Here is a 272361-nt window from a genome sequence, read left to right as displayed (position 1 = left end):
AGGAGGGAGTGTATGGCCTGGACACATGACAAGACCTCAAGATAAAAAGTCAACCAGAGATAAATGTCCATTCAGAGCATCCCTGAAGGTTCATGTGACACTAAAAGCAACTCAGTTTAGCATGTGGCATTAAGCAGTGCTGACCACATACTGTATGAGGCTGTGGCAAACAGCTAGAGACACATGTTTTGGTATCCGTGGAGCAAGCGCAGTGATATCCATCTTAGCTCTGCAACGACAAACTACTTTTAACAGGTGGACAGCAGCTTGTGAAACCTAAACTTCTGAAGAGCCGCCCAACTAATGTTATTGGAGCAGGCAAAGTGTCTAATGATGAGCCATCCTGGTTACGAACTGAGGTACAAATCTGTGAAAACATTGACATTTAAGAAGAAGTTATGTTTTGGCAAAGACACAAAGGAGTAAGTGAAGGCTACCAGAGCTGCAGAGATTATGTTTAATTATCATGACAAAGTTAATTCTAAGCTGTAAAATATTGTGCTACGGCCATGTTTATTTTCCACACTGGAAACTATTCACTGGAGGGGGCAGTAACATCAAAACAGACAGCCAGCACACTTTATTTGTTGTACTGATGGAGAATGAATAACCAAAACATATTTAGGAAGAACGTGGTCATATTCCAGTTTTTAAAAAGTTGTTGAAATAAAAGGTGCTATAAGCTTTCTATGAAAGTCTCAATGTAATACTGATGCCTCTCTGACCTATATAAGCACAAGAAAAGGTTGGCTATTTTTACATAGTTATTTCTAATGCTTTCTAATTGGTCGGATTTCCGGTGAAATCACACATAGAATTTTACTGCACACAGACCGGAAGTGCCTGTTTACATTTCCCCAAACAAAGTTTTACGGCGAGTTGTGCATTTACTGGTTAAAAGGAAGCTGGAGTTGACTTTTCTTTAGAGACTTCTATTTAAGACGAAATATTTTGTGCTTATGGCTGATAGCAGAGCAGTATTGAAGAAAACAAGTAAAGAATTGACCGAAGAACAAAAAAAAGCTGTAACGAACAATCACAGAGCAAGGTTGAATAAAAGGTCAACTTTGATTGTTCATTCAAAGGAAGGAGGGAACTACAAAATTTTACATGGATTCAAAACAGATCCTGAATTGGCCCTCTTCCTCCTACACAGGTATTATATACAGGGAATGATGTCAACTTTAGCTTTCTCAACAAATGTATTATTCACGAACAACCAAATCTGTACATGAAACCCAGGTGTTTGAAAGGTAATGTTTCGAAAACTAAATTTACTTTGATTCACCATCATCATATTGCAATAATTATCTTATAAGAAATTCATACATCCTTATTGTTATACCTCCTGTTTACATCTATGTTGTGTCACAAAACAAATGCACAGGCAAGACAGATCAAGATCTTATATCTAACAATACAGGGTTTTTAAATAAGTGAATGATTTATGTAAACTGCATGTTATGACTTTTGAAGGAAGAAGGAAGTACTACTCTACACAACAAACACTGTGGCAGCGGCACAAAACCAGTTTAGACAATCAAATCTTAGATCTAATTCTAGTTAAATATGGGCCATTATACAACGACATCTGTTTATTCTGCTTGTGCCGTCAATAAGCTATGACTTGCTTTTGTGGCAAATGCAGCAGAGATATTTCTGATTCGTGTTGTTCACCTTCCGTGTCTAATGTGGTCACACCTGGTTGTTCATTAACTCACGCGAAGAGGCATACTTGGTTGAGGGCACAGCAGATAAGGGACGGCAAACCTCCAACTTTCATAACAATTTCCATGACACATTTGACCATATAGTTTTCCAGTTATTTTCCAAGCAGTATTTTGTTTTTGTTTTTTTGACTAAACCACAGTAGTTATAAATTATGTCACATTATGTATCATATTTGGTCAAAGCCGGTGTAGTGATAATAGCTATTAATTTTGTCACCTCGCAAAAGTTTTGAATTTCAAAAACTACAGATGTTAATTTTTCCCTATTTATTTGTAGTGGATATATTAAAAATTGTTACAGCTGCTTGCAGGCATGAAGCGATCCTTTTTACAGCTGCTATAAAAAGAAGGTCATTGGTGAGTACAAAGCTCATTTAGCCACATTTAGTCAATGAACTCACTACCTGTTTGTTTTTTAAATGTGTCAATCTATAAAGGAATGAGAAACCCATTAGACCATTTGAGTTATGTTTTAGTATTTTTACGTGTTATTTGAATTATGTACTTTTGATAGAGAATAATATTGTTGATGCTCCGTTGTGTGTTGACACAGTCAGAATGTAAACAAAGGCGTGCGTATTTGATTGATTTCTGAGAGGGAGATGTTTGATTTGACACAGGACTAAATACACATGGAGGACTATCAACAGCAAACTCAAGTGAAATATATACACTCGATAGTGACATTGCAGGGGCATTTTAAAATGAAAAAATGAAATCCAGATTTACAAAAGCAAATTTAGACATTTAAAAGTTAATAGAGTGGCTAATTACTGCAGGGAACCTTCATACTTGACAACCTGCTAAATGCAGGGGGGAGGCTGACACCTGATACTTCACAAACACTGCCTGGCAGGGGGACTCAGAGCGAAGGGACACACCATCCTTTTTACTGGGAAAGGCTCACGCTCCCATCCTGCCTACATTACATTACCCCCACCACACGGACACACACACCATGTCCACAGATGGCTGGCATGACTGTGCGCTGCTCTAGTATCATGCTGTTAAATTTGAATCCACGGGACTGGGCAGAGCTACAGACCACCAGACTATCTGGAGTCAGGGGGAATATTTCAGAGGCACTTTATTTATATCAGCAAGGGGCACTGCTTTTCCCACCACTAAAATTAGCCTGGGTAAATACTTAAGTAGATCACTCATAGCGCTAACAGAATAATAAAAATGGAGAACTAACTAAGTTGAGCACGTCTTCACACACACCAAACAAATGAACACACACAAGATGAAAGATCGACAACTTTTCCTTCTTGTCACGCTTTTCTTGGAAACCACCAAGCAAATGGATTTACTGTAATGTAACCGAATACCTCCGAATGTTTGTCCACATTGGGCTTGTTAATTGCATGACTTAGCTGTAGCAATCTTCTCAGTTACTGAGTTTCGCTCTGGCTTGTGGCGAGCCTAATGGCTGACACTGAGTAAACAGAGTTTTAGGGATTTAAATGGCATATAAGTATATTCCTAACTCCATTTAAATATCTAGAGTCAGAAAAATAATCCCTTTTAAACTATCCTTCTTTAAAAAATTGCCAAAGAAGCAACATTTAGCACAAGGCCAACATTAGCATATTCATTATTTAAAGTACTCATGACAGTCAACTTTTATCAAATGCTTTGTATAAAGGCTGAAGTCAAAGTGGTGTCACCCAAGCAGTCACAACAAAGCAGTATGGAATCTACTTGAACCAGTTAAACGACATTATGAGCAACACAGTGTTCATTCATAAGGCCTTTCTGTGTCAGATATCTTGACCACTTTTGCCTCACAATTCACTGTGAACTTTCAGACATCTCAGCTCATTCCTCATGGTCAGACACCGTCAGTTAATTAAGAAACTTAACGCTCACCTTGGGGTTTTGACCGGGGCTCTTTGGTGTATTATTCCCTTCATGGTTTGTGTTTACATCAGTGACAGAGCTAGGCAGCTTAGCCGGGCAGCAAGGAGACAAATGAATGTGCACATGTGGAGAGCAAGGGCTACTGAGTTTTGGATTTGAAACGTGACATGAAATTCCAGTGTTAGCGTAGGGCACCTCCAGAGAAAAGCTCCTTTGTATGGCGCGATGACAATGGTTTTCCTCAGGCATTTCCTGGCCTTTTCCTGAACAGACCATTTGGTTTCTCTCTGACGGTTTAGTTGAGGAGAACAAACAAGCAGAGGTACTACGATACAGTTTTTTGTGAGGATCATGTTCACCCTCAGCTGGGTTGGTGACTGTAGCCGTGGTTGCAGCTCCCTTCCCGGGAATAATTGGTCTCTGGTGGGCAAAATGTAGCAGAACGCTGCTAGAGTGACGGTTCGATCTGTCTAGATTCGATGACAGTTCCATCCCTTTACTCCTTTCCTCCGTTTTGCCTTTTGGTTCATCCTGTAAAGGAATATTAAATTGCACCATGTGTTTGGTGTCCCTGAACTCGGCTGCACAAGTTCCTTTTGGGAGACGACGGCCACTTACTGCCGTAGTGGTGGACCCTTTGCAAGTCACTTCCTCATCATCTTGTGAGAATTCACCAGCTGATGTCTGAAGAGATGACTGATGAGACCCCCTCAATGGTGGGAGAGCAGGTAGAGCCACTGGACTGACTGGGGAAGCAGGTGGGGTGCTGCAGGGGCTCTTTGGAAATATAACCAAGGAGGAGCACCGTCTCAGCGGGACCTTCGACTTGCGGCAAAGTTGACTCCTCTCCTGGGTGGTCCTGTGCTTTTCTGGAGCCTCTGGCTCAAAGATGCTGTTGCTGCTACAGTACCCGCCATCGCTGGCCATGCTGCTGCTGCACGAGCCTCCGTCAGAGCCACTACCTGCTCCTCCTTCGCTGCCCCCAGGGTCTCCATCCTCTATACTGCCATCCGGCTCCCCACTGACCTTTCCACAGGGCTGCAGCGCGATCTGCAATATGCTCTTCTTATTAGATCCTCCAGTGTTAACCCTTGGTATGAATACTGAAGAGTATCGCTGTAAATTAGCATAGTCTGGTGACAGAGGAGTCACCTTCAAGTGGACAGAACTATGCGCCAGAATCTCTGCGGGGCTTCGAGCTGGCACGCTGACTCCACTCTCCTCACCATGGCTGCTGAGGCTCTCTGATAGAGGGTCCGTGTTGCTTCTCCTTGACGCAAAGTGCAAGCGCAGCCGACGTGCCATTCGTTTAACTCTCTAATCCCTGCAGCGCCAGCGAGAGCTGCATGATCAAACTTGCTGGTAGGAAAAAAGGAAAGCAAAGCAACTGCTCCGAGCTCTGCTCTGTGATCACAATCATTAGCTGCTGTACATTGCCAAAATAGCTCTGGTGACAACCTACATTCCTCTCCAGGCTGATCTCAGCTTTTAGTCAGAGGAGGTCAGTGGTTCTGTTTGGAGACATGACCCAAACACACGACCTTTGAAACTAGAGCAATCACAGAGGTTTGCCCCTTTAAGGGAGCTTAAACTCTAAAAAGAAAACAAAAATCCACAAAAACTTCAAGGACAAAGCTTCCACCTCTGACCTGTTTTACAACATTAGCTTAGCTGCTAGTTAACTGTACCTCTCTAGTTCCATACAAATTAAAATCTAACACCCTGAATCTTTTCTAGTTGCCTCGGTCCTGTTTACCCTTTTGGAAAAACAACAACATGGAAACCCTCTATGCTGCATCTTAGGCTGAAGCTCTGGTAAACTGTTACATCTGCCTCAGGCACCTCACGCAAGACTTCCTGCTGCAGCTATGCTTCTAATGTTTCTGCTGCTCTGTGCCCCCACAAATATTTTTACCCACTGCTATTGAATTACAGGAAATCAAAGGGAATGACTTTCAACATAATTCTGTATAAACCTGAGGACTGGGTTGCAAAACTGCATAGCAGACAAAAACCACCATAGTTTGTGAAAATAGGCAGAACAGTGTAAAACATTCAACTTGACTTAAATCATACAAAGGTAGATCTAAAATCGAAAGTTGAAAGAAAGATTTCCCAATGTTTTTTGCTTGTGAAGAAACAGAAAACTTGTTAAACAAAAATGCAGAGATGAAGTGATATGTGACATATTATCTGCTTACCTACAGAAAACACAAGGAGATAAGAACAAGAACAAACTGGGATTGCTTTGACAGTGACATGACACCTGTTAAATGACACCTCATGTAACAGTCAGTGCTGGTCTGATTTCCTCTCCATGGCTGTTGACAGTTCTGTTTATTAATGGCAGCCTATTGTGAGCCAGGCTGGCCTATTTCAGGGCATTACCCTGCATCCAAATCACTTTCAGTATAGAGTGTAATAGTAAGAGTCACGGCCAGGATAAAGATATGATTCACCAGTGGACACTGCACGGCTGTAGTGACCTATTTTTTAAACCAACATGACTACCGGGAAACCTCGTGATAGGCTATTAATCACTCATCAAGCCAAAAGAAGGCTGAACTGACGGTGGTACGTAGGCCATAAGATCAGATTAGTGACGCACACACCACATGCCACGTCATACATACTATGTAATAGGCTGATAATAAATCAAAGCTGCCGATAATATACGCATGATTGTGGCACTAAAATGAGCATTGTAATTAAAGGACAAACTGAAGGACAATCTATATTTAATAGACTCTTTAGAGAACGTGTTTGAGTGTCATTACAAACTGTGCCGGTGGGGTGTGGTTAGAGTAGTCTGCATGAGAGATGGGAGGGCTCTGACATTCAGCAGGAGCTAATGAGTTGATAAACTATATGTGTAATCATTACTTTGAGAGCAGCTTTAAAGCTAGGGTCTGTAATGTTGTTCAGAAACACATTTTGTTATACTGGGTGAAATGATCCTGCTATCCTGAGAGTAGTCAATACATTATGTATTCAGAAAAAGGAACGAAAATAATCGGACCTCTGTGGCAGCTGCAGGACTGAGAAAAAGCCGACCAATCCGCGCCATCCGGCCCGGATAGCACGGATTGGTCAGATGCCTTCATGTCTCGTTCGGTCCCTCCCTCCTCCGCGCGTGCACACGTTACGTTTCACTGTTGCCGGAAATATTCAGCACACTCCTCTGCAGAAATACGGAGTTGCAGGAGAAGACGTTCTTTGGTTACAATGGCAGAGAAAATGCAGCCAGCATTACTTGTAACAGCTCACAAGGGCAAGGAAAGGCAAGGAAAAGAAAGCCTGAGGCAGAAAAGGCTGCCACAAAAAAGGCTCTGGATAAAGAAAGAAGTTGGACCGAGTCAACATCGGTGCGGCGTTTGAGCGGTGGAGACAACTGGGCATGTGAAGGGCTTGAAAAGTGATGCAGAAGTTGCTCTCTTTCTGTTGGACAGGTAATTATTTGTTTTGTTTCAGGGGGATTTGTTATTTTCATGAAATATGTGAGGTTTGCCAACTTGGCTACGTTTGTAGCTCGTATTATCCCAATGCTAACGTTAGCTTCTTTGTGTGTTGCTTTTAGCCATGAGAATGGCTAATGAGTCGGCCCAATTTCCACTGGATAGGGGTCCACTGCGTTGCAGCTCCGATCCGGTTTTGCTCCGCCTTCCGGCAATCTCCACCGGTTGCAGTTTGAGTCCGCCACGGCGCAGTATGGTAGACAGCTGGCCTCACGATGTGTGCTGATGTCAACACGGAGTGTTTTATTTTGAAAAGTAACCGGATGTAGTTTGTTATTTTGGCGCATGACTTCCTGTCTGCTACGTGCTAAATTCAGCTGAATTGCTGCGTCTTGCTCCGGCATCTCCTCCCTGCCTGGTTTATGCTTCTGCGTCGCGGCGACGGCGTAACTACGTCGTCGACCCTACGCCGTCATTGGGCATTCGTAGTTCTGCGTCGAGGGAATGCGTTGCTCCGCCAAGCGGCTAGGGGTGTGTGGCTGTGTCTTTGTTTGGTTTCGGGGGGTTCATATCGGATTCCTTGGTTTTCTTCCGGTCAGACAGTAAACAATGGCAACTGAGATGGAGCGGGTGTTTTTGGAGATAGAGCTTGTGGATATTGAACAACAAATGCGGTGGCGGTGTTGTTATACTGTTGACCGGAAAAGCAACTGCCGGAAATCACATTCTGAGCGGACCAATCACAGTCCTTGACGTTCGCGTCTCGACGCGTCGACGTGACGCGTAGTCAGGATTTTTTGGAGGCGCACGTCAGGCTACGGCGTAGGGTCCGCGTAGGGTCTGCGTCGACGACGTAGCTACGCCGTCGCCGCGACGCAGAAGCATAAATCAGCCTGATTTATGCCCCCACTGCCAGATGCGCGTTCAAGTTTGTGGGGGCGTGGCTTTGGACGGAGCACTGACGGGATGGGGAGGGGGGGTGGAACTTAGAGGAGGTGCCACTTTCAAATCTTGCTAGCTCTCTTGCTAGCTCTCCAGGATTGTAGACCCTAGCTTTAATGAGTTTGGCTAATGAGTTGCTAAACTCACTCACTTTGTGACAGTCTACAACCCCCCTCACCACAACTCAATGACAAATCAAATCTAAGACAGTAACTTAGAGTATCCACCTTATTTCTAGTCCCCATGAGACGTCTGGCACATCTTGTAGCATAACCTGAACTGGCGTCTACCATGGAAACAGGGACAAGACTGAAACTACATTGCCCCGCAGCTTGATCAGGTCACTGTGAGAAAGGGCAACAGTGAGCTGAAGGCGGTCTCAAGTGTGGTTCCACTTTTCAAAACTCAACGAAGACAACAATGTAATATTTGTATTGTGCAATTAAAAGCTGGTGTCTAACCTGTTGAAACATACGATCAAACACGTAGTATTACTAAAATCTGCACAGTGTACCTTGTTTGATAGTCTGTAACCCAGGTCTCCTGGAGCAACCGCAGTTAATATTGGCATGCCTGCAGCCAAGGCAATGAAAGTTAAAACCTCCATCTAAAACGAATTTACCACCTAGTTGGATAAGTTATTGATGGAGATAACTGGGCTTTTCCCCACTGTCTTGGTTGACATTAGCTTTTCCTAGCGTTAGCTAACAGACTTTGTCACCGGCTACTATTGTCAGACCTATTTTTTGCTTCTGAAAGTCCATTATTTGCATTAGAGAGGAAGTTAATTACAGTAAAAAGGTACCATCGGCTAGTGGGACTGAATTCAAGGTACCAATACCCATATTGGTTCAAATGTGAATGGTATCAATCCCTAATATTTACCATTAAGTGTACTACATTTACTATCCGCCAAGTACTGTCAATGACCCAAATCTCAATTTACATCTCACTATTGAGTAAAGTGTCGAGGGTCCATTATCTACTCTAGGGAGAATTAAATGAGAAAAAAAGGAAGTGACTTCAGACAAAACTCCAGTCTCTGTGTCCCAGCAAATATTGACAATCATCTTTTATCTTCTCCCTAAATGCTCTTTCTGAAGAAAACTGTGTTTATGCTGCAGCCATGTCGTGATAGCTGACTTGTGTGATTTAGTAGAATTTGCTCTCTGGTTTATGGACACTTGAGATTTTCTCATTTGAATGTGTTGTCCGGTGGTGTATTCATAGTTTCACATTTTCTCACAGAACAAAGCTCATGGGCCAGCTGTTGTGGTCAACCAGTATTGGAAGCTTATTTAGCTGGTTGTATTGTTGTGCACCTCAACACATAATGTGGGCAGAAGGATTCATCTTTATAGTATAACACTGAACAAATCCAGATACATGTAGATGCTTTAAAGGTCCCATATTATACTGTTTTTCATCAATTTCACACAGCTGTCAGAGGTCCAACAACACTGTATTTGAAATGTATTGTCCCAAACCAATCCGTGGTCCTGAATTACAACTGTCTAAAAGTCGCTCAAGAGAGCTCCACTGAGAGCAGGCCGTTTCTGTGCCTGCACCTTTAAATGCTAATGAGCTCCGTCTGTCAACGCCTGCCTTGCCTGCTACACGCCCCTCTCAGAGAGAGGATGCTGCTTACGCTAGTGGTAGCATGCGCTAATGTTTACAGTGGATGTATGGCTATGGCTCACCGAGATGCTGTCGTTCAACCATACCAGTTTTACCCAGAATCGGACCCAGAAGGAGAGGTTTCTGAAGAAGTACAGACTCTGAGGCTGCAGCAGGACGTTTCAGAATGGTTAGTGTGTCTGAATATGTTACTTAGTTTGTTCGTATGTGTTGTTACATTAACAAGCTGATGGCTAATAGCTAGCGAAAGCTGTGTTCGTCTCCAACACAGTCTCCAAACTCTTGGACACTGTTCGCATAGTCTCTGTCTCCAGTCTGCACGTTTCCAGATGCTTTACTGTGACAACCAAGCTCCCTCGTAATATTATTAACATTAAACTCGCTTCAAACACCCCTCGTTACTGAAACAGTCCGACGTGAAGTGGTTAGCACACACATACAAACGAACAGGAAGCGTAGCCGGCACGTTGTCGTTAAAAATGAAACGCAACCACTGTCTCTTTTGTTGCTCTGTAGCTGGGACAGAATATAGGCACTTATGTTGATTTTTACAACCAACAACAGAGCAATTTGCGTGTCTAGCTCTGAGCAATGACATTGCAGACCACTGCTAGCTTACCGCTGGACACACCAAACTTCACCTCGGGGATGGACGCCCCCCCCTCTCGGATATTTCCTATCATCGCGCAGAGGAAGCCGGCCTATGAACATCTCTCCTTTTGTTACGTAATGACAGGAGCTGAATCTGAACAGCCTGTAGAAGCACCGTTTGACCAGTGGGTTGGGCTGCGGAGAAGAGGCAGGACTTGTTTGCTTTCCTCATCCTGGGAGTTGATAGGCTCAGGGAGGACCAGTTTATATATGTGGAGACCAGAGAAATGTTTTTCATGTTTTTCATAATATGGTACCTTTAAAGCAGGACATGTCAACCTGATCAAAAATGTTCTGGACTTAACAGGATATTCTGGTTTGTCTGTGGACAGATCTGTGAAAAGTTCCTGAATTCTTTCTGTATCTGTCGGTAACACAACAGCCCTTCGATTTGAATTCATGATGGCCATTCATTCAAGGGATAGTAACCATGGTAACTTCCACATATGGTGATGTCATGTGCATACCATCTATTCAGGGTTGTTACAAAGACATCTCCATGCCAGCATGTGATATCTGAAAGGAAACTATTGAAAGTATCTCACTACATTTTGAATGTGTTACTTCGAATAAGTCAGTCTGTGTTTGGGAGTTTGGGAGTGTCTTCGGCTGCTGCTAAAAGAAGTTGGAACCAGGAGGGACAACACTGTTGTTAGATTATGGGGTCCTTCCTGGTTTCGCCTGGAGCAGTTCTTCTCTTTTTTCCTTAACAAACATCTCAACTTGCTCAACAAGCTGCAGGGCTGAACTGCATAAAGTGTAAATTACTGATCAGAAGCTGCAATGCTCATCACACTCCAAAACACCATTTTTTAAATATATGGACGACTGCCATTAGTTTTCAAAGATCATTGTTATGAAACAATCAGGAAACACATAATGGCACTAGGTGAAAGGCCAAACTGCAGATCACAACAATGTATCATTGTAGAACAATAACTATACAATGAATGGCAGATTTCATATCTTTAAAACTGTTGCTGACAAGACAAAAATAAAAAAGTTTTTGTACCATTCCTCTGTGTGTCAGAGCAGCACACATGCTTATAATCACGTTCACAGTGCTGACACACCCTCCGAATTTCTCCCAAATCTATCCAGGACATGACAAGGCACAATCTGTCAGTCACACCCAGGTAATGTTTTCTCATGTGACTGTAAACCTGTGACATAACACCTTCTAGAAACATTCAGCATCGGAAACAGAGTGAAGAAGAGAGTTCCCTAAAGATGGTTCTTAAGACTTGAGGTGTGTGCCCAAACTGAAGGTATAATCTCACCTGGCACCAAAGTTGGTTGTGTCTGAAATATGAAGTGATATTCAACGCTTGAGTGCCATTTGTAATCTGTGGACTCCGGTATCTTCATTCAGAAAGTGGTGTCCCCAGAGTATTTATATGCAAGTGTGTGTGTGGGTGTGTGTGTGTGTGTGTACTCTGTTTGTATTTACTTTCCAATGTGACCTGCCAAGGGACTGCAGATGAAAATCAAAACTAAACAAATCTTGTGCAACACATCAAACTGAAACATATGATCAACGTTGTCCAAGCTTCTCCATAAAGAAGAATACAGAATTACAAAGCGTTGCAACAGTAAGAAACATAACAGCTGAAAGAGAGTGGGGCAAAATTATTAAATTTTTATCGTATTTTATTATCATAGGATAGCTTTGGAAGTTCTATGCAAAATAGTGACAAGTTGTACGTAGTGGATAAGAGAACAAATGGTTGCAAATAGCTGCCCAAAGCTGTGCACTGACTTGATTCTTCTGAGAACCTAAAATGTGGCTCCTTGTTATATTCACAGAGCAAACTCAACCAGTTTGGACAGGTTGATGAATCAGTTTCTCACCATGGGGAAGACAGGACAGGTACAGATATGTCTAAATGTCACCATAACTACATTCAGTTAGAAAACAGCAAGATATACTGAAATAACTACAACTATCACATCAACTAGAAGCACCTGCATTACCTATTATAAGTTATTCTTAAGTTACTACTATTATTACTACATGTCTTTTTAAACATTCAGTATGCTTGTAAGAGGTTAGGTGATAGTCAGTAGGGTAAAACACTTTGTGACTGTTCATGTTGGCTAAATGCTTGACTGTGTTTATATCACATACAGATGACACAGTTAGCAGCACGTCTCAGACAACAGTGGCTCTGTCACTGTAGTGCGGCTGCTCAGGTGTCCCAGTACCAGCTGTGCATCAGACCAGCATGAAACTGGGTCAAGAGCTCAACTGATATCGACCTGACGTTCCCGAAAGCTTCAACACTGCGGTGCACTAACTGTGTAATCAACCAGAGAATGTTAGACGTTGGCCTCTATATTCACTGCAGCATCCTATCTCCTAACTCAATCTGACATAACAACCTAAACCTCAGATCTCACTAAGCTGCTTCTACACACAAGAACTCTATGCATTTGCGTCAGAACAGATAGTATTTAACTACATGTCATCACACATAATGCCTCTGTCATCTACATGATCTACCCTTGATGTGATATCTGACTCTCCAGTCTCCATGCACAATCGTACAGTAAGCTACAGGCCTGAGGATGCCCCTATGGCAGTCAGATTTGCCCATATTTACAGCTCTGACTAATAAGGTATCTAATTTTTCAAACAATATCACACACGTCATGGCAAAATAAGGGTGACAAAACAAAGTTAACTTTGCACTGACTGAAGGATACCTTTATCTACAGGGATATGACACAGTCAATTGATTGGCATTCATGGTGTGTTTGTGGTATACATACATGATGTTTATATGATTAAATATTTCTTTAAAAAGCTTCTCTGCACATCTGTCTGTTTTAAATGTCCAACCTTTGTGATACTGTTTCCAGGCTAAACATATTTAAGCCCTGTCAAATATGCTGATTGTGTTAAAACTATATATACCACACTGCTATCAGCTATCAATTAAGACATGTCCCTCTATAGCAGAGCAGCTCTTAAAATTGATTTCCAGTACTTTATTTTCAGTGATTTGTTGAGACCTATTTGTGTAGTGCCTGTCCAGGGTTCTTAAGCACAATATAGTTAACAAAACACCAATCCCTAAATTATAAAAAAACTGATATTTGTCATGTTCAGGTGGAGCAGGTTATCCACCTTCTTACAACATCTTCAGACATAATGGATGTTGGTCTTCCCTGTGCACTCTGTGCTTAATGTATAGAAAAACGAAGCCTTCCACTTACTCTCAGTAAACATAAAGACGCACTTAAATAGATTTTGTAGGGGGAAAAAAGAACTGGAGCAATTTAAAAGAAAAACTGTGCCCAGTTTGTCAGAATAATACAAATTATACAGTTTTAACATGAATAAATCACTTACCAGGCGGTTCTCGTCAAACACCTCCAACAGCATTCGATGCTTACTGGGATCAACCTGAAACAAAAAATAGATTGTGTGGTCAAAACAAAGTATTCGGTTCAATAATAATGTCTGGTTAAAAAGCCAACAACGCAACTTTTTAAATGTATCTTATGGTTAAAGATGATGATATATCAATAAATTAATCCAGTGCCCTGTCATGAAAGGCCACAAATCACTTGCTAGCACACACATGTATGTGTAACACAACACAAGATAGAAGAGATAAATAGATTTTAAAACACTGAATGTTTATCTATTTCAAGTTCCACTTACTCGGAAAAAGAATTCTTCATTCCATTTTGGGTCCAGTGTCTTCATGTACCATGAGATAAGAAGGAATAATAAAATCAAAATGAACTATCAGTCAAACAAATAGACCGACTGAAACTGCGAATGTAGATGTTCAGTTACTCACCTTTTTTATTGTTTTAGTCTGAAGACTTGTGAGTTCTCCATTGACAGGGTCATAGAGGGATAGTCTTGTATATGGATCACTGAATGAAAAAGAGAGTCACGTATAGATTAATGTATGGTGTAGATATACAAGATTTTAAAATGGATGATCTACTTTTTGCTCTTTGTGCGTATTAGTAGATTACTTGGTTTCTAAAGGAAGTGAAACACTTTCCTGCACTGCCTGATCAGATCAGGCAGTGCATCCTGCCCTCAGAAACATTAACATAATGATTCCAGCTAGTTTATGCTCAACAGGAAATCGAGTGTAATTGTTCATTTATCATAGTTTGAGGTACTGTGACATGCATCAAAACCACATCCATCATTGACATCATATTAGCCATTTCACCAGCTCTCACCACTTTAGGCCTGCAAAATGTGGCATTACTAATATAGTAAGTAGCTTGTCTTACATAGAGCATTATTAACACAGCAGTTTTGGTTATAACATGAACAATTAATCATACAGCAGAAAAAAGCAAAGAAAACCCTCATATTCCAAAAATTACCAACATGTCATAAAATCTTGATTACATGTTGTTGTTAGATTGCATTTAATGTTGAGAAGGAAATGTTTTGTAAATGTTTTTCATCCAGAATTTGAAACTGAGCTTACAATATGACAAACGAAGATGTTAAAAGGTCATAAATAGGTCAGTTAGAGGACTACATTTGCTTGTGTCTTTCAAGTTTTCAACCACCTCACAGTATAATCTTATAATGTAGAATAACCTAATCAGTACTCTTGACTAATTCATGCTCTTGAGAGAAGGGCCAGTGCAGCAGAATTTGGGGCTATGTGCACATAAAACACCAGTACATTTCTTAATTTTTAAGAATAAAGAACTTTCTTTTCCTTTTTTTAGCATATGGTGGACTTAATCAGAAATGATGACACACAAACTGATTCATGGTTCATTGAAAGATCACTGACAGGCTCTGACGTACGTGTGTTCTCTGTTCAACAAATGTCCTCATCACCTTCCTGTCCCGCTAGACAATGGTTTAGAGGATGCTGTTTCTGCAAGCAAGTTCTGATTGTCAAGCTGTACTGAAAATAGTTAAGAAATTTGACAGGAACAGGCCATCTCATATGCACAGGAAGATGACTTTGTTTCCACAGAAAACAGAAAAACATAAAGAGACATGACTAACAAAGTTTCTGAGATACTGACAGATATATTAACAGTCAACAATTTTGATAATCCATAATTTGTTTAAGTAAATCGTAAAAAATATGTTTTTGTCAAATGTGAGGATTTGTTTTCTCTTGGACATATTGTTGTTTATTAAACATAAACAGCGATATAATGATACAAGTTGAGTTTCAGACTGTTGCCCGAAAAAAATAAGCCATTTTAAGGCATCATCTTGGGTCTGGGTTTTGTGCATTTTCATAAATAACTGTTTTGCTGATTAATAGAAAAACTATCAATAGATTAATTTAGAGCTACAGTGAGTCAATTAATGGATTAGTCAACTTGAGTATACTCAAATACTCATAAACTATTTTGATAACTGATTCGGTTAAACAAATGCTGAGTACTTTAATGGTTATTGCTTCTAAATAGTTAGATTTTGCTACTCCCCATGTCTTCTGTGATAGAAAATTGAATATCTTTGTTTTTAAGGGACTGTTGGCCAGAAAAACGAAATATTTGATAATGTCAGTTGTTTAATTGAGAAAATAAATGTTAGTTGTCTGTCAGGCTGTACAACTCCTAAATTACACAGTACACCTGTGATGTTAACTATCTACAACTTACCTGGCTCCAAGTATATCTTTTTTGGCCAGCCCAATTCCAGCAATGACTTTGACCTTTAGGATTCTGGAATCCTCCTGAAATAACCAAAAGAAAAGCCACACAACTGAGCGTATAAATACGATAATATCATAAAGACAGAGACAGGGAGATATCCTGATGGGCAATTACAGTCACACATAAATCATAAACCAAACAACACAAGGTGAGTCAAAGAGAAAGATAAGAAACAAACAATAAAAACATAAATTCATAAAATTTTAACAAGAAACATAAAGCTAAGAACTCTAACTCTAAATATACACAACAGTGCCTGGGGTTATCCTGTAAATGGTCAGCTTAAGTCCAGTAGAGAGTGAATATTGTCTTGTGTTGGTTTTGCTTCATTAGATATGTACACATTCATGCTATATACAGATGAGTATACAATAGAAATCAATAGCAAGGTAGTTAATAGGGGTAGGATGATAAAGAATTTATCTTTGATCATGGTAAAAAAAACACAACAATTTGATCAGGCTTAATTTTCATTATTGCGCTAACTGTGAATCCAGATAACTGTGACTACCCTCACATGAATGACTTGAAAAAGCTATCTAGCTCACCCACTTACAGTCCTATGTTGTTTTCTTGATTTATGTTGAACTGTCTAAGCCTGTCAACATGGCTGAAGGCCTGTCTTGCACATTATACCGTAATCTCCACAAAAGCAAGTTAGATCGGCTGTGTGTGAATAATCTGGATTCCAAACTACATACATCAACAGGGAGATGAGGTTACCACTATTCATTTATCCTTTATTTGTGCAGGAAGACTTTATGATTTTTGATTACTTATGCAAAGCAACATTATGTAGAAATTGACATTATGTGCAATTTGGAGACCCCACAGTTTCTGAATGCAACATTCCTGTCAAAAATACAAATCCCAGGTTTATAACAATTTGTCAGACATAACGTAGGTGCTAACTTTACAAACAAAACTCCTTATGTCATAACAGTGTAATGTGTATCTTGAAGTAAACATGCATGTAACGCTGTGATCCTTACATTGTGACACAGTGCAGAAACAGGTGATGGGGGGGCGGAGTGGCTGAGATGGAGAAACCATTTAACCTACCTACCTATTACAAGACACTGTACTATCAACATGATACATAATATTGCTTTGAGTTTTTTTTTGCGATTGCTTGTTTTTCACTTTAAAAAGATCTGTGTCCTATCTGTGATACAATCAAAATATCTGTTTCCTATTGAAATGTAAAGTTAAAGTGATTCCAATATGTCTTAGTTTTTATCTTAAAGTTTAAAGAATATTTGGATGAGCATCGGGATAATATCTGGGTTTGCAATAATGTTGAACACGGTAATCGTGACGAGAATGTCTTATATCGTCCCATGCCTTGTAGAGAATCATGATCTTAGGAAACAAAACAATCCACATTTCATCTTATCTCATAAATATGCAGAAATCCGTCTTTACAGATGAATCCCTTTTACAGGCATGTTGTACAAACCCCCTCTGTACAAGCAGTGTTGCCAAGTATTGTCAGGATGATGTAACATCCTGACAATACTTGGCAGCTAAGCAGATTTCCCACCATAGTAACCCCAGCCTCATTTATGCCTTTACTGTAAAGTTGATGATGAATCGTCATGTGATTTCGCAACAAGATAACAGCTCACACACTGGCTTGGCATAAAGTATAACCGTAACACTGGGCCCTGACACTGTTATCTGGACCAGGGAGCTCTGACAACGTGATTTTCTATCAAGATAATTCAGTTTGTGTGTGTGTGTGTGTGTGTGTGTGTGTGGTTGAGGACGGGCCAACAGAGAGGCGTTGACACCTCAGGAGCCTGTTGTGTTTCCTGGCTAAGGAAAAAAAGTGAGCGGCTACGGCTCTAAGTTATAGATAACATAAATGTAAGCCGAGAAGTAGTAGAGCAGATCAACAACATCGATTTTCTATCAATAGTGAACACATTCCAGCTCACAAAGAACTCCTGGTGTCGCGCGAGCTGGCCAGTTAACGTTCGTTAGCTCGTTAGCGTCAACTAGTTAGCCATCTTGCTAACGACGCGGTCACATGAGCGCTCTCATTAACGAGATAGTTTACCTCATCTGTCTGAAGTCCTCGGATCTGGGGAGAAAGTGCAGCCATAATATCCTCGCCCTTCTTCCTCCCAGAGAGCGACGGCAAGAAGAAGAAGGAGGAGAAGAAGACAGTGGTCCGGCCAACAGGAGTTGGACTCTTGTTGTGTTCAGTTACTACTCTTCCTCTGTTATCTCCTCGGTGTCTTTACGCTGGTAGTTAGATACCCTGAAACTGACCTAGTGGTTAGCTGTGACACCGTCGTCACTCACCATCCTCCTCCTCCTCCTCCTCATCGGTTTCCTCCCTCCTTCCTCCTCCTCCTCCTTCCTCCTCCTCTTGTCCCACCTCGCTGTATGTCGGTGCTACAACCTGAGATAACCCAAGGGAAACAACAGAAATCATCGTGCTGTATTTGAGTAAACCTTTGACAGTATTTGTACTTCACCCAGTGGCGATTCAAGGGGGGGGGGGGGGGAGACAGGGTCAGGGTTAGGGTTAGAAATTAAAATAATCCTTCTTGGAAAAGTTACAGTCAAAGTAACATATATGTTGTAATTAGAAAACCAATGGAGATCTGAATTATTTTTGAAAATGACAGATTCTTCATTTGTGTACAAAATGACTTCCTGTTACTAATTTGATTACATTTTACTATTCAGCAACAACTGTTTAAATTAATACATGTTGCCAATGTCTCTTGGATGTTCAGGACAACTTTCAACCCAGTCAAGTGAAAAATTAGTGATTGTTGAGGTTCAGAATACACATGTAAAGAATTACAAAGGCCAAAATCTATAACTTACAAAGTATTTGGAGGACAGCAGATGATTTCACAAGGTCTCATGAATTTAGTAGCATGAATTTTTTTTCAAGAAAATCCATGACATGAACTGGGAGGCCCAAGGTAAGCTGGCATGGAGTGACCCATTCAGCACACATTCATAAATATTTGCTTAATTCACTTTTTTCATTTTTATTTTACCAGGAAGGCCCATTGAGATCAAGATCTGGTTTTGGCTCTAGTCCTTTTTATATAGTTTAACTGTGTGTTTTTATTATATCTGTTGCAGTAGTAAAAGCTGCAGCTTGTAGCCATTCGAGGTGGAAGAAATTTGTATCATGTTACAAAGCTGACTAGGGCTACAACAGTATGAGATTTTCAAAGTATGATAACCGTCCCAAATAATATCACGAGGTCACAGTATATGGTATTACACAAATATTATAAAATAATTAGTTACACACTGACTAATTAGTTACTTACTGAAGAAAACATTAAAGGTTTTTTCACTGGACAAATGCTTTCTTATAATCTGTCCATTTTGTCCTGTGTTATGACCAGGGCCTAGGGGAAACCCTGGTGCAACAAGTGTGTGAGACTCTCCCCTTCCCCATCCTCCAAGCACCTGCAGCAATAGCATTTTTTAATAGTTTTATTCAAAACAAACACATTTTCAACAATCACTCAATCATGCATGCATGCTGGCAGTCCGAGTCAATGGAGGAGAGAACCCCCAGGAACTGGGAAGAGCTGGCCTTTAAACCCTTGTCTGTCAGGCAGGAACCAATCAGCTCCCAGGGACAGCCTGCAATCAAACACACCTGCAACCAATCTTACACACACTCATACTCTCACTCAGGTAAAAGAGGGATATTTAAAACAGACAAACATTTATGACCACTAGGGTCGTAACACCTCCCCCCTTAAAACTGAACATTTCTCCTTAAAGAAATGTTCAAGTTCATGCAATGCAATCAGGTGTTGATCACTCACATGTCTATTCCCCCCTTAAAACAAATCTACATAAAAACAGAACCCAGAACCTGGTTAGTGGGTGCCACTCCCACAAACAAAATGGACACCGCCATGAGGAGAGGACGCAAAAAGAAAATACACCAACTGTGGTAACAGAGACACACCACACACCAAAAACAGCAACAGGTGCCCAACACAACAGTGGAGTGCAACAGCCACCACAAAAAGGCATCACTATGTAGTCAACACTACACATAGATGTTGCCAGCTTACACCTAAGCTGCAACCACAAGTGACCCAACAAAAGTGAACTGCCGCTACCACACCCAAAATAGACAGCATGTGATCTCCAACCACACGTTACTGTAAAAGGATTGAACAAAAAGACAAAAGTGACCAGACAAACTGGAAAGCCACATCCACCACTCAAGATACACTGATCTGGGGAGTGACACCATGCCAATCACACTAATTAATACACTAAAGCAGCAACACCTACGTGACCGAACCAAAAGTGGACTGCAACAACCACACACAAAAGGCATCACTCTGTAGTCACCACTACACAAAATGTTGCCAGCTTACACTTAAGCTGCAACCACAAGTGACCCAACAAAAGTGGAGTCCAGTTACCATAACCAAAAGGTCACAAAAAGTTACTGCACACAAGTATTAATTAGGGCCACACATCACAACGTGACCAACACCAAAGCAGCCATCTCACACAAAACTACGTTGCTGTGCAAAGTATAAACGAAGGGAAACAAACTGCAGAGGCACCCCAACTTTACCTGCCTACAAAAGGTGGCTAACTCACCTAGCTAGTCTTCAGTGGCTTGCCGAGCTCGAGGCACCTTTAAAAGCTGAACTCGAAGACCAGGAACCTAGTCAACTGCGAAACACCGAAGCGTACCCCCATTCAAGATTACCACCAAAAATAAGAAAGGCAAAATAACAAAAGGTGGCAAATTCTTGAAAATGCCCAGCAGCTATCTGGTCAGGGTGCTCACACCGACACACACCATGCAGCAACAACTTAACAAAAGAGATGACCACTACACTTAACTAAAGGCCACTTACACAAACACAAACTAAACCAAACCACATCTACCTCACCTCATGGACATTCAGATCCCGGACGAGCCCCCACTTGTTACGACCAGGGCCTAGGGAAAACCCTGGTGCAACAAGAGAATGAGACTTCCCTCTTCCCATCCTCCAAACACCACCAGCATTGAGCGTTTTAACATAGTTTTATTATCAAACATAGTTTGTCCACAATCACACAAATGCTGGTAGTCTTGGACAGCAGCAGAGGAGACCATTTATGACCACTAGGGTCGTAACACCTGACAGACACAAAACTTGATATAAACTTGAAATATATGTATTTTTAATAACATTAATATGTGAGAATTAGATATTGTTGATAAGCAAATTACACAATAATAGTCAATGCCGCATTTATTTTGAAAAGGGTATACAACTGCAACACCTTATTCTACTGTCAGGTAGTTTAAGTGCCGCAGCTGGCTTAAATAATTAAAATTTAAGTGTAGCTGTAGTTTCTGAAATGTGATTAATCACTGAAACTGAATTTAATGAAATTAAACTGAAAGCAGTTTCTGCCTGGAAATTGGGAAGCTGGTCAGCAGGTCTGCATCTGTAACTATTGGTGTGCAACCATACTGGTGGCTCAAACACAAATCTGTCTGCAGAAACATAAACAGTAGATAGTAAGAAAAGGGCAGAGATGCTTGGGCTGTCATCAATCAAACAGTAAGCCGAGCTGAGACAGATCACGGTGCTGGTGTTTAGTGCTGCTGTACGAACAACAAGAGAGTTCAAGTTACTCATAGCAAGAAGGCGGGAGCCCAGATCCAGCACAGGTTCAATATTATTACACTTCAACACAGAGTGGTACATGGATAGTAAAAGTACAGTTACTTTATTTCTGAGGCACTTCACCTGAGTATTTCAATTGTTATACTTCACTCCATTTCCTCTTACCATTTTTTTTCCTCCATTTTACTTACTTCTTTGTCCTTGCTTTTGATATTTATTTTTAAATAGCAAGTCATCTTCAAAGATCCTTCACAACCAAACAGCTGTTTTCAGTTATTCCAGCTAATTAAACTCAGATGGCAGCTAGTTTGAGAAATGTTTTAACAGCAGACATTTTGGCAAATCATAGCAGTAAAACAGAGCAAAAATAAATAACTGTGTTCCATTTAAGTGTTACAGCTCCAAGGTCCTCCAAGGCCAGAACAGAACAGAGCCATCATTAATGCTGTGAGTTACCTGTGATTTTCCCTGCTCATCAAACTTCATGAAATATAAGAATGATAAATGTGTTCGATTTCTGACTCTAGCAGGTGCAACAAAAGGGAGAGTCTTAGGATCTTCATAGAATAGTTAACAAATGCCAACAATTGAGCTGCTTACCAGAACTCAGGAGTCTCTTATGCTGATATCAAAGAAACACTGACTCACGGATACTGATGTACTTAAAAATGTTTATTAGTTTTAAAAAGTCTTTAAAAATGAGTATCAACAAGCACTTCCTCTTATAAAAGCACTTGCTAAAATGCAAAAAAAAAGAATTGTCTGTTGACTGAGCACAGCAACACAACAGTGGAGGGCAGTTCTACAGCTCTGAACCACTTTGAACAAGAGGAAGGGTAAAGGCTTAATGTTAAACAAATGTCAGTGCTAACCAAATAAATGCAAATGTTTTCACAGACACAGTAAAGAGAAACATCTAAACTGAGAGAACAGATTCAAAAAACTGAATATAAATAAGAAAGATTTGTCTAAATTAAATTATACTCCAAATGAGATCATCTATTATGGTGATATAATCTGCTTTGACATAAGTTTTTAATATATCATGACATTAGTATTACACCATATAAATACGGATTGTCTCATTCCCACATTTTGAAACGTGTGCAAATATTTTCTGGGATAATTTTCCGCCAAAATCCAGTTCTTATTCATTACTAACCGAATATCATGCTGCAGAAAATAACTGCATATGATACGTGATAATATGCTATGACACTTAAAAAGTAGGCTGAAAAAAACCTCATAACAGTGCAAGTCCGATTAGTGTGAGTCCACAAGGTTATATGGTTTGCAAGGTTACACCTTCTGTACAAACAACACACTGAATAAATAGTAAAACAAAAACACACGGAACAACAGGCCACACCTCTAATCTGTACAACAAATAACGTCAGTGTGACCAATATTACACACTCAGGGTTCTAATGCTAACACAGAATGAACACATTACAGTGTTTTTTTGCCCCCATAAAAAGATTATTTTCCATTTGCATTTACAAAAGCATCAACAATAGTAAACAAAGAAATCCTTGATGTCCTGTTTTTATAAAGACAGGATTTCCAGTGCTGCAAACGTCACAAATATTTTACTTAATTCTCATTTTATCATTCATATTACTCAATATATTTGCTATGGCTATGTCCATCACACAGTAGATTGATCTCAGTGCATGTTATTACAGGTTATATTAAAAGTCTTTGGTATGGACATAAGGCTCAAAAACCAAAACCCTTTACACGCAGATCATACGCAGTGTAAAACAAGACTTTCACATTTGATCAGTTGATTAGCTGTTATATCTCAGAGTGCAGTGAAAAATACTCCTCCGTCACCTAAAACCAAACAGTGCATTTATGTAAAGAAACACAAGTGTTACAGATTGTCAGTGCAGTATCATGAGTGCTACAGTAGGAACCAAAACTATTATGTCCATTTTATACAACAATGCCTTATTATTATTTTTTTACCATCTCAAAATTCTATTTTTATTCTATTTTTAAACAAGATTCATTCTTTAAAAGTGCAAAACCCCCCATTCTAGGGGGTTACTGTAGTTCTTATGTAAATTGTTTCTGTTATACATTTTATCCCCTTTTTCCAACCAGTGGTTCTTTACTATTTACCTGTTTGATGGGCACCTTTTATGCTGTACGTACTACGATGCCTGGTATAACATAAGTACCATTTCAATGCCATATGAGTACTCAATACATAATTAAAGCTTATCTGTGGGCGTCATTACAGGACAGAAGTCATTCTTCTTGGCTAAGTTACTCTGAACCACTGAGAAAAGTTATTATTTTGTTCCTTATAGCGTATTGCTGATATTTCTTAAAATATCTATGGATCTGTAGATGAACACATTTTTGCAAAAGGTGACTTGTCAAACAAAACAAAGTGCAAAATAAGCCAAATCATACTACTGATATCATTATCTTAATTTTGTCAGAGCCCTGCTTTTATTGCACTGATGATTTTGTAGATTTCATATTGTTTTGATCTTTTGATGGAGATGAGAGGTTTACTTGGCTCTTTAAATTTATTGGCTGACTCCAGGACAGCCAAAATCTGAGATGATTGTCGGGAAGATTTTACATGAAAGAATAATTACAAAGCGTGAAAATGTTGATATAAATGGATGAAATTAGAAAAACATTTAGACTAGGGGTCGACTGATGTGGCCTTTTCAGGGCAGATACTGATACAGATTATTAGAAATCAAGGAGAGTGAAAAAATGCATTTGGGACCGATATTAATTCACAGTAAAATCAAACTCGTTGTGTCAAAATTTCAAACAACCAGCGATGAAATCAACCAAATCAGAAAGTGTTGTAGGCTAGGATATTGTGTGAGAGGATGCTGCATCAGAGCCAAAGTAGCACATTTTGAATTAGTGCAATTGAAAGTTTTAACAGATACTCGTCCTGCACTCAATCAACGTGAACATCAGTGATGAGAGATCATAAGTTCTGTAAACTGTCTTGTTGATAATATTTCTTTCAGACACCAGACGGACAGTTAAAGCTCTGACAAAGATAACCTGTGATGCTTCCAGTTTTTGCACACAAATGTTTCATTTATGATGTATAGTTAGTTAAGCAGTAAATATATTTTGCGCCTTATCCTCCTGTTAGTTAAAGCTTGCAGTTACCAATATCTAGACATACTGATATAAATAAATGTTGTTGTTGCAAAATGCTTAATAATATTTATCTTGTTTCATTCATTTCCACATATCTATACATGAAGAAATCCATGGCTCTGTTATCATTTCTGACTGAAATATCAAACAAAGTATTTTAAAAAAGCAGGATTAGGATTGGGTCTTTTTTGCTAAGTAACCTTTGTTTACTTGTTGTTGGAAATGCTCTTGATCGAACAAGGTAAGGTGATGTTCACTGATTAAAGGGAAATGACCAGCATTTTAATCAAAGTGTTGCAGCATCATTGCAGTTCAGCCTGGCACTTAAACTGGACAAACAAGTGTCCAGTGTTGCACTATAAAATGTAAATGCCTGAAAATAAATAAAACAAACACACAGATTTAACATGTTCAACATGTCAACAATAAAAAAAATACTCTCAGCCCATCAACCCAACAGTTGGATGATCTTTGTTTTCCAGCCAGTCGAGGCCACTTGAATGTGCCGCCTCACTGGTAATCTGTTGAAATAGTACATCATTTGCCAGCTCCTCCTCTGCAGCAGTGTTTTGATATTGCCCTTGGTTGGGGTCAAACAGAAGGTTTGTGTCTAATGCGTTAAGGTCATTGATGCTGCTGGAGATCTCGGATGTCATTCTGATTTCACAGGGGAAATCTGCCCCGCCTGTAGTCAGCTCCGTCACCTGTTCCATGAGGTGGTTGCCAGCAGTAAGGTTGTTGTCCGTCAGGAGGTCTTTCACAGTGCGGCTGAAGTCCAACTGCTGGTGCTGCTGCAGCTCTTCTTGATGCTGCTGTGAACTCAAAGACAACAGCATAGACTGGGCCTGTCCACGCTGCTCTCCAGAGGCTCTGCTGTCACCTGCTGAGAGAATCATCTGTTCGTTAATAGCATTTTCCATGAGGTAATTTGGCCTCTGTAACTTGCTGGTGGAGTCGGAGGACATCATGCTGAGCTGGTTGTCACTGTAGGAGAGGTTGGGGTCGGACTCCAGGACCTGGGTGAGGTTCATACGTGCAGTGTAGCTGGAGGGTAAATTATTGATGCCTAGACCCCGCACAGTGTCATCCTGGTCCCCATCAAGCTTGTTCAGAAGGACATTGTTGATGTTCTTGCCATTGCATTGTTGGCCCGGCGTGGGCAGGACCTCAGTTTGCATCATGACGTTGAGCGGCACAGAATGGCTCCTCTGAGCCATGCTGCTTACCCCGAGATTTGTCTGGCTGTTTGCAAAGATGTTTAACATCTCGGGCATCACAGGTGAGTTGAAAGGGGACACTACTGATCGAGGGACATAAGGAAGGTTTCCTGTGTTCAGATTCCTCTGATGCACAGCAGGGCTTACGCTGCGACATCGAGAAGTCGTAGAAGGTGAGTTGGTGGTCTTGTTATCCAGAGGGGCAGGCACAGCAAAACCCTCCTGCTTGGCCATGCTAGCTACCTGCTGCTGCACTGGCGAGATAGGAGTCAAGCGGCCAAAATGGCTGTCGTGGTGGCGTGCATGAGGGACAGCAAAGGCATGAGGCTTTTGAAAATGATCACCTATGAGGCCTTGATAGCTGGGGAGGAGTCCCATTCCGCTGTTTGACTTGTTCAAGCTCCCACTGCTGCTGCTGTTGTAGCTGTTGTTCATCCACTCCAGCCGAGTCTTGTCGGGATGGGTGGCCATCGGTCTCTGCATGGGCTTGACAGGACTGCTGGAGACGGTGCTGCCGTCATGGAAACCAGTCATGCTGGAGTTGATGGGTGTAAATGCAAACGGGTTTCTGCACTCCACTGGACTGGGAGGCACGTTGCTGCTGCAGTTAGAGAGTGGAGTGCCAACTGGGGTGTGACGACTGCTTCCCAGCGCACTGTCCACTGGGGTTGTAGAGGCGATGCGGGAGCAGGGGCTCTCTCCAGTGAGACCTTGGGCTGCTCCGATTATTTCTGATGTGGGTGTAGGGGTGGGTGTCGGTGTTGGAGTGTGGATCGCGTTGCTGTGGCTGTTTGCCGCATTATAGAATGCAGTCATGGTCTGATTAGTGGAAGTTACATTATCTGGCATCATCGCCTGTTGGCCTTGCAGCGTGACACAGCCTCCGAACTCCTGCATGTTGTTGAGTTTCATCTGCTCCTCCATCTGCACCAGCTCTTCCACAATGCTGTCCTGAGTCACATCATCGTCAAAGGGAAAGTAGTCTGTATCCGTCTGCATAGGGAGCTGGCTCGATGATGAAGCTTGATTGAAAAACTCCAGGGATTCAGTCCCCAGGTTGGACTGAGTGTAGGTCTGCTGTTGCACTCCTTCCAGGCTCCCCGTGGTTGGACTCCTCACATCACTCACACCTGAATGTTGTTGGAGGCCAGGGTTATTATGCACACTAGCAATTGTGTGCCCCTGGTGTTGCTGTATTAATGCGTGACTGACTGAGCTGCCAGTTTCCACAACAGTGGAGGTATTTTTCCTTTGCATGGAGCCCTGTGTTTTGGCAACAGAATAGAAGCCACTGGCTCTGAAAGAGGAAGTGCAGAGTGCGTGGACTTGAGAGGATGAGTTCATTTTCGTCTCTACCTCCCTAGACACTGGTGCACTTTCAGGTCTAGTAGGAGCTCCTGGTCTCTGGATGTTGCCGACCATGTTTCTTATCCCATATCCAAGCCCAGCAGCTCCCTCTACTGACTGCTGGGGCATAAAAATCCTTTTGACCGGCGAAAAGTCAGGACTGAGGCTTGAGCGTTTCCTGAGGCTCTTAGTGGACAGGAAACCTTCCTTTGCTGATGTTACACTGCTGCCCTCCCCACATGAAGGTGTTCTGATGGTGTTCAGTAAAGAAACAGCACTTGTATTCTGATTGCAGGGAGTTAAGTGCAAAGTGCTTGTATTATCGACGCTATTATTGCTGCTTTCAGTGGCTGCCACAGTGTGAGTGCAATTAGTGCTGGGTGTTTCCTCCAGACTCAGGAAGCCTCTCATCTGAGGTATGGGCACACTGGCAGCCCTCTGTACAGCGCCTCCAGCCCTGTTTGTCATTGCTCCTTGAGTCAAAATCAGACTGCTAGGATTTTGCATTTGGCTGTTTTTATGTATAGCTTCAACTTCCATTTCAACATCGATGTTAGGGGTGTTAACAGCCTGCACCGGCCTGGCCACCGGGGTCAGAATGGGGACTGCAGAAGTGCTCCTCATGCTTTGACTGCAGCTGACATCTTCCGCAACTGCGGAACTGCTGATGCCTGCAGAACCTGGCCGCAGAGAGGAAGTGGTGGTATTGCTGCCAGTGGGTGCAAGTGATATGGCTGTCATCTTGACCAAGCTGACTGGGCTGACATGACATGTAGTCATCACAGTCTTAATGGGGTTGTTGCCGATGATCATGGTGGAGGGCGAGCGCAAAGTGATGGCAGTCGCAGCTGAAGGTTTGGGCAGAATTTGCGCATATCGCTGCCGAGCAGTGCGTTCTCCCGTGGGACTGGTTAGAATGTTTTGTGAGTTTTTGGGGCTCTGTTTCACTGCCTGAACTGGCTGTGTCAACATTTGGAAGTTAAGAGGCAGCATTTTGTTTTCTATTGTTGCCATTGGACTGGGCGACATCAACTGCCTGCTTCTCTGTACCTGTGGAGAGAAAAGAAACAAGTGAGTTCTAGACAACACTCGGTTTCTCACAACATATTTCTACCTGCCGATTCTCATACTATAATTTTAAATTGTGTATCCCTAAATGTTAAGATTTTTTATAACTCTACTCTCATTACCTGTGAGGAGAGTAATGCTGCACAGTTTTGTTGCCGTACATAAATTTGTGAAAATAAGGCAGGACCTGTATTATTTTCAGCTACTCAGGAATATCACTCTTTTTCATATGACAGGTACTAGCATTATTATGAAGGTTTCTTTCTCACCGTGATGGGGCTTGGGACTGCAGTGACCACGATGCCGATGGTTGTCTGAGGAGACAGAGGAGTGGGGCTAGCACAGGGCAGACCGTCATCAGCCCCCTTCGGTTGTCCCTCTCCAGGTGAAGGTGAGTGCAGCTTCTGCTCTTGTTGTTTCCTCTGGATCTTCCTCTGAAGCTGCTGCTTCGCATCGACAGAAGGTGAAGACAATGTGGTCACATGAGGCTGGAAAGAGTGAGCCTCAGCGGTGGGGACGAATGCTGAGACTGACTGTGGAGTGTTCACCTCTGAAGAAAGGAAACAGGGATTTAGATGCATAGCACTGTTATTCGTCAAAAGTAATGACCTCATCATCATAATGTAATAATGAAAATATATGAATGTACAAAAACACTTTGACCTGTATTTATTTGTTTATTTACTGTACATCCACATTAGCTACATACAGCTGACCTCATGAAAAAAAAACTGGAATTGATGTGCAGTAACAGGCAGCTGCCACTAGATGCCAATATCAACCAGTTTTTTTAGACAGGAGGCATGAAGCTGATGTGAACTGTCTCTTACCTGTTGCAGTGCCGGTTGTAATAGTGAGCGCTGCCAAAGACTTGTTGCTGATGTAATGGCTGTCAATAAGGAAGTGAGCCAAGTCTTCCACGTCATCAAACTGTCGTTTCAGCACCTTCTGGGCCCACTCGCACACCAGATCACAGGCTGCAAACCGCACGTCCTCCTGCATGCTGCTCAGCTGGCCCGCTGAGTCCAAGACATCACACTGGAGCTGCACACAAGATATTAGCAGTTAAACATGTGATCCACTGCATGACAGGACAGTGACACTCATGGAGTCAGAATACAAACTTAAGATTATTCTGAGATATTAATAAGGCATTGCTTACTCCGTCGCCTGTTTTATGGAGATCCAGAGTTGGTAAAGATGGCATGTGAACAAAGGGCCTCTTCCTTAGTCCACTATAGCAATATGTAAGCTGGTGTTAAGAAAAAACCAAGTGATTCAAGAAAACAAACATATGCTGGTATTATACTGTATATACACTATTTTGGGGTGACAATTATCTTATCAGCTAGTCAATAATAAAAGTCAATAATTCATACATGTAATGACATCTAAAACTATTAGCCTAGACGACTTGACGACCTTAAAGGCAGTATTTGAATCTGAACATAGGCTATATAACATTTAGTTGTAGTCAATGATGAATGACAGAAAAAGCATCTGGCACTTTCAAATCAAAAAGTGTAAGTACTTTTTATTGCACACTGTATCTGAGTTCAAGCTCCTGGAATAAGGCTTTTATTAGAGAGCAGTTGTCTAAATACATGAATTTTTAAATTGAAGTATATGTCGAAATGCTTATGTCTGATTTGAGTGTGGCAGCAGGTTTAGTGGTCCAGGTTCTGCTTTTAGTTTTGCAGTGATATGGAGACATAATGTCTCAAATGACTGATGAAGTGAAGTGATCCGTGAACTTTTAAGTCTATAGACTTAAATTAAACATAAATCAAGTGTTAATTTAACTTTATTAACCACCACTGGAGTAAATCTACTTCAATTTAAAATGTATTTACATTTTACAAGTGTTAATTATGTTTATGTAGATCCAGTTCTTTTATGGGATCTTTTTACTTGATTTGACTTACTGTATTAATTAAAATAATTCCTTTTTGGAAAGTTGGTCATTGGAAAGATGGCTAATATGAGTTAAAATCAAAAGTCCTTCAACAAGCAAACATTTTAAATTACATAAAATAAATAACTTATTTAATTAACATTAATTACAGAAAATGGTAAATATAAACCAAGTTTTGCAAAAAAATAAAAAATAAAATAAAAATAGAAAGTTCCCCTTTTTCATGAAGGTCAAGATCACAGTGACTCCCCCGAGGGGCCTCTGTATTATGCCTTTGCTTCAGAGGCAGAGGGGGACTTTATTTCATTTCACATCTATATTTAGAGAGCTTATGAACTGCAACAGCAGATGGTCTGTGACCAGAGACAGAGGCCAGACTGTTACAACCCATTCCAGTCAAGGATATTTAGATTTCCCTCTCATGCCAAGTCGACGCGCCTTCATGTTCGGGAAGACATTTTTCATCATCTTGCCAAAGTCTGCAGCACTCAGCGGGTGGTAGTTCAGATTGTCACAGAAGCTCCTGAAAGACATCACAAAATAAAATATAATTAATAAGAATGGAGAATTTGAATTTGAGGTGTTATCATAAGTGCAGGTCTGCACTGTCGAAAGTGACAAGTGCCTGCTCATGGGGGGATTGTTGGGTCTTTTTGATTTACTTAATTAAAGAGTGTGTTCTAGACCTGCTCTAAAGGGGCATGAGAATACTTTAGGTTAGGTTTTTTCACTCGGCTCTCAGAAATGTCTTTTTAAACCACAGCAGGCAGCTGCTCTCCGACACTTCCTGTCTAGTACCAAACACCCAACAAAAGTTAGTGGCTAGGACTAGGAGCGACTTGCAGAGAACAGCAATAAGAAGCTAAAAAGTAATTCTTGGTGGAGACCAAACACAGAGTTTAAAGAGAGTAAATATTGGACTAAAATGTATCACATGGTCAGAAACATGACAGGTAATGTTGCACTGCAACTGCTGGATTTGTAAATAGGGACGTCTTTGCTGACAAATTTGCTATATCAACTTTATAAGCTGATGTCAACTTTGCGTTTACAGCCTCCTGTGCTGCCTTCTAGTTGCTGAATCAGTTAATGCAGGTTTAAAGGTTTGTAAATTTAAAGTTAAAGGCTCATAAATGCAATACAATCAAAAGAGAATTCTGCTCAGAGTGAAATCGGGCTCACATGGACCTCCACTTTCCATCACCATCGTCCAATCTCTTCCCAGCTGTTCTGTAGTAACTGTTTGTCTTTCTGCCGAAGTTACATCATACAGATGTTTAAAACTTCTAACCAACTCAAACGACCTCTCCTCAAAAAGATCCGCTATTTTTAAAACGTCTTTTCATGTCTTGTTTGAATTATTGGCTACACTAATACACCAGCCTGCATGATCATAGCAGTAACTAGACAACAACTCTGTTCTTCTGTAATTGTATGCTTTACAAAAAAGTGCAGATATAAGCATAAATGAGCTTTAAGTATCAAGAACTGCAGTGTATTGAGGTTGATTCTGCTCCATCCAAATTCCCATATAAAGTAAAGTACCTTTAATAGTTATCTATCCAGAGTATGAAACATACAGACACGTGGGTGTATGTAACATAAATTATAGTCATTGCGGAGTAGAACTTGAGTTAACTGATGACATTTATCTTGGTGAAACATTTACATTGAGCCTTCTGACACAAATTGTTTCCAGTTTCTTATCAGGTACAGTTGAGTTCCAGCTCTGAACTCTGGTTCAATGCAGGTTCAGAGCGCACAAATGGCTTAATAGCGTGTGTGTGTGTGTATGTGTATGTGTGAGTGTGTGAGTGTAGGTGTTAATCTTCAAATGTTTCCTTTGTGCTATTTTAAACTACGAGGTGCATTTCTTTCAAACAAATGATCAAACACACACAGCAAAAACATGTGGCAGGATATTATGTGAATATTAGCTACCAACTGATTTAATTTACAATACAAAAGGTTTTTGTCGTTTTAAAGTGATGCACATTGTGTCTGTTTAAAGCCTTTTCACCTGTCGGTCCTAAAGGCGCCAATATTTCTGGAGGGCACTGTATTTCTGATCTGGTAGAGTTAAAAAGACAGTTACATAATACTGTCAGAGCATTTCAATGGCTGTCTCAGACTTTCCATTCTAATATTACCGACACATGCTGCACTCTGTGATTCCCAAGCCTGCAGAGTCTATTTATACTGACGCTTTAGCTGGCGGCAATTTAGAGGAGAGAGAATCTCAAACATCAGAAGCTGTTATCTATTCAAAGGGTGAAAACCAGCGATGAATATTCAAATAAATAGTGAAGCATACAGTTAAGTCATGAAAAAAAGTTTGATTTATTCTCTGTTATATATGATCTTTGTGTGTTTAATAATAAACCAAACAATAAAGCCTCAGCTTGAAATTGGTTGGTTATTTTAGGGACAGAAACATTATTCTCATTTCAGAAAATGTAACATGTAGCTTTCGAGAACCTTCTGATTATACCTACTTGTATTCATCATAGACCTCCTGTTTGGGGAGAGAGGTCTCTGGGTATTCCTCTAAATGATTGCGGATCCAGTTGAACGCATGCATCTGCTGTGTGCGGCTCGATGACAGGGCGCTCTGGTCACTGAGAAAAGATTATTCATCATCACTGATTGATCAACAGATGACACAGCAAAAGAAACAACATCTAATCTGACTCAAGTCAGTGTGACCTCTGTCCTGAGACGTGGCCAAAGCTAATTTAAGATCTGTGTGTGTATATAGAATTTCACATGCTAACATTTTTTTTTACGACAATAGTGAACCGAAATGTAAGCCTCTATCAATGACTGATCATTCCCGCTTCATAAACATTTCATTAACTGGTCATTGTCCTGTAAAGACTGTCAGTGAGCAGGTGTAGTCTTACCTTTTCTCAGTGTTACTGCTCGGACCAGAAGGCAACTTAAGGTAGAGGTAGAGTTTTTCAATGTCTGAGAACTTCTCCACATCTTGCTGTAGAAATAAAAATAGGTGTTTTAATATTTGTCCTTCCTGTTTATCAGCACAAACTAGGATGTAAAAGTATAGCTCATCCCGTTGCACAGGTGAGCACACACAGCAAAAGAGGGAGTGATTCTTGGAGAGTTTACAAAAGTAAACCCGACTGGTTGTTAAGTTATTCATGTTTTTAGCTGCGCTGCTCAACTTCGTCAATCTGTGGACTGTCTCAGAATATCTCAATTGTTGTTCGAAGGATTGCCATGAAATGACTGACTCACAGCATGTAGACTGTTGGTGCAAAGCCTGCCATTGGGCGCCTACTTCAGGCGGCAGTCTGCTATCTGCATGTTAATATTTTCCACGGCTCTACGTTTAAAAACAACAACAACAACCACCTCCAAGCTAGCAATCTACACACTGATAAAGGCAAGTCACCCTGACCTGGTTGCCAATGGTGCCAACCTAAACAAACCAGCAGCTGGTATCTTTTCTTTTGTGGGTATTCAGCCATTTTAATGCCACAGCTTTTGTCTGGGCACCATCGCTGCATTCTGGGTTTAGCTTTGTCCAAGACGACTGAGATTGGTTAAATAAATCTCAAACAGCCCAGAGAGTTTTCTCCCTCTGTTCAAGAGAATACAGACCATATAATATGGTAAGGTCTGTATTCTATTGAACAGGGGGAGAAACAGTAATAGAGTGAACATTGATCCTGGCCAATTCTCAGTACATATGTGACTATAGTAGCAAACATAAAATAAACTCAAATACATTCACATAATAATAATAATAATAATAATAATATAAATAAGGCAAACTAAGAAGAACAGTTCGGCTTCTAAAGCATAATTCTCTGACCCAGTTGCTCTGACAAACATACGACATCAGCCAAGGGGACATGAACTGACAAACCAGCACTTTACTGCATTAAACATGATGCATACTCTAGATCATGTCTACACATGATGATTTTTGCATTTTCATCGCTCCCTCTCATTCATTCATACCCAACACATACGACACACGACAAACTGAACCTTCTCAGCACGGCCCTCTGACCTACTAACAGTCTTCAGCTCTTCTCACTACGTTCCTCAAAGGTGAAAAAGAAACATGAGAGCGTGAAGAGGGAGCAGTTTAAATTCTGCTGGTTTAGATGGCAGCAGTACTCTAACCCAGCAGGAGGGAATTCAGTAACATATACAGTGCCAATTTAAAGAGGGTTCACCCACATTGTAAGTATTTTTTTTTTTGCAACATTGAATCAAAGTAGATTTAAGGAGGCATTTTTTGTAAAAGACTCTTCACTGTCAAAGTGAAAACAGGTCTGCTCAAAGTGATTTAAAAGTTCCATTTTGTTTTGGCATTTATTTTGATTATATACTATAGAAATATACTATATTATAGAAATAATTGGAAAAAAAAAACCTATACTATATTATACTCCAGGAAGTGAGATTCCAGTGTTTTTTCTTGGTGCTATATAAGTGAACGTATCAACATGTATTATAAACCTGTATTCAGAAAACTGTGCCTTCAAACGAGCTGCCAGGACAGTGAACTTGTGATGTCACAACTGTACAGAGTTGATATGGAAACACAGTGGGCACTGCCTACTCTGGCCTGTGAGAGCTGACCAATCAGAGCAGACTGGGCTTTTCGGGAGAGGGGCCTTAAGGCAGCAACACACCAGCCCAACCGTTGGACGTCTGAAGCGTTTGGGGAGACTCGGACGAGGTCGAGAACAAATCTTTTCGGTGTGTTCAGCTGCGTTAGAAGCTTTCAGAGCCGCGCGGACGTTGCCTGCTCCGATTCAACATGCGAAGTCTGAGAAGGTTGGCTGTCGGCCGTCTGAGCCATTGGATTCTCTGATTGGCTGTATGCCAGCTGTATGACCATTCTGATTGTCGGTGTGCAAGCGGATCAGCGCGGTGTGTGGGAGGGGCCGAATACTGTGTGTGCTTTGTTTTTCTATGCACTCCGTTCTGTCAGGACAGTATCAGAAATCAGTATCAGTTTTTGCAACATTTAAAGCATGTAAACTTTTGTATTAGACACCCAAACAAAAATATGAAATCTAAAATGGGACCTTTAATCTAATTACAAAAAGGAAATATAAATTTGACACACCTGAATCATCACTGGTGCAGCCAATTGGTTTTAGTAGTCATAGTCATGAACATGAAGCAATTCTCTAAGCAACTCCGCAAAAAGGAGTACTACTTCATGTTTGAGAAGAGTTTAGGGTTAAAGAGGAAGCGGCAAGAAAGCTGATGATCTGCCACAAATAAGGTCATTTGAGTCAGTGTCAGTTAGCTCAGAAGAATTCAGGTTGAAAATTAGACAAACCTGGAGGCTTTGAATTACATTTACATTTACATTTTACACAATTAAAGTTGATTGTAGACAAGTGAGGGAAGCCACCAAGAGACCTCTGAAGGGGTTAAAAGCTTGAGAGGCAGCAAATACAACTGTTGGACATGGCTATAGTTTGCCAGAAGGCACGCAGGAGACTCTGAACGCACATAAAAAAACGTTTTACTCCAAATTAAAGCCCATAGCAGTGCAGAGGTATGAAACGTAACACTCCATTTGTACACACATTCACATGTATACACATCGAGTGTATGTGCTGCAGACAGACACAAAGGGACAGACAGGCTTCTGTAGAACAGAACAGCCTGTAAGATGAACTCGAATCAGCTCTTGTTAACCCTCCTCTCAGGACAGCTTGCTGCATGGCGACTGTACAGGCACGTCTACACTATGCCAACACATGTCTACGCTCAAATACACTCACATATATGTGTATATATGTTCTCTCTTCTAATTGGCTCCTAAAAATAAACTTTATTCTGTGGCTCTCCTCTGATTAACTTCTTTGTTGTTGGGCGACCACAGTTCACCTAATGCTGCGGATCACAGACACTGAGCAGCATCAGCCATGAAGAATACGTGTACATACACATAATTCTTACAAATAAGCACTTATTTGGAAACTAGGAAAAAAGGTTGGGCATAATCTATTATCTGTGGGCTGCATTTCAAAAGCCATCCTGATAAAACCTTGTTGTGTATCATTCAGAGGACACCGTTGGCCTTTTCAGTGTGACTCACTTCCTGCTCTGTTGACCTGGACTGTCAATGTCTGTAAGTTACTGTGTTATCAGCACTGCACAGTGAACTCCTTCCCCCCCTTCAACTCACTTTACCTTGAAAATCAGCATTCAAACACATACACACTCTGTGTTTTGTTAGTAAATGTGGATCTTTGTGTTTTGTCACCTAAGGCACCGGTTTGAATTAGTTCCACTGCTGTAGCCCTGCAGAACTACAGCCAGTCTAATACACCACCACGTATCAGCCAGTTTTTAGTTCATTAGATACAATTTCAGTGCATATGCTGGCTAATTATTAGCCAGTAAAAAACAACAGAAACGTAATATACAAAACATCCAGCTGCATCCTGGCTACCACAGACAATCTGTTTTGATTCTTGCAGGTGCCTGAGTGCCTGCCAGGTTTGATTAATACTGAATTATGATATTGGTTTATGCTCCATTCATAGAGACAAAAATCTGACTCTGGTCTACTGAGGGCGTATTTCACCTATTCACGAGGCTGCTCAAAGGTTAATCCTTTGTAGCCAACGTTCATAGAGGCTCACTGCGGCCCGCTGCACATCAGTACCTCTGTTCATGAACACAACACTACACCCCACAGATTTTACATTGTGTTGATATCTGCCATAAAGAAATAACGTTCATAGGCAGAAACTTTCAGAGCTAAAAATCAAAACACACTCATAACTGAGCCAGCCCAGTAAGCCAGTAGTTCAGTACAGTTGTCCGGTCTCAGATGCGCCCTCTATAGGTTGATCTGAAATGCTGCCGCAAACAGATTTCCTTTTTCTTTAATGTTTTATTATGCACAGAAGGAAACCAAACCATCAGGAAGCAGTGTTTCAGCTCTAAATGCTAGAACTACAAAAATAAATTACAAACAATACTTTCACAGGTGACAGTTAAATATAACAGATAAGTTTCATTAAAAGCACAATTTTGGCATTAAGAATACTCACCAGAATGTTTTCCACTTTCGATTGAACAGATTTGCTGCAAAATAGAGAGATAGTATAAATTAGTATGAAGCCGCTGTAACATGATGAGTGCTTGTGTCTAAAGAGTATTTATTTATAAAGCAGAGGTATGTTTGGTATGAGACGACCCTCCCTTCAGCATCTCTCAGGTCATGTATCCCACCACCAGGAACACATGTTGTCATATGTAAAAAGAGAGAGACAGAGACAGACACTGTGGTCACATTGTCTCTGACAGAAGTACAGTGAATTATATACAATCACACCGGAAATCTTCTTCATTTTAATGTTGTAGGAAGAATTTGATACGAATGGGAAGCCATTATTTAAACATATTCTAAGAAAGGAAAAAAAAATAGTGCTTCCAGTTGTTCTATTGGGATTGTCTGACACACACTGTATAGTCATACTTAACCTGTAGATTCTGTAAACATGCATAGTTCAGTCAATATATGCACAGCAAATAAATGTATGCCAGTCATTATTATGAGAGCAAGTAATTTGTGATTAGACTCATGATAGTCTTTAACACTGAATTTCTGTTTGAGGCAGACAACTTTATCTGAAACTTCACTCTTCTCCTTAACTGAACAGCGTTTTTTTTCATGTAGGCTTTTCCGTCTGACTTCCACAGTAAACTGACAAGACAACCACCGAAACAAAGTGCTATCATTGTTGACAGACATAAACCTTGTGACACTCAGAAGGTGCCACTAGGTGCCACAGAAGTCTTTTTACAACCTGACCATTGACTGTATAATACAAACTATAATACTTGGTATACTTCAGGGCCTAAAACCTTTGCTCTTTCTTGTGGCCAACGGGGGGTGACTTGAAAGATTTGCAAAAAAAAAAAAGGCTTATTCTATGTAAGCTTATGAGAAAATGACCCTACTCCTCACTTGATTTATTACCTCCATATGCAATCTCCTAATAAGTTAATGGTCTCAATAGCTAGATAAACGTCTTCTTTAATACAACTTGCTTTTTTTTTTAAAAGAGCAGGGTATGTATTTTTAGGGCATGGCTTCCTTGTGATTGACAAGTCTCTACCATGGCGTGTCCTCTGGTTTTCAGTCAGATCCATATAGAACCCAACTGATATATCTGTAACCCGATATCACAGATATATAAGTATTGGCTTATATATTGAGTGATATGAAAACTTTATTCATATTTTACAGACTATAATGCAGAAAAAGATTCATGTCATTGCGGAGATCATATCCAATATCCTGCCTCCATTATGAATGTGTCTTTGCATACTCTCACATTTTAAGGATTAAACTTCTTGTTAAGGGGCACAATTTGACGTATGAGCAGAGCAGTATCTTAAATGTGGACTACTGAAAGTGAAAGTATTGAATGGAATGATTAAAGTTTAATCTCTGAGAACCACCACCAAAGCACCAGACCTCTATACTGATTACAACAAACGAAACATCAGAGTCAAACCAGCGAACAACATCTCCACATCAAACTCCTAATCTGCAGATAGCCCCGGTTGTTGTTTACTGCGAGGCAGCAGGTTAGTCTCATTTAAAGACTCTGGGCAGGTCAGAATCAGCGGACGCTTTAAGCCACGACGAGAACAGTTCACTTTAATACACTGTTACCGGGTGGCCAAGGATTTTGTCTGTGCTGAAGGGCCGCCATTAAGCTGTTTGTAAGGCAGATTTGGCAGCTAGACTGAATGACACCTGAGACCTAGATTAGAAAAAGGACTAAAGAACTGATAAAAGAGATCCTTCAAATCACATTACGTATGAAATCCAGGTGTAAGTCAGCCTCTGATTGGGCAGCTTAAGTACAAACCGGCAGCCCAGTAACACTTAAGACTATTACTCCAAATGAAGACACAGCGGCGGTGTAGTTACAGACAATATTGCTGAACTTGCAAGATGGTGTCCTTCTACCATGAGCCACTCGGCAGCAGAAGGTCAATATTTATGGTCTAATCCTCTTTAAGGTGAATGAATTAGAGACAAACATTCAATATCCCAGTATGTTATTGACCTCAGCTGAGTGGCATGTTTCCGTTGAGGTTTTTTCCTGCAAACATTTCAACTCTGAACTGTTGTGCTTTCTTGTAGTTCAGCCTTTCGACACGTTATGTTCCTTCACACTCAGAAATAAAAGGTTATTTCCAGTCAGACGACGGCCTTAAATAACTGCAACCACAGACAGCATACACTCGTAACAATTGTGAAGAAAATAGCGTTTTTTCTTGTCCAAGCAATCTTAACCCTCTTTACCACTCTAGGCACTCCTTGCATTGATTCTGTGACATACTTTAGGTTTTGATTCAGTTATTTTCTTATTTTGTTCTGTTAAATCCCACAGGCTTCAGTCCTGCTTCTCTCAAACTGTAATTTTATACTTCAGTCACTCACAGTCATGTGATTCTGTCTGGCTTATTTTTTGGAAACAGTTATTTGTAGCCTAAAACTGGGCAAAGCCATCAGAGTTTGGGGAGCACTTTTAATTAAACTAGTGTGAAAATCATTTGAATAATTTAAATAAAGGTCAAACTCTATGTCTGGTACGTGTGAGCAGTTTTCAAAAACACATCTCGTTGATTACATTACATTGGTGCTGCAAGAGTTGAGTAACACAGTCAACATTTTCTGAGTTTCCTGCATAATGAAACTGAGTTATGTCAAGTTAATTCACCTACTGCAGCAGGACATACGATTTATACTGTAGCTGTTTGGTTTCAGCATGCCGTTAGTGTTTTCATGATGAAAATAGGGAGCAGAGACATAACTGGGTAAAAATACAGTCAGACAGACAGACAGACAGAATATAGATTGCTACTGCGAAAATGCCTTTCACCAATCGGTAAACAAGTAAGAGATGAAGAGGTGGGTTTGAGTTTTACTTAAAGGTCTCATTTGTAAGATCATCCAAAACTGACGTTTTGGGATGGTGGCCGTAGAGTACTACACTCCCAAAGTGTCAGCATTTGACGATTCGAGGATGAAAAATCAGCTTGAAAAAAAAAAAAAAAAATCAAGTAGCATTACTCTATTACAACTACAAGTCCTGCATTCAAATGTTTTTCTTACTCAGAACTATCCAAGAAGAATGACCCAGTAAGATTTAGATTACCTTACACAACAATATTACTGTGTACTTACTGATGTAATAATGTGTAAGTAGCATTTTCAACTGCTAACGTATTAGCATATTTTATAAGATGATCAGAATATGACTATTGCTGTCAAATATATGCTGTGTGGTAAAAAGAACAACATATCCTGGGGAGATGTGCAGTAAAAGGGCATAAAGAAAGATCAAACGGAGATAAGATGAATACAAATACATCAACATTGTACTGTACATGTGTAAATCCACTCCAGTATGCTGAGGATCACCCTAAAACAATGTGCGAACAAGTGTACTCTGAGTCCTGATCAACAGATTTTGATCACAAGACAATCTTTTTAGTTCCGTTTGTCAGCATTAACAACCAGCCTAAACAATCTCCAACATATACTAGTAATATAGTTCAGTTTTGAGAAGGCTGACATGTCTGATCATGTCCACCATGACTATATTCCTCTCCTAAACAGATAGTCAGACTGAAATGTACATCTACAAACAAAAATGATCTATGTACATGTTAACAAAATGTTTACATTCCCACAGAGGCAGTTGGTCCTTGATCATTAAATTAAGTGTTGATGCTCTGAAACTATATATTTATAACTACTGACAGTGGTGGAATGTGTCTTAATACATTTACTCCAGTATTGTACTTTAGTACAACTTTGAGGCAGTTGTTGGTTAGGACTTCAACTTAATGCCACTATTACTTTACCGGATTTGAGAGGGAAAAAAATTACTTTTTCCCACTTACGTTGATCTGACCTATAGCTTTACATCCCTTTTTTACTAATTACTAGTATTTCTCTACTTCTTACTACAGATTCATATTTTACATATAAACCATACTGTATAATCACTTATAAAATATGAGCTACTGTTACAGATAAAAGTTACTTTTCAGTATAAAAAGTTCTTGAGCAGCTCAAACATTGAAATGCTGCTCGCAAATCAGGAATAAACATCCACTTTAACTGAATACTGTGTGATAATATGACATACAATGCTAATCAAACACAATTTGCTGATATACATTTGAACTTTCACTTTAGGGACATTTTGAATGCAGTGATATTTTAACATGATGGTGCTGCTTCTTTTGCTCATGTAACACAGTGGTGGCAGGAGATTCAGCCCATTTACTCGAGTACTGTGCTTCACTTGCTTCAGTAATAAGAGTATTTCACTCTTCTGCCACTTATACTATACTTCTCTCCCAATTTACTTCAAGGGGAAACGTTGTAGTTTTTACTCCAGAACATTTATTTGACAGCTAAATCTACTTTAGCATATTACTATTTAAAATATAAAACATATTATTATATGATATCATCTTGTAAAATATGATGCAATGATTAAACTTCCCAGCAGCATAGAGGTGAAACTGGTTTCACCTCCAGCAACTGTAACAGTATGGTACCTAGATATTAATACATCAGTAATAACATAATAATAACAGTACATATTGATAATATCACGAGGGCTCAACCAGGGCTGTTTACTTTTCATATAAGCACATTTTACTGATTAAACTTGTCTACTTTTACCTGTAATGAAGTATGTATAGACTATGGTATTGCTACTTTTAGTAAGTGAAAAGCCTCAGAAATTTCCCCCAGCAGCATCAACCCCTGTCAGCAGTATGTGGACAGACAGCTCCTCACCAGATGGAGTTCTTGATCCTGAGCTGCAGAGCACTGGCCTCAGCTCCCTGCAGCCCGGGGAGCAGGCCGGGAAGCGTCCTCGCCCCGCGGTCCGGCTGCTGCTGGGGGTCCTCCTCGGCCATCACGATGGGCCTCGGGACGGCTCTGGACAGGACTGGACTGGACAGGAGGCGTGGTCGGGTGTACTCTGGCCGGCAGAGTCAAGCAACATGGACCGGTGGACGTCGCGATGCTAACGGGACAGCAGCGCGCCCTGTTGTTGTTGTTGTTGCCACCCTGTCCTCCTCCGACATCGCTCGCTTCAAGTCCGCACACTTGGTGAATTGAAGAGGCTGTGCAGCACAACTACGTGTCGCTGTCAAACTCTAGGTGATGCATGGATATAAATAAGAGCAGGTGTACACAGCAAACGGACAGCTGGAAGACAAGTAGCTAGTCCCTCCGGTGCGCTGTGCCCCTCACGTTATGGGATTTCTTTGCATGTGCAGGGTGAGTAGTAGCTGTTGGGCACACGCATGCGCACTAAGAACCCCAGTATTAAAAACAACATGTAGGCAGAACACGTTACTACAGAACACGTTACTATCAGGTTACTATGAGTATAGACATCATTTTAACAAAAACAAATGTAAGCACATTCTTTTTTATTATTTTAAATTGTATTGTAATTCCAAATATAATAACATTAATAATAATAATAATAATAATAATAATGATGATGATAATAATAATAATAATAATAATAATAATGATAATGATAATGATAATGATAATGATAATAATAATAAGCCTTTTAGGGATAGACATTGCAGATTATAGGCTATTAATGCTTTGATGTATGGCATTAGTTTATGCTAAATACTTGTTCCTACAGCAGCAGCAGTAGTAGTAGTAGTAGTAGCAGTAAAATATCCAGTAAAGTGTCCATGAAGGGCCACCGTATAGTGTGCGCAGTGAACGAGTAGTTGCTAAGCAACCAGAGGCACATCGTCTCTATGTAACAATGGCTGAAAGAAGTTGTGTTAAAAATGTCCGTCCGCCTCAGCCCGTCGTCTCGCAGGTTAGTAGCGTCTTTTTTGTTATTTTGAATCTCTCAAAGGTTATATCAGTACTATTTGTCTGCTACCAGTAAGTTTTAAATCCAATTATTTGTTTCCAACAGGTGAAGTCGCTCACCTTCGTCAACAAACATCAACACAAGCTAATGTTAACTAGGTTGCCTCCTCAAACATTGTGTTCTGTTAGGTCTCTCTCTTCCAAAACATGTGCACACCTAGCTGGAGATAGAGACAATAATATGTGGTATTATGAATATTTTAGGTATATCATAAGTTATTAAAACGTTTAAGTGAGTGGATGGTTGAATAATAGACTGAACACAAGCTCATCCCATTCGCTTGTGTTCTTTTTTTAATCTGTTACAACCAGCTTTTACTCAGTACTGCTGTACTTATTTTACCTTTCAATACAAGATGCTGTGCCTATAATGCAGAGAGAGTGTGAAACTGTATATCACGTCTTCTTATGTTGATCTAAGCCAAATTAATTTTCTTCATGTAGCCCACATTCTTACAGGTGTTCTTGTGTAGTTTTCACTAGACATCAACAATCAAGAGATTACTTAAGCCTGGGTGTCAATATAGTACCACTTTCTATTGAGGTTCTGTCTACAAAGAACATGCCTTTCAGTTAATCAGAAAGATCCATCCAACTCTCCGACATTGTTTGACCTCTTACCTGACCACTAAACTTACATGAGAAGTATGTAAGTGCATAAATAAGAGCGGTGCACAGACTGACATTGGTTCCTTAAGGCCAGTAAAAATATTGTTATTTAAGAATTGAAAAAATCTGATCATGACTTAACAAGTGATTGTTATTTTCTAACACGAATAGTAAACATAACAAAACATCCCTTAAATTACATTTTTTAAAGAATTGTGACCAAGCTACAACGATTTCTGGGAAACTTGTCAAAGCTCCCATGTGGATAAACTGACCGTACAACAGTTTCAGTAGTGCTTAGGTAAAAACAAGGTGAAACACAAATTATTTGGTATTATATCCAATCTCAAAAAAGGAAATTTGACCTTCGGGAATGATTGTCACAAAGTCTACTGCTTTGTCTTGTTCAGCCCAAGAAACGCCTGTCCTCTACCAGTAAGGCTGAGAAGTCAAAGAGGGCTGAAGAGCAAGCGCAATTCAAATCAGCTTCTGCTCCAGCTAAAAAGGACACAGATTACCTTTTTGCTAAGGAAGAACAATACAAGTAAGACTTTTTTCTCATATTACTTTTATTTCGGTGTAACAGGTTTATTAACTTCTAATGAGAATAGCATTCTAAGACTTTTTTTTGGGACACAAGAGTCTTTGTTAATGTAAAAATGTGGCATCTTATGTCACCGTTCTCCGTTTTATTTCCTTCAGACTCATGAATGCAGAGCTGGAAGCCAAAACAGCAGATCTAGTGAGGCAGGCAGAGCAACTTATGGTGAGTTGTCAACATTGGTCGCATCTATTAGCCGGACAAATATTGAGTTTAATAAAGACTTGTGAAGTAATTCTTGGTGTTTATTGGATTTTAGAGAGAACAGAGTGAAGTTCTGTCAAAACCTTTATCCACCGTCCAGTTCACCGACATTGAGGATGAAGAGAATTCAAGGTAAGAAATAGTTTCCACAGAAATAATTACTTTCCTGTGGTTAATTTTCCTGTGTCTACTTCACACAGAGCAATCAGATATTTGTTAATTGAAAGAGTGTAAGAGAAAGAAAATTATCAACAAAAATCCCCCATTTCTTTCATTCTTTATGTATGAATGTATGCATCTCTTTACCTACAGGATAATAAAGTCTCATCAGGCAACTGTACAGGATCCCAGTGTAAAGGTAGACATTTTGCTCAACAGACTCTAGTTCACACTCTTCAGGTATAGTTTGGTAATGCTGCACGTCTTCAGAACAACATGTTGTTTCCAACAACCATCTCTTTTCTCAGGCGCTGACCAAAAAAAGGATGACATCAACATCACAAAAGATGGGTACTGGAAAACAAGGGAAAGAGCCTCCATGGAAAACACAGTGAGTTTGATTGTATTTTTTTTTTTTTTTTACAGCCATGTGCAAGTATGTCTATGAGCGACAAAATAACACTGTGCAGGTCACACATTTGTTCAATATTTCTGCATTATCATTCTTCACAAATGTTTCATATTATTGCTTGATTTCAGAACTCCAAAGGTGTCTCATGTGGATGATTTAGAAGCTGTAGAAAACTCGGCTGACTTTTTCCTGGCAAAGACAATACGTAGCATGGAGGAGAAGATGAACGACACAGTCACTCATGAGAATGTCGAGGATGATACTGGAGACTATGTAGGATCAGGTGAGGATTGTGTTATTTGTCAAAAAGTAAACCCACGTTTTATTCATCAATGGGAAATGAGAAATAATTTATGCAAATATTTATTCAAGACATGTACGTTTATTTGTCTGTTTGCAAAACCCGACTGTTTCAGTTAGTTCATTGAAGAAATTTTTTCAGGGTGAGACTATCTGTGTCAGTTACATTAATCCTTGTTTCTGTGTTCTGGGGTTAATGTGGGGTTTTCTATTTGGAAACCTTGCCACTTAAGAATAAACATTTAATCATGAAAAATGTCACTCAGGACTCATGATTATATTGGTAGGTTGATGGCTTAATTCTGATTGTGGTGTCTGCTCTGTATTGTTAAGGTATTTCAGATGCGCAGATACGAGTTCTGAAGGCAAAACTACGAATTATGCAGGAGGAACTGGATCAACTCACAAGTGAATATTATAAGAAGGTACTGTAAGGTTTGATTCAACTAGAACTGCTATTTATCCGATGTATCAGCAGAGGGAGACAGAGCTTCATCTCAACAGCCGTGAAACCCCTGGTGATAGAGAGAGGGTGGTAACAAGATTGACACATATCATACCACAATACAAACCACTGATGGTCACATTTTAATTTAATCTGTTTATTGATTTCAAAAAGCAGTTGAGACATACTGCAGTTTCCTGGCTAGCAGTGTAGATAGAGAGATGGCTGTGCTTCACATCCTTCACTTTGCCCAACTCAACTGCTCTAAATTCCAATGACAAACTCCCTCTATTGTGTTTAGAGGAGCAGGGAGGAACTTAGTATTAAAAACAAAAAGACGAACCAAACCAAACCAAATAAATATGCTGAATATTTTCAGCACAGGTTGTTCTTACTTTTCTGCATCGCTTTTTCTAACAGATGACTTTAAAATCAAATAGTGATAAATTACAATATTTCTGTTTCTGCAGGATGATGAAAACGCCAAGCTCAGTGGAAAAATTAAAGAGCTTGAGGAGGATCGAGCCAGGCTGCAGAAAACAACGAGCATCCAGCAGACACAGATCGAGAAGCACAGAGCCTTAGCAGAGGAATCTGGCACAAAATGTGACGGTCTTCAAGCGCAAGTGTTGGCTTTACACAAGGTCTGGGAGCATTTTCAAGTCCGAGATATAAACATCAACTATTTCTTATAACAAAGCATAAAATGTGACACTATCTCCCATTACTCATGTGTGATTACCTCGTGGCTGTGCTCTTTGTAGGAAATAGAGAACCTGAATAGATCTCACAAACAAGCAGCAGCCGTCCATGGCTCTGTGGAGGTCCGTCTGAACAGAGCCTTGGAGGAGGTGGAGAGGTTAAAGACTCAACTGAGCAAGATGAAACAGATGAACAAGGTAAGCAAATTACAGTGCTGTCACAACTAAAAAAAAAGGTATACTATTGATTTAATTACTGTATTTATTTATTTTTAAGTTACTGATCTTTAAGTATAGAAATACAGGAGTAAGTAAACAAAAAAAGTTAATATTCATCTTTTTGTGTGTTAGTAATAATTTGTCTGACAAATTGTCATCTTAACCATAACATGTTGTAGAAATTAATGTAAAACAGATAACTAAGTTGGTCCTTAGCGACAGAAAAGTGTTGGTTTTTTTGTTGTGATTTCATTCTTTGCTATCAAAATGTACAAAACATTTAATCAGCAGAGAGTGCTTCACTTCACTTTTTTGTCCTGAATAGAAGATAGGGTCCAGAATTGTCCTTTTTTCCAGAACATGGTTCTTATTCAGCATTTTTTCTATTCTTACATGATGCATTTTATTAGCACATTTTAAAGGCAGATTTTCAATGCAGGAGTAATCTGTGCAATCAAAATAAAATCCAGAAAGCTGAGATAATTTGATAAGATATTATGCATTTATGCATAAAGTAATACAAACGTAAATCTAACATCTAAAGACTAAAACTTGGACAAAAATAACATCTTTATAATAATGACAGAATATAATCTTTATTTGAATATAAATTATCTATTCCAATTGTAGAGGACATAGCAGCAAAAGTGGAGTAACAGACACAGAGCTATAAAGCTATAAAGTTGCTGCACAAATGTTAGGTTCTGAATAACGTTGATTAATTTCAGTCTTTTAAACTCAAACTCTTTCAAATAAGGACAAGATAAGTGAGGAACACCAGAGTAAAGAAAATCTACTTGCTGAAAACAAAATGCTGAAAAAACAGAAAGCCGAGCTCATCGTGGGTTTCAAGAAACAGCTCAGGCTGATTGACATTCTCAAAAGGCAAAAGGTAAGTGTCTCTATTGTACTCTATTAATACATTCAACTGTGTTTTTAACCAAAATAATTCACTAACTTTTGTTTTTTTCAGATGCATTTTGAAGCTGCTAAGCTGCTGTCATTCACAGAAGACGAGTTCATGAAAGCTCTGGACTGGGGGAAGTCATAAATAAGTTGATTGATGGTGCCTCGATACATTTTTAAAATATATTTTCTATGTGTAATTTGATTTATTATTATTACATTAAGCCACCATAGATCTTTTCTTCAATGATTTTAATCAAGATCCTTTCAGCACAGTTCTAATAAAAAAGACGTCTTAAAATCATTGTGTTTCTGAATGTCAAACAAGTTCTATCATGAAAACTACAAAATGAAGAACTCAATACATATTTCTCTGTCACTTAACTCTGCCATCTAGTGGCACAGTGTGCAACTTCAGGGGGAAACAAATCTAATCATCTCCCTCCCAGCCGGCTTCAGAGAAGATATCTGCCTGACGTGATTTAAAGTTTTTTCTGAAGTCTTCATCAAAGTGCTCCAGGTCTTCTTCACGAAGTAAGCCCTGAGAACAGATATGCTCATGGTCATACAGTATACATGTTTGTTGTACGGAAGAAATGAACTTGTGTAAAATGATTCATGATTCATTCACTGCCTCTTACTTTTGGAAGGTATCCAAGGAGTTTAGTTGCATGATGTTTAAGAAGTCGCTGCCTCTCTTCTTCAACTATCCGTCTACGCAGCGCCTCCTTCTCCTGTTCAATCGCTCTCTCTTTGGCCTCCAGTTCCTTGAAAAGAGATCAGTGCATTATCAGAGTAGGTCATTTAAAATAGACATTACATTCAAAGAGTGTAGTGCAAGTATTTTAACTTCTGACAATAAAACTACACACTAGCACCACCTTATTCTGGATGTTATTCTGCACACAGAGTGAGTGGTTTGTACCATGTCAGCGTCATGCTGCCGTCCTCTGTCCTCTATCAGTTTCTCCACTTCGCGTTTGTGCTCGAGTTGCTTCATGCGTCGTTTCTGGGCATTCATCTGCTCTATCCGATCGTCCTCAGCATACTTAGCCATCATCATTTTCCTGAAGGCCTCCTCTTCTTCTTTCTCTACCTGCCTCCGCATCTCTTTGAAAGCCATCTGCTCTTGGCAAGTCTGCTGCATCATCAGTCTTTGTCGGATCTTCTTCTCCATCTCTTCCTGTTGGATGAAAGTTTTGAAATCTATTAAGATAATTCAGGTGCTCCAGAGCGCACAGAACTGTGTTTGTCTCTTATCTTAGGAGCTGCTGTTCACTGAGGGCATAAAACTGACAGTCAGTGACTAGAGCAGACAAAAGTCCTTTTAGTTAATTAAGCATTATTACATGAGAGGGTGTGCTTTAATATAATTTGTTGCAGGACAGTAATACAGTCAGGACTGAGGTGCTTGTGGTCTAGCAGCAATCTAGCAGCACCATAAATCATATGAATTATAACTATTTTCATAACTCATTTAATCAAATGAATCAATTGATATAATTATGTTGTAAAGCTTCAAGTTCAAAATTCAAGTTCTGAACTTTGTACTAAATTGAACATTTTAACGACTTTAACAGCTGATAGAACTAGAGGTGAGATCTGTATAGCCCAACAGTGGTTCCTCGTTTTTTTCTTATGAGAAAAAAGTTACAAAAAAATACCCTCCGCAGATTTTTTAACAAATTGCACCTTATATATATTATATATATACACTGACCTTTGCTCCATCTCTGGCAGTTACAATGTTGTCATGGAAATGGGAGAGTATTTCGTGATATTGTATTGTGATATTGTGATGAGTAAGGTGTTGTGTTTATTGGGATGTTCAAACCCAGATTGCTTTGTTCAAGGGGTTTGTGGTGAACTAACAGTGAACACATGTTCAGAGTGGTAAAAGGATGCGATACGACAGTGATTCCTAAAGCACAAGCTGCTGCCCCCTAGTGGCCCCTCATGGATACTGCAGATGGGCAGCAAGAGGTCATTTGCAATAAATCAATTCAAGTTTTTAATGTTTAGTTTTTTTTAATTTAGTTTGAAAAGATCAAGAATATCAATGATTAAATATCAACATTAGAAACTGAACTGATAATATAAAGTAGTCAAATTATTTGTTATTCTTCATTGTTGCTTTACATGATGTGGATGGATTATATGGACAATTTATGCTCTTTTGAGGGTGAGTATTACAAAGCAGATATCAGCTGTGATTGAAAAGTGATATTTATTACTTACAATATCTCTTTGCCTGTTTGCCTCTTCTTGTTCTTCTAAGTAAAGTTCCTCACGGACTCGTTCCATCTCTTCACGCTGCTGCTGCTCCTCTTCAATTTTCTCAGACAGCTAGAGGAGGACAAAGAGGAGTCATTTCTGATGCCAGTACAGACTCATGTCATTGAATGAACAGATAGAAGTATGTGGGGTTTTTTTTGAAGAAAAGTTCTCAACTATTTTACGAAGATGCTCCTTTGCTTCATCTTTCGCTCTCATCTTAGCCATTCTGGTCTCCTCCATGTGCTGCTGATGGCTCGCAAACTCCATGATGCGTCTGTTCTCAGCCTCCATCTGTTCTTGCTCCATGCGTCTCCACTCGGCCTGCTGTCTCTTGAATTCTTCAATGTGCTGTTGAGTGGCTCTGACCTTCTCCAGTTTCAGCTGTCTCTCCCTTGAAGAAAACAACATAATTTTTCAATAGAGCTATTATGAAGCGAGAAAAATATTCTTGTATGCACTGTGACTTACATTTGATCCTCCTCGTAAATCTTCCTGACAATCTCATCAACCATGAGCTTCTCTTTCAGGAACTCCTCGTACGCCTCTTGTCTCTTTCGCTCTCTCTCCATGAGCTGCTGCTCCAGCTCTCTCTGAAACTGCACCTGCTCCTTGAGGCGTTTCTGCTGCAGCTTCTGCTGCTCAACGGTCGTTCGCTCATGTTCGCTTCTCATCGTGCGAGCAAAGTCTGCCTCCTCACGCTAACCTCAGAGAAAACACATACACAGCCTGTATATAGCCTGTTAATTGCCACTTCAAATTATAGTCTCATAAAGCTACATAGCTCCGTAATAGAGGGAATAAGTATCTTTTTTCTTCCTACATTGGTATAAGTGTAATTCTTTTCTAAATATAGAAGTATTTACTTCTATATTAAATAACACTGGATGTCTGCCTGGTGACTTGTACGCAAAGAAGAGTGCTCACCATTGTCTCAAACCTCATAGCTTCCTGCTCAGCAATCTGTGCAGCTCTTTCCTTATTCAGATATGCAGACTTCAGCTTTGCCTCCAACTCTCGAAGCTCCATGCTGAGAAATATTTAAATAGCCATTTAAAATGTAACATTTGTGATTAAGGGACCACAACAGAGAAATTTCACAAAAGCAAAAACATATTGCAATTGTATATTAGAATAACCATTCAGTCATGGTAATGTAGTGAGTGTGCGTACCTGTTCTCTTTAATATACTGCCTCATTTTCTCTTCTCTCTGCGTCTCATAGCTGATGCGAGCCAACTCTTTAGCCATTCTCTCCTCTTGTTCAAGTTGCTTTTCTCTATTAATTCTCTCCTCTTCTGCCTACAAGGGAATAAAATATGTATGATTATCTACATCTAAGTGTAGGTAAGTCACAGGCAATACTTTGATGACACTGCATAGTGTTGTGCAAAGCAATACTTTTCAGTTTGGACCTGAGCTGAGTGCTATTTGTTACTAGCTTTAAATGGCAGTTGAATAAACTCTGAATTGATTATTGAAAAAAAAAAGATTATTGCTCTTCAATAAAATCGGGTGTTGCTCTTATATTAAGAAAACATATTAAATGTCTGATTCAGACTCTCTCTCCAAATAGGTGATATTTTACTTATTTTAGCAAAACGAAAGGGCAGTTCAGTCTGATTATCAAACTGTTTTTTTTTAATTATTAATAAACAACAAAATTAGACATTACAGTAATTGTTTGTGTCTTACAGTCATTCAGGCAATTTCACAGTTTGAGCAAATGAATAACAACACCAATTCAAGGAAAAGAGAAAACAAAAACAACACACAATAAATCAATAACATTGAACTAAAGGTGGATAACATCAATAAAATATTGAATTCATTTCTGAAAAAAAAAAAAAAAAATAGGATGGTTAGTCTTTGCAGGTTATAAACTTCCTGCTTTACTATAGCAGGTGAATATATGTGCATTAGTCTAACTGCTGTTATTGTTATATTAAAATACAAAACATTTATTTGATATTTACTCTATCTGTTGTTTTCAGGACATGGCAGCTAAGTCTTCATATTGGGTTATACTTAAAGTCTACAGTTTTTTTGTTGAATTAATACAATTTCCGTATGTGTAAGCATAATGGTCACACATGTGAGCCAAGAACTACAAATTTGAATGTCTGGGAAACAAGCTGCTGCTGCTACCGATTCATCTGACGATGCAGTTTAACATAGTTCCAATACAGAGAATGTAAGTGATGTCCTGCACAGAGATTATAGCTATTGCTGATTTTCAGCTCTTTCTTTCAAAGGTGGGCTTTTACGTGTAGACAAAAAACATACAGCTTTCAATGATCAGTATCATCAAATAAAAAATACAATAAAATATACATACCACACTATACCAACACACATAACCTACTTCAAAGTACAGTACGCTAGAATAGAATATAGAATAGAATTACTCTATTGATCCCAGACTAGGAAATTATTTTGTAAAAATGGGTACAGCTTTGGTTTGGTGATAAGAATTTTGAACAAAACATAATTGAGAGTGGCACCTTGTCATCTGTCTGACATTAGAGCAGTGAAGCCTACCTTCAGCAGAGCGCTCTCCATCTCCCTCTCCTTGAGCTCCTGCTGCACCTGTCGCACGTATCTCCTGTTCTCAAAGTTCTCCTCGTCCCGCAGACTGGCCTGCTGCTGCCTCTCTCTGTCCACCCGCCGGGCCTCCTGCTGTCTGTGCTGCTCCTGACTCTGGCGCTGAGACAGTAACCTCTGCCTCTGGGTCTGCTCCCAGTTACGACTCTGCACCGACAAAACAGACACATGAGAGAACGGTGAAGAGGCGATGAAGTGCTGTGTTTACGGTGCGGTTACTAAGCTAACGCTGCTCTGTTATCACTCGAGCTAACGTTAACGCTGACTCCGGTTTCGGAGGCTTTACCATGTTTGCGGTGCTTTCTGTCGATTCCCGCCTTTTTGACTTGACTCCTCTTAACTGTGGAGATCCTAAACACGTTATTATTAATTAACTTGAAATAAATTTAGAAGAAAAGTCGCCTTGAATGACCAACTCGCAGTAGTTAACCTGAGGTGTAACTAAATGTACTCGATTGTTTGGCGTTTCGTTGTCCGGGGAACGCCGCGTGTCCGGTCACTCGGCCAATACAAATGAGCCTTGACAATGACGTCAGGTCCGGGAAAATCAAAACTCACTGTATGAACATCTTTCCAGTGTTTCTAACATGTGTACATTATTAGTCAAGGTCGTTGTTTGTTGTGTAGCCTATGGTATAACCATATTTGAATAAGATACAATAATTTATAAAAGAAAACAATATAAATATAGAATATGTCTTATATTAGTAGAAGGAATATATAAACCTATTTTTAAAATGTCTGCACTCTCTTTTTTCTTGTAAAGATTTGTTTTATTGACAGATGCTAACAAAGCAATATATAGAATATATAAACATTTTCATGTGTACGTTACAACAATGTGAAACAAAAAAATATATAAATATGTATAAAAATAAACACAAATTTAAAAAAGATGTACTGTAAACATGATAATGATAATACATATAACAACAACAACAACAACAATAATAATAATAATAATGATAATAATAATAATATCATTATTAATAATAAGAATAAGAATAATTCAAATCATAATAAACATTCAATTAAGTATAAAAAAAATAACAAATGAACAGACAAATAAAATAAAAAGAAAAAAATCACACACCAAAAATAAGCACATTAGGAAAAAATAATGTATTTCTATTTTTTTTTTTAAAGTTGTTTTAAAAGGCCAGGCTCTAGCCTCCAGTGGTGCTGTGACCTACAACAGGCATCGTAGCAGCATCAATGAAGCAATGAATATAATTTGCCTATTTTTCCAAACGAAGACTTTTGATAATCACACAATCATTTCATGTCATGAAACCTTCTGAAGTCTGTCTATTTATTGGTGAACATGAGTTATATAGTAAAAACACCAACTTTATATCATATAGGATAAAGATGAAAAAATCTTGTTCAAAGTGCAGTTGAGAGGCTGTCACATATTTACATTTCTGTCTGCACAACATAAAAAACTAAAATTGTAAGTTTTATTATTATTTTTGATGACAGCCATAAATAGGGGAGACTTTCAATGAACAACATGAGTTGGGGAATCATTTTACGTGTAAATAGACTGCATTAGTTTAATTTCTTCCTTTTTGGGGAGTGTTTGTGTATTAATACCTAATCAATGTTTTATAGCCCAGTTATTGCTGTTACTGTTATTGTCACTTGAGATTAGTAAAATGTTACAGGCTCCTGTGTCTGTTTTTGAAAACAAGTTCTGGGTTCCTGGCTGCTTTACACTAAGAGTTATGGCTGAATTTGTGTATACAGTGTAGGCAGTTAATAAATGGTTTATAACATGATGTAGTTTTAATCAGATAAACAGCATGTGTATCTTTCATGTGCCTGTCAACAACTGTATTCAAAACTTTTCCAAATCGCTCAATTCATTCCCAGGCCTGGAAAAAATGTTGTAATTTCATAACTTTTCTAGAATTTCCTTTTTCAAATATTTTTTGGGCCTTTTATGGCTTTATTGATAGTACAGCTGAAGATATGACAGGAAACAGTGAGAAAGAGAGAAGGGGAGTGACACGCAGCAAAGGGACCCAGGCCAGGAGTCGAACCCAGGTGCGCTGCAGAGCCTCGGCACATGGGACACACGCTCTACCAACTGAGCTAAACGGCACCCAACTTTCCTAGAATTTCATTGCTGTGCGAACCCTGACCAATGCTGACCTGCTTTAGAGAGCAACATTCAGAAAATAATTATTTTAAAAAAAAAATCAGCAACAGACACAAAAATATTGTAGTAAAGATTTATTTACATAGGAAACAGAAAAACACTGATCCAAACCAAGTAGTGTATGGTTCTGAGGAACATGTGTCCTTACATTTTTAGAGGAATGTATTCAAAAACAGACTCGGGAGGTTACATTTACAGTGGCATCATAGATGTAGAAGCATTTACAGACTCACTCTACAGAGACTGTACATACGAGCGAAATCCCTTTTAAAAAACCTGTGAAAGAACAATGACTTTTGAAATATTACATCATCAAAGTAAACAAGTTGTATAAAAATATCCCCAGAGGAACAGATAATCAGCCTTTTTTTAAACCCCTAAATGCAAAATCAAAAGGCAAATTAATCAACCAGCAGCTGAGACATAACAATTGGTTGACATTTTTCACCAAGGTGTTGTACCTTTGTCAACGGTAACAGACTTCTTTCACAAGCTGACACTTTAAACAGTTAAAAGAAGGATAATAAAATCTACTCAAGTACAGTGGTATACATATTAAATGTGGTCACTTTCCACCTAAGGCTCCCTACCAATGCTTTTTTTTTTCCCAAAGCCACACATTTCAAAAAGCTGAAATTCTTTTCCTCCGGGAATACAACTTTAGCGCTAGGTATTTCTATTCATTTTATAATATATTTCTGAATGGTTAACAGTATATTTTCTTCTCTGGGATCATCAAAACCAGCTGGTGACAACATACCTGTAACACATTACTTTTTTTTTTTTTTTTTTTTGACACAAACCAGGAATGTTTTGCTAACTGCCAAGTAAAAGTATGTTTCGTTTTTTGGTATATCAACCTCACATTCAATACAGCGGGAGCAAATCACAGGTTAAAAGGAAGACAAAACATGATGTTGGTGATGTAAAGCCGAGACAAACAAAACAAACAAAAAAAGCCAAAAAACCCATCGCATCTCCAACCATCATTTTTATATAAAATAGTCTCTGATGTAAATGGGACTCCAAACCAAATGTATTTTAAAAGGTTAAATTACATGCTTGCAGCATTCACACTAATTATTGTAGTATATGTGGATACTATATAGACCAGGAGAAGAACTGTATACCGACATCTTTTGGGAAGATATCTGTTTTTTTTTAACTAGTTTTTGAAATATTCCTTAAAAAGCTACAATCATATAAGTCAAATCAGTAAGACACAGAGAAATCTGAAATCTTACCATGAGCGGGATAATGATTTCCGAAGCTCAAATGTACAACTACGGACATCATAAGCTGTTTGTAGTGGAGGTTTTTTTTATTTAAATATAAAGAATCTTTACATTTAGTAACTTCTTCCCATGATTGGTAATTTCTCCCAAATATTCTCCCGATTTCATTGTGTTAACAAGTCAAACTGGTGTTTCTCAGGTGTTTCTGATGAGTGCCAATCATTACTGCACTTTCTCAAACCTGATCAGTTTGCTGCTGTATATGGATGTACAGACCCCCCCCCTCAAAAAAAAAATGGTTATATACGCTTCTAAATCTCACTCAATTTGGGGCAAGGCGTTGCCTAAAATCAGATTACATTTTCAACTTGTTACAGCTTTCAACATTCACATTCAAACATCTGGACTCAGGCTATGCAGGCACCTCCCTTGTTACTGACATTTGCCTCCTGTCTCACTTGCCCACACTATGCAGATTGTAGTCCTGCATGAATTTATCTTTACTGGCAATGATGCTGACTTGTGATCAGTTTTTGTACATTTTGCATGCATTTTTTTTTTTTTTTTACTTTGAGCTACTTAAAAATCACTTTGCCCTCACATCCTTTTGTTTATTCTATTAATCTGGGGTGAAGGGGTGCTGAGGGAAGGCTATTTGCCAAAACCCCCAAAATCTCTTTATCACATTGGCAGGTATGGAAGAGTGTCTGTCCAAACACAATTAACAGGAAACGCCAGCAGCCAAAGCATGGTTATCATCAGTTCAGTATTTCTAAATGAAACAATGATGAAGAGGCTGATAATACAATAATTTTTCAAATTCATAACTGTACAGTGTTGTCACATGTCACTCTGGTTTAGTTTGCTGATCCCTGGTCTCTTCGTCAGGGTTGTTCCCTGAGACAGGCAGAGGTTCTCTCACCTGGAGGCTCTCTGAGTTGGCCTCTGACTCGTCACAGAGCTCTGAAGCCACATCTGACGTACTGGGCGGTGGCGGTGATTGCTGCTTTAATTGTCCTTCAGAGGAACCTGCAATGGTGCACGCTTCTGTGGGACCCTTTTCCTGATCACCTGCTGGTAACATTGGCTGTGATACTGGTTGGTTGACATTGGCCAGACTAACACTTGGAGATGTGACACTTTCAACTACTTTCAACTCCATTTCCTTTGGTTTTTGAACAGGTGCTGTCGTCAAGTAGTACAAGACTGTTGCTGGCTGCTCCAAGATGAGATGCCTGCACAAAAGGAAAATTGTCCATTGTCAAAGCATTTCTCTAAAATGATATGCAACCTGTACAATACCTAACAAAAATTCAGTGAAGATAAGGAAACTTTTTCAGGAAAGCCAGTGTGGGTTGTTGTTAAAATTCTTGTTCTTGTGTTGTTGTGTAGCAGGCTGCTGTCTGGCTGTTAATCTGCATGACAGTCTACAGCGTTGATTTTAACGTTCTATTTAATAAAAAATAGATGGATTACAAGATGTAATGTGGGTATTAGTTTCTACTCACACTCGATCTTTGGCTTTCATATCTGCTGGATTAAAAACAAGAGACAACCTGTTCATGAAACTTGCAACACTAAGTACTGGCCATGACTCAGGTGCTACTAGCAGAAAAGGGACATACCTTTCTCCTGGATGACTTTGCATACGTGATTTGGTCGATCAGTTAAATGTTTGCTCATCAGGTCACCACCTGATGCATCCACCAGCAGGTCACAGTTGAGACACCTCAGGGTAAATCTGAGGAAGAACAACAAAAAGAAAAAGAATGAAAAAACAAAAACCACTTAGTATTAATATGCAAAATATAAGCTTCCATGAAGTGTACTTACTTCAGTGCTGATGGTTTTTTCTTATCCATTTTCAGAACTCTGTTTTTGGCTATTCGACTATGATATCTAACAAAGGACAAAGACAGATTTGTCAGATAATGACACGGGGTGCATCAGTTAAGTGCATTAAATTCAGTTACATTTTTTACTCACCTTATCATGTGATTCCCGATGGAAAGTTTACAACTTGTCGAGTATTTGCACGCACCGCAATTTGAAACCATTGGGAAATGAGAGAAGAATTGGTCGACTTGTCCGTTGCACTCGATGCAGGTGTAACGGCCTCCTTCCATGCTGAAAATTGGACAAAAGAACACAGAACGCAATCAATCATATGCTCCTCAGATGGATTATTAGATGTTAAAAAGCCATTCAGTCAGATTATTAGATCCTGCAAAAGAATCTTAAAATGATTAAATTTTTTGCTGTCATTTATTTGGACTGTTTAATACAGCAGATGCATAAACTAAACAATCACCTTTGTTAATTGTCTGCCAAGTGTCTGAACCTCTACATTATCTCGTCTCTGCTTTTACACCATATTATGTGACTAAAGCAAGCGTACTGTCTTTAATTACTGAGTCCAATTAGCCAAATATCACACTCATTAGTTTCTTTTTCAAGAAAGAAATCCCACTCTATAGGCTATATACCATTTTATTTTTAACCAGCCTAATGAAGAGTTTCTGGAAAATTTATTGAAATCTCAATTAGCTACTTTGTGTATTGTGTATACATATATTAATATGCTCCAATCCTGTCATGAATACCCAGTGGGTGGGTCTATATCGTTTTCCAAAGTTTTTCAAGGCAAATGCAAGTTTAAGAAACATTTCCATTTATTAAAATGAAATATCTCCACAATGCAAATATTCTTAACCACCAGAGGTTGGAAGTAACAAAGTTCAAATTTGTTATAAATCTGTATTTTACTCGAGCATTTATTTTTCAGAAAACTTTTTACTTTTACTCCCCACATCTTAACACAAATATCTGTACTTTCTTTCATTTTCAAAATAAGCTTATTACTTTAGTTTTAGTGCATTCGACTGGAATGATCTATAAGAAAAAAGGCTTCTATACAATGTGTTCACCCATACATTAATACTCCTCAATATCATAAAAAGATCTGCAGAGATCCTCTTTAAGAGACAATATTTGCTTGACATTGTTTGGTTAACTGTGTTTGCACAAAACCCGAACATACTAAAACCTTCAAAGATAACTACATTTTGACCCCTTGTGGATTTTTCATTGCTGCACAAATTATTAAGAGTTTTGTTAATATAAACAAGTTATCTATCTAGTTCCTCTGACTTCAGCATTAAAAAGCCCAAATAACTACCCGAGATTCCTGAGTGCCAGATTGTGCTTGGTCTTATTCCTTTGCTGCTTCTGGCCCTGAGTCGTCTTGTTTTTTCCCGCTGCAGAGCCGTCTGATTTAGACTTGGATACGCTGACTGGAGGTTTGGTTTGCTGACTGAAACTTAGTGTTTCTGAACTGACAGTAAAGCCAGATCGATCAGGGGAGTTCGGCAGTGCAGGTGACTTTCCTGTGATGGAAGCTCGTATGGTCACCTGGGAAGAGATCACACAACACATTGGCACCAGAATTTAATTTGGATCAATCTAAGAATAGTGAGAACCATCCACCCCATAACCTAAAACAAATGTCACACTGAGGCCATTTTCACAAGGTCAGACCTTTGTTCCTGGAGGAAGGCCCTCCAAGGCTTTAGGTTTTCTGAAAGTCTTGTGGACGTGAGTCCTGTGCTCCACTTTCTCCTTGTAGGTGAGGAAATTCAGTCTGCATTTTCCACAGCGATGGATCCCCTTTTTCTGAAAAAGCACCACAGTGTAGAAACAAAAAACCTGATTAATAAGCAGTGCAACTAGAGGCTAACTGCTGAAATGTTTCATTTGGATTCACTGAATGAATATAACAAGCATGAAAGAATCTACTTTCATTGCTATTAATAGAACAGTAATTAATTTTGTTTGGTTGCAACTCTACAATGTTTATTGTTCCTTTAGGGCAGCTGAAGAAGAGAGGCAGGTACTGTCAGCCTTTTATGTATTACAGTAAGGTGCTCGGCAGACAACCACATCAATCCAACCCTGGAGTTGGAACTAATGGTACAAACCAAAAGTGAGAAACCAAAACTCCTGAAAATACACTTTTTACAATGCTGAGAAGTCAGTAAAAAGAAAAGACTTGTTTCAAGGCTTCACTTGGCTGACTTCACATGCATATCTCATCTTATTGTACATATCTCATCGACTTATTAACATTTGGCTGTGAACTCAGACATGAGACAACAAAAGGTAGCAAAAACTGGATCAGCAGGATATTTTCTGTTATTGAATGAATGACAATATTTAATAACAGCAGGGCAGGAACTAACAATTCTTTTAGTTGTAAAATTATCTGTTGATTATTCTCGTACAATCGATCAGTTGTTCTGTCTATAAAATGTCAGAAAAAGGTGTTCAATGGTGATCAGTGTTCCCCAAAGATTCCTCAAAGTTGATGTCCTCAAATGTCTTGTTTTGTCCACAACCCAAATATATTCACTTTACTGCCATGGAGAAATGAAACAATCCTAAATATTGAAACATTTGAAACCATTGAAAACAAACAAATGAAAAATCAAAACAGTTGGTGATTAATGAAATAGTTGACAACTAACTCATTAACTGTTGCTGCTCTAACTGACAGGGTTAATCTTATTTATTGTTTTGGTTTTCTAAGCTCATCTATTCTATTTAGGGTTATCTGTTGCTCTTTGAAAGGAATAATTGGTTCTTATATTATCATTTTATCTGAGGCATAAAATAATCTTAACAAAAACATTCCTGAGGGCAATGATTTCCAGGAACAATATATCATCAACATACCTGATGTTTCATGTAGTGCTGCATGTACATGTGACTACTTCTCAGAACTTTGAGACAGAAGGGACAGAGCAGGTCTTTTGTGTTTTCATGGGTAACTCGAAAATGTGTCTCCACATCTGAGAAGAAAGAGGACCTGAAATTGCAGACCTGTGGGATAGGCAAAACAGAAATTCAGCATCAGTGAAAGTTTTCCTTTGAACATTTAAGAAAAGCACAGCTCGGTATGAGGTGACAGACCTGGCACACGTAAGGCATTTCCCCGGGCTTGTGGTTGTCCTTCATGTGCTCCAGGAGAACTTGCTCCGACTCAAACGCCAGCTCACAAATCTTGCAATTGGCTGAAAAAAGCAATCACAAATCAGTGTTTGGCCGAGCTGTCATGTGAGATTGAACTGTACAGAAAATGTATGTCATACTTGAGGATTCGATTGGGCTGTGAGCGCTCTCGATGTGGCACTGAAGCTGGAATGGAGTCATGTACTGGCGGTAGCAATGCTGGCATGTTGTGTGACTCTCCCAGCTCTCACTGTTCTGCTTTTCCAGCTCCAGGTGGTGCTTCATATGATTCATGAACCTGCAGGAGAGGGTTAAAGGGAAGTGCTGAAAAAATGGTATCAATCCCCATCAAGGGGCAGTGGCGAGCACAAACTCTCTAAAGGGCAAGTGCATAAAATGAATGAAAGAATGTAAGTGATAAATATTCCCTTTGCAACAGATTTATGCAAATTTACACTACAGGGGGATTTATTCTTTGTAATCTTCTCAGATTTAAAAGTAAACATGTTATGTTATTTTGTGCATTTTACTTTTAACATGAAATTACAATCACATCCCAACTGGCCCTCAGAATTTGCACATTTCCTAGATGAAACAAATCGAGGAGACAATCAGCAGACTAATCGATTGTAAATACAATTTACAGTTCCGTGTACAAAATGAAAGTAATTCACAAAAGAGTGAAGCTGTTTTGAGGGCAAAAGTTGACCCAACCACTAATTTTCCGCATCTATGCATTTTAAGTGTGCCAACCATAAACATCACATTATTTACTCATTAATCAAAATGTTGCAAGTCAAAGTCAAATGAGTTGAGAAGACAAAAACCCCCTGTATATTCGTGATCTGAGGAATATTCTCATTTTTATAAGTTTAAATAAAAACATTAAAACAAAATGTTGTGCAGTGGGGGGAACAATCCATATTCATGGCCTGTGTGCATGCGTGGTTATAGTCCAGGTCCCAAAGGTGTTTAAGATAAATGAAGGACTCTCCTTGCGCCTCAATTTCTAAGCATGTATAATGGCTGTTATAATATCAGCAATTACACACAGATTTCTGTTTTGCTTAATGATGTAGTGCTCCGTGGCTGCAACCAGCACCTCCACAGCTACCTGCCACTACTGCCCTGATGAGGCATGGCCCATTTTTCAGCCTGCGCGTTCTGCTGCCTCAGCTCCCCTAATAGAAATTTTTATGTGGATGAACTCTGACCTCGACTGTGAGACTGTGGTTGCGGGACAAATGTGTTTCCCCATTAAAATCAGCTTACAGAAGCTTTTTTTGCGATGTTCCGAAGCAAAGTTATTTAATCAAAGGAGCAGTTCTTGCACCACCTAAACTAACAGCCATTTTTCATCTTTAGGCCCATGAGGGAAAACAGTCCTGGTACTGTCATCCATCTGAGAAGAAAACTGCAGTGACGACAGGGGAAGATGTCCGCTCTTCCTATATTGCCACTGGAGTATACACAAGTATATTTTCAGCAAGTCCTTCAAACTCTAAGTCTGCATTTTGACAGTATGTACAATGCAATCCAACACAATGTTGGAAAATAATTTCTTCATCCAAATGAAAACAGAACAGTCTCCAACAGTGGTTACACATGGGGTGCAATATTTCAATTATCAAAGTTATCAATATGAAAATTTTCTGACCTTAATATAATAATTGTGTAGGACGTCTATGATCTTAATCCAGTGCAAATTTGTCATGTCTGTGATCTGCAAAGTAAAAATTCCACTCCTTTTTACCTGCCATATTTTGTCAAATGCAGAGGTCATGTGAAAGAGGACCCGTCCCCTTCGTTTCTGGTCTTGTAAACTAAGCAGCAACAAAAAAACCCAAAAGATCAAGCTCATAGTTGCTTATATTCAGACTTGTGAACCCTGGACCAAGAGATCCTTGAACTTCTTCATCAGGCCTCGACTCACTCCCTGATCACTACCCACTGTGTTCTGGCAGCATAGAGCAGCTTCAGACTTGGAGATGCAGCCATGCTCAGACAGATTTTAGGCCTATGCGAAAAAAAACACAGCCTCCACATTCATTTGAGCGAGTCTGGTGTCACAGCAGGGGTGCCAACGGAGAGGGCTCCACCCCCACAAAAGCAGCCTCCTGCATTGTTATAACACAGTTACAGTACATGTTTTTTTGTCTGAACACCAGTTCAGTCCAAATGCTTTAAACCTTCTGGATGAAGCCATCAGAAGGACACCATCTGCAAAATGCTTAGATGCCATGTTGAGGTCACCAAATTGAATTGATGAATAATAAAATAGTTTCATGTTTTTTTCTGCCAATTTACTAACCAATCAATTGAGGCAGCTCTATTGTAAGCCCTTGTATCAGCACACTGGTACTGGGATGCCAAGAAGTATTGCAGCTGCACCTCAAGGAGGTTTGGCCATCAGTCGGAAGACAAGTGACAAATCAAGAAAACGTACCGTTTTTTTCCTTTCCCTGAATGACATGGTATATTTAGCAAAAAAAGAAAACATTCCAGGTGGAAAGAAATGGATTACGACCCTTGTATTTTCCCATTATCATACCTGATGTTGTTCTTGAGAACTTTTAAACAGCTCTGGCACTTGAAAGTGGTGTTGGTCTTCTGCGTCTCTTTCTTGTTTCCATCACTGTCAAACCGGCCATAGTAGAAATCTGAGACCAGCATGATGCGTTTGTTGGCACCAACGTCCACAGCTGGCGGGGGTTTGTCATATTTTGCAGAGCAGTTCTGAAATGAAAAGATTGTTTTATGAGAATAAGCCACCTTCATATCGATGTCTTATTCATTGAGGCAAAGATTCAACAAATCAAGAGCATTTTAAATTAAAAGGAATTAAAAAAAAAAAAAACTACAACAAACTTTTAAAAATGTAAGTACATAAAATTAACAAAATAATTTTAAGAGGTTATTGTCTAACAGCTAACAGTATTAAGTAAGCATTTACTCACCATCATATGACATCTCAGGGTATCTTGGTTAATGAAATCTTCATGACACTTGGGGCATTTTTTCTTTAAGATCCCGTTTTCCACTGGAACGACTACTTTTGTTGGCCCTACAGAAAACAAGTTAGATGTTACAACTGACAAGACCAACTAAGATTGGGTTTTGGGTTTGTTTACATAATCAACAGAACAGTTTCCATAATATTCCTCTATCATTAGAAACGCACCTGAATCAAGCTTGACTCTTTTAGCTACGCTGTCTATTAGCTGTGGTGGCAATGCTCGTTTGACGTTTTGGTCTGGAAAAAGAAAAATACATTTACATTTTAGTTACTGCCAGCTGTCTGTCCTAAAAGTATGGTAGAGTAAGGCTAAGCCATTACCTTTGTTATTGGTGTCAGCCTTTACAGGCATAGAAAGAGTCTGAAGAGGTTGTGAGTTGGAGCGGTTGGGTTGCATCTGCTTAGACTGTGCAGAGTACATAGCAGGGCTCTGGACGTTTGTCAGCGTCACAATATTGTTGCTGATCTGTTGCACCTGAGGCCTGTGGACAGCACCAGGCATTACATTGGCTGCAGTGACACGCTGAAAAATCGGCTGCTGACCAGCTGAAACAAGGAACAAACAAACAAATGCTTCAATAAAACTCAAGATTAAAACTACAAAAGAGTTTGAGCATGATTTTTATTAGACAAAGTCACTGATTAGAGAGGAAAAAATATAAACTCCTCAGAAGTGTATAATACTCAGGTTTACCTGGAACGATTGTAAATGAAGTCCCGGGAGGGTACTGGGACCCAAGAGAGGCAATAAACTCGCTGTTGTTCGCAAACTGTGAAGAAGTGACAATAAAGCCCTGAAAAAAACAAAGAAAAAATAACAGTCACACTCAATGTGTATTTGCTTTTATTGCACATTATTTACTAAAATAATTTTAATATCAACAATACCTGGTTATTGACGATAACAGGCTGCGGAGCTACTGTTGTCAGACTGGGTGCTGCAGTATTAACTGCATTTCCTGCAATATTCAATGGCAGCATTATTGGTGAGGCGCCAATGGTAGGCTGAGGCGCAGGAAGCTTTATTTCTTGTTTCTCTGCATTTTTCCTCTGAGGAGGTGGAGGGTCAGGCTTACTATCCTTATGGTCATTTGCTGTAGGAACACACAAAAAGGACAAAATAAGCACTTCCACAGGACATACTGTCTTTACCCGTTAGCAGAGATTATGTGCTACATGCTGGAAGACATGGAAACAAAACAAACAACCATAACAAATATTGATTTATTTGTATACTATCAAATATCAATACTGACCTACATAACAATATTATTTATATTAATTTCAAACTATAATACTGAACAACAGAGAGTGATTCTGAAATGCACATGTAATCGTATACTTATGCACAGTTTTGTACTTGTGGAGCTTTAACATCAACATATTTATATTTAAAAATGTGCAACGACATACAGAGTACACCAACGAAGATGGGTTCATCGTCGTCATCATCTATCAAGTTAACTTCAGGAACTTGTTTCTGCCATGGCTCCAGCTCTTCCTCAACACATTCCATGAATAGTTCTGACATCTTGGACCTGAAACAACACAAAAACACTTGTTGGGGAAAAAAAAAGGAATGAAGAGGAATTGCAACGTCGACACAATACCTTCCTCAACATTTTTAGTTTTATAGACATGATGTGACATAAGGACAAGCACAGGTGTAAATAATGACTTAACGATGTCTGAACTGAATGTAGCTTCTTTGGTTTCAGGATCCTGTGCATGCTGACTCACTGTCACATACGGTAATTAATGTTCTTAGTCACAGCTGTGCTCTACTACAACAGGTCAGGCATAATCTCTGCAGTGAAAAAAAAAGGCTTTTAGTGCTGTAATTTTCTAGCTGACAGATTTACTGAATAAAGGAGCCATTGACACAATAACTACACTTAAATGCACACAGAAATGAAGGTTTCTGGGAAAATCACATCACGGTGTGAAACCTGGGGATGTTTTATATGCACTGCAATAACCATCTCTTATTTCTCGCCCAACCATTTACATATTCTTGAACAGGGGCTGGCTGTTCATGGTTGCAGTGATATGTGCAGATCAACTGAGAGTGGAATTTGTGAATGGTACAGCCAAAAAAAAGAGCTGAAAGGCTGTCAAGCGAAACAACCAGCTGCAACATTTCCATTCAACAGTGGTTGTGTTTTAAGTCCACCGGCAATTTTTAGGTCTGTTATTCGCCCTCTTTTTAACTCTTCTTTGCTAACAGTCACCAAGTTTGTCTCTTTGGGGCTTGGTAGCTGCAATACAGTCAATTGTTGTTCTTTTTTGTCTGTTAGTGCAACAGATGTAAGGAACATTGAGAGTGGAAACAAAACAACTACATTTAGTTAAAGGTCTTAATACTGGTAATAATAGTGCTGTAAACGTCATCCTTCTAGACATAGTCAATTGATTCATTGTGATTATCAAAATATTAATTATAGCTGCTTTGAAAGTAAAGCAACAATAAAAAAATAAGCAACATTTTTGCAAGTGGGACTACTAAATCAGTCAAACAGAGCAGATCAATCCATCAGAAGAATATATGCAAATGGTTTTAAAGACACTAAGCAAGAAATAGCAGGATTTATGTTAGTATGTCGAGCTCAGGAATAACTGATCAGGAATAATTTGGGCCTTTAATTGCTGGAACAAAGCTTTTCAACAGACGTCCAAGATGGCGACAGTCAGCCCACTGTCCAAATAAAGAAACAATTTCAATTATAAAATAATATTAACCGGCTTGCTATAAAAAATATATATTTTTACTTGTCATGGTCTGCTAACGTGCTACAGGAAACAATCTGGGCTACGGTCCATTCTCTACCGATTAAGAACCAAATTGGTGAATTGTTCTGATTGTTAAGATGTTGGCTTAGTTTTGAGCTAACATTGTTCTCTCCACTGTCAAATACAAAATGCAAACAACTATAGTAAAACCTTATTTTAAACAAGGCTCTAAGCGGTCATCAGATTAATTACCACATGCTACCATTAGCAAATAATACATTAGCGTGATTTACCAGCGCTGCAACTGTATTATGTTGTTAGCTTCCCGGGTCCTTTTCAGCAGCAAGGCAGCTAATGCTAACTAGCTATCGTGTATGAATCACAACGCTGCAGCTCTTGAGGTCTGCCATGGGATTAGAGGAGCAAGCACAACACCTGATTTGAAGACTTTGACGCATTTTCTCTAATTCCCCCAATCGCTTTATTGCAAGACTTACCGACTATCGATCAGCGCACCATAACATTAGCTAGGATACGTTAGCATGTTCAAAGATCTGGGAGATGGATGTTGGGACAAAGACTGCACGCAGAGTTTGCGTTTGAGCTTACCTCTCTCACGCCCAGCCTCTGGGTTTCAAGGCAGAACTGCGTCTAAATAGCAACTTCGGTCCTTTACCTGAAGGCGAGAGAGTTAAGATATAGTGACTCTACTTCACACAGTTAGGAGAAAACTGTGTCGCTGGCCCAGCTCCGGCCGAGAGCAGCGGAAATGCTCTGACTGGTCTGGACCAATCAGACTGCAGGACGCATTCCTCATCATCACTTCCTTTTTGTGTTTGTTGGATTTCCTGCTGGTCTCCCCAGAGGATTTTCTTTGGATTAACTACCTTTTCTTTAAAATTGAGTATATTAATTGGTAAGAGAGAGTACAGTCACACTGAATAGTATCTGCTCTCTCCTTTTTGTTTTTTTAGATGAAGGCCTTTATTTTTCTTTAAAGGGGAAATGATAGACTTAAGAAGGTGGCTTTTATAGTGTTTTTGATTCTGATGCAAACATTATTTTAATGGTTAGAGTCAGTGAGATGTATAATTCAATTAAATTATCATATTTAAGGTGCACTATGAAGTTTCAGCAAAGACATTTTTATCAGAAGAAAAAGATCTTCATTGACTGTTTTTTTTGGTTAAACTTCAGAAACAAACATTTCATTATCAGAATCAAGCTTTATTGGCCAAGTATGTGTACACAATGAAGGGATTTGACTCTCAATGTATAGGGCAGTGGTTCCCAACCTTTTTTCCTTGAAGCCCCCCTTGCCTGTGTCGAAGACAAGCCAGGCCCCCCCCGACCCCAACCCGCATACACTGAAAGAATAAAGTGATTAATTACAAACTTTTATTTGCAAAAATAAACAACAGTTGTAGGTTTTTGCTCTTATTCTCCTTGTTTTACAATGTATATAGATACATTTCTTCCTTTTTTGTGTTATCAGGTGTATCACACACAAACACACACACAGTTTACCTACCTACCTGCCTACCTCATAGGGGTGCTGGTGATAAATAGCTTAATGAATTTAAATGTGGACCAAAGATACATTCAATTTGGATTATAAAGACTTTTGATTATCCAGTTGGGTGTGGTATTGGGATTTTATACAATTAATGTGCACAAATATAATTTTGGTAACCTCACAACCTCAGAGCAGACAAAGTTGTGCGCCCCCCCTGCGATCTCTGGCGCCCCCCTAGGGGGGGCCTGGACCCCAGGTTGGGAACCACTGGTATAGTGAATAGTTTTTTAAACATTACATCAAATGGAGTCAGCTGCAATGTGTGAGGGGCTGAGGGCAAGGGCGTGCCTTGGTGTCTTGTCTCGTACGTGGAATGTCACCTCTCTGGTGGGGAAGGAGCTGGAGCTGGAGCAGGAGGTAGAGAGGTACCAACTAGATATAATTGGGCTCACCTCCACACATAGTACTGGTGCTGGAACCAAACTCCCAGAGAGGGGCTGGACCTCTGTCAACTCTGTGTGACTGAAAGTCACTGGGGGGAAAGTCCTGACTGTCCTTTGTGTTTAAGCACCAAGCGTCAGCTCAGAATACCTGGCCTTTTTAGAGACCTTCGCTGGTGTCCTGGAAAGGGTGCAATCTGGGGACTCCATAGTCCTTCTGGGGGACTTCAAGGCTCACATGGGTACATGATGGAGAAACCTGGTGGAAAGAACGCTTTGAGGAGCTCCTTAATCCAACTAACTAAGTCTTCTGAAGTAGAGGCAGAGTCCGAAGACCCAGGGGAATACTTGTCTATATCACTGGCAGAGATTGCTGGGGTTGTCAAGAAGATCCCAAGCAGCAAGGCACCAGGGGTGGATGAGAGTTGCCCTGAGATGCTGAAGGCTCTGGACATTGTCGGGCTGTCTTGGTATCTCAGGGTCTGGTTCACGAGTGATGGGAAGTGGAGCGTGACATGGTCAGGCAGTTTGGTTCGATGTCAAAAGTACTGCAGGAGCTGTGTCAGACCATCCTGGTGACCATTCTGGTTAGCCAGAAGGCAATACTCTCGGTTTACCAGTCCATATATGTTCCAACCCTATGGCCACAAACTGTGGGTAGTGATCAAAAGAACAGGATTGCAGATACAAGCATTCAAAATGAGTTTCCTCCGTAGGGTGGCTGGGCTCAGCCTTAGCAATAGGGAGAGGAGTTCATTCATCCGCGGGGAGCTCGGAGTAGAGCCACTGCTCCTTTACCTCATTTATACTGTAAATATCAGAATTCTGAGTTAGAATTTCTTCTCCAAAAACTACACAGTGCCCCTTTAGTTCTACATCATACTACACACTTATGTATACAACATTATACACCCATAAAGCTTGCTGGTCTCGCAGTCATGGATGGTAGAGTGGGAGTTAAAACGTGAAGAACAGTGTTGAGAATATCTGGAGCATATTGGGAGAAATCAGAATTTTTAAATGACCCAAGATCACCTGACCTGCTTCTAACCACACCCAGGTCACATACGTGATGTTAACCCATTTAAACCTGAAGTAAAAATGCCCTTTTTTCCAGGGTGTAAACTACTTCCTACTTTTTTTAGAGACAATTAATGTGTGACTTATTTACTAATAAAGACACTTGATAAACTTGTCACATTTAGGTCTCAATAGCAAACTAAACACTTATGTGTTGCCTCATAACCCTAACTTTAAAACAAATCTGATTCCGCAATGCTTTATTTTCACAAATTCTTACTGTACTATAAATAAACTGAACCAATGCCAGCCATTTATAACTACCTGAATGAAGCGCTTGAAAATGATTTTTGCTTTAAGAATTTAATTTACAGACATAATATTACAATAAAACCCATACCTCTAAAGGGGAATTTCAGTGACTGCATGTAATACAACAGTACAACAACTTGTGAACTTACCCATCATAACCGTTAACATAACAGTGTGTTCTCCTGGTGCACTAAACTATCATTTGCTCGATGCGGCAGTTGACTTATGTTCATGTTCAGCAAAGGAAGGCAGAGACAGGTTTACAGGACTAGTCTGTGAATTTGGTAGGTCTGACGGCAGTTGGTTAGATGAAGTTGCTCCACACACTGCAGGACTCCGGACACCAGATAAGGACTCTTGGTTGTCGATGATTTCATCACAGGCCTCTTGTTTTACTGTCGTTGTGGCCACATTACGGAAACGTCGCTTCTTAGAAGCTGAAAAACAAAACACAGACTCTTGAGACCAGCTTAAGAAAAATAACAACATGTGGACATGCTAACACAATGCTCATTATACAATCATTGAAAAAAAAAAAAAAAAAAAAAAAGCGAACTTCTACCTGGTAATACTGTGAACGAATTCCCAGCACGGCACTGTGTCCCGAGAGAACCAATTAACTCAGCGTTGCTTGTTAACTGCTGCCTGGGAGAAGCCCCAATAAAGCTCTGAAAAATACAGAAACAGAGTCCATATTTCAAGAAACACACCTAATATCCAAGTATCAAAGTCTTAAAATTAAAATTACATGTCAAGGTACTAGCTACACTTTTTCACCTGTTAGTCAGGTCGTTTATTACATTATACGAATCTAATAACATCAATACTTGGTTGTTGAAGGCAGCCGGCTCTGGACTTTCTGTTTTTAGCTGAGCTGGTAAATTACTCACTGTATTTCTCTGAAGAAGTGAAGGCTCTGGGCTACAATCAGCTTGGTCATTACCTGTAAGAACATACAAATAGACAAAATCGGGCACTTTAACAATAAACATTTCTATATTTTACACCTCTATACACTTATACACTTCCATATTTTTAAAATATTAGTGTTATGAAAAACTGTCAATATTCAACAAACAGTCGCAAATAATTTAGCAATGTATACATAATGACATGCTTCAAAGAATTAGGATGTTTGAAAACCTCAACACCAACAAGTTCTTCAAGAATCGGTGCAACATACTCAACTCTCCATTATCATCCCCTTCTTTCAACCGAGCGTGTGAAGTTTGTTTCTGCCATGGCTCCAGCTCCTCTTCCTCACATTCCAGTAAGAGTTCAGACTTTGTGGAGCTGAGACAGAAAACAGCAGACCAACACTACTGGTTCACTTGATGTGTAAAATCCAAAGATCTTTGTATGCTACGGTATTTTTACAATATTCTTCTTCCAAACCAAAGACAAGTCATGTCAGGTGAATGAACAGAGGCACAACACATAATTTTTTCACCACTTCAGTTTTGGCAATTCCTTTACTGAATGGGTAGAGAGGTAAGTTCAGCAATCTTTCTATTTAGAGTTACATATTTTTCTTTGCTGCCCTTTTTGACCCACTTTTCCCTTTTCCAAATATTCCAAAGTTATTTTATTGTGGAAAACAAATAAGATTGGTTTGGGCAGTTTTGTACTTTTTTTTACTATTTTGAAAAGTTGTAATACAGGAAACATGTAAACTAGCAGAATCTGGATTTGAAAACTGAGTATCAAGCATAAAATCTTCATGACTTAAAAAAAATGAGCCTGATCAAATACATACAGGTGCCTCTGTGGAATTGTTGGTACGTAGACCTCTTCATCACAGCTGTCATCAGCTCCTGGACCACTCAGCTCAGATGTTTCTGCAACTTTTTCTATATCACTATCCAAGTCAGATCTAGTCGATTAAAAAAATAAGAAATACTAGAATCAGATCAGCTACAAGAGTGAAAAAATTAAGATGCAATATATCTGATAAAATATAAAATTACAGTCTGTTCTTCATACTGTTCTCGTCAATGGCAACGTCCATCTCGTCACAACTGAAAACAACAAATTACAGTTAAGGCACTGAATAAATAAAATTAAAAAAAGCGTGAAATTGTATTTAAAGGAAGTCAGTACAGTACTGACAGATATATAAACCTATTTAAATGTTCATTCTCAAAACTATCCATACTAACCTGTCCTGGAGATAGTTCACCTCAGATGCCTCAAGTGTAGTGTCGCTCTGATGATCAACATCATCTTGTTTACCTCTGCAGACATATATAAATTAATTTTCAGACCATTCAAGAGTTGCTATAGTACACTGACATGAAGTGTCTGGTGTAACACACGATTACCTGTAAGACTTAATGTCTCTGCCACTGAGGCAGGGACACAGCCTCTGTACACGGGGTGCTAACTCACACTGAGCTACTGGAGCACAGAAAAACACAAAAACATGGGGAAATAGGGCCCAGGATCAAAAATGCTCAATTTACCCTTCAAGCACTGCAATTCACCACAGCGAGTAGTCATACACTTCCCTGTTTTTCAGAATAGACACCCACTGCATACATGGGGCTATTGGGTCAATGGCAGGGCTGTCCAAAGTGGCGCCTACAGCCAAAGTTGACCAGCCAACTTTTTCTGGCTAAAATAAAAAGAAATCATTTGAAATAATCATGTTAATGGTTTGCTGTTTTATTGTTTGTGTGGTAAAAATCTTTTATATATGCAGGGATAGAGTTCCACGTTTATTGGGCCCCTCTATTCTGCCCCCCCCCCCCCCCCCCCCCCCCCCCCAAAAAAAGAGTAAAGTTTACATTTGCTTACCTCGATACATGTTCAGCACTTGATCGTGCAGGAGGCTCATCCATGCAAGTACCAGTGGAAGTCAGCGATATTGAAGATTTCATTTCATAACTGTAAAACAGAAACATTGTCGTCAGACACGAAACCTGATTTGGAAATATTACACATGCTGACAAACACACAAGCTCCAGTTGAACTGGTTTCAAGTTCACCAGGTGGACTTTTTCTGAATGTATAAGAGCAGAGAGCAGGTACTGTAACTACCGACATCTTGTTTGTTACATACAACTTTGTCCATCATACCTATAGTAGCTTCCGATGTTTTAATCTGTGGATTGACTGAGAAATCTGGAATGTGTTTCTGGAAAGATATGTTATTTTTCAGGTTTTCAAATGCAGTTATGTATGTGCCAAAACGTGTGGGAGTGTCAGAAGATGTGGATATAGTATTAATCATACTGAACTGAAACTAACCGCATGGCTACAGAGCACAGGTGGGTAGGCATTAGGGTGAGTAAGAAAATATTAGGATGCTGTTGGGTTAACCTTCCCTTAAACCATGAGTACCAACAAAATAGTCTGTGTCTTCAAACAAACTAAGTAGTAGATGAAAATGTATGTATACTTTAAAACAAACTGTTTAAATTTAAAGTGAAATTAAGGCTGGCAGGTTACCCTCTCCCGACAGGAGAAGGGACGTTAAAATCTTTTGTCTGTAGTTGTTTGAAACCTAGTTGTGACTCAGCTAGAGCGTAAAACCATCACAACCTTTCAGAGCAGCTAACAGAGAAAAAAAAAGGAATACTTTTCAAATGTCAGTGTCTCTAGTCGATTAGTTGTTTTTTTTCTTGACCAAGAACCTTATAATGATAAGTGACTTTTAGGGTCATCTTATAATTATTTATGGTAAATTAGTGATTTGTTTTTAATGGTTGTAAACAAGACTAAAGTCACTGGGATTACATTAATATTCACAATGACAACAAATAAGAGGTATGAGTCTTCCAGGAAACCGAGGCACACATTAATGCTGCATAGATAAAAACTTAAAAGGCCTTTATTCATGTTTTTTTATCCACTTTATTTCATGCAGAAAGGATGAGGATACACGGTACAACATTTGGAAGAAAGACACAGCAATGTATACAGCAATCATGTGAGATATAAGTTTTTATTGAATTAATACCAAACACATTACAAAATAACTTGGAGATCAGTTTCATCATGTTAAAAGTACAATAAAACTTCTCACGGAGTGAAATGGACTGACACAATCCATGCAGGGTGGAGGTCCCAGACTTTTTCAGTCTGAGTCAGACCCTTGGGAGGGGGGCTGCCCACCGCAGGTCTGACATCATTTGTTTTTTTGTTTAATATGTATTTATTTAAAAAAAGTCCCATGGGGAGTTATACTTCCCGGAAAACAGAACATCCTCCATGTTGGGAGGTATAATAGTGACCTCATAGTTCATGCTCCATTTGTAGGGCAAATTAGTTCATCCAATAAAGCTTTGATACATTTTTCAACAATCTCGCTTTAATAATATATATATATATTTTTTTAACTGATCTCACAATTGAGATCTATTAAATGTACATCTCTAGCTTCACTATTCCATTTTTTGAAATAAAAAAACGATCAAATTACAGTGAAACACTGTTGAAGGTCATTTGTAGTTACAAACACAGAATCATCAGTCAACTCTGCACCTCTAGATTCTGGAAGTACAGAGTCTAGAGTCTAGAAACTACCAATTAGTTTAGCTTCTTCATAGCTGCTGCATAGGGCCAGTTTAAGAGAGCTTTCTGTGTCTCCAAACAAACAGCAGGTTACCTGATTCACGTCACTTGAGTATCTTTATTGGATTCCCATAGCTTCGCCTCCATTAACAAATGACTTTTAAAAAAAGGTTTAACATGTTGATAATCACTTGCCATTTATCGTAAATAGATTTGGTTGTGATATGTATAGCCTGTACATGATGCCTCACCTTGACCACGACGATAGAACTCCCTTCTCTCTTCTCCTCGAATAGGCCCTAATGCTCTTCAGAGGACCTTTAAAGTAAAAACAAGAAAACATTCAGTAACACGTGGTAAGCTTTCAATGTCTGGTTCAGCAATTAAGGTTATGTCTCATATTAAAAGATGCAACTGGTGCTCTAAGGTTTTGCTTTACACTGGTTCTGGCTGAGATCTTTTACTCATGTAGGGGGAAGAAAAGATGGAAAAAGAAGACAACTAGAATGACACCTGGCTGTTGTCTGCCTCCGTGCACCAGTCAGGTTGCTGTTCCTGAGCTAAGCTGTTGTATAATGGCCTGAACATTTTTTACTGAATATCATGATGTCACAGTGAAGTTCACCTCTGACCTCTTCATATAAAATCTCATGACTACTTAATTTTTTCCTATTAGATATTTGTAAACAAACAACAGAGTTTTAGGCTTGAACCTGCAGTTTGATGTATTGGAGAAAAAGACAAAAAAAACAAAGTTGAATCCCAACATTTTTTGGTTCTTGACATTGAAACCAGGAGAATCACCTGAAATGTGTAATAGAGTGTCATCACTGCACTGTTGGTGGACCCCCGCTGTAAAGATCTCTTCCTGCTTAGTCCGGTGCATCTGTTTCATTTCAGGGTTGAGGTATGCCTTTTGAATTTCAAAAAAGGTTTTATGACCCATGAAATTCAGGTGCAGATGTTTGGCCCACTTTTTGAAGTGTGTAAAGGTGCCACCAGAAAAAAGAATGGAAAGAGCTGTGAGAACGTGGATTTCCGGAAATGCCTCCCAAAGGTGGGGTGATGACATCCATGTGCCCCTGTGTCCACCAAGGCAGCTCCACCTCACCATCTTCTGTGCTCCGCAGTGGGACACATTCTTTTTGGATATGGGCTGTCCACATGTCTGGCACTTCTTAAACAGCTCCATCAAGCAGCTGTCATTCACAATAGTCTTTGACTGACTTAAGTCTGATTCTGTGTTCTTATTTGATTTTGACGTCACTGTTGAGTTTAATTCAGTCTCTCTCTTTTGTTCTCTCAGTCTATCCACAGATGCAATATTGCACAAACTTTTGCTGAGTTCAGCTGGTGGAGGGGACTGGGATGAGGTGCTTGGAGCTCCTGTGGCAATCTGGGACAACAGATGTTCAAAAATGTGTAAAGATACTGTGTGAGAAACTAATCTGAATAGGATTTTACAATGAAAAAATTTATTTAAAAATAAATAAATAAATAAAAATAAAAATGTTTTACCAACAAACATTACCTTGGACTGCATGTATTACTCATTTACACAGAAATAATGCTTCAGATGTTATGTGTTATACCTACAGCACTGGTGTAAAAAATGTTTAAAATCAAGAACTAAACATCAAATACTAGGAACACAGCTGTATTACATCATACTTACTGAGGTTAACACAGAGTCCCTTTCCAAAACGCTATCAATGCTGGAACAGGAAACCACTGAGGAAGAAGCTTGAGCAGCTGTACTGGGAGCCTTGGCCTAATTAAAAAAATAAATAAATAAAATGTTTTGGTAGTCAGTCATTTCCCACCCAATTCCATATTAGAACAATTACGTAACATATGGCACCTGCTGCTTGTGCTAACTTGTATCGACGGCTCACTGTAGCAGTTATAAAAGTAACACCAACCTTTCCCAACCCAAGTTTTCCACACATGTATTGCACGCTCTGAGCAAACCTTATACCAAATAGAACCTCAGTTATGTATCTCGACTCCTCTCCTTCTCTCAGCTGTGGTCCCGCTTACTCCTTTAGTGATCTAAATTTATACACAGAGTTTAACCAAGCTGGGTCCCAAATAGTAAGTGGGCGAAAGATTGCAGTCCTATGTGAGCATGAACAAGGGACAGCCTCAAAGGGCATGGCAGTTCCTTGTCAGTTCACAATGTCACAATGATGTAAACAAGCTCCTGATTTACAGTATTTTCTTAAAAACAGACCTCTCATTCCAAATAAATAGATGCAAAAAGTGATTCTGGAAAGATGGTTGATTGCTGAGTCAACGCTTTGGGGTGGTAGTTCAGCCAAGTACCAGCCCAAAGTGACAGTGACTGACACTCAACAACCAACTATATTATTGTAGAATAAAGAAAGTTTCAGCAAGAGATGTTTGTAAGTGGAACAAACAGAAAGACTGTTGCAATATCCATTTAAACAGAGTTATCATGTTCAAACTTCAATAACTTTTACATGCTATTCAATTTGCAATTAATTCACAAGACTACATTCGCTTATGCATTTTACTAATTGATTACGCTGGTTTGCGCTCCCTTTCACTGATGTTAGTAGGACAGACAACACTGACAGTTTATGTCGTTATGGCATTTCAGGGTCAGAGGAAGAGATGCGGCTCTTCACAGAAAATCATTGATAGTTATTGAGAAGTGCCTGCATGCCTATAAAGTCTAGTGCATTCAACTTAAATCCCCAGCTCCCCCACCACCACTTTCCCTACATGCTGTGAGGCACTTCCTGGGGTTGACGTACGGGTTGACGTTTTCTCCTGTCACCATGCACCAGGTTACACTTTACCTTTCCACCACAATGGATGTCCTAGCTCTCCTCAGCGGCAGCTCTGCTCTAAACCACACATTAGGGGTTTCTAGCCAACGTTATGTTTAAAACTCCAGGTGAAGTAAATGATTTACCTCTGTTCGGCTGCTGTCGTCAGCGGGCAGAGAGGTGTTCACGTCCTCTTGTTGTCTTCCAGAGAACACAGATGGGATAACGTGGGACTTGAGGATCTTTCTGGGCGTTGTTTTCATAAGTTCTGCCTGTATGTCCGGCTCGTAATCTTCCGGTTTAAAATGCTGGCTACAGACTCTTATGTTGCCGTATTTACTGACTGGCGTGTTTTCGTCAAATTTGGGGTTCTGTATGGCCTTTAACCACTTTCTGCATCGGCCCGGGTCTCTTGTAGGCAGAGAGTGGAAGACGACTCCCCGGGACCTGGCCTTCCTGTAGCCCTTACAGCCCGGAACAGAGCACATCCCCGGCATCGTTACACTGATAACACCGACCCCGGTGCAGAAGAAACGAGGAGTTGTCTTACTGACTGACGGCTGCCACCATGTCTGAATTGAAGCACAGTGACCAGCAGTCTGCCGCTGCTGAGATTGGTGAACGTGACAGCGGAGCGTAAACACACAGGAGTGTCGCGCTTTGCATTTTGGGAAACGTAGTCACCAGGGTTTTTTGGTTGTTTTTTTTTACGAGAAAAAGTTAAGTTGAGAGGAGGAAAATAACTTTACTTGTGATAGCTACTTACCTGAAATAATAAAAAAAGAACAAATCACAGGGTTTCCCATTTTGAACACGCCAAAATGTTGGTCACGTTATAACAGCTCAACCGTCTCCATGGCAACTGACCTCTATCCACTGACAACGGTTTAAAAACATGGCTGAAATAGTTGGACAACTTCCGGTTTGATATTGTGCTAATTTCTTGTCAAATTACTTATTTGACTTCAAGCTCCAAATGCAAAAGAGTGTATAAAAAATATTTCTCATATTATCTTAACCCTTATTTCATATTTTCCATTTTATTGGACTCATTAGTGGGCTGTGCTCGCCAGCCCACTATGGACACCTCTATAGCAGAGCTATAGGTGTCCATAGTGGGCTGTTGTTATTGCTCGCGCCTCTTTTTATTATTTTTCTTCTACCGTCCTTTTTTTGGTACTTTTCACGCCCCGCACCGTTGAGCGAATACCAACAAAAAATACATCAAAACGTGCGACTCGGGCGGACTCGGTATGCTATTATTTTTCTCAGGAAAATATGAATTTTTCGCGACGTACGTCGCGAAAAACTGCGACAAATGTCCCATAAGGAATGAATGGGACGAGGTCAAAAAACTCGCAAATCTGCAATGTTTTTCAAACATCTCCTGCTCGGGCATACGTTCTCGTGGAAACACCATTCCAGCTTTAAAATGTAGGCACAAGTCCTGAGTATTTTTGTTGTATTTGAACTTTTTTCCTACGATGTGTAGTTTTTGAACTGTGACCCTTGAATGGCGGTGAGTGATTTTGGAGAAATTCAGGGTTTTCAATGAGTGTGTATGGCGGAATGTTCGTGCAGCACAGTGGAGAGGACCAACTGACAGAGTGAGCGAGATTCAAAAATTCGCTCAGAGATTTTCTCTTTCCGTGACGATCCTGGCCACAAATTAGGCTCAAAAACAGTGATACTTTCCAGAGTTGTAGCCACACTTGTCTTCTTTCTCCCAATGTGTCCACTTTATCGGTAGGATTTACGGTTTTTAAATTATCGACCGCTAACCGACAAGAGTAGCTCTGAAATGCTCCATTTACTCCAATGTAAATCGGGAGAAGGATTTCCAAAACTGCACGCTTTTTTAACTCGCTGCCATTTCCACATTTCTGAAGCTAGGACCACAAAACTTAATGAGTGTGTTCTTTAAGGCCTTTCTGGCTCGATCGTGAAAAAAAATTCTTGATATCATGTAAGATTTTGACCAAATAGCACTAGTTTGACGTCCTAGATGTGAGGCAGAAATTGCTCTCAAATCAGCTCCCTCACAGGCCGCTGCTACGGCCCTTGCCAACGGTCACCTAGCAACCAAAAACAGCTGGGCCAAGAGAGAGAGTGACAGACAGACAGACACTAGACACACATCAGACAGACAGACAGACAGACAGACAGACACACAGGAGACACACATCAGACAGACAGAAAGACAGACAGGAGACACACATCAGACAGACAGACAGACAGACAGACAGACACACAGGAGACACACATCAGACAGACAGACAGACAGACAGACAGACACACAGGAGACGCACATCAGACAGACACACAGACAGACACACAGGAGACACACATCAGACAGACAGACAGACAGGAGACACACATCAGACAGACAGACAGACAGACAGGAGACACACATCAGACGGACTGACAGACAGAGCGACATGTAGACACACACACACAGAGCTGCTTAAGCGTGCTCTCACATGCACACAGACGCACACACACAGTATATTTCCCAACATTTAAACTACATTAAACGATCATTTTTTCACTCATTCAATGTGCGGCTTGATCGGACTCTGTATGCAATAATTCAGTTTTCTAGAATATTAATCTTTCGCGTCGTAAGACGCGAACAGCTGCGAGACACTTCCCATAAGGAATGAATGGGATGAGGTCAAAAAACTCGCAAATCTGCAATGTTTTTCAAACATCTCCTGCTCTGGCATACATTCAGCTAGAAACACCATTCCAGCTTTAAAATGTAGGCACAGGTCTTGAGTATTTTTGTTGTATTTGAACTTTTTTCCTATGATGTGTAGTTTTTGAACTGTGATCCTTGAACGATGGTGAGTGATTTTGGAGAAATTCTGGGTTTTCAATGATTGTGTATGGGGGAATGTTCGTGCAGCAGAGTGGAGAGGGCCAACTGACTCCCTTACAGTCCGTTGCTACGGCCCCTGCCAACTGTCACCTAGCAACCGAAATCAGCTGGGCAAAGAGAGAGAGTGACAGACAGACAGACAGACAGACAGGAGACATACATCAGACAGACAGACAGACAGGAGACACACATCGGACAGACAGACAAACAGGAGACACACATGAGACAGACAGACAGACAGAGAGACATGTACACACACACACACACACAGCCATGCTTAAGCTTGCACTCACATACATGCAAACGCACACACACAGTATATTTCCCAACATTTAAACTACATTTAATGATTATTTTTTCGCTCATTCAATGTGCGGCTCGATCGGACTCGGGTTGCTATTATTCAGCTTCACGAAATATTAATTTTTCACGACATAAGTCGCGAAAACTGCGATAAAATTTCCCATAAGGAATGAATGGGGCGAGGTCAAAAAAGTCGCAAATCTGCAACGTTTTTCAAACATCTCCTGCTCTGGCATACGTTCACGTAGAAACACCATTTCAGCTTTAAAATGTAGGCACAAGTACTGCGTATTTAAGTTGTATTTGAACTTTTTTCCTATGATGTGTAGTTTTTGAACTGTGATCCTTGAATGACGGTGAGTGATTTTGGAAAAATTCAGGGTTTTCAATGATTGTGTATGGCGGAATGTTCGTGCAGCAGAGTGGAGAGGGCCAACTGACAGAGTGAGAGAACCTCAAAAATTTGCTCAGAAATTTTCTCCTTCCGTGACAATCCTGGCCACAAATTAGGCTCAAAAACAGTGATATTTTCCAGAGTTGTAGCCACACTTGTCTTCTTTCTCCCAATGTGTCTACTTTATCGGTAGGATTTACGGTTTTTGAATTATCGACCGCTAACCGACAAGAGTAGCTCTCAAATGCTCCATTTACTCCAATGTAAATCGGGAGAAGGATTTCCAAAACTGCGGCCTTTTTTAACTCGCTCCTATTACCGTATTTCTGAAACTAGGACCTCAAAACTTAATGAGTGTGTTCTTTAAGGCCTTTCCCGCCTGATGGCGAGGAAACCTTGCTGATGCCATGTTTGCTTTGTCATCACGGGGGAAAGCGCACAGCCCACTCTTGCGATTTCCCGGCGGGGAATTGTCTAGTTATAGATCTTGTACTTGCTGTTGTTATTTATATGCCATTATTCAAGTCGTTTTATTTACAGGGTTCGTACAAAAATTTCAAGGTTAAATTCAAGCACTTTTCAAGCACTTTTAAGGGTCATTTTCAAAAATTTCCAGCACCTTATTGCTGGGGTAAAATACATATCTACAGGAATATATATACTCATGATTATTTTTATTCACTTTTTATCACAATTATGTACATTGTATTATGCTGTAAACATCTAAAATTGTGTTTCATAATAGCACAAAGTTTAGAAATTAAAGGAGAACACAAAGTTTTATCCAAAAAAAGGGAAGCCACTTGGCGCTCTTCAGGTACACTTGCACCGAGACAAAGAGAGACCTGAGAGCACCCTGTAATTTAAATTTTTGACATAAACCTTAATAAGCTGTTCGCTTATTCATCAAAGTTTTTTAATATTGAACGTGTCATCAGTCCAAATTGCATCAAATTCACCTTCTCCTCAGCCATCCTTCTCTATTGCTACCAGGCCTGCATCAGAATCAGAATCAGAATCAGAAATACTTTAATAATCCCAGGGGGAAATTATTTAGCATGTGTGATGATACACACACACACTGATTTTATTTCTCCTTGTAATCTGATCCCAGTGTTGCCAAGACACAGAGTTTTAATGTCAAGCACTTTCAAGCACTTAAACTAAAATCCAAGCAGTTTTCAGACCTTGAAAACACAAAAAAATGAAATTCAAGCATTTTCAATGATTTCAAGCACACATACGAACCCTTCTCTCAGCTTCTTACCAAGCACAGCAACTACAAACAGACTATACTGAGTGGTCAGCAGCTAGCTAACAAGAAAGTTCATGTCCAGGTAAGATGAGTCTTTGCACAATGCTTAGTTTTGGTGCTTTTTAAATGAGCATGCCTGTGCTAAACAGACAGCATGGCATGAGCAGAGATAGAAGTGTTTAACATTTATCCATGTAGATGCTTTTTTTTTACATAGGTCCAACTGTAAGGCAGGACATATGTAGCTTTCGTTGGTATCATTAAAGAAGATAAGAAATTAGTAAAGCGGGTACTCAACTGATTTTGCACATAAAAGTCAGTTCATGACAGGAAAACTACTTCTCAGCCTGTGACACAGTTGTATGATCTCTTCTCTGGCTCTGGAGGAGTTTTGTCAAATCCGAGATAATAATTTAGATTAAGTCAAATGATGTCATCACGGCTATCATTTGGATGAAGACTACAGAAAAAAGAATAAGTGTCATTCCTTGAACCCACAGTCTTTGGTGAAAGGGCTTCTAAAGTTTTGCACCTTCATCCTGGTGTTACAGAGACACCTTAAACAAGATTATTTGATATATGTGGAAGATTAGGTTAAGGACTATTTGACCTAATAGTGTTAATGAACACTGGAGAATTAATTGTCTTGATGTCATTTGCTGATCATTTTAGGTCAGTTGCTTGTTTCTTTTGTAAAAAATTATGAACTTTTATGTCTTGGCTGGTTGGCCCTTGTTAAAGAGATTCAATATCTAAATGGAAATATTCCTGGTACAATACAGGTAATAAATAAATAAATAAATACATAAATAAATAGATAGATAGATAGATAGATAGATAGATAGATAGATAGATAGATAGATAGATAGATAGATAGAGAACCTTTGTTACAAACTGGGGGCATAGACTTTGAAAGACGTTAACTTTAACCAGGCACGAAAAGGCCAATAAAAAGAGCCTCATTTTTGCATAACAGGAAATGATAGAATCCAGAATAGATTCTGGAATCGATATCTCTGCCTCAACACATGCACAAGAACAGGCAGTGAAACGCAGAACAATGTCCCTATTTCCAACGGAGAGTGTGGCTGCTCTTGCAAGTCGTAGAAGCATGTGTTTGCCAAGATTTTCCACCACGGTTTGAGGAAAAGTAAACAAAAATGTTTTCCCCAAATCTGCTGACCTCCATGAGGAAAGCAATATGTCATTTTGGCACTGAAACAAGGGGGGTAATATTACAGGACTTATTTCAATGGAAACATTCATGGAGTGATTTACAATCACTTTTTGACGTCCATCAAGCTTAAACTAATGCAGTAAAATAAGGCACTCTACCTTCATTGTTAGCGATGGGATTTTTTTCACCTCCACCCACCACAGAGGAACAAAATTTGGAAGACCAATGAACAGAAGTGCTACGCCCCTCAATCCATATTCCAGACAGTTCGATTAATTAATCTTTTCCTAGCCATAACCTTATGTTGTATGTTTAAAATGTTTCTAAAGGTACTACAAAGCTGTGAGACTTCTGTTAACAGTAAATTCTAACTTTTGACTGTTGTTTATTTCCAACATTTGTGAAATATTTTAGATGAACCAACAAAAGTGTTTTATGTTCATCTGCCTTTTGTTGGGAAAGAACAACTGGTGAAGTTTGTGTGATCTGCGTTTGTCCAACAGGTGGCAGTCTGGATTTAACAATAGGAGGTAGTGGAGCCTCCCATTGCCCCGCGTTTCGGTCTTCAAAGAAAACTTGCTTTAGGTAACATTTACCATTGCCAATAGTTTTTCTTGCAAGGCTGGCAGTCAGTGTAACACTATAAACTAAACATAAGTACATCATTGCTGAGCGCCCAAGAAACTAAGTTCAGTGTGTTTTTATTGTTGTAATAGGTGCTTTATGCCATTGAATTACAGGACATGGAAATCCTAAATCCCTCACATGGTTAAAGTTGCTGAGGCGTCCACTGGCTTTATGCGGGGGCTCTTTATTCTCTCCTGTGTAATACTGTTCAATCTTGAACTACTGACTGAAACATTTTGGTTACAGCTCCCTGTGTAAGTACATGTGCTGTGCAGAGTGCATGAGGCTCTGTAAAGTTCCAGAAGTGTTGGTGGTTCTTGGACTGAATTAACTGAAGCTCTTGTTAGTGTAACAGGCCTCATTCTTTAAAACATCTGGATAAGATGGGAGGGGCAACCCCCAATGATGCAGGCACACCTCCCTTGTTTCTTCAAAGGCTCACACATGGGTTTTGTTCTTATTAAATTGTTCCAAACTTGATTTCTTTCAAGTTATTTTTAAATATTGATTTTCGATTCACACTGATCCAGCCATGCCTTCTTCACACCCTGTTTTCAGTTTCGATTTTTTTTTTAAAGTCATAATAGTTTCAGTGTGCGCCTGCCTGCCTCCTCTTTCACATCTCGCAACTGTTCAAGTATGAATATGCTTAACTCCCACTGCAAACCGTCTTCTCTGACTGGCAAACCAAATGTAATAACCACTCAACCTCATCCTCTCAAAGAGAAACTAAACCTAAGTGTCCTCAGTCAACATTGATCACATAAAAGATAAGAACATATGAGCATCTATCTATCAATGATACCAACTTTACAGTTATAATGCATATACCATTACACCGGTTATATGAAAATTAGCAATAAACACCTCTGGAATAATATTATATCTTAGTTCATGTTAAATAAGTACATATTTTTCTTTAATCTTAGAGGAGAAATAGTAAACATGTGTGATCTCTGGAGTAGACTAGGGCTTGTTAGCCGCTATCTAATGCTGCTATTCCAATATTAAACCACCTAAAATGCACTTAAAACTAAAACAACTAATTCATAAAGCAATAGCAAAAGGTAGTGCCGGGTAAAATGCGCGAGAGACTTCAAAAACATGGTGATATTTTCATTACAACACACGTTGCGCATCCAGAAGCCCCACAGCCGTAGCCTAACTTTACTGCAGTCCTCTTGTCTGGTTTCTCGCCAGCGCGGAGGAAGAAAGTAGTTCCCACATAGCGGGAAAAAAACGGTCCTCTCTTACGGTGGTTTTTAAGAGCATTTAACGAAATACATTGAAGTACATTACCCTGCTGTGATTCTACACATTCAGTATTTCTGGAAGCTGTTTCAATTTGCAGTTGACACCGTCACATTTTGGGGCATCGCAAAGCCCGGCTGTCAAAGCTGACAATGAAAACCACGTACTGGTCCTGAACACACCTGTAGAGAAACTGAGCTGTCAAGTGAGGACAAACACTGCCAATCAATGACTTTTTCTACTCTACTTGCTTTAAATTAACCGTTTCGATGTGTGTTTACGTTTCAGTCTGCGTTTTATCTTCAACAAAACGAATAAAAACGAGAGTTAGGTGTGACATGATCGTAACATAATTTATGTGATGACAGCAGTTGTCCTTCCTCCGTTATATACAAGTTTAATGTGTGCATATAGTCTTTTTTCATGTTTGATACGGCCTGATATATAAGCTTTGATGAAAATGTTTATTTGTCAGCGAAATACTTCAAACGTCGGTCAGGATTCATGAACATGGTGTAACGAGGCTTTCACCAAATACTTACAAGTTCAAGAGATAGTTAGCGACGTCTCCGTCAGATCGTAGGTTATTTTCCTCTTTAAACTGTCTCCATCTTGTGAAGCTGTACGATATGTTTATCCTTGTTTTGACTCGCAGACGGTCGCTTTCCTTTCTTGCTCTCAGACCCTCCTCAGATCGACGGACTGGTTTCGATTTTTTCGCCACTGGAGCTGAAGTCTGATTGATATCAGGCCATTGTGTTGTTATCCCCCATGGATTTGCCATGGGGAAAAATGCCCCTGCTTTTTCATTTCTTGAAATATGTCCAATATTCATCTTGACTATAATTTACAGTTAGCTTGTTTTCAAATGCCCGCCTGGTTTCCGCCGACGGCAACAGCAATTCCGGTCTGAACCCTTCAGAATAAAAGCACAGCCCAACTGAAGTTAACTGTCAGAAAAACTTATATTTGTCACAGTTGCAGAAATTTTGGTCAAAACACTTCAAATTTCGATGTTCATGATTTTTTTTTTTTTTTAAATTGACACAGCAAACACAATTACAACAAAGGAAAGTACAGTAGAGCAAACAACAAATCAAACCTAAAATAATTTAATTTTAAAAAGAACTTCAAAAGTAAATAGATACATAAAAAGGGACTAAGAATGAAAAGTATGAAAGTTTTGAGAGTTGATACCGTGTACTCAGACAGTAACAGGGAGTTTTTGTGGTTTCTCAAATGAAAAATTAGGCTGGTTTCTGTAACAAAGGGGATTTACTGAATTTCGTACTTGTCAATTATCTATACTGCGTTTTTATTTCTGAAGATAGTTATTGTATAGTTATGTAAGATAAATATCGTAATATTTTGAAATGTACTTATTTGCCTTTGTTACCTACATTTTTAAGAGACGATATTGTTTCCAATCATGTCATTAATGCAAGAATCCAAATGAAATTTTGCAGACAATGGCATCACTATTACATGATGTTTAGTGCATGCATACATAATTTCTTGTGAATTGGTCAACAGAATTTACATTTTCACAGCAAAAGCAGACCCATCTGCAATTTACCTACAGAATCCAAATACACTGAAGGGCATTTAGTGAAAAAAGGCGCTGCAGGCTAACGGTCTGATAAAGTGTGAAATCAACTAATACATGTATGACTGATACTGTTAGAAGACAGTGATTGTCATCATCCCTAAAAAAAATACAAAAAAAAAAAAATATTATGTAAGTCTCAACTGTAAGCTGGTACTAAAATTGCAAACATAAATTAGATTTTGAGATTATATTTAGGTCGTTCCTCGAGGCTGCCAGAACCGGAGTAGGCTAATGTTCATTGCTGGACTTACATCTTAGGTTGATAATTTGCTGTTGGTCCGTCGCTGACACCCCCACCTCAGTGCTGTCTGAACATTGTAGGTATGCGCCTATGCCGGACTAATACTTAATAATTACTGGGGTTTCAACATCAAGGCACAGCAAAATTAGCTGATAATGCATGTACCACCTCAGTTAGTAATCACTTACCATTTGGTGAAGAGTCCCTTATAAATAACATTAATCAGATTACCAAATTCATTTGAGAGTGAACGTGGGGCTAATGAGGCCCTGCAGGCAGTTGCACACTATGCTAGTTAGTAATCCAGCCCTACTTGCATCCCTCTGCTGCATAATGTTAATCAAATTATTGCTATATTTGTATTTTTTACAAGGTTGTTTGAACAAAAATCTTCAAAAAAACAGCAGTTGTGGCAAGTTTTAAATAGAACTATTTTAAAATGAATAGTTTGCATTGCATTTATCAGGCATTCGTGTGAGGATTTGTGTGATGCTGCAATCTTAGAATACATTAAAAGCAGCTTTGGTGCTACAGAAAGCACGGTACATACTTTTTTGCTGCCAAGGGTCTCTCAGTCAAAACAATAACAGAAGATAGAGTTTGATCAAGTTTTTAAGTACTGTGGGATTGTTGAGGTTGTCTTCAACCACCATTGCCAATGAAAATCTCTGAAATGAAGTCACTAAGTCAGAAATCTAATAATGAACACGGTAATGTATCAAAGTTTTACTAATGTGATGTTAAGTTATGTTAATCTTTCACATTATACCATTTCATTCTAATTAAATAGTGGCAACCAGTGCAAGCTGAAGTTAGAGTTAGCATAGTTTGTAACAAAGTCTTCTTGTAAAGACGGAACAGTGAGTAGATGAGTCTCCGCCTTCAGTATGATGATGTTTAATATCTGTGACAACTTCTGTAGTCTCATTCAGCTGCTTGGTAGCACCCGCTGTTTTTAAGACATGTTAGCGCTTTATGATTACATTTTGTGATATTTAATGATGTATTTTATGTTGTAGAACAAAATGTGTAAACACCTTAAGCATGTAGTAACCACATGTTTCGAAACAATAACAATAAACATCTATTCTTCAGACCTTATTTCAGGCATTTAACCAAAAGCCCACTCAAAAAACCCCCAATGACTTTAAGACGAGGGAACTGGATGTGCAAAAAGGCTAACAGATTTCCGGGTCTTAGGACTCATTACTTACATTCTATAATACACAGTATGCGATGATTATTATTAATGTCTATTATCATTATTATTATAATTTCTTCAAGTATTAATCTTGAAGATTTTCATGTAAATGAACATCGGTTAAGTCACCATCTATCGCTGAATTAGATAACACAATGATGATTGAGTCTGTGGCCCACTGATGAAAAGACCTTGAATTTGCTGTAATCCTAAGATGTACACAGGCAAAGAAGAAAAGCAGAAAATATCAAAAGCGGCACGTGATTATTGACGCGTTCACCAAGGAGTGGTTGGTCGGCAAGAGAGTGTAGCTGGTTTGCTTGAAACACTACAGTTGTTTGTCCTGGTCTCTGCTAGCCTTGGGGGAAAACGGTTAAGCTTATTGTTAATGGTCATGCAGTGGCAGTTCTAGACCAGTTTTAATAGGGGGGCCAGGTTGGGACCAGATTTTGGTTAGAGTGGCGCATACAACCCGCGAAAAAAAGACAAAGGCCTCATTCAGACAAGGGATACAAACAGTGTTTACAATTTCAACATTTTTAATTGGGTAGTAAACTGCTGAGACACTTTATTTCCACCTTTCCCTTCAGTACAAAATCATAGCAAAAAAGCTCTCATTTTATTATTGATGCAGACTCTTCGTTTTAGGGGGCCACAGGGGGGTCCAAACTCAGAGTTACGGGGGCAATGGCCCCTGTTGGCCCCCCCCCAGTACTGCCACTGCGGTCATGGCTGAACAAACAACAGCGAACAATGAAACTCATGTAGGGTTATTATGGAGGCGGGGCAAAGCTGCCAACTGCCAGACGTCACACAGGCGATACTGAATCTCCGGGAAGCAGTGAGGTCCAAAAATAAACCTGCAAGTGCTGCTTCCGGAAATCTTCAAGATTGCCACTTTCAAGTTTAGCCAAGCAGTTGCTTGCCTGTCAAGAAGAACACATGCAAGATCAGTGTCTTTCCGTAACCCAAGCTTGTCTCAAAGTTCTCTCCATTTAGGAAAAGCCACACCAGTGTTCACTCTTGTTTTACCTCTCTTCTTGTGCCGAAGTCTTCTTGGGTCGTTAGCTTCCCAAGTGCGTTTACGCTTTTGGGGGACAGCGTCTGCAGAAGGACGTGGCAATGAGTAACCATGTTCCATCCTCAGTGAGCTATATAAACAAGTATAACAAGTGTGATAGCAGAGTGTCCAACTATTATTATTACTTATCTGCTGTTTCACCGGAAGGTATAGTTGTGAAGAGGATGTGACGTCAGGCGAAATGAAACGCACCGTTATCACCTTTAACAAAATAAAAATGCGGACTTCTGTCATTAGAACATTGTTGGGAACATTTGGGATAATGTAAACAAAATATGTCACATAGATGTCGTTGTTTGCAGACAAGTTTGATGCGAAAATGTTATTGTGTGTTTGGAGCCCAGATAAACATGCGGTGCATCAGTGTGACCCGCACAGCGCGTGCTGACTCCCGCAGCATCTCCCGCTGTGTGGGACCATCATGTCACTGTGCTTCGGCGGAGGGATACAATAACCAATGTCATCGTGGTGCTGAGGCTTTCGCAAAGCAAAAATGTCTGCCTAAGGGAAACTCGTAACTGCTATATAGAGAGGATATTATCCCAGGTATAGCCGCTTAAACCAATATCTCGCCAGTTTGAGGTGTATTGCAAGACAGCGAGTCTTCACCAGATCACCCTAGTCGGGATTTTATTCGGAAAAAAGGTAAAATATCAGTGAGAGTTTGCCAAAAGCTTTCGGACCTGTGAAAGAAGTTGGGAGTTGAGAAAGACCATCATTGCGTTTTGTGTTCTGGAGCTGCTGGGGATTGAGTGTCATTTGCAGTATTTGCTCGCCTTTTTTCACTTATCTTGAGCCAGTATCTTGTTTGTATCTCGCTCGCCGGGAAAGGCTTCTCCGTGCTCATGTCTACATTGGCTCACACCGCTGCAGCTGGTCGCGGCTCGCTAGCTCTTTTCTATCCATATGAACCAGTAACTGCAGCTAGCATTAGCCGGCGAGCTAACTGACGTGAGGTCCCTCCGCTAACGTTGACCATCGTTTTTTTTCCTGCGAAACCTGCCTCACAAATCACTGACATTAACACAGTCAGTGGCAGCCTAATCACCGAGTTACATAAATGTGTTAGGACAAGTGAAAGGGTGTTGTTACAGAGAAATAATGTCACTGCAACAACGCGATGCTGCAGGTTTTTAACAAGCTTGTGCCATCCATCCAGAGCGCTTCCATTTTATCTCTTTTTAATCACCGCTATGATGGATAACACTTAATCTGCACGGACTAATTGTTAACTCTCTTTGGTGAATGATAGTGTGGTCAAACTGTCAGTGTGTCGGTATGTTTCAATGCCAGAGCGAACTTTACTCCACAGTGATGGTCTTTATTCCGCATCCCATAACAAATACCTCTCGTGGCATTGGTCATTTGCTGTGGCACCGTGTTGAATAAAAGCAGCAGAGATGTGACCTGACCGGGCTGTGTTGTCTTCAGGTTTCTAGATCGCCAGGATGAACCCTCAGCAGCGGATTGCCGCTCTTGGAACAGACAAGGAATTAAGTGACCTGCTGGATTTCAGTGCGGTATGATGGATTTTCTCTCTTTTCTCTCTTTATTTCTGAAGCGTGACTAATTTAACAATTCACATCATTTTCCACTTATTTCACAAGCCGTCCATGAGCAGCTTTTAGGATGCTTGCGTCTGATCATCTCAATGTTTGGAGTCTAATTGTAGGTTTATGTCCACATGCTTCCTTGCAGATGTTCTCTCCACCTGTAAGCGGAGGGAAAAACAGGCCCACCACACTTGGAAGCAGTCAGTTCAGTGCATCAGGTAGGACTCGATCTCTCAAACCTATTTCAACAAACCCTCAGTTATGGTCTTCAGTCTTGCATTGCATGTGGTTCCTTTTCCTCCTCTGTGATGCTGCGCTGTTCACATCTGATCCTTGAAACATAAGCTCTCCACCTTGAATTAAAGTGGAGTGTTGTAGTAAAGATGTAGAACAAAGCATGGTTAGAGTCTAGACATGTGTAAATGTCTTATTGATCTAATTAGCAACATGGTGTAATACAGTGAATATTCCTACTGTCAGATGTAGAGATAAGGCATACATAAGGCATGTTTTGACTGCTTTGATCAAGTGTTGATGTATAAACACAAATTACTGGTCTTTGTGCATCTTCATGGTTTGCTGGTAATGACAGGAGTTCAGATTCCTTGCTTCTGGATCGCTTCCTTGCTATAAATTCAACAGGACATTAATCCGAAGCACATCTATTGTCTGATCTGCTACAAGAGAAAGTCAACAATCAAGCATTATGTTTTCTTGAAAGCATGTTTTGTGCACATCCACAAAGCCTCGTTGTAGCCAGTTATCTGTGAAACGAAAGACACACTTTGTGGAAACTGAACGAAAAGACAAAGAGACAAGAACAGAGCTGTCACTCATGAACTAAGGAGTTGTGGCTATGAATTTTTAGAATACCTTATGATTGAACTGAGGGGGTTGTTGTGTGTAAGCTCTCTTCAATAAAAGAAATGACAAGGAAATAGGTGTTTTTTAAAGTAAAATCAGACCTTCCTGGTCAATTCCCACAAGGATGATTATTTTACATATTAATTACACAGTCTTCAGACTATTATTGGTGTTATTTAGACTCTAAATGTGTTTTTATTTATGTGTGGGCAAAAAGTTTGCCAAAAACTTTTATTATAATATAGTCCAACACAGAAACAACACTAACAGCAGCCTCAGAAATGATTGTAGTTGAATCATCTTAATTCAGTATCGAGAACAAGTGATAGAATTTGTTGCATTTCTTGCCTTTTTATTTGATTGCATCAGATTATACAGATGTTCCTACATTTCTGAATTGTGAAATATGAAAAGTTCTTACAAATCAGGTCATTGTGTAATATCCACTTACTTAGATACATAATCAAACTTTTGATTCATTCATAATATTTTTTTCACAACCAGTCTGCATCCTGTATTTATTGTCTGTTAACTTGAATGATGTCAGCCATCGACATTTCCACCATGTGCTGTATTGACAAGGGCTCGCTATTTCTTTTATGATTTCATATAGTAAGATGTGGACAGTCACCTTTCGGCTTGGCCTGCACTCGGTGACTTCTAAAATAGACCCACATCAGCATGGTGCTTTTTGTTTGGTAAAGAAAAGAGTGGTAGACAGTCAGGAGAACTGTGTTTTACAGCCAAAGCTCATTGTCATGGCTGTGTTGTTGTCTGGCGACCAGCTTTGTCCTTTAGAAACATAGCAAAGTCTAAATGTGGGCCGTTGTTTTGTACCACTTAAAAAAAATATTGTGAAAAAAGATATCGTCTATAATGAAGATTCTTCCTGTAAAGAATTATGTTCATAAATCAAATGTAAAATATTGTGACATATATCAAATTTAAACAAACAAATTTTCTGTTAAATGTAAATATCAACATCTTGTAACGACCCAAAAAAAGGATGCAGTGTATTGTCAACAATGTATTCACTGTTTTAAACTGATTAGTTTTTCGAAAGGCAGCCATAATAATCTGATTATTCTGCATGACGCAATATTTCATCCACATATACATGGATACATTTTGTTGGAAACAACAGGATTTATATAGGTGTTTATCCTAAACTATTGGAAATGATCAGTGCTCTGGTTGTCTCTTCTGTATTGAGATGCAGTGTCAGATAAAATGTCACGCTATCTTAAGTGATACAACTTGAACAAAGACAAAGACAGTAGAATGTTTTGACTTGTGGTTTGCAGTGGTTTGACAATCAGATCTGTATCTGGCAACAGACAAGTTTTCTGCTTCAGTGTATCATTATGAAGTAAATGTTTAGAGTAGTGGACATGAAAAAATTAAACCATAAGTGTTTACATTGGTCACTGGGCACACGGTCAACCGGGAAAAGGAAGGTTAACTGTCCTGTGTTATTATTTGTGACTCTGTGGAAAACAGAAACTATGTTTTCGCAAAGGCTGTGCCAATAATAATACCACTTGGAAATGCTAGGGGGGAAAGTTGTCTGCAACTTTCAGTATTACCCTTATGTAATAAAGGCCCTATTTTAACTTCGACAGAATCCAAAATATTTAAATGTATCAAAGATGAGTACATTTCTCCGGTTTCCTTGGCAGTGGTCAGAAGAAAATGGAAGGGAATGAATCCGTTTTGGGGTTTTTAATGTTTTGTGACTGATCTTGATCCAGGGTGCCGATACCTTGAAAGACCTATAGATATTAAAAGTAAAACATGTTCCCCATCAATCAAGCAACTACATACATTTGACTTCTGGTTGGATTGAAGGTGGCAGCATCACCTTTTTTCAAAATAAAATGTGGTGTGAAAACAAAAAGTTATTTGCTGAACTATGGAATTAAATTCAACTGTACTAGTATTATTGAAAATATAGGACATTACGTTTTGCAATGTGCATATGCATATGTTTGTAATGTATGTTTAAATGTCAGAGTTGAAGGAGCTGCGAGAATAATGTAATCAGTTTCTAGATATTTTTACAAAATAGACACCAAACAGACAAGCCAAACACAGGGAAGCCTTATCTGAGGTGAGTTAAAACAAGAAGGCTGAACAAAAATGTAAAAAGTCAATATGAGCAATTACAAGAAAAACGAATAAAGCGATATCTGTCTTGATAATTTATTGGTAGAGTTCTTGTTTATAGGTTTTAAATGTAGTCTGCATCTACAATGTTATAAAACTGAATTCTGCAAACTTAAACCTTTATCATGTAAGAAATAATGATGTCAAAATGAACTCCTGAACCTCAGGGTGCATCAGGCTTATAGTGAGTAAATCCCTCCATCCTCCAGCTTACAGTATGTGCTCCTGTGTCTCTGATCCTCAAGGTAGGGGAAGAAGCACCTCCATAAGTGATTGTGAACATAAGGCAAGTGAGTGTGCAGACAGAAGTGTGGAAATTGCAGGGAATGAGAGTTTGGATTATTGCATCTCAGCTGGGCATTGCCAGATAATTGAGGCAGAGTGGGACTGGCAAGCCCCTTCAAAAGTGTGCCAGAGAAAGATGGATTGGAAAAAATACCCAAAGTGGCTCTAACAGAGATTCATCATCTCTCCCTTCCAGCTGTGTTGATGATGCAAATTTGATGAGGCCATTGAGGATCAGGGCAGTGGATGGCTGCTGTTGAAAGGCTAATTTTCATTTAGCGGTATGTGGGGGTACATTTGTTAGCTGTGACCAGCAGCTATAGGTCGTTTTGCCAGACAGTTGAATCCCAAAATAAATAAAAGAAAAATGACTGCATTTTTTTCATTGCTGGACTCAGCTCCACGAGCTTCACTGCTGCCTCACTTGAGTTCAGCTTGGTCTATAAACCAAAAGCTTGTCTCAACAGAGGACCCGAGCAGCAGTTTCATGTAGGTGTGGGACAAAATATAGATACAGATATAAATATTGTAAAGCTCCCTCGTGCAATACGATTATCAACACACTGCCACCAAATATCGATATTTTTCTTAAAACATTCACCCCTACAATCTATTACATTTGACAATTTGAGTTTACTGATTATATCAGAGAGCAAATAGGCTTAGTTATTACTTTGCATTACATGTTGATTTGTTTAACTCTCCTAGAGTGACTAAATTCACAATTTATCTGAAGTAACCACTGACCATATTTGCTTATATAATGTGCTTTTACTTTGATGGGGCCTAGTATGTACACTGTAAATCTTGGCTTGCATGGCATTCATTTCTCATTTGATCTCAGTCTGTTTTTTAGGGGAGGGGGTGGGGTTATGTAGCTGTTCAAAAGCTCAAAAACTAACGTTAAAAAAATGTGTATTGACAGCTGAATTTACCTTTTCTTGACCATTAGTTTCTTATTGTGGTCTGTCATAATATATCAAAATAGTTTGTTTGTTTTGTAGCCATTGTGACATGCAGTTCAGCAGTCATGAACCAAGTCTCTTCCTCTGTCTTTAACTCTCTATAATAAAGAGGACTGGTACATCTTTCTCAAGAATACTGCTCTAAATCTCAGCCCTGTCTGACCCTGTTTGCCTATAAAAACTGTTTGGTTCTTCTCGGCCCAGTTTCTGCTTCACCTTCATTATTTGTATACATGAGTTTGATGCAGTCATTGGTTTTGCCATTTGTACTGCTCTCAGTTAATGTATACAGGAAACCATTATGCCAAATAAAACTAAAAGCTCTGTTAATCAGTAAAGCTGGATTTGTTTACATCAACATAACACACACAGTTAAATCTCCCAGACAGTAAATATGGTCCACGCTGTGACATAATACATGACTTTCTTTTAGGAGGCAGCTCTTCAACTAAGAGCACTGCAGTGGTAGTTTAACATATCTAGTATATTTTCATATTTTTTCATATTCAAAGCATCTAATGATCCTCCATCAGTTTCACTTTCACATAAAAAAGGTCTGAGAAAATGTTTTTATTTGTGTTTTAACTCATAAATGTTTTCTTTTCATTTGATTCCCATTTGTGCTGGGAGTCGATAAAAACTGACATTTCTTATTTCTCATTTTAGTCAAGATGCCACCTGGACCAGAAGTCTTTCTTTGTTCTTTTTTCCCCCATCCCTTTAGGCCTGTAGTTTCGCTACCAACTTTTGTGGGAAGTATGTGACCTCAGAAAGAGTTTGATTTCATAGATTTTGTCCCCAATCAAACTCAACTATTCATAGATTAAGTTAATCCTTGTGTCCAAATGTTTTTAATGATGTTTAAGTGTCTATTGGAAGCATATTAAATCACCAGTTGGGAGTTGTGTTTACATTTGAAAAGTGTTTGTTCTCCTTTATGCTTGTTTGCCTTGAGTAAAATTAATCAGCAAATTTACATTTTGATATAAATACAGCTAATATTTAACTAGCTTTGTATTGCCTGATTTGTGTTTTAGGTTTTGGGAGCATGTGTTAAAAGATAGAAATGATGCAACATTGTTGAGAGTATTGACTATGTTTTACTCACTGTATTATCCAGAATAATTTGTTTTTATTTGTGATCTCTCTGTCCTTACCTCCTTCATGTACAACATACAATACAACGTCCAAATGAATCAAACATCTATTCATTGGTATTTTGTGACAAATCAGAAACAGGTCCAAATTTCATGAGCCAAAATTTCTCTCAACTTTTTATGTATGTATTAATTGACATCAACACCAATAAAGACACTGATAAATTGGTAATTTATAACACAATATGTGCTATGGTGATGTGATTTAGGGTGCTTTCACACCTGTAGTTGGGCTCATTTGGTCTGGACCAATTCCTGTTCACACTTGAAGGAGTATGGAGTAAACATAAAGATATACAGACTGACAGGTGACTCATTGATTGGACAGGTTCGGTGAGGTCACCCGCTATCATCGGTACTAAATGAACCCAAATGGGAAAATCTAATTCTGGTGACTGGATTGCAGGTCGTACTGCCCTTAAATGCTTCTTATGTGTTTATAAATGTTCTCAGGGAACAAAATGGATCAGAATGCCGAGGCCAAACAGTCCCCTTTAATTCAATAAAGCCAATCTAGTAAAAAAATCTAAAATTAAAATAAGCCTGTTTTTTTCTTGATTTTACATCAAGATAAATGTATTATTATCTGAAATGTTGACAAAAATGTTGAAACACGATATTTTGTATGAATCCTAACCAAAAGTTAGTGGGTTTTATTCTCGACCCAAAAAAATGTTCGGTAGTTCTTGTGTAATGAGTAATGACATTGGACACTGACATAAGTAACACTGAGTATCACTGTAGTATCACTGATGGTGAACAACCTCATATTTGATCTTTTCTGCTTACTATCATTTAAGCTGAACGTTTGACATACTTCAGCCATGTTGCACGATTTCATTGGCGTCAACTGAAAAAGGTCTTTTCCTTGAAACAGAAGACATTAGTCCCACTGTTGGATGGCTTTTAGCTGAATTGGGATGTTTCTTTGTCAGAACACAGCTGTTCATGAATGGGCCAGTGGAGACATAGTAGGAGTCAGTTATAATAGTAAAACTCTGTGTCTGTCAAACCAATACCATAGGTGTATAGGACATTTACAACTACATAGATAAGTGATATATTTAAAATTATGCAGTTGATTGTAAGTGATCAAGATGAATCAAACAGGTGTAATGATTGCCTGTTTTATTAATCTTGATAATTTATAATCAACCGCATAATTTTGAATACATTTCTTCATCGTCATACATGCAGTATGTTCTGTATGGTACTGTGTAGCAGAATGACCAAGGCAACTTTTCAACATAATGCTTTTTGCACTTGAAAATAGCCTGATATTAGGAGACATGTTTCCCTCAGCAGCAAGGACAAAGAACAAATAGAGGTCAGGGCAGCTTTAGTTACACATTTAATTCATCAGACTTAAAATCTGTAAGATTTGTGTGCTGACATCTTAGCAGCACCAATGCTGTTACTAACACCTATAATGTATGCGGGATAAAAAAATTATTGAGGGTCACCATACTTTCAGGACATTTGAGGATACAAAATGTATCTACCATATGGCAAGTAATAAAACTGCTGAATATAATTTTTCTAGTTTATTTTGAATTCCATCACAAACGTGTGACAGGATAAGTCAAATATAATGCATAATATTGACTCCTGAAGCAGGGTTGGCAGTTGTGATTTGGACCACCAAGCAAGACCGTTCCAAATGTGTCCTTCTGGTGTAGCCATCTTTCCTTTAAGGTTTTTTTGTGTTAACTTATCCACTCTTCTTCTTTAGATTTGACCCAAAATGTAGCCAAACATGCAGATATCATGTCTGCTCATTCAAGAGTGAAATATTGTTTTTAAATTCTACAAATTCAATTCACTATTACTGGTTTTATTATTATAGAATTATTACATTTGTATGTTTCTGGTTAATCTCTGATTAGATGTTACAGGAAAATAACAACTGAAAGGTGTTTATAGTCTAGTGTATGTAGTCTAGCCTCAATGGTTTAAATGGCGAGGATGAATATAAGAAACACCTCTCAGTGTAACAGTTCAACAGCACAAAAAATGACATCGTCAAAGAGGACCATAAAGGTGACAACACTTCTCCAAAACAGTTTCAATAAAAAGTCAATACGCTAACCTTTTACGAATGGAGGATTCATCAACCTGATGTGGCGAAACTCTATGGAATAGGGCAGGAACTTTAATTAGTTGGTAAATCAATCTCTTACCATAGCCAGGTGAGAGAAAGGCAAAAACCTTTTTATTATGCTTTCGTGTTGTCCGTCTGTCCCATACTTATAAACACGATATCTCAAGAACGCTTTGAGAGAATTTCTTCTGATTCAGTAAAAGTGTCCACTATGACTCTAGGATGAACTGATTACAATTGGGTGGCTAAATGTCAGAGTTCAAACTCATTGTGACCCCACAAAACCCATTTATGGCCATAACTCAATAATTACAATACATTTTGATATACACAGGTCTCTTTCTCTTTCGAACAGCAACTTGACTAGAGTGCAAAGGCGTACAATTGCTCTGCGGTAATTCTGGTTTGCATTAAAAAAGCCTTCAGTGTCTTCTTTCAATTAAATATACTTTTCCGTTCTGATATAACTTATCCTACAGCAGCATCTACACTAAGCTCTTAGGAGCCGCGATTGTTTTTCTTTTCTAATGAAGAGTTACTCCATGCCCCGTAGCTGCAAGTAGTTCCTCAAAGGATGACGATTGGTTCAACACCTGCCAAGTGTATAGCCTGAAGCCTGGCAAGATGGTTTTGTGAGATCGTGTAATCTTACGAATCCACCTGCCTTGCAAGGTAAAGGGTTCATTGCAGGATCGTTTTATTAGTTCATCAATAGACACTTGCCAACTTTGTGTACTTGCTGTTTGGTGATTGGCAGGTAAATTCGGGTTATCTAAGCTTAATATGATGCATGAAACATTATAGTAAGCCAACAGAGGCTAAAAAGCTCAGTTTGCCGGTTCTTCACTGCAAGTTCCAAACGTTCACATTTGATTAATTCATACAAAAATATTGATTACATCTTTGATCATTCTGAGTGTGAGAGGAGACTGGATGTCCTCTTCATTGTTAGGATTTTGTCAATCTTTGCAACTGAGCCCTTAACAGTTCCCAATTCATTAGACCTAAAATATAACAAGTGCGTTTGCCCCCCCCCCCATTTGCCTCTTGTGATAGTGAGTAATCTTATTGTGCTGCCTCATCTGTGCTTGGAGAAGAGAGCGGACCCTTGAGCCTTGGAGATGGTAATCAGACGAGATGACTGCCCAAAGAGCAAACACTGACCATTGTTAGATTCAATGTGTAAAAAAGCCTTAGTTGGTCTTCAACATGTCACAGTTATGGTGATGTAACTGTACCAAAGTTTGGAGCCATGTATAGAAGTAAAGTTATGAATGTGGATGATAATGCAGCGAGACGAAGAAGTTGAGACAGTTTATTTTGCATATATTAAGCCACTGATGAGTGACTGACTGACTTATTGTGACAACTTTTAAAGAGGAAATGAGTCTCCTGTGTATGAGCAGCAAAACAACATGTTTGTGAAGATGTAACATCTTATCTGCAGCGCTGCTCACTGGAGCGTGATTTCTGGTCTGAGACATGTCACTGACTTCTCATGAAGTGTATAATTAGATCTCTGACTAAGATGTGATTGGCAGAATGACCGTTGGAAATTAATCATGTACACGGTATATGTAAATTCTCACATGTCAGACTGGGTATGTTCCCAGATAGCTACCTCAGACCACATCATACTGCCTTTTCATTAGTTCTCTTTAATACTGAAGTGCTCGGTTTGAAATGTTAAGACTTACTGACGCATAAGAAGCACAAGTTAAGATGCATTGAACCTAGTTCATGAATAGCTGTAGTCAGGTGTGCTGTTTGTTTCTATACTCTTTATGAGTCAGAGAACTGGTCCATGTTCTCCACGTGTTTTGATGTGTGATTTCAGGCTTTGCAGATTCTACTTCTGCTTTTATTGCAGTCGTTTGTTTCAGTCTTGTAAACCGTTTCTTAGGTTTTATGCCTGACCTTGCTGCTCAGAGGCATCTCGGTGCATATCATTTTGTTAAATTTAAAAAGTTAGAAATATTCTTGTTATAAAAAAGTGTAGTTTGTCGTTTGCTATATTATTATTTTTGTGAGCATACACACTTTCTTGAAATCTGATATTTTTTTATTTGAAGCTAAAAATGAACAAATGATATTGCATTTTGCTGAGACAGATGCAATTACAACAGGGACAATCAATAACTTCGAGAATGTTGATGCTGTACCCGCTCTGCAATTATGTTTTGTTTACAGGGACTACGGCTTTTACTGCAACACAATATTGTTTCAAACAGCATGAACAATTGAGGCATCAAATATGTTTACAGACTATATCACATAAATTAGATTCTGAAAATCAGATATTATATTTTTCAATATATGCCAGATGGTCTTGCTTTGCAGTTGGTTGAAGTTATTGATTTTATTTGTTTATCTTTTGTCTTTTGAAACATAGAGGTTTTCTTTCATTTAAAAAATGGTTTTTTATCAAGTTTTAGAGCTCAGCTGTTTGAAAGTAGATGCTTTTTGGTGCATTGAGGCAGAAAAAACTGTGTTTATTTGTGGCCAGGATTCATGCAAAGCAAACTAAATGGCACCACAATGTTTCGTGTCCTGAAGCTTAACCTTTGAAGACATGAATTAGTCACTTTTTTTTATTGTTTTCCAAAGAGGGAAAAGACATAGTTTGGTTGTAAAATCACATTCTTATCATGCCAGTTCTTTTAGGGGAGACAGTATTTCATTACTACAACTATTGCGTATGTACTTGAGTAAAATCTTGATTAATCTTTAGATTAAGGTCTTTCTCTAGAGTTTTCTGAAGAGCGTCAGTGAATTACAGGATTTGACTGACACACACAGTTTATGAAATAGCTTTGCATTTTTCCATTCAGACTTTTATTGTAGCTCATTTATGAGTTATGAAATGTGTTCAGTTGCTGGCTGTATATTTAGTTGTAGCTGCCAATTAAGGCTGCAACTAAAATTATTTTTTCAGTTATTTAAATCAATTGATCTGATGTTATTTCCTTTGATTAACCCTTTTGTTCTGTATTAGGTCCAACATGACACATTCACACATGTTGTTTTGTCAAAGACATTTAATTTACCATAAGGGCTGTAACATACTATTTTTACTTTTGATTAATCTGGCGATTATTTCTTAATTAACCAATTTGTTGTTTGGTGTATAAAATGCTTATCAGTTTTTCCTAATTCGTCCTCAAATGACGTCCTCAAATGTCCACAACCCAAAGATATTCAGTTTATTGTCACAGTAGAAAAGAAACCAAGAATTGATTATGACAGTTGGTAATTGATGATTAATCAATCAATTGATTAATTGTTTAACTCTTTTTACATTGATATAAAATAGAAAAGCAGAAAATGCACACATTTAAAAAGCTGTTACGAGAAAATGTTTGGTTATTTTGCTTGAAAGGTGACTCGATTTATGGTTCTTTTTAAAATTGATTATTCAACTAATAGTTTCACCCATACTCCAATTATGTAAAAAGACTCAACATGGAAGAAAGGAGCATTTCCAGTTCCTTATCTCTTGTAAAGGAACATTCAGGGAACTTGTGGGAAACATTTATTAAATCAGTTTTATTTCCATAGCCCCAAACCACAATCACATTGCCTCAGTGGGCTTCACAATCTGTATAGTGAAGGACATCCGCTTACCTTAGAGCGAGAGTGGAGTATCAACTTGTTTGTACTTGGTGTAAGATTATCCATATTCCATTCATGATACAGAGAATTGACACTAGAACCACAGGTTGAAAGAGATTTGACTGAAGACTTTTGCCGTGCATCTCTTTGAAAAAAACTATAGTTTTTAACTCAAAACCTGCTGTTGATCATAATTACATGGACGCTGCATAAACAAGATGATTAAAGAGTATTGTATTTTGATTCAGTTGTGTCTGTGTGTGAGAGAGACACAGAATGTAGAAATACTGTCCCTGTACATTGAACTATGTTTGTAATCTCGACTTGTTGACGGAGCTGTGCGTCTCTCTCTCTGACAGGTATGGAGGAGCGGACCAACCAAGCATCTTGGGCCCCAGGTGGCGAGTCCAGTCCCTCCTATGAGTCCTCTCGGGTAAGCTGACCTACACCTTAACGCCTCTGAATGGCCTTTCTGCTCCACAGCACATCATTTAACACTCGTTACATCAAATCAGTACATTCACATGTTTGAGTCTCACCTTATCCCACTCATATTGAATGACCAGTAGTAGAAATGTACTGTACCTCACATAAAAACCAAACATCCAAACATTATTTGTACATGACTGAACCTGGTTTGAAGCATAAATTGACTTTTTGATGCAATATTGGCCCAAACTTCATTTTATTCTCCATTACACAAGGAGAGGGTGTGTAACCTGTGCAGCCGAACAATAAGGACAATACTGTATATTATATTATGACACCATAAACCTATACAAAAGAGGAAAATATGAATTTGATAATAAAAAAAGTGTCTTGGTCTTAAATACACAATGTATTTTTTGCTGTTAATAAAATAAAAAGTAACATTTAATTGTGATCAATTATGAAATCACACATTGAATATAATCACTCTTACGTTATAATGTATTATAGCTTATTGGTTTTTTAATGGGAGAAATTTTAAACTGCAACTCTATTGTTGTGCTTGAGTGAGAACATCTCGCCGTTAGTGTGAGCAAGTGTGAACAGCTCTACCCCGTTTGTTTGTCCCTCACACATTGGTTGTTCTAGATGCCCTGTATGAATTTCATTTAATGTCAATCTCCTGTCACTTTCCATTAGAATTCAGTTAAATGTCAGAGCCACTCGGGCTGCGTTACCTTGTTTATTTCTCTGTGCCCTTCCCGAATGAACATCTACAGGCTATGGTAACATAGGCAGCTTGATTTGAATTATAAGACAGAGACGCTTGAGATATCTTTGCTCCAGGTGCATATAAATGAGTGTTTCTGACATTGCAAGGCACAGCATCAGCCAGCAGACAGCTGTTTGTACCTCCATAAGGCGTGCACACAAACAATCACATGCCAGTTTCCACACAGCTGCATACACACCTTATAGTGATACAGACTTGATTTATATCACCTATAAAATATTATATCCTATATACTCCACTTTAAGAAGTGAGGAGCATGTGTAATGAATCTCAGTAGTCTACATCAACCTGTTTTTAAGCTGTATAATTTATGCTACGGTTATGACATGATGCTTTAGTGACATAGGTAACCATGTGAATGATAAAAAAAAAAGAATTCAGAGAAAAGTGGCATATTCCCATTGTGGATGCCAATCATGTATTGATGACCATTAAATAACCATTAAGAATTTGTTTGATTAAAATTATGTTAATCGATAATGGCAAAATTGGCGTGACATTAATTTATAGAGTGAGGCGATTAGTATTAGAGCTGAGTTTTGATTGCTGGAGACAGGATTTTAGATGTTTTTCAGCAAAGCTTTGATGAACAGTTTCCAGAAAAGAAAATATTTTTTTTTAATTGAGATTAGCTGATTAAAAAAAACATATTCTGTGTAGTCCCATGAATCGTTAGTAATGACATACTATTGGTGGATAAAAGAAACAAGAACATCTATACAGTGCAAACATTACCATGCCCTGCAGCAGATGCTACCTTTGTTGATATTCAATATTTATTACCTCTGCCAAGGAGGTTATGTTTTCACCAGTGTCTGTTTGATAGTTGATTGGTTGTTTGTCAGCGGGATTACACAGAAAGTATTGAATGGATCCCCTCTCAGTTTAATTGAAGGTTGGGTCTTGGGTCAAATCTAATATAAATCTTTTTGGTACCTTGTTTGATCAGTGAAGAATACAGTAATACTTGACCATTTCCGTTGAAGCTGTTAATGTCTCAGGATATAGATAAAAGCTGTGAAGTATAAGGAAGGCACTTTCAACAGACTAGCAACACTGATAGATCATGATGCTTAACGTCAGTGTGCAGACTGGCTAAACACTAACTTTTTTACATAAGAAGATTAGATTTGTTTTTCCCAGGTATTATCACCTGTCTAGCCACCATATAACTACTATAGATATTGTTGAATTAGCATTGATATGGAATTGTTGGTGGTAATGCCATTCTGAACCATATTTTGCCACCTTTCATAAAAAGACACAGATTTCCAATAATGGCATATAAACACGTACAAAAAAATGTAATTTGGAAAGAATAAAAAACAAAGTTAATACGATATGAAAACCTTAACTCACCAGGAATGTTCCTCACAGCTCAGGGCCACCAAAGCTACAGCCTGGACTTTGAGGAGCCCTCAGAGGTCTTTTACTGTACATCAATTTTCTGTCAACCACTTATCCTGTTGAGGGTCATAGGGGAGACTGGAGTGTCTTACTGCACACAGTGGCCGAGAGGCTCATATTTACACTCTTTGGCAAGTTGCCATTTCACCCAGATAGATTTTAAAGAACTAATTCAAATGAAAATGTTATTAGCTTTTTTGGATATTTGCAAAAACGATTGTGTCCCTGAGATTTTTAAGATGTCTGTTTTGCTGTTGAAACCTTCCTGTCATTTTCTGATTTTCCCTGCTTCTCTAAAGCTGTGGTAACAGCAAGACTGCATAACAGACTGGGGTATTATTTATTTATGAGGTTATGATATCGTCTCTATTCTAAGATGACTACTTTCATTCTATTACTTTGTTCATTAATAATCATTTAAATGTACATAAGCGATGCTCTATTCACAATGTCTGTCAAAGATTCTCAGAAGTAGTACTCAGTGCTTCATCTTTCCGTCTGTTACAAAGGGAATTCAGTCTTGTCCCTGAGCTTGTTTGAGCCGGTGAGCTACGAGTGTGTGATCAGTCAACTGTGAACAGTCCCGAGTCCTGCCGTGCTGACCTTGGCTCCCAGCCAGCCGCTGTATCCTGGGCAGCTGTGGCTGTAGGCTGGCGGTCTGACAGTCAGGGCTGTGCCCACCGCCACCACACGACAACCCCCACTTCCCTAGTGCCCTGCCCCGACTTGATACTCGACCCCACACGCATCCATCATGAGCATATCATCACTTCCCAAGCTGCCACAAGCAGCCCCACGTTCACCTGGGATACAGCAGTGTGTGGAAGAGATGACTTTTTAAACACTGCAGCAAGTGATTGGGGGGAAAAGGCATGAGCTCCGGCCTGCATGCTGCCACGATGATCTGACAGTTATTTAGCCAGTAGTGCCAATGCAGCCCTGTGGCAGCGATGACAGCGTGTGTTAGTGTCTCGGATAGATGTAGGCCACCAGTGTTTGGGAATGATGAGGATCTGTGATTGATGATCTAGCAGTCCCAGAGGAGCAAACACAGTGTGGTTGTACTGACAAACACACACATGTAATGAGCCTGGGTTGACAGTGGCAGTCATAACAATCAAAGTGCTCATTACCATCAAGAGCTTTCTAATATTTAGTCAAAGGAGTGGTTTCACATTTTGGGAAATGTGGTCATTGACTTATTGATAAAGAGTCAGATAATGAGATATTGAGATAGAGATTAGAAAGATATTTCTCTTTTAAATTGTGGTTACAGTCAAGGCTAAAAGTGAAAAAAGAGGGAAACTGTGAATTCTAGATCAACTAATTAACACTTTTACGTCTTCGACTATCCACTAGCACATACACGAAAAGCACAGCTAGAGGAAAACTTCACTAATAAAAAACCTCCATGGATAAAAATCAATAGTAATAAAAAGAGTCCTCAAAATGTCGATTGTTTGCAGTTTGAGGGGTCCTGACAACAACCTCTTGTTATATTCGTGCGAGAAGGGGAATTTTTCGGTGCAATACAGCGAATGGCCACCAGGCAAAATTGGAAGTCAGGCTGAGCAATTCTGCCCTATACAGGTTCCATTAATATCTATGATTCTAGCTAATCCTGCTCATAATGCTTTCTAAAATGGCAAATTGTTGTGAGGATACTGGCGATGGTAGTTTTTTCTTAACCTACTTTGGACGGAACCAATCTGATTCCACCATTTCCAGTCGTTATGCTAAGCTAAGCCAAACTGCTGCTGTCTGTATATTTATCAAACCAAAATGCAAGGGTTATCAATCTTTTTCATGTAACTCATCAGATGGTGAATACCTGTATTTCTCATAATGCGGAAGTATTCCATTAAGTCCGTAGTTTAATTTTTCTTGTGTGCTGTGGAATACAGGAAATGTTTTTGTACATGAGCTGTGTATGTGTAAGTCCGTGTGTGTTAGTTTGCTAGAGCCTCTCATGGGGCTGTTGTTGTTATTGAGTCTGTTCATGGTGTGATTAACAGTGTGTGCGGCCTGGCAAGAGCACAATGGGGAATCTCTGAGGATTCCCTCGACACAGCACAACACTCCACTGCCTTTGAAATTACTCCATCACCATCCACTCACAAAAAAAAGATGGATAATAAGATTTACTTTTTTTTTTTTTTTTTACTGTATGTTGAATGCAAAGGGTACGAGTTGGAGAAAATAGCTCCATAGAAATGCAAGCCCAATGCTGCTCGGTCTCTCTGGTGGGAGTTAATGTAGTTTGGGGAGATGAATTTGACTGGAGCACAGGAGGATTTTCACAGGGCTTGGGATTAGCACTGTAACGGAGTGTCTTTTATTACATGGGACCCCGAGTTTTCAAAAACCATACTGTGACCGATATTTAGACCTAAGCCCCCCAAGCTGATAACTGTCATGAAAAGGCACTGTTAAGCTGCAGGAGAAAAAGGCAATTTTTTTAAGCTGCAGGTACCTGGGAATGATGTAGGATTGAATCTCTCTGTTTCTTCCCCCTCTATGTAACAACACCTTATGAACTGTGGTTTGGTATATAAACCTATTATCATATAGATAAGATGGTAGAAGAAATTAAAAAAACTGTAATAAACACAAACAAATGTATTGGGGTTAGATGTTTTCTGTGCCACGTATGTAATTAATATAAAGCAAATGTTTCTACACGACCAGCACAATCTTACTTACCTTCTTTCAAGTGCCAGGTTTTGATGAAAGACGGCAATGAGTTTTGCATCAGTTGACATCCTATGTTGCCCATAAAACAATTTTTAACTGAGGCAAAATGTTTTAGACACACTTCAGTCCATTTGAGGGGGCGATGTAAAGAAGAAATACTCACAATGATAATAATAACAATAACAACAACAATGATGATGATGATGATAATAATAATAATAATGATAATAATAATAATGATAGTACACTTTGTTTTTGTGGCCTTTTTGATGCAGTTCAATGTGCTTTACAACAGTTTTTAAATATTAGAATTCACTTAAAACAAAAGGGAAGATAAAATATTAAACAGTGAAATAGAGTAATTAAAAACATCGCAACTCCTCCCATTTAGATAAACCGATACGCATGCTGTTTTCAAACCCACAAGGCATGAATGATCATTTTTAAGTAAAAAAAAACAACATATCACAAAGATGTTCACTGAGTACTTGTATCTTAATGGCAAATAATGGGGTAATAAATCCAAATGTATTATGAATATGAGTGAACCTATAATCCATCAGTGACCAAGACATAAGATCTGCTCTTTTGTATATATTTTATTGGACTATAATATACAAGAGAGGTGACAGTTTATTAGCATAACGACCAGTTGTGCTCTCCCCTTACTAATTAGTGGTATGCAATACTACTCAATTAATTAAGTTGCCCGATAATATGCTTAATATTCTGTTCTTTCCCCCCAGGGTTTTGCAGACAGCCCTCATTACGGCGATCATTTGAGTGACAGTCGATTAGTGTCCCATGAAGGATTGTCCCCAACACCTTTTATGAACTCGAACATAATGGGTAAGTAAGTGATTCTCTTCAACTCAACCCTCACATGCCCTTTGGTAGTGGGAAGACATCCTGTTAAAAAATTGCCTGATTGAGGTTAAAGCACATCATGCATCTGGAGGTAGCACCACTGAAAGGGCTTGGCAGGCTACAGGGCTATTTTTTTCTCCATCTCCTGCTGTCTTTATTTCCTCCCTTAATCCCTCTTCCCTTTCTCTATCTCCCTCTTCCTCCTCCTGTGATGACCCTCCCCCAGGCTAGAAGTCACGCCATCAGTATAGCTTTCCGTCATAAGAAGCTGTCTCCTAGACATTAAAACCGCCCCCAGCAACTATCATTGACAGCAGGGTAGTGATTTCTGGGAGTGGGGTTAAACAGACTGTTGTACCAAAGACCTCCTCACACAAGGAGAAACAAATTAAAGAAAGGTGTTGAAAGATGTCTATTTTTGCATTTAATTTTCAGAGCAGTTGTGATTATGTTTTATTAGATGTTTCTCAGATCAGTGGTTCTTAACCTTTCTGGTATGATGGACAACTCAGATTAGCTCAACTAGCCCTCCATTAACACCACCCATCTTGTTCCAAGTATTTTTAAAGGATTTCAAACTCAAAAACTACTAACTAAAAATGTGATGATTATTACTATTACTATACAAGACGTGGAAATGGACATAAGCTTGGTCGCGTTTGTCAGTCATGGAGGTTTGGTGAAATTCCTGTTTTCTGTGACCTGGAGTTGCAGAAGCTGGACATTTTGGCCATTTAACAATAATAATAAAAAAAAAATCTTGATGCCTCTGCCCACTTGTTAACTCACTCACTTCCAATCACAATACATGGTGTTCAGGTATAACAACTGACTCAGGTTGGTGGAGACATGTCCTGTGTTGGTAGTTTACTGGGTTTTTTTTACAATAAATATCAGGGACTAAAATTTAAGCAATTTCTTTAACTGATAGTCAACTGTCTTAACAATTGATCATCGATTCATCATTACTATGTGAAATATGTTGGAAGTTTTTCAAAATAAAACTGAATGATCCATATTTGATGCAAAATTAGAGCGGGCTATATTAGAAGTTTAAGTACAGATAAACTAAACACCAACTTACTTGAATGATAAAGTAACTAAAACTGAATAATGACTTATTTTTAATTGTGGATACTGAGGCTACTAAATGGCTTAACTGTTATTATATTAGTTTGTGGGGATTGTCTTTTTTAGATTTCTTAAAATGACAAATTACTATTTTAATTAAATACTGAAATTTTGCATTTTATATTGATATATTTACAAATCAAGTAGGCTACTTGTAAAGATACTGTTTGTTAATTTTGTCTCTGATTAAAGGTGATTATTTTGATTAATGATTAATTAACAGTATATAAATATACTAATGCTAATCCTCCAGCTGATTTGTAATGTCTATTTTTGTGTTTATTTAATTTTTAATTTAAAATCATAGTTTGTCTTTTGACAATGAGCACCAACATATTAGTATTATTCCTGACTTGCAATATGTTCTCCTGTTGGAACAATTAAAAGCTGTGTGCAATCCAGCTCTTTGGCCTGGCATCATTGTGATGTGTAACCACTTGACAGTTTTATGGCTAACTACATCTCAGCTCATTATGTAATGGCCCTGGAGACCGGTCTCCAAGCAAAGCGATTAGTTCGCAAATGGGTGCTGCTGAATTGAAACAAAATGTTATCTTTCTTGTAATTGATCACATGACTGTTTCCCCACGCACACACTCACACTATCTCTCCCCTTTTCAACTGTGTCTGTATTATGCTCACAAGCCGCAGAATATGGATGTGATCTGTTGCAGTGATATGTCACATCCAGACAGCGTGATTGTAAACTTGGAATTGCCTGTGCTTATCACAGCCTCAAGATGAGTATGGTGTTATTAAATTGTTTTTCCAGAGTAATATCTGGGATTTACATAGCGTTATGGAGTTTTCAGCACTCTCATTAAATCATGTCTGAAGGGTTCTTCCTCATCACTCAAAAAGGTAGAACCCCCACACAACAGTGAGATTTACATATGTAGGTGGGACTTTGTCCATCAGGTGTGTGAAATTCTTTGTTCACCTGAGACTATAGTTGCTGTTTTGGTTACTAAAATACTTGACAGCATAAAGGTAGATCACTTTGTAACTAGCAATGTTTAATTATTTGGCTTACCACACAATCAATGAAACAGAGGAAAAAACCTGTTTTTGACCTGAATCCATGCTCATCGTGCTCTTCTGGCTTGGTGTTTGTCAACTGTCAGAGATAAAAGTCACCTCCTGTGTTCTTTAGGCTTGGGCCATATCCAACATTTTATTTCACATGGCAAAGATGATATGTAGTCTCATTCAATCCCTTGGCTTACCATTTTCTCTCTCTTTAAATGAAATATTGCAAAACTGGAGAGCTGGTGTTCTTCTGAGAACCGAAGTCCTCCATGTTACTATGTTAAAGCGCTGCGTGCATTTCACTACATCACACCAATTTAGCTGTAGTAACCCCTGCCAGCCCAGTCGCCTTCCCACCTTGTTAAATATCAGTGCACGTTGACTCCGCTGCCATGACAGCTCAGCATGTAATTTCTTTTCAAAATAAAAGCCAGAAGATTTTGTAACAGCTGTTTGATATTAAATATTGTAAAAAAAAATATGCTGAATGACTGCAAATATCATGATATTGGGTAATATCTTATATTGGCACAAGTCTAGTGTGCTGTGAAATGTTGATATTTGATAACATTGCAAAGGCTACAACAGAAGGCTGAATGTAACTTCTCCCCCTGTGTGAGAGAAAATAGCTAGTCAGTTGTCTGTTGTTGCAGGAGATGCAGGTTGCAGCCTACTATTTTTACTTTTATTCTTTTCAATTGTAAAATTGAAAACCTATTTAGAATATGATTGATGAAGATGCACAGGCCTTTTCAGTTCATGGTCTTTCGCTCATATAAAAGGAAATCAAAGTAGAGAAAATACTCTAAATAGGTTACATCACTGGTGTACTCAAATCATATCAATTTTATTTATATAGCCCAAAATCGCAATCACATTGCCTCAATGGGCTTTACAATCTGTACAGTGAACCACATCCTCTGGCCTTAGACCCTTGATTCGAGTGAGGAAAAACTTCACATGTTCATGTGTGTACTAGTCTGAAAACCTAGACACCCTCCATTTGTAAGACAAACTCAGGTAAAAAACCCACAGAAACTACAGACAATGATCAGCTACTACCCAACAGTGGTCAACAGTCTGCTTGGTGCGTCTGAGCCCTTAGAACCTCTTCATGTTTCCTGCCTCTTATTTAATGTATTGTTCCTGATGGGAAATGCCTAATTCCTAAACCTGGTGACGTACTTTCCTTGTTTACTGGGATTTGTTTAGTCTAGTTTATCAGCACAGTGGATCTAAACCATTCTTTGTTTCAGAAAGTGCAACACTGATTGGAAATTTCCTTTAGAAGTAGTTTAGAAGTCTTTTCTTTTGCTGCAGTGAGAAATATCAGTCCTCATTTCAGTTGAGTCATTTCTCAAATTTTTTGCAAATAACCCACTGACTGAGCAGTCATACTGCTGCTTTGCCAATTAGCTTCAAGAGTTTGAACACAATGGGTAATGTTAGTCTGGAGGAGGGGTCTCCAACCTTTTTTAGAATGAGAGCTACCCAGAGGAAATTAAAATTGGAAAAGGGATCTCAGTAGTGTCTCATTCATTTCTCCTAGACAACTATGAGATCTATGTGAGACCAAAGTGAGGCTGTGGCTGATTTCTCCTGTTTCTCAATTGTTTCTCCTGAGAAACAGGTGCAGAAAATCTCAACTTGGGCTCCCCTGTAAGTTTCAAAGGAGATCTCATCAAGCTCTCAATGAAGTTTCAGAATGTCTCCCCAGTGCTGGAAAGGAGCATGGTTTAAGCGGTAAAGTCTCAAGTCTCACCTATTGCTCCTAAGGAATTTTAGGAGAAACAAATGAGACCAAAATGTTTGAGACCAAAAAAGACTAACTTACAATGAGACTGAAATGAGAACTCTCATTGAGCTCCTTTACGGCTCCAAAGCCATAAAGGAGCAAGCTTTGAGCAGTAAAATTTTCCTCTGGGTACTTTCAAAAAATAAAACAAGTCATGAGCTACTTCTACTCCCCTTATTTTTGTTTTGTTTAGCAGTGTATATTAGCATATTTTAATTTTATTATATGCTTAGCCTTTAATGAAATTTCTGACACTGCATGTTGTCGACCAGGGCTTAGTAATCTGGTGTGTGTCCCGAGAGGTTCACTCTGATGCATTCATCCAGGTGGGCATCAGTGAGACAAGTTCGGAACTTGGACTTGATAAAGTTCATGTCAGAAAAGGCAGATTCGCACCGGTACATTGAGCCAAAAAGGGTAGAGGGGAAGTGCTGCATCTTCCTTTTCTTCACTTGTTGGAGAAACAGGCCCAGTTTTGGCCTTGAAAGCCTTGGCAGTACTAATCATGTCACTGATTGTCTTCCCCTTGCCTTGCAATTCGCAGTTCAGGTTGTTTAATTTCTCTGTCACATCTGCTAGCAATGCCAGGTCCAGTAGCCATTCAGTGTCAGCAGAGTTGTATCCTCATTTCTTTCTTCCATGAAAGCTTTGATCTCTGTCAGAAGTGCTAAATAACGATGCAGGACCTTTCCTCTGCTAAGCCATCTGATTTCTGTATGCAGCAAAAGATTGCCGTATTCTGAATACAGTTCTTCCAAAAAAAAATTGAAACTTCGATGTTGTTTGGCCTCGGCTCGAATAGAATTTATTATCTTTATGACAGGTGTCATGACATGATCAAACCCCATGACTTTGGCACAAATGGACTGTTTGTGGATGATGCAGGATCTGTGGGTCTGCTTTGCAGTTTGCAATGAAGCCATTATGCCTTCCTGTCATGGCCAGGCATCCATCAGTTGTTACTGACACCAATTTTTCTAATGGAACATTCTTTTCGGCAAAGTAGTTCTTCATTATGTTGTAAATGTCCAGGCCTCTGGTTTTCAAAGGTAGCAATGTGAGAAATTCCTCTTAAACGGAGAAGTCTTCAAACACTATTCTTATGAAAACCGCCAACTGAGCAGTGTCGCTTGAGTCCATTGATTCATCACACTGAATTGAAAACCATTTCCACATGCCTATGTCATGTTCAAACTGCCCCTTTGCATCCCTTGAGAGCGCAGAAACTCTCCTTGCCATGGTATTCGCGCCTAACTGCACCTCTGATATTTTTGTGATCTTTGAACAAAGAATCAGCCACGAGAGTCATTGCATCCTTGACAAAACCCCCATCTGTAAAAGTTATTTTTTCTTTGCTAAATGATTGGCCACTTTGAATGATGCTTCGGTTGCAGCCTCAACTTCTTTCACTGGTTTTTTGAACAACAATTTCTGCCGTTGCAATCCCACTTTCAGCTCGCTCACCTTAGCTGACCGCAGGCTGCTGCCAGAAGAAAAATCACGGTCAAACTTCTTAATAAGTGTGTTGAAGTGCCGCTCCACATTGCTTTTCTTCCCGACTGCAACGCTCGTCACGCAAATCAAGCACGAACGCCTGTCTTCTACGCTTGTGAAGAAATAGTCAGTCTCCCACTCTTGATGGAAATGTTACGCCCTCTGTTTTTTCTTCGATGGCCCTGCCTCACTTATTGTTTATCTCGTATATTAGCTTCAGTCACGTTAAAATAAAATCCACTTTTGTCTGTTAATTGCGTTTACGTTCGGCACGGGAACTATTAGCATTAGCCGCCGGCTTGCATTACTGTTACTCAAAGAGATAGATCTAGAGTTGTAGTAAGTACATAGAGTTCACTATAAGTGAGGTTTTGTTTATGCATAGGGTAGATTCTTTTTATTTTCTTTCTTTTAATTTTTAATATTTTGGATTTGCTTGGCAAGCTACTTATTGAGGGCCTGCGAGCTACCGGTAGCTCACGAGCCCCCTGCTGGAGACCCCTGGTCTGGAGGAAGAAAAGTCACTGAAGAACACTGAATGCACTGTTCTCCCTACTGTGAAAGTCTGATCCTCTGCTGCTGCTGCCTCTCACATGTGCCCACCAAATGTCAAACTAACAATAATAATGTTGATCAAAGGAACCAGACACAAACAAAAAAACTAAATATTTGTAATATAGTGATCTAATCTTGTTTATTATGATTTGCATTTGCTTGAAATGTGGTCTGATTTAGAAATACTGTGGACCTCTGTACTGCTAAAACCACCGCTCAGCAGCTGGAATAACACATGATAATACCTGATTACTGACAATATCGATACTGTTGTGTGTAGTCTTGAGCTAATTCACTATTATCAGCTTTTGTACTATAGAATATTACAATTTCAGTGGAGTGAGTATTAGATATGCATTGATTTCTACTGTCAGGGTGCTCTGAATGGCTCATAGTGAGCAGGAATCCTTTCTACAAAGTGGGACGATGAAACACGTTAATCATGTCAGCGTGTATGTAGCTACAGTAAACACTGCGCTATAAACACTTTCTTGTTGAGATACATGGTTTTTAGTAAAAGCCAGCTTTTCAGTTCATTTGAAGGAGTGAGTGTAAGGTGGCAACTGGAGCTTATGTTCGATTTGAATTATTGATAAGTTACAGCACTTGAGAATTAAATATTGAAGATTTTTTGCAGTCAGCTTAGTTTTACATATGTACTAGTCTGGTCATACTGTTGCTCATAAAACAGAAATAGAAACGACTGTCTTCTCGCAACTCCTGGTCTTACTCCAGTCTCCCAGGAGAAGAATGTAGGTCTTTGAAGCTGAAGAATGGGGCTTTGGGTGAATGTCTGAGTGCTTAACGATGACACTGGCCTCCCAAGGGGGCCGACTCCCATGTTAGGGCAGACTGTGTATCAGCTGGTCTGGACCTCACGTGCATCTTAGCCCAACCCTCTGGTGCTACAATCCTCTTACTAACTGGCATGTTATCTGCTGCATGCTGCCCCACAGGTGGCAGCCACATTGTTTATACTCATAGTGCACTGCATCGACAAACTTTTTCAGTCTTGGCCATGTGAGTCCCTTTGGCTCAACCAGTCATCACATGTGATGAAAGAGGCTATGCCCTGACAGTGTACTGACTTATTATTCAAACATTTGCAGTAACACGAAAAGTGATGGCTGTGGACTCACAGACACACAAGAACTTCCTACCTTTAGTCTAGATTGTCACACATATGAGCACTTTATAATGCTTAATGATGATTTGCAATGGCTGGATTGCTCCTGTACGCAGTGTAATTGCAGTCTCATCACCTATATTTGGTCAGACCCGATCTGTTTGCTCACAATATTATCAGCCCTGATAATAATTTGCATGGAAAGCAACAGTGGTTAGCTTTCTTTCTGAAGTGTGTTTTTTCATATCCAGGAGGCATTTCTTCATCAGAAGTCATATGATGTAGATATGTTGGGTCTTCGTCTCCCATTGACTGTCACCACAGTCTGTCACCAAAGCAACATTCATGATGTAATGATCTTTCCATCTTTTTTAGGTTCCTTGAATATCAGCATATTGTGATATTATTTTAAGACAATGTCACACACAAACATCACCCATGTTCCAGCCTGTTGCGATGACAGAGCATCATTTCACTGATGTATCTTCATGTTAAAGTTGTACATCACTGATTAGCTGGCAATTAAAAATCAAATTGTATTGTCTCTAATGACGTGACATTCACTAATGACTGGAAAGACTCAAAGACAAAAGATTAAATGCTTTATCCTCCAACGGCCTCAAGAAAACACATTTATTTTTAAATGTAGACAGTTGTTGTCCTGATTGTTTCATCTCTGCAGCTGCTGTTTGATGTAATTCACCGAACCTTCACCTCCTTCTCAGTATGTCGTAATGCTCGATGTAAGGTCTTCTGTAGGTCTTGTAGTCTCTCAGTCAGTTGCTCTAATTGTTTAGCCACAGGGATAGCCAGCAGTTCATAGCCCTGACAAGAAATGGTTAGATCTAATTACCTGCTAAGATTTTTCCTTGTGGTGTCAGCTCGATAAGGGGAAGCCAGTGGGGGAGGCTGATTTCAAGCAATCTGGGCAATTACCACAGGCGATGAGCTGCAACTGAAAGAGCTGCACTCTGCTCCTTTATTTCACGCTATATTGTGATTGGTGTGTACGCTGCTTAATGTTTGTCTTTTTGTCATTATTTACTTAATGGACTGATATTGTTTTCGCCTAAGTGGAGAAAGCCTTTTGATTTTCAGGCCTAACCTCATGTGATACTTTAAAGTTTCTGTGCTAATTAACAAGACAGGGTTGATGTAGCTATTCACAGCTGTGGCCCTTTACTGGAATAAAGAAAAGAAGGGGTAATGTCTTATAAGGACATAAAAGGACCCATGAAATCACTCCTAACCAGTATTTTTTAATGTATGTTATGTTATTTTAAATGACTGATTAAGTACAAGACTGCTACTAACAAATATTTTCTTTGTTGATTAATCTGTCGATTATTTTCACGATTAATTATTTGTTTGATCTCCATTATAGTTCAAGATGACATCCTCAAATGTCTTGTTTTGTCCACAAACCCAAGATATCATGTTTTACTCTCATAGAGGAGAAATGAACTAGAATATATTCACATTTAAGAGGCTGCAACTAGACATTTCTTACTTTTGTTTTTCCTTAAAAAAAAATCAGATGGATCAATTGATTATCAAAGTAGTTGGTGATGAATTAAGAGGTTAAAAGCTGTAAATCCTTTTCAGCAAAGGCTTGATCTCTGTCTTATACTTCAAACTACAAACAACTCAAATCATGAAAACTAGGTGATTTATTTTCATTGTTAGAATGGCATGGTTAGAAAGGAAGAAACCAGGACTGTAGTGTGAAAAACCTAGCTGTAAATACCTTGGTTCAATAAATACAAAGAGCTGCTGTCTTCCTTCTGATACAAAGTTGCTCCCACTGCGTAACTGTGGTGATGACTGCTCTTCTTTCCAGCCATGTGCCTGAGGGCGTGACAACACAACTGCTGAGTTGTATTTTCATGCTCACGTTTCCCTGGTGTGCTTCATGCATATTACTCATACAGCTTTGTCCTGCATATAAACTAATCAGCTTAATGCTGTCATCAACACACGCATACAGCCACATGTATCCTGCCACCAGCCTGTGGACGTACAAATGTGACCATAATGTGAGTCCATGAGTGTGATTAAGAATTATGTTGACATGCCATTCAGTCTCACCCACTGCTGCTACAGCAGAATTTGATTGGCTGTTGCAGGTGCGTGTGAACCATAGCCAGTATAACTCTTTTTATTACCAACTTTAAAGATGCCAGGTGTTAATTAGAAGTACATTAAAAGTCACGACGAACTTCTTGCATTGGTCTCTATTTCCATCAGACATTTATTAAAAGGCGATAAGAAATATAATGTCCTTAAAATAGGACAGTACTGATGTTGCCGTTATATAATACATCACCAACAAGCTCTCTGTCATGTATTGTCTTATATTGTATTGGATCATAATCCTAATCATCCTAATCTAAGGCACCTCAGAGCTAAATCTCATGAGGGCCTCAGTGAAAGATATGAGCCCATTTGAGGGTCCGTACATTTTTGTATTATTCGAACAAGTGATCAGATAATCTCTGATGTTTAGATGCGTTTGCATGTAAATTCCACTAATAATCAGAATAAAAGTCTGATCAGAATTAAAAAGGCTTTTGTAAAAACCTGAGTCAAAAGAGACTGACGTGATCTGAATACATTTTCAATCAGATCAAGAAACCTTTGAATTCTAAACCTTTGATAATCTGTTGAGTAAGGAAATTGTATCGTCTGATAACATGTAACCACTTAATCCGATTGTTTCACTTTGGTTGGAATAAATAAATTCTCTCTGCCCCTGTTGCCCCATGTGGGGGTAAGATCAGGTGATGTTGCTTCCGGGAAGGAACAAAGACAAAGGCCTGTGTGTGGCTGATACCATTTTGTTTTTGTTGGACATTGTATACATTTTAATGACTGTTGAACACCTTAATGGTTAAAATTCTTTTAAATTTTGTCTCTAGGACACAATGTGGGTCCATCCTCGGAATTGTTTTGTCAGGTTTACTGTGTAGCGAATGAATGAATGCACAAAATTGAAATTAGAAAAACTTCTTCTCCTTCGGCTTCTGTTATATTTCTGATTAGACTCCACAGCTGGCAGATTCACAATCAAAAAAGTGATAATCTAAGTAAATGCTTAATGCTCAATTTATCAGATTGCTTTATCTGGCATCCTTGTAAACAGTTGTGTTGGAATCTCTAATCAGAAATGTTGTCCATGTAACCACAGCTTTTATCTAAAAAAATGTCTTTGCTAAGTAAGATCAAAAATGTGTCTGATATGACAAATAATTGAGTGAAACTGTAGCTTGACCCACAATCAATCTTAGTAAAATTTTAATATAACTTGCATGCAACCTTTTAGGAGTCTGTGTTGCTTTTTATCTTATAAAATGTCTTAATACACATTTGCCTCTGATAACTCGATGCTTTAATGTTTGCTTATTGCTTTCATGGCAGTCCTTTATCATTGTTGTACTCTGCCAGCAATATGGTTGGCAAAAGTCCACAGACTTCGTACCACTGACGGTTTTTGTTGTAGCTAATGTTTTGAGTTGTAATGTGATGTTTGGCAAATAGGTTAGATCAATATTATTGACCTGGATCAATTTCATGAGTGTCATTAATAGGTATTTATACACTGTGTATCTGTCTGTCTGCTCTAGGTAGTTTTGAAGCTGCAGTACTTGCTGGTAAAAGGAAATTGCTGGAACCTGAGATTTGCATTACATTAGCATTCAGTAAGTGTTTGATAGTTGATGATGATTGGTTAGTTTTTTCCTCTCCTGTCCTTGAAATTGAATAATTTGATTTTGGGGTTGTGTCGGTAGCTTTTGCTTTAAAATAGCACAGCCATGCTCCATTGGTCTTTTGCACTATAACAGAATTTCCTGTCTTTTCCCTCTTCATTTCTAATTGTTCCTCAAGGCTTTTTTGTGAAGTATCAAATCCCACATCACACTGGTATCCCCAGTGTGTTTTTACTGGGGCAGGTGTCATGTGCTAATGCTCTGTCTCATGGGAGACCCTCCTCAGACACAGGCTGTGATTTTGGCCAGGTGCTGTTCAGGTGTGCACTTGGTCTCCTCTGTAGTGTGGGTCACAGGTGCTGCCAATGCTGCCTCCTCTCCCCACTCTGTCATTCACACCCACCCACACACAGTATTCTGCAAGCGTTCACAGTCAGATCTGAATACAGCATTGAGTCATGCAAAAAAAATGTTTTGCACATTCACTTGTTTGTGTTCCTGCAGAATGTTTATATCCGCTGTATATTAGACAAGAACAGAGAGCAGAGAAGGGAAGACGAGAAGACGTGGTGCAGTACAGTTTAGTGGATGTAGCCGGTCATTATGCAGAGCTGCAGGGTGTGCTTATCTATTACCGCGGTCAGTGGAGCATGAAGAGCTGAAGATGAGCTGAAAGGGGAGCAAATCCCTTTTCTCCATCCCCATGCCGCCCACATCTCCCCTCACACCCCAGCCCTCCCCGCCCTCGTGTTTCTCTCAGCCCATCTCGGCTCTGCCCAGCCCTGGCCGTGCCTTCCTTGGGCCCTGGCCCCCAGCATGCGACTTGCGAGGCTGTCCAGCTGCAGAGGATCAGCTGTAGTCTCCGTGGGCCTGGAGGGCTGTCTCTCTAAAGAGAAAGGAAAAGCTGGGGCATTGCCAAGGTATGATGACATAACAAGTCTCTAGGAAAGCAGCTGCAGGGGTTAGAGCACCCTTAGTGTGTTTACAATCAGCGGAAAGGTACCTTTGTGTAGCTTGTTTCACACCTCTTACATGAGAGAATTCCTGTGATGTGGGTTGACTGGCAGGTCCAGGAACAGGCTGCTTTGATGGTTGTTTGGGTGGTTGTAATTGTGTTCATGTGCAGATATTAGCTCAACAAAAAGCTTTAAAAACTTAAAAACTTGTTTTTCTGCTGAAAATACACATTTTTGAGAAGTGGTTAAAGGAAGTTCAGATAAATCCAAATTCTCTCTCTAAGACCCATTGTGCTTGTTGGCCTTCTTGAATATCCCCCATCTCTCTCTCTTTTTCCACCCTCTTCCTTTCTTTCTCCCCTCCCCCTTTCTCTCATTTCTCTCGCCTCATGCTGCCTGCAGCTGATGCCAAGAGGAATGTTAGAGATTATTTAATACAAGCGCAAAGCTAAAAGAGAAATGATTCATTCAGAAGAATTACTGTTAGTGGAACAATTAAAGTCTGCTGACTTCACCCCTTGCCATTGCAAGTGCAGACAGCATTGAATATCTTATCACTGTGTGGTTTTGATATACTGTATGCCAAAAAAAATGCCAGTGGCCATTGAGTCTTGAATCTTCCTTGCAGAAATCTGTGCTAACTGTGTGGAACTGTAACAAAAAACATGTGACTTAGTTCAAAACTGAATGGCTAGACATTTCTTTTAACCTGATCTATATATATAGTTAACATATTGTTGAAGATTAATGCAACATACGTCTATACTCTAGCTGATACTGTACATTGGGCATTCATAGATTGATTGTTATCGGCCTTACTTTAAAACTTGGAGAGAAATAACCTAAAGGATAGAGAGGTGAAGTCACGCCCCATGGGAACTTATTTGAGAAAATAATTGTAGTAGTCAATGAGGAGAGACAAATAGTTATTCAGATCCTGTTTGAATTGTTCCAAAAATTACACATATGATTTTTGTCGGTTTAAAAGATTATTCTACATAAAAAGTCACAATTTGTCATACAGATCATAAAATACCATTAACTTTTGTGTTAACCTGCTGATTGAACTACATCCTGTTGCTCAACACCCACATGGCCGTCACTTCGGCATAGAAAAAGATTTAATGAGGTGTAAATCAAATAAATCTGGCCATATTAACAAGTGTAGTTATGTGAAATGAGAGTGAGTCAGTTGTTCTGTGAGCTAGCTAATATACAGGATCAGCTCTTCAGCATTTCTTATATGGGTTCTGGTGAGCATTAAGCAAGACAGTGTCACTTATGGGACAGTTTGGTGTGTTGTCTTTATAATTAAGCATTTTTCACAGACTTTCTTGCGTTGAAAAATTGTCTTTAATGCCTAATAATGCCTGTGCTTAACATGAACTGAGGGGTATCCAAGTTCTCATTCATGGAGATATAAGAGGGATGAGTTCTAGTTCAACACTTTAACACATGCAGAGGTGGTCTCTTGCATGTGTCACAAAGGGGATAAACCTCAGGACTAATTTTGGTAAGATCCACCCACTAGCATCAAGGTTTAAACCCATGTTGGGCACAGATGGGTGACAGACTCATTCTTACCTTCCTTCCTTTCTTTTTCTTGAAACCAAGTAACTTCACTACTACAACACAGAGACGGCATGACATCGATTGACCTCTGATTCCATCGATCTCTCTTTCAATCTCAGGTTTCCTTCACCTAAAGCAAATAATTACAAAATACATCACAGGTTGCATCCTTTTTGAGATGAGCCTCAGAAAGCCTGGCCTGCAGCTGCTGGTTAACTCTCATGCCCACCTCTCCTAACCCCCGCCTCCATGTGGTTTCACAGTCACAACTGCTCGTCCAGGCGTCTTGTGCCCATGCTGGTGAACAAAACACTAGATAATGTTGCACTCCCCTCTCGATGGACTGTAGATGATTGCTGATTGGCTGATAAAATGCAAACATTTGTTTCGCCTTTACTCCCACTGGACAGTGCCTGACATTTTGTCCTGTGCTGGCACAGCCCTGAGAGTGTGAGGTGTGGGAAGTGTAGAGAGAAGCACGGCTCTGTGAGACTTTTTTCTTGACTGCCAGGAATACGGGGGTGGGAACTTAAAATCAACAAAACTCTTTTAAATGGCTGCTACAGTTTTTGCTCACACACAATGCCATCCCCCACAGAGAGCGCTCATCAAAAGATTTCTCCCCTTCAGGCTGTTTTGATGTTTTATTTCGTGCAGGCTTGTGTTCTTAAAGTGTAGACCGCTCAGTGTTTGCAGGGGTTTTCTGTGTAAGGAAATATGCCCACAGTGCTTAGAGCTGGATCAGCATTCCTAAACCATGTGTGTATCCTTCCTTGTCCTTCACCTCGGCTCTCTGTTGTCTTGTTGTTCAACAGTTGTTTGGCGTCTAATGTCGAACATTGACTTGCACTTTGATGTCGCACACTGACTTGATTCTCATATCCAACTGGGGGATATTTCTCCAGCTTGTTAAATGTGCTCTTGTTTCCCCTGGACTGCCCTCTCCCTCTTTCAGGCTGACAGGAATGATGGTTGTGAGCTCACATGATACAGGAGGGGGAGCATGTTAGCGTCCCTACCGAAGCAGCATCCATTACAGTGTTGGTGTTCACATGGTGGGAGACGTTATTAGGGAGCTCATCGCTTCTCTCCTCTGAGAGAATAGATGTGTGATTATGAAGTCATCAGCCATGAACCAGTGAGGCTGCGGAGAAGCACCCCTCCTCATGGGTCCTCGGGGTGCCATTGATTGGTGACCATGTGTTTGTGCCTGATAGACTGTGAAATGGTGTGTTGCTGCACGGCTGTGTCACACCTGCGTCCCACCAAGGTGATTGATTGGTTTGGTCATGTGGAATGTTCCCATCTGGTCCGCAGTAATGCATTTTTTTCCTCGTTCCTGAATAACAAGCACTGGCAGGAGAATAGCCGGGCTCGGAAAAAGGCAAAGGCCAAGCGAAAACATTTTCCCCTTTACACCGCCCCCCCTTTCTCCTTTTTACTGAGTTAGAGAAAATTCAAAAAGACCGAGGCACGGCACCTGATTATCCTGGGAGGGGATAAATACAATCAGGAAATCCACATCTCCTTCTCACAGAGATGGATTTTAGGAGAAAATAAACTGTTAAGCTAGTGCGAAGGGCACCAGCTCCTGATTTACAAAGTCATACTTCAGGCCTGAAGAATGTGCAGTAAAATGAGGGATATCTTTGATCTAGCTCAGAATTTCGACACCTTTTCTTGATTAGTAACCCTTTACATATTTCTAGCCTAATCAAAAAGCAATGGTGGTGAGCTTTTCATCATCTCAATCCTAATGTGTTATTTTGTTTCTTCGTTCCTGTATTCCTCCTGGTTTGATTCCTCTTAATCCTGGTCCCTCTCATTTAATTGATCTATTCATTCCACCTAATGGCTAATTACACATCAGGCTGCATGAGCAGATGCATTTATCATCATAGTACGTAATAATCAGTGACATTTCAACAAAGAAAAAAATAAATATGCAAATAAGAACTCATTAACATTTGCTCTTGCTGTTTTGAATAATGTCACTGCTGACAAGGCTGTTCGCAGAAATTGATGTTGAGCTCAGGGCGAGGGCGACATGTTTCCTCAGTGTATTGTGCCTCAATCTTGTGTCTCCATCCTACTGTTGGTCCTGATGCTGATCTGTATACATCATCTCCAGCCAGGGAAGAAGCTGGTTTGGTACAATACCTCCTCTCTCTGTTTCCTCATCGAAACTTACCTAACCTCCAACCCAGGCAGCTTTTATTTTCTGTCAGACATAACCTGTTCAAAACATGAAATAGCTTTGACAGGATGGATATACATAAACCTTTGTAAAAAGGAAAAAAAAGGAGGCTGCATGGGTGAAGAGTAAGTAAGTGTACATCTGATATGTCCTTGTGTTGTCTCTTGTTGCCAGAAGAATTTATAAGTAACCTCAGAGACTGTCTTACTTTACCTCCAAGGTGTTCAGAGAGATCAGATATAAGATTTTATATTTGGTAGAGTACCCTATTGTCAGTTTATGATTTTATCATCACAGAATCAGGTCCTTGTATTTTGCTCCTTATCATGGTAATCAACACAAGAACAAAAAGTGGAAATCATGAATGAATTAGCTGTGATAGTGCTCTGACTGAGGCTATCATGATATGCCGATATTGACGATGATTGAGATATTTTTACATGAAATATTGATCATACTTATAGCACACATATGATAATATAATGTAAATAATACACCGCCTCTTAAATAATTTATGTTTCTTTCGGTTCTTGCTTTTTGGGTAGGTGGCAGTAATGCATCTAAACGCTGGTTGCCAACCACCATAAAACAGGAACTTAGTAGAAAATGTTCTTTTTTGAGAGAAAACACACAACAAACAAAGTTAAAGAGAGTTAATTTGACAGAGCTTTTTTTTCTGTAGATATCACAATAATATTGTAAGCGTGAATTCTTTTGACAGCGATCGTCATGATGTCATCATGAATCATGACAGGCCTAGTTCCGACATGAAGAAATGGTCTATTAACTAAAGGATTAATGTTTTGTGGTTTGGTGCCATGAAAGTCATCACATGGGAACATGAGCACAGACACACCGACACCAACAGCAAACATGTGTGCACAGACAAGAAAACGAACCCAGTGAGCTGGCGTGTGATCAGTTAATTTTGTTTCTACATTAACAGCATTTCGTCATCCTGCATTATGTGTTTGTTTTCACGGTCTTGGCTTTCCTTGGTAGAAAGGATGGAAAAAAAGAGGTCCTTGGAATGCATCTGAGAGGCAGTGAAGCACGCTCACTAATTGGCTGTTTTTGTGGCGAGGGGTTTAGAATTGATCCCTGGAGACGCTTAGGTCACTACCTCTCAAATTATCAAAGCAAGGGTCTCGCCACAGTGCCGCGCCGCACTGTACTGCAGCCCTGTGATCAATAAAGGAGGCGCAATGTGAATGGCTGGCCAGCATTTCCTTCCTGTCCTTTCCCTCTGTGGGATTTTAGCACCTAATGTCATTTGTTCACTTCACTAGCTTGGAGGTTGAACTTACATAACACAAACTGCATTTTCTAATTATTTCAAGTCAAAATTTAATTGAGATTGATCTGTTTTCTGCTTATTAGTTACTATTATTGTTACTGTTACTGTTACTAGACATTAGTTATCTTATTTGAGTTGTTTGGCTATTGCAGTTAAATATTGAACTCTTCACTATATGTTGTATACACAGTCCAATATACTGACGAAGGTCTACAGTTTCTAACTCATGAATTCTGAATGAAATGACTGCTTTGTAGTGTCAATTTGTAAACACTGTATTTACATAGAATATAAGTGGTCATTAACAAAGTTTGATGCATCTAGTAAAAAACGGTTGCTAACACCTGAGTGAATAATAACTGAAACTTAACAGGTATTCTGGTGCTTTCTAGGTGCTTGTTGAATGTGTGTGTGGGGTGTTTTGGTTGCATATTGCTGTTTAAGAAATGTAACAAACTAAACAAAATATCGCTTTCAAGGTACCACTCATATTTTATACTGCTGCAGGATAAAGCATGTGGCATGTTGAATTTGGTGCAGTTCAAGACACACGCTCATATCTGTGAAGTAGATGGTAATAAGCACATGCTGTATTGGAGAATATCTAGGTGAGGAAAGTGAAAGTGTACCAGTGCAAATAAATCTTTAGAAGTCTCTTTGAGCCGAGCATCTAATCTCCATGCTGTATAGCTTAAATGTGTCCAGCAACAGAAATTAGTGTCGCTTGCAGGCAAAAAAAGACGCATTTTAGTGGTTGCAATAAAAATAACTTGAAGAATAAGATATCAGTGGATAAAATTTGGTCTGTATGGCAGAATGGGTAGAAGTAAGCCCCTCATGATAAGAGTCACGTGACAGCTGCCTGGAGTTTGCAAAACCAATGAAAGAGCGAAAGCTTGACATTCTTGAATCTGGCTAAACAATAACTGAAGTCCAACACAAAGTGCTAAATTTAGCAAAAACTGGGCACAGCTCATCACTCAGATGTCACCCTCCCTGCTGCTCACCGTGGTGGTGCTGTAGTGGCATCATGTGATGGCCAAAGCCTTTGCCAGGTATAGGCGAATTATTAAGGACGCTGCTTCATTGAGATGATGCTTTTCTTTCCTGACAAAACCTTGACCTTATCAACACTGGAGTGACTTCACTCAAGTCCTTGAGTTCCACAATTACAGCACTGCTTGATGCCTGGATTGACTTTGCGATAGTTGCTTCAACTCAACTGCGACAATCTGCCTGTTACAGTGAGATACTGTGGTGCACATATTAGAATGTGTAAATGTAATAACAGATTCAGACAAGAAGACCCAAATGCATATTTTTCTGCCAAAGAATTGCAGTTTATCAACTTGAATAAGGTGAATACATCGGTCTCATAATTACATTTTTACATGGAAATGCATTGTGTGATAGAGCTTAACACTTGGATTTTTTTATTTTTTGGTTTAACATGTTGGCTTATCCTTATTACAGTTGGTTACATGGCTGCATGTAGGTTTTGACTCTCAGAAACAGCTAATGAGCAGTGTTAGCTCAGTCGATAAGAGATGTAAAACATGGACAATTTGTTTATCTCTGTGGAAAAATTAGCATCTTTCTTTACATTTTCTCCTTTATTAATCTCTCTGCCAGGACTCAGTCTGTGTATATAGATTATTTTTCGCAGTCAAAATTGTACCTTCACACATCTGCGTGATATGCTAATAAGCAGCTTCACAGAATATTTTAATCAGAATTGATGGAATTTTTTTTTTCTTCACAAGATTGATTTTTAATTGCATAGGGGATATACGGTGTGATGGTACTCTGCATACTTACATTCATATTATTGATGGTGATTGCTGTTATTAAGCCACTTTACTACTTTACTTTACAACGCGGATAATGACTTTTGCTTCGTATCAATCACTACACTTTATACTCATTAGTAGGCCTGTGACACAAAAAGAAAAAAACACTAGTCCGCTGCAGCCCTGCTCAGAACAAATGGGCCGACTTGAAAAAATAATAACAACAATAATAGTGTTGCTCTTGTTGTGAGGCTGTGATCGCACACGCCTGCTACGAGGAGGAAAAACAAAGCATTAGCAATAAAAGCCTGTAATGCATGAAATTGATTTATTCTTCTTCATGTGTTTTGAACTGATTTTGATTTCTAGCAAGTCCTTCAAACTTAAATACTGAAATCAGGCAACGTCAGTTGAAACGTTGTTGAATAACTTGTTTTGCTTCTTTGTCAGGAAATACAGATAATTACAGTGGCCTGTTTTCCTCACAATGAGTTACAATGTGTGTGCGTCAGACAGGAGATTGTGTCACTGCATTGTAAAGGTATATTTTATTCAGCTAATTTAGGCTCCTGGCTTTAGAACTGGCCAACCCAGCAATATGTTCCACTTGATATATCACTTTGTTCTACTTTACTTCTGCATCATAAATATGCATTCTCGTGAAAATCTCAGTTGCCACAGCCCAGAGTTGCAAAATGTGAATTTTACTGAGTTTTGTTTAAGTGGGGGTTGTTTTCCGGTTGTTGCTTCATTGCAGATTTTTAAAAGCTACACTGGGCTTTAAACTATGTCGCTGTTGCACAAATGAAATAAGCTGTCAGCACCAGAATTGATCATTAGAAAAAATACTACTGGTTGTTTTAAGGACATTGTTTTAGGACGTTGTTTCAGGACCTTCAGAAGAGGATGGAGTAGAGTAGAAGGGCAGACTAGTTACTAATCAAGCCATACATATCACAGCTCTGTCAGTGGTCAAAGCTGCTTCATCTTCGTCAGGACAGTCTAAACAAATTAAGAGACCTGCTCATCCATGACCTCTGGACATTGTGCTGAAGCTAATCCCCAAGTATGCTGCTGCCACGTGGCCGGTCCCTTGAGCACGGCTGCCTCCATCTCTTCTTCCTGGCTGATTCAGGTCATGGGGGGCGGGGAAGGAAGCAACCACTGAATGGGGGGGCTGCCATATCTAGTGGTCTCACAGGTGCTTCAGCTGGCTGTAGTTTATCAGAGAAATATGGGTGCTGTTTGCAATGACAGGATTTTATCCTGTGGCTGGATACTTCGAGGGATACACGATATATTACAGACCCGATAAACTGTGATCGGTATTATTATATTAGAAAACTGAAATTATCGACTTTTGATCAGTACCAGGGAAATTGTCCCCAGTAAATAATATGAAGCCAAATTTGCTTTCATTGACTTAAGAAATACATGTACAAACTCTGACAGCTGGTGGCGGTTGCACCCTAAAAGTTTGTTTGCGATTCATCATTAAACACATGGAAAATGACCTTTCTAGCTTCAAACAGTGTTCTGGGTACCATATTTTCCTCTGAGAAGAGCTTGTTTATCTTATGGAAAAAAGTAATATTTCTGAGTTTATATAATTACCTCATTCATCTTTTAAATAATATTGTAATTGTAAATTGTAATTATAATGTTTCAAGCTCTTCTCCAAAACTGCATAGTGCCACTTTTAAATCACTCATATTTTCTCACCCACAGCTTAAAAAAGGTATTTTTAAAACATAAAGATGTGAAACTGTTGGTTATCTTACTGAGATCAGCTGTGAGAAGAAGGTAGTTATCTGTTATCAGTATTGACTGAAATTAACCCATATTTCCAATCCTTACCTTGATCTCTGCTAATGTTATCAACTTCATTCAAATGTTTCAGACAGCTTCTTTCATATTATTTTAATACAGTGGTATTAATCTATTCTTTAAGTGTGCTGCATGGACAGATGGAACTTCAGCTAGTGCTCCTTGCTATTATAATTCGAAAATGTGGTGTATTTCTGCCTGAACCAATTCTGTCTGTCAAATTTTGAATGACAGACAGAAGCTCTCTCGGATTTAGCAAATCCAGACCAATTCCTGGTAGAAAAAAGAACATGGTACAGTCGGTACTTCAAAGACTATAAATTTGATTTTATTACATTTAACTGCTGCCAGTGGGTCACGGAAAAGAAAGGGTTTAGACTGAATTATAGACTGATTCAAAGCTCTGACGTTGCATCCATTAGTGTACTGATACAGAGACTAGTGTTTTTACAGGAAAAACTGTTTAAATTTGCACATGGCAGCGATTATGTTATGTAATATCGTCAAATGTGTGGCCAAGTAGTTGCTTTTTAATGCATGCAGGTTTTGAGAGATTTAGGGGGAACTGCATACTACTGTATGTACTTTGGTCATGGAAGAAAAGCAAAATGACCTACAATTAGACAAACTGATATCCATTGATGAATCTAAGGGCATCATTAGGAATGTAGTGAAGGAGGCATGTAATTTGAAGGAGGCCACTGTGTTTAAATAGCTGTTCTTTATGTTTTATATGTCGCATTTTACTGGGTTTAATGTTGTGATTTTGTATGGCTGCTACCTTGGCTAGGTTTCTTTTGTTAAAGAGATCTGAATGGGACTTCATGGCAAAATTAAGGTGAAAAAAATAAATAAGATACATTTGTGTTATGAACAAGGAGTGTCCTTGTAGGCGCTTTGGCAAGAAAAAATGGCAGGTTTTCAATGTTTACAAATGCAGTAAATGTTTATGCACAGTGTATTGCCTTATGATTCCTTGCTTATACTGCTTTCTAAATTGAGGCTACACTGTTGATGGAGCACAGGATCCAGAGTGTCTCTGTAGACCCCAACTCTTCCTTTTGCCAGGATCCACACTTTTTGGATTGGATTGGACTTTTTGTTGCCATGTTGCTCCTCCTTGCGCCACAATGTGGACTGAGACATTGTTTTCACACACACATCCGTCTGCTCAGTGACCATCAATTATTTACATAAGACAGTGCCTGTGTGATAAAACACATGCTGCTAATGAATATTTAACTCTTGCACTTGACCATCAGACCTTTTCTTTTAGGAGTGAAAATGAATTTTACTAAACAGCCTTTAGATATTAGACCGGAAATAAAGAAATTCTCTCTACAAAGGAGATGTTTCATCATCCTGCCATGATAGGGAACGTTGGTGGTAACCGACAACTTAATCCTATTTCCTTTTGCAAGAGCGATGGCACAGAACTGTATCGCATTATTGTTACAAAAGAAACAGCTTTGCCATTTAAATCATCATTCCTGATTTCCTCAGCTCCCTCAGTCTCTGGAGACAGTCTGCACGGATGCAGAACAACTGTCTCCTGCAGGACTGCTCAGATAAGCACAAGTGAATTCTCTTAGATGTGCCTCTGTTCACCTGCGCTTGTGAAAGCAATGTTCAGATCAGTCATTGTGTAAGAAAAGATCCAGGCTATGCAGGTTTTTAAGTCACAAAAAAATATTTACCTTTTCCCCAGAGTAAACAGAATTTAGTTCCAACACTTGTGTCTGCGCCCGTAATGTTTGGAAGTCTGACAAAAAGTAATGTACGATGCTGTTAAAGTTATTCATCATTCTCCCCCAGGAGCTCTCATTTGTTTGTTTGTTTGTTTTTCCTGGGGAGTAAAACTGCTGAGTGTGGATATTGTGATGTGTGTGATTCATGTGTGTTGTGAACTGTAAGGTTTTTTTTTCCCCTGACAGCTGCCTGGGAGCATTTCTTTGAGATTTGCACCCTGAATATGACACTGATAGAAGGACTTGCTAACAATCACCAAATCTGTAATTAATCCACTGAAAACAGTTTGTATAAGGAAAACTTTGTGGCATATTACACTGTTTTACAGAAGAGCAGGAGTTTTATTTTTTGCTTCGGCACAGTGAGGAATCTTTCTGCTACATCACACAAATCTACAAAAAATGTCTAAAAGGTTGTAAACTGCTGTATATTATTGAGTAGTTTGGTGTGTTTAGAAGTACCATAGCACATTAACAGGACCCAAAGGAGCCCAAATTCTATCAAATGCAATGATGGAAACCCGAATTAATTTGGTTTGACTGAATTGTATTAAAAGCTCATCTAGGCTGAACAGTTTACTGTAAGACAATGAAAAATAACAAATGAATGTCAGTCAGTTATCAATCCATCCTCTGATCCCATCCCTCCCTCTTTCCTTCCTTCCTTCCTTCTTTCTCTGCTGCTTCCTGCCTACATCAGTACGGTATCGTTCATTAATATCCAAATAGAGTTTGGATAAAAGTGAAAGAAAACAACTACAGCTGAGCTGCTTAGTCCATCTTACAAAGATTTGGGCATTTCTGTGTATGTTTGTGTTATTACTTGTACATACCAGTCTACTACAGCATTAAACTTATGTAATCTTTACATTTAAGTTGTCTAAAAAGAGAAACATTTGAACAAGTTTATTTAGCTGAAAATGCATGATAGTTTTTTCTGGTTTACAACTAATGCCATTTAATTGTTGAGTGTTATTGATAATGTGTGACATAATTGAATTGTATTGTGACTACAGTATCAAAAAAGGGAAATTGCACTGTAGCTTATTAGGTATTAATGTGAAGACATACCCTTCTAAATGTTGCAAACTGTTTAATCATAACTAACTGAGTTGGCTAGGTAATAAATGATTCAGACACAAATGGGCACAGTGACATATTATTACAATTATTGTAATTAAAGTTAAGAAGCAGCCAATTAAGTGTTCATCTAGCTCCAAACACTGCAGAATAAATCACTCTGGACACTGTATGTAGTCTGTTATTCAGTGTAAATCCAGTAATGTACTTAAGTTTCATAAAAGGAAACAATTGTTATAACTGTTCTTTATGTGTTTTTCCAGGTAAATCAGAGAGGGCTTCATTTGTTGGCTACGGGAGGGATCCTGGAGCATCTGGCTGCCAGGTGAGACTCTCATACGATGTTGAGTTCAATGCACTTTGAAGGTTTCTATCAAAGCAGTGCTGAATTACCTTCTGTATTCACCAATACCAATGATACCAATACTGATATTACACTCCTCCTGCCACATTAACCTTTTGTTATAAATAAACGGAAAAACTTAAATTAACCACTGAGTTTTGACTCTTAGGTAAGAAGTGTTGATTAGTCAGGTTTTAGACAACTTTTAAATATTGCTAAAATAAGACTTTGCCTCTCTTCCACTAATTTAAAAAAAAGGGAATCCATGCCTTTGTTTAATCAAGGTTGGATTACTGTAAATCCCTCTTTTCCCTTCAGTATAACACAGCGGTCAGGCTTCTACCAGGACTGTGAGTCAATTAATTGGTATTTTAATTTTAATTTAAGTCTACCTCATTATTGCTTCCTTTCATCTGCTTCCTGTTAATTTAAGAAATATTTGAAATATTACTCTTCCTAAGAGTTTCTAAGGCTTAACAAGGGTAACCCTAGAAACCAAAAGCATCCTGGAACCCTTCGGCACTGTCCTTCAGATATCTGTATGTGTCCACTATTGAACTTAAAAATGACCAGGATTCTGCAGAACAGATGGAGCCGCTCTCATTTTAAAAATACCTGGTATAGATTTCTGAAGTTCTCAGGATAAACATGACGTTTTGAAAATGCAGTTTAGTGTGAAAGAAACTTGGCCTCCTCCAACATTGCACTACACTAACATATCACACTGGGGCACTTTTGATCAGATACAGATCAGAGATTTAAGAAAGAAGTTCCTCATTGATAGAAAAAAAAAGCATTTTTAGTGAGGATACCATTTGAGACATTTTGAAGAGGAGTTGAGGAATGTGTGCAGATCTGCAGCTGCAGAGATCTGAGATTAATAGACAGGAAAAATCAATCTCTTTCCACAGAGAATCTGCAAAGAATGTATGGAGGGAACAATCATAACAACATATGAATAACAATAACCACTGGAAGAGTTTCACGGCAGCAGACTCACTGCTTTACAGCTTGCTTTTCAGCCCTATATGCATACCTCCAAGTGCATCTTTTTCCAACTGGTTGATCCAAATAATTGAAAGAGAAGATTGATCCCATGATCTGCTCGCCATGCGGCAACTACTGTACATCATCACCCACAAATTGCTTGATGTGGTGTGTGACTTGTGAGGTTCTGAGGAGATTCCTGATGTTGTTCTACCCGTCAGTGCTCAGATGCAATTCACATGAGCTGCAGAGGATTTTGTCAACATTTCAATCTGTGTTTCTGAATCTTTGTGTCACTTCATAAGGATTTGAGTACAATCGCAGGATGAAAAGGCTTCAACAACTCTGTCTAGTGGCTTGAAATTAATTAGATTTCCTGATTCTTGCATGACTGCCGTATCCTTCCTGTGAGTCCTCACCAATTGATTATTGGATAAATCAAATTTAATTGAATTAAACTAATTCAGAGGTGTTCACAAAGATAGACACACACATCCAAATTTGCATGAGTCCTTAGTGGTTCGTCCTAGAATAGCTGTAATAATGAAAAGGAGGCCAGAGCCAATGTAGCTGCAGGGATCCAATATCATTGAACAAAGGAAACAGCAGAAGTGGGTCTGTTGTGTCATCCGAATGCTGTTTTTTGATTACATTTGTGTCATGTTGTCTCTGACCGTTTTTTTGACCTACATTTTCAGTGAGAGAATTAATCTTCATTTCTTTTATCGTACCTTTCATACATGATTTTGTTTAGATTTTTTTACACATGGAGTTTATTTATCGTTTTGAAATTGTCAGCAGCATGCATGTTAGATTTTTCAATCAAACAACAAAACTGCTGTAGGTCTCAGTGAATAATGTGTCAATCCTGAGCCTGTTAAGGGGATTCAAAGGGGGTACGGGAGGCCAGTTTTCAAGCCAACTACTACACATCGCTCTAAGTTGTACAACCTGACATGATCCCTGCTCTACTGGTCTGCGGCAGATTACTCTAATTAGCCCAAGCTCTTAATTGGCCTCTTAACCCACTTTGCTGGGTTTGTGGAGGTCAAATAGATATTGATGATAGGATTATGTGGTGAGCTTTCACAGGTCTATTTATTTGGCATTGAATTAACAGAAGTTACATGTAACAAATTACCTACTTCATCCTATGTTACTCTAAAAACAATTTGTACATCCATTGATTAGATTTTTAAATATAGTTTATAACGGTTTGTATGTTATGATATTTGCAGTATACAGCAAAATGTGCTTAGTTCTTCTGCTTCTTTTTCTTGAAGACAAAACTGGCAAATGCAGATTTCATTATGTAAACAGAGACAACATGAGAAATGTAGTTGATGTGGATTGGAATTACAGTCCGTCTGTACGATTATAAGTAAACACACATCTGGCAAAGAAAGCCTTTAGTTGTATTATCCTTTAGTTTTAAGCTTTTGTGTCTTTGTTTTCTCTTTCAGCCTACTGTAAGGCCTGACATTGGGTTGGCAAGTCCCGGTTCAGTGACTACATCAGGGAAGTCAGCTGCCCCATTATACTCTTTCACTGGAGCCAATCCTAGAAGACGTTCTCTACCAGATCCTCTGCCTGTCGGTCAGTGCCATCGCAATGATTTTAACTAAAAAGAATAGTGGTTGTGTAGTTCATATGAATATTAAAAATCATCAGAACATAATCCAACTGAATACAGTTTGATTCAAATGTAATTTTTTTTTAGGTTTCTGCCTTGCGCTTATAAATTAGTTGCAATGTTGCACAAATAAGTTGTAGTAAATCTTTGTGATTACATACACGGTCAGGTTGAGGTAAAGATTGCACCAATCTGAGCAAACTGTCAAAAGCTTTCAAAAAGCTGACGCTCTTCTGTCCACTGTTTGATCAGACAACATTTTACCACTATAATCACACTCCAGCTTGGGGTGGGGATCACTGGTCATGCTCCCAATCATATTAGACTATAACATATATAAGGTATATAACAGCACAGTAACGTCTGTGCTGTTATATACCTTATATATGTTATAAGGTATATAACAGCACAATAACGTCTGTTTAAAAGTGCATGATGTACATTCAGTAGATAACAACTATATCTGAAACAATTTAATCACGCATTTTACTTTATACTGGACAAAACCACAGAGTGGGTTTTGTTTGTCGAGTTTGTTTACTGCAGATTCATAGTTGCCTCTTTTTTTTTATTGCCTGTGAATGAGGAGATCTGCTTTCATCTCTCCACAGATCCTCTACAAACAAAAAAGGTTCGCAAGGTCCCTCCTGGCCTGCCTTCATCTGTGAGTGGAAGATCATCTACCTCTCATATAAATAGATTTCACAGTGAGCTTACTTAAGCAGACACACACACACACACACACGCCTTCCCTCTCAGCACTTGCACACAAAGAGCGCTCTTGACATCACTACCACATCACTTGACATCAGCAGCGGGAATTCAGTTGTTTTTGTTGCTTCGCTCAGCAGTGACACCAGGAGTGCCTGTTAATTTAAAGTTCTTTTAATGTTTGTTGTTTACATGCTTGTTGTTTAATATTTGTATGTAAATGTCCCCATTGGGTTCATATTTCCACACATTTTTTTTTTTTTCGGTTTTGTGTGTGTGTGTGTGTACATGCATGAATTTGCGCGTGTACACATGTGCACCTCGAGGTGATTGATTTTCAGCGCTGCCCTGTCACAGTCTAGCCTCCTCACGGCCTCTCCTGGGAGAAAGAGAGGCTGTCAGAGCGGATCCCCAGCTCTGCTCTTTTGATGTTTAATTAGTCATTACGTAGCCGAACAGGAGGACAGACAGAGATTAATAGCAGAGAATATCTGAAATTTCTATTGGTAATGATCCCGGTGGAGCAGAAACCATTAGGATGCAGAGAAGTGTGGAGCTCAGCTTGCATTCGCTTAGACAGGGGGTGTTGGAGTTCATTAATATGCATAAATCAGTAAGTCAGATGTTCATTGTTAAAGCCCTGGTGGATTGGCAAAGGTTTTATTAAGCCTTGCCTTAAATTCCAGGAACTGGTACAAGACAATGATTTTTTTCCCCCCTTTCTTTTTAACAAGAAGCAACTGGTTTACCAAAATCCGACCCTTTTCTTTCCTTAAACAATAAAAGTTTTTTTTTTCTTCTTCTTTCGTTTTTTTTTTTTAGTGGTAGGAGTATGAGACTGGATTTGCCTTTCAGAGCTTTGATAATCGTCACCTCTGCTGCTGTTACTCTGAAATCAAATATGGAACAGGCCGCGGAACATAAAAGGCTGGCATGTGTTTTGTTTCTGGATTTGTGTTTGAAAAGAAGTTTGTCAGAGCGTGAGGGAGAAAAGCAGTCTCTGGCAGCAGCAGCAGGAACGTGCACTGCCTTCCTCTTAAGTAAGTGATATATTTGAGGTCTTGTCAGACAGAGGGAGGGAGGCAAAGAATGGTTGCCTCGCGGGTTACATCTCTTTGTTGTGTAAATGGACGCTGGGCTTTTATTTGTCAGTACTTAACACATGGGCGCAGGTGCGGTTCTGTGACTCATAAGAGTACAATCAAGCTGTACAATGCTAGATGGGGAAAAACAGTGACAGAGCATGGGATAAAATATAGCTTCTTCTTGTCACTCAGCGCTGCTCAGGAGATAAAGCCTGGAGCTCGGAGGAATTATCCTAGTTAGTCTTTGATCCCATTTGAAAGAATAAAGATGGGAGTGTTGAAAAAAGGGCTGTAGGTCTCTACAAACCTGCTGAGAGAGAAAGGGAAACATAAAGCCAGTTTTTTGATAGGTGGTATATGTGGGAGATGGTTGAGTGGGAGGTTGTCTGGCAGCTTTTAGGAGGTGTTGGTATTGGACTAATAGGAAGCATAGGTGAGGTATGGTGGCATTAACTATCAGATGGTGTAAAGAGCTACTTGTGGCCCTTAAAAACGTGTAAAGTGACTGTTGCAGAGGGTGATTGCTGTATATCTAAGGGTGGTCATCAACCAGGCCCTGTGTTTGTGTCTCTGGTGCCAACACTGGCAGTAGTGAGGGTGGTGTTGAGGAAGTGTCGAAGGGAAGGCGCACCTGGAGTCAGAGCTACTTTGCCAGAGGCAGCTGTGTGAAGAGCCTGCAGCGTACCTGTAAAGCATGAATGCAGCTGCAGATGCCACTGAAAGCTTTTGCTTGTGTAAGCAAGCATGAGAGCCTCACCAGAGACCTGAATAGCTGCTTGATTTAAATAAAAAAATTCAACACAACACTTCCTATCATTATGTCTACGACTGGGAATTTTTTTTATTTATTTGATTCTCAAATCCCCTTTTTCCTCCAAGCTTGTATTCCTCGCTACTCAGTCTAAAAATAAATGTGGGAGTTTTAAATCACATGGGCACTGTAAGTTGCAAGTCCAAGCATGCTGTGTGTGTGTGTGTATGTGTGTGTGTGTGTGTTTGTGTGTACACTACGTGATGGAGCTGAATCAAAATATTTACAGGAGCACATCCTCTGTGCATTTAGGTTTTGACACTGCGCTGCACCAGGATGTGAAGGCTATCTGGACAGGCCAGCTGGTGATTGCAAACATTTAAATGTTTCTAGTGCTTTTTCATCTTATATACAGAAACCCTCCCTCCGCCACACACATACTTTCCTCTGTGGTCTGCTGGATGTGTGGGTGCAGACATGAGATACTGCAGATGTGGTTGCAATTGTGTGATGCATGTGTGATACCATTTTGAAGGTATACTGTGGTATGAAAATTGGCGATTATCACACGGTGTACATTTGCTTATCAAGGGAATTTAACCATCTAAGTGTTATAGTGACTTAATGATTAGTGAAATTATGATAAGCTTCTGTTTTCATTCTGTTATGGGACATTGTAACTGAAAATAGTAATTAGAATAAGGCCATTTTTCACCATGTCCTGCGACAGAATGATCAGTGTCCGATATATCAGCCCTAACTGAGAGAAATAAACTAAATATTTGTTTTAATTAACCAAAATAGGTGCGCTTTCACAATTAGGTCAATATGAGAGTCTGTACTGCATTTTGCCGTCATTTACGGTTGTGTCTCTGACAGCTTTCTCCTTTATCCACTGCTGCCTGTCTTTTTTTTTGACTGTAGGAGGAACGCAGAGACAAGGATGTTACTCGAGATGATGACAGGATGTGTTGTGATTATTTGCACCTGATTTCTTTTGGAAATATAAAACATTGTAGCCGAGGATTATGAAGAGTGTTTTTATTTCCATTGTCTGAACCAGAGCAGTGAACATGTTTTTAACGCACTCACATCATTTGCAGCACATTACAGACAGACTTCTTCCATTTTTCCCTTTCAAAATAAGAGTCCCAGTTATACCAGTATACACTGGGAAAAGATGGAGCTAATATACAATTGGACATTTAAATAGCTTACAATGTGTTATCTTTATTTGGTTTTTTATTTTCGAACATAGAATACAGAAAAAAAATATATATATATATTTTTTTTTTGGTTTATTTAATAGGGACAGATACAGATCATGTGGGTTGTACAACAATCCAACAGAAAGCATCATAGCATTTATAGCCTTAGCGAATTTCCAATGCCCGTCCATATTAAAATGTTTCTGCATGATATTGATTATAGTTCCTGAGTTCTTACAAAAAAATACGCCGATTCAGGCTCTGAATCAGAAGGTCAGACTTTAACAAAAAATAAGAACCGGTCAAGAATATTGCAATTGGTGCATCTCTAGTGTAATGGTGTGATACTGTAAAACTGTGATATTTTGGTTATGGTTATCGAATGGGAAATCTCTTACTGCTGCAACCGTCATGATGCATATGCAGTACAATTTCTTATTTTCATGTTGGATTTTGTTTTTCAGCTTCGTGCAGGAGAGAAACTTATATATCTGTATCTAATATTTTACCGCCTTGCGTGATAGATAAACAAGTGCTCAAGTGTGAAAGCTTTCCCTATTTATTTTTGTTACAGTACACACATTGGCTATAATTGGCTCTCCGCATTATTTGACTGTATAAACTGAGAGCGAAGGACAGAGCTTGTTGTCATTGGACAGACAGGCGGCCACGCTGAGGGATGCTGATGGGCAGCTGCGTGGGCACCTGTCTGACAGGAGGACTGAAGACGCAGAGGGAGAGAGGCTTTGTGGCTTGTGGGGGGAAAGTTGCATTTTGGAGGATATTTATGGGAAGCTGCAAGGGCATTGCGCGCGTGTGTGTGTGTGTGTGTGTGTGTATGTGTGTGTGTGTGTGTAAATAGTTTTTTTTTTCCCCCCCTACAAACCCTTGTCAGAAGCATAGCGGCTTGATGTGACACTTCCTCCCTGGCTTTGGTGACGATGTGGCTGCAGGATGAGAGAAAGAAAGTGGTGGGCTGAGATTCAGTTCCCCTCGGGGACTTTTGCAAGCGAGAACTCTGAGTGTGGATGACAAAATAGATTGACATTTGCTTTTGACAGATCACTCAGACACCCTTGTTTCTGAGAGATTTGTACTGTGCAAGCTGTAAGAAAAAAAGTCTGCTCTAGGCTCTGAATCCTAAGACCTAGAAATGTTCCTCGCAGTGCTGTCTGGTGCATGACATTCAAAAGATATGTTTTCTCTGTCTCTTTACCCATCTGTCTTTAACAGCTCAAAGACAAGAGATGGTAATGTTGTACAACAGCAGTAACCTACTGTTCGTGTTGGTGAGAACCCAGTTCCTTTTTCTTTCTTTCTTTGAACCACAGCAGGGCAGGAAATGCAGTAGTAACACAGCTTGGTGAATAGACTGTGGATGAAATGCATCAGTAAAGCCTAATGTAAACAGTCAGGATCTCCCCAGGCTTTTATAAGTCTCTTCACAAAATTAGAATTTAGGTCCAATGGCAGGATGGTGTAAAGCTGCAGGTTTCATATTTTTGGCCTTTTGTTATTCTGATGTTGTTCAAACCCAAACACATGCATTTCATTTCGACACTGGGAGGGTTAAAGAATAGAAATACATGTAGACATATACATTTTTCACTGTATCCTGAAAGTCCTGTTGCAAAGTCCATTTCCATGATGTTGTAAGCATTATTAAACAAGGCAGGGCAGGAGTGGGATACATTTAGTCCATTGTATCGGCAATATAGGTTTTTTGAAACAGCTGCAGGTATTTTGGTAAGTTGACGGGCAATCTTTTACATTCTTTTATGCTGCAGTTACACTGGTTACATATCATTTTAAGTGCCTAGAACTCAATGGTTTGTTGGTACACCCTGTTTTGAAATTACTACAGCACAGCACTGTAAGAAGCATTGTGCATCAATTTTAGATTTAAATTTATATTTTATTCATTCTCTATCTGTTTACATCTTTTTTAGATTAATTAGTTTATCGAAGTTAAAAATAAATACAATTATACCAGTAGTTACAATAGATATATAACAAATATAAATGCAGATGACCTGACTTTACTATAACCTAATTAGATTTAAATTTTCTGAGATATAGATTTTAGCCTGATTTTAGATTTGATTTGCCTGCCAGTGTCAGTTCCTGATAATAACATTGAAACAAATAATATTCAGTGCCTCTGTAAAGGATCATTTAGCCAAACCAAATGTTGACAGCAGCTTTCACACATACATGCATTGTATGGTTGAGTCTTATCACTCTCATCAAGCACACCTGTACAAAACCATAAGCAGTCATTTCAAGAAAACAAACTTGGACTACCTACCCATTTTCCACCTGTAAGTGAATGTTTTTTTTTCTGTTTTCTGGATGTATTAGGAGGCAAGTTTTTGTGAACCCACTGGCACTGTTTGAGCCAGTCTTACTCAGGTCTTATTGTTACTTTAAACTACTACCCTACAAGGCCAATATATTATTATAATGTACTCTAGATGTAGTAAAAGTTTAGAACCAGAGTAAAAATAATGATTTGATAAAAGGTCCTGCACAACACATCAATCTGTAACTGTCATCTGAGGTTTGTGTTACTTTCAGCTTTGTAAAACTTATGCATGAGACAGGTGTGTGTGTGCATGTGTGTGGGCAGGAAGGTCACAGTTAGTGTTCACAAGCTTTCACACGGTTGAGTACTCACACATGGGTGTCATAAAGAGTCTCGTTCGTCATTTAGATTTTTCATTGATTGAAACTTTATATTCTGTAAAGCTGTTGTACAAAATGTTCTGTGTGGATTAGATTTATGATTTATAAGGACTTCAGTTTGTATTACAAATTATATAGTGTGTATTTCACGTTAGTGCTCCAAGACATGTATGGACAGTTTTTTAAGCTCTGCCCCGACCCCAGTTAGTGAGCTCCCCAGAGATGACCTCATCAGATGGCTGATTAGATAGACACCCTTGGTTTGACGGGGATGATGCTGAACAGTCGCAGTCACCTCTGGGACCCTGGGCCTTGTGTTTATCTTTGTTTGGGTTGCTGAAATTTACCACTGACATTAAAGGCTGCAGATAATGGAACAGGCAAGCAAGCCAGAGGCCTGACCTCTTTCATCTGTGAGGAGAACAAGGAGTTAAAAGGACAAAAGAGAACAAAAATAATGCACACATTAAAGTCATTACTCACATTCTGGCCTGTGGTAAATTATTCATGTAGGGCTTGCGTGAGTTTACAGCATTAATGCAAACCTTGATTTTTAGATTGCTGGCAGGCTCAAGAAGGCAGCCTGTCAACAATCACTAAGGTAGTGTTTGTTATTTGGAGACCATCTAAACCAGGCTGCTGTGACCTGGAAAGTACATCACAGAACCATGTGATGCTTATGTTGTCGCTGAGGCTCTTAGCTGTACGTGCACATTGATATTGTTGTTCCACTGCTCTTATAGTTTATTGTGAGTTGTGATAAAAATGAATCAGCTTGTTGTCATGCTTTCTAACTGGCATACACTAAAAATCTGCTCGAAAAGTAGAGTACATGACTGAATCATATTCATTTAAATAAGGTGATATTTTGCTATTCTTTTCTTGAGTCAACCTGGTTTCAGTTGTCTCATTTCTAGTTTCTGAATCATCTATTTCAAATCATCTGAAACTAAGTTAACAAAGAAATACATCCACACTTTCCCACCACTAAATCTTCATCTCTCTTTTTCATCTGACTCCTTCACTCCTTCACATCTCTCTCGTGACTTCTGAATGTCATTGTCTCATTAATTCTGCAACGTGAAACAGTACAAATCTGTTTGTTTGATGATGAGAATGTAAACAAAGTGAAGTGTTTGTCAGGAAAAATAATGCTTTCAGGTTTCAGGGTTTTTAGTTTTTCCAGCAAGTTGCTTAAGACAGATGTCCAACAAATGTGGTGCGTCCGTTTTTTTTCTGCTTGTAGAAAATGGATATATTTAGCAGCTTTGCTAAATACATTTACTGCTGTCGGTCTTTAAGAACCAATTAAAATAGCTGTTGTTCGATGGCAGCTGTGCTCAGTTATCGATCTGTGTATAGCCTTCTTTTAGAATTGTAAGCATGATTGAAAACATAAACGGATGCAACACATAGAACAAAGCAGAATTACAATGGGCAGGAATGGTTAAACATTGCACCCTAATGATTTCCACTGTCTGGACTGTAATTTCATTTATATGACATTTTTGTCCACAACATTGAAATCTTGTTCCAAAATGAGTCCACCGGTTTTATAGACCAGTTTGCCAATTAACTTGTATTTTAGTCACGAAAACCACAGTTTAAATAAAGAATCACATGACACAAACTGTGTTTGTTGTTTAACATGACATCTAAAGAATACAGTTTTGATAATCAAACCATTTAGTGCAAATACAGAGCATGGTAATCGGTTTCTTACATTCTGTTTTAAGACTGTTATTAATCTTCCCATATGATTTCAAACATAGGCTCTACAACCCAGAATATTCTTTCTTTCTGCTTGATATGTTTACTCTGTGGTTGGATAAACTAATGGCCTGGGTCTATTTAATGAGAGCTGTGGAATGTTAACAAAGATAATGGTGTGCAACAGCTGTAGATGGCAGCCAGTCAAGTTTATTTACATTTCAGATTTAACTAAGTTCATGATGTCTCTTCACGCAGCATTCTCTTCTGGCTTCTTATATGAGGAAATGTCTTTAATCGAGACCTTTATAAAAGTGACAGCTGTAGGTAGCAGCACATTCTGTTCTGAGAGCTGCAGGTGTAGCTGCTGAAGATCATCATCTATATGTACACAGAAATTGAAAGCGAATCTCATCTTGACATCTTTATTTCTGCTCGGAGACAGCATGTGACACAGGAATGAGGTTTTGTGATTGAAGATTTGACTACAGTTCTTTTTCCTAATGACAAAGTTCGTGTAACGTGTGCTGTACTGTTGGCCTGTTGTAATGCATTGGGGCTCAACGGTGTTACCCCAAAGATTTGCTGACTCTCTTGCAAACCAAAGACACCAAACCTGTACCTCAGTAGTTAAGATGACAACCATGAACTGCCATGTCCCTGGTTTGAGTCTGGTTTGGGAGCTTTGTAGCATCTCTGTCACCTGTTTCCTCTCATCTCTACTGTCTGAAGCAAAGGCTGAAAAATGCTTTTGGGGGTAAAAACAAGGCCAGTTTGTTCCATTCACCAATCATAACTCATGCACATTTGTTGGTACTTGGCTATTTGTTCTTAACTTTGATTGATTTAAGTTGTAAAATATCTTGTTAGGGACATTTGAACATTAGTTTAGGTAAGTGCTTTGTAATGAGGAATTCATCTTTTCTGGATAGACTCACAGTCATTCAGGCTGACAGTAATGTATGAGATTAACAGCACTTAACAGTTGGGTTCAATACATGATACTGGGCTCAATGGATGATGTACACGATGTTACAATTTTCGATTTTTCTTTTTTTTCTTTTACAAAATTGGAATTGAAAACAAACTTTAACAATAGAATACTCTGTAGGTTTAAAGTGCAATAACTGATTTCAATGGTCTATGGTTATCAGACTAGTATTAGAATGGAATTAGAGGTTTATTTAAAGTGGAAACAGACAAACAGGCAAAACCAGTATTGAATTGCATTCTATGTGGTGCTTTAAGAAGGTCTTAAAAAGTCTGAATGAATCTTAAAATCAGTCCATTCATGAGACAGCCAGGATTTTTGGGTGGGTGGGGGTCTGAATCCCCCGTGTACCCCTCACTCTCCAAGTCAGCCCTCTCTAATTAGAACCAGAGCTTCTTACAGGAAACAATCTTCCTGCCTGATGACATCATTGCTAAATCCATGGGGGTGAGATGGGGGTGACCTCAGCCTGTGTGGATTTGCGCTGTGTTTCAACACCCAAACAAATCCCAAGAAAAGCACCTTGCGATGACTCCAGTGTCTGTAGAGAGGGTAGTGTGAACAGTTGGGTGGAGTTGGTTTTTAAACGCTAATCATCATCCTCCAGGCGCACTTTAGATAGATAGATAGATAGATAGATAGATAGATAGATAGATAGATAGATAGATAGATAGATAGATAGATAGATAGATAGATAGATAGATAGAAGTTGTGGAACTACAGTTAGTCTAATGTTTGTGTGGATTCAGACAGAACTGTGGGCCACAACTTCAGCCCTGCTGTTAAAACTCTCCACCAGTGGTAGCCCTGGCCGAAGGCATTATGGTTTCTGTTTGTCTGATATCTCAGGATCACCTTGAGGCAATTTCTTCAAATTTGACACAAATGCCCACTTGGACTCAAAGTTGAAACTGATTAAATTTCAGTGGTCAAGGTCAAGGTCTTTGTGACCTCACTTAACACATTTTTGGCCATTTCTCATTTAATAATTATGATACAATTTTATACAGATGTCTAATATGATAAAATGATGAAGTGATGACATTTTATATCCGATATTAGTTCAACTTCACTGTGACATCATAATGTTCAAAAATATTTTCTGTCCTTTATTCAACATACACCATAACTAGGGAACAACAACAGTAATAGTTTCAGCCTGTATTTGTTATTCACCTGCATTAAAAAGATGCAGTATTAGCTTTTAGCATTTCCTGTTTGCAGTGCACATACATACATATGGGCTGTCTTTTTTTCCACTGAATTCTAAGCCCAGGATTCATGAATATTTATTTGTGATAATGATATCAATCACAGCACCAAATCAAAAAAATGTGTGAATCATGTCCGGGTGTTCAGATTTGAATGAGTTATGACTCTGGGAATGAGTATGATGAGTGGTAATTGGTCACTTAAGGTTTTAAAGTACCTTAACTGCCTCCATGAGCTGTGTGTCACAGCCACTTCTCCTGCTCCAACTGCCGTCCAGTGGGCCTAACTATGATAACTTACTTTCTGTTTTGTTTTTTACTACACCGACATGCACCTGTCTCTTGCCTTACGCCCCCCTTCATCTCTCACTGTTTGAAATCCTAAGCACGACATCAAGTCTGTGACCTGTGTTATAATCAGTGAATCATTAAGTTAAATTAATTAAACCTCTCCACTATACTTGAAATGCATAGGCATTCCAACTGTGTCTCCTGCAGAGTGTATATAAAGGAACGGGCTGGCAGACAGCGCTCTGACTCAGCCATCGCTGGAGTGATACGTGTGCACGATTTCCCAAATGAATGCCCATTTCTCCCCTGCTTTAATGTGTTTTCCTCTCAACAGCGTGCTGTGTGTCTGGACTTGTTTTAGACCCCTTCAAACACTTCTATCATTACCATTTTCCTTAAAGCATCGACTTGAAACGGCGCCAGATAGAAAGCGCTAACCGCATGTAGAGCCAGTGTTTTGGACGACTTTAAAAGAGTCCTAGAGAAGAAAGGGGGATAAATAATAACAGTACTAAAAGGAAAAGCATAATAAAGGCCTAGTTTTCTTAGGGAAGTGGAAGCTTTCATCTTTTTCTATAACAATAATGTTCTCAATGAGTCTGCAGGCCTGTGTTTAGTCCAGGAAGCTTCGAGTGGTAGACATGAAAGGCTTCAGTCAGACTGCTCAGGCCAGGCTCTCACTGGAATATGGTATCTATCCTCTTCTACCTCTCCTTTCTTCTCCTCTCCTTTGCTCTCCCCTCCTCCCACATGATAAAGGTAATGGGGAGCTATGTGGCTCGCGGTGACAGCAAACCATGGTAAAATGGCTGTCGGTGTTTTGCCCCCATGTGCCCCCCTCCACCCTCCCGTCTGAGGCCCCCAGGGTTTAGGAAATGGAGCATTATTTTCATGTTCCGACGTCACAAGCCTGCCCCCTTTGCAGCTGTTGCATGCTTTACAACTCTTGTGTTTACAGCCACTTCTCAGCTGAATGTCTCACTCTGCCAGCACAGAAACTCTCATAGTTCACATTTCATAAATCCCCCCCCCCCCCACACACACACACACACACCTCATTATCTAGATTTGGATTCATGCATTTTTTTTGTTATTATGTTTTGAGCCTTCACTTTCTCTCACTAATGACTCCTAATTGGTGTGTGAGCCATGTGTGGGAACAGGTAAAATGTGTTGCCAGATGGTTGTGTTCTCACAAAAGCCATATTTTTACCGCACTGCCTGTAGACTCATTTAATCATCACAAAAACAAAAAGATTAGACACTTGGGATTAAAATGTGTGGAAGAGAGCAGGCTCACTTATTTATGCTTGCTTTTTAATTACACATATTAATGAAATCCTGCTCGGAATGAAATGATTTTAGTTCCAGTTTGTCGGGGTTCTCTTGCAGAAAATCAGCTTTTTTTATGCCTGGAATTAAATATTTTTTTTCTCTCTCTCTTTCTAAATCCGCTCACACATTTGTTTTCCGTCCCTCCCACTTCCCTTTATCTTTTTTATACCCACCTCCCCGTCGCCTCCCTTCCCCCTCGCCCTTTTCCTCTTTGCCTCAGCACTTAGAGGCTTAAGAGAGGGATGTATCACATGAGCCACTCCCATCTGACAGCCACCCCTTCCCACAGTGTGGAATGGTACGATCCTGCTTTGCATAAGTTTCCTCTGAGTGGGTCGTGTGTGGAGGCCAGTACTGGAAGAATTATTAGTCCCTTTTGAGCGGTTTGGATGTATGTGTAGAGAGAAGGCTAGTGTGCTCCTATAGTCTACCTTTATCTCTTAAACTGTTAGAGCTATAATGTATTGCGCTTACCCTGTCCCTGGTATGGGCAGTAACTCTTTAATGTATTACTACAACGGGAAATCGGTGAGTAGACTCTTTGGGAATGTGTGTGTGTGTTAGACAGAGAAGAGCTGTGAGAAATGTGTGTGGCTGGCGGTCTCAGTCTGCTGTCCATTTGTATGTCCTTGTGTCCATCATTTTTTATACTTTAATAATTTCAAGATTATGTGGGTGTGTGTGAACGCATGTGACTGCAGCTCCTCTCTCATTTTCCATTACATCAGTTCAAGCTGTATGACAGTACAATATAATAACATAATTCAAGTGTTTTAAACTTATGTCACAACACTTTTTATGATGCTTTACACCCCAGCTGTGCAAAAACAAACAAAGTGTTCTTGGCGATGTGTGAAAAAAAGTTGTGCCATTTTAAAAACTTTTTCTCACACGCAGAATGAAACTGTGTGGTAAGGAAAAAATAACTTTTTTGCAGCCTTGAATTTATTTTTACTGGCTGGTTGCTTCAGCTCCGAGACTGGGTTGAAATAATAACAAGTGGGAGTCTGGGAATGATTAAGGGAGAAAGGCTGCCTGTTGAGGTTAGACTTTCCTGTTTGCAGATTGAGCTCCAAGCACCAGTGTTGCTGTATTTCCATCTGTTTTTAATCACGTTGGCATTCTTGACACCACAGGGAGCCTAATGTGATTTCTGAACTTCTCTGTAATGACCTCTTTGATTTTTGTAACTCTGAAAACGTTTTTCTGTGCGTGTTCTTATAAATACACAAATCATAGTGTGTGTGTGTGTGTGTGTGTGTGTGTGTGTGTGTGTGTGTGTGTGTGTGTGCGTGTGAATGAGGGCTGGACTTGATGGAGTTGAGTTTTTACAGTTATTGATGTAAAAGATGAGTTGTCGTGCTTGCGTTGCAGAAAGTTTTTAGAGCGTGGTCCTTTGAAATAAATCCTGTTTTTATGGTGAATGTTACGTTATCGTAAAAAACAATCCAGGGGGCTTATGAATCTGCTCAAGGACGCAGTTTTGACAATGGCTGAATGAGCTCTGTAGTGCATGTCAGTAATCCTTAAGTAATGATCCTGTCATAAGCAAATTACACAGGCAGATTTCCACCTGTCATTGCCCGTGCTGTGTTTGCTATTACATAAAGGGCACGTGAAGTAAAAAATAAAGAGGTTAGCCTTTTTATGATATTGCATTGAAAAGGTCATCTCACTCAAACTCGTGTATTAACTTCCCTCACAGCATTTCCTCTTGGAAAATGCTGCTGCTGCTGCTGCAAAAATTACTTTGATCTTTTTCATATTAAGTATTAACAGGCTTGTGTTACAGTTGGCGATGGGGAGAAAATTGATAGCATGTGGACAGAGCGGAGCAAACATTATGATCAAAAGCCCTTGCAGAATAACCACTACCAACTTTTTTTTTTTCTCAAAAGAAAAAAGAAAGACTGCTCATTCTTTGCATCAACTTGATCCACATTAATTTGTTATAATGCAGAGTTGCATAGAAGGCTCACCATCTGGAGCACTGGGAGAATTCACAGTGGGCCATTGGCTTGTGAGCTGGTGGCATGGAACCAATACAGATGGAGCAACTCACTGATCTTTCTTCCGTTGCCCATTAGTGAAAAAAAAAAATCGCAGTGAAAGCCCTCAAATGATTATTAGACCTTTTTTCCCCTTGTTTTGCTTTCCTGAAAGCTTCCACTCTACAAGTGGAATGTCATAAAAATAGATCTGAAATGGCAAAAACATGTTCTCTTCAAGGTGCCTGTTGTTGTTTTGTTGTGCAACAGGTTCTACCGTGCTTCACAGAGGTTAGCACTCTTAGCAAGAAAGCTAATCCTTACACATGTGTTGCACATGCAATGAAGCATGCATGCTTCGGTGCATGTGTAAGTCGGAGTGGGGGTAGTACGGTGGTGTGGTGTGTTTGTGTGTCAACCTAGCACATACTGTATGTATACATCGCACATGTTGTGAAGAGTTAATGAGGTCGCACTGATGCCAAAACCAAATTTTTATGGTATTAATGAGTGGAAGGTTTTATTCTGCAGTGGGGTTGCTCTATTTTTAGAGGACCTGACTCCCAGTAGGCTGCTCTGCTGTCAGAATGTGCACTTCGATAATAATGTTCCTGCTTCGCTGAAGATCTGGATCTTCAATTATATGTTTCTGTTTTTAAGACAGAATTAAGTTGTGCATCCAGGTGCATATTTATGCATTTTCAATTTCTCAGTCAAATATTACAAGGTGTCAGATTGGATTGATGGCAGATTTAGGCTGATATGATTGAAGACATGTTTATTTTACACTTTTTGGTTCTGTCTAAGTGAAAGAGCATTTACTTGTTCCTTGTTGATACACTGAACAGGCTTATTAACTTTTTGATCGACCTAATTGAGAACACTCTGTCAGGCAATGTTAGCCTTTTAGCACAGCATACTTTTTTTAATGAGAGAAATGTTTTTCAAACTCAACCGAATAAGTGTGAAATTTTCCTGTCAAGCTCGCAGCACTGGCACTGTCTGCATTGTGCTTAAAACATCCGTGATGTCACACCTAACTTCATCCATCAGAGCGTCGTGCCAGTGAAAGTTACACTTTTGTGACAGTTTTATTGTCACAGTTTTATGCATGAAAATACTGAGCACTTTATTTTCCGGAAAGCATTGGCAGGTATCACGCACAAATGTTTAACAACGCCCCTCCAAGCAGGCTGAGCTGAGCTGTAGTTTGAGGAGGCATTTTGTCTGTCGTGCACACCAAGCCTTGTTAAGTGTGTAAGATTTGGACTTGAAACAAAATGCCCCGGAGGTTTTGTGGTTTGATTCCAAGTGATGACACACAGGACATGCCGTTAAGAGGGTGTTTGAGCTCTTTTCTTTGAGCTTCTTGGCTATTAGCCAGATTCTTTTTTTCTTAGTTCCATTTATTTTTCCCCTCCATGCCTGTTATTATATTACATTCTTAGTGTAAGTTGACAGCCACTGTTTTAATATTTGATATTATAAGCGGTGTGGCATGAAGTTCAAAGGCAGGTGCCACAGGCTTGGAGGCGAGGTGTGCATGATATATCCACTTCTTACATACTTCTTACAACCTATAACCTATAACTCAAATACAGTGTCTTCTATCTGAGGCAGGGTGTTATTCTACAACACCTCCAATTGTTTCTACATCACTCTCTTCAATCATAAGTCCACACTGGGTATTATTCACTTATCAGAAGGCAGAATTATTACCTCATTGTATGCCTTGCTGTAAATTATAGTTCATTATATACATAGCTGCCAAGTCATAGCTGAGGGGTAAAGACATACATAGTGGAGCATAAATAAAGGCGGTAAATAAAAGCTAAGTAAAATAAACTTTTCCACTGACTTTTACAGTTGATTTTATTGATATGTTTATGCTAGTAAGCCTTAGTTCATGTGAACACTGGTGAAATATAAGGTACAGACAGAAATTATTTTTTTTGATAAGAGGTTCCCCACTGATGCTCAAACAACTGGTGTAGGTCTGTGTTGGTGTGCTGATCCGTGTGAGTGACGGCTTTTAATTAATAGCCTTGTAAAAGGAAACCCAGGCGGGCCCTCTCTTCCATAGGCTGGCGGAATGAGGCACCCAGTGTTTGGGATGGTTTATTAATGCTTTGACTGGTTAGCCCAGGGTAGAAAGGACAATTAGCATTATCCGCTGCCATATGCTGCCCATTGACCGTGGGCAAAAGACAAAAGGCCAGGGCTAACCTGAGATCTCCATGGAACTACTATCAAACCCCGGTCACATGTGTAAGCCAGAGGACCCATGAGAGCCCCACCCCTCCGAGAGCACTTTAATTACACACCCAGACAACAACACGCTGGAGTCCAGCTCACTCAGCAAAGGAGCCCTGAGTCTCGCTGTGTCGATACTATGTTCATGTGTCTCCTGTGTGTGTGCGAGTGGGTGATTTAATTTACATACTGTGGTTGCGTGGAATATTTCCCACCAGCGCTGTGTCATAAAACAATTTCAAAACAACCTTCATCAGCTGACATTAGAATCCAATCTTCATGTGATGTGTGGCTGTTAAGAGTGGGATTTTTCTGACAGAGTGTGGCACACACAGGTGGAATCTAGCTGGCGGGTCTGGCTCTGATTAGTGTTACACGATTGGTGGGGTCATCCAGCCCCGTCCGTGGGAGGGAGAATTTGCTCAAACCTTCTTTCCCTTCTTCCCTCCCTCATCTTCCTCCCTCCTTCCATCTGGAGTGGATGAAGTCAGAGACCACATCACTGGTTTTTGGCCTCTAGTCTCTTTGATCCTCCCGCCCTAGCTTGGCACACACACAGCTGTACAACAGCATGCCCATTGTACCTCTCCTTTCACTGCCACCACCACCAGCTTGCAGGTACAAATCTAAAGACGCAAAGCAAGCTGTTTTTGTACCACTTATTTGATTTCTGCCTCTTTGGGAATGCTGTAATTTGCCAGGCATTTAGTCTATGCATGTAAGCGGGTATCATTATACTTCCATTAGAGGTTGAGTTGATCTGAAATGCAAATACCTCTGATAATCCACTCCTCTCCTCATGAGCTTGATTGCTTGCTAGTCATTAAAGTGTGTGTGCATTTGTGGTTTTAGGGCCATATCTACCAGACATGTGTTTTTACTTGTGTGTGCGTGAGCTCACATACTTTTGTATGCATAAATTCTTAAGCATGATTGTACTTTGCCTTCATGTTGAAAGTGTTTATTTGCTGACAGTTTTCATCGGTTTCATCATCAGCTGGATAGACACCACAATGCCTCGTCCCTTACTGACATTTATGTTCTCGCTGCAGGTGTATGCGCCATCTCCCAACTCAGAAGACTTCAACAGAGATTCACCGTCTTACTCTTCTCCTAAACCCTCCAGCAGTATGTTTGCAAGCACTTTCTTTGGTAAGTTCAGAAGCAAGTTCACATTTTTACACTGCACTACAACTTAACATTGTCTTTATTCGTAATGCCCTCTTCCAACCAAGGTCTCTTATTTATACCCTGATCCATCCGCAAATTCAAGTATGGCTGCGCTTTGCCATTAAAGCTCTCTCCATCTTGAACAGCTTCTCCAAAATCGTTTTTTTTACCGTTTGTTTTACTGAATATCTGTATGCTTTATATTTTGCTGTTTCTGTATCCTGTGCTTCATTTTTTTTTTTTACGGTTCTGTATAGATAAAATCCTATATAATTAGTTATTCTTACATGACAGGCTTTAATATCACATTTTGATATTCTAGAGTTGTTATCTGTGAATTATCGACGAGATAAACTTCAGTAATGTGCGTATTTTGAATAATCATCATTTTGGCATTTCTGGCAGTTAACATGATGACAAAAAAAGGCAGGAATATTGTACCATACTACTTTCAATACTAATATTTTGATCTTCCAAGACAGTTTTCTTTTGTATTAGTGATGTTGTTAAGTATTTATTTAATTGTGATTTATTCCCAGACCTAGACAGAAATACAGACTTCTTTGTTGGCTTTGGCTTTGTGTTATCTCAGCTATGCTCAGGACAAGGATCATGTTTCAGTCCCAAGAGCAAAAAACAAGAAGTGCTCCTTAGATGACCCCAAGTTTTAATAGGGTTAGAGGTTAGCAGATGTCTGGTACTGTCTCAGTGCATGTTGTATATGATAATAAGCATAAGATTCTTCTTTTTTTTCTGTAGACGGTACCCACAGTTCTTCTGACCCTTGGAACTCGTCCAATGGGATCAGTCAACCCGGCTATGGGGGGATGCTCGGAGGATCTTCATCTCACATGCCACAGTCAGGAAACTACAGCAACCTGCACTCACACGACCGTTTGGTAAGAATTGATACCTCAGCTTATGAATAGCTGATAAATGATTGTTAGTAACTCTTTGACACTTATATAAGAGATACAACGTGTATTGAGAAGCAGATGCAGCACCTGAACTCTTTGTCAGCCCTCCACCCGCTCAGCACATGGAGTGGGTGTCTTCTTAAGTTGTTGTCTGATTATTATCAGTGAAGACTTTGCTGACCCTCTTTGTGTCAGTTTTTGATCTGGTCTTGTCCGGCTGCCTGGCTGCCTTCAGCTGGCCAGGCATCACAGGGAGCCTGCAGATGCTGCCCCCCCCCCACACAGTTACTTTTGCTTCACCGCAGTCTGGGACATGTCAAAGAAGAATATAGAATTCAGAGCATAAATCAGCTCCTTCTTTCTAACACTTTCTCTTCCATTTCTGTTTTTCATCTTCCAGAATTACCCTGCACACTCAGTCTCTCCAGACATCAACGCCAGTCTTCCTCCCATGTCCAGCTTCCACCGAAGCAACACCAGCACTTCACCATTTGTCACCGGAGCGCACACCCCATCCGCCAGCGCAGCTGACGGGGTCATGGGTACGTTCATGTGTTAACAGTTTAGTTACCTGCTCAGAATGACTGATTCAGTGCCCTCTGATGTAATCATTGCGAAACATCCATTCTGTAAAAAGTAGTGGGTCAGGCAGTCAGACAGCTGCATTGTACACTGTGACCACGCTTCATTTGTCTGAGTTTGCTGTTACAAAGCCTCCCTCTGTGTTCTTAGCTGCTGCAAATCGGGGGAACGCCACTGGAAGCTCACAGACTGGGGATGCACTGGGCAAGGCTTTAGCATCGGTGAGTTAGAGCCCCACATTTAATTATGACTCCTGTTTATTTTTCATGCAGCCCTGAGGAAAGTGAAGTAAGGATTTGGATTTAAAAACAGTTGCCATCTATTATTTCGACAAGCACACTTTCTCTTTCTTCTGGAAAATCCAGCTAGCATTTCCAGCTTTTTTTAAGGTAGGATATGGCGTTCACATGCAGAACACAACCACAATACTCGAAAAACCTGATCATAACCACAATATTCATGTAAACGTTCTCATGATCTGACACAGAAGTCTCTACATATCCTCTCAAGTCTGACCTCGTCTCTTGGTGTGAGACTCCAAGGCTAACTAAAATAATTTTTGATTTTGTGCAAAATAAAATAATGGTTCGTTTCTGTCTCTAAAGAAGGTGACCTCAGTAATCATGCAGGGTGCTATTATGTGGGTGCAAGTGCTATTCTGACTGCTGATTAAAAAAGCCCAGAGGACATGTTTGTAGTTGTTTTTGGCCTAAGCCAGGATAATTGTGGGCTTAAACTAAGAGTATTCAAGAAAGAGAATTGTACATTGAAAATACTCCTAAAGCCAGTGGATTACAACCCATCCTGGATATCTGTGACATCCTGTAATATATAATAGTAAGTGTTGAATGTGTTGCAGCTCACAGAGGTTCATAATGGAGAGGAAAATGTCTCACAGTTCTTTACACATCAATTGATGAATACACTTTTGGTCACTTAAAACAGGAATTTGAGGAACAATAAACTGGTTTAAGATTTAACCTTAAACATCATGTGTTGAAGACATACACTATGAAGAGCTGAAACCCAGGGAGTAACTCCTTAAACTGAACAAAGTGAAGTGAACATAACCTTGAACCTGATGGACATTTACTTATTTCATGCCAGTGGTCCATTCACAGGCCCTCAAACTGTCTAATTGCAAATTCCCAGGGATTTCCATATTTCAGTATTTCCAAACACCAGATTGGACATTTTTTTTAAAAGGCTTATTTTGATTTTTTAAAGTTTGAAACTTATATTTTAACCAAAATCTCCTAAGACAATGTTAAACATGTTGCGTAGACATATTGGTGTTTAGATTTTGTTAAATTATAATTTCGCACCCTAGAGCACCAGCTGTAGGTTCAGGAGGAATATATTCTTCCAGCTTAAAAGACAAAATATGAGAGTTAAGGGATGGTAATAACAAATTAAGTCCTTTATATTTGCAGACTCAATTCTATTAGCATGACAAAGCTGCAGTGAAATGGACACGGTTGGACTGGGGTGGGGGTGGGTGGATGGAGCAGGGGGCACTGGGGAGTTTATAACTGCTGTGGCTCAACTCCACGGGCCGCCCTTTGTAGAGCTTTGTTCTCCGCCCTTTTAAATTGGCCGTGCTTATTGGCCCCATGCCGCCTGCGGGAGCGTAACTGATGATGAGGCGGAGCTTCATTTATTCCAGTAAAATGAGCCGTGTTTCACTTTGAAAGCAGCATTAGTAGCCAGTAAGTGAAAAGAATAGAAAGTCATATATTGTCGGGTCAGAAGTCACGGTTATAAACAGCCTTTGCTTTGAGAAACTAAGAGACATTTGGAAAAAAGAGTCTTGAGTCTTGTTGGTTTCTAACACAGTGGTGATCACATTATTAATCCTCCTTAGTTATTGACAGAATTGTTTATCTGAGAGTGAAAATGCTGATCTGAGTGAGACACAGTGTAGAAAAGCATAAAATCCATTCCTCCCTTTATAGACAGCGGTCAGTCCCTCCTCCTCCACACTCTGTGACACTCTTCAGTGAAACCTCTATCCTGAATCCTGATACTCCAAGTTGATTGAAAAACTAAAGCCCAGAGATCAAGATTGAATAAGGAGATTATTAATAATGAGTGCGTTCTATCATCCCTACAGAAGTCAAATGGTTTCCGGCAAGCTCAATTTGATCTCAACTTGGAGGAGAATTCTCTGTGGATCTGCTGGGTTTTTTTTCTGCTAATTAGTCAGGATCCAGCAGTAATACCCTGCGTTCTCTGAGACATGTTCCATTATGGCACAATATCCTCTTATTACAGAGAGAGAAAAAAACCCCGCTATGTGTTTGTGCTTTAATCCAGCATTTGTTTAGACAAATGAAATCCCTGTGGAAGTTCTGAAGAGGTAATCTCCTCGTTCCCTTGTGATTGACATGTCATCCTAAAACTCAGTGACCTCAGTGTAACCCAGCAGAGGATGCATGGACACAGTATAGCTGGTGTGAATTGTCTGCTACTTAAAGCGTTACCCTATGCAGAAAACCAAGGTGTTTGTCCTAGTTGTCATCTTCAGAGAGTTTGGAAGCATGCAAAAATAAACAGCAGTTGAATCATACTTGACTCTGATGTATGGTTCACAAAATAAAATCTGGTGCAGGCTGAAATACAGCCCCTGAGATTTACTGTTGTTGGCTTAACGGGGTTTCCAGGTTGGGCGTATGCACTTCTTGAAGCCACAGAGGAATAATAACTGGAGTCACTCATACAGGCAAAACAAACCTTTCCCCTGGTAAAGTTTTACAAGTGACTTATTAGGATATGAGTCATTTTATTTAAGAAACAGAAAACTCTCACTTTTCAGTCTCGTTGTATTTTAATTGGAGCCTCGGTTCATCTTCAGACCATGACTTTAATTTAACCTGTTAAACTTGTGCCTGTTTATACAATCATTTAGATAAGTCAATTTTAGGATATATCAATTCTGTTCTGTAAATGTGATAATTTGCTATGACGCACTACACAAAACATAATTAAGAGTATTTGTGATGTATCTGTGTTGTCTATGTGACCGTTTATTGGACCAACCATATATCGGCCGGGCTCTTATAAACAAGAACTAGAATTGATAAAAGATGGAGAGAAAGTAGAGAGATGAGTTGATATGTTGTTGTGTTAATGTATAGACTTATATAGCAAGGGATATAAAAAGGTAGAATTTTGATGAAATGATTCAGTTTATGCATTCTCTTTTTCTAAATTGGACAAACCCTTTTAACAAAGCCAACGATAGAGAAGGTTTCATTTGCTCTTGTTCTAATTTGTGCTACATGTACAAAGATACCGGTGTTTAATGTAAAAAAAAAAAAAAAAGTTCGATTGATTCAAAGAATTCAAGGTGCTCTTCAAATATACAGTTTTTGTCTCTCTGTGTAAATCTGAGCTATATAAACTGAACAGCAAGTCATCAAAGTGAAACTCATTCATGGTTCATTTTGTTAACAGCTCATATGTATCCACTGAGCAGTTTTATGACATCCCTGGCAGTAAAACCACTATAATTAATGATACATGTTTGGCTTGAGGATGGTGACAGCTGTAGAAAATATGAAGAAACAGCGACCAGCGGTGTAAATTTTATTTTTATTTAGTGCTGCTGATGATACATTAATGACAATTCTTTATTTTCCCTCTTCCTTTCCTCAGATTTACTCACCGGACCACACTAGCAGTAGTTTTCCATCCAACCCGTCGACACCTGTGGGTTCCCCTTCACCTCTGACAGCCACAGCAGGCGCTGCCTCAGCAGGTACCGTGGTGACTACTGCCGGCACCCCGTCTGGAAGACCAGGTAGAGCACCACCATTGGATTTTAATCTCATATGCACTTCCTCTACCCCTACACCAGACATTAACTAGAATATAGAAGTAGAATAGTAGAAAAGTAGAATATAACATGGACATCACTGAAACTGCTTTATTAAGAGCCTTTGACAGACACATGTCAGATTGTGTTGAAAATAGGCCTTGACCTGGAATAGCCAAGCTAATTAAGAGGCTTTCATGAATATGACTTTAATTAATCAAATTACCTTTTCTTGCAGTGCATTATATGGATTAATTAAAGCCTAAGCAGAGAGAAATGTAGAGTTTCTTTAAAAAACTCAATTTAATACCCTTTTTAGTCAGGAAGGAGCTCTAATCTTTCTCTACGTGTTCTCCATACTTTATCTATGCCAGGGCTCTTAATGCCATTTTTACATTAATCCATTCTAAAGGAAAGCTCCATTTAGTCTGGAGACTGCACAGTCTTGGAAACAGCTATGACAAGAATTTGAAATGGTCCAAAACAATTATCCTTTAGAACAAACAAAAAAGCGAAGAGAAGAGACGCTTTGTTTGAGATGTAGCTGCTAGCTGTTTTCTATCTGCGGTACAAGAGCGTATGAAGTGCATTAAATCAAGTTCATTCTGACCCGAACAATATGCCCGCTCCTTGAAACTGAACATAACTTGCTGGTCTAGCGTCTACAACCAAATCTTTATCAAGGCCTTTATTTTCTGACAGAGCTGCTCCACATTGACTCCTGGTGACATCACACACCAGTTTGGCTCTCAAATTTTTTGGAGAATCATCATTCAAGTTCATAAATTAAGATCAAGCTGGCAAGTCCTTTCAGGATAGATATTTTTTAAGTGACGGAGATGACATTTTTAATGACAAGGCCCTGGAATGACAGTGTGAAGGAAAAGGCTGTGGCTTTTCGGATGTGAAACTCTTCTAATGAAAATGTTTTAAGTGGGTCTTGAAAAACATTTTTGAAAAGCTTTTTATGTTTTTGTAGAACAGTTATCCAAGTTTTTTATGGCTTATAATAGTGGCTCATGGCACTCTCCCTACTTTCTAATAAGACACAATTTTTTGGGGTAAATTTGTTGTTACATAATCCTTTTTTTTCCAAACAAGTGCTTGGCTGTTTGTGTTTTTATGTTAGCTTGATTATATATATATATATATTTTTTAAGCACGGACAAACAAGCCTCTCTCTCTGAATTGTATTTATGTTGTGCAACAAAAGCATCCAATCCTCTTTGTATTACACTAGGTTTTTTATGGTAGTGAAAAAAAAACTGTATAAGAAGAATATAGGTTATCAGACGTGTTATCAGACATGTTGTCAGACGTGTTGACAGACGCGAGGGAGAGTCATGGAAAGCGAATGAGGGTGGGCAGCAAGGGAAAGCCCAGTGTGTTGTTTTAGTGGGTAGTTGTGTCATGTGTGGTAATGGAGTGGCGACAGCTGTCTCTACGTATGCCCCCCTCATCCTCAGCTGTTGCCCTGCCCCATGGACAGCTGTTCCCCCCAACACACACATGCAGACCAGGCTGCAAAAGGCCTCGTTTATCTGCCAGTGGGCGAAGGAGGGTAGCTGTGACTCAGCTGATGAGGAGGGTTATGACAGCCTCACATAGGGAGATCCCCCCTATTGACCTATTTACAGTACAGCACGCCACACCTGGCAGAATTACAATGTAATTTATAGTCGAGTAAGTCATATGTTCAGAAATCAACTTGTTTTGAGCTTTAATGATAGAAAACATATTAATGGGATTCATATAAGCAATAGAAACAAACTGCGAAACATCTGGGATTGTAGGAAATGGATGTCGTTTCTCTAATTATTCACCCTTATTATGCTTCTGGGGTTAGAAAAAGAGCGATACTTTGAAATTGGCACAAAATTTGGCTCGCTGTTGAAGATCCATTCATCACTGGGATTACACCGATATACAGCAACATTACTCAAGAACGGTCTGTTCAATTAGCCCTCCCTGGTGCACGTGGGGACCAGAGCCCCAGGCTAATTTTTCATTCGCCGCCAGCCAGCAGAGACTGTGTAGAGTTCCAGTCTCACTCACCTGGGAGAAAGCTGAGGCACAACAGAGCCCTTTTCATTTCCTCTTCCAAAGTCACTTTTAATAGTCTGTTAATTAAAGTCTGATTTTTTTTCCGAGGCTGTGAGTGTAAAGAGACATGAAAACTCGAGTATAGAAGACCACAGAAGTTTAATGAGACATTTCAATGGAATGAATTGATGGAAAAGAAACTTATTATGAGCAGTTTCCTGAGCTTAAGGGAGGGCTTATTTTTCTTTGTCAGAAATATATATGAGGTGCTTACTCTCTTTTTCTGTCAGCTGTTTATTTTGTTTGACCACATCGGCCTTGATTTGTAGAAACACTGAACAATTAGAAGTTTAAATATGTCATCAATCTACTCACAGGCAAGCTTCATAGCTTTTGATTTTTTCTTTAAATTTATGAATAATATTTGATCCCAGTCAGCACTCCCGAGCCCTCTCTGCCATCGCTCATTCCCCTCATCCTGCTCTGCATTTTTCATCACCTTGCTATAAAAAGAAATGAAGACCAGTGCCCGAAATGAGTTTGTAGACACACTCTAAATGATAGATAACCAAAACAAAGTCTCAAACTGCAGAGTGAGATCCAGTGTGGACTCCATTCACCAGGATGTAGGCTGAGTTTGGCACCTTTCCATCATAATAGACACCAGAAGAGCACTGGGAGCCCTGAGCTGGAAAGATATCCTATCCTTAAATAACCTGCAAAGGTTCATTATTTTCAGAGTCCATTATGGTTATTTGATTGTATGACGCATCGCCTCCTGTTGCACATGGCAAGCATGCAGGTTAATTGGATGAATGGTGCTCCAGAAAAAAGAGAAAGGAAGAAAATGTTGTTCTTGAACTGGGAATGTGATGAGCAGATGTGGATCCCTTTTTTTTTGCACTAATTTACACCAGATCAAATCAGCTTGATTTGCTTTCCTGTAGTTGCCTGTAGATGAACTTTGTTGGCTCGACTAAATGTAAAAATCCACTGTGAAGTTCCTCCAGCCAAAGGTAAATGCTAATCTCTTTTGCAGAGTGTCTTCAGTTTCTCCAAATTTAGATTGTATGATTTTTCATTTGGAAAGAAAAGAAGAAAAATGTCATAGTAAATGCATCTTTGTTGGACATATAAGTATAAATGAAACAATGGTACCAGATGCGATCAAATAAACTGTATTCATCAGTTAGAAAAGTGTTTCACTGACAAAAGACAAAGAGTACTCTGCAACACCAGCAAATGTAGAGAGAGTATGAACTTGACTGAACCCAGATGCTTCACATATTTCCTTCATCAAAACCTCTGATGAAGGCAACGCACCAAAACACTGTTCGTTGCATTTTTTAACACTCTGATGTGTTTCTAAACTCTTAAAAGTCTCCAGGAAAGAGGACTTGCTAGTGATCATAATGTTTTTCAGCCACTCATCTTTATCATTAATAATGTGCAGACGCCGCCTACATCTTATGGTAAAAGTGGGCTTTAGACAAACCCTCTGCTGGCTCATGTGTCCGGATGCAGTCCAGCCATCAGGAAGTGATGCAGTTGAGCCGTAAAAGATAAAAATATCCCAAATGGAACAACAAGAAACCAGAAAATCAGGATGTCAGTGTGTTATGACTGCGTGTTATTGTGTGTTTCAGTTAGCCTTTATGTTTGAGTACCCAGCGGAGCAGGACACAGGAAACTGAATCATCGCTGACCTCCACTACATCTCTCTCTGTCTCATCAGGTACCAACCAGTGGCCCCGTGCCGGTGGACAGACTCCCTCCTCTCCAAATTATGAGAACTCCCTTCACTCACTGGTAAGCTCCCTGTCAGCCTCACTTCAGATAAGTTACGCAAGAAGCACTGAGCCAACATTGCAGGGAGATTGTTGTCTGACAAATAATATGCTGTTGAAGGTGGGGGTAGAGGAATAACCAAACTGAACAATACCTGTCCCTTGGGGCTTGCCATCTGTCCTCTACTCCGTGGGCCCGGACGGGGATGGCAGTTGGGGGGTGGGTTTAGTTAAGGGGCTGGTGTGGGGGTGGCAGCTGCTTGCTGAACCACTTCTCAGGATTCCTTTGCTGCCATGCGACCAGAGCTTCAGATCAGCTTTCACCAAGCCTACTACCTGATGCATATGTCATGCATTTCAATCATGAAGGTGTCATGCAGGTCAAAATATTGAATTATAGAGCACTTATTATAACTGAAGTACAAACAGCTTTTCATGATAAATATAAATTCAGCATTATATTTAAATTTAGATTTAGATTTGGCATTAGACCTATAATACAAAACAGTGTGCACACAATCATAAAACCCCTCAAACATATAGAGAAAACAAGGGTAAAAAAAACATGTATTTAAACATGTTTTTAAGCATTTCTTTTGGTATTATTGTACATCTAAGTCATGAACTCACAGATGTTTCGCCTCAGTGATCGCTTCTTACTGTCTTGCATGCCAAACATCGATTGAAATCCGTATAGGCTTTATAAAGAAATAAAATAGATAAATGAAAAATGTTTTGTTTAAAATTGCTCCACGTTTGGAACATAGTCACTCCAGCTGCAGTCTTGTCACGTAGTTCCATTCAACCAGCCAGCTGCATGTGAGGACGATATTGACGATATATCACCTCGTAGATGTTTCCTCCCACTCTGCCTCCAGCATTGTTTTGTCTCTTCATGGCTGCCAAAGATAAGCGAGAAGCTAACAATGAAAGTGAATGATATCAGATAACCTCAAATTAGCTGCTGATAAATGTAATGTGAATTTGACTGATGATGTAAAACAGAAATTCAGCACTACAGTATACTGTTTGATATTTCTATATATAAATTTTACTTGTTACGGTCGTCAAAACTTGTTTCTTTGACTGTTGACTGTGGCAAATAACATTGGTTGATTGAATTTTTGCTTTGAACCTGAGGAGAGCCCTGAGCAGGATCTTCTTTTTCAAGACTGAAGTGACACTTACACTGACCCATAATTTTCAGGTTGGACAATAGAGTGACTATGGTTTATTCTTTTAAACTTACTAAACTAAATCTGTGAATTCAGCGTTTCTCTAAAATATTTAAATTTGTCAACACCAAACACAAACACAACTGTAGATCGAAGTATTTTAAGATTTCTATAGATTTCTTTCTTTCCTCTTTTTCACTTTCTGTTACATGAACAATGTCCTGAGCATTGCTTGTTGCAAGAGGTCCTTTTGATTAACTGTAAACATATTGTTTTATAAGACAATAATTCCTAGCTAGTGGAAAAAACAAAGACTTTTGGATGCATGCAGCCATAAAACAACATATTTTCCTGATCTAAACAGAAAACATGATCACCATGATCCACTGGCAGACAGTGAAGAAGAGGTCAGAGGATGACAAATTATCATGTTTTGTTTGAGAGTGTGTTGAAATAAAAATCGTGGATCACAGTTCCCTGGTAGTTGAGTCAGAAAATACATGTGATTTTTGGAAAACCCCATTAGTTCTGGAGTACAGTGATTAATAACTATCACGCGAGCTGACAATTAGTTTAAAGTCAAAATGACTAATCTTGTAAGTGACTTTGGTCAGTGAGCCATGGACGGAATTATTTCTCAGGCCAAGACTTGTCTGTTTTAATTCCTGTAAAATGGGCCGTGAGAATCCATTTCTGTAAAGTGACCGGTTGCATTTAGGTGAAGCAAAAGGCACAGCTGCATAATGAATTATATTTATAACAAAGCACTAGACTTGGGAACCACCAACATAGGTAAACTTTTGTGCATTGTAAGAAATATGATGTGGATGATGTGAACTTTGTGTAACACCTCCTGCAAATCTAAAGAAAAGGGAAAAAAGACCAGAACTGTAGAAGGATTTCTTAAATGTGCAAACAACCAACATTTTCATCCTTTCAAAGTGAATGGTCAGCAGCTGTGCACTTCCTTTTAAATCCTGCACTTCTTGTCTGTGTGTCTTTACAAAAACAATCTCTATCCACAGGGTGTTGCAAGTATTTACAGATACTGATCTTTCTTTATAATCCTGTCTTATTCTTATTTGACTTTGCCAGAAAAACAGAGTTCATCAGCAGTTACATGAGCATCTCCAGGATGCCATGTCTTTCTTAAAGGATGTCTGCGAGGTATTCTTCAGATGGAGCCTTTTACTTATTACATGTTCCATACATCTTTGATCATTTTTGGTTTCTGCAGTCCACGTATCTCACAGTGGATTGCAGTTTCATTCATATTGCCTGCGTTGCCTTATTGTCATGTTACGTTTTATTTTTTATCTGTTCCAGCTTGCAGTAATCAGCTTAGGTCAAAAATTTGAAACCTAATTGTTGAAGCACTCCAAGTGGCTGCCATACATCTGACAATTCCTAAGATTGACCACAAATGAAGGAATTTGTTGACTTTTACAACTCAAGCTGAAACGGTTCAATTGATCGTGCATTTGAATTGCTTTCTTCATCGTATGTTTCAGATGTTTATTTTTTTGTTCCTTTTCAAGTCCACACCACGCAATCATTGTTTTCATTTTTTGTCCTAATGTGCTTATACTAAGCTGCCCTGTCCCTCTTTTCCTCTCTTCTCCCTCTCCCTAACCCCCCACTCTTCAATCCCTCTGGTCCTCCCAGTCTCGAATGGAGGATCGTCTGGACAGACTGGATGATGCAATCCTTGTTCTGAGGAACCATGCAGTGGGCTCCACCGCCAGTCTGCCCAGCGACATACACAGTCTGCTGGGACAGGCACAAAATGGGCCAATAGCAGCCATTGGAGCAAACTTCCCTGCTTCTGCATTGGTTCCAAGTCGGACAGCAGCGATGGTATGAGAACTTCAAGTTTTTAGATTTATACGTATTCAGGATATTGCATAAAGCAAGAACATTTTTTTGTGCATTCCTATGTTATTTTCCAATACAAGAATGTTCAGCCACCTGTTCTAAACAAGTCTGCTGCCGTGTATAAAAACTAGACATTTTCCACACATGAACACTTGAATTTATCCTGACATATTTTCCATAAGTGTCATGGCTGGCCTAAGGCTCAGCCTCCTCTTGAGAGTGGCTGTATACACAAGGGCGAAGGAGAAACGAGAAAAACAGACAAGAAAGAAAAGTTGTGCTTTGGTGTAGGATGTGTTTGTGTGTTGTACTCCTTTTAGAGTTAAAGCGTAAACCTTTTGAGAGACAAAGGGAATGCAGGTCTCGGTATAAATCATGATGTGTTTACCCATCCTTCTTCTGAGTTATTTAATTTTACAGAGCCAAGAGATTTGAAAACATCTGCAGCGGAAATGATACAGAGGCGACTCGTCCAACTGTAATCGGGAGGTGTTTGGAAATAATTTGGGTCGCATACAGAAAAAAGCAAAAAAAAAACAATGCTGAATTAGTTCCAAGGAGTTCCAAAGATATACCTGATGCAAATGATTGAAGAAAAAGTTCAGCATCACCAAACAAATGCACATTCAACAACATGTTATTACTGTACACTCAATTACAGTCCTGGTTCTCTGAAATGTACATCCTTCAGTGACATTAGAATAATTGTTCTCTTTAGATCCACAAGTAGAGACATGCATTTTTCAGATAACAAAAATAATTTAATTCGTTATTTCGACATTTCCTTTATTGATGCAACTAATACTTATTTTCATAATCCATTAATTGCTTAAACAGTTGAATATTGTTAAAAAAACAGTAAAACAATGCCCCTTACAATTCATAATAGCTTAGCTAATCTCTTCATGTTGTTTGGTTTGTCCAAAACCCCAAAAGATTCCCTTTACTATCACATTAGGCAAAGGAAATCAGCAAACCTCACTTGCAACAAAGAATGTCTTTTTATTTTATTAATTGACCAATCAATTAGTTTAAATTATTTTTTTTATTTTTTCTGCTGGCATCCAGCTGACATGAAACACACACTAACATTTTCTTAAATTTAGTTGAAAAAACAACAAACAAAACAAGAGTTTTATTTCATTATTTTATCTTTGCGATTAACTTAGAGGAAACATTTTTCATCCAAAAGGATTTCGATTGTGTTTTGTTGGCGTGGTCATCAAAGCTGCTTTTGTATTACTTTTTTATGTCCCTCTCTGGTCTGTGGTCTCAGACCAGGTCTTTGCCACATTAATCTATTTTATATACACATAAAGTTTTTACTTTGTTGTTTGGCTCTGTGTTTTCTGTCACTGTGCGATTTCACTGTGACGCTGAATTTTTTGGATTTCGTTTTGTCCCGTAACAAGAGTTTTTTTGTGGTTGTCAGAAGAGCTCAGTTTGATGTATTTGTTACAGAGAGCTGTGTTGTGGCAGTGATGTTGACCGACTGCGACTGTGAGATAGAACATACTGTGTCTGCACTTACACAGCACTTCCTGTGTGGGAAGAGGTCCCCTCAGACAGAGCTCACCAGCCTCTGCACAGCACAGCCGCAGGCTTTTTACTCTGGCTGACACCCCGCCCTCTACCCCCTCCCACCCCTTTTCATCACTTCTTTTTAACAACCCAGGAAATCTGAATCGTTGGAAACGTGTGTCTGAACCCGCGGCCTCCACCCAAATAGAGGTCCTCAGCTGTATGGTAATCAGGCCCAGCCATGAAAATGGCAGCGTTCTTTTCTTGCCAGAGCCCCGGCTTCCCTCCTCCTCCGCCAGACAAAGAGTTGTTTGGACACCTGTTGAGAGCACAGCAAAGATTAGCGTAGCACCGAGGAAGGGGAGGGTCTCGGGGTGGCGGGGTTAACAGAGGCCAACAGTGACTGGGGATTACATTCCATAAGAAAAGGGGGGAATACCCTCCACCCTCAATGAAGATCTCCCCACCTCTCCCTGCCTCTCAGAGGGTGAATCAGAGAGCTCAAGAACATGTGGTAAACCTCAGGAAGGAGGGACGGTGGGAGCCGACCATTTTTATGCTATGAATGTCGACTAAATAGTCAGACTGTGGAGCGGATTCAGCTTGACATCTCTCAAAACAGAACACAAGGATTTGTCTCATTTCAGACGTGAGAAACAGACATGGTCTTAGTTGTGGTTACAGCGAGCCGAGCCTGAGAATGTCTCAACAGTGAGCAGCACAATGTGACACAAACAAATAAAGAGGTTTTCGTAATGCATCGTAAATAGATCTTTTTTTTGGCTGAGAGGGTTGTTACACAGGTGGTTTTACTTCGGGTTTTTCACTCTTTGCTTTTGCATTCTACATACAAACTGCTGAGAAGCAAATCACCAGCGCATCCCTCTGTGTTGGGAATGACACACTTGAATGACTTATCAGACCCTGTATTGTATTATTCATCATCTCCAGAGAGTTTCTACTTCCTTTCTTGACATGTCCTTCCTGTCTGTGTTGCAGCAGGGTGGTGCCCACGCTGACGATTCTGCCAGCCTGAACAACAGCCACGGAGGCCTGCCCAGCGCCGGCTCCACTTCCAGCACAGAACTCAACCACCAAGTGGAAGCATTCAGAGGTCTGTTGCACTCCCCCTCAGTCTTATAAAAGTGCGGGTCCAATAATTTTTTTAATTCTGTAGTTTCTCAGTTGTGTTCTTTATGTATTCAAATCTAAAAATGTAAATACTGGTCTAACAGCTGAATGGGAGTGTCCATTTTTAAAAAACTGGAAGAAAACAAGGATGGACCCGCACTTTAACTCATTACATGGCTGCCACAACATGATGTTCATGGCTCGGATCGTGTCTTACTTTTACATTTACAATGTTCGCAGCTGGTCTTAGTTCAGTCCTGGCAGGCCAATTGCCTGCCACCCTGGAGCTGAAGGTGGAGAAACAGGAGAAGGACGAGATGCAAGACAACGTCTCCAACGATGAAAGGTCAGATGATGAGATCGACAAAAATCTGAGGACCCCTAGAGGCGGCACACGCACTAGGTAAAGACATGTAGATACACCGATAGTGAAATCATCTGGAGATTACCTGATGTTTAGAATAAATAAAATAATTACGCGAAATAATATTTTAAACCAGCCCAGAACTTTATGATTGATTCTGTGGTTTTGGTTCGGTAGAATTCTTGTTTTTTAAAGATTGCAGCTGGCATAAAGAGAGGTTGAGATAATGTAATCAATTTTACATCAGTGTGATGTATTTGTGACAGATGTCAGTGCAGCAGTGAAACAAAGATATCATCGGTGAAGATGCTGAATTCCCAATCAATGCCACTAATAAGAGTATATTTTTAACAAAGAACAACACATTTATTTAAGCATAAACATACTAGCAAGTTTATCTAAACAGGTACAATCCTCCTTGTTCTTGTTATTAATTTAAATTAATTAAAAGAAAAGTGAACAGTTGAAACTGAATTAAATTTAGCCCCAGGTCAAAAAGTAAATCATCCGTGTTCTGTTATATTGATTATGTGTCACCAACAATAATGCACGTCATCAATTTTGTTTAATGAAGTTTTACACAGTGTAATACTGTAGTACTTAATAAAGTAATTTGCCACTTGGCCCTGTAATGTAATGAGTTCACATTATTATAGATTGGTTGCTAATTATCAACTGTGCCTGCGTGCAACCATGACTGTTTCAAAGATAATTAGTTTTCATTTAGTATGACTTGAGCACCCTGGTGGCCTTTGGGTCCGACCATGGACCTTTGATGCATGTCTTCCCCATCTTTCTCACTCTCACGTCTTTTCCTGTCGTCTCGATGCCGTGGTCTCAGTCTTATGGGCACAAATTCTACAGAAGGATATTTTATTTTCAGTCAAAGTGATTTTGTTTTTTTATTTTGTGCTTTAACATCTAAACAGTTCTTTCTCCCACAGTATCACTGAAGACGAGGACCTGAATCCGGAGCAGAAGGCAGAGCGTGAGCGCGAGAGGAGGATGGCTAACAACGCCCGTGAGCGCCTAAGAGTGCGAGACATCAATGAGGCCTTCAAGGAGCTGGGTCGCATGTGCCAGCTGCACCTGAAGAGCGAGAAGCCCCAAACTAAACTGCTTATCCTCCATCAGGCTGTGGCCGTCATACTTAACCTGGAGCAACAAGTCAGAGGTCAGTGTCCAGCTAATTGTTGCAGTAACTCAAATGTGAATGCTACCTCTAATGCTACTACTATCTACAGCTTACTGTCTTAAGGCGGTACATTTATTCTGCTATCGCATCCAGAGAGCTTACTGTTAATTAAACTGTGTACTGCAGTAAACAGCGTTGCACCCTGAATTATAGGGAGCTGCCAAATACTGGTTCTCAACCAAAGTATCACAGCAGCAGTAGAGAAGTGCTGAAAAGCTGTTCAAGTCAGCAGTGGTCAAATGCTAGCTGATGACATTCCTGATTGCTGATGATGTGGAAGTCAAACATTGTATCAAGATAATGTCTCTTGATGCTTCATTCACTCCCTACAATGCTGGATCTTCATATCACTTTTTGTGCTCATGATCTGGTGTGATTCATAGGAAATACTCAGATCAAGTGCTCTCTCTATTTTAGTCAAATAAATCTCTGTCTGTCTCTCCGAACCTGCAGAGCGGAATCTGAACCCCAAAGCAGCCTGCCTTAAGAGAAGGGAGGAGGAAAAGGTGTCTGGCGGCTCCGGTGACGGCCAGCAGGCCCACACAGGGGTCCATCCAGGCCTAACTGACACATCCAACCCCATGGGCCACCTCTGAGCAGCAGACAGGTACTCTCACCTCCACTTTCTGCCCCCATCATCATGTTTGATATTGATTCATCTGACAAATGTTGACTCAAATAATTGATTAATTGATTACTTTAGGATCTCAGCGAAGTCAGTATCTCCTTTTTTATGTAATGGCTTTCTGAATAAAGTTATAACATTTGATATAAGATAGCTCAGAGCTGCACTGTGGCTTCATGATATACTGCAAAAAATATTCTGGTCATTCTTCAGCGCCACAGCTCTGCAACAGGATCAATTATTTGTAGTAATTCTAATTATGTCTACGTTACATTTTGGGATTTTTTTGTATTTTTTATCTGGTCTCAAAAATGGTAAAACTTCAAAGTTGTCATCTTCAAATTGTCTGTTTGTCCAAAGTCCAAAGATATCACATTTACAGTGATACAAACCAAAAATGCGGCACAGTGATAAAGTAAATCTACACGTTGTTTGGCATTGTTGCATCATAGTTATTAACAATTGGTTTAACAAAGCAACAAATGTAACAACAACAATTTAATGAAAAACAGACAAACAAGTGAACAACAAAACTTGTGGATCATAATACAATACAATAATAACATGTATACTAGAGTTTCCCCAAACTAAAAGCCAAATTGATAAATCAGGAAAAATAGTTGCTGATCAATTCATATTTATTGACTGATGGATGAACTGACTCATTCAGCTCTACGCACCGGACTGGAATATGTGAAACAGTAGCACTTTCAAATCAACCATCTGTTAAAGTCTTTAACCTACAATATAAAAGCATAAATAGACTTTGTTTTATGCCTTTATTGATCTACACCTCTGATCAGTGTGTTCCCCCCTTTCTCTCCCCAGATCAAAGAGATCCCAATCATTTCTGCCCTGTTTGAGTCGGTGACCTTGCTTCCCAGCAGTGACAGACAGGACTCGCAGTTTGTGACACCAATTGGAGGAGACAGACCACTTGAAGCGAAACTACGAGACTAACACAATCCAATCCTAAGATTGAAGAAGAGCCACGCGTCCAGCTCCCTGTGACCGGTTTCCATCTGCAAAATTTCTCCCCCACAAAGAAAAAAGAATCTTCAGCACATATCACTGTCTGCAAGAAGTGTGTTGCTTCTGAACAATCAGAGACTTCGCAATCTCCTCCAACCGTATGTGGAAATTGCCTTGTGCCTAAACTGAATTGACGAATGCATTGTAACAGCAATTGTTTTTGTTTGTCTGTTTCTTTTTTTTTTTCTATTTATTATGGTAATGAGCTATAAAGTGTATGTCTAAAGGGAAGGTTCAGTAAATTCAAAGAGAAGTATGCGGCTTTTCACTTGATCTATAGTTTGCCATTAAAAACTGAGCACTCCGCCCTGGCGAAGGTTTGGCGAGTTCGAGCTGAGGGGTAAAATATTTTGGCACTGAGAATTTTAATTTATTGGCCAGTTTAGAGTGATATTTATACCCATTGGAAAATTATCATTAGCTGTTAGAAAAGAAGACGTAAGCGCCCCATGTTTTAAAAAAAGAGGATATATTATTTATATTTATATTTTTATTAATTCTGCCACTGGCCACATGTATAACCAAAACTACCTATGTTTGTTTCTGTGTAGATTAGAGCCCGACTACGTTAGCATCAACGATAATGTCTACAAATGTGACTGATGAATGGCAAACTCTAGGTTTACTGAAAGCTCACATTTAGTTTTTTTTTTCCTCGGTAGTGTGCAGTGAAAATACAGAGAGCAAAATGATTTGCAAACCTTAGCATTCCCTGCATATTTTAGTGTCTTAACTAAAGGAAAAGGGGATTTCATTGCCTGTCTGTTTCCTTTGCCATATAGTGTTAAACGTTAGCAAAGCGGCAACATATTTTTTGCAGATCCTTGTCTTTGTTAAGCCTCCTGGCATCGGCACAGAGGTGGCTTTTTTTTGTTGTTGTTGTTTTTTTTGTCATTTTCACGCCACCAGCTAATCAGAGATCACTCGATGAAGTAAAAGCAAACAAAACGACGACCATGCTTTCTCCTGGCCTGATGAACACGACGCTTGATTTTCTTTCTGTTTATATACGAAGACATTACATTTCAAACACAGTTATTCTGAGTAAATCTTAGTTACGCTTATTTGTGTTGTAACAAGTCATTTCTTTAGGCTTCCAGCATTACAATGTCAAGCGGAGAGGAGCGTTAAGTTATTTTTTTATTTTTTATCATCCAAGCCGTGATAGACTCAGTACAAGAAGTAAGACTGGATATTTCATGGATTTTGTCGAATATAATAGAACTGTAGCACAACAATGAACAAAAAAGGTTAACAGGATTTTCATTTATGTTTCAAGACATTGGTCATGGCTTTATTTTGTTTTTCCCTATCAGTGTGCATGCTTTACGTTTCTCCTTTTATAAAGTCTTTGGTCTTAAGACTTGCTTTATATTCCATTTATTTCTTTGTATATTGTCTTCTGTCATTATCTACACCTTAAACAAGGCTGCCACATTCAGAATGACTATTCTGTATAAAAAAAAGGGACTTAAATTAGAATAAAAGATGCCACACTAAGAGTTTACATTGAAGATTTATGATTTCAACAACTTTGTTTTAGTGGGAAAGAAAAAAAACCCTACACAGTTGTTTTGTGTATTCTCTGACTGAATGTGGCCTTGCTGTTCATTTCAGTATTCACGAGCTTGTATTCATGTCGGCAGACTTTGATTGAGGGTATAATGTACGCCACTTCCTGCTCTCCTTCCTTCCTTCATTTTTTATTTTAATTTCCTGTTCTTCCTATATTTCTTTGCTCCTCTGTTTGCCAAGTTATTTGCTGTATTCCCAGATTCTTTCCCCTGTATAATATATGAGAAAAAAGAAAATCAAAAAGGACAAAAAAAAACATTTGGCTTATTTTTCACTGTAGTTAGTCTTTTATACAATAATACTGTAAGAATATTTCTTGAATTCTAAATATTACTCTTTCTAGATTTTTGAAAACAAAAGTTTTGAGTAAAAAGTTTCTTACTTTATTTTACTATATTAGATAGTAAAATGTGCGGTTATTTACAGTAACCTGTCCATTATTACAGGAAATTTACCAATGGCATCTCAAGAACTATAGCTGAATTGTTGCTCGTAGTGTAGGACTTAAAAAACGCTTTGTACGAGCTCCAGATTCCTAAAAGTGTGACCTCCATCATATCCTTCAGTCTTCATCAGTGATTGGTAAAAGATTTGTTCTTGTGTCAAATGAAAAGGTAATGTCGATGCACATCCAAAAAAAAAGAAGAAAAAAAACTGTGGCAACGGGAATTTGAATTTTCTGTCTTTTTCAACAGAAAAACACAATGTATATAACATTTATGTTGCAATAAATGTGCCATCTTTTTTTAAACTCAATTGTATGTGCATTTATTTCTCTCACCGAACAAACACATTTGTTTCTGTTTCTTCACCATATTTACATTTTCTCCTCTCCATAAAGTTTTATTTTATGAAAAACAAACATCACAGGAAGGATGAAGTAAGATGAGCTCAGAAACATGTAGACGTATTGTTTTTTGTTTTATGTTTTGAAGACATTTCTACAGTGGATTTAGGCCAAATGAGTGTTTTATAGTATGTAACTCATTTTTGAAAATAATACCAGTGGACCATTGTAGTCTGTATGAAAAGTGCTATGAATATATGTTTCTATTTTTAATAAAGTTATAGCAGCGTACTGAACATGTGCTGTGCTCCTGCTTTTTTTTTTGCATTCAGATTAATGTGGGATTAAAGAGGCAACATGTAGGTTTCGATCACCTGTCGACTACTCAAACTCCAAACAGACAGGGGGCACTATATCATCTTTAAACTAAAATTCTTGCATATTGCACCTTTAGTACATGCTAAAGAGACATCCTGTATAAAAGCCACAACACAAACAACGAAATAAAACTCATACATAGAACATATATTTTATGTTTGAGTATACTGATTTAATTCACATTAAATTTCCTTCTTTAGTTACTTTTGTTTGCAACTCTTTGTATTGGGGTTTTCAGAGTTAAACATACAGCTGAACGTTGTATTGATGGTACAAATATATAAAAAAATAAAAAGGTTGGTACGTCAGCGCTCATTTATGAGGGAAAATAGCACATATAGCAAACACATAGCAAATTATTTTGCAATGCATTTACATTATTATGAACTCAGATCAAATGTAGACAACATGAAAGTGTATTAAAGGTGCAATATGTAAGAATTTTCATAGGCAACATTAAAAAATTAACTAACCTTGGCCTGTCGAGGCCCGTCAGTCGAAGGGGAAGGGGAATTCATTTGTAAAGCACAATTCAGACACAAGGCAACTCAAAGTGCTTTACGGGGGCATGAAATTCCATTAAAAGACATGAATTGAAGTAGGAAGACATCCAGAAACGCTAAAACAAATCAAATATAGAAAAATAATCAAAACTAGAATAGGTTTAAAAGAGACAAGACAATATAAAGTTACAGTACAGCTCAAGATATCAACCGAGGCCATAACATTTCTCCAATAAAAGGCAGTTGCAAAAGAAAGAGTTCTCAGCCTTTATTTAAGTAAGGTGAGAGTTGGAGCAGATTTGCAGTTTTCTGGGAGTTTGTTCCAGATATGTGGTGCATATTAACTGAAAGCTGCTTCTCCATGTTTAGTTTTGGCAAAGCTCCTGTGCTATTGGTGTAAAAATCGAATCTACCTGCTGATCTGAGCTCCTGTTCCCCTATTGGTTTTGAGAATCCACTCAACAGGTGGCCAGTTCTTACATGTTGCACCTTAAAAAGATTAATACATACAAAAAATATAGATGAAGTGAACATATTGGAAGCTCCCAGAAACTTTAGTCAAATAAAAACGAAGAAATTAGCTGAAACTAGAGTTCAGCAGGAATGAAAGGGATGCAGCTGTTATTAAAGGCACAAAAATGAAGCGGTATTGTCTCATAAAAACTTTTGGTTGGCGCAGCTCTCTGTAGGATGAAGTTCTAAATCTGCTACTTGTTCCATGACTGAAGTTAATGAATCCCCAAAGTCTTGTGAGAATGCTCCTCCTAACCTGGAGGACTGTTGTGCTGTAAATCTGTACATCTGCGCAGAATTATCGTGGTGCAGATGGAGCATGATGAGCTCTCATCACGTCCTGAGAGGTCTGATCCCGGTTCAGTTTTTTGACGGAGGTGACACCCTGGTTGAAAACTGCTGACTGCTGTTCTGCCTGCGGTGAGCTCAGTGATGCAGCGTAAATCACGACTGTCATCGTTGAATTTTCTCCGCAGGGAAAGCAGAACATGTGAGAGCGTTTGGCTGCTGATGGTGCTGATGGTGGAGGGTGGGTGTGCATGTTTTCTGTTGGAGCGGGACCACCATGTCTGAAGGCTGACTTCCTGTCATGGCTGCCGGGCCAGCTGACAGAAAGTCCTTGGCTCTCATCCTTGAAGCTCGACCAAAGAGCCTGCTGCTCCTCCTGCTCCTAACAGTAAGATCATCCGCCTCTCAGGATTCATGCTGCACAAAAAATGAGCTTTTCTTTCAAATACGATCCTTTCTTCCCTGTGATTTTTACAACATCTTTTTTGGAAGGTTTCTGAAAATATAGAATTGTGAGCTGGTGAAAATAGAATGTTACCTTTTGTTGTTGTTTATATTTCCTTTGTGTTACAGCTGCACAGTGTCAGTGGCAGTGAGGGTTTGTTTCAAACAAATACTGATGTTCTGGTGCGGTTTGCAAATGATCAGCACAGTCTGGGTCTCTTGCCTCAATGTGAGATCCAGGGGCCTTTGACATTTCTGTGTCCTTTAATATTTTTAATAACAATACATTTATTTGCATAGCACATTTAAAAACAGACTTACATTACTGTGGCAATTTCAACAGAAAGTGTAATGGGGAGCCCAAATTACGTAAAAGCTGCATAAAAAGGTTAAAAATAAATCATTCCATGTTACGATTACATTATCTCAAGGACAAAAATTATAACAGCATATTGGTCATTTAGGAGTCAAGTGGCCCTTGCTGAACGGATGCTCTCGTCGCAGGCACAATACAATTATACAACACCACTCTGTGATATCAAAACTTTTCCAGCTCTCTTAAAAAGTGAAATCTTTGCTGAGCTTTCTTCAGCACTATTGTTGACCTCCCACTTTAGAGAATACTGCTCCATCCAGGTCTTTGTGGTTCTCCGCCTGTCGGATTTCCTGACTTTTTATGACCATTGTGACCACTACTGTCTTTGTTTAGAACAGAATAGAATAGAGTAGAACATACTCTATCGTCTGTCTTTTGTGTTCAAAAGGCAGACATTTTGTCATTGCTTCCATGTGCAAAAGAGTACATTAGAAACACAGTATATCAGAGACACTTGTTTTAGGAGCAGCAGTAACATCAAACCTCTAAGTTGTTGACTTTACACCAGTCCACAAGGGACGAAACCAATTTTTCGCAAGCTGCCTCATTTCTGTCAGAATCGGACTTGCTAATGCAGAATCATCTGCGAACCCAAAGAATTTAACAGACCAGGACTGGAAATGCAGTCAATTCTCCACCACATGATCTTCGGTGGTGGCTTTGGCTGACACATTGGTTAAATTTACATAATCTTTTCCATCTTTTTCTCCTTTTGAAAATCAACAATGGAAAAGAGGAAATCAAATGAGCTAAAAGTGTGTGTCGATGGACAGCTCTTGTGCGTGTCAGCTAGGAAAGGCCGCAGTCCTTCTGATCAGGAAAAGACTGAGCCGTGCACTGAGCATGCCCAGAGGTCCCAGCTGTGGCACCTCAGAGGAGAACAGAGCTCACATTGTGCTGCTGTAACACAACACAGTGGCACAGAGCTCAGATTAAAGGCTGCGGCGTCGCTCTGCGGACACAAATATAAACAGTGGGCCACTACAAAGACAAGGGGCAGCAGGGCCTCCAGTTTACTGTAGTTTGTGTTGCAGTGCAAAGATTCATAAAAACAACTTTGAGTGTGTTATTTGTTCAAAATCTCAGCGTAAACCAGTGAGCAACTTTTTTGTCATTGTCAAGGAATTGTTAAGGAGAGTAACTTCACAAGCAGACTGCTCCTGAGTAAAAAATTGAGGTTATTGTACATTATTTGAGTATTTTCATATTATGTTACTTTATACTTCTTCAGCGGTGCGTAAAGTAGTTAAATTTGTTCCATCTCAACCAGCTACAATATTAAATGTTGCTTATATGTAAATGCCTCAGTAGTAACGATCCTGGTCTGGGGTGCGCCTACTGTAATGTATTGTATTGTTATGATGCTATGATGCTAGGATTCTGCACTCAGATTGCGAAAATTATTAAAAGTTATCTTCCATAGCTCTCTTTAAAGAGCAGTTATACTTCACAAGAAAAGAGGATGAATAGAAATAGTATTACACACTTTTTAAAAAAATAATATTTAGTAGCTCAGTCTGTACAGGGGCTTGGCTTGGGGACCAGAGGGTGACAGATGAAGAAAGATGAAAAAGATGTAGCTCAACTCAAAAGGACTTTATTTCCTTTTTTAAACCTTTAAACCTTAAAAAGCAAAACTAAGAATATCAAACAATGCAATACAATACCAAAACTGCAGCATCTGATACTAGCAGAAGAATCTGATTATTATTAACATTAATTTGTTTTTAGTGTTAATTTCATAAAATAGTTCATATATACAATATAGTGGAACAGTATGGCTCTTGACTGAATGTCGGTGACGATATGCATATACAGTATTGTTCACATATAAGTACAGTTGATCCCTCAGTGCACTGAAACTGACTGTAATCTTTGTCCTGCTACTTTAAGCCATCCCAGATATCATTCATCACTGCTCAGCGGTGTTTGCTTAGTCCTGCACTTCCTTTTAAAGTACATGCCCACCACAGACACTTTTCTAAAATAATAATTTTTCCCTGCAACATTTTTCATCATGTCTTCATCCTTACTCAGCATAATCCCTGCCTCATGCCATGCTTTTACTTTGTAGGGCCACCTTGACTCCCAACATGCGCGTGACCCACACAGGAGGCTCTTTAATATGTGATGCGTTCACAGCACCGAGTCTCAGTGAGTTACATACATGCATGCATACAAACAAACATGTAACTCACATCAGTACAGGATCTCATTAACTAACTGTGTTCAGGTCAGCGTACTATCCACTAGATGACGCTCTCGGTTTTTAAAGACATGCAGCTGCAAATTGCGTCTATGAAGTGTGCATATAATTAAACTTTAAACATCGAGTTTGAGGCCTACAGATGTGGACATTGAATCATACATAAAGCAGTTAGTTTGTACGGGAAACTAGAATCCATTTGTGAGGCTAGAGTGTGTAACTTGTTGTTTTAATATCCTAATATTTATGGAATATATTTAATTCGGGTGTTTTTGACTCCTTTTGTCTACTTCCCCAGAAGATATATTCGGATTCCTATCTACTGGGTCCACCCATTAACTGTAGTTTTTCACATAATGGTGACTCACACCACAAAGCTCATGAACCCGGTCATTTTTTATGTGAAATCAGGTTTTTTCTTTTTTTCTCTCTCTCTCTTTTTTATGTTGGCCCAGCTTCTTCTGAACACAAGCAGCAAGAATGTCTTGCTCTTTCTTAACTATCTACTTTGTTCAGTTTAAAATAAAGGGTATTTGTTTCATGACAAGGTAATATGTAAGTTTTATTCACAGACTGGGTCCCACCTTTAAACTTGTTCCCTGCTGCTTTGAGAGCCTTTTAAAACTCTGCTGAGCTGAACCGAGCCGACCCGAGCCGACCCGAGCCAGGTCGTATGCTGGAGAGGTCCGGCGGGGCTTCAGGGCGGATTCCTGCTGTGAATCTGTTCCTGGGCCAGCGGCCTGGGTCTGCACGGGTGGGCGGGTTTGTGCGCTTGTTTCAGGAGGCGGAGCGGCCCGGAGGGTCGGACGTAGTTTTGAAACTCTCTCCCTGTCTCAGAGAAAACAGCACAGCACTGAATAAGTTAGCGAGTGGTGGCGTGGGCACTTTGCTCCACCGTTTATCTCGTTTTTTAAACCCTTTCAAACAAACTTTTTACAATCTGCGATAAGTGATCCGGAGCGAGACACGACGTTGGTGAGTAAACTAGCTAACTGTTCATTGTAGATGCTGGGAGCGTTAACAGCCGTTTAACTCAACAAGAGGCAGATAACTGAGCGTTTGTCACAATAAATTAGGATTTAACTTGCTCTGAACTCCATTTAATGAAGTGACGCATGGAGTTGAGAGAGGTGTGAAGCTTTGTGAAGTTTCACTGTAGTTAAAGCTCAGGCTGCTGCTGCGTTTCATGCCACCTGTTGCGCTCAACAGCAACAGCAGCGATGTAAACTGCGTCAACTCAAGCTGTTTCTTCTTCTTCTTCTTCTTCTGTTGGCTAACTCACAGTTGAGCTAGCTTCTTTAACATTTCACTCCTCGTCTGTTATTTGTTATTCACACATCAGTGCTATGATTTAAGTGTGTTTACAGTTTGCTGCTGGACGTTCATGTTGGATTTACCTGACTCCTCAGATTAGTGAACTCCCATTCACGTTACGTAACTTAATGATATTTTCCCACAGTGTAAATCCTCAGCTTTAACATTCACCCATTCACGATTCATTTTACCTGGTTTGTTTTCTCCTGTGACTCACTGCAGCTGTAGACACAGTGTCGGGACGCTATGTGACACAGAAAACTAATCAGTTCACATGGGCAGATAAAAATCTGCTTCGTTTAACCTTTGCAGAGTCTGAACCTCTGCACACATCAAAGCGAGGGCCTTGACGTCCAACCTGTGCTGCCTGCTGACCTCTCTGCTCTGCAGCACAGGGGTCAGTGAAGGTAGCACTGCCTCTATGAAGGACACAGTGAGGGTTTCCCCCTCTTGCAGGATAAAATACAATTGGAGGAGAAAAGTTGCACACTTGTTGGAGCTCTTGTGTTTTGGATACATGTGACAGTATGGATGAAAGAGTCTATTGTGTCGTCTTTCGTTTTAATCTGTCTTCGACAGCACTCTTCCTGCTGGACAGGATAGTTTACAGAGGCCCTCTTCTTCCCTCCTGTGCAGACTAACCGGTGTGAAGCTGACTGATTCATACTAATTGGAGCACAAGGATCAACTTATCATTCGCCGTACTCACTGACTTGTCAAAACTAAGCTGAGGTGAAATATTCTCATGTGGTGTTAATAGTGGTAATAGTCATTTTTAGGCCATATTGTAATATACAATTTACATCTCAACACATTTGGGAATCTCTTTTAAAGCACTTTAAATGCTACAACTGGGCAACAAAATCAAATATCACAATATTTTTGACGGAGTACTTCAATATCAACATTGCGGCAGTATTGTAGGGATGACTATTAGAACTTTCACAAAACACTAACACAATAAGATTTTTGATAAATAACCATCAGCAATGTGGATATAATGACTAAATGGCTAAAGGCAAGTATTAGACCAAGTAGAAAAGTGGTAAGTGCAAAACATCACATCAGTTTATTGTTATGCAGCTTAGAAAACCAGTGTTGGATAAAATTTGATTCATACACTTAACGTGATAAAACGTTAGAAGAGGGCAGGCACTATTTCATGCAGCAAATGCCAAATATCTAACAAGGTGCAGGGCTTGAGTGGCTTACCACCTTGGTTAACCAATTTCCTTGGGGAAACCCTGACTTCTTCTATCAGGTTACATGCAGTTTTATATTGTGATATACCCTAATACAGTATATTTTTTTATGGAAAATTGCTTGTCTTATCTATATCAAACTGTTACAGATAAAATAATCAGACAGAAATGTCTATTTTTTGCTTATCAGGCAAACTGAATCCCTGACTAATCAGTATATTTTATCATATTTATGGAAAAAAAATTTAACATCTAATATTGGCATAAAGCTATCGTGCTTGTTAATATGTGTGTTGTAGCTTTGTTCACAGTAGCCACATGTAACCAGAGACAAACATAGTTTACATGAGGCTGTAATACACCACACAGCATTTCTTATTAAAAGAGCAAATCTTTAAATGTACTCAAAAGCGATTATTTGAATTGTAAAACATGTGACTTTCTGTAGAAGGAAAAATGATTGTTGTGTATCATCCACTGTTGTTCAAATACTGACGCTTGTGTTTGGCACTCTGGTTGGACGCCAGCCCAAAGTGTCACTATCTGACAACCTGGGGATGAGTGTCAACAATTGATTCTATTTTTCTAGAACTGAATTGCTTCAGACATTGGATCAGATTAGTCCCAGCTCTTCTCCCAACCCTACATGGTGCTACATTTTTCTAAATAGGCTTGTCCGTGAATGAGCTTTACCTATTTGATGCTAATGTGCTGTATCCTGCGCCTGCCTTTGTTGTCATTCTTATCAGTGTCCTTCCTCCGGGTCCATCTCGGTCCGTCTTTGTATTGTAACATAAGGTAGAATGGGACACTATCAGCAAGGCAAACAGGAACCTGTTAAAAGCCCTTTGTCCAGTGAAACACATGGTGGCTGCTGATGGGTTTGTCTTTGCTGGCTTCCCAGGCATAAATGTGTCTGAGGAACATTTAGCAGCTTACTTTAATATTTGTAAACAGTTTGATATTTATTGCCAGCTGTGTTCTCACAACCGCGCTGCAAATCTGTCAACTTTGACAACCCCGCTATTATTATAAATGTGACAAAACTTAGCCCCATAAGATTTCGTTGTGCTTCCCATGAGCGTGAACTGCAAATTACAATGTCATTTACACGGATCAAGTACACTGTGTAAGCACACACACAAATATACACACCATACGTTCAGTCCAAAACTCACGCCCTTCATAGTTGTGCAGAGAAGATTGAGCTCTCACATTTTTCTCAGGTCTGACTCATGTTGAGTGTAATCTTTCAATCCCTTTCTCTCAACCTGTTTAGCCTATATTCTTGTCATGCACAGTAAACAGTCATTTTGTTGTACCATACCTGTTAGTCACACACCTGTAAGGGCTCTCGGAACAGTACCTGGTCATTTTTGCTGTTAAAAGAATGTGGCCAATGTTGACTCATACTTTCAGAGATATTATGTGTCTGAGATGTTACCGCACAGGGTGCATAGCATAATGTGTCATTCTTAATTTGGCAGGAGCACATATATTGAGCAGTTTGATTGTAAAAAAAAATCTCTTTGTAGAGAAAATAGACAATGAAAGCAAACATCATAATTAAATGCAGCAAGGTTTCAATGCTTCATTAGAGGCTGAGTATAAATTTGGGAGACATTTGATTTGTTTCTTGAATATGTAATGTCTCATCTCTGGCTAATACCACCGATTTAAACCTTTGATTGCAGAGGTGGGCCACCTGATCCAGGGAGAGGGATTTATTTTCCTTCTGCATTCCTGATGGAGTCGTACAGAGTGACTGGCATTCCTAACAGCGGACCGCAGCAGGGCCACACTCAGCCGTCCCGCCCATCCAGGCCCCACAGTAATGGAGCTGGTACATACGGTCTCAGCATCCGTGTCCAGGGGATAGATGGACACCCCTACGTGGTTCTCAACAACCAGGAAAGGGGTCCGCAATCCTATATTGACCCTAACAGTAATGGGTACATCGACACAGAGGGTTCTTTCATTGAGAACTACAATGAGTATGATTTCAAGGGAGGGAAGGAGGCTGGATCCAACAGCCCCTTCATGGAGTACAGGTCTCAAAAGATGATGCAATACACTGGTTCTCAAAATGGCGTCGCAGATTCACAAGGGAAGAAATCATCCTCCCTTCTGAACTTTCAGAAGCACCCTGAGATACTGCAGCCATATGACCCGGACACCAACTCACTGAACTTTGATGGTTCCCGCAGCCTGCCATCAAGGCCTCTGCCTCCGGCTGGGACTGGGAACCAGCAGCGAGGTTTCTACTCTAAATCTGCTGTGCTTGAAACGCCCCCCGCCAAGTCATCAAGCTGGGACCAGAGTAGGGGTCCTGCCCAGCAAGAGAAAAGGCAACTTCCATCCCAGAGCCTGAGTGAAACTGCTCTGTCCAAGCCGAAGTCGTTGCATCCTTCCCAGCTCACTCAGCCTCAGACAAGGACTCAGTCACAAGTGGCAGAACCGCAGTCCAAAGCTTGTTTCACCAACCTGAATCAACCTCAGTCTAAGCCAGTCTCCAAAACCCAGCACCAACCAGTGCCTCCAGCCCAGCCTCAGCCCTCCACTGTGTCCAGTCCCATCAGTGAGCACACCAAGACGGCATGCATATCCCCCACCACCATGAGCAGCACAAACTCCAGCCTTGAGCGCTCCCGCCGTGAGCCTGATGTCCTTCCGCTACGCAGAACTGACTCCAGTGGGCCAGTCCTTCAGTCTTCTTCCCGCTCACGCCATTCCTCCTCATCTTCCACCTCTAAGACTCTGGCAGATGAACAAATGGACGCCCTTTATGCAGACACCATCAACCGCCACGAGAACCGTCGCTACATCCCTTTCCTCCCCGGTTCAGGCAGAGACATTGATACAGGCTCCATTCCTGGTGTCGATGAGCTCATTGAAAAGTTTGATGGCCAAGTTGGCAGCCACCAGCGCAGGGGCAGGGCAGGCCGCAGGAACAGGATAAACCCAGAGGACAGGAAGCGGTCACGCAGCGTGGATAGTGCCCTCGGCCCTCGAGATGCTTACGCGGAAGAGTTTAGCCGCCAGCAAGGCACATCGATGGAGCATGTCCTGCGGCCCTCGCAGCTACGACTGCAGAAAACAGCCGGCAGTCAGGACTCCTGGATCACAGCTGTAGATGGTAAAGTTGACTCCAGAGCTTCATCTCGTGCCACTAGTGAGCCCGGCTCCCCTCAGAGCACCATCTCTAAAGGTGTGGGTTTCATACAAGGTTACAAAAAACCACAGACTCGCTCCTCTTCACTACCATTCAAGAGTAAAGAGAGCGAGGACGGTGCCTCTTCAGCCGGAAAGGTTTCGACGACAACACTGTCAACGTCGCTATCTAAGAATTCTTCAGCTGCAGACAAAAAGTCCAGTACAGAGACAGATGTTCAGGTAAGAAGCCAGAGACATGCTGCAGCACTATAATTGAATCTCTTTATGTCTTTTTGTCTTATTTTAATTACTTATTATTAGTATATTGTCCATCAGGCGAACGTTTGTTCAGCCTTAATGAAATGGGGATTTGTGAGAGAAGAACATCTAATTTTGCTTTGTAAAGATCTTTCTTATTTCATTAAGATCTCCCTCTAATATCCTGTCATTTCCAGGCGACACCTGATCTTCTGAAAGGTCAGCAGGAGCTTTCACAACAAACAAATGAAGAGACTGCAAAACAAATTCTGTTCAGTTACCTGAAAGATGGGTGAGCTATCTTGACTTCACTGTTCTTATCAATCTATATTTTAGCTTTATTTTGTCATTAATACAAGAAATGTGAGAAAATGTTGTGAAAATGTTGTGGCCTGCACACATTGTTCACTCTAGCCCAGTTCCAACATGTTGCACCATAAGGTGATGCATCATGAAGGGAGAGACTGTTCTGTGGGAGCACATAAATGGTTTTTTATCACAGTTGGACTGTTTGTGATAAAAGTGAAGGAATGTGCTCTTTCTTACCCTCCCGTCCAGGCTGTGAGTGATCCAGCTGTCTGGAGTTTGTTTTCATGCAGAATCCCACTTTCTCCCTCTGTGCTCTGTCTTTGCTGTGGCGTGAAATGAGGGGAAGATGTTCTGTTTGTCTCTGTAATCAGACACTTACTGCCTGTCAGGGAAAGGCATGTCGGGTTAAAAGGTTAAACTGCGGTTTAGATTTTAAACGAGCCAAATATGATGAGGTTTACAGTCTTTCAATTAAGGTTGCATGTGGCTGTCGAGAAATGTTTTGGATTAAAAAACAAATGCCCGTTCATCTGTTCTGTACTTTTAATGTATTTGTGTGTGATTTTTGCAGTGAGAAACGGTTTTCAGGTTTCTGCAGTTAGGATTGTGATAACGTAGAAAGAGAACAGGAAACTGCTAGGGTGTGTCGGGCCACAGGTCAGGAGTCACAGGACAAAGGAAAGGAAACACAGATGGAAGTGCTGGAGCTGAAACTGAGCTACATTCCCAAGACCCAGAAGACAAACATTCACCAACAGGGGTTATAAAGGTTTAATGAAAATCATCTGGATTAGGAGAAGAGAGATTTGTGGGGGAGTTTTTCTCTCTGTGTCAGCCTTATAATGCATCACTGCTGCCATGTCAAAGTGTTGTAACTCCATTTTTGTGGATTCTGATGTTTTCACTTTAACTGGAGGATTAAAATATTGCTCCGTTGGCTGAGAGAATCCTCCCATCTTTGTGCTTTCATACGCCTTGCGATAAACTCAGAAATGCTCTGTGTTCAAGACAAAGCTGCTTTTCTTTATTCTGGAGTTGATGTTTAAGACAATTAGGGTTTTTACTGACAAGGGCAATACTGTTATTAGTTTACACTGTTGTTTTGACTATGTCACATTAGGTAAAAATCATAATCTCCGTTTTCATAGTGTTTCTGTTTGAAAGTTTCAAAGTTGTGATATTTCTTAAATGTTGTTGCTGCAATATTTTTAGATCTGGTTCCTACTAATTAACACGCTTACGAAATGAGACTGTGCAGCAATCCCATTATACTGGCCATATGTTTGATTAGTCCGCTCATGCGCCTCGTAGTTTATGAGACGGGTGTAATGAAGCTGTTTGTGCTGTGAGGCGACACATCAAAGCAGCATGATCCTTCTTGACCCTTTCTAAGCTGGCAGTGAATTACTCTGTTCCCAGAACAGTCTGAAATTAACTCTTGATGCCCTAAACACTGAGAAAAGTTGTGTTTTTCTTACCTTTAAATAACCAGAGTGTGTTGTAAAAGAAAACCAACTTTGTGTGTGTGTGTGTGTCTGCAGTAGCAACGACAATGATGAGACAACAAAGAGAAAAGTCAACCTTGTCTTCGAGAAGATACAGACATTGAAGTCTCGGGCCACAGCGAGTTCACAAGGGGACACCAAAGTGAGACATTGTTTAAAAATCACTAACAGTTGAAATAAAAATGAAATAAAATGTCCTCTCTCTTGTCTATCTGTGAAATGCTAATTACATGTCAAAAGGGCATCATTGCATATTTTTACAAATTCAATTAATAGATTCTGGGGTGTAATAGTGCAGTTCCACCTTCATGTTTTAGCCTTTTTACCAGTAAATTAGTGAGAGTTGTGAAGCTCAAGTGGCTTGATTGAATTTTCAAAGTAAACATTAAATTCTGCTTTTACATCCTTAAGTAAAACCACTGAAGAAAACGGATCTGAAAACCATTTTAAGGAGCCTTTTCAAATGGTGTGCATATTATTTCAGGCTCTGATGCTCTAACACCCTGTTGGCTATTTACTTTGCATAACAAACAGCATCAGCTATTGAATATTAACCCTCTAAATGTCTGTAAAAGGTAACCTACACTAAAACATCTGTCTTCATCTGTCAGTCCCTGGACTTTTCTGCTCAGGCCAAAGCTCTGCAGGAGCAGAATGCTGAACTGGAGAAAGAAAAGACTGAACTGAAGAAACAACTTGAGGTAACAGCAGTCTGGCTGCTACTGTGCCTTTGATACCAGCCGGATTACTTTGGCATGTTACTTCATTGCTAAACTTGTTGTTGTTTGAGAATATCCTTTAATCAAGGGTTTAAGGGATTACTGTTCAACTTGTTGAATTTAAAGAGAAATTCTGGGACTATTGGTTGGATGTAAAATTGGCTAAGCTTAACACAAAGGCACATTTTCATGGAGAGAAAAATAGAAATAAACAGGCTGGTCTCATGAAAACCTGGAATTCATAATGTGTGAGTGGTTTTATAAAGTAAGAAGGAAACAAGAAACACAGATAGTGACCACACCTTTCTTTTAATGTACAATTCATTACAAATGCCAAAGGCCTGGGGTAGAAGAAGTCTCTATATTGAAATCTCACTATGAATATGTGTGTCTTTCACCATCAGAAGAATCAGGCTGACAGGAGGTCAGCAGCAGGTTTGAAGGAGCTGCAGCAGGAGCTGGAGAGGATTGCAGAAGAGTGCAAACATCTTAAGGAAAGATTGGCCAAAACAGAGGCTGAGCTCCAGACCACAGTCGAGGAGTAAGTACAGGGTGACAAGGCTGGAGAATGACATGATCAGTGTAGATTGATATAATAACATAGCTTTTCCTGAATGTTGTTTCAACTGCAATACAATTGTCAATGCCAGGTTTTTTTTTTAACTTGTGTGAAACCTTGTTAGAAGCGTTTGAGTTGAGAAGCTGTTGAGTGATCTTGCTCATGTCACTGCACTACAGGCTCCTTGTTGGCAGGTGAAATGAACCAGCAGAGTATCAGAGAGCACTCTGTTCATATTAACACTTTCCACAGGTCGTTTAATTATAAATAATAATAATCAGCTGTTGCTATACTTGACATTTCCATGCCCCGTCCTGCTGAAACCATTGTTTGATCTCTGTTGATGAAACCACTCAGACTGTTGATAGTTACTAAAGGGGTCACCATGTCAGTTCCTCTGGGGGTATTATACAGTACATTGTGTCTGGTTTGTTAGGTTTATCTTTCATCCTCCGTATTAATGTGTGCTTGGTCACTGATTTACTATTCATCCTGAGAGCACAAACTGTCCAGCTCTATTCCAGCACTTTCACATATGATACGACTATTAAAATTGTTATTTGACTAATATGATTCTGATATCCACAGTAATGCCATGATCCAAAGCTTGCAGTATTTGAAGCTCCACCTTTATTATTTACTTATTACTTATTCCTTCCTCCCTCTATGTTGGGCCTTTTATTGTCAAATGTGGTGTTATGTTTTTCTTAATTGGATCCAGGATCTTTAACTTATTTAAGTGAACTGTAGTGTCATCCTCAGTTTCATCGATCCTTTTTTTTTATTTCAGAATAGAAAAGCACCCCAATTTTTCCAAACAGTAAAACAAAGGGGACAGACGTGTCCCAGACTGGAATCAAACCAGGGACCTACCAGTAAAATGGTCAGCTACCACGCGCTCCCGTCTTTGTCCATTCTTACAGCAAGATAGATGTTCTGCTTCAGTCTGCAGGACTGTGTGGTGATTTGAGGTGCCTCGCATCACTTATCACCCTCCCTCTCGGTGTTGTAATGTCGAGGTTAAGACATTATTGGTTTGCCATCGTTCTGGTATTCCTTTTAACCTCTCTGCTCCATGCCCCCAGCATTCAGACCCAGCACAGGTGCTGCCATTTTTATGTGCGAATTAAGCAGCAGGTGTGCCGTGGTGCATGTGCATATCTACAGCATGTAGAGTGCCTGTACTGTGTGGTGACATGTTTTGTGTGGTTTGTCAGGCTGTTCCAGGTGAAGATGGAGAGGGAGCAATACCAGACGGAGATCAGAGACCTGCAAGATCAGCTGTCAGAGATGCATGACGAGCTCGACTTGGCCAAGAAGTCAGGTGCTGATGGAGAGAAAGACATCCTTATGGCGGTAATGCAGTGTTCATTGTTCGAGAAGAAGATAAAGTCACTGTCTTTTTGCTTTAAGCTCGCGGAACAAGCTGTGCTCACTAAAACCTCGATGAAAGATGAAAATATTTCTATTCTGCTTCATGTTCGATATAGTAAAATGCATCTTCTCAAAAACTGAAATAACATGGAATGCATTTTAGTTTGCTTAAAACCTTTCTGATAAACCATTACAATTCCATGTGGTGAAGGACTAATCTGAAAGATTTAACTCTGAAGATGCTACAGAATAAATCAATCAATGAACAAATAAGCATAGCAATTAAAATGTTTGATCTTTTAACAGTTAAATCAGTGTTGTTGTGGTGAAAAAAAAAAAGTATGTGTAAGTTGAGCAAACTGAAGAGTCTCAGCCAAACTTTGCATGTCTAAGTTCTGCAAATTCTGAAATCATAAAAAGTCACCAAACTGTACATTTTCTACAGGACATGATGCAGCTGAAGCTTGAGATGCAGGAGCTTCTCCTGGCCAAGGAGGAGCAAGAAGAGGTGCTGAGGAGGCGAGAGAGGGAGCTGACAGCATTGAAAGGAGCTTTGAAGGAGGAAGTGGCCGCTCACGATCAGGAGGTGGACAAGATGAGGGAACAGTACGAGAAGGAAATAAGCAGGCTGCAGATGTCTTTGGAGGAGGCCAAGCAGGTTTGTTTCCCCGCTGTCTCTCCTGCAGTTTGTGTTCCCTCCTCCTCATTTCCTTCTCTCCCCCATTCCAAAACACACCCTGTCACAGAAGAGTGTGGAGATAAGCACTGCATCAGGGGAGCTGTAATTGTGTCTGTGTGTGTTTTGCATTGCAAGTTGTGCCATATGTTCATCATCAGAAGTTGGGACGCTGCTTTGAAGTCACTTTATTTACATCTTCTTCAGTAGTTTCACATCTGTGGCGTCATCTGTCATCTAAGCATCAATATATTGACGCACCAGTTTTTAAAACATGCAGGATTTAGTGGATCCAGAATAAGGTTGGCCACTAAAATCCATACCACTGTGTGTCTGTGGAAAGGATTTGCAGAAATAGCAGGAACAGGGGGCAAAGAGGCTTCCGTTGTATTTAAAAACATGTTGACTATTGTTGAATATCAACATATGATTTCCTGTAGCCAAAGATCAGAGGGTAAGAAAAGTCAGTCAAGAATTTCAAAACATAATTCCACCTGCATCTCACACACTTTTTTTTAGTTTCATTCAGTGAATATTAGTTTCTCAGAGCATGTGATGCCTTAGTAGCACCATGGTAACCTTATATGGATATTGACAGACAAGTTAGCAGTTGACTTTTCAATATTTACAGTTCCTCCCACATTTCTGTTAACCCTTTAAACTCCAATTATACATGTATAGATTGTATGATGTGACAAGCAGATGGCATTGTACATATCTGCTGTCTTAGTCCATGATCTGGTTTTCTTGGCTTGCAGAGAAACGTTGATGGAGAGATTCAACTTCCCAGTTTTTGATGGTGTTTAATCGCAGTGCATGAACAAAGTAGACACATGGATCAGCAGGACTAGATATCACCTATGGCGGAGAGAAGCGGTTGGATGTTTTTACAAAAGACTCAAGTGGAGGTTAAGCTCAGTTTCAGTTTGCACACTAGAGCTGCACCAACGGAGAACACTGATAAAACATAAATGAAACACGGAAATGTAGCTTGTCATCATTTTTCATGGCAAGTCTTCCCAAGTGTGGAGGTGTTTTGTTATCTCAATTTGTTCCTCTAGGGAGGAAGAACAACATTTCTTGATAAAATTTAGACATTTATCAGTTTATTTACATGTTTTGAGTTGCCTTACTGGCAAGGTCACTATTGCAGCTTAGGAGCAAGGCTCAATTAAATGCCTCACAACAGACACAGTTCTGTTTTTGCTGCAATGGCAAAATTAAAGAAGAGCTATTACTCAGAATCCTTGAACCCTCCGTCATGAAAATTAATGATATATTCTGCACCATTAGGAGAATGGTGCCAGTTACTGAACCAGACATTATTTAAAAGTGATACAACAGCAGCAGAGAGGGTTTGTCAACTTTTGATCTGAAAATGGAGGAAGGTGAGTTAAGATGAGAGGTGCCTGGCAGGAGACAGGAAACTGAAAGGACTGAAGTCGCATTGTTTTCAGTAGGCCGCTGTGTGACTCACATGTGTCCTGTTTGTCTCAAAGACTGGAAGTCGTCCTTGTTCTGAGCTTCCTGTGGGCCTGGTGGGGTTCCATAGCAGCAGCGCTCTGCAGCAGGAGTCTATGAGCACATTTCCTTTTGTCAAACAGAGGTACTGCTCCCCCGAGAGAGTGTGTCATCAGGGGTTTACCCTCAGTGCTTTGTAAACACTTGGCAAGATGAAGTCATTGTTTGTTTCTCTTTTAAGATATAAAAGAGTTCTCACTTGTCGCAGCCTTTGGTTTGTGTACTTGAATTAATGTGCTGTCCGCAGGTCACACTCTGTGTGGCATCTGTAGATCAGAGGACTGAGTCTATTAATTATTATTCAGAAACATTAACTCAAAATCATCTATACCGTGGCACTATCAATGCTTTACCTGTTTACATATGGTGTTCATGCTGGGGCGATGTGCAAATAGACGACAAGTTCTAATATGATGGCAGGTAAAGGTCACATAAGGTAAATTACTTTGCAGTGAAAGCTACAAAATAAGAACGTACATCCATGTCAGTGAATACACAGATTAAATAAATTCTGTTAATCTAGGCATCAGGATTTTCTGCATGATAAAAATAAAGTGTCCAGAGTCCAGAATATTGACAGCATGCAGGTTTTTGTCTGAGCTGCACATATATGCAAAACTGGCATCACAGGGAAAATTGCTTATTATCTCATGTACATTTCTGCTTTGGTTGAGGATGTCAGAGGAACAAGAAGAGCAAGAGTGAAATGTGCATCTTTTTATTTTTCTGCCCCCACCTCCTCCTGACATATCGCGGTGACCAGAGCGGCCCATGCAAAGAAGAATGATGGAAACTGGAGCACCAAATTGCTCTGCATACTAGTTAATTGCAGTGGCAAGCCATCACTAATCTAATGAGCTGCCGTTCCTGAGCAGCGTCGTGTCGCCTCTTCTTTCTCTGCCCTGAAAGAGCGGTGCGTAATTGCGGACCTCAGTCAACGATGAATGATGAGTTTGTTTCACACAATAATAGCAGCGGGGGTTGGGACTATGCTGAATAAGTGGGTCAGTGTGCTGAAGAAAAAGGGGATGCGTGGCTGACCCCCTGAAAGGAGCAGGGGGCCTGTTTTGTGTCTTTAAATTCAAAGCTGCATTGTGTTTCCAATGAGGTGAAATCTGTGGAATTTCATCAAGCTTGGAAAAATCTTGCTCGTGCTTTCTTGAGAAGATTTTATGAATGTGCTTATTTTGACTGATACTTTTCTGATTTCTTAATGTTCCGTAACAAAAGACGTCTGCACATTTGGATGTGCATTTGATCTTTCGTGTCAGCATGTGCTGGAATTTGAAAAATGTGGAAAGATGAGGTGCGGCGAGTAGAGAGAAGGGTTTGTTTCCAGGAATGTCAGGGTCAAAGTGGAGTATGTGTTCCCTGCAGACCTCCCTTTTCACTCAGCTACATCTCTGTTACAGTGCACCCGCTTCGACCTGCGGGAGAGGCTCCGATCTTTTCATTTCTGCCTCTTCAGGGTGCTGCAGATGCATCTCCATCTCCACAGCGCTCCAGATTCGCGGTGTCAGAGGTTTTTAGAGGTCTCAGTCGTACTCTCCCTTCCTGACTGTAAAGACAGAGCCTTGTGCTTATCACACCTTCTCAGGCTCTTGTTATGTTTCACCTACAGCCCCGAGCCACAGTGTGCAACACGGCCACATTGTTATCACACTCTCATCTGTAACCTCAATCCCAAATGCTGTATTTCTTCATTTTCCATCTCCACAGTTTCCACACATGACTCCGCAGTGATCTCCCGCTCACCTAAACTTGGTTCATTTTCAGGCCTGTGTCATTCTCGCCGTATCTCTGCCAGCCTCTCGAGTAATCTCTGCCAGCGTGTGAACGGAAGTCTCACTGTCTGATCATCAAACTTAGAGAAGAGTCCACCCTCAGGCTTGTTTTGAAAGTAAAGACTCCCGCATTGGTCTGTGTGTTTGATGATAGCACTGTATTTCCCGGCGTAGCTTTAGGAGCAGATGGAGGAAGGACACGCTGAGCAGCGAGAGAGGAAGGAAATGATGGAGAGACTTTCTGGATCTTGACAGAGACGGCAAGGAATTAGCCGTTCATCCTGGTTGAAATATGAGGTCTTCTAGGTCTTCAAATAGCCTTATTGATAACTTTATAGATTGATGACATAAAACACTTGAGCTAAATACCTAAGAGTTCAGTTTACCTCGCTGCCTGTAAGTGCTGATGTGTCAGGGGCTTAATCTGCCAATACTACTTGCAGGAGTGAAGTTTAATACATCTCTTGAGATGACTAGAAATATTTGAAACTTGTGGTTAAAACCTGAGAGTTACTTTCACGGTGTTTTAAAAGGCAGGGAGTGTGTTTTGTAGTTGTAAGTGATTGCTCTTTTTTCAGTGTTTGGAATTTGGACTTCTTTTAGAGGTGGAAAGTGTTGGTTGAGATCTCAATGTTTGATTTGTTATCCTTTAGACTAGAACTGTTGTGTGGGATGTGGATTTTGGCGTTCCTTCTCTCACTATCTGCTTTATACAAACCATGTCTTTTTTGGCCTGGAAAACTGGAACGGGAGTTTTAACCCCTCTCTCTGTCTTGCTGCTGAGACTTTACGAGCCTTTGATTTGAGTTTTGGCACTGTGAAGTTTGGAAGTCAAAGTCTGAGTCACATTCAACTAACATTCTTAATTTTGATAAACGCTCTGTTATTAATGTACTCATGTTAACAAAGTGGTACATCTGGTAATTCCTTCACAAAATATGTTCTCCTGTGACCTTGCATGAACTATTTTTATACAAATCTTCTTTCACGCTGTTAATAAGGTAATACTAAAGTTTTTAATAACCAGAGCCATGAGACCAGATCTCAAACTGCAGTTTGATCAAACCTGGTCCCCAGGGAAGCCAATAAAAATAAGTTGTGGCTTTTAGATGTAATTCTGCACTGACCGCAGAAAGTGTCCATGCAGTCAGTGAGTGACCATGTTGGTGTCCAGGGTGTAAAAAAAACTAATGAATATTAAACTATTCTCTGTTTCCTAGGCAACCTCTGCTCACAATAAATTCAGATGGTGTGTTAACCTTTTTATGATGAATTTGTTGATTCACTGATCTTACAAGCTAGGTGCACTTTGATGAAGGTAGATAAAAAGACTTTGGTGTCTTTCAGCCATGCTAGGAACTTGTAGTGTTTATGGTGTCAGTAGCTCTAATTTACATTTCACTGAGATCACAAAAAGGTGATTTTAAAGGGACATGAAGTAGTTTTGGAGAAGAAATTCAAACTCAGAATTTAAATATTTACAATACTAATGAGGCAATAATACAAACTCATAAGAACTTCTCTTAAGAAAATGAGGCCACAGAACACTTGAAAAATACCACAGTTATACGTGGAGAAGTGCCCAAAAAACATCATCTGTCACCGACAAAAAACTTCAAGTCACCAAGTGTTTGTGTTGGAAAAAATCACCGCGACAGTCAGTCCTCCCAACCGAGACTTCAGTGAACTTTCCCCCAGAAAACAGCCTCCCTCCCCGCGAGTGACAGTCAGACAGCGTCCAGTTTACTGATGGCGATTATGTAATTATATCATTTAGAGCCAACTATGTCACTTTCCAGGATGTTTGATGGGTCAGGATCTCAATCACTACACATTATAACAGCATCCATAAGATTATAAACTGTCTGCGGGTTTAGATTGACAGGAGGACACCGGGGAAACACCTTGAAAACACACTGACGTCATCATCATGACGTGTACTGTCACACCTCTTTACGAGACGCAGCGCCGGCTTTCTGTGTGAATTACACAGCGGCTGCTGCGGCGTTAATGCGGCTTCTCTGTGTGAATGAGGCTAGTCAGTGAAGCTCTTTCTCTTCTGATTAAAATGTATTCTTTTAAAGAAGCAATTTTTTATTTTCTCTTGGAGCATTTGCATGGTCACAATCTTGCTATGCTCTGTAAATCTCTGTTAAATCCAAACACCCCTGGGAGCCTGCCGTTCGGCTTTGCACAGAGACTCTTTTTAAAAGCAGGACTGTGTTTCTAGATCTCTAAGGACAAGACTAGATTTGATTACCGTCCTCTTTTGACCAAAGAGATGCCAGCACTTCTCAGCTATCGCGTTTTAATTTACTACTTCAATCCCTTCTTTCATACCATGACAGGCCTTCTGTTCCAGTTAACCTCAGGTGTGGGTACCCTCTTTTATGAGGAATGCTGTTGTATTTGTAACACATGCTTTGTGCTGGCAAAGCAAATCCAGGCTGATCCACTGCCAATTTTTTTTTTCTTTTCTTGATATGAGGCTTAAGTTCAGATAATGTGATGCCATACAGGAAACTGCTTGTTCTCTGAATGTCCTTGGACAGTTTCATCTTAAGGCATGCTTGGCAACAAAGGCTTTGTTTGTTTGTTGCAACTAGGAAACATCACTTCAGCTGTCAAAAACCTCAAACCTACAATGAGGAAAAACAGGAATGGTGGCATAGTTTAACCTCTACACCACCGAAACAGTGAGCATCTGATTGGTCAATAAATACAAACTACGTGTCTACAACACCTACCATACTACCAGGGTTAAATAGCTTATTATTGCCTGCCACACATATTTTAGCATCTTGGCACAGCTCTCATCTTCTTGTTTAGACTGATTATGTAATAACTTGTGTTTAAATGAAGAGGTAATCTAGAAACAGAGAAATAGAAAGAAGTTGTTGTGTTAGTTAATATGTTTTTTGCCATTAAAAATGTGAACGTATAATGTCTTCATGGTATGTTTGTGGTGGTGCAGAGACGGCACATGGATGTTGAAGCTTCCTGTGTTAAATCAGTAGGACAATCTGTAGGTGATGTTTAGGTGGAGGTATTGTAGTGAAAAGAGAAAATCACACAGGTTTATAATATGCAGAAGGAAAGTTAAACAAATAGCTGTCAGTGATATTGGGAACTTTGGATGTGGTGGATGAGATGATTTTGACAGCACAGGAAAAAGGAAACAGCTGAGAGGATCGACAACGGGAACGACAGGAAAGACAGAGGGAAGTAACCAGTAGTGATACATAAGAGAGGAAAACGTCTTCCTAACTTTTGAAACAGCTTCATTTGGTGTCGGCCAATCAATTTGTCAGTGTTGCTGTGAGACAGTTTTTGTGAGTGAAATCACAGTTAGCATGTTTTTTCACCTGCTGTCGAGGTAAGTCATGTGTTTCCACATATCCTGGTTTGGATAGCCTGTAGCTAAGTGCCCCAGTAAAATGAGAAAAAGGTCATTATCAGCATTTTCATATGGCATAATGTATTAAATAATACGTAATACATTTGATACCCAAACTGTTTTATTTGTTTGTGATAGAAATGATTATGAATATTGTGTATTGCTTTGCTGCATCAATAAATTAGTATCGCATTCATTTTAAGTGTATCTGTGTAAGAAGGCTAAACAAACCCTGGGGATTTTGGCAGCCATTGCACTGCATGTTATGTTGTGCACCATTCTGTTGAGTTTTGTAAAACAAATGTTTTCACAGTTTGCCAGATGGTGGAAGGTCGCAAAAACATATGGAAAAAAGATACCTCCAACATGTTTGTCTTCAAAATAGAAAACAAAACACATGCAGAGCAACATCAGTAATGGAGAGGGGAGAGAAAAAACAACATGTCACTAGCAGAACTCTGCTTATACAGGATTTGTCAGAGTTGCAGTAGTTTATGTACATTAGCTTGAGTTTAATTGGAATCTATCATACCTGATATAAAGAAATAATCTAGCTGACATTGATAGAAGTTATCGTCCTTGGATGTAAGGAATGAACAAGTTCAGGAAACCGATTGACACTCTGGTGGGTGGATTTTCTTGCAGCTGTATTTATTTTTAGACCATTAACTCTTTAGTTATGCTGGAAGCCGATTTGGTTTCGATAACTGAGAAAGCCAGGATTTCAACACAGCACACAACCCGGGATACATACTTCGATTCCAGCGTTCATGCCGTGCTTCAAAGACTGCACAAAGTTAGTTAATGTGCAACTTTAGACAAACAGTTTGAGTACACACAAGGACCAGAGTCAAACTTTGAGTTTGGGTCGAAGGGAGAAAAAATAACTAATGGTATGATATTACCGCATATTCTTCTACGATACTGTACTTGTATGGTGAAGTCCGCCTGTGTTGTCAGACTCTGTGTTGAATTTGTGTTGTGGGCCGTGATAAAGAATTTAATTTGACAGACAAATTAAACAAATCGTTGTCTAATAGCTGATATAGAGATTGTTTTGTTTGCAGCTATCCCTCAATGTTTGTTAGGTACACTTTCACACTTTTAATGAATAATTAACTTTTTAAGCTGATCATTCCGTAAGTGGTTGTATTGTAACACTTTGTCACTGCGTCCCCTCCTGTTTCCTCTCGCAGACAGCAGCAGGGTCTCTCTCTCTCTCTCTCTCTCTCTCTCTCTCTCTCTCTCTCTCTCTTTCTGGCTGGGTGGCTTTGCCCATAGTTTTAACTGGTAATGACCGAGTGTGGGAAGTGGGACAGGCAGAGGAGTGTGAGGGCTGAACTTGTTGTGTGTGTTATCAAAATGGAGCACACTGACACAATCCCCACACTCTCTTATCAATGCATTATTAACTTAGTGAAAGCTGTGTTCAGCTTCAGATCACACCCAGCCCCTTTTTTCCTTTCTGCACTTCCATCCCCCGACACAATCACAGGACCACCAGTGAAACCACGTGGATTAAAAGAATGTTTAGTCCAGAAAACTGCATTTCTTTAGCTTCAAGAAAATCATAATATTATGTTAAAGAGAGGTGTTGATTCAACTTTAGGGTTATTTTGAAGACTACTTTGTCGGGCTGAGGAATAGTACTTCTATCTACCGAGATGTGTAGTTTAAGACTTATTTTACTCGTCTAAACGATTTTGTCTGAGAGGTGAAACAGTCTTCTCTCTAGATAAAGCAGTATTTAGCGAGTACTGTAAAGCGAGTGTCGCTCTTGTGACCAAACTAAATGACCCAGTGAATCAGGGATGAGGGCGTCTCTGTGCTAACTGGGGAAACAGGTCCGACTGGCCTGCCACCACTGAAGCAGGGAGGCAACATCCCCTTTCTAGTAGAGGAGGTGCCTCTATTCATGCACAGTGACGACAAGACGAGCTGACCAACGACTTCCTTTCATCTTAGTCCCAGAGGGTGGTAAAAGGTGAAGAGTGGTAGATTTTGGATGCCTGCAGAAATTGAATTTTGCATTTGTAAATAAGTAACAACCTTCGAGTTCAGTGACACAATATATAGTGCCATAACTCACAAAATGAAAAAGACGTTGCGGTTCTATCATTCTTATTTCATTGTCATTCTTTTAACGATAAACAAGTGTCAGTCTCCCTGATTTACCAATAACAAAGGAATCTGTATTTTACGATATTCTTCCTCCCGCTGACTGTGATGTCATTTTGCAGGAAGTTGCCTGCTTGAAAAAAACAAACCAGATTTTAGTTTTGTTGATGCAGTTTTCTAAGCCATCTTTCATCACTGTGTCACCAACGAGTGTACATCTTAGTCAGCCAGGTCTTAAAGGCCAAAAGGTGTGGATGTGTGTGTGTGGGTGTGCTGTAATGTTCTTGGAGGTCACTAATGCACTTTATTAACCGTCACATTGTCAGATTTACACACCTTGAGCATTTGATTTAATCAAATTGCTGATTTCAGTTCCGTTTTTGAATGAAACGGTAGCTATGGATTTGTCGGCTGTCTTCTGTTGTGGGCAAACCTTATTGTAGTGAGGTAAACAGGAAATTACTGAACCAGTTTTTTAACATTCCATGTGAAAATGTTGTTTCAGTTCAGCCTTTTGTCAACCCACGCTTTCAGCTGGAACATGTTATCTGTTGTACTGATTGAGTCGCGTGGTTGTTGTCAGATTTTTGGCGCCCTTCTCTCACACAGCTATGTATTTCCATCTCTCTTCTATTCTTCCACAGCACACCGCCCTGAAATGTCAGAGCCAAAGCACAATCTTCATTCATAAATCTGGGCACTGTTAGTGGTCACAAGACATTTCTTAAAAGCCATCTCACAGCAGTGTATCGGGTGGAAAAACTTTGAATCTAGTGACACAGGAGACCACCAGGTCTGCTTTGCTAACCTGCTGACTTTGCGTGGCCCTCAGTCATCAGAAGTTAATAGGAGCTCAGCTTTAATTGCCTTCGTTTGTGGTTTATTATGAAGTGTGAGAGAATCACAGGAGGACACTGTTATTCTCCTGTCTCCACAGCAACAAAACTTTAGTGAGAAACTAAGCATTTTGCTTTTTTTATTTGAGAGTCTCCAATGTTCCATCGTGAATCATTGTTCCTTTTTCTGTCGAGTGTCACACACTCCTGCCTCCTTTATACTGAAGCCTTGTGTCCTGTTCTGATCTGCAGAGCAGCGCAGCAGTGGTCCGTGAGAGGGCTGAAGTGGAGGCAGCCAAGGGTGCGTTGGAGGGCCAAGCAGGACGGTTGACCCAAGAAGCCGAGCGGCTGCGCAGGCGGGCACAGGAACTGGAAAATGAGGTGGCCAAACTCAACCGCATCATCGACGAGGCCAAGCTACAGGAGAGCAGGCTGGGGGACAGAGTGGGCCGACTGGAGGTGAGGGGTCAATAAGCCACAAAACTGCAACTGATGCTAGCTTTATTACTGCTGCAGCATGTTATACAGTATGAAAGTTACATACATACAATATGTCCACTTAACAGAAAGAGAAAAAGCAATTGGAAGAATCTTTGGCTGAAATTAAGGAGCAAGAAGAGGAGGTGTCACGTGCCAATCGAGCGTTGACCATTCGGTTCGAGGACGTGCAGGTGAGATCAACAACACTATATGTGGCGAAAAGAGATGTGGAGGTCTATCCCAAGCATGGTTTTAACATCTTTGATATCATGCCTTTCTCTAGAGGAACTTGACCAAACTGAACATTGAACACAAGGACCTGGAGGAGAGGTTACAAGAGGAGAAGACTCAGAAGGAGCAGTTCAAGAGCATGAAGAACAACATCGAGGAGGAGAGGAGGCTCCTGGACCATACAGTGGAGAAACTCCAGAGGGAGGTGAGTTCCCTCAGCTGTGCACAGAAACAATAATCCCAGCAAATGATTATCAGATCTTTTTTAGCAAAAAGTTGAGTTTCAGTAATTCAGTAGTTAAGTTATTTTAACAATGCAGAGGCCAAGTGCTCCTTCAGTTCATTCACATGCCGGACGTCCAGAGAAGGTTATTTTGCTCTTGAAGGAAAGAAAATGTTCTCAGACACTCTTGAGCGAGGAGGAAGGTTTTATTAAAAGCTTGATTTAGTCAGGAATGTTGGTTTAAAAAGCCAACTGGCGAAATAGTAAGAGCGAGAATGCCTCAAGAACTTTTCCTTTTCTATGACCATTGAAGTATTTGGCTTTTGTTGTTTTTTAATTAAGGAATTGAAAGGAGGCTTTTTTCCCTCACAATTCTGTCCGTCTTTGGCCTGTACTCATTCTCTCTGTGCCTGCAGATGAACAATATTGTGGATGCCTCCCAGTCGTCCACCCGAGAGCTGCAGGAGCAGATCGACATTTATAAAGAGAAGAACCGTCGGGAGCTGTCGGAGCTGCAGCGGCTCCTGAAGGAGCGAGGACAGGAGCTAGAGCAGTACCTACTGGCTACAAAAACCCTGCAAGATCAGGTACAGTGGGCTACGTCAGCCTCATCTAGAGTAATTGGCACAAATTTGAACACTGACACTGCTTTCGCGGCCAGGATGGTCAAATCCAGGCCATCATTAGTCAGCCCAGCTGAGGCCTCCCATGCAGAATGTCCGATGATGAGCCATTGTTCTGACTCAAACAGTTTAACCCCCTCCCCTCAACATCATCCTCTCCTTTCAGAGAGAGATGTCATCACTTTGGTATTTCTGCTCCCTGCTGCCCTCTCAAACCCAAACCATAATATTAAAGTGAAGTCTTTGAGCCGAGTGAAGCCGCAGGAAATCTCTGTTCTTTATTTAAATGAATGTTTATGCTCCGAGTAGGAATTAAAATGGAAATGTGGAGAAATTCCTTCATAATGCTTTGATATGTGGCCATACTGGTGAAACTTATGACCACTCTGCGTTGTTTGCGTACAAGTAATTTATCCTTGTCAGCACTTTGGAATGTGGGGAATGTTTTTGTTGGAAGTGGAAATGGATGAATGTGAATAATTTTAGTTAGAAAAATGTAGCTTGTGTTGTTTTATTTATCTATCAAACAGTTATTTAATGAGGTTGGGTGGTTGAGATTGTATTTACGGTGACCACACAGAAACGGTTTGATTGTTTAGTGAATGCAGAAATGCTGCAGAACATTTAGATATCATGTAGCTTGGGGAGGAAAGGGAGCCATAGAAACTAAGGAGTGATACAAATAACAGTCCCTGAAAGATTAGCTGCAATCCTTTTAGGAAAGCATACATCAGTTTCATGGCAGAGGCAGAGTCGTAGGGTCTGTGAATAACATGTAATGGATTTTCACACTTAAGTGCCAAGTTTTCAGCATATTTGAAATTTAAAAGAACGGTTTAATTTGAAGGTGTTTTTTTACTTTTCTGTTGGAGTGATGAACCAGTGTTATTTCACTGATTAGTAGCCAAAACATATTTAGTTTTTTTCCCAATCTGCACATTGAGGCAAAAAATAATATCACAATCTATTTGATAACAGTCACGATCAACAATCTACATGTCTTTTCTGACAATACGTCAGCCAAAAAAGATCCACATGAAGTAATATGTCCACCCGGCATCTAATTGGCTACATCATTGTATTGGTATGTTCAGTAGATATCCTAGTCAAAGTTTGGAAACGGCAGTAAGAGGACATTAAATACCGCAATCTTTTCAGAAAGCAGAATAACAACTTAAAAATCGACCAGGATCTAAAATTGTCAGCCCTAATTTGCACACAAATATAAACCTGGCACTTTCTGTTTTAGAGCTCAAAGTGTTGAGGTTGGATGTAATCATGAAAAAAAAATAAAAAAAATCTAATACCACTAATCCTGTGAAACAAGGTGTAGTTCTGTGTACCAACATGCACATTTGGACAATTCTTACACCACATTCTTACACCGCTCAGGGGTGGTCTCATACACGTTTCTGCAGACATCACAGGGAGGTAACGGTTGTTAGAGGTAATGTGTCTTGAAAGGAAGCAATAAGCCAATTAAAGAAGAGCAGAGTGTACACAAGCCGATGTAACAGAGTTTGCAAATGTTGTAAGAGGTAGAAAATGCATCCAGCATTTTTATCAGACCGTAAGGATACACACAATGTGTCCTAACTCTAACCCTGTAAACAACACCGTGTCTGTTGATGATGAAAACTCCACTGGGTAGCTTTTTAATAGAGGTTTTGGCGGCACATGCTCTTCCTAGAGAAACAAAAAAAGAGAGTACAGACATTTCCTGCTGTGGGAGGAACTTTTATTAGCGAACCTTTGCACATTACTTTCAGCCTTTATTTGACATGCCAATTCAAAGTTTTGGATTTTCCTCATGTGGGCTTTCAGCTGTACACGTGTTTATGAGTAAATTTCATAGGCAAAGACGAGGTCTGCATCCTTTTTTCCTGCCTTCATCGTGGTAATGTATCTTTGTCCAGCTGCTGCAAAGCAAAGGGAGGATGTCAGCGTTGTGATATCATTGTTGTTGAAGATGTGCTGGCAGGATCCACATCCTCCTCCTCCACCTCTCCTGAGAAACTAGACTGGGCCTAGTGAGTCCACTTTTCCAGCTGCTCTCGAATGCCCCGTTCGGCTCCACCCATGTGAACTTGGCAGACTATCAGTGAAATTACAAGTGCCACAAAAATGCCTCTTCTTTAACAGTCTTAATTTTCAAGAGAGATCGGGCAAATAAACAGCAGTAAGTCACAGCAGGTAGATCTACTTTATTAATGTGTTAACACAGTCATTTATTCATATCCTAACTTGCTTATAGCTGTCCAGGGCCTGAGAGGGGATGTGTGATTATCCCATTACACCTATTACTAAGTCTTTGTGTGCTCACCTTCAGATCCATGGCTTGAATTAGGTCTTACTTAAGTATTTACATAATGAAATATGGAACAGTTCTGCACTAATGGCCAAATATTTGTTCTGGGTGAGAAAGGAGGGCAGATGATGAATTTTCATTGTCTTAGCATTAAGCAGTGGGGGCAATTTTCTAACTGTGAAGGGGCACTGCTGCTGAAAGAACACAGGAGGAAACACTAGCTGCACTAGATTCATTCACTCGGGGGAACCATATAATAATTTCCTTAAGCAGCAACTAAATTGTTGCTCATTGCCACAGTGGTAATACCTGATAAGAAGCAAGATGACATATTGACGAAGGAGATGGACAGCTGGATTTAATCTACACTTACTGCAAAGTAGTTCTAACATGCTGAGGGTCTTTTAATGAGACACTGAACCCCCACTAGGCCAATTAAACTCCTCTTCAAGCATCACAAATGTGTCCTAAATATTTTTCGTGGTATACTTATTTATACAAGACAATTAACTGGGCTAGTGTTTGAAGTTTGTCGATGCATTTTGTTTTAGTTATCACACCAAGGCGAGGAGCTGCGGCGGTGTCAGATGGAACGAGATGAGGCTGTGCTCAGGGAGAAGATGCTGGAGACAAAAGTCCATGAACTGGAGGCGGAGGCTGAGACAAAAGCCCACAGTAAAGAAGACAAAGCTCGACATGTCAAACTCATGGAGGTACATAGCACAACAAAGGTTTTCTTCTAACTAGCCATGAAAAAAGACCTGACGACAACCGTTTAGGATTCCTGAACACCTCCATAAATTTCAGATATGAATGTTTAAGCTAAATATTTGTTAGAGGCCACTGTTAATGCGTTATTCTGCATGACCATATTCTCTTTCTTAGTATGCTTTGCTCAGCATGGGTCTTATAAGGCTGTAGTGCCATACGAATAGTCAGTATTCCTCAATAACACTTCACAAATGTGGTCTATTCTTGTATGCAAATACGAAACTACGGGGTGCCAATTAGCTCAGTTAATAGAGCAGGCATCCCATATACAGAGGCTTTGTTCTTGCTGCAGTGGTCCCGGGTTCCAGTCCCGGCCTGGGGCCCCCGCCTCTTTCTCACCCTGTTCCTGTCATCTCTGAAGCTGTCCTACTAATAAAGCCATACAAAGGTCAAAAAAGAAATAAATACAAAACTACAAGTTTTGATAGTTTTAATCCTCACAGGTTCTACTAGTAAATTAGTTTTGAGCAAGACTCACTAGGACGCTGCTGAGGGAAAACTTTTAGCTCTGGTTGATGGTCTAGCAGTTGAAAATGATGGTCATGGAGAATAAGACATGAAGAATTGCTTGATAATGATGAAGATTAAACCAGCTACTTATCTGCATACTAATTAATGGTTAATTCCCTAACACAAACATTTATAGACAACTGACTACTGACTGTACGGATGTAATATGTCTGGTTTTGCAGGACAGGATTGCTCAGCTGGAGTTGGACCTGGATGAGGAGCGTCAGAGTGGAGACCAGCTGATGGACAGGATAGACCGAGGAAGAGAGCAGGTACAGCACGCACACATATACACACACAGACACTCAACACATTTTCATTATCAGTGCTCACTCACGTCAGTGACCTGCTGTCCATGTTCACTTACAGAGGTGTCTCTGTTCCATTTCAACCTGTAAATGATATCCAGATCTCCTGTTGCTTTGTCTTCCACCTCTAACATCATGACCGCAATCACTAATCTCTGAATGAAACCAACATGTGATCTCAACAAAACAATCTCAGGTCTCAAATACAGTCCTGAAACAGTCAGATAATCCACATGCAGGTTGACGGGTTAAATCAATGCTCCCTCGGGTGTTTGTGCCTTTACATTTAATATCCACAATCCACACATTCCCTGTTTATTTCTGGTCAGGATAAAGTGGACTGGTTATTGCTTTGTAAGATGATCTTGCATAATCATTCAGGTTGGCGGCCTGCCAATGTGGTCTGAGAGCGTCTATCCAATTTTCATGCATCAGCCACAAAAGAGCCTTCTTAATGCGCTGCCTGAGCCAAAATGCTCGAGCTGCCAAATGTCTCAAGTTTTCAGGTTGCGGAGTTCACTTGGAAATGATGCTCAGTACTGTAACTTCATCTCGAGAACAAATCCAGTTTTTGTTGCTTGAAGTCAGTTTTTATAAACCTTGCAAGCAAATGCTCCAGTTTTTCCTTCCTGGCTGATAAAGCTGCTGATGGAGGCACTGTGAAGTGAGATTTAGATAAAGTACATGTGCTTTTAAGCATTATTGTGTGTTCGTGGGAGAGTGCTTACTAATCAGAGGTAGGATGTTGGTGCTGGACTTTTGGAAAATAACACTGTTTTAGTGCAACCCTACAGATTGTATTCTAATGTATAGCACATACAGTCCAGTGTTCACAGCCTCTGTGATCTCCAAAGACAGCAGGCCGGTCTGGAACTGACACAGATTCAAAGGTTGTGACCAAAATTTTAAATTAATGTGTGTAGCGACATCAAGAACAGCTTAATGTTGTTGAGTTGAGTATGCAAATCTCCTTAAATGGTTTTCCCTTTTAAAAAATTCCTGGCAATGAGAAAATGAGGCATTGTGACAAAGTGGCAGTGGTTCAGCGCGAGGCGGAGGTCGGCTGTCAAGGCAACACTCGAGCCTTGTGCAGAGTGGAGTAGGTTGAGTGCTAGTGGTGTGTGTTTGTGACTGCGCACACACACAGAGACACGCGGGTATGTGCTGGTGTGTGCGCTCTCATGTCTGTGGGGAGGAGGCGAGGGCTGTGTGGGGGTGTATGGCTATGGGGTGGAGGGGTGGTGGGGTTGCAGCAGAGGCAGCAGGAAGAACACCTGCGTCTCTCCTGGCACCAGGTGCTCCTCTCCTGTCTAAATGAGAGTAATCTCCCCTCTCCTCTCCTGCCGTCTTTCACAAAGCAGATTAGTTTCGCTGTATGTTCCAGTCTGCTGATTCAGCTCCCTCAAGCACTGTGCTGGGTGCACCAGTTATAGGGGCCATCGTTCATCAGAGCAGCCCACTGTCACCCACTAATTGGCATAAAATATCACCAATTCTGAGCTCCCCTCACAAAGAAAGAACCATCACCACTGTATCGATTAGTTTTCATCCTCCTTTCTTTTGAACTAGGCTATCACTGAACAGTCATGCAGTGAGGCTTCCCTCAGTTGATTTTGTGCTCAGTGACAGGATATATGACAGCGCCAGATTAATATTAAAGGAATACTTTGACATTTTGCGATATACTCTTAAGTGCTTTTTGGCCGAGAGTTGGATGAGAAGATCTGTGCTACTCTCAGTCCTGTCTGTAAAAATATAAGGCTATCGTCTTAGCTGTGCCAAACAAACTGGGTATAGTGCAAGACAACTAGCCGGGTAACAAAATCTGCCCACCTTTAAAACTTCCTACATTCACGTAATTCCTTGTAAAACTTTTCACGGTTCAGTTTTCGTACAAACAAGATATATCGTGTTAGTCAGTAAGCTAAAGAAGTGCTGGTACTGTAGGTGGATTCTGTTATCTTTGTATAACATTTGGATTTTCAGTCTTTATGCTAAGCTAAGCTAACCTGCTTCTGGTGGTAGCTTTTTACTCTTTGACAGACATGAATGTGGTGTTGATGTTTTTAAATCTGCCCCTATGTTTACATACTTTGGTGTGAAAATGACTAATAAGTACAAAAGGTTTCAGCATAGCTCCAGTAGATCGTCTCATCCAGCATTCGTAATCCTGAAGAGCAACTTCCACCGTCAAAGTACGACCACCAGACTCCATTTAAAAACTTGACACACTTAATACTTAAAACTTGACAGAAACAAAATAAAAACCTCCAAAAACATATTTTTGTCCAACTAGCCATTTAAACACTGTACCCAGGTTTAAAAATACTGTAATTTCTCTTATGTTAGTGGATTTTTGGAAATAAAATGTAGGAATGATATTTTAATGTGCTATAATCAAACACTTAACAGAAAAGTGTTGTCAGTTTTTAAAACTTATATTTTATACACAGTCTGAAAGCACACAGCCATGTTTCTCTACAGAAACTACTGTCATCAATTTTCTTTACTACAGTCCTGTGTCACTGAGAGTTTACATGACAGTCTCGACATAGTGGAATGCTGCCAAACAAGAAAATCCAGCTCACCAATTAACTGAGTCCCTTGGAGCATTAACTGTTCTATTGTTTAGCATCTTGACTCACTGGGCGCCACAGTGATTTTTGTTGCTGGGTGAGACTCAGGCAGTGTCTGATAATAATTGTCATCAGACTGTGTGGGACCGTAGCGATGACAGTGTCTGGACTCGGCTTGACAGGTGGAGCAGATGAGGAATGAACTCCTGCAGGAGAGGGCTAGCAGACAGGACCTGGAGTGTGACAAGATGGCTCTGGAGAGACAGGTACACACTCTCCTGTCTGGAGGAAAACAACTACACACACAGTGTTCCTACACAAACTACACAAACAAAGCACCAACTCATTTCATTCATATGTCTTTTCATTGATTTCATTTGATTGTATCCATTTTCACATCAACTTCCAATTCATATTTTTGATACACCCAGGTGATTATGGTATAAACATACATTTACACAGTGAAGCTCACTACTTCCCTATTTGTGACCTCTGCAGAGCAAAGACCTGAAGAGCAGAGTGTCTCATCTTGAGGGCTCCCAGAAGTCTAACAAAGAGGGCCTGGTAGCCCAGCTGGAGGGCCGCATACAGGAGCTGGAGGAGAGACTGGAGGGGGAGGAAAGGTGAGACGAAGGCTTCCGTTGGGAACTAGAGATGAGGTCCGTTGCATTTAGGTGATGGAAGAGGAAAGCTTTAGGGGGACGCTGACTGAAAAGTAGAGAGCCTCATTAGTTTGACTTGTAGCTTTCAGATAAAAGTTTGCGTTAATACATCGACACTGATGGATTTAGACTGCAATTTTGGAGTTTATGTGGGAGATTATTCATCCGAATCTGGATGAAATATGCAACTTCACCACTAAATGCCAAATCCTGCACACTGGTCCTTTAATTGATTGAGTGCTATGGTTTATGGAGTCAGATTGATGTGTTGCATCACATGTGTGTTGATGCAGCGGGCTGCTTGTGTTTCAGGGAGCGTGCCAACCTGCAGCTGGTGAACCGCCGGCTGGAGAGGAAGGTAAAAGAGATGATGATGCAAGGCGAAGAAGAACATAACACACTGCAAGATCAAAAGGACCAAGTACGTGTGACAACATTCTAACATTCATAAAATGTAATTTACCGCAAACATTTAATTGAATGAATAGTTTGTCACTCAGCCAAATACTGAAAATACTTCTTGATGTCGTTGAACTCTTTTAACTCTGTGCTTGTTTATTCTTCTTGAAGTTGAATCTACGTTTGAAGGCCTTGAAGCGGCAGATGGACGAAGCTGAGGAGGAGATCGACCGCCTGGAGCACAGCAAGAAGAAGCTGCAGAGAGACCTGGACGAGCAACAGGAGGCAAACGATCAGCTCCAGAGCCAGCTCAAAACTCTGCGGACTGAGATGAGGTAAACAACAACAACAAAAGGCGTTAAGATAACACAGACATTCTCCTTGTCCTTGAATTAATATATTTCTGTTTTATCCAGGCGTAAGAACACCTCCGCCCCCCTGCTCAACAGTCTGCACGACGACGACGACGACGATGATGATGACATCAGCACAGATGGGGAGACGTACTTCAGCTCATCATCGGGCTACAAGCGCCGCTCGAGTCAGGACAACATCCTGTCCACCTTCAGTTTGTGAACCAAGTCAGAGATGACGCACATTCATCATTGTCGGACCAAATGGCCACATGCTTCTGAAGAAAACTGTACATATTACACCGAATTATCTGTGAGACTTTCCAGCTGATATCTGGATAATTAAAGATATTTGTTTGTGAAAATCCACGAGTTCACATTAGTCCAGGATATTAATACTCAATGTCCATGAATTCACTCAGTATTAATGGATGAAATCATTAAAGTTTGGAGGTTTTTATTCGGTCCCCTAGAAAATGTAATGTATATACTGTTAAATTTTACATTCCCACATTTAGTCTTATGTAAATTTGTCAATTCTATTCTCATTGGATTTTCCTTTAACAAGTGGATTACACACGTTGTCAATGTTCATTTTAGCAGTAGTAAACTTGAAAACGCACTCTTTAATGCACTGTAAAACAACCCAACCAGTACTGCCTTTTGTGAACAATATGAAGTTATAGCTTTTTTTTTATGCCTATCAATTATGTTAAATTTACGTACAGTTTCTGAATATTCATTTTTGTATCATTCAGTCAAATAAAATATATTTACCTTTTTTTTTTTTTTTTTTTAAAGAATGAAGATCAAATTACGAATATATAAAGTGAGGAGTGACAGTTTTTTTTTTTATTTATTCACGGTTGAAAATAAAAAATCCTGACTCAGTGAGGGATTGAGGGAACAGTAAATGAGGGACTTTATACACATCCATTTTTATACAGTTTTATACGGTTTGATGACCAATAATAGATCCATGAAGATGTTATTTTTTCACACAGGTTTCTCCAAATATCCGTGATATCACAGTATTGCTTGTACATCTACTGGAAAAGGCTGCTTCATGAAACCCTGTGGAACTTTTTATTTTTGTCTTTTATGTGATTATTGATTCTGAATCAGACTTTTAACAGTTACAGCACCAACGAAGCCAAACATATCAAAACCACTTCATCTCTCAACACAATCATTTTACTGGAAACACTTTGATTTACCTTTTATCTTTGGTGATTTCTCTCTGAATGGGGCAGTGTTATACTGAACATGGTTTAAGTCTTTTTGTTTAACCTCATATGTGTGTGATGCCTGCAGAAGGAGACGTGTGGACATTCTTAAAATTTTCCTTGAACTGAATGAGGGAGTTTCTTCACCTTAGATAAACTGTCAATGATATTTTTTCTACAATGTGAGTATTCGCACTCTCTGTTGGTCTGACGCCTGTGGAGGGAGAGTGAATGAGACGTATTCCTGTCACTACCTCTCTGTACACATTTGTATGTTCATAAATCCTGCTGAGACTAAAAATAAAGCTACTTTCCGGTTACTCTCACACGCCCTTGTCTGTGTTGAACATTTAAAATCTGCTTCAGTCATGTTTGAAGATTAAAAATTCACAGCTTTTAATAATAATCATAGTAGTAATAATAAGATAACATCCAACAAGAGTTTGTTTTTCGCCCATGCCCATTTGGTCACCCGTGGTTTGTCAGGAGGATTACACAAAAACGACTGAACAGATTTACACCACTAACTCGAAGGAGGATGGGTCTCGGCCCGAATAGACCCCATCAATGATGTGAATAAAAGTACAGATCCAGGATTCTATTCTCACTTCCTTAAACATTATGAGAGGGTGTTTCACATTTTGATTGATTTATTCAGGGAACAACACATGGATCTTGATGGAAAAAAAATCTGGTGTATTTGCTGGAGATGTTGTGGATTTAAATCTTTTTTATTTGATATGTATTGGCTTGATTGAATAAAAGGGGACTGTTTGGACTTGGCGGAGGTATACACTCTATTGTTAAAAGTCCAAATACATTAACTAAAAATCCTTCTACCTAATTTTTTAATGTATCATTTTCAAAAAATGACAATAGTTAATCAATTCGGAAATTTAGATATAGGTTTTTACATGCAGAGAAGTATTCAGATCCTTTATTTGCGTAAGAAAAAGCATAAATACCAAGCCAAATTTTAACTGAAGTAAAACTTCTAAAGAATATAATCAGCGTAATGTAACTGATATCAATAAATATAAAAGGAATTGCTCATAAAGCAGAACAGCACTTTATACAGCAATACAACTGTATAAACTTTATTTATAGAGCTCACAGAGAGAGTTACAAAGTGCTTTACAGGAGAGAATAAAACCAGACGTGGCAGTTAAAGTTTGTTTTCTGTCTGTAAGAAAAAGTTATTGTTCGCTTTTATCATTTTTATCAGTATTTCAGTGTAATCTGATGAGGATCGAGCTCATGTCACAATATTAGAAAAAAATCTGCCATCTGTCCAGTTTCTCCATAATTTCAACTGGTTTTTGACAGAAATCAACTTGTTTCAGGAAACATTTGGTACACCAGTGTAAGAATCTTAAAAGCCGACTAAAGAATAATAATAAAAAGAGATTGCTGCTTTAGAATCAAGAAAAATGTCCCTTCATAACACTTAAATCAATGCAATTCCACTTTTTTTTTTTTGAGAAAATAACAACAACATACCAAAACTGCATGCTCTACAAAATGTGAATGTATAAAGTAACTCAAGCAATCAGATAAAGTGGTGGAGTAGAAGTATAAGATAGCAGAAAATGGTAATTCTCCTGTAAAGTACCTTTGATTATACCTATAACACTTGAGTAAATTTCCTTCCCGCCACTGCTTTTGATGGAGATGATTTGATCAGTTTAGTAATCACTGACCTCACTTCAGCCATTCTGCGATAAAATCTCTGTGGGGTCAAAGCAGCTGTGTCAACAGCGGCTCTTTATCTTTAATTTCGTGCTCAGCAGGTCAGTATTTTTCCTGCTGGAACGAATGAAGCATATGAACCTCGTGTTTGGGCCTGATCACCTTTCAGTGCAGCTCTGACCTCCTTCAGTCTCTGGGGGAAAAGAAAAGATTGATTCTTGGTGTAGAGCTGGAGAAAGTGTCCAGGTCACAATGTAGATCTGCTTTTTAGTCTCTAATGCATTAAATCTATTTTCATTTAATGTTTAAAATAATAAAACATGTATTCTTGGGGTTTTCACGCTGGACTTTCTTTACCCACAGCAGAACAAGGAGCTGAATAGTCTGGGCTGTCTTACTCTCACTGTCTGACGGCCTATTGTTGGCAGGGCATGACCTTCATTTGTTACCATTCTGCATGGAACAAACAAATCAACCTTTCAAGTGCCACCCAGCATTATCTCTCTCTCTCCTGTGTCAAGCCAAGCAGTAAACTAATAGGGGCTGCAGGCTGGACGGCTTAAGAGGGGAAAACTTGTGTATGCTTAACAAGGTGATCATTCCTGGGATTCTTTTATGTGCTTGAGTGACTTCAGCCGGAGTGACTGCTGAGAAATAGAGATGCAGACAGCTGAGGAAGAGCTGAGCTGTCCAGGAGGGAGCTGTGGGTGTAGATGTAGATTTAGAGCTCGTTCACACGCAGCTCCTTATTTCACAACGTTAAATAGGAAACATTCAAGTTTTACAAGTCTTACAGGGATCTAGAAACAGCTCAGTGTAGGTGGAGAGAACTCATTAAAGGGGCCTGGGAGCATTTCTGAGACAGTGCCATGCTGCCCCCTAGCTGTCGTAACCGTAAAGAGACAAGCTGTCACATTAAGGCTCCTTCCTAAAAACATGTAGGAGATCACCGTAAATGTAAGGGATATCTGAAACTTAAACTGCAGTTGGATGAATAATGTGAATTTCTGAATTTGTCTGAGGCAACCAATGTTTTCAAAAAGACGCTACCATCAATGGAATTGCCGGTGTCAGTGTGCTATTATCTCACCACAGGTATGAGCATTAATAATGAAGCCGCTGGTGTGTACGTGGGAGTGACGGCTGGTGTTTATCACCAGGCTGAGCTGTCAGACCTCTGCTGACCCACAAGGGACGCAGAGGGGGTTGTCTCCCACACAAACGGCCACGTATTTCCTTCTTGATGATAAATAGCTCGCTATAAGACTTCTTTAATCTATGGCTAGTTAAATAAAAATGGCATGAAAATAAAAAGTGGATGGCCTGTTCTTAAGTAAACATTATTCTTAGATCAACACACACTTGGCTTTGTTTTTTTAAAGTCAGATCACAATTTGCCTCAAGGGGCTTAAAGTAGCTTTGCTCAGGTGGGTGCCTCAGACTGTACACTGTATCTCTCTGTACAGCCGGTCGAACCTGCTCTCTGCTCATGTGTTTGGAGTCAACGACAAGTCAAGTATGTCATGTCAAGTATTCACGATTAACACATACTTTTCAAATTAAATGTGATATTAAAATATGTAAATGAGGCATAGTCTATATCAATATGTGCTCATTTTCCACAACAGTAATCTGGGCTAAACCTGAATGTGTGTTTTGGCTGTTTTTCTTCCCACTAGTCTAAAAGGAGACGTGTGGTGGAAGCAACATAGCTTAAAACCGCCAAGAGCATGAAAAGGCAATGTTACTTTCCTGTCTGCTCCTAAATAACCTCACAGATCCTCATATAAGTGATAACTTATTGTCCTCTGCATATTTATACCATCATACTAATGTCAAACACAACATTAGCAAAGTATCAGTCATCCTGAGCTGTACAAGAGATAACGGAGAAAAGAGATCATCCATCTGTAAAACAGTGGAGAACTTAAGTGTGCTAACCCTCAAAAAGTTTCATCTTGATGTGTGCGACACAGCAATGTCAGAAACCAACCAGTCCAACATGTCCCTCCCCTTTTAATTTAGGTCACTGAGATCACCCAATAAGTGATTTATCGGAGGCTGTTATGCAACATAAAGCTGTTGTCATTTCCTTCTATTTTGAGCCTCTGCATTGGAAAAACAATTCTTTATTGTTTAAAGTAGATTTGTCAAAGATTGGTCATGATTTTTTTCTTTTTGCGATGAAACCTTCTAATTCATATTTAAGGATGTAGACGGATACAAAACCGTATACAGCCACTGAACAGACTGTAATACATCAGAGAACTACAGAGCCTACCACCTCAAGCAGAACTCACCCTCAGCCCCCTCCTCCCAGCCTCAAAATGAAAACAAAACCCCACCCATCCTCTAATCTTCAATCTCCGATGCTAAATTAGTCACATAAATCAAGCAAGGATCCTGAAAAAATGACTGCATTAGTAGTATCAAACTTCCTCTTTGTGCTGCCGTCACTCGTCCAGGAAGCGCTGTCTGAACTTCACAGTAAACAGACTGGTTATCTGGATCGTTCCCGCTTTTTTTTCTCCCCCGAAAAACTTCATTCAGCTGTCCTTTAATTGTCATTTTACACAGAAGAAGGACTGTGAAGTTTGCCCCATATAAATTGCTATTAGAGGGTGTCATTTTGCAGCCAGTAGGGACAAGAGAAGCAGTGATCAATAACACTTTCAATGTACATATTTACAGGCTGGCATTGTTAGAGTACGTTTTTTTGAATGCATGACTTTTACTGTAATTTCACTGTGTGGCATTTCTACCAGTAAAGTATCTGAGTATTTTCTCCCTCACTTTAAGATCTTGATAATTAAGAGTTCACTGTATCACAAAAAGAAGTTGTGTGTATTGTTCGTTGCTGCACGCAGGTTACAGTACAGGTGTTGGGTGGAAGAAGTTTATTTTACTGTTGCAACCAACAACACTACACCTGTTGTCTGTTCAACATCAGCTGTGGAATTCAGCTTGACCTTTGTTCTAATGACTGCTTTCCAGAAAGGCACCAGCAACAACTGCTGACGGACGAATGTGCTGTCTGTGATAAAGATGACACAGCTTCACAATGATGATGATGATGACAGAAATGTGTGGCCATCTTAAGAAGCAGCTGGCTGTTTGAACACACACGCATTGTTTTAGGGGTCATTCTTCCAAAATAGCCGAGTTCTGGTCATGTGCGACGAGGGAAGCTCACGCTCACATGACTCGTCTTTAAATATTATTTGCAAATATGTGGTTATAGTATTATAAACTATACTTTATCATAGTAAAGTAGAAGTAAAAGCAGTGCAGACAAATGCCCCCTGTGAATGTTATACCATTATATTTGAGATTATTTGATTGGTAGTACTAACACATTAACGTTTACACAGTATTTTAATGGTCGGTTTAGTTGGAGCTAATTCTTAACTTTTCTGTTTAATGCTGCAACTAATCATTATAGTAGTTATTCATCAATCTACTTATTTTTTCCTTGATCGCATAGATATTTTTTATGGTCTGTAAAAGTCAGAAAATAGAAATAGAAATGCCCTTCACAGCGTCTGAGAGGCCAAAGCGACTCGTCCACAATGCTTGATTTGTTCAATCAATACTCCCCTAATCCCCAAATTACTGGGTTCACTGTCGTTTCAGACAAGCTAAAGCAGCAAATCATCACAGTTAAGAAGCTGGAACAATGATTTATGGACTAATTGTTTAAACTCTAATGAGATCTGATGGACAGTTCAATCCACTATAATGTACCATATTGTATGACCTCTTAAAGCGTTTCGTAGGCTGCATAAATACATAGTTACGATAGCAACTCTAGCCGTCAAACAACTGCAGTATCAAGCATGTATTTGCAATAAGGAACATTCACTGCACGCAGCCTCACTTGACCTCCATTGCAAATTTCATCCTCATTAATAAAAGTTGTGGTTGTTTAAGGGTGGAGACAGTTTTTTGGAACAATGAATAAATACCTAGGTATGAGCCTATAAACAAATTGACCAACAGGAGGAGAAACAAATAGAAACTCCGCTAAAGCCAGTGGTGTGAACAAACTGCTCATGAGCCACGAGAGGGGACATGTCAGCGCTTAATTAATTATTGCGCCTTTCTCTCCCGGGCCACTCCCACTGTCCTCTTTCAGCCAATCGATGTCAAAAATTAACGAGCTGTCCTTTGGCTCATGACCTACCTTTACACAAACTCTTGTGCAAGTTGATGAATCCAACTGAAACTTGTGGGCATTTATGAGACAGACTCCTCCCACTGCCACACCCCTATTTATCCAATTGACACAAGCACTAACACACACCTTCGCACACAGACACACCTGACCAACATGCCAGATTTCACCCTCTGAGAGTGAAACCTGTGGCTGCCATATTTATGATATATTTCCCTCTGAATTACAGTAACAGAATAACGTTGCAGAAAATCGAAATATTCAATTAAAGTTCAAGTGCCTCCAATGTGAACTGAAGCACTCTACTTGTGTAAATGTACTCCGACACATGATCTGCTTTCTACATGTTGCTGCCTGTGAGTCAACATACAGAAGCTTTACTAAGGAATATAGTAGATGTGATACATGGTTCTGTCATTCATCTACTGTCTGTCTGTCTGACTGGCTCTCTGTAATTAATTTAGCTTTGCATCCATATCTGATCATAGAGCAGTGAGGGTACAATCACGACAGGAAGTGGATGTTATGTTTATGGGAGAGGATTTCCACATGGATTTCCACGTGACGCTGGGCTTGGACAGAGGCCCGGCTGTGTGACCGACTCACTGATTGCAGAAGTAAAGAAACACTAGCTGTTTGATGTCTGGTTACTAATTAACACCTCCAGCCTGTAGACATACCTCTTACGTTGTTCTGAGAATCTTTCTTTTCACATATACTGACGTATTTTGACATTAACTAACAGCAGCCCTTTGTTCAAAAGTAATGTACGGCTTGCTCGGCAGCTTCAGACCTTTAAACTTGATTCTCTATTCTACGTCTCTAGTTTCTATTAAAAGGGAGTGACTGCAGGCCATTCAGATGAGGAATGTGATCTGGCTGTCTGTCTGTTCCTTCAAGATATTGAGCACGATGAAGAAGTGTAAACGGGCGAGCATGAGCCCAGTGTTTTGAACCACATGATGGTTGTGAAGCAGGAGGTGACAATAACATTAAAAAATAATGTTTGCGTGTTGTCTTCCTCTTCATCACTATCCACTATCAACAGTATTAATAATTTACTGAGTAAAGCAGCTCGTGAGCTGCAAGACACCTCCTGCACCTTCAGTATGAACTGACTTTATTCAAATATATATACAAATTTTACACTTTTCGTAATGTAAGTAAAAGTACCACATAAGGAAAAATACTATGTTCAAAATTTGACTAAAGTATTAGAAGTATCAGCAATAATACAGAGAGCAAATGTACACCAACTATTGGAGGGGAAAGTACTACATTTTCAATTCAATTCAATAGACTTTATTGGTATGACATTTTATATGTGCAATCATGAAAATCATGGTGTATTATTACACATGTACTATGCAGACGGATCCCTACAATATCAGTTTAATATAAATACCTAACAGATTCATTATTATTGATGTATTGATATGGATGCAGTACTATATTGTTCAAAGTGTCTACGAAGAAAATGTATTACATCATAACAATGTTGTTGTGTTGATAAGTTGTATCTTGAAGTAAACATCTCTGTAACGCTGTGATACTAATCTCTCACTTTGACAGAGATAGCGACAGAAAGAGCATTCATCCTGATACAAGACACTGCACCATCAAAATGATTATGAAGGTGTTATCTTCAGGTAATAAGTTACATAATGTTGCTTTAATTATAAGGTTTCAACTGATGCTTATAAACCTTTACAATTGCTTAGTAAATGGTTTATAAAGCAGTTCATTGTTAACAGTGAAATAATTGTTAACTAAAGTTTAATTGAGTGTTACTAAGTGTTACCCTACTTTATGAACACGTTGGATAGATCAGTCTATAAGTACAAAGTACAATATTTTCCTGTGACATGTAGTGGAATAGAGGCAGAAAGTAGGATACAATGGAAACACCGTAAATATCAATTGATATTAAATATATAACGTACAATACCACCACTGCATAGCTGTAGACAAAAACAAAGATTTATGCTCATTAGAACTATGAAATAGACCAAATGATGCATTAGAAATATATTTTACAGTTACTATAGCTCTATTAAGACTAACACATTTAAGCATGTGGAACCACAACAGGAAGATATTGTCAAACTCCTCATCTTTTCACTGCAGTGTAAAGTACAGCAGAGGCCAGCTCCACCTATCAGCCACTCCTGTTGATAAGAAGTGCTCCACCTGTCCCAGCCCAAGTAAGAGGAGCCGCCCTGCATGTGAAAGTCCTGCTCTCAGGCGGGAGGCACAGGACAGGGAGGCAGCTGAAATGTGGCCTGACAGGTCTGATGGGAACTCAGAGAGAGTCAGTGTGAAAGGGAGTGAGGCAGGGAGGTTGCTGCGTGACTGACAAGCCTGTCAGCCAGGTGGATTAAGGAGCCGTCTTGCCGGAACTAAAACAATGACATAGCTGTGTTTGTGTTGCTGAGTGTGGAGCTGGTTTGCATCTGATCCTTTCACTGGACTGAGAGGGAACCTCAGGGGGACCTCTGTGGACTCCCACCACCATCAGACAGAGTGACAGAGTGGAATTTCCCCTCCTCTTCCCTGGCTGGAGCCGGGGGCAGATGGTCGCTCTGAGAGTTTGAGCAGAACTCAGGAAGGAGAGTGAGAGGAAGGGTGGGAGGAGGTCCAGAGAGGGAGAGGAAGAAACGCAAAGGAGTGGACAGAAGAGGAGACATGCTTCGCTACGGCTCAGGACGAAATGTTTCCACCACTACCACCACAACAGAGGACTCTCCAGAGTCTTTCAGTGAGGTAAGAAGCCCCAGAGAAGTCAGACACTAAACTCTTCTTCTGTGTTTTGCAAACAGTTCTGTGTTTCTCCCCTCCCTCTTCGTCTTTTTTGACTCTGCAGCCACTTGTTTCTCGTCTGTTTCTTGTCAGCAAGACAGATGTCCCCGGCTAGCATTTTAGTGTCTGCAAAGTTCATGTTTGTTATAGGATGTGTTCACTTACAAGAGCACGTAATGGGAACGGGGGTGTGCAGCAGGCAGGGCTGTCATGTTTATTTGAACAGCTCTCTGATATAACAGGCCTTTGTGCTACAAACTGGCCTTTAAAGATATTCCCATTGTTTTCTCATGAAGAAAGAACCCTTTATTATCCAGTAAAGTCACCATGATATGGGTTTCATAACTGCAGGAGTGTTTTTTCGAAAATAATCTTAATTGTGCAAAATGTTTGTTTGTAACACAGCCAAACAAAGCGCTCACTGTGGTGTCAATATTACTGTAACCATAGCACAGCATTTACATAAACTTTGCAGCTCTGTTGGTCTATAAATAAACCTTTGCTGGTGGTGGTGGACAGTTGAGGTCTGTGGGAGCCGCCAACCACCGCAGTTTCATAGGTGTTTGAGTTTCAGCCCCTCTCTGATGACATAATTCAAAGAATCATTTGCCTATAGAACGTCTTTTATTTGCCTTTTGTCTGTTTGTTCTTCGCAGAGGAGGATCAGGCGCCTCAGGTTAACCCTACACGCGGGGGATACGGAAAACAAGGAGCCCAAAAATGCAAACTCAGACACGGTAAGTCGTGTTATCTCCCTCATTGAAATTCCTCCAATTAACCAGCAACATCCTGCCCATACGTCTCTCCCGACAGCTCTGCTCAGATAGGTAAAGGCTTTAATGAGTAGAGTTCAGTTAATCCTCAATTTCCCTCTTCAGCCACACACACATACACACTGAGACTCTTAGAAATGGCAAACAATAAAACAGCAATCAATTGGAAAATACAAAGACGGCGGGGCAACTGAGATTTATCTGCTTTATTTTATCATCTTGACCAGTTACACAATCATGGCAGGAGGGTGTGTGTGTGTGCGTGTGTGTGTGACTGTGATAATGCACACACAGCTGTTTCACGTTTACTTCAAAGCTCGGCTCCAACTGCACGTATAGTAAATCTATTCCTTACAATGGAACATATTTTACATACTTTCACCGAACAGACAATATGTTTGATATCTAACTGAGACACCTGAGACTCCTGAGAGCTGGAACACTGTTGACTCAAACATCGGTGACCAAACAAACCGAACTAGCTCATAAAAATGGTATTTGCTTGTTGAAGTTATTATTCTGTACAGTACCTGTTCCTATGTGAATTTGTCATTGAGTTTCCATGTGTGCGTGTTTGTTGTAGGTGGCTCTGCCCCTGCCTTTGTTTGTGTTCAGCATTTGCAGTCCAGAGGCTGATGTCAGTGTGAGTGTGAGAACTGTGTGACTTCACTTATTGTTGGCACCAAGAAGGTTTTGGTTCCTCTTAACTGTGCACAGAGGAGCACGGTGGTGTGTTTTGAATGAACCTTGGCCAAGGAGTGTGGTGTTCGTCCAGTTACCGGGCCTCTGCACACTCGACTGATAGCATGTTGCCGTAATCTCTGAATGCGCTTCCCCTTGAGAGGGCGTGACCGTGACTATTGGAACCGATGGCCGAGGACAGCCTGATCAAGAGTGAACACAGGAGTGACACACATGTGCTCAGAGATGACGTGTACTTCAGTGTGTGTTCAGTGAGGACGCACACCCTGTGCAGCCTTCAGAGAGGCAGGCTTTACAGACAATCATCTATGTGGAGTGTAATGAAACATTAAAAGTGAAAACACAATAGTTAGGAATATCCTCAGAGGTGTAATAAAATTGTGGGAAATCCGCTCATTCGCCTAATCGTCAATACCACTCTCAAGTATTAGAGTGGTATTGAAACTATAGCCAGCAGCTGGTTAGCTTAGCTTGGCACAAAGATGAAAACGGGGAAACAGTCTCCGTTCAAAGGTCGTTAAAATCGTTGTATCTTGTTTGTTGAATCTGTATGTACTAAAAACATGTCAGAATGACAATGAGTGGTATTATGGCAGAGAGTTGCACAATTAATGAGATTCAGAGGTGCTTGTCGGTCGATTTTGTTACCTATCTTCTAATCTAAACCCTCAGCAAGAAAGAAAAATGTTGCAGTGTTAGTACGAGGTCCAAACAGTGGTCTTCAGTTCAGTGTAAATTCAAAACTGGCTAATTGGCATGTGAAATTGTTGAATAACAATTTTTGAATAACACAACTTTGAAAACACTCTTGGTGAAATTGAAGGGAAAGAACAGGCTTCAAAGGGTTAATAACACACCTCTCCTTGACCATGTGTTGATTTTTGGTGGGCGTTATGTGCAATTAGTGAGCTTTAGAGGCAGATTCTGTGACCTTTGGATAGAGTCGGACTAATTGTTTCCCTTTGTTTTGCTAAACTATGCTTTATTATCATATTTACTGTACAAATATAACAGTGGTGTCTCAGCAAGAAAACAAATGTATTCCACTAAATGTTGGATTGTTGCTATGAGATACAAAAGTTTCTAAAGGCACCAAATGTTTCAGGCTGAATTAGATAAGAAAATGCTTGAAGAGAAGGTAACAGTGGTCATGTGTGCTGATGGAGACGTGACTGACTCAAACATTTTCACTGAACGTAAGTGCATGCAAACACGCTAAAGTGTTTGGATTTCAGCTTATAAATGATTGTGGAAAAACGTACATTTGAAGCTGCTTCAGGTGTAAGTGAAGGGGAATATCAGGGTTCGAAAGGTTAGAAACGCGTGCTAGGTGCAGAGCTCTGCTGTGACACATAACTCTGTTGTTGTTGCAACATTATTTGGATCACATGCAGGAACAGTATTTCTAAGAGACACAGTGCTGAGCAGGCTTGACATCGTTTTAAAAATGTTATTTATAGTTTTGAATATGATACAAAAATGTGCACAGACACATTGCAACAGGGGACTGTTTCAGCCCACAGACAAGATAAGAAAATGAAACATGTACCATTTCAGAGAGAAATGCAAATAAATAATAATCATAATGTTAGTGGTCATAATAAAAAGTAAACAAGACAAATACGGAAGGTGTCCATGTAAAATGTCAAGCTTGTATTACTTTATTTATGCCTACTGAAGTCTATGTAACTTTGATTGTAGATGTATTCTGCAGGAGAGGTCAAATGTGGGTCAGCTGTGCCTCTTTCAGCCCGCATTGTTGTGACTTTGTGATGAAAAAAAGAAAAAAGGAAAAGTGAAGTCATGAAGTTAATCGAGGAGGAAGGAAATGAGAGTAGCATCCTCTGCCCGTGATACCCAAAGATATTATGTGTCAGGAGGAACGCGGGTTAACGTGGTTATTCGCCATAAAATTAGAATAGGGTGTATCCTGCAACCTGACACATCATGGATACAATCCAACCTGTGGCCATGGCCCACATGAGATACAATACATCTGCACCATGACACACACAAAGCACTTCGACACAGTTGCTTCATACAGAAGTTTCTCTGTCATTGGATTTCATCTCCACAATGGCTCAAAGTCTCTTTAAAGTGAACATGAGTCAGTCCAACAAGCTACAAGAGAGGGTCTTTGTGTTACGACTGTCCTGTCAGTGTTGGAAATAAGGGGCTGATCCAGTCAGTCGAGTCCTCCTCAAGCAGTCAACAAACAAGTTGCGCAATTAAATGTTTGACAATGCGACGACATGTAGTCACTCAAAGTAGAGACTTGAAGTTGTTTTCAAATGACTGCATAATCCAGGCGGAAAGTGACGTCATCCAGGCAGCCCAACAAAGGAAACTCTGTGTGCTCTCTCCACCAAAAATGTTATCTGCAAGACGCAGGTCAACATTGTTCACCTGTGTGGTCAAACATCGACACTGTAAAATGAATTTGTTAGTCTGAGCCCGCAGAGCTGTTCAAACATAAAGAAGTTGGCTGTTCTTCCCTCCTATCTGCTGGAATTCACATCCGCCTATCAGAGAGCCTCCTCCATTTCTCAACGATGTGTCCTCCGTAGATGAAGTGGTGGAGAAATGTGAGGCTCGGCTCTGTCCGAGACACAACACTGACATCTTTGTTCTAGTTCCTCCTCACTGTTATATCTGAGAGATGTTGAGACGGATTCCCCTTTCTCTGGGTGAGAGGTCCTGACAAAGTGTCTGTCTGTCTATCTCTGTATCTCTGTATCTCTGTATCTATCTATCTATCTATCTATCTATCTATCTATCTATCTATCTATCTATCTATCTATCTATCTATCTATCTATCTATCCATCTATCCATCTATCTATCTATTTTTTCAGTGTCAGATTATCTATAAAGTAATGATGATTAACATTAGCTGGAGGGGCCCCCTAGAAAATGTTTGTCTCGGGCTCCAGCAGACTTGCCACTGTGTAAAATTAACCAGTAAGAAAACAGGCCAGACCACTTTGTTGCAACGAAAACTGATGCTAATTAAAAGGTGTCAGTGCTGTGGAATGTTTGCACAAAAACAACAACAAATTCTCTGAACTTTTATTTTAACGGCTTTTAGCCAGGCTTCACACATGCAACGGAACAAATCATCCGCAGCAGCCAATCTTGATTTTTTCTTTCTTTCCTTTCTGTAGTCTGAGAAAAAGACGGACGTCAACGGGACATGGAAAAAGAAGAATGGGCTGATCCAGAGAGAGAGGCCAGCTGGCAGGGAGTCACCTCAGCAGGTAGACAGCCACATACACCACATGAGTAATAGGCATGACGACGCGGCGCACATACCGCCACGGCTGCAGCACGTCGCTGTCACTGACATCCGTCTGTAGAACACGTTTGTGTGCACACAGCTTCAGGCTGTCATAAATAATGTATTCACAGAGGTACAACATGAACAGATGCCTGGAGATGACAGGAGCAAGTTCTACATCTCACACGTATACCTCGTATCTGTCCATCTAATGTACTGTATCTGTCTATACATACAGTACTGTACTGTACTAAGGGTTCATTTGCAAAAACAGTTACATCCTTTTTTTTAAACTGTGCACGTTCAGTAATATCAATCAAACTGTAATATTATAATAAGTTGCAGCCCTATAACCCTAAAATGGTTTGTTTTTCCACTTTTCCACTACATTATTGAAATATTTATTGATCTCAAAGCTTCTGCTGTGTAATTTATCTCTGCCCATGACTGTAATCATTTGTTATTTAGTTATTGTATTGTTTTAAGTGCTGCACCTCTCTGCTGGTGTGCACCTCTTTTCACTGGGCGCCCGTCTGCTCGAGGTACAATAGGCAGAACCGGCAGCAGCAGCTCATGTACTGGGTTGCAGAAATGTGACACCTTCAATACACCCTGCACTTTTTTTTTTTAGCCGTGCGTTCCCAGCCTCCTGTTTCCAGTGCTCAGCAGCAGCGGTGCTAGAAATACCTGATCAGGTGTACATATGCAGGCATTTGCATCCACACACAGAAACCCAGAACACATGTGATGCACCTCCAAGTGTGCATGTGTGCTCACAATCAAGCACACGGATACACAAACACAATGACAGTTATAAGTCAGCCTCAGTGGAGGGTGGCTACAGAAACCTGAGCGGTGCGATCTTGTCTCCCTCAGCAGCTCGGAGACATGACCAATGGGGCGCCAGAGTCCTCGCTGCAGCAGCATGGGCCCAAAGTGTACGCCGTTGTGCAGAGGACGGGCTCAGACAGACAGCAGGAGGTGATGGCGCGTGAGTGGACGGTCAATCACCTTCAGGATGAGATGAGATACATCAAAGAGGTGAGTGGGAACTGACACAAGCAGCCGGGCCTTCAGGTCGACACACCTTTGTTTTCAAACCATCAACTAGGTGCAGTCCCGGGATGTGTGTGGATCACGTCTGTACATTCTGTGTTTACAGGTGAGAGATTCGCTGGAAAAGGTGAGAGAGCGGATGTACGGGCAGTTCGGAGGAATGCAGCAATCAATGCAGAAGCTTTCACAGGAAATCAGGGTAACGACTTCTGTAACACCATGTGACCACTCATCAAGCTCCATCCCGTGAAGCTGTGAATAAAATCTAACAATTCGGCGTATCACTTGCGTCTGCAGACTGCCAATTCACAGCGAAGGAGTCTGGAGTCAGAGGTGAGGGTCCGGACGGAAGCCATGGAGAGCTTCGATCAGATGAACAGCTCCCTCATTTCTGCGAACCTCGGCCTGCAGGTAACAAAATCAATGTCACTGAGCCTGTGAGGACCTTCTCCTCAACAGCAGCATGTGGTCACACTGAAGGCTGGCTTGATAAGTAAAATCAGTTGCCTTTGCAGAAATCCCTTTTGGAAAACTGTCAGAGCAGAGTGGACAGGAGGGACGAGGTGAAGAGTTTGCGGAGCACCTGTGAGAAGACACAAGAGAAACTCAGAGAGACGGAGAAGGAGCTGGCCGCCGCGCACGCTGAGAACCAGACTCTGAGACTACAGGTAATCCAGAGCACACATCTCAATCACGCACACCCTCCTGTGGGCACACATTTCCAAAAATAACAAAGCTGGACTCCAGCTGCTGTGACAAGCGGGTGCTCAAATGGCCTGTTCAGATGAGCCAAGAACAGCGAAGCAAAGAAACATGGGAGAGCTTCACATGTAGAAATAAGTATCCTTTACCTGATTTCTTATCGGTTTTAAATCTCTGCAGTTGCTGTGTTTTTGAAAGAAGGCAGAGGTGGCAAAAGTACACAAACTCTGTCCCTAAGTACAAGTACAGATACTAGTGTAAAAAAGAATCATGGCGAAAGAAGAAGCACTGATTCAACTTCTGAACCTCACATCATCTTAATATAAATCAAAGACTATCAAACTTCAAGGTAGAATCAGTAGGATTTGTTGGAGCTGTTTGTAAACACATCCAAAATATAATACACAGAAGATAGTTAATTGTTGTGTCTCATTCCCTGGACGTCAAATGTCGACAATTTGGGTCGATAGAACCCCTGAACTAATTTAGAAAATAAGAAAATCCAGGTAGAGGGTTGCAGGGTCTCTGCAGATATGAGACACAAACATGCCTTTTCAACCCATTCAAGTCTCTCTCTCTCTGTTTCTGTCTTGTTACCTCTTTTACGTTGTTTCATTTCCTTCTGCCATGCATGATGTAAACTGATGAAATCAGTCCTGTGATGTTAGGAAGGTGACGTTCGATGATGCAAAATAAAAATAACTGATAATTCCCCAGAAATGCTTTGAAACTAAAGTAATGAGCCTGTTTTGAAAATGTTAGCAGCAGAAAGTACAGATATTTCTGTTAAAATATAGGAAGTAAAAGTTAAAAGGTGTCAGAAAAATAAATACTCAAGTAAAGTACAGATCAGAAAGTATCTTTCCTTTGCAGAAACTTAAAAAGGAAACGTTTTGCTCTGGTGACTGGGCTGGATGGACAGTAGATACTGAAAAGCTTTGATGCAGCAGATTCGATAACAGATAATCTCACTGCAGTGCAGAAACACATCGGCGGCATCTTCTTTTCTAGCGTCAATATGGAATAATCAGCCTTGCACAGTCCTAATTTCTGCTGTGCTGTGAATTGTACAGGTGGAGACTTCACGGGAGGCCAGCACCGTGGCACTGCAGGAGCTGTCAGCGAAGCTACAGCAGGAGTACGACGAGAAGCTGCGGGAGGAACAACGGAAACACAGGGAGGAGATTGAAAACCTACAGGTCTGCATTCTTCACTCCTTATTCATTCATTTACTCTCAGCATTGTACATCACATGCAGCGTCAGTGCTCGCAGATACCAAATCTTTTGTGTCACATGAACAATGGATGTGCGGTGATTGTGCAACACGTCCCAAATGTTGTTGCCGTTGACACATTTTTACAAAGAATATAACGCAGTGCAAATTGTGTCTGACATTCAGCCAGAAACACAGGTCAATTACAGCATTTATGTAAACTGCCGTGTTTTTTCTGTTCACCCAGGCCCAACTCGACGAGTACATCAGGCGACTAGAGGAAGCAGAGAGAAACATCAAGACTGCAGAGGCCAAGATTGCAGAGAGGGACCAGAGGATCATGGAACTGGAGCGTCTACTGGACTGTATGAGCAAGGTAAAGCCCACTTAGACAAAACCAAAGTCAAGCTATCTGCACTTTAAGCAGACAATAAAACTTATAGTGATAAATGTTTTTACAGGAAAAGGGTCAACTCCAGAAGAAGCTTCAGGAATGTGAACAGCGTCTCCGCTTGTTGGAGCTGACAGACACGACTGATGGAACTGTAGCCAAAAGGTACAAAAAGGACAAAACAATCCCAGCTCAAGGTCGACTTTCTGTATCTTTTATTGAGCTTTTAATTGTATCGCACAGTCTTCATCAGTAATTAGAGTTTCATAGGTTTTTATGGAGTTGGTTTGAAGATGAAGAAGTGGAGAGCTTCGTCTTAAAGCTGATAAAAGGATCTTGAATTGAGACTGTCACGGTCAAAAATCAACTTTAATGTTTCAAGAAAGATCAGTTTTGTTTTGGTGGATGTGCAGGACAGACACTGGAGTAATGACTCTCAAGTCTTTGGCATTATTAGTCACAGTAGTGTCGAAGCATTTGCATTATTAAAAGCTTGAAGTTTTTTTCTCTCAAGTTTGTTATCTGCGATGTGAGAAGCATCTGATCTGAGTGCACATTCCTGGAAAATGGAAGAACTCTGTATCTATATGTGGGTTTGACGGGTTGCTGGTCCTGTTTAGGTCCAAAGAGCTGCAGTCTGAAAGTGTGGAACTGCGTGAGAGGATCAAACACTTGAACGACATGGTGTTCTGCCAGCAGAGGAAAGTCAAGGGAATGATCGAGGAGGTGAGGAGCGTTTATATACGTCTGTGTGCTAATACTGTTCACTCACATGCACTCAGGTCTTATGTTCAACTTGTGTTTTGATAATGGGTGTGGGTGAAAGAAGTAGAAGTTTGTTTGGCATCAATGATGAAGAGATGCACACAAGGAAAATAAAACTTGATCTGACCAAAAGTCAATAGAGGGTGAGGCATTGTGGTAGGGATTAGATCAGATGTGTTTTTACAATCAAAAGATAGAGGATTTAGTGATTAAAGTGCATCTTTAGAGTCTTAACCGGCCTCTCTTCTCCAAAACCATATTCCTTCCATCATCCATCATATCTCGTAGGATGACTCTTAAAGTGAGTGAGTGCTGAGTGTTTGCCATCGGTAATCATATTTCTTTAATGAGTATAATTTATGAATAATTTCCAAGAAAACAAAAAAGGACACAAAAAATGAACTAATAAATAAATATAAAAGATCAGTCAGATCCCTTATATATTTCATATAATTAAATTGACAATTCCAGTTCATCATAAAAAAAAAGAAAACTGGTTTGCCAGTTGTAAAGCATATTAATATATTTATATCTTTAAACATATGAAATATATAGATATATTAAATATGCTCAATTTATAAATTGAGCATATTTAAGTCTTTGTGAGGAAACAGAGTTAAGATGTGACTGAAAACACATAATTTTTTTCAATTAAAGCTACATTATATTGAAATTGATTTTGTGTTATTTGGCGCCCCCTTCAGTTTCTGAGTGCAACACCACTGCCGTGAATACAAATCCCAGGTCTGTGACAGTTTGTCAGACGTCATGTAGGTGCTAACTATAAACAAAACTCATGACATCATAGCAATGTTTTGTGTTGAAAACGTGTATGTTGAAGTAAACATGTATGCAACACTGTGATCCTACTTACTCAAGTTACATAGTGCAGAAACATGTGATAGAGACACCATTCACCCTGTTGGAAAACACTGTACCACCAAACATGATTTTGAAGCTGTTATTTTCAGGTAAAAAAAAGTTACATCATGTTTCTTTCAATGTCGTCTTCTTCTAAAGGTTCAAACACTGCGAGCCCAAGTCGCTCAGAAGGATATGTTCATCTCTGAGCTTCTGGACAGAATCGCAATAGTGGAGTGCGAGGTAAGACGAATACGTCACCGTGTTTACCGCCTGTTTTGATTATGGTGTGGTGTGGTCATCTGCTGCATGTCTCAATATGACTTCCTGGGCTGCTGAGCGCTGGACCTCCTGAACTTTCAGCGACGTCTGTGTGATTTCCTCGTGTCACTGCACCTATCAAATCACTTTCACGTGTAAAGTGTCTTCAGTCTTTTGCATGTTGCTGAGCTGACTGTGTTCTTTCCTCTTTTCCTTTTCCTAGAATAATGAATTAGAAGACAAGCTGAAGTATTTTATGTCCACACAGAATAAACCTCGAGTAGTTTTGGAAACCAGGGAGATAGGAGTAGGCTGTGATCTGCTCCCCAGGTAAGAAGCATATGTTGTAGCATCAGCTCATGTTTGGTGCTTTCTCTGGAGGTTTTCTCACTCTGATGTCTGAAATCTGCAGACGTGATGCTGAACCTCCTGTTCAGCGCGAGCCAACTCATCTCCATCCCATACAACACCCACCACCCCTCCAACTTCCACCACCAGTGAATCTTCCATCAGCCACCCAACTGTCATCTCCACCTCAACTTCTTTCCCCTAAACAACCATCATCCCCCACACAACCTTCATCCCCTTCACAATCTCCATCTTCTTCATCTCCAACTGAACACCCATTCGCATACCTGACATCACCAACCCAACCTAGGACGTTCAAGTCTAGTAACCCTCCACCCAGCAGGCTGGACTGCAGTTTACTGAGGTACACTCCTGTCCAATACAGCCGCTTCCTGCAGTCCAGCCCCGCAGTATACACCCGTCCGTTTGAATATGAGTCTCCTGAGAGTCCAGTCCAGTCCGGGAGGGATGAGGTGGATGCAGAAACAAACACAGGCCCAAAATCAAGTCCAGAGGAATCCATGTCATCTCTGTACTCCTCTCAACCGAGATCAAGAGCCCCCCAAGTTTATTCACCATTCATGAAACTTATGGAAATTACAGCGAAGATAAACATAGACTGATGGTAAAGATATAGCTTCACATTTTGGGAAACATGTTCTTGTCGACAGTTTTAAAGAAATGCTAATTACCACTTTCATTTTAGATAGTAAATATGAAGATACAGTTAGCTTAGCTTAGCATTAAGACTTGAAACGGTGGGAAACAGCTAGCCTGTAAGCTTTGTCCGAAGGAAAATAAGTCTAACTACCTGCAACTCTAAAGCTCTTTAGTGAACATTACTATATCTTATTGGATAATACGCAGGACTATTTCTTGCCGGGGAGCAGTGACTTTCTGTTCTCAGCCGAGAAATAGTCTGGCCCATGAACCACTGTAAAATGGCAAATTGTTGGTTTTAGTCATCAAATAAACAAGATATTATAACATGCTACTTACTCAGCTTTAGAGGTGCTTTTAGTAGGATGTTGTTACCTTTGGAAAGAGGGTAGCTATTTCCCCTTCATGCGATGCTAAGCTAACTGGATGCTGGTTATAGCTTCATATTAAGCAGACAGACAGTGGTTTTAATCTTCTCATCACGCAAGTCTCTGCTCAAGAGCAAAAAACTGTATTTCCCCAAATACTGAACTTTTTGAAAGTTTTACTTTGTTTTTACCACTGAATATCAACTCATCTCATGTCCTCTTCAGAAGTGAGACCAATCAAACGTCAGATTTAACTTTTTATACTTCTAGTGTTTGCACAGGATAGAGACAAATTAACAAGTTTAATTGCTGAGTTTTAGAGGTGCTGGTAGGTGGATGTTTAAACCTTTGGATGGAACAGAGCAGGGAAAGCCTGTCTCCAGTCTTTGTACCATGCTACGCTGTATGTAGCTATAGTAACCGTAGCATAAAGCTAATCTGAACTTCTTGACTGTAAAGTAAATTTGTAGCTGCAGTTATTATAAATGCATATGTTGCTGTGGTTGGTTAAAGGATAAGTTCACGCAAAAATTCAGTCATTATCTCCTCATCCCCATGTCAATTGGAAAGTTGACCAAATTTTCTGAAGTTTCAAAATAAAACATTGTAGCAGCATTCTGCTAAACATCTGAAGTTGATGGGGGATTGTTTTAAAACGTATTGTACAACTGGAAAAAAAAATAACTTAAAGTGGCTCCATACAGCTCAGTCAGCGTAGTCCAAGTCTCTGGAAGCCCAAACTGATTTGAAAAAAAATTGTTTTAACTCTTTTTTAACAGAAATCTTCACAGTAAGCTAAGTGTTTTCTCGCACACTGTGTCTGAAGTGTGTGCACCAACTTGACCGCGCATCAAGGATGTAAATAATGTCTTTGCAAATCAATTTTGGGATCTTTGGGCTTCAGGAGACTTGGACTATGCTGGACGAGCTGCACTGATTCATTTTAGGTTTTCATTGTCATACTTGATGTTTGGTAGAATGCTACTACACTGTTTTGCCATGAAGCTCCTGAAATGGTTTGTAGACGACCCGACTTTCCATCAGCGTGAGGGTTAGAAGATAATGACAGAATTTTCATTTTTTAGGGAACCTATCCTTCAATGCTACAGTAGTTACTGCAATTATACATTTACCATATAGTCATGAAAGTGGCATTATCCTTTCTTCTAACCAGCAAGAAAGTGATTAAGTTTAATTCCTAAAAATGTTGAACTATTCCTTGAAAACTTCCATGGGTCTGATTTTCACTGCTGTTTTTATTTCATCTCATTTTTTAGAGCTACTTACAGAATATGATTCTGCTCATAAAAAGTCTTCTGGAGGTTTGCAGCCTGTGTTTGCACGTAGCACTGGTCATGATTTTTCTGTTGAAGAAAAAATGTGCTTACTTTAGGGTGTAAATAATCTGAATCTCTGTGAAAAATATTTTGTAAATAATGTACTGAAGGATTATATTTGTTTTGTTTACAGCGAATGTAGCCACCTTACGTTGCTCATGAAGCTCTGAGCATTCAAGTCCGCTATGAAGGTTATTGTGTGTATTTACCCATCATTTTATATTGGCCCTGTACAAATTGAATATTATGAATATTATTTTCTTATTGTCACATTATGTACAAAATATTTATTAACATGCTTTGTGCCTTTATGAACAGCCTACTCAAGACTGGTGGTGGGAATGAATCTTTCAATTGGCGACAGGGTAATATATATATCAATGTAGTATAGAGCACATCTCTGTGTTAGAGATGAACTGATCAATAATTTTAAGTATAATTATTGACCTTACTGAGGTGACTGCCATTCCTGAGCCACAGGCACAAGTATTATCCAGCTGTTGTCTGCACTGCCACAACTGTGTTTGAAAGCTTCATGATGTGCCTTTTCCTTATCGATACATATCATACTGCAACTGATGATAAGAGGCCAGCATATGTTTGGATAATAAAGTCTTTACTGTAGAAGGACAGGCTGATTTTGTCTTTGTACACCCACACTTACATACTGCACAGCCTCATATGCTCTCTCAAGCCTGAAGCCATGCATGAATACTTCATTGTTCATGTCCATTGCAATTTACCATGTAGGAAACACAAAAAGGGGCTTTGAGGATGGTTTTGTTTTTCTTCCGTTTCTAATGATGCAGTTTCACACAGTTTTTTTACATAAATGTTGTGCAGACACTGAACTCCAGATGAACTTCATGTAAATATGTTAAAGCTCAGAGGAATCCAAGCCTAACCCTAACCCTCAGATCCAAGCAAATGCTTTCGTAAAGGGCACTGACTGGATAATCCATTGTACATTAGCCCATGTCTCAAGTTAGTCCTAAGTAATTTTTTCTTGGTCAACTCAGGTTAAGTCAAGTCGAGTGACTTTTTCCCTACCCAAGAAACCTCATTCTTACCTGCAGTATCCAATCTAAATAAAGAGCAAAGACAAAGTATTAGTAGCTGTCAAATATTAATAATATCATTGACAAATGTGTCTCACCTGTTCATAAATCATGAAAATGAATCGGACCTGTTCATTGAGATCCAGTGAAATAAATATAATCAGACGAAAAACTAAAAACCTTACCATCAAAGCTATTTCTCCTCATTAAAAAATATCCCTCCCCATCACTTTAAGAGAGTGAAACAAAAACAGTTAAAAGACAAGTCATTTGAGTCACCACGTCTCCAGTCAATTCACAAGACTTTAACTTCCATGTCCAAGTCAAGTCTCAAGCAATTTACTTTCCATCGGGTGAAGCTGCAACAGTGAGTTGACTAAATCCAAGTCACAGTGGCCGACTGCTCCACTGCACTACCTGCTAGCCATGATTTGAGGAAGTGTCTTTAGTGTGATATCCAGATGGTGTATTTTGCTTTGCTGGTGCTACATTGCTTCAACAGAGGATTGTCAACACAGGTTTTACAATACCAATCTGTAGTTGCCCGGGGATAACTCAGCTTATGCCGTGAAGATAGACTACTTCTGTCTAAATGTCAAAGAAAATTAGCTGATTCACAAAAAAGCTGTCGAACATATTTAAAGCTGTGTGTCTAGTATTAGGAATAGTTTAGAATGGAGTACACATGATACACCTGTTTCTATTAGTTTGCTGGATTTTGATAAGAAGACAGGATACAAGTGGAGAAAACTGAGTCTGTTTTGATCTAACTTGGTACATAGGACATAAATGCTGAATACATGCTTTGCTGAAGAAGAAGTTGCTACATAATAAATGAAGAATAAAAGTCTTCTGAGGTTTATTTCAGCTGCAAAGCTGCAGCCAAAAGTTAAACTGTCGTTGAACTCAGATCAGAAACAGAAAGGACACAGCTGTAACCTCCTGGTTGAAGCTGGGTCATTGTTCATTGAGCTGACGAGGAAACTGATTGGCACTGAGCTAGGGAAACATCCGGACGGGAAGTGTGGAAAATCTGACAAAGTGAAGCCTGTTTAGACTGACTGCACCGGTTACAGAAAATAAATAAAAATCTTGCATAGATAACCTTCAGAAGTTGAGTTTACAGAATGTTCGAATTTTAAACTTGGTGCTGATGACTATATTTGACCTGCAGAGGGCAGCAGATCACCTTCCCTGGTTGTGAGATGAAGCCGAGGTGCACTACACAGTCCTGAACAGAGGTGGCGCTAGAGCTTCACCTCACTCGGCTGACTTCCGCCGTAGAAGAAGAAAATGAACCCTACTTTGAAATGTTGCTGTCGCAGACTGGTCTCATACTGAACAAGTGAAGTTTCCGCCATTATAAGTTTCTAAAGCTCGATAACCACAAAAGAGTCACTCAACAGTTGTCGCTGTGTCCTGGTCAACCTATTGATTAGAGGCTGTGTGTGTAAAGTTAAACTGAGCTGTTATCTCACGCGGTTTGTGGATGGCTGTAGCTAGCTGTCACTAGCTAACCGTGATGTCCTCGTCGCTGACGGAGCGCCAGGGACAGGTGGGAGACCTGAGACACCAGAGCAGAGAAGAGCTCCAAGAACTGCTCCTGAGACAGGAGAAGATACTCTCCAACAGGTAAGTTCACACTAATGGCCCAAGTTATTGCCTCCTGTGAGACATGAGAGGCACCAACTTGGCTGAGTTCAGACTCAGTATGACACTTCGTGGCGTTCAGTCAACATTCAAGTATCTCTAATGGATGGTAGATCAATGCGATAACAACATTAGGAGACATGATGATTTACACACATAAATAAGCTTGATTAGTTTGAGTTAAAGCTGCTGTACGGTGACTCAGCTAAGCTACACTGTTGTCCATCAGTAGAGACATGATGTGTGGTTTTCCCATTCAATGAACATCTTTACGACGTCTTTACAACATAGTTAGACTTAAATCCACAAACGTATTCATAATTTCAGGGTTGTCCCTAATCCCTATCATTGTAAAGTGTAGGTGCAGCACCCAAGCCAATTTTTGCGAAAACCCAAGCTGTAAATGTAACATGTGTAGAGCATCAAAACAAACTAAATGACTTTTCCCAGATCTGCACACATTGAACTTCTTTAGCAAGTTTTTATCTTTAAGCCCTTTGTGTATTATAATTATTATTTTTTTTTATATTTTCCTACTGCATTTACACATGTATAATAATGGTTTGAAAATGATTAAGTGATCAGAATATTTCCCCTTTAAACTTCCCGCTCTTAGAGTTACATTTAGGGGCATTTAGCAGATGCTTTTGTCCAAATTGACTTACAGTAATTCATACATTCATTCATACATTGATGACATTGTCTCTCTCACTGGCTGTATTCCTTAAATAGTTTTTGTTCAATTTGCTGAACATTTTAGATTCATTTATTGTGTAACATAGCCACAGACTGCAGTAAAAATAGTTTTGCATTAGTGTTATGGTAACATAGCAGTATTAGATCAGATATTAAAGAATCATCCAATACTAATGTGATTATAACTAACTTAATATTGTAGCAAGTGGCAGCAATGACGAGTAGGCAAGAGTATACATTGAAAAGCTCCAACATTGGAGATTTGCTGTTCATTTAATTAACACACAACAAAATGTTAGCAAACTAGCAACACAACTGGATGAATTACTGTTATCACTCACAGTGCGATAACAAGACACTAAACCACACCCACTTTGGAGATGAACATCCAATGGGCTTTCCCCTAACATGTGTAAATATGAAATGAAATCAGCCAAAATATAGGAAAAGTGAGAGGCTGAATAATTAAACGGTGGTTGAATTGTTTCCCTGAAATTAAAATGATCTGTGACAAATACCATCTCAACCCAACTGAACTAATAGTGAGCGACTACATCATCTTAAACAAAAAAACAAATTAGAGGACAACTTTTGCAAGACTGGTTTTCATCCTTATCTATCTATGAAGACATTTGATATTGTTTATTTGTTTAATGTCTCCAATCTGTATCTAAACTGATTCTTTTGAATATAGCATGAAATGACGGGTTTGTGTTGTTCACAGGAGGTTGGTGCAGACTCTTCCTGATAAAGGAAAAAAGATTAAAGAGTTCACAGAGAAAGTGCGTCTTGCCATCGAACATCATGATGAAGAGGAGAGGAGACAGAGCTTGGTATCTGCTGCCCGGACAGAGTTACAGTCAAAGTACCAGCAGGCTTTCACCATGCAACAACGTGCCGTCCCTGCCCCGGAGGGTAAGACCTCACCTGCCTCAGCTGACGGGCAGCAAAACAACAAAACTGTGGATGAGCAAAGTGAAGAGCTTGTCTCCAGAGCAGCTGCTGGTGAAACCATGGAAACATCTGCTGCTGGGGCCTCTTTGAACTCTGATGAGACAAAAGAGGGTGACCTTGTGGAGGCCTTGGGAAGGGTCAGACTGTCTGAAACTAGTTCTGGTTTCAGTAGCGAGTCCAAAGAGCCATTAAACAGCACAGCAAGAGACAATTACTTTTTTAAAGAGCAGATACCAATAAAGCCTCACTATCTAACTGTCCTGGAAAGAACAGAGAGGACTTCACCTTCGAGAAGGCAGAAATTCAAACCGAATCAGTGAGTGGACTTTGTTTCCTGATGCGATGATTATTTTTTGTAAATGTTTCTCACAAAAAAGACTAAATGATAATGTAGATAACATTTTATGTTATTTTGCTTTCTGTAAATAATACTGCTCAACTGTGTTTCCAGGCTGTCCCACAGAAGTGACATCTCTCCCTCAGGATCCTCGTCACCTAGCCAGTCCTCTGAAGGCTCATCGCCGATCTCTGCACAGGCCAGGAGGGAGCGGGACAGAAAACACTTGGATGACATCACTGCAGCCAGACTCCCTCCTCTTCATCACAGCCCTGCCCAGCTTCTGTCTCTGGAAGAGTCAGCCGTCCTTGTAAAGGAACAAACAAAGAAGCAGCAGGTAAGTGCAGCCAAGTCCTCCACAAACTCTTGCTTCACAAACAGTGTATATATTCAACTGTAGGCAGGCTGACAGGATCTAGCTGCTTTGCTGTGGTCTAACAAGTAGGTAACTTTGCCAGGTGACCCTTAATTTTTGTTGTTTTAGCCCCGAGTGCACTGGCACCCTTCAAAGGGGTTGCTCTGTTTCCCTCAGTGCTAAAGTGGTTCTGAGCACAGCTTTAATGTTCTACAGTAAAGAAGGAGAATACAGATCATATAATTAATGTGAGGTGTCTGTCTGCATTTGTATTATGTTTGTAGAGGATGTTGTAGGAGGTTGTGGTAAGTGGTATTTTCCTCAGTCGTCATTTTAGATCATGTCTGCTTCGAGTCTGCGCAGAAAATGAAAGTCTGATTATATAATCTTGTTGGTGTACAGGGCTGCTGGCAATTATGTTAATGGAATAAGTGGTATCAAATTAAGGTCATACAGTTGGGACTTGTGACATTTTCTCATCTAATCAAAGTAAAATGTATTAATAATTAATCAAATGTAAAAAGTCAACATCACTTCCATCCATCAGCTCTAGAGGGCAGCGTTCAGACAGTGTAGACGCAGTGTATCACTCCACATCCAAAGTAGTGACTTCTGAGCCAAACGTCAAACAGTGTGCTGTTGTCAGCTCACGGAGGAGCTGTGAGCTTATTATCAGTCCTACTTTTGTTGAGGGTTTAACAGCTATGGCTGTGCTGCTTTTATGATAATGTGCTTGTTTTCTGTTTACCAGCCTATTCATGTCAACTTTTTCCTCTGTGTTGTGTTTAATTCCAGGAGTTGCAGGCCAAGCTGGCAGCCCAGAAACTGTCTGAGGGATTGAAGATCTCTATGGGGAGCTTCACTCCTGACGGTGGCCCCATGGCTGCCTACAGAGAGGTTCACGATGAAGGAGCCCAGCTCTCCTCAGAGGAGGACTGATCCTGGAAGGCCAGAGCTGGGGAAACCAGTGTGACCTTGGCCTTGAGGGAAACAGGCTTTGGACCTCGCAATCAGGACCCATCAAACAGGATTTTCACTCCAGGGACAAGAATTCTTAAGAGAGGAAAAGAGTCTTTGCATAGCTCAGCTCAGGAAACTGAATTGCAGGTTGAGAAACTTAATTGTCATTCAGTTCGTATTGGATTCAGTTGTTTCAGTGCAGGAATAATAATACCTGCTGTTGTAGTTTGAAATGCTACATTTTAAGCATGTTTCATGAGGTGAATGTTTCTAATCTGTTAACTGAAACTGATGACTTTTTGGGCCTGAGAGTATTGTATGAACTTTGTATTTTAGTGTGGTAATAATTACATGCACTGAAAGCTCATCAGCAGATGGAGCAGACTGTTCTGGCAAAAATGGCGACTGTTTACAGTTTTGTCTAGACAATAACCCTGATCCTGCAGTTATTTGTCAGATTTTATCATACCAGAATTGAATAAATATCTGATCTTCCAAATGGTTGGTCTTTGTGTAAAGTGTAATATCACATCTGCCTGAAGCGAACATCTCCTTCTATATGACAGGCCATAAAGATGACAGTTGCTAAGTAGTTTTCTTATTTCAACTTATCTCATTGATGTGTACATTTTGAAAAGCATTGGATGTCTTTATCTGCCGTTTTTAAGGTTGAAAAGGATATTTGCATATGTCAGCAGTGGAAATCAGCCAAAACAAATCTGAAGAGCAAAAATCCAATATTGTGTGTTCCTTTTAATTTCTCTCCATTAGTTTGAAACTGATCACTGATGAGAGCATACGGAAAGTGGCTTCCTTTTCCATGTGTTTAATTTAATGGACAATCAAGTTCATCAAGCACAAAAAGCCTCAGGTCAGCATCTGTATCTCACAAAGCTTTACAAGCTGTACTCTGTTAGCTGTAACCAGCAGAGTATGAGGGTCAAACTGAACTCTGACCTGACCATAAATATGAATCATACAGGGTAGTCTATTGTATGAAGACTGTATTGAAGAAGTATTGTGTCATATTTAATAGGCTGGACACATCTGTAAAAGCAACATTATGTAACGTTTGCCTTATGTAGGCAAAGCTTTTCTCTCCCAACACCAGGTTGGACAAATGTTGTGCAGGATGCTTCAATGTCGAGGAACAGCGTAAAGTATTAATACCGAGTTAAGTGAGTTTTGTTTGTAGCTGGCATGACGACTGACAAACTGTTACAGACCTAGGATTTCTATTTACGTCAGTGGTGTTGCACTCAGAAACTGTGGGGGGCGCCAAATAACACAAAATGCCGATTGCTACATAATGTTGCTTAAGTAAACCTTTTTTTTTTTAATCTAAAATGTACACTATTTCCCCACCTAAAAAACATAAATTTGTGTTTCAAAGGATAAGTTCACCCAAAAAAAAATTCAGTCATCATTTTCCCAACTCCATGTTGATGGAAACTCGGGTGAAGTTTCATTGTCCACAAAACATTTTTTGGAGCTTCATAGCAAAACAGCGTAACAGCGTTCTCCTTAACAACTGAGATAGATGGGGACTTTGTTTAAAACATAAAAAAACACATCATTTACATAATTTTTTAAGCTGAGATCTTTGCAGACGCAGCGAAACAGAAAGACTTAGCGCACATCGAGCATGAGCTCAAAGGTGGGTGGATGTAAATAATGTCTTCTTCAACGGACCTCTTCAATTTAGGATGTTTCCGGAGACTTAGATTGCCTGGCGAGCTGTATAGAGCCATTTTATGTTGGGATTTGTTGATTTTTCCTATTTTTTTTACATTTTAAAACAAGTCCCCATGTACTTCAGCGCTGTTTTGCTGTAAAGCTCCAGAAATGTTTTGTGGACTATGAAACTTCACCCGACCTTAAATCACCATGGGGTACTGTTCGGGGTAACGTTCCCCTATTTGGTAAATATCAAAAAGATGCTAACTATGTCATTGTTAGCCCTTATTCCCATTTAGTCCATTTATGTGTGAAATAAATCTGAAATCTGATATCCTTTTCAATTTGTAGTGAGGTTCTGGTCAGCTGCAGGCACTGATTCTCTAAAATCCGGCGAGATGTTATCGAGCAGGGATCTGTGACACACTTGATAAGATTAATGCGGGGTTAGTGAAATATTGAGGCTTGATGGCTGAGACATCTGGACTGCATTTGGATTGTTGCTTGGAATGGCAGGCGATGATGGGACGGCAGCAGGCTAACGCAACATGGCAAACACCATTCCTCAACTTCGCTAATATGTGGTAGATAAGAAGTGCCAGCTCCGATCAGCATCTTTCCAAACTGCCGTTCCCATCATCTCTCATCCAACTTCTCGCAGGAGGCTGCAGGCCATCTTAATTTGAACAGCCTGATTCAGGGATTTTAATGAGGAGGAAAGAGGCACATTTTGGGGGGAAATGAGGGGCGGGTTCATGTAGGTCAGAGTCTGGTGGTAGATGCTCCTCGATAACCTTTTGGTAATCTTTTTTGCTGAGGCATTGGTGTGAGATGTTTTTTTGGGGGAGGGAATCCATCTGATTGCTGTGTATTTAGACACTGTATCTGATGGGCTCCGGAGTGGCCCTATGGTGACGTCTAATAACAAATACACGAGCACGTTCCGCAGAGGATCCTCATTGTGCTGGGATTAATTACAACCTACCTTACTAACAGAAATTCAGCGACTGTTACCAATTAAGGGGCACATTTTTTTTTTTGCCGTAGCTTTTCTCTGTGGTATCTGGCGTCAAACAAACCTAACTCTGAACGTATGTTGATGTTGTTGAGGTGGAACCAAGCGCACGCTCTCTATAGTCAAAGCTTTCTCATGCTGTCCATTGATGATGAGGTTGTTTATACTTCGACTTGAATCCCAGGCCCCTTGTCTCAGATTAATAAGCTCCTCATGAAGTAGTCTGCAAGTGATTTGCTCCAACTCCGAGTCCGAAATCACACGTCTCGCGGGAGTAGAAATAATTTGCTGTTTGGGAGGAGAAACTGGAATGTGATTTCAAAACTGCCTCTTCAAAGAGCAGTCAGCCCAGCCCTAAATTAGATATACAGTATGATGTATAGACTGGCGTTAAACACGAGTTAGGCCCTCAGCAGAATGATTGGATTATATCTGCCAGGTTACAAAGTCTGAGGTCATGCTTTTTCCATTCTCTGATGTTTTTGTCATATTTTTTCAGGGCACATGACGCGATGAAATAATGCGGCAGCTCTCTGCAGATAAGGTTACAGCCTATCTCCTCATCCCAATTAGAACCAGCTCTCCCTCTTCCAACTGCACCAGAACACAGCGGTGTAGGAAGCACTCACATCTCCTCAAGTAAAAACATACAGCAATGTACAAATGAATCAAGGAAAGTAAAAGTACAGAAGTGTTATAACCGAAATATAGCAGGAATATTTCTTTGTGACTGATTTACAGTATTATAATCTGACATTATCAGATCTGTTGGGGTGATGGTTGTTGCTGGTTTAGGTTGAGCTAGTTTTGACTTCTTTGAATACACTCCGCTAGATGAGTCCAGTGGTTCCCAGCCGAGGGGTTGGGTCACAAGATAAACCTGAAGGGTTGTGAGAAGATTAATGGGTAAGAAAAGAAAACAATTATTACATTCTGTGACACAAGTTTGTAGTCTTATAGTCTTATTTTGGCTATTTTTATAGAATATTGGATAATTTTTCCAATTTGATTTACCTATGCTATTGCTATATGCTAGTGTTATTTATCCACCTGCAACCTGAGTTTTGGAGATACGGGCCTTCTCATGAATAAAATAAAATTAAATTGAACTTGGTATGTGTTACTTAAAGTAACAGAATAATACATTTGAGAAACTTAACAGCAATGTCTCTCGCCTGAAATCATGACCTGGTTACCCAAGATAATCAACAGATCTTGTTGCAAGAACTTTCAGGTAGGAACTATTTTCTCTCAACCAAACTGCACCCGCCAACCAGATCGTTGCTCGGAAGAAAGCGAATATTTACTTGCTGATGAGAAGCTAGCTATCTCAGCAAACTAGTGCTGAAAACCTCAACACTGCCTTTGAGTTTTTCAAAAAGGGGGCATCTATTTCTACGCAGATACCTCCAAATGTCAACAAATCACACCAAAACAATGTCAATCTGGGGCTCCTCAAACATTTCCCCTTGGAGGGCCAAAACCAAAACTTAATGGTTGGCCCTGGGCCAAAAGAAAACACTTGCTGCATTGTTTTGTGACGTTAAAATGCAGATGCAAAATGAACCACAGGATCCCAAGTTTCCCTTAACTGACTGACTTCCAGTGCAAACTGTCACTCTGCCCACTGTGATCACATTATAAAAAGTAATAATGCTTAGGCTACCAGAAGAAGATTTTACCTCACAAAAAATAATACTGTGTAAACAACAATTTATATACCCATTTTTAAAACTGACAGTCCAGTTTTGGCCCACAGCCCGACTTAAGTCGCAGTATAGGTAAAAAGAAACAAATGTATTTTTGATGTTGGAACTGTCCCTTTAAAGGGGTAAAGGTCTCTCTGATGGAACTGCTAACAGTTCATTCTGTAGATCTGAAACAGTTTTAATCAAGGGGTCATTAGCCAAAAAAGGTTGCAAACGACTGGTTTGTATCCTGTTTTTTTAAAGGGTAAAATGTTACTATACAAAGTGATTACTAAATATGATTGTTAGGTAACTGTAGTGGAGTGCAAAGTAGAATATATTTTTATGATCTGAAGTGTATTGGACTCTTTTTTTATATCATTCAATTATATTTTAAGATGTGTTTTCCTGAACTCAACACGTGTGAGCCAAACGTCACAGCAGGTTGGAGAAAGACAATCCAGCTCATTTGTGTTTGTGTCGAGTGTGAAAGCAAATGTTTTATATGCAAACGCCGTGAGCTGTGAATGAGAAACAAACGCCTCGTGTGACTTCAGTGCCTGTGGATGTTTTGTGCTCTCTCAACGTGGCAACAGAGATAGTAAATACTTTCCTGATAGAACTGTGCTGAGGTCTCCAGTTATCTCACCATGAAACGTGTGTGTGTGTGTGTGTGTGTGTGTGTGTGTGTGTGTGTGTGTGTGTGTGTGTGTGTGAGAGAGAGAGAGGAAGCTCACACATAGCTCTTGTCATGACTGTCGACTATCTGAGGGAGCATGATATGTGGCTGCATCGTTCATGAGAGTCCTGCAGCTGCCTCACCACTAATGTAGATAGGAAAATATTCCTGGTGGGTGAATCTGACAGAGGTGTCTGGAGCTGAGTGCCTGTCGTAAAATATGGCCATCGCGGGAATGATTTATTGCATTTTTACATTCTTAAGATTAAGTTTTCTTCTTTTTAAACACTCACCAGATATGGCTCGTTTCTTTTTCTTTCTTTCCTTTTTTCTACATATGATTGTGGTTAGAGAGCAGTATTTTCTGTGATTGCTTATCTGTTAAACACTTTACTCAGGCGCTGGTTTTACAGTATAATAGAATCAGACTATGTTTTTCTCATTGGAGCTTGAATTATACCAGCTGTTTTACAGAGCGTTGTCCCATGATGATGTGGATGCTGACCATTTGCAGATGGTGCATCTCTGCTTCACATTTGTCACCAGTCTTATCTCACTTAAACTCACTAAACATGTAAAATATAGATGTTAGATGCTAACAATTCAATCTTTTTGGTCCCTCTCCATAAAATGACAATGTAGAAGGTTTTCTACAACAATTTGCTGAATTGTAAAATGACCTCCAGCAGCAGAGTTGATATTTACCCAACAAGCAGCTTGAGCTGGTCGGTCCCTTTGTTCTGATCTACATACTGCAGCACAAGAATAGCTGCTGCTCTGTCCATCATCACTGTTCCTTTCATCAAAATGGCCAACCCGTATTACATATTGACATTTCTTACTATTGTGTAAAATGTATCTAAAAGTCATATTAAAGTAAATGTGATATGCCTTTCAAATATGCTTTGGTAAAAGTAACAGTCGCCCATTCCAGTAGTACTTTAGTTAAAATTTTAAAGGGTCTCTGACGAACTTGTTTGTTTATGTTTGTGTATGTAAGCAACGCCATTTCCAAACTGAACGTTAGCTACTGTTGCACTGAGAAGAGGCGCACGAGAACGTGCACAACGCCACATCCTTTGGACTGCGTTCACAAAGAAATCCACAGCGTTAAGCAACCTGAACGAATCATCCACAAGCTTTTACAGAGATAGACGGGGAAGGTCTAATTTTTCAACATCACTTCACAATCCGCTCACATATGGGAGAAAAAAGTTTTAACACATGTACATTGCTACAAATTGTTATATAGAGCTCCTCCATAGTATCTGATATTAAATGTAGAAAGTAGAAAAAGTAATTTGCTGGCAATAAATGCACTTTACTATCAAAATACAAGGAAAAGTAAATTATACATTTATTTACATTCAGACTATTGGAATAGTGTTTTATTTCAAAAGACACTCGTTTGGCTCTGATGCAGCATGCAGTCTTCAAAGTAACTCATAACTAATGTTATCAAATAAATGTAGTTGAGAAATAAAGTGAAGTAGAAGTATAAAGTAGCAGAAAATTGTATTACTCAGTTAAAATATAAAAATTCTACCTAAGTTAAACAGTTGAGTAAATGTATTTAGTTACATTCCATCATTAATTATTGCCAAATACTACATAGCAGTAATGTGTTCAGTATATCCCCAAAGAGTTTAGGTCTCAGAAAATGAGATTAAAATACAGAAGTTCCACAGCTGGATCAAGAAAGGTTGCACCTCATTTGTTAGTTATCATAAACAGATTCATTACTATAAACTAAAATATGCACGAGGTTCATAGTGTTTTGTTGTCTCAGTCCCTCGTGGTCACTTCATTTGCTCGGCATGCCAGCGTCCATTAGACAAATTCTCTCTGTGAGCACAGTGTTTGTCTGTGTGGCCGCCGGCAGCCGTGTCCAATGTGTGTTTTTGTTTTTACACATGTTAAATCTCAGCAGTCCTGGTTTATTTCACACTTTTCAGGTGTTGTAGTAAGTAAATGCCCACTGTCTCAAATCCTTCCACTTGAAAACTATAAACAAGAATTAATTATGTTTAGTTTTCTTCTTTTTCAGAAAGACACAAACACACGCTTCTAATAATCTGCAAAGCACACTAAAAGGATCATGGGCTGTTATTTTATTGTGCACTGTGTTGTTTTGGTTAGACATTAGAGTTTAATTTTTGTTTTTCCACCAACACTTTTGCTCCAATAGTTAACTGACAACCAGGTTTCATGTAAGCGCAGTAAAAGCTGCCCTCAGAGGCTCAGAGACGTAAGAATGTCACAACACAAGTGTTTTGTTTTTCCTTTTCCTCGGAGCAATGTTTACAGTTCAAAAGCCATAAAACTGACCACAAATGGAAAAGGCATAGTATAGCTGTAATGAGTTATCCTTGTGTAGTCACGTCTCGCAGCAGATGGACTACATGTTTGTTTTAACTCTCTGTACAGTACTTGTTCTTTAACACTGGGTGGCAGTAGTGTATCTTAGTTCTTTGTCTCTGCAGCCTGAGTTTTATTCTCATGTCAAGTTTTCATGCAAAATCCTCAAATACTGTCATACTGACATGAATGATGCTCTCTTTTGTGGATTTTTTGCAGTTTGTGCATATTATCAATAGCAACATGAATAAACTGAAAGATTGTCCTGGATTTAAAAGCGAGAGTCACCTTCTTCGAGGAGATGTGAAGAATCAACAGCTGTCAGCAGTTATTTGAAAAAGCTAAAATGACTGCTTGATTCCAGATAGTGAGTCTTTATGTTTCAAAGGTGAGGTACATATCCCAGGTGAGGCCAAAGCCTCACACCTGGCCGCTCAGCCCAGATAACAGCAGCTCTCAGACCGGACCGACATCTCTCGCTACGACTGAAGATTGTACAAATATGATTTGGATACATCTGCGCTCCAAAGAACTCCCACATCCCTGCTCGGAAAGCTTTGCATAACAATCCTGAGGCACTAGAAAGAAAGGGCGGAGGGAGAGAGTGGGAGAGAGAGAGAGAGAGAGAGAGAGAGGGGAGGGAAACTAAGGGTAAAATGGGTTGAGGCCCGTGATACATGGTGTGGGCCAAGAAGCTGCCAGCATCCCAGCCGCTCCATGTCTGGCCTGGCACAGCATTAAGCAGGCTGTTTTGGGGCCTGTCAAAAGCTCATCACGGCAAGGAAGCCGTCTCTGTGGGGATGCTGCGGGGGTGCCAGGGCCCGGCAGGGGGGAGAAACCAGAGACCCTGCCCAGCAGCTTGGTCATAATGAGGAGGAAAATTCTTATTCTTGTATCCCCATTAATGTTACAACAACAATGCACTTTTGTCCAACTTTTTTTTTCTCCCCTCAAGCATTTTCTTATTTTTGATGCCCCTCATCTTTACATTTACTGAGATTTGAGACCAAACTAATTTTTTTGTTGTTAAATTATGTCATAAACTTCCACATTGTGAGAGAAGTTCCTCTTGTTTAAAGTTAAATATCTCGAGCCAATCCTTTCCAGTTATCTGAAGCACATTTACCGTCAGTGTATTGTATTCACTAATCGATTATAAAACTCTCGGTGATGTCAGCTGTGGCAATCAAGCAGAGTACCAGTGTGTTGAGGTTTAATATTTTGGCCAGTGTTGTTTGTGACATCAATCTAAAGCTGTCCAGAAACAAGGGCGGTCCAAAACAACATCATATTGTTTTTCATTACTGCTTGAGTGAAATCATGTTGATTTGAGCACATCCCAGCTAACAAGCACCAGAACTTTAATGCAGCCAAATGACACAAGACCTCTCTATATATATATATATATATATATATATATATATATATATATATATATATATATATACATATATATATATATATATATATATATATATATATATATATATATATATATATATACATATATATATATATATATATATATATATATATATATATATATATATATATATACATATATATATATATATATACATATATATATATAAAGTATTGATGCCAAATCTATTTCTTTGTGTTGCAGGTGAGAAACAGAAATGTGTATTTCCTAATGCCAAGTGGAGTCTCGCAGCTCTGGTGAGTCAGCGTCTTATTACAGCTTTCTGCGTAATTCCTATTTGTTTGTAAAATGATGTTCATAAAATCTGTATTGCACAGTTAAGTTTGGCCCTGGGTCCTGTGTCTTACAACAATAGTAAAACCACGCAGTAAAAAGAAAGAGAAAAAAAAAAAAAAAAGAGAGATATCCTCTCCAGTCCAACAATTATGGGGCCTCTATATGGAGTAGTTGGCTCGTTTATATGCTGTAATGTTGTGACCGTTCCAAGCCCTGAGGCCAGGTGTTTTTGATTGCAGTATAGCACGTTGGAGCGCAGACTCTGCAGCACGGCTCCGGCCCCACAGGATGGTTGGATGATAAACCAGAGGAGACTGAGTGGGAGTGGGAGGCCCAGACTGTTTTCCTTATTTATTTATTAATGTTTTGTTTTCTCTGAGAGAAGCTGTCAGACAGACAGGCAGCTACACCCTGTTATTAGATGACTTCCTTCACCCCGCAAATAAATTCCAGCTGAGAGTTAACGTCTCAGTGTTTTGGATAAATTACAGACGGGGACGACATGGGATTTTTTATTGTACAAACAAACAGGCAAAGAATCTGGTAAAATGAGTAGAATCACTGTTTCAGGTGCAACAAAATACACCAGACTACACAAGCAATGCAATGACTTCACTGGTATTCTGTTATTAACAATCTTCATATCTTCTCTGCGTGTTTTGACTGTTGGGGTGTAGACCTGCACCTCTGAATTTCCCTCTTAATGGAACATTATTCCCAATCGTCCTCTCCTGGTTGTTGTTTCCTGTAAACAGATGTCACACATGCTGACTGCTGACAGACTACATGAACATGTAGTCTGTCAGCAGTCAGCATGTGTGACCTGCCAGTAAAATCCTCCCCGAACTATTTACAAATGTAAAAAGATCCAGAATGTGGTTAACGGTTAGTGTTAGTTAGTGTTTGAGGACAATGTGATAGTGTTGCCCTCTGGTGGATGCATTTCTCCCTCAGGGAGAGGTGGTTCAAACCCTCCATTTAATTACATTTAGAGAAATACAGATGTCATGCAACACTTAAATATTAAGGAATTATAAAAAGAAGATTCTTAAGCATTATATTAATATTTTGCTTGGGAGGTTTTGCAAAGTTAGATTCCAGAGTAAAATAATACATATGGTTAGCAAGCTGTCAGATTTTATGAGGTCTGATCCACTGACTAACACATAAAAACTAATTGAGCACATCTGAAATATTTGGCATAATCTTCCAATGAACTGGAAAACAAAGATCAGCCACAAAAGGCAAAAGAGAAGTGAGATTGAGCTGTGCAGTAAATATGTAGCCATTAAGCCAAAACAATCAGCTGAAAGAGGCTAAAAATGCTCCATTGAGCGGCAGAGTTGGATGGATGGGTTTCTGCCTTTTATATAACATTTATTCATTTCATTCATTGTGTATTTAAGAAATATCAATACGTATCAATCCTTTATACGTAGACTTAAATTATAAACGACAGACACCAAATTAATGACAGTGTAGAGAGGAGAAGGGTGCAAAAGGTGTGCTCCGTGTATTTGTGTTCTTTGAGATGAAAAGGTGAAATTCTCCTTCATCACAAATGTCAGACAGTCAAAACAACAGCACTCCATTTACATTTCAGCTGACATGTCAACAAGAAAAAAACATCTATGATAGCAGGCAGATTCGAAGGAACACTGTCATCGACGCAGTCGCTCAACTGGACTCATAAAAGCTGTTTGTCTTCCTGTTGCTCTTTCCTTTCTGTCAGCATAAAACATAACAACATTACAAAGCGGGCCGTGACCAATGAAGAATGTATCACACTCAAACATTTACAGGCTGCAGATGGTCCTGGTTGACTTGTGTATACATCCCTGTGTCAGCCCCTACAGGTGCCACGGCACAAAGTAATAAAAAGCAGAGTGTGGAGGAGTTGTAGACACAGGAGGAGGTGGAGGAGAGAACAAGGCTGCGCTGACATGTTTTATTCACCCACTGTATGGTGTTCTTCTTCAGACAGGCGCTGGCAGTCAGACTGTAGCTGTAACATTCCTGGTCGTTTCTACACAGTTTGCTAATGCTTGGGACAAAATGATTTGGTCAACACACCTTCTTACCCACATTATTAAAATGATCTTTTTAGGCTCATTTAGACTCAGACTCGCTTTTTAAGAAAATGCAACCAATCATCAGAAATGTTAACGTAGTACATTTCTGGAAAGCCAACAGCCAACATTTTTCTTCAAGTTGCAACTTTATGTTTCTTTAGGTTCATTTTTCTAGTCCTCTCTTGTTACAGCTCTGTGCTTATGATCTGGTTAGGTTTAGGCACAGAAAACAATTGCGAGGGTCGGGAAAACTTCATGTTTGACGTGAAAAACCAGTTGGGTTGCCACAAACACAGTGACTTCATGTCTGTCAGTATATAATGATGTCAGCAAAATAGACGGAAACAGGTTCAGATTCATCTGTAAACTTTACACTAGCAGATATTTACTTCCACGAAGGAGTTAATGCTTTCATGCGTGTCTGTTTGTTGGTTGGTTTCTTAGCAGGATTACACAAAAACTGCTGAATGGATTTTCTCAAAACTTTGATGGAGGATGGGTCTTGGCCAGGAATAGACCCCATTAACTTTTGTAGCAAAGCCGGATAAAGTGATGGTTCCAGGATGTTTTTGTCACTTTCTTTAAAGTTATAAGATCGGGCATTTTCTTGACAATTTCCTTAATTTCTAAGGGAATCATGCATGCATCTTGATGAATAACCTCAGGTGTATTTAGGTGGCTGGTATGTATACTGTAAGTGAGTACAAAGGGGACCTGTTGGACTTCAGCAAAGGCATATGCTCTACAAAGTGCCATGATTGCGATGAGTACCATTTTGGTTTGTCATTTCTGACAAATCTTCAGCCTCAGTCTGTTTTGAATCACACTAGGAAATCCTCCTCCCATAAGGGATCAATGACGTTAAAGTTATAAATTTAGAAGTTTATTGCATACCATGGGTGGTGGACAGCTAAAACTGATGTGGATTATGTGTCTGGAGGGAGGGCTGAGGGATGAAGGGATGAGAGAGGAGGAAATCGGAGTGGTCGAAGGGTAGATGATGGACCAGAGTCAGCTGGAGGTGGGAAGACAAGAAGGGAACCGGAGGAGTTAAAACTCAGAGTAGGGGAGCTGTCTCTTTATCCATTCAGATATTTTTGTGGTAAGCACCCAGTGGCTCTTACATTCAAACAAGTAAGAGACGGGAGGGAGAGAGGACAAAAGGGGTTTGGGGTTTATGTTCGTGATACAAGAGGTTTTTCAAATGACAGGCATAAAAAAGGTCATGACAAACTGCCCCTAGGAAGTCTGCTTTAAATGAGTCAATATCATGGTAATTATCAAGGTCTTTGTTTTTTAAGAGCTTCATCTCACAACAGGTGCTGCTCTACCAGACAGTTTGACTGACACAAGCTGGGAATAGACAGTGAATGTAACATGACTCAGCTGTGTAATCGCCTTTGTAATTTGGATGTCACCCACTTCAAAGTCCTGCTTCATGTGGTTTTTTCATTATTTTGTTCGTACCTTATACCTCACACACTGAGTCACTCACTGGTCATTAAAATGTCCTGGGAGTCATTTCTCCGAACTGAGGGATTTACGTTTCCGAACCTGAAAGAATGATGTTACCATGATTCAGTCTTTCCCTAAATCTTCTGTCAATTCTCATAAAATGCATTTGAAGTGATGGGTTTTCAGAGGGCCTTTGCTGTCTTTCCAAGCCTCACCTGTCAGTGGTGACACAAAATAATGATGATTTATAAGTAAATTTAGCGCCCACTTCAAGTATTGAAGGGGAAGGTCAAAGAACTAGCAGCGACAAAAGTGTTGCGTCTTTGAACACGGGGTAAAGATTACAGCTGGCAGGCAACTAGCCTGTACGTTCTGCACCTGCACGAGAGCAAACAATTCTAAAAAACCACCAGATGGCAGTAGTTTGCATTCGTCATTTTTAAAGAAATTGGAAGACTCAACTCAATGTGGATACGCAAATCGTTGTCATGACGAAGCAGTGTTTGTCTACCATTTTTTCACCACCTGTAATCGTGAATATGTCTAACAGATTTGCTTAGCTAAACAACCAGAGGGATATGTATCACCAGTGTGCTCCACTGCAGATTCAACATCCTCAGTAGGCTGAAAAGCAAGCCAGCAAGGACACTCTTCTCACAACAAAGTCTCGTTATATGTCTTGGAAAGTACTACTGCACAGGCGAACAGTGATGTACCAAGCTTTTTGTTAAAGGCTGCACACAGAGCTGAATATTTTCTGATTCACTTCCTCAAGTGATGTCACTTAACTCAGTTAGTTAAGACTTATACATTTGAAAATGAAAAACACCAAGATCTGGCAGTGTGCCTTCCACACGTCTGTAGCTGTGTGTTAACTCTAAGGTTTGATAGCACGGGTGAACCTTTCTAAATACAAAGTTCCTTGTTGTTAAATAAAACACAAGGTAATTGCAGGTTGAAGATAATGTCTTCCTTAAGTAAAAATGCATTGTGGAAACTTAAAAGATTGGCAATATGCATTTAAAAAAATAAAGAACACTTTGTCCTGAAGGTGCCCATTGTGAGGAATGTGTGTTGATGGAAACCTTAGACTCACCTTATCTAATCCCAGTGGTTATCCAGTTTCTCCTTGGACCTGGAGTGGTGTTCATCGCTGCTCAACAGCCTCATATAATATGTCAGTGGTTTTGGACTCAAGGTGCAAGATAATTACAAGTATAACTATGTTGCCCAAGTATGTAAAACTGGGGCAGGCACTCTAAACACTCATGTTACATCAAACCTGCATTTGAAGTGTGGTGTTCAGTACGTGCTTGGAACCGTTCAACACTACATAGAAGTGGTCCAACAAACTGCACTCAGCAGCCTGATCTGCACAGTCTCACTCCACTGGCACACAGCTACGTACGAATCCAAACTCCCTCAACAAATTATTATATTTCCTCCCTGCTTTGGTGTCGGTGAAGTTTTGAAGGAAATGTTCCTTCAGGTCTTATTGATTAGGAGTGATTTTGTTTTCACTCATAGTGTAATCAACCTTAATCCTTTGTTTTGACAGCTAAATGACATTTAAGATTACCGCATATGATATCTCATATCATGTAGTGCACACTGTTATATTGACATAAGGGATGTACTACACTCTGCTACTCACTAATCATTTTAATAGCTGTTTCTCACAGAACTGCGACTTGTCAAACTTAGGTGTAGTGAATAACGTGAACGATGGCTGCGTTTCCATTTAGCTCCACCGGTGCCAGGGTGCCGCTATTGTGTATGCCGGCTCATTGGCACAGCTTACTGGGGCACCTAAATGGAACCGAGCCATCGTTAACGTTATTAGTTACACCTGACAAGCAAATTGTCTGCCGTGAGAAAGATCTAAATTAGTGTCTGTGATTAAATCCAGTTTGTTGACCTGCATGTTCACGACTCCCACATGATCAAAACCGGGTTATTTTTGATTTGAGAAAAAAATTAACAAATCCACTAGTTGTTTTAGAGACGCTGCAGGAAGTAGTGCTGAAACCTGTAGGGGAATTTTAGCAGCAGCTTTAACCAATGTATAGTAAAGTGTGTATAGTATAGTGTAGTACTACTTGTGTAGTAAGAAGCTTAGTGGCGTTAAATCGTTTTTACTTCTTCTTTCTAATTCTTTAAAGTAATATTGTAACTCCCTGACAACAACCTGACAACCTAATAACCTGATAAAAGATTCCCTTATACAAAAGTAGTTGAATACGTCCGCTGTATGATCATTGACAGCTTGTCTTTCTTGCGCTGTACAACTGATTTAAAAAAAGATGGTCACTTTCTGAGGTCACATTTCAAAAGAATTTTTAGATAGGTGAGCACAATGTTATCAATAACAATAGACCGCATGGCCAGAGCAATGAAAATACTCATATTAGTTGTCATAAATAATAGTTTTCCCTTAAAGCAAAACTCTCGCCAAAATGCAACCTAGGCTTTTTTTGTGAATGTATATGAGTCAAACCTTTGTGTAAAAGCATAATTACAATGAAAGAGGCACTTTTAAAATGTACCTGTATTTTCGTTTTCGGTCAAGCTCAATTTATATGGAGTGCTGGGGCACTCTTACGCTAGCATTTTTAAAACACTAAGAAGGCTCGACACAACATGAAACTTTGCTTGTAGTATCACCAAGGTCTCTACACTATGGAAGCGCATTGCATTCACTGGATAAAACAAAAATTAGACACCTTATCTCATTAATTATGAGAAAAGATCTCGTAATTATGAGATCATACTTTTACAGTAAATACTCCCGGTAATAAACTGAAGGTATCACTAAGGTATCCGGATTTCAAAGTAAAGGACGACATGAGAAAAGATAACAAAGAACAAAAACTACAACAAAAAACACTGTTTCCATAAGTAGTTCAAGATTCATAAACTGCTGGACTAAGCACTTACTAGACTACTTGCACGCATAATATGAAGTGCTTTTACTATGTACTTTTCGAGTAATCCTGTGTCAAAATCCTTAACAGAGAAAAAGAATTAGGGTATTTTGCCCAACTTTGATGTGTTATTAAAAAATTTATTTTCCATAAGTAGACCAAGATTCATATACTGCTGAACTAAGTACTCCCTAGGATACTACGTGTAACTATAATGAAGTACTTCTACTGTGTACTATTTAAGTAATCCTCTGTCAAAATCCTTATCCTTGTATGCTTCATGGGTCTGACTGTGAGACCGCAGTCTGACCCACACAGTCACTACCAGCAGCTTTTCAGAGCGGCTTCAGTACGATTACCGTAAATGTTATTAGATTCACGCACTAGAAAAAAACAGCGCAGCTGATTTGACCAAGCAAACGCGAACCACAGCTGGCTTGACCAGAGTCAGAAAAGCACCTGTCCTCATCTCATAATTACGAGATCCTGATCTTGTAATTACGAGAAAAGGTGTCTATTTTTTTTTTATCCAGTGAATGCAATGCGCTTCCGTACTACACATGAACACGAGCATTGAGAACAATTTGTTTGTGCACACAGTTTGCTAAAAAGAACGTTTTTGGACAACTCACATTAGCAGATGTTTCCTCCGCTTGCTGCCGTCCTGCCAGTGAGAAGTGTTGATCTCCGAATGTGACGTAACATGGAGGACAGTTAAGGTGAACCGCTCCTAAAGCTTAGCTCCATATAAATGCACAGATAAGTCATTGTTTTGTTGTTAGCAAAAAACAATGTTGACCTTGAAGTTGAAAAAGAAGCCTCATATAAGAAACAATACTAAAATCAAAAGCCGGAAAAGTCATGTGAGATATCGCGGTGGATAGCTGTTGCCGGAAGACAGTAGCGGACCACCTTAACTCTCCTCAAAGTTACGTTGCATTCTGAGATCGATACTTCTCGACTGCCATGACGACTGGGAGCGGAACAAGCTACTGCTAAGGTGAGTTGTTAGAAAAACTCTCTTTTTAGAGAACTCTGTGTACACAACCAATGTTCTCAATGCTTGTGTTCATGTGTAGAGACCCTGGTGATACTATAAGCAAAGTTTCATGTTGTGTTGAGCCTTCTTAGTGTTTTTAAAAATAGCGATTTTGATGCTAGCGTAAGAGTGCCCCAGCACTCGATTGAAAATGAGCTTGCCTGAAAACAAAACTATGGTAAATCACAAAAAAAGCCTAGGTTGCATTTTGGCGGGAGTTTTGCTTTTAGAAACTGGTATTAAAAGAAACAACTGAGCTTTGTTGTCATCTGGAAATGACATTTTGGCTCACTCCCACTGATGCCAACACATGAGGCACCATAATCACATAAAAATTAAAATGGTACATTTTTCATTCACTCCTCTCTCTTTCTACTCTATTTCTTCCAGAAAAACTGGCACAGAATAATGCTGGTTCTCAGAAAAAAATGTGTTAAATACTGTTAAGGTGATAAACTAAACACCCTGGGATGGCTGGATGCTGTTTTTATGAAAGACTGTATATGTCAGAGCAGTCATGGCAACGCTCCATGTACTGTAGTCTCAAGCCTCTGGAGGCTAGCCGTTAGTCCAACCCAGCCCTGGTACTACAAGACCATCACACTAAACAGAAAACAAATGGCAATAAAGGACCTTGCAAAAGGAGAGAAGCAGCTGTGACTGTGTCTGTGGCCCAAAGTCATTTGAGAGTATTCTTTAATCCTGACACCTGCAAGCCATTTCATCATGATTTACAGTGGGGAAAATGCAGTGTGGGGGCAGGGAGGCCACCAGAGGGACTGTTTTCACAACAAATGATGAGGAACACACTGTTGTTTCGTGCAGGCCAGGCATTTGTAGTTATTTTTTCGCAAAGCACACAGACAGCTTGATCCGACAATGAAAGCACTGACAGAAAATAGGCTTCTCAAGAGACTGTATGAATGCTTATTGTATTCATGTATGCACTAACTGTCTCATGTCAGGAGAGAAAACTGTGACTGAATAAGTGTGTGTGTGTGTGTGTGTGTGTGTGTGTGTCTGGAGGTTTTGGGACAGGAAATGGGGTTCACATGAATGATCATTTGCAGGATATCTGCAGACCTGACCAAGTCCCCAGCTGCTCCTCCATAAAGTCTTGATATTAGGGTATTGTTTACATCCATTCACTTTCTCAAGCCATTACTTGTGTGCGAGTTTGCCACATGCTGAATTACTTTAGGTGTGGACATGCTGAATGTGTTGTATTGTGTAATGTGGCAGAAGTAATTATCTGTGACAAACACTGTTCACATGTGGTGCGAGGATTTAGCTGAGTTGTCCTACCTAAACACATTCTGGAGTTTGTGTCTGCACATTACAAAGTTATGACTGCTGCTATGCCTTTTCAGTGAAGAAATTTCAAGAAATTAAATTACTTCATTGTGGAACTGAGCTGCCATCAACATACACTGTGACTCGTTAACTTTGCTTCATAATAAAACAAGCTGAAATACTTACTGTTATTAAACGTCTAACTTGTTATTGCCAGAATTCGAAGGTAGCTCCAAAACCACAACCGCCTACTACTGCTCACTTTACTGGACTTGCTACTCTTTGCTGTACCTATCTTTGGCTGAAGCAACTAGTTGCCGATAGCAAGCGGCTATGTTAGCCGTGGAGCTAAGTGGCCTTGCCAGCTGACAGGAGTCTGCCTGCACCCCCACCCCCCAGTCACCCCTGTAAACAAGGCTCAGTCAACCAGCCTCTCAGGAAACATGGCTGAACACCAGACTGGAACTGAACACAGCCTCAGAGACTGACATTGCTATTCAGTGTGCTCTTAAAATTGCATTTCATTTTCATATCAGTATTCTCAGGTATCAGCCCATTATATCAGACAAATTGAGGCAACAACGAGGCAAACAAAAACATAGTAAGAAACTGAATTAAGAGCTTAACCCTCTCAGCAGAGTGCCATTTAATAGTAATCCCCAGCAGTTACATTGTCTCCTCCAAGTCTGCCCAGAAAAACCCATCAGGTGCAGAATTTTTTCTTTACCCCTCAGTTCTCTCGGAGGTGTGGAGGAATAAATGAGCTGAGAGCGATATGTTCGGGTTCCTGCAGCACCTGTGGAGTGCAATGAGTGTGCACAGTGTGTCCAACATCCCACTAGCTCCATCAAACATAGCTGCTCCAAAAACCATCACTTCTGAAGTCCTTAAAATATCTTGCTCTCTCACAGACTTCACATAGCACACACCACTTCAATTATCAAGACCTTTTGAGAAGTGCACTTTTTCAATGCACTGAGCGCCACAAATGGTTTTTAGTTTACATCTATTGGTGTGGCAGCAAAACATCAGAGACACACATACCAAAATGTGAATAGATAATACCCAAACTGTGCAAATAGTCAAGAAGCAATTAAAGAAAGATGTGTATTTATCTCTGTAATAACCCTTGAAGAGTATTTTAAACAAATGTTGTTGCACAGGCCGAAGTGTTTTTTTCTTTCCCATATTGAGGGAGCTTTGTCCTCCAGGGAATCACTAAAGATAGATGTGTCTGTAACAAAAATGTCAGAAAGAAGACAAGAATATTGTTGTATGCAGATGATGTGCTTCTGTATCTACTTCGTGCAGTATGATTATAGCAAATCTTGGCATCAGTTTTAATATTGAAACATGTACGTTAACTAAAGCCCAAAGACCCTCAAATTACAGACTGTCATCATAAAAAAAACAACAACAACCGCTGTACAGGATCTGGCATGTTTCAAGCATGCTAATATAATCCATTTTTACATTCATTGTTCGGCAGCGGACTCTTATTGTTGGTACCTAAACCTAACAAAGTAGTTTAGTTAACTAAATTTAACCAAGTAGTTGTATTACCTAAACCTAAAAAAGTAGTTTCTGTGGATAAACATTTTCAAACAGAAGTTTAGCATTGTTAAATTCTACTCAGTAATGTAATTTGACATAAACACATGTTCTAGCTCCATATCAATCAGCAGCAGAAAACTAAAAAGAAACAGAGTGACTTTTGTCCAAAAAATGTTGAGTAAAGTAATACATTCCTAACATGAAACAGCCTAGTCAGCCACAACAGCTTGCTCCAGATTCAGTTTCCATCACTAAGTTGAAATGATTTTCCCAGAGCAACATTAATCATGATGTTCCAGAAACAAATGTATCATGAATTGCAATGCTGAAGCATCAGAACAGCACAATTGGTCACTTACTATGATGGTCCTTGAACAATTAACAATTATTTATGATGTTTAGGAACAACATCAACATGGTGATATCAGAGACACTACCAACACAGATCTCATTTACTTCCTGCTCTCTGGTTTGCAGAGAGGAGCTAAAGTGTCAAATACTCCAACCCCCCTGTCCAAAATTCCATATCAGATGTTGTCTCTGATCTTTGGCAACAAAATCTACCTCCTCTCCCTGAAAAGATAAAATGTGCCAGAAACCAAAACTTTATACACCCCCTACCTCCAGACAGTGCTGTTTTGGCTCTTTTCAACACCCCAAATTCCTCAAAATCTGTCTTATAAATCATTGTTTTGGTGTGTTGGCATGCTCATGAACACTAAACACAAAAGGCATAGCTTTTTTAATTAGATTCAAACTAAATGAAATCATTTTTTGCAATCATTTTTTCCAGTTTTACATGAACCAAAGATTTAAAAAATATATGTTTAATATTACGTAGACATGATTATAGATATTGTTGTGTTAAACTATTCATTGTCGTAATAGAGAAGCTGAATGTTCAACCAGTGCTCAGGAAGCCAAATGAGGCCCTGAGGTATGATAATAGTTAGGTGTACTTTACAGACTTACAGTGCCTCAGCTGTAATAATGAGAGGAAAACTTTTCAACTCAACACTGGAGCTCAGCTCAGTTGGACAGGTAACATGCCCTGCAAATCATTTTTTTTCCACCACTCTTATCTTTCCATGCTATAATGTAGTGTTGCGTAAATCACTGAAGCGGGCTGGTATCAGCCAGCGCGAAAACAGCTCCTTAACACAATACACATTCAGGACATTGGATATCTTTGAGATCTTTATCTTGCATATTACAAATGAGCCCTATGGCAGCGAAGGTTATATAATATCCATCAACTGGCAGCTAAATCAACCAGAAACAACCACAATAGAGAACAAAATATACCGGAATCCCCATAGAAATAGTAAATTGCAAAAGTGTGACAGGGCACCACAACACGACACTCACATCACTTTCTGTTTTTTGTCTTTTTGACGATTTGTGATTATAATTCTGTTGTAATATAATTGTATATATTTTGTGATAAACTTTTAGAGGATTCTTTGTTGCTCTATGGCTCAGAATCAAAATAATTTCATTAAGATTAACAATTACCCGAGAAAAATGTGGTTGCAACACTGTTTTTGGCCACAATTCATATCTTTATTGGCATAAACCTCTTAAATTGTTTTTGTTTGTTTTGAAAGCAAGATGATATTATCAATCCGCTGCATTTTTTCCCCTCTTGTTCCTATCTTGTGGTTTTTGGACACTTTACCATGCAGATAAACTAAATAAGAAATACCTCTTGTTTATGTAATCTCTGCTTTGCTCCTAATTATGCACTTAATAACATGTAAACATACATAGGTAAAATTTGCATGAGAGCACCAGGGAGCTTACCTCAGGCTCTGCTGGTTTTATCATTTTTTTCACACACTTTTTTCCTCCACTTTGTTTCCCTTTTCTCTCCTCTGTGCTCCCTTCCCAGAGATGACACTGTCATATTTTGAAACATCTCTCTCTTGGTTGGCACTGCTGTGCTTCCCTCTGTCTCTGTGTTTCTCCTTTGTTAAGGACCACACAGAGGGATGACATGTTGGCGGCACATCCTGGCTGGGTGGCCCGGCTGCAGGAAAGATGTGGGTGACAGGATCAGCCTTCAACAGACTATGGGAGTAATGCGTGTAGACAGTGTAAAAACCAGTCTTTTGGAGACCTGCAGAAAGAGCAGCGCTGGCAATTCTGAATAAATGCACTTTGAAAAAAAAAAAAAAGAGGGGAAAAAAAAAGTTCTTTGGGAGCCTTGTTTTAGCTGCAGCCTCCTGCACTGGACTCCCATGCACTACTAATGTCTTAGGCAATAGAAGCAACTCTAATCTATCTAACTTTCTATTCCCACCAGTTTTTAAAAGAGAATCATCTGGTGAAATTTACCTTGTAGAGATTTCAGAAGTAAAAATCATACTGCATAAATATAAAACTTTACACAAAATGAACGTTGATGAAATTAGTATCTAGTCCTGTTAAACAGTTACATTTGCTGAATGAATGCAGGTTAAGCTTTCAGGAAATTGCAATAATCCCAAATGTACCTTTAGAATCCATTACTCGTGTCTTTCTAAAGGGGCAATAGGTAGGCTAGGAGATTAATTCAAACTCAAGATTTTAAATTTTAACATTTTTAATATGTTTTGTAGTTTCAACATGTTGTATAATGTATAACATGGGAACTGATCAAGCACAGCTTTCTTAGTTTGTTTGTATTTTTTTTTATCATAAAAAATGCTCGTGTATCTGTGAAATGTTTAAAGCATTTTCTGTCTCGCTGATGGTCTCAACCACACTGAAACACTTCTGTGAAGTTCAAGGAGGCCTGAGAACTCCTCGACCCGACGTGTTAGCCAACATATCATTAAAACACTTTGGTTCCTTTAGAAAATGGAGATGATCACCCCCTCTCCTGATAATAACCTTGTAGCATTTAGCACGTACTTAACAAAACAAATGGCCTCTGTGTGTGTGTGTGTGTGTTTGTGTGTGTGTGTGTGTGTGTGTGTGTGTGTTTGGTGTGTGTGTGTTTGTGTGTGTGTGTGTGTGTGAATGAGTGTGAGACAGAGGAGAGAGATCCACTGATGCTGGACTTTGTCAAGGTTGAGAGGTGGCAGAAAAATAGATCAGAAGTGTCATCACTAACAGGCCTCTGGATCCCTAGCGGTTCGACAGCTTCTACATTCTTTCTCCAGTTGAAGAATGAACGCAACCACTGATTGTTTATTTTTGTTTCTCTATCTTGTCTTAGTGAGCCCTTTTTAATGAGAATGAGCAGTTGCACATTAAGCTCTGCTCTCCCTTCCTTTCTTCTGAACTGCTTTTGAGGCAATCAGAGAAAGATAAACAGAAAATACTCCTTTTGGTTTTTGTATCTGCACAGCTATGGAAATGTGGGAAGCTGGTAATGTTATATACTAAAAATACAAAACTTAAAAAACCTTTTCCAGGTCTTAAATTTCTGCTTCTGCTCTCAGCATTGACTTGAAAATCAGTGATTTTGTTTTTTTTTCTTTACAACTGCAGAAATAATGTGACTCATGAATGCCCCAAGTGTAAACAAACCAATATGAAACTACTACACCCACAAGTCTCATATTATTTTCAGCAGACTTTAATAACATATCAAATGAGGGGGATGGAAACCTATGGGTGGTTTGTTCTATAAATGGAAAAATAGAACTGCACTTAAGTTTTTATTTTTCTAAAAACATTTTACTTTTACTGCCTTCATTTTAACCTTGGTGTTTTCTAAGTCTTGCTTTTTACAAACAGGCCTGTTTTTTTAGTTTGAATGCTTCTTTTATTTTACGCCGCTGCACATAATGGAAACACACGGAGAGGGAGACTTGAATGGGCGGAAAAGGGGTGTTAGTGCCTCATATCTGCAGAGACCCTACAGCCCCACGGTCTGTATTTTCTTAATTTCTCAAAGTGCTTGGGACATTTTACCAACCAAACATGTCTTGTGTGTGTGTGTGTGTGTGTTTGACATACTGAAAATGAGACTCAACAATCAACTGTTTTTCTGGTGCGTTTACAAACAGCACAGACAAATTCTACTGATTCTACTTTTAAGTTTAAGGGTGCACCAAACAAACTTTTTTTGTTTTCATGGCTGGATAAACAAACTGACATTAAACACAATTTCATACTGTTTGACTTTGTTTATATGTGGCGGACCCTGCCACGTTTCTAGCCTCAAACAGCGATCTGGGGACCTTATTTTCCTCTGAGGACAGCTTGATTTTTCAGTAATGGATTTTTTTTTTAATTTCTGAGTTTGCATCATTACCTCATTAATATTGTAAATATTCAAATTCTGTGTTTTAATTTCCTCTCCAAAACTACACAGTGGCCCTTTGATAGTCTCTGAACTATATTGATATGACGGGAGTTTCAGTTAGCTGTGCACAGAAATGGCTGGTAGCGAAGTCTTTCATACTTTTTACTTTTACACTCTGAGAACATTTCAGAGCCTGCACTTTCTGACTTTCCTTGAGTTAAGAAGTTTTATTAGTACTTCTGCTTCTACCAGGCTTTTTTGCACACAAGCATCTGTACTTCTGCTCAAGTAAAGAATGCGCGTACCTCTGCAATTAATCAACACACACTTAATAAAGGATAACAGCTTTATCGTTTCAACAAAATTAAGAAAGAAGTCCGTACGTTAGCGTTTTAAATAATCCTCGGAGCAAGCAGCAGCCTATTACACATTATAGTGTGCATGTGGTTTGGTATGTCAAAGTAGAATAAAGCATGTTAACTCACTCTATAGGAGGGGGAGGGGGAATAAAGAAACATTCAAACAAATCTGCTGTCAGCAGATAGATAAAGACACAAGCAGCAGTGTGTGTGTGTGATTGTGTGTGATTGTGTGTGTGTGTGTGTGTGTGTGTGTGTGTGTGTGTGTGTGTGTGTGTGTGTGTGTGTGTGTGTGTGTGTGTGTGCTCTTCGGGCACCAGTAAGCGGTCAGGTGGTCCTCTGTGCTCTCCAGTCAGGCATCTCACCACCCCACCAAGCACCCCGGTGCCATTGTGCAACGCAGAAGCTGCATGACTGATGCGACAAAAGAGGAGACATTGATCTTCCAAGACAAGCTCTGCTCTCAGCGCACTGTGGAGTGTCGTAAGGGGAATGGGCTGATCCTCTCGAGCAGGCTGCAACTAAGCGTTGCCTTCTTTTTTTTTTTTTTTTGTAAAACTGTAGTAGAACTTAATCCACATCCCCAGGAGGAGGGAAAACTAGTGAACAATTTTTGTGACAGGCCTTGTAAGATCTTTATAAAGACTAATAAGGAAATCCCAAGTTTTCACAAAACTCAAATTCAGGAAACTGAAATATGAATCTTGAGGGTCAATTGTCGTGTTTTATTAGAATATTTGACTTGATTTGAGGAGAAAGCTTTCACAGCACATAACCCAACCCATCCGGCACGCAGCACCGACAGGTGTGGCATTTCTAGTGTACCCTTGAGCATGGTACTTCAGCTCACTTATCACAGCTTAATTCAATTGCTCCAATAAAACAATCCAGCTGCATAAACATGTTACAGAACGTGTGAAAACAGAGAGCATCTTTAATGCTCCCTGGATAACGCTGTCTGCTACGGAGGCCAATAAATCATCTCGCTCTGTAATTTAATGATTTAGGAGCTCACATTGTCACATTGTGGCACCACGCTGGGCCAGGGTGTCGCTTTCTTAAGTGTCCATTACTGTGAAAGTCCACTCTCCCAAATGGCAGAATGGGAGGCCCCATTTGGGGTGGCTGGTTGAAGCTGTGACAGCATGAATCTGTGCTAAAGGACTGGGCCTTTACACCTGTGTGTGACACAGGGGAGGCTGAGCAGTGAGTGGGAGAGTCAGCCAGCTGTGCTCTCTTGTGGTAGCTGCAGGGATAGCCTGGAAATCATCAAATGTGAGATCCCTTCTTTGTAAGCCACTAAAGTCATTCTATATGTTCGTAATTCTCTAAACCGATATAAAAAAACATTTTACAACTTCTGAATCACACATGTTGTGACTCAGTTGTCCGGATTTAGCTGCATTTTTATCTAACTGCAGATGTATGACGAGTTTTGAGCTTTCTTAACATGCAAAACTTCACTTCTAGAGATGAGATCACAAGATGAACCCCCAGCCAGTATTTTTTTTTAATTTTTTTTTTTTGAGGGGGTGGGGCTCATTGCTTTGCTCAGTGCTGTGAGATGTAATTGCTCACTAAATAACCATCTCTCAGGGGTGGCCGGCCTGCCATTCAGCACAGGTCTGCACAGTGTCCTCTCCTGCTCTGAGGCCAGTCCAACACGTACAGTGGCTTTCCTCTGTCTCCCAGGACGGCTCTACCAGCCGCTTCATCAAGGCTGATTGCTGGAGACATTCCTCTCCCAGCGATATGTTCACCTGATGTGAAGCAGATCTGTGTCCCAAACACTTGCAGAGGCAGGGAAACAAGAGGAGTCTCCCTGCTGCAGGAACTGGAGGACTTCTCTGCTGCAATCACACACTTGTAGCCACAATTACACACCACAGACTTGCAGATACACTTGCTAACCACAGTGGCACACAAGTCTTGTGGGCCTCATTTGAGTTAATCCTCAGCTTTGTCACTGTGAAGTGATACAAGCACTCCTGCCAGCCGGAAAACACAAGACTCTTTTTGGTTACAATGAAGGGGATTTTTTAGAGAAAGATTTGACCCCAGAGAGAGGCCTCCTCTTGTTTACACAACAAAGTTGCTGTCGTGTTATTTATACAGAAACCGTTTCATCAGTGGAAAAAAAAAATCTTTATTTATGACCCTGACAATGACACAAGAATAAGTTCAAGCCCTTCTCCATCTGTTTGCAATCCCAGTGTAATGCTATCATCACCTGTTTCCATGGTCCCGGTCACATCTGGCTTGCATTACCAAAAAAAAAAAAAAAAAAAGAAAAAAAAAGAAAAAAAAAAAAATTACACAAGGTGCATTTTTTCCTCTTCACTCTTTGTGTGTGTGCTTTGCTTTAATATTTGGCTTATATTTCTGAAATAGGCTGCAGCAACAAATTAAGATCTGAGACACGGAGGAGGAAGAAACATTTATATCGGGCTGCAATTTGCTTTACATTTAAGAACCAGACTCCCTGGGGGTCTGAACATATTAAACCCAGGAGTTTAAGCGCTCTGTAAGGTTTATTGCAATGTAAAGCCAGTTTACAAAGATAACAAAGGGTTCAGCTCTCAAAACTGGCAAGGAACGACTCTAATTTGTTTGTAGTTAAACCCATTTACTTGTAAATGAAGTGGAATCCCTTTCAATGTGTGTCTAATTTGAGGGTAGAGTTGTGTTACAGGTAACTCTTTAAGGGACTGAATCTTCATATTTAATGTTGAAGTGACATTTTCAGCTACATCGTGAACATATGTGATGGTCTTGCATGTCTGTGGTTAAAGAGGGGGAAACATTTGCCATATGATACCATAATAGTAAGACACACGTATAGTGAACCGTAAGCGAAATCTTGCCCAAGGAAATGTATTTCCCTGCCTCATAACAGTCTGGAATTTGTGTATCCGTTCTGTCTCTCCCATGGACACCAGCTGTGCAGCTGGTGCTCGCTGGAAACTGCAGTTAGCCTGTAGTCGAGAGGGATTTTTAACACAATTCTCCCCTGTGCATTCAAGCAAGCAGTAATGTCATGCAATCGGGGCCATGTTATCATTGTGTGAATCCTGGAGAGTGATGTCAGAGGAAAAAGGAAACTAGCTAACTCCCAAACCAAGAGAGCAAAGGTCAGAGGCAGGTTGGCAGAGACCCAGATTGGCTTAAAGACTTTCCTTACTCTTTTTACCCTTTTCCTTAAAAGCATAGTCGCTTCGTCCCAATGACTCACACGGATGGGATGCCGCTTCCTTTGGCATATCTGGTTATGAGCTGTGATTTATCATAATGGAGTAATAGTTGTCATTTTGGGGTTAAAGATAACAGCTTTTTTTAAATGGAGCATCCCGTGAGATGGCTCTGCATTGATGGAACACACTGTTGTAAATGGATGAAAACTGAGACGGATGGACAAGTTAATCATTCGCTACATTAACGTGAGCTTTTCATCATCTGTAATGAAAAATCAACACCGCCTAATCTATGAGGTGAAAGATCGTTTTGTGTCCCTCAGATGTTCATGTTGTATCTCTCTTCTTGGGGAGAAGGATCGAAGCAGACTTTTTAAAAATTAAACTCTCAGTCACGTTGGAGGGAGAGCGTGCAGCATTAATGCATTGGGCAGTTTGCTACTATAAAATGAGTCACATGTTACAGCTTACAACAGCAACGCTTTGATGGCTGGAAAGAAATACGCATGACATATCAAAACCTTGCATTTTTTCCCCATTTAGCAGCTTCATTATTTAGTTGCTACGCTGTAGCTGTATGATGACTCATCCCTGCTCCTCAATGGTGACAGATAACCATTTATGTTGGAATACTTTTTTTTTGCCACACCTACATTGTAGCAAGCTCAGACCAGCACTCATTATCGGAATATGAAGTAATGGTCTTACGAGAAGAGAAATTTTTAGTGATTTCAAAAGGGTGACTGTGTGTGCGAAGGGTTTTCATACCTCAGATGGGCCGATACGGACTTTCAGACTGCAGCAAATCACCAATCTTGCATCACATATTAGAATCCACATTTCACTCCCCTGAAGTTTCCCAAATATTCACTGATACCGGTAAACTCTGATAAGAGAACTCCAAAATCTAAAAAAAGTCAGTGCTGTGGCTTCGGTTTAACTTTTTTTCTCCATATGCTGATGACTCTCTGCAGACAAGGTTTCATCAGACCAGAATTCTCCTCCTTTTATAAAGAATAATCAATCATCCCCATGTCTGAAGTAGAAGTATTAACCCAGTCGCCCAAATTAATGTTGGCAATCTATGTTTCTGTAAACCACAGATATGATGAAATTTTACATTTCTTTAGCTTAAATTCACAATCTTGTCTCGTGGCAGCTCTATGGTTACGGTCGGGCTAGGGACAAAAAACACGAGTGTTAGCAAAAGATCATGATTTTCTTTAAAATACCTGCTTTGCTTGCAACTAAGATGGCTGGAGATGTCACAACCTCCTGTTAAAGATATATGTTTTTTGCCACAAATGCAGCTGAAGATGTCCCCGAGGTATTCTTAAAAATATCCAGTGGTTTGACAATTACAAATGTTTAAACACAGGCTCGAGGTGCATTGGTGGACAAAAGTGGTTGCCCCTATAGATGGCCCTCTATGGTACCCTATCACTTCACTCTAAGTATCCCAACTTTCTGTGCACTACTGCCCCACTGCATAAAGTGGTGGCCCTTTTTTTCTGCCCCTTACCCCCAAATATCCTGACTCCACCACTGGAAAAGCTTGTCGGCCATCCACCATCCGCTCCGCCTCAGACGATATGAAAGTCAGGTCGTAAACATGTATTGTGAATTTGATATGACACATACTGTAAAGAATGTCAATATGGTACTAAGCCTATGACAATTTGTGGGACTGTTAATTGATGAGTCTTATACCCAAAGCTTCAGCAGTTGACGAGCTGGCATTAAGATTTACAAATTGGACCTTTTACATTTTTTTGGGTGACTTAGTTGGATAGAGTAAGATATTGTATAAACTGATAGATAGATTTGTTTGTGGGAATGTCTAAGTATAAGAAATGTATCCCATGTAATACATTGTTAGCTCTGAGGACGTGCACCTGTATTGCATTGAATGTACACTGATACTCTTCGTACCCGCTGATGGTTCCAGTTGGCCCAGAGGCTCCAGGTCTGTCTGTTTGGGTAATTTGATTAAATGCAAATTTGTTTGTGAAAAGATAGGAGCCTTCCAGCAGGAATACTCTGGCAGAGAGCTAATGTTTGGTTCCTGTCGACCTGAAGGCAGAATATACTGTGATTTGGCCGTGTTCTTATCTTAGTCTTGTCCCATAAAAGGCCTCGGATGTCGTGCAAACAAGTTATGATGAAGTGCACGCACTCTGTGCAGAGTTGTGGTGGAGAGGAAGGAGTAATGGTAACTCTGTAGCAGTTATTATGTCTTTTAACTCATTCCAGGCCCTGCAGAAGCTTGATAACACAGATTTTAATTACTTCCTACAACCCTGTCCCAATGTTGTAAACTTATGTCATTAAAAGGACAGTTTGTGTGAAGACTGCTGCTTTGTATAGCTGATTTCATGTCTTACTGGAAGACTGGTGTTGTCAGTAAAGCTAACAACAGATACTGGTGTGTTTTCTATTTCAGTACAGGATGCAGCCTGTCCAGGGATCACACACAAGTATCATCTCAGAGGTCTCTCTTTGCCGAGTCCACATCCTGGAGTCCTATCGGATGCCTTCTTGTGTCTTTAGTTATCCTGCCATGGAAATACAAGAGTCTGAAAGTTACCTCGAGAGGCTGGTGAAAGATCCCTCTCCTCCTATTTGCTGTGTGTATTTTACCTGATAAAAGTTGTTAAGTTTGTGGATATTTCTGATCACAGCAGCATCTCATTAATGAATAAAATAAATGACCTGCTAATCCTGCAAAATGCAATTGTTGTCGGTCTTCAATAAGAGAACTTGTGTCCAATCTACTGAGGGTAAGCAAATAATGTCGGAGCATTTCTGGTTGCAGCCAACTGGACTCCCCTTTTTTTTGGTTTTGATGGCTCACAGCTTGTTCTTGTGCTGTTCTATCTTCAAAGAGAGAAAAGATTAACTTTACTTTGCTGTTGCACTTAACTTTTTTGAATAACAAGACAATGCCAGACAATATGTTACTGAATTCAATATTACCTTTTTCCTTTTCTGTAATAAAATTACTGGTTTTCCAACTTTCTTCCTTCCAGGAACACAGTTAAGTGAACCATATGGTGTTTTTCAGCATCAGACGAACTTGCAAATGGTTTCTCTTATTCTTTTTGTAAAACCATTCCTGACTATTTAATACACTCCAGTAGTGCTGTATTATGAACAGAAACAATAGTTTTGTGTGCGTAAAAAGCTCAGCTGGAGACCCGCTCCTACATGTGGCCCTATGCGTCATCCAAACATGTAAACATTTACTTGTTGTAAACATTTATATGTTTTGTGTCTTTTGAGTCTACCTAAATATCTAATTTTTTGGTCACTCCTATAGGCAGATTTGTTAGATGTAATTTCCTCCACAGGTAGGCGCAGACAAAATCTGAACGCTGTAATTTTCTGGCTGTAATCTAAAGCATTACAGAGGGAGAGAGAGAGAGAGAGAGAGAAGATCAGTAGCTTACATCACATCCATACGTCCGTGTTTGACTCATACTTGATTATATAGACAGATGGAAACTATTTCGACATCATTACTGACTGTGAGCATTATGATCATTACACTGACATCACTCTGGACACTGCCTCGTGTCTATTTCTGGATGTTCCCTGTGAACAAATTGACACCCCTCCTTGCTTTCATAAATAGTTCCTGATGATGTACATGATGTGTTTGCTCTTACACATTTACAAGTTTGAGAATTTGTTATATTTCCAAGGAAACTACGCAAGCTCCCACATGAGAAGGGAAGTGCTGAAACCTCCCTTTGGGTCAGTTTGATAGGCGTCATCTTCTACCTCGCCGCCCTCATTGTACTGAAGAAAAGCAGTACTCAAGCTCGGCTATAGACACAATGAGCACAAATTTTATGATGACATTCATAGCCGCAATGTCACCATCTCATTTAAGTCCTTTCGGTACAAATGAGTCATTTCATTAGACTCCGAATCTATTTGGCACACCATGGGAAACCAAATGATCAGCTCAGCAATTCTGTTTCGGAAGGAACTTATTGAATCTCAGAAATTGTGCCGCAAAACTGAACCTTTGAGGCCATTGAGCAGGAAGGGAGATTAGCATGCAAATGGCTCCCATAGATCATCTTTCTGAGCATAGGGTAATGGCTGCTGAATGATACTAATCAAGCTCCATAAGTGCTCCTTCCAATAAATACATAGTCCAGGTCATTTGTATTGGGATTCAAGTGTTGATGGATATGGGATTACCACTTAACCTTGGAGTAATTCCAAGACACCGCTTAAATCATCCAATACATTATCTATCCCATAACGGCTTGACCAGTCTTTAAGGATATCACTTCTTAATGCAAAATATGTTTTATGTGATTAATTAAACTGGAGGTGTTGGTGACCTATTAATCACATAAATGTACATGTGACAGGGCTTCACTCTCCTTTGGTCCAACGATTGTTATTATTATGACCTTTGGTGTGTTACAGCATTGCACATAAGACTGCAGACAATATCGAAACTGTATATTTTCTATTCAGGAAGCACAATAAATTTAACAATTCATGAAACGCCGCTTCTCAAATGTTTCTACCCTCCTGCAGGTTTGAATCTGCCTACTAACAAAGAAAAGCTGATTATTATCATGTGCTTCTTGTTGAAGGCTGGCTCTCATTTCACAACCAACACTTGACCCTGACCCTGCCTGCCACAATTAAATCTGAAGGGTTTCATTCCAAACCACTGTATAACCATTTTAGAAGAAAAAAAAAAGTTTGGTCCCATACATACTCCCTCAGGAATGTAATCGTTTCTTAAAGTTGTATTCCAACTTTAATAGTTACTCACAATAGACTTGAGGCAGGTTTTCCTTTTCATAAGTGCATGGTCTGTCTTAATCTTACTCATGTTACATACTCACATGTTGAGGTTTTGTTGATTGTAATCATTCCTCCTCTCCATACCAGCTGTGAAGAGATCCATTCCTAGTGTGAATCTAGTGTTAGAGGAGAGACAAAGTCCTCAGTCCTGGTTCTGTACAAGGCAGGTTTACTGTCTTAAACACATTCTCATTGCAAAAAAATATGAACAGGTCGATTGCCAGTGACTCCAAAAATGACATGTGTCTCCATTCCCCAAACAATGTGACCATCTCAATGTACCAGAAACTTTCGTACCAGATCTTTATCGTAGACTCACAGTTTGGTTAGGTTTAGGCTCTTAAACTATTTGTTTAGGTGAAGCTATGTTATGGTATGTAGCAACTATGATCGTAAGTTTAAAGAACTCACCGTTGAGTTCTTCACACTGGACACAAACAGCAATCTCTCGTATCAAAGTCCTGTGCTTGTTCAACCAAACCGTCTGACCTCAACCTTGTCACCAGACAGACCTTTTTATACTCCTTCTCCTCACCTCCTTTGTAGCTGTAATAGTTAGTACAGCCGCTAGAGGTCACCGCCTTACATGAAACACAAATTCAGTCATAGTAAGCTGCTTTCAAAATTGACCTTTTATTGATGAGGACGCGCTTGATGTTGACTATCATGATCATCATCATATTGTACGGTCTCATGCTCCTTAGATGATCCAATTTCCTAAATTGGGAAGTCATTTTTCTGACTTTGGCGTGTTCATGAGCTTTTAAGACATAGTGTCAGGGTTAACAATAGTTTCTAACTATTCTAGGTCACTGTAGGTGGACAGTACACACAATTGGTAGTTATTTTTTTCATTATTCTGATGAATTCATTCAGCGTTTTAGCATGTGAACATTTTCCTTATTAGCACTTAACAAAAAGCACAGCTCAGGATTATGGGAATGTTATTATTCTAGCAGGTATTTGGTCATAAAGATGTGAAAATGTGAAAAGTCAGGGACTATTGTCTTCTGTAGGATTGAGACAGTGAATGTTTGTACAAGATTTTGTGACAATCCAGAGATGTTGAAATATTTACAGGGCTACAAAGAGTAACTTTAAGTTAGACTTCTTGTCATGTTTACCATTGACTAAACAGAATGAGAACAGGTTTTTAACCCTTATCATTTATGTTTGATTTTTACAGACTGACAGATTTAGAAAGCTTTCATTTTCTGCAGTGTTAAACCATCTTGTCATCTTTACGCCATGCAGACACAAGGTCGTCACAGCATCCCTGTGTGGAGGAGTCTCACTGTTCACATACTCCTGAGTCCTGACTCACACTACACTGGAATGAAAGGCATGTAAAAAGATGCTTGCACAACATTTTGGTGAAAAGAATCAGACCTCTCCTGCAAGCACGCGTAAATGTGCTTGCACGCACACACACACGCACACGCGCACACACACGGTTCTACACTGCAAAACATGTCTGTAAAATGTCTCTAAAAACAAAGCAAGGGTAAAAAAAACTGTTAGTGACAAATGAAGAATCCCAGACAACATCACACATTATCACCCAGACACAGAGTGACATTGGTGTTTGGTCCTTTAACTCATGTAAGAAAATATTGTGAAAGAACAGATGATAGGAAAAGCAGCACTATCTTGCTGGAATATTAACTGAAGCTATAAACATGGCTTTTGAAGGATAAGGGTCCATCTGGACAAAGGGTGAATGTCCCTGTCAGTGTGTGGTCTGTTTCCGAGCCCATGTCCTCAACAGAGGGGTTATGCTCGTACACACTAAGAAAATAAGGCTTTCTACAGGGTTCTCACTATGGACATGTGGACCTAACTGGATCAGTTTTGTTTTTAAACTTTGATTTATTTTAAAGATTACAAAAGCACTTATCCACTTTGTACTGAAACATTTACCCAGGGAGTCTCACTAATATGTTGTGATAATCTACTGTTAAATTTGTCTTTTCCCTAATTTTGCGATGATCATCTCCAAGGTGTGATGTTTCAGTGTCAGTAATATGTTTAGATAAATAGTTGTGAACTAATCATCAGCTGTTATAGTACATCCAGTAAGGTTTTAAAGGAGCAGAAGAGTTAAAGGGGTAATAAGTCAGAATAAAAGAAGTAGGGGGAAGGTATATGACCAGAGTAACTGCTAACTGATGCTAGCTGTGGCGGGCATTAGCTAGTTGGCTAACTTCGGTAGATTACTCTGCAGCACAACACATAGATGTCATAATGTCAAAACTTTTATTATATATTAAAATATTATATGATTTATTTTATTGTTGTCAACTGAAATCTTGCATATTGCATCCTTAAAGTGGTAGTGAAATATATGGGCAACTAAATTAAAATATTACGTTTTACATTGAGACCAAATGCAGACTTGTTAGTGTTAGTTCTCTTGCGTCAAGTAACATAAAGGTTCATGGCTGCACTTCTAACTTGAGAGTGTGTGTCCATAGTCTGCACTGACATTCCCTGTTGTGTTAACAGAGTGCAGCAATAAGGAGATCCGTTTTTCATCTTCTTTGTGGAAAGGCTGCAGATACCAACTGGGAAAGGAATTGTGGGAAAATGTACCCTGATAATTCAACAGCTGATTGCCAAAGAAAGGCTCCAGTGCAGTGTCTTTACATCTGTTCATCTCATGTTTCTGTTGTTTTAGCCCCTCTCGGTGGGCACATATATGTCCTCACCTCTCTCTTTTAATATATCAGAGAGGGGATTTGATGAATTTAACTGTGTGTCCTATTTGTACAGGAACAACTCATAACGTAAGCTAACAGTCATGTCGAGGAGCCTTATAAATGATAAACATATGGATGAGAAATGATTATCTGCCTTTAAACTGATGTAATCTGTGTGTGATTCTGTCTTAAACAATTCAAATGTTGCCTTCACAGTTTAATTTCAACATCCCGATCCCATGCTGGGACACCTGGATACAACAGAGCCATCGTTAATGTCATCAGTAACGGCTGTATTTTTCCTGCTGTGTGAAGCAAGACAGTCAGCTGTGAGAAAGGCTTGTAAGCATTTGTTTGCCCTTTCAAAGAGTTTAAGGGCGAATATTTGTATCTAGTCCTTCAGTCAATGTTATCTTTTCTCGTCACTGCACATTTTTTTTACAGTAACTGTTTACTCAGTGGATCTAACAATTGCTAAATTTACATAAAGACACCTGTGCAGTTAAGTAACCAGGCTTCAGGCCATGTGAGTAAATGTTAGAAGTTGTTATTAAGTAACTTCTGGCCTTGGAAGTTGCTCGGCCCACCCCCTCACCTGGTCCTAATCCTCCGCAACACGTCAGTCATTCTAATGACATGTCTACTACATACTGAAGAGCCAGCAAAACTACATTAAGATAACCCAGGTTTATGAAAGTATCTTGTGTGCTGCATAGCATCACATTTTATTGTGGATTTCCTTTTTGGATTAGAGCTACACCTCAACGAAATTCATGTAGCAGTGTCTCCAGCCTAGTCACCAGAACAAAATGTTCGTATTGGAGATACATTCAGTTTGTATGATATCTACACTGTGTGTCCTATCATGTTCACATTGCATGTGATTCTATATGAGCCAGCTTTCATGTCAGGAGGTGCAGGGGACACTGGTGGTGTGATAACTGGTTAGATGGCTGTGAAGCCAGAGACCAGTGTTCGAGGGCAGATGGCATTCCAACATTTGTAAGCATGAAACCATTGGACACTTATCACAAAGTGTCGGAACGTTTTCCAGCTGTGTTTTTTGTGACAGAAACAGCTAAGCCAAAACATGTACTTTTCCTGACCCTAACCAAGTGGCTTCTGAGCCTAATGGCGATATGTAGGAATTTTAGATGATGATGATGATGATGATGATGATGATTAAGACAAAGAGAAGTTAACTAATATTATAAACATAATTTGGATAAACAGCAGTTTTGACATTTTGTATTGTGTCTCAGAGATGTTGATGCTATTGATGTTAGCATGCTAACCAGCTGCCAGTCCAAGTAGTTATGTGCTAGTGGTGTAAACACCAATACTCCCCTGCTCCTTGGGCTTCAAGTCCGAACTGCTAGCTACACAGCTAACTGAGCCAACTAGCTAAGGGCAGTGACATTTAGCAGTTGCTCTGGTGGTATACTGACCCGTATTTGTTTGGAGTATGAAGTTGATCTGATATTCAAATTGATATGAAATATGAAATTGATGTGATCTTACATATTGCATCTTTACCATATATGTGATTTGTAGAAATGCACATTACCAACGTTATTCTGGTGAAAGGGTTGAGCTAAGTGATTGATCATTATATTATTTCCACCATGCTTTCAAAGTATCATTCCA

The 272361-nt window shown here is 39.7% G+C and overlaps 10 protein-coding genes across 32 annotated transcripts in view; 5 read left to right on the top strand and 5 right to left on the bottom strand.

Annotated features, from left to right (window-relative positions):
• The window catches only part of nedd4a (NEDD4 E3 ubiquitin protein ligase a), a 33350-nt gene extending 15012 nt beyond the window's left edge, over positions 1 to 18338 (bottom strand). The window contains exons 1-5 of one of the 5 annotated variants that reach the window (XM_030414501.1): positions 18015 to 18338; positions 15899 to 15972; positions 14092 to 14170; positions 13950 to 13988; positions 13635 to 13688 (exon numbers count right to left, since the gene is read on the bottom strand). In XM_030414501.1, the coding sequence (XP_030270361.1) occupies positions 13635 to 13688; positions 13950 to 13988; positions 14092 to 14170; positions 15899 to 15972; positions 18015 to 18059 (291 nt within the window). In that variant the 5' untranslated portion in view covers positions 18060 to 18338. Of the gene's footprint in view, positions 1 to 3602; positions 5459 to 13634; positions 13689 to 13949; positions 13989 to 14091; positions 14171 to 15080; positions 15184 to 15898; positions 15973 to 18014 lie in introns of those variants that run through there. The other 4 variants (XM_030414503.1, XM_030414504.1, XM_030414505.1 and 1 more) reach the window with 4 other exon arrangements.
• A 3907-nt stretch (positions 18339 to 22245) lies between these two features.
• LOC115580636 (DNA-binding protein RFX7-like) lies at positions 22246 to 42654 on the bottom strand. Its single transcript, XM_030415185.1, has 9 exons — positions 42137 to 42654; positions 37347 to 37380; positions 33192 to 33277; positions 32784 to 32906; positions 30695 to 30811; positions 29536 to 29620; positions 29204 to 29417; positions 28643 to 28923; positions 22246 to 28355 (listed from the first exon to the last, which is right to left on the bottom strand). The coding sequence occupies exons 1-9, from the start codon at positions 42256 to 42258 to the stop codon at positions 25182 to 25184; spliced, it is 4236 nt and encodes a 1411-aa protein (XP_030271045.1). The 5' UTR covers positions 42259 to 42654; the 3' UTR covers positions 22246 to 25181.
• Positions 42655 to 43076: 422 nt separating this feature from the next.
• tex9 (testis expressed 9) lies at positions 43077 to 48112 on the top strand. The gene is made up of 12 exons (XM_030413318.1): positions 43077 to 43196; positions 44272 to 44405; positions 44564 to 44627; positions 44722 to 44798; positions 44979 to 45024; positions 45134 to 45216; positions 45366 to 45520; positions 45871 to 45962; positions 46453 to 46626; positions 46747 to 46881; positions 47660 to 47794; positions 47876 to 48112. Exons 1-12 carry the CDS (start codon positions 43140 to 43142, stop codon positions 47951 to 47953), a joined length of 1230 nt encoding a protein of 409 aa, XP_030269178.1. The 5' UTR covers positions 43077 to 43139; the 3' UTR covers positions 47954 to 48112.
• Positions 48046 to 53174, bottom strand: mns1 (meiosis-specific nuclear structural 1). The gene is made up of 10 exons (XM_030413317.1): positions 52972 to 53174; positions 52623 to 52832; positions 51256 to 51383; positions 51010 to 51112; positions 50554 to 50783; positions 50260 to 50476; positions 50047 to 50154; positions 48734 to 48991; positions 48450 to 48575; positions 48046 to 48349 (listed from the first exon to the last, which is right to left on the bottom strand). The coding sequence occupies exons 1-10, from the start codon at positions 52972 to 52974 to the stop codon at positions 48239 to 48241; spliced, it is 1494 nt and encodes a 497-aa protein (XP_030269177.1). The 5' UTR covers positions 52975 to 53174; the 3' UTR covers positions 48046 to 48238.
• Positions 53175 to 54908: 1734 nt separating this feature from the next.
• Positions 54909 to 67643, bottom strand: znf280d (zinc finger protein 280D). Of its 2 annotated transcripts, none has more exons than XM_030415004.1 (18): positions 67447 to 67643; positions 65521 to 65645; positions 64996 to 65201; positions 64802 to 64901; positions 64429 to 64653; positions 64273 to 64344; positions 64049 to 64155; positions 63643 to 63827; positions 61232 to 61389; positions 61053 to 61153; positions 60816 to 60962; positions 59622 to 59756; positions 59263 to 59495; positions 58071 to 58211; positions 57918 to 57983; positions 57710 to 57825; positions 57593 to 57617; positions 54909 to 57319 (listed from the first exon to the last, which is right to left on the bottom strand). In XM_030415004.1, exons 2-18 carry the CDS (start codon positions 65636 to 65638, stop codon positions 56932 to 56934), a joined length of 2523 nt encoding a protein of 840 aa, XP_030270864.1. In that variant the 5' UTR covers positions 65639 to 65645; positions 67447 to 67643; the 3' UTR covers positions 54909 to 56931. The 2 variants fall into 2 exon arrangements, with proteins under 2 accessions (XP_030270864.1, XP_030270865.1); XM_030415005.1 differs by having other exon boundaries at positions 57593 to 57614; positions 67447 to 67642.
• Positions 67644 to 70056: 2413 nt separating this feature from the next.
• On the bottom strand, positions 70057 to 78157 carry LOC115580887 (uncharacterized). Its single transcript, XM_030415611.1, has 12 exons — positions 77582 to 78157; positions 76316 to 76411; positions 75445 to 76036; positions 74892 to 74958; positions 72922 to 73011; positions 72285 to 72359; positions 72093 to 72143; positions 71882 to 71998; positions 71309 to 71418; positions 71016 to 71068; positions 70688 to 70793; positions 70057 to 70562 (listed from the first exon to the last, which is right to left on the bottom strand). Exons 1-12 carry the CDS (start codon positions 77930 to 77932, stop codon positions 70324 to 70326), a joined length of 1947 nt encoding a protein of 648 aa, XP_030271471.1. The 5' UTR covers positions 77933 to 78157; the 3' UTR covers positions 70057 to 70323.
• Positions 78158 to 89905: 11748 nt separating this feature from the next.
• tcf12 (transcription factor 12) lies at positions 89906 to 172726 on the top strand. Of its 11 annotated transcripts, none has more exons than XM_030413474.1 (21): positions 89906 to 90100; positions 90887 to 90975; positions 91154 to 91226; positions 102518 to 102591; positions 108228 to 108330; positions 131916 to 131977; positions 134446 to 134578; positions 135227 to 135279; positions 151887 to 151986; positions 152764 to 152903; positions 153322 to 153463; positions 153654 to 153724; positions 157161 to 157305; positions 161099 to 161172; positions 163421 to 163492; positions 163991 to 164182; positions 166724 to 166835; positions 167093 to 167255; positions 168161 to 168390; positions 168865 to 169018; positions 169865 to 172726. In XM_030413474.1, the coding sequence occupies exons 2-20, from the start codon at positions 90904 to 90906 to the stop codon at positions 169005 to 169007; spliced, it is 2154 nt and encodes a 717-aa protein (XP_030269334.1). In that variant the 5' UTR covers positions 89906 to 90100; positions 90887 to 90903; the 3' UTR covers positions 169008 to 169018; positions 169865 to 172726. The 11 variants fall into 11 exon arrangements, with proteins under 11 accessions (XP_030269334.1, XP_030269332.1, XP_030269339.1 ...); XM_030413472.1 differs by having other exon boundaries at positions 168146 to 168390; XM_030413477.1 differs by having other exon boundaries at positions 89907 to 90100; positions 166721 to 166835; positions 167093 to 167198.
• Positions 172727 to 177914: 5188 nt separating this feature from the next.
• cgnl1 (cingulin-like 1) lies at positions 177915 to 208861 on the top strand. Of its 3 annotated transcripts, none has more exons than XM_030413469.1 (19): positions 177916 to 178113; positions 181349 to 183047; positions 183263 to 183357; positions 184919 to 185021; positions 185491 to 185580; positions 186003 to 186139; positions 187375 to 187513; positions 187977 to 188189; positions 198116 to 198322; positions 198430 to 198534; positions 198627 to 198779; positions 199214 to 199384; positions 202280 to 202441; positions 203192 to 203281; positions 206076 to 206159; positions 206392 to 206516; positions 206868 to 206976; positions 207126 to 207289; positions 207371 to 208861. In XM_030413469.1, the coding sequence occupies exons 2-19, from the start codon at positions 181401 to 181403 to the stop codon at positions 207528 to 207530; spliced, it is 3954 nt and encodes a 1317-aa protein (XP_030269329.1). In that variant the 5' UTR covers positions 177916 to 178113; positions 181349 to 181400; the 3' UTR covers positions 207531 to 208861. The 3 variants fall into 3 exon arrangements, with proteins under 3 accessions (XP_030269330.1, XP_030269329.1, XP_030269328.1); XM_030413468.1 differs by having other exon boundaries at positions 184916 to 185021; XM_030413470.1 differs by lacking the exon at positions 206076 to 206159 and having other exon boundaries at positions 177915 to 178113; positions 184916 to 185021.
• Positions 208862 to 216644: 7783 nt separating this feature from the next.
• myzap (myocardial zonula adherens protein) lies at positions 216645 to 230535 on the top strand. Of its 6 annotated transcripts, none has more exons than XM_030415157.1 (14): positions 216645 to 217159; positions 217852 to 217932; positions 221833 to 221925; positions 222822 to 222986; positions 223108 to 223200; positions 223299 to 223412; positions 223505 to 223669; positions 224777 to 224902; positions 225165 to 225293; positions 225379 to 225473; positions 225929 to 226034; positions 227094 to 227177; positions 227464 to 227525; positions 227929 to 230535. In XM_030415157.1, exons 1-14 carry the CDS (start codon positions 217082 to 217084, stop codon positions 228164 to 228166), a joined length of 1629 nt encoding a protein of 542 aa, XP_030271017.1. In that variant the 5' UTR covers positions 216645 to 217081; the 3' UTR covers positions 228167 to 230535. The 6 variants fall into 6 exon arrangements, with proteins under 6 accessions (XP_030271017.1, XP_030271013.1, XP_030271015.1 ...); XM_030415153.1 differs by having other exon boundaries at positions 216646 to 217159; positions 222825 to 222986; positions 227419 to 227525; positions 227608 to 230535; XM_030415155.1 differs by having other exon boundaries at positions 216646 to 217159; positions 227608 to 230535.
• Positions 230536 to 232225: 1690 nt separating this feature from the next.
• On the top strand, positions 232226 to 236417 carry polr2m (RNA polymerase II subunit M). The gene is made up of 4 exons (XM_030415158.1): positions 232226 to 232598; positions 234037 to 234582; positions 234718 to 234940; positions 235754 to 236417. Exons 1-4 carry the CDS (start codon positions 232489 to 232491, stop codon positions 235895 to 235897), a joined length of 1023 nt encoding a protein of 340 aa, XP_030271018.1. The 5' UTR covers positions 232226 to 232488; the 3' UTR covers positions 235898 to 236417.
• Positions 236418 to 272361: the final 35944 nt, after the last annotated feature.

Source organism: Sparus aurata, chromosome 4, assembly GCF_900880675.1.
Source record: "Sparus aurata chromosome 4, fSpaAur1.1, whole genome shotgun sequence".
In the NCBI taxonomy this organism is placed as follows: Eukaryota; Metazoa; Chordata; class Actinopteri; order Spariformes; family Sparidae; genus Sparus; species Sparus aurata.
This window is presented reverse-complemented; position numbering and strand designations above follow the sequence as displayed.

Coding starts and splice junctions, on each gene's coding strand:
- myzap (XM_030415152.1), top strand. CDS start 217,082: ATGCTTCGCTACGGCTCAGGACGAAATGTTTCCACCACTACCACCACA. Junction 217,160..217,851: donor CTCCAGAGTCTTTCAGTGAG/GTAAGAAGCCCC, acceptor TGTTCTTCGCAG/AGGAGGATCAGGCGCCTCAG. Junction 217,933..221,832: donor AAAATGCAAACTCAGACACG/GTAAGTCGTGTT, acceptor TCCTTTCTGTAG/TCTGAGAAAAAGACGGACGT.
- tcf12 (XM_030413471.1), top strand. CDS start 90,904: ATGAACCCTCAGCAGCGGATTGCCGCTCTTGGAACAGACAAGGAATTA. Junction 91,227..102,517: donor CAGTCAGTTCAGTGCATCAG/GTAGGACTCGAT, acceptor TCTCTCTGACAG/GTATGGAGGAGCGGACCAAC. Junction 163,493..163,990: donor TCTTAAAGGATGTCTGCGAG/GTATTCTTCAGA, acceptor TGGTCCTCCCAG/TCTCGAATGGAGGATCGTCT.
- LOC115580887 (XM_030415611.1), bottom strand. CDS start 77,932: ATGCCGGGGATGTGCTCTGTTCCGGGCTGTAAGGGCTACAGGAAGGCC. Junction 74,959..75,444: donor CACTCTATTACACATTTCAG/GTGATTCTCCTG, acceptor TTTACTTTAAAG/GTCCTCTGAAGAGCATTAGG. Junction 72,360..72,921: donor AGTGCTGAACATGTATCGAG/GTAAGCAAATGT, acceptor ATATGTCTGCAG/AGGTAAACAAGATGATGTTG.
- polr2m (XM_030415158.1), top strand. CDS start 232,489: ATGTCCTCGTCGCTGACGGAGCGCCAGGGACAGGTGGGAGACCTGAGA. Junction 232,599..234,036: donor GAGAAGATACTCTCCAACAG/GTAAGTTCACAC, acceptor TGTTGTTCACAG/GAGGTTGGTGCAGACTCTTC. Junction 234,583..234,717: donor CAGAAATTCAAACCGAATCA/GTGAGTGGACTT, acceptor CTGTGTTTCCAG/GCTGTCCCACAGAAGTGACA.
- cgnl1 (XM_030413468.1), top strand. CDS start 181,401: ATGGAGTCGTACAGAGTGACTGGCATTCCTAACAGCGGACCGCAGCAG. Junction 183,358..184,915: donor TTCAGTTACCTGAAAGATGG/GTGAGCTATCTT, acceptor GTGTGTCTGCAG/TAGCAACGACAATGATGAGA. Junction 187,514..187,976: donor AGAAAGACATCCTTATGGCG/GTAATGCAGTGT, acceptor CATTTTCTACAG/GACATGATGCAGCTGAAGCT.
- mns1 (XM_030413317.1), bottom strand. Junction 51,113..51,255: donor CAGTATATTAAAGAGAACAG/GTACGCACACTC, acceptor AATATTTCTCAG/CATGGAGCTTCGAGAGTTGG. Junction 48,992..50,046: donor CAAACAGGCAAAGAGATATT/GTAAGTAATAAA, acceptor TTCATCCAACAG/GAAGAGATGGAGAAGAAGAT.
- znf280d (XM_030415004.1), bottom strand. CDS start 65,638: ATGTCAGAACTATTCATGGAATGTGTTGAGGAAGAGCTGGAGCCATGG. Junction 60,963..61,052: donor AAATGCCTTACGTGTGCCAG/GTCTGTCACCTC, acceptor CCTATCCCACAG/GTCTGCAATTTCAGGTCCTC. Junction 57,826..57,917: donor AAAAAACCATCAGCACTGAA/GTAAGTACACTT, acceptor GTTCTTCCTCAG/ATTTACCCTGAGGTGTCTCA.
- tex9 (XM_030413318.1), top strand. CDS start 43,140: ATGGCTGAAAGAAGTTGTGTTAAAAATGTCCGTCCGCCTCAGCCCGTC. Junction 44,628..44,721: donor GGCAGGCAGAGCAACTTATG/GTGAGTTGTCAA, acceptor ATTGGATTTTAG/AGAGAACAGAGTGAAGTTCT. Junction 45,521..45,870: donor TGGAGACTATGTAGGATCAG/GTGAGGATTGTG, acceptor TGTATTGTTAAG/GTATTTCAGATGCGCAGATA.
- LOC115580636 (XM_030415185.1), bottom strand. CDS start 42,258: ATGGCCGAGGAGGACCCCCAGCAGCAGCCGGACCGCGGGGCGAGGACG. Junction 37,381..42,136: donor AGGATCAAGAACTCCATCTG/GTGAGGAGCTGT, acceptor TCTATTTTGCAG/CAAATCTGTTCAATCGAAAG. Junction 32,907..33,191: donor AGCAGTAACACTGAGAAAAG/GTAAGACTACAC, acceptor ATCTTTTCTCAG/TGACCAGAGCGCCCTGTCAT.